Here is a 264,353-nt window from a genome sequence, read left to right on the forward strand (position 1 = left end):
ACTACATGAATCCCGGCCACGTCGCAAGGGTCGGTAGTTATGTTGGACAGGAATAAAGGTGTCCACAGCGCAGCCCCACCTTTCCACACGCAGGGCCACTCTGCGAGACCTGCAGGGCTGCCCCGTTGCTCGTGGGAATGCAGGGTCACTGCAGAACACCAACCCCTTTACAGCAGAGGAGGCGCGAGGCCAGGACCCACTTGTCACATCCAGAGTGGCTGTCCAGAGAGGGCAGTGGAGCCACCCGCCGAAGGGCCAGGTGGAAGGCCAGCTCCGGGCGGAACTCAGAGTGGACTGCCACCCCCCAGCACGAGTGCAGCGCTCCTGTGCCACGTGTCCAGCTGCGCAACTCCCTCGGGGGCGTGGAGTCTGCAGACGAGGCTGGACGAGGAGCAGCTGCCTTAGCACCCTGGAAGAGACCCTCGCAGGCCATCCCTGCCCCGCGGGGAGAGATCTGAGAAGGAATCCAGCCGAGGTGCCCTGTGGAAGGAAATCATCAGCTCCAGCCGCAGAGGGGAGGCCCAGAGAGCGGCCAGCTCACCCTTCAGAGGCAGCCCCGCCCACGATGGCCCTGACTTGAGAGGCCAGGGGGGAAGATCAAAGCCTACATCCCACCCACTCGGGCTTCATGTGCCAGAAATTCCCCTTTATTATCTATTGGGTTGGGCTGTTGAGAAAATGAAGATATGAATAATTTAAAAAGAGTTCTTTTTTAATTCTGCCAAAATCTTGAGTAATGTGAAAAAATGACTGAATCAATCGCTGCATCTCAAGCCGAGCAGACAACACCCAAAAGAAGGAGCTTCTCCTCAGAGGCCAGCCCAGCGGCAGCCCTCACTGCTGGCCCCCAGCCAGGCCGGGCTGCACCTGTGGCTGGCAAGCCGGAGGACACCTGTCCTAGGGCAGGGAGGGAAGGGCAGGGACGGCCTCCAGTTGTCACCTAGAGAAGACCAACAAAAAGGATCCCTAAAAAACAAATACCAAATGTCTTCTTTGAAATAATGAGAGCAACTATGAACAGAGCAGGGAGGAAGAGCAGGAAGAAAAGATTAACATTAAACAGAGACATGAGGTGGGAGGGAAAGGGAGAGAAAAGAGAAAAGGGAAATTGCATGGAACTGGAGGGAGACCCTCATTGCTATACAAAATTACATATAAGAGGTTGTGAGGGGAATGGGAAAATAAACAAGGAGAGAAATGAATTACAGTAGATGGGGTAGAGAGAGAAGATGGGAGGGGAGGGGAGGGGGATAGTAGGGGATAGGAAAGGTAGCAAAATACAACAATTACTAATTGGGCATTATGTAAAATTGTGGATGTGTAACCGACGTGATTCTGCAATCTGCATTTGGGGTAAAATTGGGAGTTCATAACCCACTTCAATCTAATGTATGAAATATGATATGTCAAGAGCTTTGTAATGTTGTGAACAACCAATAAAAAAAAAAAAGGTGACCTCATGGTGGGTGAGACCAGGGGCAGGGGCAGGCACAGGGTCACCTGGAGAGCAGGTCCCTGCTCCTGGGCTGGTGGCCCTGAAAGTGCGCTCAGGATGTGCCTCCCCGTGTGAGTGCCCAGAAGGGCAGCAGCACACCTACCCCATGCAGGGCCTCTGCCACCGTCAGGGGGCTTCCAGACGCAGGTGGTTCTCAACCCTGGCTGCACACGAGAGCCATGCGGAGCGTTGCAGAATAGATGAGTCAGGATGGCGATTCCAAGCAGAAGCCTAACCTGGGACCCCCTTTGTTCATCCTTCACTCCCCCAGCGCCCATGCCCCCCTCAGGAGAAACGGGGAGAACCAGAGGAAGCCAGCTGCCGACCCTAAGCCTGAACTGCAGACAGCGAGTCTCCCTCCGCCTGCCTTCTCCCCGGTCATGAGCTCTGGCCTCTCTGACCCCATGTTCTCAACCTTCAGCTGCCTCCCATTCCCGGGAGCCTGGAAACACAGAGGGCGCAGACCCCACCCTCCACGGCCCTGAGGCAGGAGATTTGGCTTGGGGCCCAAGAATCAGCATTTCTAACAAGTTCCCAGGGGTGGCCAGGGCTGTCTGGGGACCACAGTTGAAGATCTGTCCTTCTCTCTCCGTGGTTCTTTTTTCCCACATTTAGTCTACTCTGTGACCTTCTTCTGACCTCTACCATGGACTCGGCCATGAAAAGCCTCTATTTGCAAAGCAGGCTTCCAGCAGACTGCCCAGCAGAAAAGAAGGATTACTCTGCGGCTTTGCTGTGTCAGCCTGCGTTGAACGTCCCTGAGTGCTTCGCCTTATCGCTCCATCTGTGGAGATGGTTGGTGGGCAGTGGCCATCTACTATGACCCTCCATCTCTTCCTTCTGACATCCTCTCCCTCCTGCACATAAACACCCCTAAATGTTTCCTGCATCAAGAAGAATGGTTTTGTGTTTTCCTGCTGAGGGACTTACTTATTCATAACCACGATGAGGAACTCGAAGCTCATAGATTTGAAAACAAGGAAGAATGATAAACGACGACTCATCTCTTGAACTGAACTCCATTGAAGTACATTGCCTGGAACCCTCCGGGTGACTCCCGCACACTACGGTTGCCATCCCACTTCCTTCCCTTGCATAGGGAGAGCCTTCATTGTCACAAAATCAAGCTCCTAACTATATTCCAAGTGGCAAGTGTGATCCTTCCAGCCTTGGCGACGCGGAGCCACGGCAGGTCTGGCCTTTGAATTAAACATAACTCGTCCTCTGTGATCCATTTCTCAGACTTTGCTCTTCTCCATCTCAGGCTTCTCACTGCTGTGGGAGCTGTCCTCTCCGTGGGACCGCCCACCAGCCCTCCGGGGCAGTTTGTGTCGGGAGTCATATTAACCCTTTCGGACCAGGCCCTGCCACTCAGGGCTTCCATGGGACGGTGCTTCGCTTCTCAGGGCTGTGGGTCTCACGGGGACAAGGGCACCTCCCGCAGCTGCCCTTCTCAGAAGATCTGAGAACGTGGCGTTTCCATGCCCCTAAGGATAGCGTGCATCAGGTCAGCAGTGACACCTTGCCCCCGGGCCAGCCAGAAACGGAGGACAGCCACCATCAGAAGAAACTGACGGGGACAGGGCATCGAAGTGGGTTTCAGCTCCCCGAGGACTGAGCCAGACTTCATCCCTCCTGAAAGCCTGAGGCTCGTGTTGTCGGGCTGAGGTCACAAAAGGCCCTGAAGCCCATGCCCCAGAGCCAGAGAATGCCAGGTCATTGGGGTCTCCTGTTAGTCCCCCTTGGTAATGCTGAGATGGCCCATGGTCTAGAGCTGATGTCACCTGACCCAGGTGCTAAATCTGTGGCCAGCTCTTATTTCTTCTAAAGCCAACACCATTTATAAATCCTAAACTACCACATTGACAATGGAGGAGTGCACACACATACACAACACAAGTTGGAAATTCAAGTGCTCCAGGGCGAGCGGGTCCATCTTAGAGCCGTGTGGACGGGTGGCATCATCACAAGGGAGTCACTGAGTTCCTCCAGCGTGGCCACTGAAGAATTGCCGGATCCTCTCACGTAAGCGCGAAAATCCAGATTTTAATGTGAAAACTCCTGGCTTTCCAACGTTGGCAACCAATCCAAAAATGTCGAAGCTTAAGCAGCCGAACAACGCAAGCCTGATGACCAGTCTGGCCCTCCAGTCGCCCGTCCACGGCCACTCCTGCTTCAGCGTTTTCCAGGTCTATCAAGGTATTTGACCCACCCACGGCGTCACCACTGGGCAAGGTGAACCCCATCTCTCCTCCCAGGCGGGGCCACGGCTGGCCAGAGACCCCACGGCCAACTCAGCAGAGCCAGCCCTCGCACGGCGGGTCCGGCTTGTGCTAACTGTCGGCCTGGGGTGCTAGGGGGGCACCGGCAGCTCTCCCCCCACCCCTCTGGCCCCTGCCATCTGGTGGCTGTGCTGTTGCCTTCCAAAGCCACCCGCTCCAGCCATCGGAGAGGAAGAAGAGCAAGGGTGGCCTGTGGGGACAGTGGGTGGGTAGGTCCCACGCGCCCACGTCATACCCGCCTACAGCCAGCTGCTGAGGACTGGGTGACATCAGAGCACCCCAACACGAGAGAACCCGGTGACGCAGTCTGGCCCTGAGCCTAGAGAGCAGGGCGCAGGGATCGGGTGGTCTCTTAGTTCTTCTGCCACAAACCGACCAAGTTGTGCTCTCCGATGCAATCCATGTTTGGGCTGGAAATACGACTCGTTGTGCTGAGGCCTCGCATTTTTGGAAATATTTTTAGAAGAGAACGGAGGGACAAGTCTCCTACTGATTAAATACCTAACTGCTGCTCCGGGTTCACTCTTCCTGGTACGATGCTGGGCACGGAGGACTCCGCGTCAGTATCGACTGCCGTGGAGGTAACCAGGCCTGGGGGCTAGTCAGCCCTGATGGGGCTGAGGGAGAGACTCCTCCCGCGCCAGCCAACTGGTGCCCCAAGATGTGCCAGGTTCAGGAAGAGGACCGGGCCTGTCTAGATGCAGCATTGTGCTGAGCTTTGGGGCCGCAACCGTGGGCAGTCACTTCCCTCCCTCCACATCTAGAGGGAAAGGAGATGATCTTGAACAACAGGCTTTACCGTTGGCCCTGGCGCCACAGAAGTCAAAGATCCGCCCCGGTGCCTGACGGGTACAGCGTGCACCAATCAGTGCTGAACACACAGCGGTCGTGGGTGGGGGGTGTCGCAGTGGAGAGGTTAGGACCCAGTGGCTTCCCCTAGAGTGTACTGGGTGCTTGGTTCTGCCAGGGGTACCAACCCAGTGCCCAACACACACCTGCAGCCTCCCAACAGCCTGGCCCAAGGCTCTGAAGCCCCTCAGCTCCTCCCGTCTCCATGTGTGGAAAAAGCTGGGGACTGCAGACCTTCTGCAGCCAGATGCAGCTCCCCCCAGAAGCCCAGTTCACCCCCAGGTACCAAGCAGAGCGTCTCTGGTCGGCGGGGGTGGGGAGAAGAGCAAGAACTCGCCCAGGTTAAAAGAGCCAGCCTGGGCCCTGAGCTCTTGTCCCAAGTGGGTGGGCTCCGTGCAGGAAATGGCAGAAGGCTGGCCCCAGGGTAGGTGTACCCACCAGAACGTAGCCATGAAATCAGGTTAAATTGAGTATCGAGTGTAGCTGTAAAATGGAAAAGGAAAAAAAATCATTTGCAGCCAGAGAAGGGAAGAGAGGAAACTGTGACCTTCATTTGAGTGAGGAGTACAGGATCACTCCTCGACTCGGGCAGCATGTGCCTCGAGACCCAGGAAGAGGCATTTTGCAGGGACCCCTTCATGGAGACCACTCCCAGAAATGCCGACACGAGGCAGAGTGGCTGATGTCCAGATGTCCCGGCGTTTGGACCTTCTGGGCCTCGCTCTCTCTGACTTCCAATGTATGGACCCTACTGTGAGCCTGGCCCACCTCTCTCCCCAGGTCGAATGTGCAAGCTCATCGCTGGGGATCTTGCTAAAGTCCAGTTGGATTCAGAAGGTCTGGGGTGGAGCCTGAGATTCTGAGGTTCTGAGCAGCTCCCAGGGATGCCGACTTGATACGAGGTCCCCAGACCACCCCCTGAGTGGCAAGATCCAAAAAGAGCTAAGTGAGGCCATCCAGTATGTCAAATTCTGGGGTGAATGGTGGGGGTGGGAGTGAGGGTAGAGGGAGCACAGCTCAGGGACACTGCAGCTGAGAGTCAGTGACCACTGTTTTGGGGGATGTGTGGCCCTTCCCAACCACAGGAAATCGTCGTAGCTCAGTCTGCTCCAGGTCTGCTGCCGTGTTACTGTAGCTGGGCCAACACCTCAAAACCCTCGGTCAGCATCCCCGGCACCCCCTCCGGCCTGCAGCTTCCGTTCAGCCACCCGGCTTCCCTGGTCCAGTCCACACCCTCCCGGGGTCCACTTCAGTGTCTCCTTTGAAAGTGAAGCAGGAACCAAACTTGTCCACAGAAAGACACCATCAAAGTGTAGAAAAGACTTTCTTCCCCCTGGGAGACCTGTGCTCCCTAGGGAAGCGATTCTGAAGGTGTGGTCAGCGCCAGGTGGGCCTGGTCCAGAAACCTGGGTGGTGGAGCCCAGCCACCCAACTGCAGCCCACCCACCAGGCGGTTCTGGTGCAGCCGTGTCCGAGGGCAGAGCCCAGCTTTTAACATAGATCTGCACAATAGGCATCAGGTCTTGACCCCAACCTTGGTTTTGCTACCTGGCTTTGCTACCTGGCTCCCGACAGCTAGAGAGATTTAAGTCATTTGAATAGTTCTGCAGGTTACATACTTCCTTACTAAACACGATATAAATTTACAAACACAGGCCAATTTGGAAGCGTAAGTTGTCCTTTTGATTTATACCTATAATGACACTCATGCCTAAATTATTTATGTAATATGATAATGCTCCGTCAGTTGTAGGCTCTTTGAGGTGAGCCCACATAGATAACCGCTCTCCTTCCTGAAAATAAAATGTGTCAAAATAGAATAATGCGGTGTTTTCTTAAGACGGAAACGATGATGTGATTTGCAAATGTCAGGCTTTCGGGGCATGAGTAATATTCTCATTATTCATAATCGACCAACCAACCTGGAATCGGTGAGACCGTTGTGAAGGCAAACAAGGTGAAACTCTATATCTAAACATGCCAAACACATCGGGTATTTCTTCTTGAATTATTTAGACTCGATCACCCACACCTGCTGATTGTTCCATGTTGGACGTTAATTACCTCGTTGAATCACCTCAGTGCTCAGAGCCCCGCTGCAGAAATACAGCAGAGGTTGATTCTGAATTGGCTGTGCTCGAAATGAGCACCGCACTCTTAAGAACAAAGGGAAAAAGGATAAAACTGTCATCCAGAGACCTCAGGAGAATCTAACAAGATGTAAACCCGCTCATGCTTGATTTCCTGAGCCGGCATTGACTAGGTTTGCCATGCAGCAAGGGTGCCAAACTAACGTCCTCATGAGCTGGGTCGGCATGAAAGATGGGCATGTGTCTGGTGAGCATGGTCTCCGTGACCACTCTCCATGATGGATGGCCCTTTCCTGTCGCTTAAACGATGGCTTCTGAATGCAGAGCACCGACAGGTTATTTTTCCTGGTTCTTCTTATTTACTCCAGATCTTCCCTTCCAACTTTATAGAATTGAAAGTGAATTCTGCACAACCAAGAAAGACAGGAAATTTTCCTGCATTCCATCCATTTTGTCTGGGGAAAGTGAGCTGCAGCTCCTCAGCCCCAAAGTCGGAGAAGCAAGTCAAATCGTCAAAATCCTCTTGTTCTTGGAGCACACATCACAGGCTCCCAAGGCACACAAGAGTGGCAGTTCCTTTCAAGAAGGCTGGAAAATAAAACATCAGCTGTAATGATACCTGCTGCCGTCTGAATGTGCCCAATTCCTCAGATTCATGGGTTGAAACATAATCACACTGTGATGACATGAACAGGTGGGGCCCTTTTAAATGGGGTCAGTGCCTTGTAAAGGGCTCAGGAAACCAGACACTCTCTTGCCCGTCCTCTGTCCTCCATGTAAGGACAGAACAGGACAGGCCTCATCAGACAAGGAACACTGGACCCTTGCTCCGGGCTTCCTCGTCTCCAGGACTAGAAGTAAAGACTCTCCCTTCGGTGTGCTCACCTGCAGAGACCTCTTCTTCCAGAATGGCGAGCCCTGGTTTAGGCTGGAACATTCGTGGTTACTTATTATTCAGGGATGGAAAACTAATACAGATGCGTGACACTATTCAGAGGAATGTTGATAAGTGGCCACTTAACTCAAGCACATTTTTTTTTAAAAAAAAAGGAAAGCTTAACTTGGATGTAATCTGATCCACTAAGCCAGCCAGAAAAATCACTGTAAATTCCGTGCCTGGGAACTAACAAACTAGCATTCCCTCCCCAGGCCTCGCGGCTCTCATCTCAGTCCAGTGAAGTTTATTGAGCACCTTCTGTATTTCTGGTTTGCTCTGCAAGTCTTTATTACCCTTCTTCTCACTAACACCAAGTAGAATCACAGTCACGTTACTGGGACTATTTTTGTATCTTCTCTTGTCTTCTGCTCCTGGTAGTGGATCTCAGTCCCTGTGTGGTCCCCACCCCCACTTATTTCCAGTATCCTCCAGAAGTACCACCAGTTTCCTTGCTCTCTGGTCCAGCCCCACCCCTGGCACCTGTTCTGGATGGATGCTGCCGATTTTGTCCTTCTTTGGGTGCTGGAAGAAAGAGCTCCCGCCAAACACAACCCCAAACCTGCCACAGGTTTAGAATCTCTGGGGTCCCCAAAGCACTGAAACTCCATGCCACCCACTTGTCCCTGGGTATCCAAATAAACACAGAGGACTCTCATGTGTCACAGAGGCATGTCCACCACAGCAAATCAACTGAGGACCTTTGTTGAGCTTCTTCAGGCATTCTCACAAGCCAGACCTCACCTCCCCAAGTGGCGCTGTGCCCTGCTCTGCCCGTCACCAGGCCCCGAGTGATTTCCCATGGGTCAAAGTCTGGTTACTCGGCACCCCAGGTCCCTCTTTCTACCCCAGAGCAGCTCACAAAGCATTGACCAGTCCCTTCACCAACACACACCCAAAAGAACACTGAGGGATTCGCCAGCCAGCTGCTAGGATTTTAAGTTCTTTGGACACTTTGGAGATGAGCTATGATCCTCAAGGTAGTAGAAGACAGACCCCCAAAATACCTTTCGGCAATTTCAGTAGCTTGTCATAGTCAGCACTTGCTGCCTAACAAGCGACCCCACAACTCAGTGATGAGATCAGCAATGGTCTGTTTTGCATTCTGTATGTAAGCTGGGAGCCTCCCTGCTGCTTTCACTGGACTCTCCGGAACTGCAAGAGCCATACTGGTGAGGAACCCTGTGCCTAGAGGGGAGCCTCTGGGCCCTTCCACACAGCCGCCTGCCTCTAGCAGGTTAGCCTAGAATCTTTCCACGGTCATCTTGAGACAGCATCCCAAAAGAGAAAAGCAGAAGCCACACAGCTTCTGTGGCCCCAGAAGCCACAGAATGCCACCTCTGTTGTGTCCTGTTGATCAAATCACCTCATCCTGAGGCCAGCCCAGAGTCGGGGGCCGTGAAGGTGAGACAGGACCTAGATCTCACAGGAAGAACAAAGTCTCGCTGCAGAGGTGCTGCCGTGCCAGGATGGGAATAACGGGAGGACACATTTTTCAGTCCACTCCCTGGCTCTACTTGTATGACTTCATTCTCTCACTCACGCTCACTTTAATGCATTCTGTGTCCCCCACCACCACCCCCAACACACACACAAACGCAGACACTCAGACAGGTGCCCACACCCTCCTGGTCAGGAGGCAAACCCAGGTAATGCGCAGCAGGAATTTCGTCTCTGCTTTGTCTTTGACCAACTTGCCTCCCCAACTCCTGCTTTAGGATGAGTTCTTCCCAAGAGAGTGCTCCGTCCCCTGAACACATTGGCCCTCTGTGGTCCAACATGTCTGAGTCCAAGGGGCCTGATTTGTCCTGCTCAGGCCAGCACGACTTCCACCCCGCTCCATGGAGCTGCTCCTCCGACCACCCCGTGAAGAGGGCCGATGCCACCAGAGCTTTGCACAACCTCCAGCCTCACAGGTTACCAGGGAGAACAGGGACCGTCAGGCTGAGAGAGGGGGAAGGGTGTGGACGTGTGGCGTAATGGACTGTGTGGGATGCACAGGCCCCCGCTGGGCAGCAGGGACCCTGGAGCCACAGAACAAAGGTGCAGGGCAGCAGGCAGATTGGAGGTAAAATATCACAGCGGGTGTCCACGAGGAGCCTTGGAGATGGTTCTAGAATAAGCCTAGATCCTGGGGTTCACCAAGGAACTCACTGAACTGCAGATGCCTTCCAGCTCCTGAAACAGGTTTCCGTGAAGAAGGAAAACATGAACAAGCAAACCACGGCCCCAAGAGCTTGGCTGCAAACACTCAGCATTCACAACGTGGTGGAAAAGGAGCCTTAGAAAAGCTTCATGTGGAATCTGACGGCTCAGTTAAAACATCCAAGTTCACCAACTTGATAAATCTCAGCTTTCCTCAACGTGACACAGACACAGCGTCCCCTGAGATCGTGCAACAGTACCTTTCCACACACATACAAAAAAATAATAGTAATAAAAGGCCACTAATCTATGTCCTTTCAAAGCCTAAAATCACTGGGGAGCCCAGCTGTCCCCTCCTCCAACGTGATGATTCTGGGCACACAGTTGAACCCATCTGGCCACTCAAAATCGCCCTGGTCTAAAAAGAACAAGCCAGCAAACACAAAGGATCTATCTGCCAACTCAAGAGTTAGCGGGGCAGAGCGCTTGGGATGAGGAAAGGAGAAGACAAACCTAGAGGCAATTTAGAAATCATGTTTGGAGGGATTTTTAAAAAAACAGCTTGGTACATTTCTATTTTCAAATTAGTGACATATACTTAATCAAACATGGTATTTCCAGCAAATTGCACAGATAATTAAATCTAATTTCAATGATGTTTGAAATAAGGACAATAAATCTTTATTTGTTCTTGTATGCAATCCATACTGGAAATTTATTTAAATTTTATTTTAATACAGATTTTTTTCTCAACTTTGTGACATTTCCTGAGTTTGATTAGCTAAAGATATATCTACATATCTAAATACTTTGGGCAAAGAAGGAAAAAAGAAAATTATTTGACTAACTTAATTATTTAAAAATAGTTCATCCTGTTTATGCATAGTAGGGCCTCCATGTTTCACTATTATTCCTTTTATGGCTTTAGTATTTATTTTCTCAATTCCTATCCCTTAGGTTTCAGAATTTGTGGGTTATAATTCTCTTTTCATATTCACAAAGTGGATTTAAAACTATAACAAGTGCGTCATTTGACAAACGACTCCAAAACTCTAAATGAACAAAGGCTGGGGAGGTAGTAGAGAGGGACTAGTTGAAATAGATCCATGTTTCTCTTGACCTTCGCCAGGCCAGCGGGTGGGGGAAGCTGTTGGGAGTCTCAGCAAGAGGAAGCTGGTTCCCAAAAACCACACACCCAGGGTCAGAACACCTCCTGGCAGACCTGAAGCCAGGACTCCTCACGCAGAGCTACTCCCAACTCCCGTGGGTCCCGGACACCTGGAAACGACTAACCCTGCCCGTTGCCTGAGTTACTTGTGGACATGAAGGTCTATAAGACTGCCCTCGAGGATAAGCTAACCACATTCGTCCCACCATAGGGATCTTTGGCTGAAGGGCTACCAGACCCCACACTCCTCAGGTCTGAGGTGCACATTTGGTGGAGACGGTTCCTTCTGTGGGGAACCGAGCTCATGTGGCTGAAGTCCACCGCTCTCGGCTGCAGAGGTGCCCTGGGTGACAGAGCTGGAGCCTGCAGGATTAGTACTACCTCAGGTCCCGGTTTCCAGACCCCAGTGAGCTCACAAAAAAGACTGAGAGAGAAAGCAGGGAGGCCCCACGGTAAATATGGAGCTTTATTCCAGAGCACCGAATTGATGTCGCCATTTTAAAGATAGGAAATAACACATTTATACTAATTAAATGTCCGTATTGTGGAGTAGAAGGTACAGTGTACACAACCTTTCAGATCAGTCACAGACTTCCAAGAGAGACGGCTGTGGTAGGGTAAAGAGCTGATGTTCAAAAGTCAGAATGTATTGGGGCTGGGGATGTGGCTCGAGCGGTAGCGCACTCGCCTGGCATGTGCAGGGCACTGGGTTCGATCCTCAGCACCACATACAAATAAAATAATGTGTCCACTGAAAAACCAAAAAATAAATATTAAAACATTCTCTCTCTCTCTCTCTCTCTCTCTCTCTCTCTCAAAAAAAAAAAAAAAGTCAGAATATATGGGTACAAATTCTGGTTTCCTGGTACAGCCCCAAGGAAGCTACGTTGCCGGAGAGGTAGTTCGCTAATTTGTAAAATGAGGTTTCTAACTGCACCTCAGCAGCGGCCACAGATCTTCATGGCCTATGTAAAGTCAGTCAGCACAGTTGGATACCTGGTCCTCACCCTGCACCAGCCTGGTTCCTCCCATGCCTCCCATGCCAGCTGGGAGCTCTCTGCAGGTGGCACCTGCCCCTCCCAGTCCTTGCTGGCTCACTGCTCCACCAACCCAGGGCCGATGCGCCCATTCAGCAAATAATTGGCAGGTGTTTCCAAATATCCAAATACTGGGGGTCGTTACCTTCTCATTCTGCCTCCCTCTCATTTCTTCACTGCATTCCAGAAATGTTCTTGAGATCATTCTGAAGGGCCATGGTAGACCCACAGACCAAAGTATAAAAAGTATTTATCCCGTGACTCCTGGTTCCCACCAGCAAAGGTGCTAAGAAAACGGTTAAATATCACACTTGACACTTTTAAAAGACGCAATCAGATCTGAATTATTTTCCATGTTGAAAGAAAAATTAAATAATTCATAACCCTAAACCACTGTTGTTTGAACAAACATCACTTGTCGGAAGTCCAGTGCTGTCTGTGGTAGGTCATGAATTTCATTCCTAACAACTAAGCCATTTATTGCTTTTTACAAATATCAGGTTCTTGGAAGCACTGCATTTAAAAGAAAGACTCTTGGCTTCAACACAAAGCCCCTTGGTTAGATTTAATCACACACATTACTTGATTTTTTTTTTGGTAACTATGTATTTAAACTAAAAATTATTTATTGATTATCTACTTTGTTCAAGGTCTCTCCCTTCAAAACTTTGGCACCCTGATAAGAGGCTAAGGAGAGTACGCAAGTGATTTCACTCCGACCTGAGCAGAGTAGCACACAAGCAAGGCAGAACACTCGAGAAGCCAAGAGCAGAGGTTTGCAGACCAAGAGCATTGGGAAGCCCAGCTCTCTCCTGGCTTGCTTGGGTCGCAGGGAGCCTCCTGGCCTCTGGCTCTTCCCACGTGCAGGGTCCCTCATAATATCAGTACTAAGGACTGGCCTGGGAAAGATCACAAGGGACAACACTGCCCACGCCTGCCACAAGCCATCTATGAACAAAATAATGACAAAATAAACAAAGAACTGGCAATTTGAGGTGGGATGAAAGAGTCACCATCTGTGTAAATTGATTCATTCAACCCTTCTACCAGACCAGAGCACAGGTGCTGGTTGTAATACCTCAGGTAGAAATTTGGTGACGGCAACTTCCTCGTAACCCTCTGTCCTGATTCTGTGCAATGATGAAGGGTGCACACTCTTCAGCCCCCGACGCTCACAACAGTTGCCCTGAACCGACAGCTCATGCGAATGTCCCCAGATGAGTCTCAGCCTTCAAACTCCTTCTCCAGGGAGCAGCAGGGCTCCCGCTGCAGGAGGCCTAGGAACACCAGGGGCCTCACCCCCTGGCCATCATTCCACCCCATCCCCCTTGCTGCCGGTCCTCCTCCTGGTCTGCACTGCCTGGAGAGGGGACGAGCACTGTCTACCCTCCCGCCCTTCTGCCAGGAGGGAGCCTTTCCCAGTGACCCAGGCATTTTTCCTGTTTTTAGCCTCCAGCTCCTGACCGCCCGGCCCCCTTCGCAGTCCTCGCCCCAGGTCTGTTCCTCAGACCCCAGTGAGGACTGCAGACGCGAAGTCCCTCTTGTATGGCAGGAAGCACCCTTCGATGTCCGCCACCGCACACGCTCACCCCACGTCACACTCCCTCCTGCACACTCAGCACACGCTCAGTCACTTGCTCGCACACTCCTGTCACACACCCATGCTCATGCACACCTTGCACACTTGCTCATGCACATGCCTGCGCCCAGCCACACGCCAGCCCTCTCCAGAATACTGCAGTCCCGGGACCAGCACCCCAGTCACAGACAGGAGCCTGCAGCCCGGGAGAAAGCGAGGACGCGGGGCTCCTTTGCCTTTGGAGTTTCTGAAGCACAGGCCTGAGGGAAAGGGAAGTGCATAGTGCAAACACGGGAACCGGGACATCTGTGAGGTGCCACAGCAAGTCTTTCCAGGGCCTGTCCAGAAAGATGAGGGAACACAGACTGGGAGGCGGACTGCAGGGCAGACCAGGTGGAGACAGGGGCGGGGACCCCCGAGGCCAGGTGGGCTCCACGGTCTGGCCAACAAGACTCAGGCCCTTTGCCCACAGAGCTCTGGGAGCACGGCCACTGCAGAGGCCAGATGGCTCCGCGGGCAGTGGGGACAAGCAGGGCCCTGGGCAGCTCAGAGGCCGCAGGAGCTGTAGCAAGCTCCAGTGTCAGCAGAACACGCCCAGGTGGCCTCGGGTTAGGAAGGGGAGGTCCTGAGGGCCTCATGGAGGCAATGGTGACTCACCTGGAGACCCAGGGGCTGTGAGGCAGTGGACATCTGGGTGGACAGTCAAGGACCAGACACAGCTAGCGCACTGTCACTGGGTCGACTGCTCCCACCTCCTCTGGAACTCGGGGCCAGGGAGAACCAAGCTGAGATTTAGAAACAGAGATCAACAGGTCGCCTGCCCCTCTCATCACCGAGTTGGGGTCTGAGAGCCAGGAGCACCACAGGTACTCCCTCCTTCGAACGCTGCAGGTGGAGGGCGGGGAGTGGAGCACAGGAAAGGCACCGTGTCCCCAAGTGTGCAGGCGGCGGGGCCGAGGCCACCAGAGCTGCTCCAGTGCCCGCGCCCAGGCCAGCCAGGGAGCAGTGCCGCTGGAGGGGCCCTCAGCAGGAATTTGCCAGAGTGCTGGTGGAGGCCACCCTCCGCCCAGAGGCCTCACAGACCTGACCCCCCCTCCCTCTCTTGCATCAACAACACAGTTCATTCCTTCGCCATCGTGTGAGTGCTATGGACTCGCAGCGTTCATGGGCAGAGACGTGTGGCACCTTTTCTTGTTCCTGACGACTGCTCAGGCAGGCAGGGGCTGGATGCTCCCTGTGGTCAGCCACCTCCGAGATGCTCCAGTGATGCCCAACTCCTGGAACTCACCCCTGTGTATTCTCCGACCCTGGAGCGTGGACTGGACCTGGTGACCTGTGGGCTGGCTTCTAGCATGGAATACAGCCAGAGTCAGGGGATGTCACTGTCCAGGCTGAGGTGGCCTCTGTCAGCCATGCCCTCGTTCTCTCTGCAGCCTTTGCCAACCCCTACCTGAGTTGGGGGGCTCCTCCGCCGGCCGACCCTCCTCATGAGACTGCAGCCCAGCTCGTGCCGTGGTCGCAGACGTGTGGAGACACAGAGCCGACCAGTCAGCTCCACCGCAGATTCCTAACCTTCAGAGGCTCTGAGGTCGTCGTGCCTCGTTATGCCAATCCATTAGACTTGGGACAACTCATTACACAATATGGGTAACTAAGACCTCACCTATATACTTCTTTTCCTTAAAAATAGAATTTCAAATTTTCTCTAAGTTGAGAAAGAATCGTCTTTTATTTATATTTAATTTTTAATTCAATAAGATATTTTATGAGCTGCTTGTGTTTTTTAATGCTAAATTTCATCTCTATCATTTAAATCACCTTTTCATTTTCTGCCCTGCTTGTAACAGGGCCCTCATTCATTCTCCTCACAATTCTAAGATTTTGTATTTTTGATTATTAAAATGGAAGAACAAAGAAAAAGAAGAGGAGCCAGAGATATTTCCTGTGCGTGCACTATGCTCTTTCAACAGAGAAAACATTCTCCCTCAATCTCAATTTCTAGCCTCTTGCTCTATCGAGTGTTGCAAAATTACATTTTTCCCTACATTACCTGGAAAGATTGTCCCTTTCCATATCTTATGCACTAGCTGCTCTGACAGAGCAATCTTTGTGCAAAATATGAAGAACCTATTATTTGGTAAATTAATGCTTCGGTCACTAGGGGTGTATTGAGGGACCGTGACATTCTTCTGGCCCCACTGGGGGGCTGCATTGCCCATTACCAGACACCTCAATGAATTTCCACCCAAAGTCAAAACTCCACTCCAAACAGCATCTTTAAAGTGAGCCATAGTGGCTGCTTTCTACAAATAAAGATAAGTTTTAAGGGTGCTCCTGACGAAAGACTTAGGGTCACCCTGTCTCCACATGCAAACAGCATGGAAAACAAAAGCAACCATCTGGACATTCAGTCCTCAAATCTACCTTTCCTGGAAATGCCTTGATAATTTGTACAAAAATATAAAGGAGGGGTTTTCAGGTGTTGGGCTGTGGTCCTAATCCCTGCCAGCTGGGTCAGACCCCCTTCTCTACAAGGGGTAGGCGCTCCTGTCTGGACCCCAGGACTCCTGGCACCTCTGTCTACACGCTCTTTGCCTCCCCTGGCTCCTCTCGTTTCCCTGCAGCACTGTAGCCTCTCCCAGGCCCTTGGATGAGCAGGTGCCCTCACTGGTGGCTTGCTTTCCCCCCAGAGCACCCATCACATCTAAATCACAGATCTACTGGCTCCTTTGAAGATTAAGTCCCCTGCTAGAGTATAAATTCCAGGAGGTCACGGATGGGCCCCTTTCACATGAAAGTGTCAGGCACAAAGTCATCGCAAAGCAATAATAATCAAATAAACAAGTGGGTGAATTTAATCAGGATACAGAAAGAAAACCAAACAAGACCAGCATCTTAGGCAGGAAGACATAGTAGACTCCAGCTGCCCAGTGACTGCAGCGTGAGAAGGTAAGACATGCACAGAGCTCTCCAGAAAGTGGGGCTGTAGGAAAGAAGAAGCTCATCCTGCAAAGCCAGGCATGGAATTGGCGGACCCTTGCAAGGGGCAGCGGCTGTGGGTGGGGGTCTGTGACCGTCACCTGCACGGCAGCCTCTCACACACCTGCACAAGACGGATGAAGCCATCGTCCACCAGCGCCACTCTGACTTCACCTCTCCTGGGCGAGGCATTAAAAGGCAGGGCCAGGAGCACCCAAGACAAAAGCACCCCGGGCAGCTGGTGAGAAGCGCATCCTCAGCGTACCGCTAGGCGGAGAAGGCCTGGTAACAAAGGGGTAATGGAAGGCGCTGCTGTAATTGTGTCTCACCCGGCCAACGCGGTGAAATGACAAGGAACCGCACCTCATTACCAGGCAGGGCCCCGCGGAGCCCGCTAATGATGATGCATTCATACCGATTCTCCTGGTCCTGCTGCAGCGGCCAGCCGCCTGATCCACGTAGACAGAGGGAACAGATGGATGGCTTGACCTTGGACTTGGCCTGAAAAGTGGCTGCCACCTAATAAAGTAAAATGACACCCTTTTCTCTCTGCAATGGCGCCCTATCTGCAAGGGAGAGATGTGTGCCACCCTCAACTCTGCCTAGTGGGGCCACGCCGGGCATTTCCTGTGTCTTCTCTATTTAGGGCACCGGGCAGGTCTGTGCCCTGACTTTCCACTTATCTGATTTCTCCAATGTCGGTTTATCCTGCCACATCCCCTCATCCAAACCCCAGGCACCCCTTCCTACTGCTCCCGTTGATGCCATGATGGCAGACCAAGTTGGAGCGCCTTTGAGCAATAACTAGGGGCTCTCTGGCCTCCCACAGAGGATAAGCCCAGCAAACCCAGAGACACGCCTGCCCTCCAAGAGGCCCGAGTCTGGTGGCCCATCCTGGGTGAGCAGACCTCTCAGACGGACGCTCAAGACAACCTCACATCTGATCACACTGATCCAAACTCAATTAAATTGGCCACAAGAAGACAGAATTGATTGGAAAGGAGTTAAATTGCAGATATATAATGTCAAAACAATCAGGGGGAAAGCTTTTAACATGTGGTGCGTGAGGAGGAGGTTAGACAGACAATTTGCAGGAGCCATTGAGTTCTCCTCTGAGTTCAGTGATTATCCAGCCCTGCTGCCTCCCCTGTGGGGCTGACAAGCTGCCACAGCCCTGTGCAGACAGGAACTAAGGAGAGGGTCTTGGATTTCACCCAGCTCCCAACTGGGCCACAACTGCCCTCATGTCCTCCCGTCCGAGCGAGGCCACTGTGGCAGGACCACATCTCAGCCCCCCTGGATCCTTAGGCCCAGCAGGAAACCTGGAATGGGAAAGCGGCTGGTATTAGTTTCCTGTTGCTGCTACAACAATTCAGCACAGAGGTATTGATCTTCAGCAGCACAAATGGGTTCTCTTGCAGTCAGGAGGTCAGGAGTCTGGCCCCATCTCAGGGGGTGGAATCAAGACGCCCGTAGAGCTGGTTCCTTCTAGCGGCTCTGGAGGAGGATTTACTTCCCTGCCTGTTCCAGGTTCCAGAGATGCCCACATTTCCTGGCTTGTGGCCCTTCAATCTCCAAAGCCTGTGGCTGCCGGTCAGGCCTTCCTCACACCACACTGCTCAGACCTCTATTCTTCTTCCTCCTTCTTCCAATTTTAAGAGCCCCATTGGGACCACCCAGATAATCTAGGATCATCTCCCTATTTTCAGGTCAGCTGGCTGCCAACCTTAATTCCAGTTACAACTTTAACTTCCCTTTGCCATGTGGCCCAACATCTCCATAGGTTCTGGGGATTAGGACTAGGACCTCATTGGGAGCCTTTCTCTCTCTCTCTCTCTCTCTCTCTCTCTCTCTCTCTTTGCATACCATAGTGCTAACAGCTTAGTCGGTGCCGAGTCAATAACTCTAGATTATTTAAGACTTTATTCACGGGGTATCATTGTGTATTTTCTACTGCTATAGCAAAACACCTGAGGCTGGACACTTTATAAAGAACAAATGTTTACTTAGCTCATAGTTTTAGAGACTGAAAGTCTAAGATCAGGTAGCCCAGTCTCTGGTAAAGGCCTCATGACAGAGGGGACCACAATGGTGAGAACATGTATGGAATACAGGAAGCAGCCAGAGGGATTTGAGGACAAGGACTGCTCTTTTTATAACAACTCACTCTGGAAAAAAGTTACTCTGAGACAGCAGCGTTCAATCTTTCTTTCCATGTGACCTAATTACCTTGCCTTGGCCCCACCTCTTTGAGGTCCCACCTCCTCAGCACGACCATATCAGGGACAAGCCTCTAGCATGGGAACTCTGGGGGATACTTTCAGTTCATATCCAAGCCTCACTACAGAGCCCCGAGTTAGCTATTTCCCTCCTCGAAGCATTGCCTATTTCAGAATGGAAAAAGGCATCCAAAGTTTATAGTGTCCATTTTCATATCAACCTGCCAGGGTAAGGGCTCAGAGCCTAATCAGTGATTAACTTCACTATCAACAGCCACATGTCAATGCTTTAGGCTGAGGGCACGGAACTGTCTGCGTGGCAGAAAGCCTTATGGACTAGGTCCTTCTTGGAGGCCACTTAATGGAGCACGAAGATATTTGTGTTGATGCTGGTTTTGTCTGCTCTGCTCAATAAGCCCTGGAGACTCCGACTGCACCACCAGCACCGTGTGGGGGAGAAGGCTCAGTGCTGGCCTCAAGGGGGAAAGTGCTGCATCCAGTCAAGGAAGATCCAAGGTCCTGACTTCCTGCTCTTCCTGCAAAGTGGCATTTCCCCCTGGCACCCATCTTGCTCCTGGCCGGACCCACTGACAGTGACTCTTCCCTCCTCCCCAGGCCCTGAGTCAGGGCACCAGAAAACACAGGGCTCCGTCCTGGGAGCCCTGCTCCTCACCCCCACCCGCTGTGCTCCGAGGCTGGGCCTCAGGGGAGCAGAACGGCCAGGAGAAGGGAGATCGGCTACAGGATCGGCTCTTCCTTCAGATGCACCCCAAGCCAGGGCGGAGCCATGCTCAGAGGAGGCGCCACGCGAGGGTCCAGCCTTAAGTCTAAGTCTCGTGGGTGGATCCAAGAGCCACCCACCTGGAGCCAGGAGCTGGGTGGGCAGTGCGGCAGGTGGCCGCTGCTTTTTCATGGAAGTGCATGCAGACTCCCTCTTGGACCTCTGCACCCTGACTATTTTTAACTCTTAGCATCCAGTGGACACGGCCACTTCTGATCCCTGGGATACAACTTAAAATCACCTTATGGAGAGAAAATGTCAGTTATTTGTTAGGGGTGCAGAAAATTCACATTCCTCCTCCTGCCCGACTACAATGCCTTGTGTATTTCCCACGGGTCAGGACGCGTGCCCGGGGCCGTGACCTCACCGCCTGCAGCCATGACCACAGCTACACAAAGGCTTCTTGCAAGTGAAAACAGGAAAGTGCCACAGTGTCCCCGGCAGCTGCGGGACCCTTCTCCGTGTCCACCCATTAGTGCCAGCTCTAATTACCTGTCTGTTTCCTTGTCGGTGTATTGTTCTGGAAACCCGAGAAATGCATCGTTTCCGAGTTGAGACGCCCCGAGTCCTGCATCTTCCGTGAGCATTTCTGCTCCAAATCCAGGTGCACTTCAACAAGCTTCACCGCCATCGTCACATTGTCAGACCCTGGCACGATGTCACTGTGGCATTTCGTTCCAATTGCCCCGATGACGAGAGTGGCCGAGTCTCCTCTCTGGTTTACTATCCACTTACAGCTACCTCAGGACCACATCCACTTTGAAAAGGGGCCAGGAGCAGCCGGAAGAAGTGGGAATCTTATGGAAAACTGTAGGAAAGTTGGGGATCCGTTCCCCTTCATATTCCCAACCTTGGAGCCATCCCCCCCTGGCCCCGGGGCTGAGGGCTCCTCTCCCGACTGAAGCCCTTGGTCCTGCCCCTCGTCCTGTCCCAGGTACAGTCTAACCAGAGGCCCACATGATGTGACTAAGTACAACATAAAACAAGTGTGTGTGTAGGCGCCATCCTCCGCCTCAGGATCACAAGCACTGAGTGTCACAAATGGGTCACTCTCACCTTGTGCAGTCAGACCCGGCCGTAGGCACCCACGGGGAACAGAAGATGCCCTGTCAGAGAACCACCCACCTCCTGAGAGCACCCCTGGAGGCAGCTCGGCTTCCTCCCCCACCAGGTCCTCTGTGCCCCCCGACTGTGGTGCCTGGTTCCAGGGCTGTGCTTCTCCCTCCCCATGAGCAGTAAACTGAGCTGTTGGGGCACGGCTGTGTGCTCCTGGTGGTCCTTGGCAGGGGGACCTTTATGTCATGAGGAACTAGTCATCAGATCTAATGAACAGTCGTGGAAACCCTAGCTTGACAGGAATCCTTTAATGAATTGGCGCCTATGTAAATGTGACGACTCTGTTTTGATAGGCTGTATTAGTCCCTGGGATGGTAGAAGGGAAAAACGAGAATGAAGATAAGATTCATCCTTGAAAATAGCAATATGTCCTCGTATAGCAAACAAAGAATGGGCAAGACACAGCCAGAGACAGTCCCTTCCAGAGGAGCACAAACGGCACACTTGGGAAACCCACTCAGCCTTGCTCAGGGTGGGAATTTGTTTGCAAAACCGAGACGCCATCTCTCATCATAGACGAGCAAAAATGTCCAGGCTTGGGGGCAGGCACACTGCCGGTGGCTGGGGTGGCACTGTCCCGGGCTGCTGGCGGGGATGAGAAGAGGGCACAAGGGTGTGTCTGCAATGAGCACTGTGTATCCTGAAAGGAACAGACATGTCCGGTGAAGTGACCTACAGCAGAGAGTGAGTGACAAGAGCTAGGCTGTGGAGCAGTAGGGCTCATGTGCCTTTGTGGAAAAGGGAAGGTGGGAACAGAGGGACGGGTGAGAGGCCAAGGACAGGCTCTTACTGCATGCACCTGGCCAAAGAGTCTGGACTTTGACTCTGAATAACGTTTTATAAATCTTAGACAGCAGAATTGACTTTTTAAAAATGACAAGCTATCAAAACACTGAAAATAAACCAAAAAGGATATTTGTTGATGTATCCAAATAAGACATACCAAAGGCCCCAAGCACTCCAGAGCGATCCTAAATTGCTGTCTCTAGTTCTCGATAGCCAACACATTCATTATGATGGTTTGAAACTCTATAAGAGAGGGATAAAATCAATTATTATGTCAATGGCCACCGGATCAAGGTTTTCAATGTGACAAAAAGACAAGTGCATTTGTTTGAACAGTGTACTTGAATCTTGGTGTCCATCCATGATTTCCTTCGTGTTATTTTTAAGTGCTCTATAAAGCAATATTGAAGGTTTTTTAAAACATCCACAGAGTTTGTGATGAATTTAGAAGTCAGTGCCTGATGCTGTCACCTCTGCCGCTTCCTTCAATGCGGGTCTATTCTTCTACGGTTGCCAACACAATAGCCAAAAACCGTCTGGTGTTGCTATTTTAGTTCCACTTCTTAGAAACAGAGAAATAGGAACCCGGAGGAACAGACAGCTTTTCAGATGCTTTTGGCCAAGCCAGGACTTGTGTGTGGGTGAATCTTCTGTTCATCTCTTTGGTCCCGTCTTCCATCTGTTTGACCTTTATTTCATCAAACCTCATGTAGCTGGCTTTTATTGTGAGCTGTTTTTAAGAAATAGGCAGTATAATAATAAATAAGAAAAAACATAGAGTTAAATAAATACTTTTTAAAAAATTCTTACACAGGGGACTTGATCAGGCTTTGGACACACAAATGTGGCCTGCCTGGGGTCACATCCTCAGGAAGCGAAGGACCAGAGGGGAGATAAGACTTGAATATACAAACTGCATCACAAGAAGAAAGAGAGAAAGGTCACAAGGAAGAGATAACCAGGCGCAAGAATCCGCAGAAGGCAGAGGCCCCTCTTCCCTGGGAAGATAAAGCATCCGCTCAGAGGAAGAGGTGCCCACGGTGCAGGCTGTGGAGGGCCACAGAACTCTGCCATGCGGGTCCTGAGGAAAGTGCATGTCCCACGGCATGTCCCACGGGAATGAAAGCAGAGGCTCAAACCTTGGAGCATGAATGAGAGAGAGAAAGAGAATTTCCATTTGGTTGCATTGAAAATGGGGAAAGAGAATTGTGGACATGGCGACTGTGGTTTCCCACGGGACCCAGGGGATCAGGATCCACTCCGTATCAGCAGCCATGAGCCTTTAGTTTTGAATTTGATTTATTTTTTTTTAAATTTTAGGGGAACTCCTCTAAAGTGTCCTTGGAAGGGCTCTGTAGTAGTGCAGCCCAGGGCTGAAGGTGCCCGCCCTGTGGGGTGAGAAGGAGAGAGGATGGGGCAGGGTTGGGGGGACCTGACACAAGGGAGCCTGTCCCTCCTGGGCAGGCTCTGTGACAGACCTACAGCACACAGCAGAGGGAAACCGGGCGAAGCCAGTCTGCAGAGAGGTGCTCAACACTCTGCATCCTGGTGACAGCGGAGAGTTAGTCTGAGAGAGAAGAAAGCACGCGCCCTTTCCTGGGGAGTGGAGGAAGGGTCAGTGAGCACCAAGATACGCAGGAAAGGAGAAGAAGTTGGAGAGCCCCGCTAGCCTCGAGTTCCTCAAGGTCACTTAGTAAGGCAGGAGGAAGGAGAATCTGTCCCCAAAGGTGACGCTGGAGCGGGAGTTTGAAGAGGGTGGAAGTTGGGGATGCAGAGCCCAAGAGAATAGTCACATGCTGAGAGGGGCAGAAGGTGTCCCTGCGTCACGGGAAGCTGCCCCAGAGCCCCTGCACGAGGTGGGCTGGTGTCAGCCCAGCTGACGTTCAGCGGCAGAGAGACAGGAGGCCCAGGCCTTCAACCATCCCACCTCCTCTTCCCATCACAGGGTGAACTGGCCGGCAGGGAACAAGGCGTCCACCCACTCCACAAACACCAGCGGGGCTTGCGGAAGGCATCCTGGAAGGCCGACCCCAGCCGCGTGGCAGGCTGACAACCCGGGACACAAGGGTGCTGGCATGCCACCCGCCCAGGGCCTGCCCAGGAAGGAGGGGGCAAGGAGGAAAGGGAACCCAGTGGCACAGAGAGCCTACCTGGCCGGTTTGAGGGGTGTGGCAGGAGGAGGCTGGCGAGGGCGAGGACCAAGGGACCTGATGATGTGAGACGTTCAGGGCAGGGACCTTGGGTGCCCAGCCCAGGGGTGTGCGGAGCAGGAATCCGTCCCATCCCTCCTGGGCAGGCCCCCTGACGGGACACCAGAGGCCGGGCGTCTCCGGAACAAGACATTTACTGCTCATCGTTCTAGAGTCTCCAGGTCGGAGGTCAGGGTGCAGCACGGTCAGGGCCGGCCAGGGCCACCTCCCGGGTCAGCGTGTCTCCACGTGGCAGGAAGAGGGTGAAAGGGCTCTCTGGGGTCTCACAGGGCAGGAAACCCAGCCCAGGACTGCACCCCGGGAATCATGGCCTTCAACCATCCCACCTCCTCTTCCCATCGCAGGGGGAGATGGGCATTTCACCTGTGAAATTAGGGTAACAGATATCCAGTCCAAGACGACGTGGGCCTGCAACCCGGTGGAGGGGCACGTTCTCCGGGGCACCTAGCCCACGGAGGCCTGGCTGAGCTGAAGGTCACAGCGAGAGCCGGGAACGCGGGGAACGAGAAGAGGGAGCCGTGTTCAGAGACACCTGGGTCTGCAATCGTGAGGGTGGACGCGAGGGTGGAGGGACGGGAGTGGCATGGGCAGCTGAGAAGAGGAAAGCAGGAGGCACAAAATCAGGGCAGAGGCACCAGAGCCTGATCAGTACAGCAGGAGCCCAAAGAGAGACAGAGGGAGGGGACAGAGAGACCCGCGAGAGGAGGTCTCGCCCGGCCTCTTTGGTGGCTCTGGGTGCCCTGTCACCCTGCCGAGCTGAGGAACGCCTGGTTCCACCACCATTCGGTCCCTTTGTGACCGCCCTGGCTCTGCTTTGACACAGAGGGCGAATCTTATTGAGCGTTTGGGCAGGTCTCCCAAAACAGTAAAGCCAAGAGCTTCCTTGTGCCATTTCTTTTTTATTTGTGTGTCATTAACATTAAACACATGATGTTGCGACAAGGATATAAATGATGGCTTAATGGGTCAAATTTAAATTCAAGAAATATTTCCTTTAATCTAAAAGCTACCCCTTAAAAGTCAGTAAAATTAATTTATTGAAAAAAATTTCAACATAACTCTACCAGAAAACTCTCCTCTGGATAATAATGCCACGCGTGGTTCTGCTAATCCTTTTTTTCTTTTTCATTAGCTCGTGCCTCCTTCCAGCCGGAGCATTGCCAAAGATGTGACCAAAAACGTCAGAGCAAGAGATCCGATGTGTGTCTGCTACCCTTGAAGCCCACGGGGACTTGTGAAATCAGGGCACAGAAAGGCCACGCCAGGGTTCCCACAAGGAAAGGTGGCAGGCCTCTCGGGCCCTGGCTCGGAGCCATGTGGGTGCCAGGGAGCAGCTGGGTGCCTGGAGTGGAGGAGGGACAGACACAGTCTCCTCCCTGTTCACCTCAGTGTCCACGGAGCTCTCTCTCAGCTTGGGGACAAATTACCACACACTGGGTGTCTCAAGACCACAGAAATTCATCTTCTCTCTGTCCTGGAGGCCAGAAGTCAAGGCGCCAGCAGGGCCACACTCCCCCAGAGGCCTCCGGCCGCATCCTTCCCTGCCTCTCTGGCTTCTGGTGGTTTTGGGTGTCCCACTCTAACCCCTACCTCCGTCACCCTGTGGCGCGCTCTCTGTGCTCGTCTCCTCTCTGTCTCTGATAAAGAAGCGGGTCGTTGGTTTTAGGGCCTGCCTGAGCCATCCAGGATGATCTGGTCTCAAGATCTGGTTTCATTTGTAAAGTCCTGTTTTCCAAACCAGGTCACAGTCACAGGCTCCAGGGGTCGGGGATGGCACATCTTTGTAAAGGGACCCCGTCCACTACCACTCAGGGAGGATGACGGTGTTTGTTCTAGAGGGGACACTCTGGGCCACACGCAGGTAATAGACGTCACACCAGTTCTGATATAAAGGAAGTGGGTCAGCTCACGCCCCAGGAGGGGCAAAACCTGGACGGCACAAGTGCGGGGAAAGGAGTCTGGATGCAGAGGTCCTTCTCCCGCCCCCAGCTCCCTCCCGGGGCTTGTCAACACTGTGGCCATTAGGGCAGCACGTGTTCCTGTTCATGGCCAGCAGGGCAGGGCAAGAGCCAGTCTCCCCAGAGCTCAGGTGCAGCCCTGGTTGAGCCCCTGAGATCAGGGCACCCACGGAACACTGTGGTTCTGGGGGAATCCCACGCCCCCCCCCCCGGGGCTGCCATAAATCCCACCTGCGCCTGGACTGGGGCATGTGCTCAGCCTCCTCCAAGCTGTAGGGCTGTGTGGAAGAGTAAAGAAAACCCCATGTCAGTGGGAACCCACAAGGGTAACGTGGACAGGAAGCAGGAGCCTGCCAGCCACGGTCAGTGAGAGGGCGGTCATCTACCTTGGGCCCGCTAGAAACAGCCGCTGCACGTGGCTGGACCTATTCTCTGACTCCAGGAAAATTGTCCAAAGGGGTTGGGCCAGAACTTTAAGAGCCAGGGGAGTCACAGTAGCATTCCGTACAGACAAGGAAAACTAGAAGTCACCTGAACACTCCACACCAAACCCCGTTAATAAGACACCAGGACGACCCACGTGGTGGGACACGGCGCATCTACCACCGTGCTCTTGGAATGCGTCATCTGGGTTGATTTCTGCACTGGGACAAGAGGAATAGCTCACATTACAATATGGGGACACTTTAAGGAGTTTGAAAATGGACTATGGCTTGGATGATGATATCTGTGTCTGTGTTTAATCCCTGAATTCTGATGATTTTTCAGCGGTTTTCTAAGAGAATGAGATCATTCTTAGGTCCCATTCCCTAACGCATTCTGAAGTATTTAGGGATACAGAAGCATCAGCATGAATGGGGGGAAAGGTAGATATGGAAAGAGAGAGAAGAAATGATAAATGAAACAACAAAATGCTCACGATGGGTCGATCTGGGGAAAGGGCACAGGGGTTCTTGGAACTACTCTTGCAACTTTCTTCTAAGCATCCAAATAAAAGGCAAGAATTTTATGGATCTACCCCTGCAATCCTGGAGCAGGAGCCATACAGGGCAGGCGCATGGGAACTGGCCAAGAAGCACTCAGTGGGGCACAGCTGGGTAGAGCCAGCAACATGGCTCTCACCCGCAGGTCTGCGCTCGGCCCTTCATCAGCCCGGAGCTCTGCAGCACCGCCTGGAAGCCCCCAGGGCCTGGGACACCTCTGACATGGAACAGGGGGCCTCAGGGTCAGGGTCAGCCAGGAATCTCCACAGAACCTCACCTTCCCCGCCGCTCTCCAAACACATTACAGCGAGAAAGCCGAGGTTCTAGCGTAGACTTTCCAGCACACAGCTGCACTGGAACCCAGGACCCCGCCCGAGCCCAAACAGTGAGTTAGGGTCCCAGCCACGGAACCTCTGGGAAGCCAGGAGTAAACGGAGGCAGACTCCCTCTGCCCAGGGGACGGCCTGAACCAGGGCCCAGGCCACTGCCCTGCTGAGCCGCTGAAGGAGCTCCACCTCTGTGAGCTGTGAAAGCTCCCAGAGGATCCGGGACGGCACGCAGGAGGGTCAGCTCCTAAACACAAGCTCTCCAATAAACTTACAAACTTTCCCTGCTGGGGAAAGAGGCCCAGCACGCAGTGGAACCCAGAAAGAGAGTTTATCTGCCAGAAAACAGCGGCGTAACACCTCCCCGTGCTGGAGGAAAATGACTGTGGGCTCAGAACCTTCAAGGGGAGGGTGAGACCCAGGGATTGCAGACCTCTGCAGACATGCATCTGAAATTCTAGAAAGGGATATGGGGTTCAGGAGCTGGTTTTCCGCGGGATGTGAACGTGTGTTAGAACTTTGTGAATGAATGTGTCTGTATGTTTTCCAGGAGAGGAAACTCCATAACTTCCAGCAGACTCTCAAAGAGGCCCACGACCTCAAAAGTAAGCTAAGCACCCTGGTCCTCGTGGCTCTCAGACCAGTCACAACACAGGAAAGGCTCAGGTTCTCAGAGCCGCCCGCTCCCAGGAGATCTGCACCCCGCTCCCACACATTTTCCCCCCTGTGTTCTGGGCTCGGGGCCACCAGGTGGTAGCAGTGGAGGCTAGAGACAGCCCCTCCAGCACCACCCTAGTGTCCTGCACCTGAGACCAAGAACAATAACGAGCTCTTTCAATCCACGTGGCCACATCTGAACCTAAACCCCAAAAGCTGTGAAAAATGAAACAAATCGTCCACACAAGTCTTTCATCTAGCTCTTCCAACGGGTGGTGTGGCTTTTCTTTGTAACTAATATAGATGTTTTTGCCTGAAACAGTTCTCAGCAGTAGCGCTCTGCAGCCCAGATCTCTGCTTCCCAATGACAGCAAAGCTCCCGAGGCTGCCTGGAGCTGAGAGGCAGGGACTGGGCCAAGTACTATGCATCGAATGGGAAGTGAGGACAGCTGCCACCCCTCGGGCACCCTCACCTACAGCTGCACCTTCCCAGGAAGGAGAAGAACCAGGAGTGTGTTTAAACTGGGCAAGTGACCAACTCAATATGTTTGTCACTGACTGATTGGCTTTGTTTCTAACGGAGCCATGAGTGGCATGTGACAGGCACTCAGCAACAATTCTCTCCTCTCGTCCTGGCCCTCGGGGACACGTGCTTCCTTTGTGGTGGGCTTGGTTACAAGCCTCACTGTGCCCAGAGAGCTCAGGGGGCAGGTGCAGCATCTGCAATCCAGGAAAGCTGCCCTGACAAAACGCTTTCCAAGGAGAGCAAGAGGGAAGCCGGGCCTGCCACCCTGGCAGTGAGAGTTGCCATCCTTCAAGGAAAACAGGAGGGATCGTTGTCGGTCTAGAGACCAGATTCAGAGCCTCCAAACAAATGTTTAATGACAAACAAGAAACCTTCACAAACTGAGTACAGATCTATAATGGATGAAGCTACTCTGGGGACTCTGACGAGTTCTAGAACATGCAAATTGTAAAGGGCCCATCCCGCCTACTGGCTTTTAAAGTTTAAGCTCTCTTCCCGGTGTTTTAGGGTTGGTGGTGAGGTTAAATTTATCACTCAAGACTTTTTAAATTAAAATATAAGATACTTAGAACAAAATAATACATATGCAAAGATGACCATATAAATTCGTTGGCAACGGCCAAGTATTGTGCTCTGAAAACTCATTTTGTGTGAAGTGAAGATATTTGCTTTTGAAGACATTTGCTTTCAGGGGAAGAAAAACAGAATAGAAGTAAAACCTGATGCACCTGTTTTTCATCTTAGCAAAGGAAACTACCCGGGCTCTCTTGCTAGGGAGAGCAAACTTACCCATAAAACCGTCCAGTCAGAAGGATTCACACCCATCATCAGACCACCAAGTACAGCTGCTCACCATTAATGTCTCTCTGCACCCCACCTGACAGGTCAGCATGAGGAAATGGGACCATGGTGGGAAAGGCCAGGTAGTTTTCCAAGTCTAAGACCAACAGCTGGCTGACAGTGGTCTCTTTACACCCCGCAGGGCTGGGAGTGCCCACTTGACACTCAGTGCAGGGCCACCTGAGCCCAGCTCACACACTGTCTGTCAGGAGGAGTGTGATCATAGTCACCGCTCCAGAGGCAGACCTCTCCAACTGGAATGTGTGAGGTGTTTAGGCCCTGTCTGGTTTCCCAGAGGTCAAATGGAGACAATAAGGACTAATTTATGTAGATCATGTTTCTCCACCTGAGTCCCCGAGGCAGAAACACCCACAGGACCTGGGAGCTGAATAAAAATGCAAATCCCAGGCCCAGCCCCAGGCTAGGGTTAGAGCCCAGCAGTGGGTGGCGATCATCTCTCTGTGACTGTCCCGGGAAGCTTCAGGACAAGTGTCAATGGAGTGCCCAGTCGACAGAGGACTGCAGGGAGAAACCAGTGGTCCATCTTGCACTTTTTATCCTGTCTGCAGTCATTAAATAATGTAGGGCTCATTAGGATTAGTACTGTTCCCACACAGCGAAGGCAAGAGACAGCTCCTGCCTCAAGCCTCCCCCCCCCCCAAAGCACGTCCACCACAGAGCTGGCCCTGTCACCTTCCACTCGCCAGGAGAGAAGACGGAAGGCCTCGGTGCGCCTCCATCCCAGTGCAAGCACCAGGCTCTTTTCCCTCACCCTTCCCCGCTCCGCTCCACCTGACGAAGACTTTTTTGGGTATAAAATCTGTAAAGTTCTCCTTTCCAAGGGAGGCAAGTCTCCTGCAGGAGACCTCAGACAGCAGGGGAAGGGGCTGAGTGGGTCTTCTGTCCTTGGCCTCAGGTGGGACTTCAGGATCCACAGCTTTCATTCTGTTTTGTTCCGTCTTATTTAAGGCTTCGTGGAAGAGCCTCTGTCCTCAGCCCTCCAGTCACTCAGTCCCCACAGCTCCCTGGAAAGGCCATGAGGCTGTCAGGGTGCACCTGACAGAGAAAGGAGAGCAGGGAGATGGGGAGACAGCTGGGAAACTCATGCCCACAGGCTACAAGAGGGGCCCTGCTGATCTCCAGCACGGAGCAGGACAGATGACCAGCAGCAGCCGCCCAGGAGGGGAGGGGAGGTGTGCAGGAGGTTGGTGTGTGTGCTTTCGTTCTTGCTGACATTCTGTTTATTAAAGATTTCAGAGCACAGTGCAGGAAACGCAGCAAGAAAAGCCGCACCGTGGTCGGCTGCCTTCCTCCAGGGCAGCACCCTTTAGGCAGAGGTGGGAGCTATGCTGCTCCCGGGTGAGCCCAACCGCACCTGTGTCCACTCATGCTTCTCTCCTACCAGCTCTGAGTCCACCTGCGCCCGAGGTCCACATGCATCATGGGCTCTCAGTTCTTCCCAGAATGCCAGGTGCACAGGTTCGGGTGTAGGAGGTGAGGCTCCTAATGCTTCCCAGAAACCAACTGAAACATCACTGAATTCCAACTTCACTAAAGGCCTGCACAATTTGCAAACCTAAAGTCAGAGGCTATAAACAAAGGGTTTTGCTTTTGTTATAAGAAGAAATAACAGGGGAAAAATTTTAAAGCTTTAACTACAGCTCCAGTCTCTCCTCGTGATTGTTGAAGTGGCAGTGGGTCCCATCGGGACAGGCCCCAGAACACCTAAAACAGGCAGGGGGTGGAGGAGAAATGAGAGAACCCGTCCCAGCTTCTTGTTTTGCCCCAGAGGCACATGGTGGTGTAGCCTGGGGACCTGGCCACCTGGAATCCAAGCTCCCCTCTAGCCCCTCCAATGCCCCCTGGGGTTCAGGGTGATTGCACCCTCAGAGGGAGGGGAGGACGAGCTCCTGGGGAACTCTGGGTCCTGTGCCACAGTCATGGTTCCAACGAAGGTTCCAAGAGTCACACAAGGTCTTAGTGCAAAGCCAGTCCTGTCAGAGGGTGCAGCATCCTAGCAGTGCTGGTGGCTTCTACACAGGGCCACGTCACAGGGCGGAGCCGGCCTAAATAGGTTTGCTCACCTCCTTACAGCCACGCCTTCCTTGCTGGATCTATCAGAAAACCAGCAATGGGTGCTGTACCAGGTGCAAACTAAGCCCGGCTCCTTTGACTGGGGTCCAAAAGTAAGACCATGGATTGACCCTTTTTCCTTTAATCAAATGTGCTTTCTAAAACAAACATGTAGCCCACACACCATGTGCATGATCAAGAGATCTCCACAGGGGCTAATATCAAGTTAGAAAAATCCACTCTCCCTCCTGCCTCGTCATTACTAAATTGTGGAAGCATTTATACGAGCAGAGCAATAAAAAGGGAAAAGGAGATGGAATCTGAGAGAAACCTATAAAGATGATTAAGCTTGTTAAAATAAGAGCTGTTAATGGAATAAATAGCACCAGCACTAAGCGCAAATTGACAACATCTTTCTCAAGTTCAGATAGTTGCTAGAATGATAATTCCACTATTGATTATATTTAATTATTAACATCTTTTCCTCAAATGAAATGCAAACTAGTTTTCTGGATGGCAGACTGTTATTAACTAATGCGGCTAAATAATTTTAATGACTATCATGCATGAAAATAGAAAAATTATTTAGCTTTTTTTTTTACAACAAAACAATACGAATGAGACAAAAAGCCAAAAAGATGGTCTAAGTCGACGTGCTAAAATTGAAGATGTAGTTTCAGAGCGAGGCTATCCTACGATGGAAGCCTCCGAGGGAAAAGCTGAAGACCTCCTTCTGCAAGCCAAGGCCTACCGGGGAAGGTGCCACACCAGGGTCAAGGTCAACACTCCTTGGCTGAAGGTCCCCTGGGCGAGGCTTGAGCTCCACCCCTCCCTTCTGCACCAAGTCCCCTTCCTGGGCTCCTCCTGCTTCCACTTATAACTCTGCTCCTGGGAGGGTGAGTAAGCTTACTCAGGAAGAGATGGGGATTAAAATGCACCCTGTCCCTGGGGAGTGTGCACTTTAATGAGAGGAAAAGAAAAAAAAAACTAACCCCACAAGAATGTGTCATAGAACAAGAGAATGGCAGGGACCAGGCAATCAAGGGCCTGGTGGTGTGGAAATTGGTGTTGATGGGCAGGGACCCCTAGGAGCCTCCTGGGGGATCATCAAGAACCCATGCCTCCCTGCAGCCCCACGTGACTCCCGGCCTGCCTGGGTCTGGGGAGGGAATCCTCATCTTTATCTACCCGTCCCATGCACACGCAACTTTTGCCTGCACTGATGTCGATGCAATGTAACAGTGAAGTTGCTGACAAATGGCCGGCTTGAGACATCGGTTTAGAAAGGAACGAAACTGACTGTGATTTCCTTATTCTATCATGTACCCCAAGATGCATTTTAAGGCCTCACAGGACAGAACTACATAGAAGTTCTATGTCTACATCGAACTTTGCGTTTCTACATATTCAAGGAAATCCCTGTAACTAATTTTCATCAAATGAATGTGTTAGTGGTTTCCACAAGACCCAGTCTTGCTGTGAACGTAGGATGCCTATTTCTCAGTGTTTTACTCAATTAACTTCATGAGCTTCATAACCCGTGTCCACTGTCGGCTTCCTGCCTAGAACGGCTGGCCTTGCTGCTGACTCTTCAGAGGCCGGTCACTCTGCAAGCCCGGCTGGGTTTCCCATTACTGCTATCACTTTAGGTAACACGTGGGCGTGCTGGGAGCCCAGCCACGCTCCAGTGGACAGGTCCCTGTGAGGGGGATGGACTGCCGACAGTACACAGTGCAGCTAGCCAGAAGCAGAATCCCCGCTCCCACTGCGACAGGAACACAGCTACCGAGGCCCCAGCGCAGGGGGCGGGGAATATAGCTGTTGGTAGGGTGCTTGCCTCACATGCCGAGGCCGGGTTCGATCCCCAGCCCCCACCCCCATACACACAAACAAAGCTACCAGCACTTGCCCAGGTGTCTCACTGTGGCCACAGAGGCCAGGCCATTGATTCTCTGCCACTGTGGGTCACACCTGTCTGCCACCCAGCTGGCTCCCAACTGGAACATAGTCTGTCACACCCTGGTACCTAATGTGGCTCCTCTGAACCACAGACAGCATCTTGCACAGATGAGGTGGTGTGCGGGGCTGGGATCTGAGTGTGCTGCCACAGGGTCGACCAGATGCCCACTGTCACTGAACACAAGTGACAAAGCTTCCTCTGTTGCTGACATGCGTCTCTCAAGGATGTGACGCATGAGCAGGTCAGTATCCTGATTGCCATTCACCGTGAGGGACTGAGGTCTGTGCCAAGGAAGATGTTGTGCCTTGTCCTCTGTTGTGCCTTGTCCTGTTCAGTCTTGATCAAGATGATGCTGCTGTCTCGGCATGTCCCCGGCTGTGAATACCAAGGTGAGGGCTGCTGTTCCAGTGGTGACCCGTGAGAGGGCCCTGGGGACCCAGCAGCACAGCTGCAAAGGCTACTCCAGACCACCACCCCGGAGGAGGAGCCGGGGGATCTGTGCGTCAGTGACAAGGGGCGGCCGCAGGTCCTCAGAAGTTCCAGGCCAAGACCTCGAGTGGCTAAGGTCCCCCAAGGGACTAAGCATGGCACGTGGTGACCAGGGGGTGTGGGACCCCGTGAGTGAGATGCGACACAGTCCCAGGGGGGCCCCAGGTAGACAGGGCACCTAGGAAAGGCCTGTCCTTGTCCTCGGTATTCCAAGTGTCATGGGAAGCCGACAGAGCCTGGAAAGCAGGAGACTTACTTGGTCTAATTTGTTTTCTAGAAGAACAATCTTGCCACTGTGTGGAGTTGGTTGTGTTGAGTAAGAATAAAAGTTGGGATTGTGGTGAAAGGGCAGGGACATTTAGACCAGCAGCCACGCTGGGACCCCACCTCCCCAGGCTCCCTGGGCTCCTCTATCAGGCACACTGTCTCCTGGCATGGGCAGGAGACCTCACCCACTCCTACCGCTCAGAACCCAAAGCACGTGTCTGAGCGTCCTCATTCCATAGGACCTGCAACATGGTCCCACAGACCCAGGTGGGAAGCTGAGTAGGTAGACCACACCCAGCTTAAGGGGAAGAGACTAACAGCAAGGAACGAGCAAAGGGGCTGGGGATATAGCGCAGTTGGTAGAGTGCTGGCCTCACACGCACGAGGCCCTGGGTTCCTTAGCTCCACCTTCCACCAAGCCTCAGAGAGGGCACCCTCACATCACCCTTGCATTCCTAAAGGTCAACAAATAGAAGGAGAACTTAAACTTCCCGTTCTCTCTCTGACTCAGTGTGGGAACTAACAAACGGTTCTCACCCAGCAGAAGCCAAACTCACGGGCTTTCCCCGGATCCAGAGTCCTGCCCTCCAGCGTGGCCTCTGAAACCAACCCGTCTCCTTCCTGGCTGGAGAGCGGCCTTTTCAGAGGGAGGATCCAGAGGACCCTGAGAGATGAGGATGGGGAGGACAGTGGAGAGGCCTCTGTGTTCTCCTGGGCGAGTCCACGGGGCCTCTGCCTGGGTCCAGGTGCACCCTGTTGCTCTGCAGCCTCCTGGCAGGAGGAACCCCATGGAGGCTGCCCGTCCATTTCTGCATCAGTGGACTGGACAACGAACTGACATTTTCTAAGCAGCCTCTGCTCCACCCTTGATTAGAAACTATCTTTAATTAAAACACCACATCAGAATTCTGCACCAATTTCATCCTGGCTGTCCTAAGTGCTCTGCACAAAACATTAACTCTGGAATCTCATTACGCATTTGCAACCCCTGTGACAAACATAAGTGATAATTTAGGTCTAATGCCTTCTAGAGCGAGCCGTATTTTTAAAGGCTCATGGATAATAGTAACTTACAGGGGGAACGTGTAAGGGTTGGATTCATCTCTCTCTCTACTTTTCAAGCAAAGAGTCAGAGCTGGTGTTACAAGGGGTTAAACAGCATCACCACGCACCTTCTAACCCAAAGTGGGTCGGCAGGAACCTGGAACTCTAATTCAGCGCTGTTCCTGGCAAGTCCCTGTCCTTAGGTAACAACAAGGCAGGCAGGGGACACTCAGCTGGGCAAGTGAAGAAAAAGATTCTGAACTGTATGGCTCCTGGGCTCACAGGAAAACTGTCCAGTGATTTGCATAACAATTTAGAGAAGGCCCTCACTGGGGGAAAGAGAGACTGTGAAGCCTTAGACTTGATGAACGAGCCTGTGACCACAAGGCCCAACCCTTCTGCTTTGCTCTGACCTATCAGTTTCCCAGTGATGCCCATGGAGACAGGGGTCATGGCCATGGCCCTTCCTAACGGAACAGCCTTGGCTTGCTCTGCCTGACCCCATGCGGTCCAACCGTTGTTGTCCAACCTGGGAACAAACGCCCTGCTCAACAGGGGCCAGCGGTGCTGACCAGATGCTCAGAACAGAACCATTCAGGGGCTTCAGGACCGAGCAAGGAAGAGTGAGGCTGAAGTGGAAGTGACTGTGTAGAGGCCACTAAGTGGAGAGCGGGCCACGGGAGCCACGAGCCAGTGGAGGTGGAGAGAAAACCAAGCCTGTCATGGGAGGAGGCCACCGAGAGAGCAGAGGCCAGGCCAACCAGGATGCGGCCAGAAGATGACCCCGTTGCTGAAGACCAGCGAGGTGACACACACCTGGGGCCTGATGGCCTCCCTGGTCAGGTTCCAGGAGGCTGGGTCCAGTGGCTCCTGTTGGGGGGTCTTCGTGAGGTTTCGGCAACCTTCTTCCAAACACAGCCCGAGGGCCCCCCTCAGCCGGGACACAGGGAATCACAGAATACTCCAGGCCCGCCAGCGCGGACACCGTCGGTCCTCTTGGGGAACGTGGTGTCGACTGAGGACGAAGGCCGGTTGGCTGCTGTCATACAGGGTTTCCCCACCTGCTTCGTCCTGTCTCCACGACCTCTCTCCGTGGACGCCACTGTTTCAGCAAAGGACTCCTCCAGAGGCGTGGCTGCAGCCCTGCGCGGGAGCCCCACTCGCCTCTCCAGGCAGAACCAGAGACAGGCAGCGCACGTCCCTGACCAGCCCGAGGATTTCAGGCAAGGCGACCTCTGAGCCAAAGAAAAATAAAGACTCTCCTTTATTGAGCTATTTGGAAGGTCAGTAGGGAATAACAATAGAGGCTGATTTATAAGCTGCAAAGTGCTACAGAATGTAAGGGATTCTTATATGATTGTGGTCCATCTGTTGGTTCTCATTTGTTACATCCACTCCTGACACTCAAAGCCCAAATTTCTGATTATTAGAGAGAGAATGATATGATATCAATAATGTAACAGTAAAGCAGGTTATAAGTGAATAATCCATGCTTACAGAAATGAAATACACATGGTCACATTATAAATAAGCGGCATGGGAGGACATCAACCTGCCCATGATCAGGACCAACTTGGCTGTCCTTGTTTTATGACACAAAATAATGATGTTCAACCCCTTCTTGGGGGTTGAGAAAAATAGGGCACTGATTAGAAACAGTCCACAGACATTCATTGGATGAATAATCAAGCTTAAACAGAGTGTTACCGAACATCCCCCCCTGGAACTGTGAAAACATGGCATCAGCACCATGCCGAAATACACCGGCAGATGATTATTTAAAACAATGCCATTTGTGAGGCCAGGATCATATACTATCATGCACCTCTACTCATTTTAACCAGACAAAAGGAATATAAAATAATATTCAATTGCCATATTGGGGGTAAAATAAAAAGCCCTTCTCTGAAGAAGAGAATGTCCTTCACTCCAGCCCTTTCCAAAATGTGTGCCCAGCTGCGTCTGGCGGGGTGGAGGGATGTGATGTGGGTGAGTCCGCTGCAGGGGAGAGGCTGAGCCCCAGAAGCACATCTACTCCATGTTCTGTGAGCTCACTTCCCACACCCTGGGGCAGGGGACAGCGAGAGGAGAGGCCACGGTGCTTCCCTACAGCTGGGCGCATCGGTTCTCAGGAATTCCGGCTCTGAATCTATTGAACCCGCCAGAGGTAGTTGAATGGATCACACCAAGAAAAGCTTAGAAGAAATGGTGACTGCTGTCGATTCCACAGGGACAAGGAGCTCAGCACCCGTAATTGCCAACTCTCTCGTGCCCACGGGAACTGGACATCGATACCACACACACACACGAGGATCCCACTCACTCTCCTTAGGACTCCAGAGACAATCTGGGAACCAATGTGAACTGACGCTCTCCACAGAGGTGGCGTCTGAGGTCGGGGCTTCCAGGTTTGGCTGGTGTGGAGCACAGAAACCTGGTGGGACCGTGGGGTGAGTAGACGAGGAAGCAAAAGCTGCTTGGTGCTATCTCGGGTCTCTCTTGACAGCCATTTTGTTGGTCTCTGAGTCTGACCTGGCACTTCTGTGACCACTGGATAAATGCATGCTAAGGTTGATGGACCTGTGGCCTGTCCCAGACTCAAGGCTGGGAATGAGGTGGCCCGAATCCCATAGGGGATGTCCTGCCGAAATGTGAATCTGATGGAGGACCCGCTGCCTACACGGTGCCCGCCTGCCTTCAGGGAGGACTCTAAAAGGCCCGTGAAATCTCATCGGGGGAGAACCGTGTCCTTGGGCACCGTGTCCTGGGGAGCCCGTGTTGTTAGCTCCAGCTTGTGTTCCTGGAGCGGGGTCATTCATGGTGGCTCAGAACCAACCGTGCTCTCCTTTCCTCAAAGCTCAGTTGTCGTTTCCCATCGACACCAGGATCAACACCTGAGCCACCATCCAAACAGGCACCAAAGTGACGTCACACCAGGGCTTCATTCTGAGCCTTTCCCCTCCTCAGCTCCTCCCAGCCACTCCTCCCTGTGCCTGGGAGCACCTCCCAAGCCCCGTCTCTGCATCCACCTGCTTCCCCACCCACGCGGGTCTGCGCCTCCCCCTCAGGCATACTGCTGCCCCCCTGGTTCCTTTCCACCCCGCCAGTGGATCCCCTTCCTCTGCCAGCGGCCTTCCTAACACTTTGACAGGGCTGCTGTCTACACTCGTGGGGAACAGCATTCTGGAGCAGGTGGGATTTCAGGGTATGGGTGTTGCAAGCCCGCCACCCCCTTCAGCGCCACTCACTGGCTCGGGTTTGTTCGCTGTGGGAATACGCTCAGCCTCAGGTGTGAGAAGAAGATAAAAGAAGGAAATGAAATTGTTATTCTTAAAAGGGAGAATTAAATAAAGAAAAAAATCCCATATGATAATCTGGCTCTTAATTCCAGAAACTCTGACTTTCGAGAAGATAAAAATAGAAACTGCGTCTATAATTGCAGCTCGTCTCTCTCCCAGGGGTTCTCTGAGCATCTTATTCTAGGAGTTCCTTTTCTCACGTCTCCTCAAGGACACCTGGCTTCCTGAGGCCCTTCCTTGCACGTGTCAGTAGGCAAGCTCCAGACGAGGCCTGGCTTGGCTGTCAGGAGGCTGTTCGATGAACACCGGTCCGGGGGGACGGGGACCCAGGGTCTACAGTGGAGGAGGGGCAGCAGGTTTCTGTTCTAGGGAGGCGGCACCTGGGGACTTTTAAAACCCCCAATCCCCATCCACAGCCTCACTTGCTTCTCTGTTCGAAGCAGGGAGGGAATTGAAGTACAAACTCCAAAAAAAGAATTATAATCCCGCAATGCTTTCACAGGAAATGCCTTTTCCTGCCTAGAGGGTTACTGGATGTGCCAACTTAAATTTTTTTGAAGTTATTTTAATTTATTCTTTACCAGCTTAAATTTTTTTTTCCTCAAAGTTTGAGGGAAACCACTTTTTCCTCCTCTGCCACCTCTTCTCCCCCTTCCCCTTTCTTCTTCCCCTCTTCCTTCTCATTTTATTTCAAAGCCTTTTCTCTTTACATTTTTCCGCATGCTCAGCACGCGATTTCACAGGGTGTCCAGATGCTGGGGTTTGGTCTTGCTTGGATAACTCTCACCCCCCCTTCCTTCCCTTCTGTCCCCTCTCCTTGGAAGACAGAATCAAGTTGAGTCTCCACCCAGAAATGCTCACATCTTAATCCTGGAACCTGTGAATGTTGCCTTATGGGACAAAGGGGCTTTGCAGATGTGACTGAAGTGAGTATTTTGAGGTGGGAGATCATCCTGGATTATCCAGTGGTTCGGTGTCCTCTTCAGAGTTTTCATAACGTCATAGGAAGCTCAGAGTCAGAAAGTGCACAGAGGACAGGCGAGAGGCACTGGCAGCCACAGAATCTCCCTGGAGCTCACAGGAGGGTTGAGCTCCTGCCGACCTGTGCTAGACTCTGGCCTCCAGAGTTAAGAGCGTAAATGTCACTTTGGTGTGAGTTAGTGGTGATCTGTGACAGCACCCATAAGAAAGAACACTCCCCTCATACGTCCCATCACCCCTGCCCCAGTGAACCTGGGAATCTTCAGGGCCATACTAACCATTGCATCTAAAGCACACTGGCTTCAACAAGACTCAGTTGCGCTCCTGCTCAATGTACCCTCAGGACTGTCCCCCAGAGAGCTTTTCAGTGACCCAAGTGGTGGAGGCTCTGCTGCCCTTCCCTGTGGTTTCTACAGTCTCTCCCAAATCACTGTTCCAGACAGAGAGGGGAGGAGAAGCCCAGGAACAAGAGGTGGGGACTGTGACAACTCTTTTGTACACACTCCACTGGAGAGAGCCTGGTCCCAGGAGCACACCTAGCTGTTGGAGGTGGTAGGGAGGGGTGTAAGGGAAGGCTGTGAAATGTCATCAGCTGGACTTGCCTGTACTGGCCACCAAGGTCCTGACCCCCACTGACTACCCTTTTCAAAGGAAACAGCCTCAGGTTCATTCAAGAGAGGGGGATGCTCCTTGATTGGACCTCAATTCTGCTTTCTGGGGGAAATACCTGCTGCATTGTCCACTCTGACTCTTGCTTTGTCCTCGGGGAAGCCTTGGTCCTTATTCTTCACAACTATGTGTGAGCTGGGACTTGGGCAATCCAGCCCAGAGCTCCTGCACCTGATGCTGGCACACCTGCGGGATGCCGAGCATTGTTGTAGGGCTCAGCTCTTCACAGGTCTCTGCACACCTGGACCAGCTCAGGTGGGCTGCAGGTCCTTTTGGTCATGAAATTTTCTCAGAATCTCAGGTCACTTCTGGCACATTTGCTTGTAGTCTGTTGGATGTGCCAAGAACAACATTCAAAACTTCACCCTGACCTTGCTCTAAACTTAATGATGACTTAAGGGCATCAAAAAGAATTATGGAAAGGCAACGCCCTTGCATTTTTACAATATACTTTCCTACAGGATCGCTCCCCCCACCCCATCCCACCCCGCCCTTTTTTTTCAGCTGAGAGGTTCCCAAATTGCCCTGAGTACTCCAGCTTCCCAGGTCTGCTCCTGTCCGAACAGTCTCTCCCTCTCTACTGTTTTTCTTTCTTTCTTTTTTTTCCCCTTGCAGGGCTGGGGATTGAACTCAGAGCCCTCACACACACTAGGCCAGCACTTTATCACTGAGCCACATCCCCAGCCCCTCTACTGTTTTCTTGAACATTCTCAGGCACATATCCCTTCCATGTGAACATTGGGTTCTTACCCAATCAAACAGAGTGTTTGGGGACGTGTTCTTGAATTGCACTGTTAAGTGCCTGCTGTATTCCATTGTTTTATTTCCTTGGGCTAATCAATTACACATATGTTGGACCTCCTTTGCCCATATTAGTCAATCATTTCTTCCTTTCATCTATTTGCCCTGACTTCAAGACTTTTCTCATTTTTGTCTGCTTTGTCTCTGACTCTTATTTCTATTTTCCTTTGTGCACCTGCAATGTGAAATGATTTCATATTTTTTTCCAGAAAAATCCAGTCATCTCTTTTCTAAATAATAATAATAATAATAAAGTATTATCTGTGATGTTCTTTCAGAGCAGTAGTTACTTTATAACATAGTTCCTCTTTTAAAATTCATTTTGGAATTTTGTGTCAAGTATCCTCTGCTGTGTGGATTCTTTCTGTTTGTTTGTTGTTGTTGGCTTTTCTTTTCTTAAGAAACTTTAGAGTATGCTCCCATTTCCATTATTATTCCTTATTTGACCCATGACCTCAGTAGTGTGTTTCTTAGTTTCCAAACATATGAGAGATCTCTAGTTATATTTTTATTGTTGACTTCTAGCTTAATTTTACTGTGGAAGGAGAGAATAGTCTATATTATTTCAGTCCTTTCAAAAACTCTCTTAGATGCAATATAAAGTACGTACAGCAGTTGAACACAGTGTTCTAAATAGCTACTACATGTAAGTATTTTTTAGAGAGAGAGAGAGAGAGAGAGAGAGAGAGAGAGAGGGAGAGAATTTTTAATCATATTGTTCAAATAGTCTTTCTATATTCTCGCTTATTTTTGTGTACATGTTTTATTGATTACTGAAAAATAGTAATAAAATCTCCCACTCTGAATGTGGTTTGGCTTAATTTCCTTATGGTTCTAATCATTTTTGGTTTTTTAAAATCTATCTTCCTCAAATTTTTAAATTGTTAAACATTAAAAAAAAGTGTCTGGTCTATTTTGTCTGTTATTAATTTAGAAAATCTGCTTTCTTTTCCTTAGAATTTTGCTGGTTATTTTTTCTCTATCCTGTTTTGATCTTTTTAAAATCTTTGTGTTTCATGTATGTCTCTTGTAAATACTATTTGGCTTGATACTCTTAAAATCCAGCCTGATAATTTTTTTTTTTGGCTTTAGATGGACTTTGTAGTTTATTTACATTTGTTATATACATGCTTGTATTTATATCTACTACCTTAATGTATGCTTTTTAAATTTTTCCTGCTCTTTATCCCCCCCCCCTTTTGTTGTATTTTGGTTGATTGGACATTTTCCCCATCCTGTCTTTTTAGGAGAGCCTAAAGATGGAAGCTGTACACTTCATTTTACTAGCAGTTGACCTATCAAGTCCTAACATATTTTCAGAAACAAAAATAAGTCCTCTTTGAAGACATTCCCCAAACAGGCAATAACTTGTTAATAGAGCTGTTCAGTCCAGTGTTGCTCCTCTCAGTCTTGTAGGATTTAGCTGTGGTCACATGACTTGTCTTGGCCAATAGAGAAAAAGGAGGTCAATTGTGTTAAAGAACCCCTGAGTGGTTCACCTTCTTTGCCTTCACAAGCTTGGAAATCTGTCAAGATGGAAGCCCTTCACCCTGGGCTCTTGAGGGTTTTTGATCCAATGAGTCCTGCACTGATCTGCATAGGGACATGTGTAGCGGAATGAAGCTTCCCCGTGTGCCTGTGTTCAGCCACCAACATCTCAGGATTGCTTGTCACTGTAGGAAAAACCAGCCTAATCTGAATCATTTCACTCCTTTCTAATGCGTATACTATGTTGGCATTTAATTTTATCTTTCTTTGGTAGAACTCCAAATACTCTGCTTCATATTTCTAAATCTCTTGCTTATATTGTGCATCTGTCTGTACATAAGGGTATCTATCTTAATTCTCTCTTGAGCTGCATCTAATCACCTCGAAAACCTTTCTAGTGGAAAGTTTTCCTCTCAATTCTTACATTTTTCACCAATAGGTGGTCTGTTGGTCTGTTATTTAGATGTGCTTGGTCATTTTTCGTGAGAAGCTTTGCCTTCATTGCTTAAGCATATTAAACACAGTAACTGCACAGCCTGTGTCTGAGGACTTTCCCTCCCGAAGTCCTGGGAGCCTGGTTCTGCTGGGCCTGCATCTGTATGTGTGCTTAATCCACACACACTCACACACACACACACACACACACATACACACAGCTTTCACTCTTGGTGCCTTATTTCCTTGTTCATTTTTTTTTATTTTTTTTTTTATTCATTTGTTCATTTTTATTTTAGAATTGTGTTAGCTGGTGTATTTTGAAGCCCAGGCTAAAGGAAGAGTTTCCCAGGGAGGATTTGTGTTTGTTTCTGAAGGTGCAAGCCAGGCACCTCTTTAGAATAAATCTTTGGCTTGAGGTTATTTTCAGCCAGCAGGTGGTCTGAATTCTGTCTGCAGGTCATTGGGTGGAGGCAGCTCTGGCTCTCCCTTTCAGACAGAGCTTGCTTTCTTCTCCACTGGTCAGACTTGAGGCTGCCAATGGCTTCCCCTGTAGGTTCCTGTGTCCTGTGGGTAGGCAAGTCCTGTCGACCTTGCTTATGCCAAGGAGTCCCTGCTCTACAAGTGTCTCCTATTAGACTTCCTCTTGGCTAGTCCCCATGTCTTTACCTGTATCCTGTGCCTCAAAAAGCAATAAACATTGAGCCTCAAGTTACCCAGGTTGGTAAATATTCTCTCAGCCAAAGCCAGTCTCGCTATTACCTTCTGCTCTAGTTTCATGACTTCATCTAAAATTTGGACAAAGGAGGGGCTGGGGTTGTGACTCAGTGGTAGAGTGCTTACCTAGCACAGGTGAGATACTGGGTTGGATTCCTAGCACCACATAAAAAAAAATTAAATAAACATAATAAAGGTATTGTGTCCATCTACAACTAAAACTAAATAAATAAATAAAATTTGGACAAAAGGTTCTTTCTTCTCTTTGCTATTTTGTTGATGCTTTGTAAAATGGATAATATATTTTATACAACACATTTTGCTGCTTTCAGTAGGAACATGTATCTGAGTCCCAAATCTGCCATATTACCAGAAGCAGGAGTTCCTCATTGGTTTTCAGAACATTAATTACTTCTAAGTGTTGGAATCTACTCCAGGTGCTGAGATTTGAAGATGATTGACACGTAGATCTTATCTCAGGGACATCATGACATGGTATGGTGACAGATGTGCAGAATGATAAGAGCTACCCATACTCCCAGAATGTTTTATGGGAGCTGAGAGATACTTGGAAGGGGCAACCATCCCAGTTAGCAATTCAGAAAAGACCTTCTGATTTAGATGCTGAAAGTCAAGAATCAGCCAGGCAAAGGTAGGAAGCAAATAGTGGTCTTCAGAGGAAATAGCAGGCAACACACTTGAAGTTTAAAGGTGAGAGAATAATGTTTGAGTAACAACCATTCAAACTGGACTAACCTGAGGGTGAGGGCAGTTAGGTGGGGAGAGAGGACCCTGGGAAGAGGAGTGGAGGGGTCAGAGTGTTGCAGGAGTCTGTGGTCATCAGTGTGTTTGGTGGCCTGGAAGCCCACTAACGGTGTTCTGGGAACAACATGGGCATAGTCTGTCCCCCTAGAGTAATTCTATTTTGCTTAGGTGACTTGGAGAAGACTATTTGACCCAGGTGGCTGTTGGGGACAGGTGCTGGATTCTAGTAACGGGAGAGGCTAGAGCAGAGAAGAGGAGGAAGGAGGGCTGGCTGGAGGAAGGAGTTTCTGAAGGGATAGGAGCTTTTGGCTGGAGAGAGGAACTCTCAAGCTATCTGGAAGACTTGCTGTTTAGCAGAGCACGGCAACTTTGATAATCATAGCTTGCCTTCAGAGCCGGATGGTAAATAGCACATTAACAGATTACAGAAAGAAGAACCATCCAAAATGCAGGATTTCTGGTCTCTAGACTCCAAAAGGAGGGATGGGCTGTGGAGAGGCCCAGGCACGAGCATTCAAGAGTTTAGAAGGGTTTCCGGAGGATTGGCGGGAGGCAGCTGCGGAGGCCGAGGAGCTGTTGGGAGCACAGCCCTGCAGCGTCCCAGGAGACAGCACATCTCTGTGGTGGCAGTGCAGTGGCAAGGAAGAGAGGACAGAGAGTGAGCACTGCCAGGGTGGCCTCTGGGAACGAGGGGGACGGAGGAGGTGCATTCCAGGTTTCCACCTTGGGCAAGGGGTGCATGGCGAGGCCAAGTGCCAGAGCGAGGGCAGGTCCAGAGGGAAGGGGGCTCAGCGCCGGACCGACGGGCCCCAGGTGTCGTCTTTGGTAGCTTTAGGGCACCTCCCCCAGGAGGAAGGAAAATACATTGAATTTCATTCTAAATCGTGGAAGAACTCCCAATGGAGCAGACTAATGAAATGCCTGAGACTGACCTTCTTGCTGTTTTCGGTTTTACGAAGGTGCCCAGGCTTCTGAAGGCTTCCAGTCCATCCCTGTTCCTGAGGTTCCCGAGGTGACCAGGTGGAAGGGGCAGTCATTGCCCCTCACAAGCACTTTAAAATCCAGTGTCCTGCAGAGGCAACCTGCTCAGCTCCCGGGCTGCCCCAGCAGGATCCCGTGGCTGAGTTTTCCTGTTTGTCCAGCTTTATTCCCAGCTCCGTTTCCCTATTGTCCTCGGTTGATGGTTATCACCAGCATCTTTATCTCACCACCATTATTTTAAAAAACGGGCTTTCCAACCTCAACAGTGCATTCATTTTAACAATTTTCGCTGGCGTCCGGTTCATACAAGGCTCTCTTCCTCTTCTTTAGAATCTGCGCCCCAGAAACCTTCTACAATGCTAATTACAAAGCTCTTGCCTTTGGACAAATATTTCGTGTAGTAGAAGTCACACTACACGAAACCCAAGAATCTAAGAACTCAGAAGGGAAAATCTGACATCAGCAATTTTCCTCCAACTGCCCCATCGGGACGGTCTGATTAGGTCTCTATTTGTTCTGTCTTCTGAATTCTCCTCTGCCTCCTCTGGGACCCAGTCCCAATTGTAGTCTTCTGTTCTCCCTCACTCTGGGGTTCTTTAAAGCAGACCTAACTGAACCCCAGAGTGTGTTATTCTTACTATTACATTCTAAGCAAAGTGGCTCAGACAGGCAACATTAGAGTGAAGACCAAGGACAGGGCACCAGTGCTCCATGGATGACCACTGTCTGAACCAGCCCAGGGCATTTTCCAGGGCTGCAGCCAGCGTCTAAAGTCTGCATCCTGGCCAGGTCCCTGTGAAAGTAGTGAAGCAAAATTTGTACTATGAAGAAAAAGCCCAGGAAGAAGGCAGTGCCTGGTGGGATTTCTGACTCTATTTCCCAAATGCAAGCAGGCGGCGCCCTGGCACACCTCACACAGTCTCTCGGTTTCTCAAGAGGGGTTCCTCCAGGCTGACTGTGGAAGCAAAGAGCAGCACCAGTTGTATCCTGAGAAAGCAAGGAAGGGGTTCTTGTGAGTGGGGAGAAAGACGGGAGGTTTCCCTGGCAGGTGGCCTAGTTCAGGGTTTTTTTGGGGAACAAAGACAGGCACAGTGAGAATCATCTTCATTTACTCATTATTTTATTCTTTGGCCTGTCTTTTTTTTTTAGCATTAGCATATAGAATAAACTTTAGCAAATTTTGCAGTCAGTGTGGAAGGGCCTTAGGATCACTGGTAGGTGAGGCCAACAGTCCCTCGACAAGAGAGAGCAGAGTGCACAGTCACAGCTGGGCTTTGCAGAGTTCCAAAAGCACTGTCGTGCTTCCTGGCACTTGTTTGGAGGCCATGGGCATTAGTCTGGCCTCTGGTGTGTCTCCAATTGGTCACTGATCAAATCACTTGGCAGGGTTTTATCTCATCTGAATATTCACACGTTGGGAAAATTGCCTGGGAACACACATCCTAATCTAATTGTTAGGGATGATGTCTAGGTATTGTTTAAGTGTTCACCATCACATAAACTGCTTTTTAGTGTGCATCATAGAAATTAACATATAAGATTTCAATATAACGGCCCAGTGGAAGCTTTGAAGGCCATCACAATTGTTTGTGTCCGTCACAGTTGCATTACATTGAGCTACGTTTTGTCTGAAAACTCCAGCTCCATGATAAACGCATAGATCCCTGCAATTGTGTACCAACGTGTAGATGAAAGGACTCAGGAATGGAGGGCTTGAGGTGGCAAATCAAGCACTTCTTCCCTTCCAAAGGTCCACCACAACCACCATGCAGGGAGGGAAACAGGCCTCCTACCCAAAGGAAGTAAGAAAATAAGTAATACTTAGAGGCTCACTTTTCCTGTCCGCCAGGGCCTGAGTGATGGCCCAGACTGACTGTCCAGAGCACACACGCAGGAGTACCAACATGGCTCCTGCCGCTCCCCATAGCACCTCCATAGCACCTCCTGCTGGCGGACACTCACTCGGTCTGTGCCGTGTGTGTCTGTCAGGATGAAGTGGCTGAAATTAGATCAATTCAACTCTGAGAGTCCTAATTTGAGTCTATATTTTCTGAGGATTGACCAGTGAAAGTAAGTCAAAATCAATTAATTTTTGTAGTCAAAATGATTGCATCATGGGGGTTGGGGATGTGGCTCAAGCGGTAGCGTGCTCGCCTGGCATGCGTGCGGCCCAGGTTCGATCCTCAGCACCACATACCAACAAAGATGTTGTGTCCGCCGAGAACTAAAAAATAAATATTAAAAAAAATTCTCTCCCTCTCTCCTCTCTGAAAAAAAAAATGATTGCATTAGAACTTCTTGGTATTCAGCTTTCCATTTCAAATATGAGCAGTAAGGTCTTTTTTAACATTTTGTTTTAGAAGCATGTGTGTGCCCTACTTATGATTGCTATGAATGGCTTAGGTTATATAAGCCATAGTCTTAGTCTGGGTCTCAAATTAGATGTGGCTTTAGCAGGGACTCCAGTTTTGTAATGATGGTCAGCGGCTTCTGGTTGCAGAAGCCCCATCAGGTAAGACTCTTTGAGTGTGCAGGCCTGGCCAGGCTGGGGTCTTCTGGTGAAAGCTGCACTGTGAACTCCTGATCTATAAAAATAAACAGTCACCTTCCATAGAACATCAGACACCAGGAAAGAACACTGAGCACTGTGGGGACCACATGACCCACAGGCAGTGTGATTCTGTGGGAAGAGAATCAAATAAGAAAGTGAAATCCCCCAAATTAAATGGTAAATGTGAGCCAGGTTACTAGGCGGGGAAAGGAAAAACAGAATCAGAAAAAGACACACCTAATTATTTTCACCATCATTGAGAGATGAAGCAGAGATCTTCAACTAACAGATGGTGACTCCTAAAGGAAATGTGTATAGCTAGGAATCAGGTAGTTAGCTGGTCTAAACAGCCCTTCAAATTCCTAGAAAAGCAGTCTCATTATACTCAGAATTTTCTAAGTCTTCGGTACTCCAACCTTCTCATCAACAGGTACAGAGGTGTAGGATAATCTCCTAGAGCCCCAGTCTATGCTCTACTGCTGTGTGTTATGAGAGGGCAAGCAGTGATTATTAATACAACTTACACACAGGACACCAGGGAGACAAAAAATCAAGTCTTACAGATAGCAATTTAGATAGGAAAAATAGATGAGTATGACTTTATTAGCAAAAACTGATATGAATTTTGAATCGTGAAACACGACACTGGACATGTTATAATGCTGAGTTTCCCTACACTATTACCCTTTGAGTTATCCTCAGCTCTGAACTTTCCATTTTGCCTGGGTTGCCACATTGAATTCTACCTTTCTCCAAAGCAGCAGAGTTCTGCTTGGCTCCCTCCATACCTCGGGTATGCAGGGAATGCAACCAAAAGATTGTCCACTCAGCTGTGACCCCTGACCATCAGCGCTAGCTAGGAGCAGCCTCATCCGTTGTCCCAGTCGCCCATTCATTATTTCCTGAGGGTACCAGGAATGGGAATCTGGGAAACCCTGTGGAGAGCCTGCCTGATTGCTGGCATTTCAGAGCAGAAGCTGGGTCTTCCTCCATATTCTTCTTCTTGCCTCTCACCTTGAGGGAGAAAAATTGAGATATGGTACACAGGAGGTGTCATTAAGTGACAGGGAGATCTGTGTCCTCAGTGCTGGTTTAGCAGAAAGTTATCAAGATGGGCACAACGGGACAGACAAGCAGCAGCTGTGTGGGCAAAGAGGCTGTGAGTCACTTACATGTGAGGGGTGGTGGCTGGCTTGCAGGTCATCACATCTGAGAAGAAAGGGAAGAGCTGGCTTGGCCCTTCCCTGTGCCTACCTACTTCCCTCTGCACGCCTGAGTCTGGGCAATTTGCAGCAGGTCAGTAAGATGTGCATTTGGCTTTCCTCTTTTTCCTGCATGTGGTGCAGGGATGCCTTGTGCATGCCAGGGCACACCCTACCACTGAGTTACACCCACGGGCCCAAGAGTTGCATTTTGGAAATGTTCCCTATTGTTTTCCTTTATTTCCCCAGATTCCACCTGAAGTGGTAAAGAAACTAGACTGAGGTGGGGAGTCCAAGCACAGTAGGGACCTTCACTTTGATGAAGCCAGAGCCTGAGACAAACAGTGCCCTTGCATTTGCATTGCTTTCAAGGGCTCAGTCTTCAGCCACACATCTGAATTTAGGAATATTAAATATTTTTAAAATATATTTTTCCTCTCTGGGCATCCAATCCTCATCTGTAATCGAAAGAATGTTAGTTCTAAGGGTCTTTGATCAACTTTTTGTTGTTCTTTTTAAAATAACAGATGCTGGGCTCTCCCCCAGATACAGGAAAGGGATAAACTATCTCTGCCTCTCCATCAATAACTTATTGTATGACTAAAATGAGCATCCAAAGTCATGGAGATTAAACTGGCATAAGGAGTATGGTTTAAATCTTGTTGATGGATGATCTGGTGAGGGGCAGTCACCGGGCTCAAGTTTGCTGAGACCTTTCTGTGGACCCTCGTTCCTCACTTCCTTGCGCCTCCACTGAAGTACACCAGTCAGTCAATGCTCCCGTACAAGCACATCTACCACTTGAACTTAAAAGAGACAAGGTGTATGGTGGCATATATTCATTCACTCCGAAAACATTTATTGAGCCCTTATATTCCAATCATGCCTAAAAACTGAGACATGATACTTCAGGAAAAACATAGCACTCTAACATTTAAGAGCACTCTGGCAAATTTTCACTCATATTTGAGGCTGCTCTCATTGAACAGAGTTGACAAAAGTACTAACAATCCTAAGCATGTAGACTGCTAAGGTCAAATGCCAGGCTATGGTTTTTGGACAAAATTCCTCTTAGATGATGACCATGGAAAAGGATTAGAGGAGAGCTGCTGAATCTGTTGTTGATTCCTCGGACATGGAAGACTTTGAGAAGGATTCTGTTTAGTACTAGGGCTTGGCTGGGAAAGGAGGGTCAACACTCAGCCTGGCATTGGGGCTGGAGAAATGCCTGCAAACCCAGGGCCAAAGGCCACTGAGGAAAAATGGCACCTCACCCTAGGACTGAACATAGTGGCTTTAATGGAAGCTATGACTTGAGGAAACAAGTTACTTCACACTTGGCTGTACCACCATGAAGCAAACTTTGCACTAATGTTTACATATCATAAGCAGCTTTCCAGAAGAACATAATGCAAGAAACTTGCTTCCCTTGTGGAGGAGAACCAAACACTCTATTTCAGATAAAATGGGGCTTAGAAAGCTGCTGCCACACACGGGATAACTTTCACATGACTCTTGTGCTGTTTGCCCCAGACTTGTCTGAAGCAGGAACCCTGTCTTCCTCAGTGGCCCTGTGGCCAGGCTCAGCATGCAGAGAGTCACTTAGCACTTACATATTTCTCCAGAAAATACAATGACTTAAACTTTATGGTTTTCTTTCATTCACACTTTTAATAAATCAGCATGAGTTCCAAATCTGACCTACTCAAATAATATAACTGATGGTTCAGTCTCAAAAATCACTTTTTAAAAAAATCTACTTATTTCCTTAATCATTATCCTCTCAGATTCTATATTAAGTAACTTGGTGCAGATCAATTTACTCATTTTCAAAAAGTAGGGACCACATATATAATAATTTTACAAACACTAGCTTAACCAAAAAAACATGTCATCATAATCACATTACCCCCCAACCACTATATCATGTTTCCTGTGATGAAAGGAACCAGACAACTGACATGGCAAGAAGCACTGCTGGAAATGTCAACTTATCTCCACTCACACACGAATTCCATCTCAAGCTAGCATAGTGTAAATGCAGAACTGATGTCTGAATGTGGACAATGGCCAGTCATTACAACCCTATGGCAAAGCACATAGACAAAGGAGCAGGTTGTACTTCACAACACACCACGCTTTTGGACACTGTGATGCTTTTGACAAAGTAAGTCCATGGTGCAATGGTAGAAAGGAAGCTATATCACCCCCATCCCCCCCAAAAGGAGTAAATGTACAGCACACACACGCACCCTTGTCTCTATTGGTGTGTGGCCTCTCTCAAGCATTTAACCGTTCAATTTCAGAGTTGTTGAAGAGAATACCTTGAAAATGGGTGGCAGTAAAACATTTGTAAAATTTTTCAAAACTGAGGCTAAAATTGTGAAATAAAAGGTGTCTTTAATTAAACATCCTCCTCCCTGTCTACCTAGATGACATGGTCAGGGTACACCAGCAACAGTAGCAAAAGCTCCCTAACAGGTGCTTAAAGGAGTGTTTGGGAGGTCACAGATGATGAATGAAGATTAATCTATACTATTACATGGCTTTGCCATAATTGGTAACATAAATTTTATTCACAAGAGATCAGTTTTAGTGTATTTTGATGCACAGTGAGTGAAACGGCCATTTTTTAAAATTAATTATATTACTGATCTCATACTAATTGTAGCATTTAACACCACATATCCAGCTAACACTCCAAGTTGACAGAGTGCTAATTTCCATCAGTAAGTAGCTGGAGTGTGAGGCATGTGTGGTTTCTCCGGGGATCCTTCCTACTGTCCTTTTTTCTAATGTCTGACTTTTCAAGCCACTAGGGTACAATATAGTGCTAAAACAATCATTTTCCAACACACAGTCTAATGAGTTTTACTCTGCCTTTCCAGTACAGTTTTAATTCTATTTCAAACCTAGTTTCAACTCTTTTAGGAAATTTCATGGGGAAAATAGGTTCCAACCTAAGAGGAGTGGCTTGTCTACTACGCATGCAAATTTGAAGGCATTCCTCACAGCCTGTTGGAGACCCTCAACAGAAGACTCACTTGGATCCAGATTTCCAAACAGCAAGCAACCTGCCAGAAGGGTGCAGATACATAGCATGCATTACAGTACCACTTCTGCTTCTAGCAGGATGACAAATGTTCTTCCTATGAAATCTGTGGGGCTTTTTCTATTATTCTTCCAATCAGTTCTGTTCAATGCAGACTTGAAGAGAAGTAGTATTCTTCTTTGCATTAGGATGTAAGGAGTTCCCCAACACCTCCCTCAACACACACTCTGGCCACGCAAATGTGGAATTTGATAGGCAAGAACAGAGCAGATGTGTTTCAGCAGTTAAAACCAGTTATCCTCCTGGCAAGTACTTCTTCCTTTTACAACAGCTCCGTCTGCTTTTGGACTTCAGAACTCCTTGACTAAACTCTAGGGACGGAGGTGAAGAGATCTTTAGCAGAATACAAGGAGCAGGTTGGAATCGGGGCATTTACAAGCCACTTGGCATTTACTTGCTTAAAAGCATACACCCTTATCAGTGGAGTAGTGCCTGTCATTTGTGACAAATCTCTGTCACAAAGATTTGCCCACAATTCAAGGAAAAGGCAATGCCCTTTAGGAAGACACATGATAAAACATCTACTACATTTTCCCCTTTGTTTCTCTCCATGCCTGTTGCTTTCATTATAAACCCAAAGAGAAACGGGAGGTACTGAACAAAATCTTATTAGAGGACAGACCACTTGAAGATTGTGTCAAATTCTGCTTCTTCCCTGTGGCCAATTTAAACCCTGTTTCAGATATTCTCCCACTGCACTCTACTCACCCACTTCAAGTGTTCCACTCTCCTACCATCTGGAAACCTAGTAGTTTAAACTTTTGAACAATTTTTAAACGTCCTTTTACATCAGTGAGAAAACAATGAACAAAATTTTCATTTATCAATGTAGACTGGTTAAGTCAACTCTCCTTTTGTACTGCTGGTCTAATTTTGTAGAATACATCAATTAAAATACCAGGTAAGAGCAGCTTTTAAAACTTAGGTTTCCAGGACAGCCAAGGCATTTTGACTTATTCCCAACCTTGACACAAGTTCTAAGTTAGATAAGTGATCTTAAAATTTTTAATACTGACATTTTAATAATTCAAATTTCCTGCAAGAAAATACTTATTTGCCAATTGTTTTCTTTTATTCATATTCATTTTCCCCATAACTTTCACTAAAATCCAGTTAAGCAGCCAATATATATAGAACATAAATTTAAGAAAACAGGGATAACAGTACATTTTAATTCAAAGAGATGTTCTGAAAAACTGGAACTGCAGCACAAACAGGTGATACTTTTATGAAGGTGCACGTATTTCACAAAACAGTACTTAATTAGCATAATCTAACTTTAATACACATTTCCTGAAAAACTTGACTCCAGGCTTTATGAATCACTAACGTTTTCTGTTAGACATGGAATTCTTAAGTTCAATTAGTACTACTTTCTAACATCACCAAGAGTTGCTATGAAAACAGCAGCAGATAATAATTAAACAAAATCACAATAGGAAGAACATTTAAATATCTACTGCCTTCACTTCAATAGGTATCTCACTCCACCAAAACACAGCACATATGAATCACAGTGACTGATGTTTGATTAATTCAGAAACCATATTCATCTCATTTTTCAGGAGGAAAATCATTAAAATCTATTCTACATGATCCCCTTTGAGGAGGCAATTTGGTGTCTGAAGAGTCACATCATCACTCTGATTAGGACAGACAAGCAATACAGGAGCCAGGAGAGGAGAGACCAAAAGCAAGACAGGATGGGGAAGCAGTAATAGGGATAGCTTTCAGTTTTAGCTGATGGCTCCTCTGAAAACATGTGCTTGAGCTTTCTAGATACTCTGATCTTTGAACTGAGCAGACTTCATGAAGATTAAGTTTACCCTTTAGATTTTTAATGTTGGCAAGTAATTGGGGGGGGGGGAGGCAATAAATAAATAAATAACAAAAAACTCTAACCAAAACCCACACATGTATAGGCCAAACCAAGACATGTCTCTGGGCTAGTAGTCTACCTGGTCCTATGGATGCCGACCTGTTAGCTACTTTGAGAGGCAGGTGAAAAGGACACTGTCAAGGAGAATCTTGAGAGTCCACAGAATGGGGGGAAAGGAAATGAAAGAACTTGGAAACTATATAAACAAGATAGACTGGAAAGTGCAAGGAGTTACAAAACTGGATATCAAGAAGAGATCTTAGGAAGTATTGGAAACAATATTTCACCAATCTTTTACTTTATAACAGTGTTATTTATAACAGACTTTTTACACATAGTGGGTGAGATAAAAAATTGGTTAAGGACTGCTTTCTTACATTTAAAAATTACATAAAAATTGCACCAGGGTTTCTTTGCATTTCTTAGAAATGCAAACTATTTTGGATATGCAGTCCAACAGAGGAATACTGTAATACTCTACTTACTTATTTCCTTTTCTTATTACTAAAATTAGAGCAAGTTATATGATCATCTTATAGTTACATATTAAAATTAAAGAATGTAAGCTTCTTTTAAGTAGTGTTAAAAGCATTAAATTTGCATTCTTTATTCTGGTATTTACATGTGTGTGGGGGCAGCATTTTCAGCTGTAGTGGCTTAAGATAAAGCACATGCAGTCTTTCCAGGTGGCTTACTGCACTTCATGTACTGTTTTGTTGTTTGAGTCACATGTGCTTTGGGAACACCCATTCCAATGTCTGTATATAATATATAGAAACTATAATTTCCAAAAGTTTTAAATGTTTTATACATACCATTATAATATAAACCACAAGATAAATCTGAGGACCAAAGCTTCTCAATAGTAACACCTTAAAAGAGATGTTAACTGATTTTTATACACTGGGAACCGAGATCATTCCACAATGTAATATCTTTTCCTAAGAAAGGACAGCAAAATTTCAAGTGATGTCAAATCAACAAGTGTTGCTCTCTGCTCCACCCACCACCACCTTCTACTTACCAAAGTCATTCTTCCTCCCCCTCTCCACCCACAGCAGTAAGTGCAGGAACAACACAGGAGGAGGCACTGTGTTAGAGTCACCATTGAGTACTAGTTGTATATATAATTTTAAGTCTCTTCAAACACTACAGTTTACATAATTTCATAGTGAAGACACCATAGAAAAAATTGTGTGCCATGAATATTTCTAAAATAGGAGTCCATAAAGTTAATGAAGACAGGCATCCCCTGCCAAACAAGCAAGGAATGCCCCCCTCCAACTGTCACATGTAGGATACCAAAGTGTTAGACTTCACTGGCAGAAATTGGCAACAAACAGCCATTGGTTTAATCGATCATCTGCTTTTGTTGCACTAGAAAATGACACCTTACACTGATCTAGTTACTCTGAAAAACTTTATCAAATATTATTCTTGTATATCATGCGTAAATCTTCTGTTTTATGGACAACATGCTTCAGTAACTGCTCACATGTATCCTAACACAAAAAACTATTGACTAGGTTTGTATGCAAACATGTACTTTCATATGTTCTTCCTGACGTTTTGTACCTAAAGGAAATGTACCTAAAGAATGTTTAAGTATGTTAATTTCACCAACTTTTTTGACTGAAAACTCAACTATCAATCATTTTATCAAATAACAATATCAAGCAATAAACTCCAGAATTTTACCACTCCAGCAACTTGATAGTTTCATGTTTAATATTATTGCGACCTGTATAAAAATGGGATTTGCAGTATTATTTTCACCCTTTAAAACTGTCTTTTACAACATTTTCAACATAAAAGGTGACAATATGACATAATTATACATAAAGTACCCTTAACTGAAAATGAGATGAGACTGCATTCATAGGCTTCAGAGAATAGCAAGTTGCATAGAAATTCTTCATCACTTTAAGTGACATGGTACCACAACTGGTGTATTAGCAGCTTGACAGGCATCTTCAAATTTTCACAGAATGATACATGAAAACTTGTTATGGCAATGTGAACTTCAACAGGTAAGTAGCATATTAAAGATCTGCCTACCTAACAATGATACACTGCCTACTCTTTCCATCAGAGAAATGACATAACCCAAATGACCTTTTCATTGGTGATTAAATTATTAAATTATATGTATATGCATATATGAAATTATTCTGATAATTTCATATATGCATATACATATATGAAACAAGAAATATCTTGATAATCTGGTTAGAAGCACATTGATATAATTATGACTATTACATGTAACTCATTTCAGCCCTAAATTTTAGAACTCTTAAATAAATAAAATATAATTTACAAAAATAAACCACTATTTACAAATGCAAAATTCATCCTGAGAATTTTTTTTTTCTTACGCAGGAGAATTGTTTCACAGAAAAGGCTATTACCAATCTGTGACATAAACACACCTCAAGAAGTCAAGATTTAGAGGTCCACTTACACAGGCCACGAAAAGCAGGATATTTAAGAAATCTTCTCAGATTGATTTGCATGCAAGAAATTAATCACACCTAACATTACAAATCTCAGTGTTCTTCCCTCTTAAATTTCTTGCATCAATCTTGGCTGTGTTTTGGAAGTGGGTCAGAAAAAACACCTGAGAAAATCTCCATCATTCATTCACTGAAGGCTGGGTGAGGAAGAGGAGGGGCTGCATCATCCTGGTTACTCATCTCTTACTCTGCACTATTAGGAAAAACAGACCCAATTTGCCTCTAGCCTTACCTACGTCAATTCCTCTAAAAGAAACAGCTGGCTAAACAAATTCAATGCTTTACAAAGGAAAAATACCATATAAAATAAACATCTTAATACAAAAATTCTCTGCTTTATGATGTGACCATAAAATCACCTACTCATAGAAATTAAAATGAATGTTCAATGAATAAAACTGTTTTCTCAGGGCATGTCATCACATTGAATCTCTACTCTGTATGCTGTGAGCAGACAGTGATTATTTTGGAGAAGGGAAAAATAAGAAGTGTGGAATTAGTAATGCAGATGCTGAAAGGCAAGTGGCATGACCAGGAGAAGAATGCCTCGAACGAATGCTACTTTGTTCTCATCCCCACTGGCACCTACACCCGAAGTAGAAGGCCAGAATAACCAAAGCCATTTGAACAGTAGTGTGCGAAACTGTCAGCTGACAAACAACACAAAACAAGTCACGCTATGTTATCTGTGGTCATGGTCTTCAGGGTTAGTCCAGGAACTCAAGACTTTACATTCTTTTGTCTTTATTTGTTTATTTTAATTAAACATGTAAAGGTTAATAAACAGACATAGTCCAGAGTTAGTAGGTTGGTATTATAACATTTATTAAAATAATGCTATGGGTTAATAGAAACAGCAAAGAACCAAAGAATTAAAATGCAAGCTATGTAAAATCCCAACTAAAACCCAAAAGTGTCTAATTAATGTATTCATTCATCAGCTAACTAAAAGCCCAAGAAAGACAAGACACCCAATATAATAAAGTACTGCAAAACAATTGGCAATTTTCAGTTATCAAAATTGTGGATTCTGCATTTTGTATCCTTTTCTCAATCAAGAAAAAAATTCTTTTTGAATGTTATATAACATACATATAAAACAAGATAGAAAAATACATTATAAACTTGTAACAATGGCTGTAAATACATTATCTTACATGTTTCTCATAGGCAATAGGTTGGTTATGGTACATATAGAGCATGAAAACTACTAAGATAATAAAGAAGACAAAAATACATGTCAGCTGTACATTAACATACCAGCGACACTCCCATCTACCCACACTAAAAATTACATAATACTGTCAGAAAAAAGTCTTAAAAACTACATACTTTAATAAGAAATAAATTCAAAAAGAATGATAATACTGAGAACCAAGGCATTCAGATTTCAAAAGTCATGCTTCTTTTAAGTTGATCCAAAATTTTGTCAACTAAGTTTTTAAAAGTTTGTTCAGAGCCAACATTACTCATGTCACACTTTTATTATTTCATACGTTTACTTTCTTCCCCATAAAAGACCTTTGATAAACATCTAAAATGTCCAGGTTTAACATTGTTGAGATGAAGCTGGATCAAATACTGGTATCATTTTAACTATCACCTCAAGTGTTTGAGTGTCGCAATTTATTCAACCAACCAAACAAAATTAAAATCAAAATGGCAAGGCATATATTGTAAATAAATCAAAACAATGGCATGTGTAACAGAAAGAGCAGTGGCACATTAAACCAAAACTAGCTGAATATAAAACAACAACTGTCTATTGCATAGTAAATAAACTGAAAACGGTTCCAAGTGAGACAGACAGCTGATGGAGAGGTCACCATGAAGGTGCCAACTGAGTTTCCTGCTGACCTTGACTATGAAGCTGTGAAGGTATGGAAGAGGGAACGAGCTGATGAGCTGGGAGTCCACTGTCACTTGAGATTTGCCACGTCTGGTACTGAGCAGTTAATGATTTCCTCAAGTGTTTACATGTAGCCTTTAAATGCAAATTGTTTCAACTATAAAACTGCACTTCGTGAGAAATTGGAAGCTTAAACTGAAATATAGTTCAGTATTCATATGCACAATGATGCTACTTTTTCACATTCTTTTGAAGTTAAAAAAGGTGGCAAAAAGGGCATATGTGGGAAGAAGGAGGGAGATTGCTAAAGCCAGCAGAAGATGGACTTTGACTATGCCAGCTATCTGTATGCTATAAACAAGTCTCATTAAATTTGGGTCATTTAAAAACACTATTTTTTCCAGAATGAAAGTCACAAAAAAAATTCATTTTTGTGAAAAAGTTTGCTAAGTAGACTATTATCTCCATTACGAAAAAAATCCAATGCATCTCTCATCTCCAAATACAATAAGCTTAATTTTGCCTGTAAACTGGTGTTCAGATCTCACATAATTTTTCAGAATTCTTTAGGTTAACATTGAAGTTTGTAACAACCAAAAATACTCAATTATGATATGTTTTTAAAAAAACTTACTAGGTCAGATATTAGAAAAGTTATTCAATTTTTTTTCACAGTATCAGATTTGGCAAATTTGCATCAAGGTAACGTGGCACAAATCATACAATTCAAACCCTCAACTCATTTGTCCCCCTCTCATCTTCTTTCACATACTGGGCGACTGAGTAACATGCATTTACTTTTATTTTGAGGGAGGAGCTGATCTTACAAGACACTTGACTAAATGACCATGAAGGAAAATAAGGCACTTTCTTTTCTTTAGACTTATTCCAATACTTAAAAAATAAAAAAGAAAGACAAAAAGGCTCTTTTGGTCTTTTGTTTCTTGACAACCACCAGAAAAAATCATTTAATGAAATAAAGGGTTTCTTTGTTCTTTTTCTTTTTTTATAACACTTGAAAGTATAAAATGCTACATTTCCAAAAATATATATATTTTTTCTGCACCAGCACCCTTGTATAGTAAAAGTATCTACTTTTTGTTCATTTGTTTCAATGCACTACACTTTATCTACAATTTCATTACATGTATACAGCAAATAGGCAAGCATGGCTTTTACATCCTTAATGATTTTTTTCTATACAGGGAGGTTTAAAAAAAATACTTGAACAGTTTGCCCAGTAATGTGACACATAATGCATGTACCTTGTTCTCAAAAAATTTTTTAAGGAGGTGTAAAATAAAGGTTCTGTAATTTTAACTCAGATATCCATCTTTTAAAAAATAGTGTTGCAGTTTTGTTCTTTGCATTACTTTTCAAAACTTCTTGTTAAGTTTTTCTTTCATGGCACAGTCCTCTAATACTTCAAATTTGGCAGGCAATATAAAAAAGGCTGCAACTTCTGCCCTTTGAGGGCACTGTAGTGACTGAACAGTATATCAAATTTTGAATACTTTTTGAATCACTTCACCAATGACTTCCCTGACCAAAGGTTCATGCATGATGCATCATCACACAGTACATTCAGAGAGAGCTTGACTTCGCTATGAGAAGAAAAGGTTCCTAGAAGTCTCTCACAGTAACTGCCTCTGTCACTGAGTAGTTAAGGGCCATCTGTCTCCCTTCTTAAGGAGGCCTTCTTACCGTTCGCTTGGGGTGGGACATTGAAAGATGATCAGTGCTGTGGGATGAATTGGGCCTTATTGCTTTACTACTATTCAGTGCAGGTTCTAGAACCACTTTCACCCAAACGGGGGGGAAAAGCTGAGTTGGAGGACAACAATTTCTTTGTCTTTTGTTTGGTTAGATGGTAAGACGAACGGACAAGTGCCTCAGCTCGCTGCACTGACGACAGGCAAGCAAAGGCGATTACCAGTTAACTGATCAGCAGGCAGGCATGGTCAGGTCATCATTGGGTGAAGAGTTCAGAGGTCAGAAGGTCATAGGTTAGTTGCCGGTGGCGGCTGGGTGGTTAGAAACAAAAAACAAAACAAAAAAAAGAAAAGAAAAGATAGAGAAGAGATTAGTTTCAGCTAGTGACGGCTTAATGACAACATGAAAAACTAATCACAACTAATAAAAAAAAAAAAGCATGTTTAATTCTGACAAACTGATTGACACCATCTACAGAATACAATAAAAATCATGACAATTCATATCATGATTTGAACAAATGAAGAGGAGCCCACTCCCACAAAAGAAAAAAAATTGGTTAACAGAAAAAATAGAAATAAAATACAACTAACAACTAATAGTTAGTAGCAGTCAATGAAAGAAATTGGAAAACAATGATGAATAGGTTTGATATACAGAATTTTGAACAGTCAGTGCAGTTATCAGTATCTGACTGCTATTAAGCATTAGTATTCTCTCAGATGCAAGCATTAAAGCAACTATTAATGATGGATGTGATTATTAATAACTGATGATTAACAGAAATGAATCTAAAGAAATTTAAATTTCTATGAGCAATTTGGTTCAACATAAACTCTGGGCCAAACAAAGTTTCTTTTGTTCAATAAATGTTTATTGCTTTTTCAATTATTCTATTTACAAACAACATGGAGTTTCTTGGCCTCATGATACAAAGCAATACTGTAGTCTAGCAGTGTAGGCAACATCATGGGAACTAGAAAAAGGCCAGGCCTTCTGCACTGGCCAACAATTTCCAGTTGAAAATACTATTTTACACATATAGAACACTTATAAAATGCACTTGCATGTAAACACTGTAAAATCCTGCCATTTAAAATTCTATACCTCAAAGAGCTCTACGTACATCAAAAAATAGAAGAAATTTCTAATTGATACCAATAAGGCATTTTAAGTCTACAAACAGCTTTCTTTATTCAATTTCAAAGCTAATACTCTGCAAATACAATAAAATCTGACATTTCATATACATTCCTGCTTTATATTTTTATATTTTAAAAGAAGCCACCTGTAAATACTATTTTCTTTTGCAAAATAACAAAAAGAACAAAAAAAAGTTTTTGTTTTTTTTTTGTTTTTTTTTTTTAAATTACAGTAAAACAAAGTAGTTCTCAAGTGGAAAAGTTATCATTCCCAATGTCCTTGAGTTGTTCCTTCCTTAACCAACCTCTGTCACATTCTGCTTCACCAAACTTGGTCCACTTAACAGTAGTATGATTTTTAAGACTCATATTCAACAGCTTAATTATTTCTACTATATTCTGAGGTTTGATAGAATTTTCTGTACTGTTGCCATTGTGACTAAGGCAGAGGAGATATGAATGAAAAGATACTCAGTGCAAAGTTAAGATTCTGTGCCACTTCATAAATTGAAACCCAGCAGGCATAAAGTTCACAGAGTTTAAATGATCTCTATGATGGACTGATTTACCTTCATATGAGAAAAATGTTTCTACTATAGTCTATCATTTAGGATAGTTTATAAATACTACAAAAATATGGTATCATCATTGTGACCAAATCTTCCCTGAATGTCTTAAAAAGTAGAATTTTATTTAATATTTTCAGAACTTGTCTTCCAAAAATCAAAGGAGAAAATAAATATTTAATATGATGCAGTCACACTACTTCTTCGCAGGTATTCCAAAATATGAATTTTAAAGCATTTTAAATATTACTTAAAATTCTGATTAAAATGGTTTAAGCTTATCCAAATTATGTAAGTAATGGTTTTTGTAAAATCATTATTCAGAAAAATTTCTGATTGTGGGGGCTGTGGAGTAGAAAAACAAAGCAAACTACCATTTATATATACCAGTACACCTAAAATATATCCTCTGCCAAGTCCTGGTCTCATACAGTACACACAGGTATGTCAACTGTGCAAAACCATTTATATAGTTCATTACAACTAAAAAGTCACTTGGTCTTAAAGGCTTTAAATTTAGTTTTGAAATATTTATAGAGGTGGGTTTATTTTTAGTAAAGAACTAGATATTTGTCTATCACATAGTATTCTAAATGATCATTTAGAATTACATGGTTATATGTTCAAGGGCTGAGTTTTCTTTCATCCAAAATGCTTATAATAAGTTCTCTTCAAAATACTTTTAAAAATAAAAAAAACCTCAAAAATAGAGAAAACAGTAGTATAATAAAATAATTTAAGTGAAGGCTTCAGACATCTCCCTTAGACCCAAAGAGTGCACATAGTGATAGTAAGAATGAATGAATATTGTTACTATTTAAAAAAAAAAAAAAAAAAAAGGCATTTCGGTTTGCTGACATTGCATTTTGAAAGTAGCAAAATTAATCAAAATACACATCACTACAAAAGAGCCATGCATGGAATGTGTTGTTGTTTTCCAAATACTTAATAAAATCTTCCCTCGAATATTTTCAACTATCTGAAGGCATTGGAGTAATAAATAAACCAATAATTACTGTGTTAAAATTAAGACAAGTCTCTGAAAGAAGGGCATACAGGGATAGAAAAATCTTAAATGAAAATACTTCTTTAAAAAGGAGCACTATTTTCATAGATCATCACTGAACTTGGAGTCTACTACTCAGAGTTCATTGAAAAATCACTACAAATTATATTCATTAAAAGTTTATAAGGGTCTCTCATTATTGTGATGCTAGATGTCATCAAGGTCACTGGAAAAATCTTTTATTTCTAATGTGGACAACAACTGTGTCCAGTATTTATCATTAGTACTCCAGGTAACCATGAAGCACTAGGTAGATCAACCCAGCCTTGGGCCCTGGAGATACTATTGCAGCAGTTGGGTGAGGAGTTCTGTTTGGTATGACAGGGGTCTATATTTGTCTGATCAAATTGATAGAGGATGTACAAATGGAGTATAAATTCATCACTTTCTCCTAATAATATTAAGAGTCTTTAACCCATTTAATTAGTAATAAATGTATTCTAACAGAAGAGTTCTGAAGTTGCTTTTCAACCATGCTTGGGTTTCCCTATCTTTTGATGAAAAAACAAAAACCATTCAATGTCAATAAACCGAAAATATCACTTCTCCATAAGCATAAATAATTTATAAAAGGGTCCAAGGGCAAATATAGGACACAAATTACAAATGTTCAAAGGAGAAAAATGAAGACTTATTTTCCAGTCACAGGTCAGTCCAAAAGGATATCCAAAAGCTGGATCTCACACACCACAGAACTTGAGGACATCATCTACCTTCAAATAATATTTTAGCAGCAAATGACAAAAATCAAAGGATCCATTTTGGCAAGAAAATGTAAGAATAAGAGGGAGCTGATTTTCTAATTTATTAAAAAAAAAATCCAACTACATGAAAGTTATCTTCACAGTCCTGACTTTGTTGATTTCAGCTAAGTACTTGACATGTATACCCTCATGTTTATACAGTGGCTCAAGTGTTTTATTACAAAGATAAATGGAAACTAAATCTTCAGTTTTCTCCAAAAGTACACAGGAGGCATATATTCCTTTACTTCTCTCATTAAAGCACCATCCATTCAATTCATTTTGCAATACCAACCCAAAATTTCAGAATGATTAAAAGGTAAATTTTAGCAAAAGTTATTAATGAAAAATAGTTAAGGCAAAATAAAAATTTAATAGTTCCCCAAATTGACTAATTTATGTTTTAGTAGAAATAAATCATAGTAATAGGAATAGAAGATTTAATAAGTTAAAATACAAAGGGAGAAAAAAAAAAGAAAAAACAGAAAAAGAAAACAAAAAACCCAACCCTTAAATTTGTCAATTATTATAAATGAATTTAGAAAAGGAAAAGAAACAGTGTACAGGTAAGCAGTTACATTTTTCTATCAGGTGTGGTGTTGCAAATTTTATGGACATCCAACGCATTTCTTATAAACAAGAACTGCAGAACTAAACTAACCTCGGTCTGCGGTCACAATCCTTTGGTAAGGATGGACACGCATATCGTGCCTTCGAACTTTAGTAGCCACCGCACCTAGTTAAATTGCAATTACCAAGACAAAGTTAGAAAACATACAGAAGGGGAAAAAAACATTAACAGCAGGTTTATCAAAATGGATTTCTTTCAAATGTTCATTTACTACAAAAGTTTGTTTTAAGAAACACGTTAAGGCACAGTAGTTTTAAAATTAACCATTATATGTCACATATATATGCATCTATTAATATTGCATTCATTTCAAACATGTTGGCCTTAACCTATTTTATCCATTCATTTACAATCCCCAAGTTACAGTATTTCGTGAACTCTATTAGATCCAAACATATTTGAGCTTTACTAGTCACATATTCACTGAAGTGCCTTTCTTGCAGCAAGACTACTTAAATAATGCCATGTTTAATACTGACAATTATTTGCTAACCTTAAGACCACTTCCAGAGTTTATTATTTAAAAAGGTTTAAAAGCAATTCTTAAAGCCTACAGATTGTGGTTTAAAACTTTGAGTCAATAAGTATGAACTGCAATGAATTAGGTGATTAGTAAAGCAAACAGTATAGTACACTTAGCAGTCAGTACACTACTATACACTCCTTTATAAATTACCATTACTTTGTCATATTACAGACTAAACCAAATTAATAACATGGTTTTACTTTATATCTATGTGCAAAAAGTGCAAGTAAGCCACTGACTGCTAGGCTAAGCTTTTTCCCCGGAGGCTGCTGAGACTAAGCATTTGTTAAATTCAGATCTGATGAGGGTTCAGTTAAGACCGATCTTGAATTCTTAGCCTTTCGCTGGGAAAGCCATACCTAAAGATAAAAGGAAGGGAATTAAAAATTAGTCATCAATGAAGATTTGATGCTAATACCAATCTCCTCACTACCACCAACACACATGTCTGCATCTGTTTTGAAAGGCACTGCTTATTTTAAAATCATTTAATGTGAGATTTGCTATATAGCATGCATGTTATCTGTGTGCAAATTTATTGTAACTTGGTAATTTATAATAATCCCCTCTATTCTCCTAGGGGTCAATATCATGTTTTACTGCTTAGGTAGCAAAGCAATAAATAACACTGATTATGATAGCCCCCTCCCAATTTGGTGCATGTTATTAATCACCTTATGAATACCAAATAAGTATCTCCGTTTTTGATCTTAATTTTGCCAGTCTAATAAGTGGGTCTTAACAATGAAAAATTTCCCAATGGAAACAAAAGCATGTTAGTTTATAATAAGAAACAAAGTTTACAGCAGTGCCTCTTGCTGTTTCTAAGCAGTAAACTGGTCCATCACCCCCTTTTTCATCTTGGATAAACTAATTGTATACAAGTGTAATACTACATGGCAAAAGTAGGGAGATCTTGGACTCTAAAGTCCTGGAACAGTAGCTGGTGGCTAAGAGCCTCAGCCCTACAGAAAATTAAGGGTCCTAACTCCTCGGGAACAGATGCTGTGGGTGCAGCAGAGAGGATTTCTAGGGGGAAGGAGCATGCATGGGGCCACAGGAGAAAGTATTAATAGAAAGGAAAACTTAAATAAGGTTACAGGTTACATGTTATTTCAAAAATGTTCAAGAAATGTGCAACAGAAACAAGCCTCTCATCAATATTCTGTGGTATACTTCTGACCTGTAATTACTTTATACAATGATTTAGACAGAAAACATGTACAATAAAATGTATTTGTTCATAAAACAAAAGGCACCTGAGTGCATGCACACACACAGATAACATACAGAGCATTGTGACTTTCTTTAATTGAACAATGAATTTTCGAGCTTAAATCTTAATATCCGGGTTCATTAAAGATTTTCAAATTTTTATAAATCAATATTAATGCTTGGGGAAAATAAACTTTAAAAGAACAAAGTCCTAAAAGTCAACAGCATGCATGCAGCACCAAGTCATATACAATTCAGGAAAGAAAGTGTTCAGATTCTGTCTGGTGAAACAAAAGGGCTGCGTGGAAACAGCTGTCCCACACTGACTGGTCGTGCTAGAACAGCTGCTGTGTTCTAGTCCTTCATCCAGCAAGTCAATGGGCTGAAATATCAGGCATGACTGGCATTTCAATCCACTCTATAAAAAAAAGGCATCAGTAATGTCTTTTTCGAGCACACCACTTTTTGTTCATGTTCATGTAAAAACCAAGCGTTTACAGTATGACCTTAATTTTTGCCTCCAGTGTGAATCTGAATTCAGTAACTGCATATTACTCATTATTCCAAACTGTACTGAAAACTGTCTCATGTTTCATCTTAGGACTTCAAAAGACAAAAAATTCAAAGTTCAGTTAAGATTGCAACCAATAATATGGTCTCATTTAAAGTGATCATAAATACTTAGCACCCAATAATATAAATTTCATAAAAATCTTAAAATACTTTCATGGGTAAGTTTAGAAGTTAACTAGCCATTAAAGAAACCCATGAGTCAAAAGAAATCTAACTCCAGAAGGAAGAGCTGATAAAGGCATTAGGACAATTGGGTGAAACCTAAATAAAACTCAAGAACAATTCTAGTATTGTCAGATGTGAAAGTTATTTTTTGTTTAAGATGTACATTGCAAATTTATCCAAACAAACGAATGAGTTATCAAGTGAATCTGAACAAACTTGGGTGCAGTTATTTAACAGGGGAACCCTTAAAAGGGGCAGAAACGCTTCTCTAAAACTGTTAAAATCATTTCTAAGTCTGGGTAACAAAATGTATGAAGAATATCACTGACCACCAGGGAGAAGAACTTACCTAAAACACCACTGGGTTCAATAGGGTACTCAAGGATTGATGTAGCTGGTGCCAACGTGTAAGGGTATTCATAGGGTGTGTAGATCAACCCAGCCTCAGGCCCTGGAGGGACTATTGCAGCAGTTGGGTGAGGAGTTCCGTTTGGCATGACAGCGGTCTGTATTTGTCTGATCAAAGGCATTATGGTAGGGCCAGCTGGCGTAGGAGTACGCAGGGCAGCTGGTGGGAGGACAGGCGCAGGCCCAGTTATGATCCTTGGAGCAGCCTGGGCTGTTGCTGCAAGAGAAAAGGCAAGGGCTGCTACAGTAAGCAAAGAAATTCAGGAAGAAGTACAGGGACAGCAGTATAAAATATGGGAAAATGAGAGAGGAGTAGGAAAAAGAAAGAAAAAAGCAGGAAAGAAGAAAAATAAAAGGAAATCATTAGTACATGCACTGATCACACAAAATGCCAAAGCACACCAATCAAACGCAATCAGCTTTCCCTTTCCCAATGTGATTAAGAACAAATGTGCAAAAATTAAAAGCCACTGTAAAAAAATGAATGAAATAAAATGTTATATTTAGTTTATATATTTGATATATCTGCTTTTTAAGATTTCTTGAAACTAAAGGTGCATGCAGAAGCACAAGAAAACATCTGAATTAAAAGATGTTACAAAAAAATTTATAATTTGGAGTCCACAGAAACAGTTTTGGTATATTTTGTAAGTGTAACTTCAGTTTCAAATTAAAAGAAAGAATAATTTTCATTGTATTAAGTCAGACCAGTAACCACTATAGGTATATCCTGAAGCATTGATAGTAAACTTCTTAGAAAAAAGAAACAATATAAAAAGATCCTAACTTCATGACATTAATGATATGCTCACATTCTCATGCATAAATTAAAGTCAATTACAAATTACCACTTGTAAAATAATTACACTTCTAAACTCAATGAGTCGCCTAGATGTTAGAAAGTTGGCAAGGACTTTAAAATTTATTTCTTAAAATCATTAGTAAATGAAAAATAATATTATGCTTATATGATGTGTGACCATTAGATTATCTCAAAATATAAATTTCATTTTAAATTTAAAAAAGAAATCCTCATAGCTTTTAAAATCATGCACAGATTTCTAAGAAGAAAAATAGAAGACTGGAAATAGTTATCACCACCCACTGATCTCTGTGAACTCACGTGTGAACTCAACAGGGAAAACACCGGAGGAGGGGGAACATGCAAGCAAAGGGACAGGAAAGTACTCAACAGAAGGGTCATTCATCCAGTAACACTTTAACTTCTAAAAAAGCTTTCAAAGTCTTGTATTGTGCATAAATACAACAAAATAAACTGGAGGCCTTGAAGCTGTACAGAACAGGAAATTTCTTGAATTTAGATATCAAAATGTCATCAGAAAAATAAAGAAGTATTTACAAACCTAAAGCTTCGATATGCTAGCATACAATAAAATCAAGAGAGGATAGTAATTCATGAAAGCATTAAAAATAGGACTGCTGCTCCCCTGTTCAATGACACAATTACTTCAATTCTTCAGTTTAATTGCTCATGTGTTATGCTGTGAAAAGAAGTCTGTAGACAAAACAACAGAGACAGCTACAACCATAGGTCTCAGTCTCATCCTTACGTGATTTAATGTTGGCATCTCTGTAGGTGCCATTCAGAATCGCAAGCTCCATCAGCTGCATCTTCTTCAGGCTGTCTTCTCCTTCTGCCTGTGTGTGGAAGAACACAAGAGCAGTAAGCATTTAGACTTTCCACAAACAACATAGCTAGATCTACACACAAGCCTTAAATCAGATACCATATAACTATAGTGACCTACTTCAATCAGGAGGAAACAAACAAAAACCTGGGACCTGGGAATCCTAAGGTTCTGACATTCTAAAGCCTATTTCCTCAGGGATGGCATGTGGCTACATAAGACATTCTCAATGGCCAGTGGCTGCCTTGAAATGGAAATAAATAAAAATGTGAGGCAAAAATCAAATATAGTATGTTTTCTTTAGAATGTATTACTTCAATGAATATTCCAAAACTCAGATATGTTCATTAAAAGAAATACAGATCCCCAGCACTGCAAAAGAAAACACTCTCTTTAGGGTTGCCACATGACTTACTTTCCCAACCAGGAAACATTTCCAAAGCTAAAAAGGGCACTAATAAAAACTATTCCCCAAAGACAAACATAAAATCAGATCATCTCTGATCATCAAAACATTTGGCCACTTTATTTTACCTTGGCTTCTTTCTACCCTTCCATTAACTTTTTCTGGGGGTGGGGGGGTACTGGGGATTGAACTCAGGGGCACTCGACCACTGAGCCACTTCCCTAGCCCTATTTTGTATTTTATTTAGAGATATGGTCTCATTCAGTTGCTTAGTGCCTCGCTGTTACTGAGGCTGGCTTCGAACTGGTGATCCTCCTGCCTCAGCCCCCCAAGCCACTGGGATTACAAGCATTGTGCGCCACCATGCCCAGCTTCCATTAACTATTGTTGACCTTGTTCAAGTCATTATTAATACAGTACTTATTTGTAAATTAGGAGTGGCCTTGATATTTTCATCATCTTTTTTCTTTTTCCAGTGTGAGAAAGAGGCCCAAGTTTGAATAATCTATTAATGGTGACAGTTACTAAATCTATATACCCAAATTATACTCAGGGGTCAGAAAAATAGCCCCAAACACAATTGTCAATGTTTCTCAACAATCTCATGTCTCAAACCCTTTCAGTTTCTTATTATCTAAAAATATAAGGTTTGAGTTACCTATGATCTGGCCCCAAACTACCACCTAAAGTTAAACCTATTAATCTTCTATCTATAATTTCACATACTTGCCCAATATTAAAAGTCAAACCAGATCACTCCCTCTTGTCACTCATTTGTGCAAATTCTTTTACTGCCAATGCTTCTTTTCATGTCATTCTACTCCCCCGTTTCCAAATCCTACCCATCCAACAAAATCCAATCAATGCTATTTTCTCATGGGGCCATCCCTAGACTATACTGTTTCTGTCCTGAATCAGTCTGCTGAACATCACCACCTCTAAAGTACATTCCCCTAAAACAGAGCCTATTTCTTATTTATAACTAGCTAAACCCATGGTCACTGTCTTAAATGACAGATGTGAGAAATCTTTAATTCCAAATCCCAAATGTCAAAGTCCAAGAGGATAAAGTTTAGCCACAGCAAAAGGAAGCAGTAGATGAAGATCCATCTCTAAAGTCTGTCCCTAAAGATGGTGATAAGGATAAAACTAAGTGCCTTCCCCCCACCACATTCTCAGGATTTAATATAAAAAAAAATGACCTGATGACATATTTTTCAGAATAAGCTTGTTTCTCTCAGATTGAAAAAAGGGGCAGAATGAGGACAAGTGAAAGCTTTTTGGCCTCCTCCTTTTCTGTTACACAGATAATGATACAAAGATCTTGGGCATTAGTGAATATACATATGCTATAATTTGTAGCAAACATAACTGCTGAATGGGCTTTTAACAAACCACAGAGAATTAAAGAAAAAAGATGATGAAAATATCAAGGCCATTCCTAATTTACAAGTCTGCTTCCAGTAGAGTACTTTGCAAGATGACACTTGCACATGTGGGATCACTATTCTTTGACCCCATCAATATGCATAAAGATGAATGAAAACAAAAAGTGAATAGGATTTCTTTGAAAGACACAGAAATTACTGGTTAAAAATAAAAGGGAAGAATTTGCAATTCATTATAAAACATCTTAAACTTGTTCATGAAAAACTATTAATCTTTAAAGTTTATCAAGTTGGTTCAAATAAATCTGTATGCCATAATTAAAGAATACAAGCATTAAGTATTATACTCTACATACATTTTTCCCCCCAAGGCAGCAGTAGTTATACCTCCCACCCAGTGTGAGAAAGAAGAGGCCCAAGTTTGAAAGTGTAAGCAAAAAGAGGGCAAATTTACCTCCATCAACAACGGAAAGAAAGATACAAAAGAGTCATCTTTGGAAAGAACAGGAAATTGAAAACATGTTTAAATGGAACTGCTTCTTTTGAATGACAAAAGTAACTACTCATGAGGTGGTAATTCGGGGTCAAACACAGCAGAAAGCCAAAGAGAATGCTGATGGAAGAAATGCACATTCGTGCACCGCCAGCGGATGCATTTGTGCCTGCCTTCTGCAGTGTGCAGGACACTCACATAGAACAGAGATCACTTCAAGAGGAGAATAAAAATCAGAGTAGCCAAGCCTTCACTAAGAGGTGTCCGGTGTCTTCTGCCATAATGTTGTCCCTGGCTGGCAGCGATTTATGTTATGCTGGGCCAGGGCTACGGCGGCAGGCTACACTAATGCCTTCCAGAAAAGCAATGGGTTTAGCTGGCAGAGCTGGAATTTGAACCCAGATGCTGTCACTCTAGGATGGGCTTCACCCTTGCTCTTTACCACACCCACCACTCAGGCTACCACCACCACTGGTATTCAAAGAGCATGAGATTCTGTGTGCCTCAGAAGATAATCAAGTTCATTATAGAATTAAGTTCACAAAGAATTGATGATTTCAACTTTTCTGTCTTGCTTTTGACAGAAAGTAGGCATCTGTAACTACCTGAACACAACTGGATGTGTGTGCTACCTCTTTCAAGTTCAAGTTCAGATAAGAAAACTTGCTACTAAGCTTGACTACAGGCAGAAGCTCCAGAGCTTCTATCAGCCAGATGTTAGACTTCTCTCCAAGAAAACAACTGATCAGATGAGACATCCTGAGGCTGTGTATTTTACTTCTGGACATTCTGCAATGGATTTTATAGAATCCTGTCAGGGATCAGCATATCTAAAAATGCAACACTGACTTTTTCATTTGTAACAAATGAAGCCACTCTTATACAACTAAGATAAGGTCATAAAATCATATTTTTCAATGCTGAATTCAAGTGATTACCTGCACTCACATAACTTTGTCCCATATTTTGAAATCACTTAAAACTTTAGATATAATTTATATGTGCAGTGAAATCCTGAGGTCTTAAGTATAACACTGGATCATTTTTGATGAATGTACATCAAGAGATGGGACATTTCTACCAATCAAATCCTTTGTGCCTTAAGTACCTATCACCCACCTGCTTCTCTCACACCACAATTCAGTTTGCCTATTCTAGAATTTCAGAGAATGAAATTACATGCGATTTTCTGTCCCATTTCTTTCCCACACAGTGTCGAAAGACACTCACCCTACTGCTGCAGCACCCACAGTTCATTTGTTTCCAGGGCTAGGCAGTACTCTGTTTATCCTGTCTTCTGCTCTAGACATCTGTGTATTTCCAGTTTTTGTATACTGTGAATTGAAGCCAGTATGGTAATTTTTGTACAAGATTTTCCGGGGAAGGGAGTAATCTATTCATTTACAAAGGATAAATACCTAGTAATGAAGTTGCTGGGTCACAGGTTTGATGAAGGGCATGGGAAAGCATCATGATAACACCTTTACTTATTTATTTTTGGAGACAGAGTTTCACTTATTTGCTTAGGGCCTTACTAAGCTATTGAGGATGGCCTTGAACTTGTGATACTCCTCAGCCTCGGAGTCTCTGGTATTACAGGCATGCACCACCATGCCTGGCACACCTTGACTTTTAAAACATAACAATTCAAAACATAACAAACTCTTGTTAATACCTAAAACCTGAGGTATCTGAGTAGCTTCTTAAGAATTATTTTTTTTCAGACTTGCAGAAAGACAATATAACAGAGATTATATAACTCCCCCAGCAGGGCTGGGGAGCAACATTCCTATAATCTCATCTGTATACTATTGGGATGGGGTGTCTAAAGGCAGGGTAAACATACCATTTTGAATTTTGGGGTGTTTGCAATTATGGATGTGTATTAATATATATTTAAATTTATGCACATTGCAGTAATAGAAACAGGCCACGTTTAACACTACATAAGAGTAACAGAGCTTTAACATTTTCAGGTGAAGCAATTTATATGCTGTTCAACTTTATTAGAACCAGATATCAGATCTTTATCATTTAGAGATAAGATAAAGAGGTTCTTCAAACCCAAAAATACACGAACAATTAATACTTAATAATAAAACTAAGGTACTGGTACTATATTATTTCTGAGGCTTGGAGATGAGGTAGCTTATCCAAAGTTACATCAAGGTCACACTAGCTTCCAAATAAGAATAACACTCAAAATCCACAGATTTAACCATTATATTATACCTATTCCAAAGCCTTTACCTGGAAGTATCTTTTGAATTCATCAAAGATCTCACATTAGAAATAAAGAAAATCATGTTTATTTAGTACTTTAAGATCTTTTAAGTATACACAAAAATAGAATCTTACAATGTTAATTATAGAGTTGAAAAATAAGTGTATAAATATTCTCAAATAATAAAAACTGTATCAAAAAATTTTTTGAAACACCGCTTACAAGAAAAGCTTACCATTCAAGGAAATTTACTTGTATTAGCGGGCTTGTTTGCAGTGTTTTTCATTACTCAAAAGTCATAGTCCCTCAGAATAGACCTGGTGGATTTCAGCCACCAAGTTAGGCAGGTTCTCATCTAGAGAAGCACCCTGTATGTTCTGCCTTTCAACAGCTCCAAGGGCATTCTTCTCCCAGAGCACAGACTTTCCCAACTATGCCTACATACAATAATGCTTCATGGATTTCATAAATCCATACTGTTTATTTTATGCCCCCCTTTTAAAAATAAATTTGAACAGGTAAAAGACATTTTTCAAACCCCAAAATACACGAATAATTCACTTGGCAAAATAAGAGTTGAATAAACAAACTAGTAGAAAATCAAAGAGGGTCCACATTATCAAAATTTTAATGCCAATCAACATCTTCATTTGCCCTGCCAGCTAGAGAAGAGAACTCAACTGACTTAAATTTAAATAAAGGGTTTTAAAGAGAAGAGTGATGTAACCAGCTGTAAAGGCTCATTCTGTTAGAGGACAAGATTGGTCATAGGGTTGACACAGTGCAGGAAACAGAATTTTGATCATCATCTGGTTGCAGGAGTAAGGAAAAAGGAAAAATTAAAGAATGATGTTTCAAGTCTCTGGTTTAAGCACTAAAGTGGATGCTGGTTCCATTTAATGAGATGAAAAGGTGAAAGAATGATGCAGAATCAAAAGTTGTTTTGAAAGGTTAGGTCTGAAATACCTATTTTAAACTCCTAAGTTGAGGTCAGGTAGACATCTGAACTTGAATCTAGAGCTGACTTATACTAACTTACCCTATAAAACTAGTAGACAAATTATGCTCTCAATTTTCAAAAATTTTCTCTGAAACAATACAGTAGTATTAAGCTTCAAGTAACCCACCATATGCTTTCAAATGCTTGTAAGACTCAAACTATTTCTTCTTTGCCAGTTAGTTTTCTGTGAGTTTTTCAAATGAGACACAGTGAGGGTGATAGATAAAGCTAGTCTTAAGAGCTGGATGGGGGAGAAGGGACAACACCTCTTCCATGAGAAGCTCCTCCTATCTCTGTTCCTGCCACAGGTAGTGGTCTCTCCACTCAGCACTGGAGACCTGGCTTCACTATGTAGCCCTTTGCACCCATGATCTACCAGCACCAGCCGGTCAGCATCCATTTCTGAGTGCCTGCAGGTTCCAGTATCAGCTGATCAGCTCCATGTCAGAGGTTTCTGTTTCAACTCAGCACTGCACTTTCTCCAAATGTCTAAGAGCAATAACAGCTCCAACCTCTCTTATTTCCCCTCTCTTCCTGGAATTTCCAAATCCGTGTCAAAGAGCATCTGTTTTCCTGATAGGGAAGGTAAGAGGTTCTCATCTCCATCACCACCTCATGCAAACTACATTTCTTAGATAGGCATTTATGGACATGCCAATGTCTTTCCTCTTACCCAATCCTCATCGTGACAAGTCTATGTGTACTTTTCTTTGTTGATCATGCACAACTGTGTGTGATTCCTTTTAAATCATTTAGTTTCCTTGATTCCTGTACCTTCCTATTATCTTTTTTCTTTAGGTACTGATGACTGATGAAAACCTTACTACTATCACATAGATACTGTGCTAAATCCAACACAAAGGACGCAGTTCACAGACTCAAGAGCATCAGAGGACTTCCCAGCACTGTGAATGATATAGGCAGTGTGAAGCTCCAAGTCAGAGTTGCTTGGCCAGGTAGAGAGCCTTGTTCCCAGCAGGCAACAAGCCTGCTTGCCTGTGTAAAATACACTCAGTGTAAGTAATATGCAAAGACTGCTTTCCATGGGCAGATGCAGAGGTCAAAGTGTGAGACACACAGTAAGAGAGAAATAAATCTCCCTTATCTTTTTGTATTTTCCGTTGTATTATCTCTCACTTAATTGCCCATACCTGATTTAGGAGCAAGAACATGCCACAGGATAAACAAAGACAAAATACACAGAAAGTGAGTCACTTTAAATAAATAAATAAATTCAACACTCAAAACTCCCACATACATGCTGTATCCTTCATTTAAACTATGTAAAACAAACATTTTTATCTCAGGGTAATATGTTCTGCCTTTCTTCAACAAGATATAAACAGGTCCATTTAAAAGGGACCTACTTGTTTAAAAGCAATAAAGATCTCAGCAAGGAAAAGCCATGTCCCAATAATAAGCACTTATTTTTTCCAATGCAGTGTACAGAGTGATATTTACAAATTGTGATTTTACTGTACACTTAATATGGATGATAAAATTCTGAAAGTTGATCAACAATTCAGGCTACATACTAACATTAAAGAGCCAATTAGTTTGTAGCTAAAAAGACCTTTAAAGTTGATTGTATATTAGGTAGCTATTATTAGGCAGTATGGTTGGCCGATAAAGGCAGGACACAGAATACTAATTAGCAGTTCAAGAGTCTTATAGTCTTATAGCAGATGATAACAAGAATAGAAGCCACAAAATAATGATCTTATGAGAGGTGCGGGAGAGGCAAAAATGAAAAAAAAAAGTCTGTGTGCAGTGATGGAGATTGGTGTGCAGGCGGCAGAACCTGCCTGACAAGGATCTACAAGGGCCCTGGCCTGCACCCTCCTAGAGCTGTCCTGGCTCCTAGTACCCAGTGAGATGCACTGCACACCAATGGAGTAAATGTGAGCTAAGTGATGGTGGTCAGGGCCAAAGTAGGTCTGCTGCTTCCAGCAGCAATCCTATACCCACGCAGATTTATTTAAACCTAAAGCTGCCGTGACACTTGCTTTTTCCTTACTTCCTACTGAAGATTGAACCCAGGGTTGCTTTACCACTGAGTTAAGTCTCCAGTCCTTTTGTTAGTCTCCTATGATCCTGCTCTTTCGTTACATCTCTACTATTAAGAGATTCAGGCCAAGAAAAGTCTCTACTTCCCCATCTTCCAAACACAGCCCAAATGGAAACTAGATGTCCAAATGTCAAGGAAGAAGTAGGTTTGCATCAAATTTACCAATTCCACACCTTATTTTATTGCAAAGGAAACGCTGAGAATTTCACATTTGATTTGAAGTACATGTGAAGGGTACCAATATTAAATTTGCTAGAGCTTCATGTGTAAGATTAAATAGAGACAACATCCAAAATTGGGACATGTTTCCTTGAATGCAGCATAAGAAATATGACACTTAAAACTCTTAACTTGAAAACAAAAAAATAGAGTTACATCTAGAGATAAAGAATAGAATGTGGAATGGAGATTCAGTTTGCATTTAGTTCATTAAATTTGTAAGCCCATAGAATAGGGAAGGAACTTCCAGGTATACATCATCAATGTATTGTTTCAGCAATACTAATTTAATGCCAACATACTCTAGTTTTACATTGTTAAGCTGGAACTAAACTTGTTTTTTCCATTCCATTTGACATCGTGTTTGAACTTTTATATAGTAACTGACATGTGCCCAGGCAACCATGGATTAAAATCCACCCCAAATCCAGGCATCATGAGTAAATCTTGCTTATCCCTGCAACCATTAGGTATCTTCCATCTCCTGTTTTCATTGAGTGCCAGATTCATTTAGCTAAATTGGTTCCAAAGAGTACAACTTCACTAATCTCAACTAATTTCAAAATGCTGCTTTTTATTTTTACGTCTGTCCAATCTGTTTGGAAGGTAAAATCACAAATGTTGAAATTAGAAAGAACTATGTGAGGGAGCCAGAACTATATATAAATCAAGCACTCAGAAAGTGAAGATTAGAAGGTAACTTGCATTAAATTCACAAAAACTTTTATAATTTTTCCATAATTACTTTTTTAAAAATATGTGTAACACTTTTCCTATCAGTCAATATTTTTAGACAGTTAGAACCTGGTCCTAAGCCTAAAGGTGGGTCTGAATCTTGGTAAACCTTTTATAACTGCCTGGATACACAGAAATCTTCTTTAAAAAAAAAAAAAAAAAAAAAGGCACTCCCTGAAATCTTTGTTTGTATGGTTACACACTGATGCTTACATTGTCAGTATCTAATATGGCCAAAGCAGTCTTGATAATCAAAGTCATTTGCCCTCATCATTAGATATCTACATGGAACAACCAGATCAAACAGATCTGAAGCTACTGTGTTTGAATGAACATTCTCTGTTGCTTCATACTAGAACACTATACATCTATTCAGATTGTACATTATGTTTGTGTATTTGTGCTTTCGTTCATGGTAGTTTCTCATGCTATGGAAATGACTGGCATTGAATATAAACTGTCAATAAAATAAATAGCTTCGAGAAGAAAAAAGATCTGAAAAGTAAGACTGTATTAAATTAATATGTTCTGCACTGGGTCTACAGGAAAGAAAAAATTTTTTTAATACTGAAAACTATTTTAAGTACCAAGGCCAATCACTTGGTACTTAAATCAGGTATATCGAATAAAATATAGTCCTTATAGTCAAGGTTTATCATCTAGTGCAGGGAGAGAGGTAGAGCAAATTTGTAATTGGGGCTACGACAGGAAGTTTGCAGAGAGCAGTAAACACCAAATAAAAACACACAAGAAAAGGAGTAGCCTTAAGAGGATAACTAACTGTGGACTCCTTCTCTTGAAGGCTTAAGGGGGTAAACATGCAAAGACTGCTACATTCAATTTCAGGGTGTTGAGTACTAGCTTCCCCCATGAAGATCTGTTACAAAACTCTGCATTCACTCCAAATGCCCCTGCAGGATTTCAGGGTAACAATGCTGCATCATTTCCTCCTCTTATAGGGTCTATGCCAAGTAACCCATCTTCCCTAGGAGACATTCATGAGACCTCTGGGCCATCAAGCACAATTTTGAGGATCAAAAGAAGACAGAAAGACAGTCGTTTGGCATTTGCTGCAGTTTGAAGCCATCACTGCTAGTTTTACTTACATCCAAACTATTTTGCAGTCACTGTAGCCACAACTGAGATAACTAAGGTTGTTTGATTGATATTTATTAACTTTTATTGGTTGTTTCATAAGATATTTAAAGGTATGGCTTCAATGAATAAAAGAAACACTAAACCTCAAAGTCAAATCAAAACAGAACAAAGGAAGGAAAGAAAAATGATATTTCCTCATGTTAAAAGGTATCTGACCTCTACAACAGATAGCATTCAACAACAGTAAAGTTAGACAAGACTAGGTCTTCTGTACTGCTGCTACTTGTTCTCAACTGCTGAAACTTTGGGTCAGAAAAAAATTAAGGTAATTAAACTTTTTTTTTCTTTTTAAACAAAAGACCTCTCTAGGATTTAAATAGAAGTCTGTATTTTAAATTGTTTATGCTTTATAAAGAATTCTGCCTTTCTTGTTTCATTTAATTTTCTTAACAATTTATAAAGTATATGACACAATTCTTCCATTGACTATACTTTAAGAGTAAAATTAAAAAAAATAATTTGTATACTATATTAATAAATCATTTAAATACTCATTTTTGCTTAGCTAGCCCACAAAAGCTATGAAACAAGGTTTGTCTAGTTATACTTCAAGAATCAAATAATAAACTTGGAATGTAAACAACACATTCCTTTAAGGATGAAAATAATTTTACTTCTGAACTAAACTGCCAATGAATGTTCCTCCTTAAATGGGAACCAATATATAGCAATCTAAATAATCAATTTCATAAGCATAATAGTGAAAATAGGATTTGACTGCTAGGAAAAAGAGTCAATTCTAAAATTAAAACTAAGAAATTCCTAAACAACTCTGCTAATGTACACCATTCCTTACTTAGAGAGAAGTGATATGTGTAAGAAGTTCATTTACTTAAAGAACTCTGAACTCCATCAACATTTACCAAACTCCTGAAGCAAGGTGATTTTATCAGGATCATTTTGGGTTTGGGTCCTGTGTTAACTTGTATTTTGAATTTTATGAAAATTAATAATTGCAACATATTTGTTAACATGGTAACAATGAGCCTATGAATTTAAAATAACATACAATCATCAGTAGAAACAAAAGTTGGAAAGTATTGAGAAAATGATAAATGCTGGAAAGCCCTATAGGAATCCAAGAACTCTTATAATGAAGAGGTAATGAAACTTCTAAGCCATGGGCGATAGATGTGTGACCTCAAGGTTTGGGTGAGGTTTAAGACATAAAAGGTCCACAAAAGGACTGAGAAACTGGTATGTATACTAGGGTTGCCAAGGAATTCCCTGGGGTACCAGTTGAGATCAAGGAAGAGAGTTACCTGCCTCAGACTGTTTTACACATATACAAAACTACTTTATTTTGGAAAAAATGTATCAATGATATGCCATCCACAGAGGAAGAAAACAGTGATAGTAAAATTCTAAAGTCATAAAAGAAGCATCTTAATTCTGTTTAGGAGACTATATCCAGGGAGTAAAACGAAGAAAACTCTTATTGTCAATCTGGACTTACAACTGGACTTAGGCATCGTCATTCCAAACCAGGAGCTTCATGTATTAATTTTAAATGTTATTCATAATCTACTACTCTAGGAAAATTTATTCCTATCTAGATTTTTATTATAAAGGGGACTTTTCCTTTAAATGATTACAAATGTGTGTATATGAAACAAGCTATCAAAACTTTTCATATAAATATTAAAAATTATTGCATTTGTCACAGATTTTTACTAAAATACTGTTTTTTTAGGATATGCTTTAACTAGCAAACAGATAAAGTCTGCTACTCTCCTGAGAACTCATCAGGGAAGAGAAGATGGAGGACTAAATAATTTCATAAATGAAACAAAGATGATAGGAACTTCCTTGGAACACACTGCAAGAGAACCAAGCCCCACCTTAGGTGACCAGTCTGAGACCCAAAGGAGAGCTAAGGGAAGGACAGAAAGGGTGGTCTCAAGAAGAGAATCATGCTTAAAAATTCAGAATCTGGAATGCAAGATAAAGAGGCTGTGAGGTAAAAACTCATTGAAAGCCAGGCTCCAGGTAAGGGGTGCACTCTAGAAGTCACTCATCTTACCTTGAAGACAGTCAGGATTAGGTTTGTATTTTTAGAAGCACCACTTTGGCTCCACAATGAAGAATATCAAGAAAGGTGAAGATGAAAGGCAGGTAGTTAGAGGTTCCTAATCCAAGCAACACAGAAAATCAGCCCAAGCCAGGATAATTACAATGCCAGTGAAGAGATGTACGCGATGGTTAAAGTGGTAAAGCCAACTTTATCTGTGGGGTGCTGGTAAAATATTCTAAATGTTCATGGAACACCAAGTTGAAACTGTAGTTGAATGAATTTCCTACTGGTTAACATTCACCTTTTGCTTTTATTAAAAAAAAAAATACTGCTACAAATCAATCATCTTGTTTGGGGTTATTTCATTGGAATAAATAACAAGAACTGCATCTCATCCGCCTCCCTTCCTTTTTATTCCAAAAACTCACTGTCAACTGTATCCCGAAAAGGTCTTCCAAAGTATATGACTACACAAAAGGTACAGAATTCATTTTATGGCTCCTGCAATTTCTGTGGTGCTGGAGCTCAGAAAATGATATCCTGTCATACAACTCTGGCACCCTGAATGCTTTGAACTAAAGCAGAAACAAGGTCTCTGTGGATCTGCTTCCTAGCCCCAAGTGGCTTGCCCTATATTTCCCTCCCCAAATGCAGGAAAGGGGCTTTTTTGTTCTTTTTTTTTGGGGGGGGGAGAATTTTTTAATATTATAAATATTAATTTTTTAATATTTATTTTTCAGTTTTCGGTGGACACAACATCTTTATTTTTATGTGGTGCTGAGGATTGAACTCAGTACCCCCACGCATGCCAGGCGAATGCTTTATCACTTGAGCCACACCCCCAACCCCCAGGAAAGGGGCTTTATTTATTTATTTTTTTCCCCTACTGACCTAAAGGTCAAATTTCCCAAAGGAGAAAGGCTAGAGTTGACACCATCCTCAGAACTCTGTCCTAACCTATTATTGTTACTTAGGCCCATTCATGTCCCCTAAAATCTTTTTTACTTTTTCTCTAAAATTGCCTTCAGTTTCCACTCCCGTTGCCCCTATGAAAAAGGTAGTTAAGGCTCAATCCTCTGAGGTTTCCTTGAGTTTCATACTTTTTGCAAACTTCCCTGTGCCTAAATATTAATGAGTCTGTATGTATTTTCTCCTATTATCTGTTCAGTTTGTTTTATAGATTCAAATTAATCAAAGTTGAAGATGGAATTGTGGGGAATCTTATTGACAGACGGCTGGTTTGAGGTATAGGCAACAACCTCCTCTTTGTGACTGTTACCTAAGTGAGGGATGTCTCCTTGAACTGAGCCTTTGACCTGTAGAATCTGAGGCTATCTCTAGGAAGATGATGTCAGAACTGAACTGAATCAGAGGACATCTGGCTGGGATCTCTTGGAGAATCCAGTACCAAAATGAACTGGATGCTAGTGAGGAGAAATCTCCACAGGTTGTGCTGACCAAAGGTCACACAAGTATTCTGTGTTGTGAGAATACAGGAGGAGAAACTGAGTTTGGTCCCTACCTTGTCAAATGCATTCACAGAAAACATTGGTATTCATCTAACATTAAAAATCAATGAATTCAGAGAGTTACACTCACACTGACTGACCACTATTGGTTAAAATGTTACCAGCGCTCCAAGGTTAACCAAGGTTAAGCAACTTTTGGTTGGGATAGCTTGTGCTTTAAATAGCTGGTGTGAGCATTTAAGAAACAATTTGTTAGTGGTGACAAGAAAGCAAACTGTTCTGGTTCCAGAGTTAGACGTAATTCAACTGTTTTTATAACCTGTTTTACAGTATTGTATTTAGAATTTTCCTAAAAAGTTTGACTACTAAAATTTATGTAGAAGAAAGTAAACTTAATATTAGTTCTGACAACATTATAACAGGAGCATACTTCTTCATTTATTGCAGAACAGAGTGCACAGTTTCACTTTGAAAAATGTACCGAGATTCCTGGTATATGTTATATGAATATTTGTTCAATGCACTTAGCACGTGCTTGAAACACTCTATTAAAACAGTTATGTGTAGACTTAAAAAAAGAATGCAACCGTTGAAGAGACTGTGAACAGCAGTGAAGCAGTGCTACTACTGCATATTAATATACACCCACTTAAGAAACTACAGAAACTAAAAAGACACGACAGTGTATTTAAGGAGTACAATTTATTATTCTTTCACTGTAGTCTGAAATTGTTCAAAGCACCAGAATGCTAGACAAACTCTAGACATAGTGAAGTCTTGTAAATACAAGTTTCTCAATAGAGGTTTCTGAAGTAAATTATTTTCCATAGCCATTTAGTGCTTCTTTTAATCTCCACAGCTAAATTCAGTAATCAAGTATTTAAACTGAGCACATTATAATCTTTCCAGGAGAATTCATAAAACATTAATGTCACAAAGTTTGTACATTCATGAATTTGCTACTTTCCACAGACATTATACAATAGTATAAAGAAGATTACTAAACTGCTGTGTCAATTTAAAGGCATAACTAAAAACAATTCAATAGATACTTTCATACTTTGATTTAAAGATTGAATTTTTTACAAAGGCATCATAAGAGAATAATAAACAAAATACACCTACTTATCTTATAATTTGGCAGTATGAATGAAGAAGTCTTACCGGTGATAAGCAGGATAACTAAAGAGTCGTTTTTTAAACTAAAACTTAAAAATCCAGTTTCAAAACTACAGAAGAGAATCAAGGTGTAACAGGAGGTGTCAAATAAGTCAATCTCAAGCAATCTTAATAAGATGCTCCTCTGAATCACTAACATACTACATAAGTGTTATAATGTTTACTGATTAATTTTAATAAAAACACCCAAACACTAAAAACATTTGAAAAGTTGTCACAGTAAAATACAAGAGTTAAGAAAAACCAAATACATTAAGTAACATCTGGTTTTCTTCACATTTCTGCCAACTTTGTATCAAACACATTAGTACAAAATGAATAGATCAGAAATATTTTGCCTATATATAAAGAACATGATGCTACTTACCAACCATCAGAAGGGCATGCAAATAAATTAAAGGGATGCATGAAAATAATTGAACTAAAGAAGATACAATGAGAAATTGCTCACCTATTTTTCTAATTATTAAAATAAATTTTTAAAAAATTTCTAAAATATGTACTTTAGAGTATCTACACAGAACTCCACATATTTGGTAAAAAAACAAAACAAATAAACAAAAAAAATATAATGTAATATGCCAGCCAGTGAGGAGCTTAATTAATTATGGGGTATAAAGAATTAACAGGTTTAAACAATTATAAAATACTGTATAATAAATTCAGTATGAAAATTCTGAAAGTGCAAAAAATGTAAAGTTAAAAACAGAAAACTCTCTATATAAACTACAAATATTTGTCTATGCCCCAGTCCTCTATTTTATATTTGTAACATGAAATTTAGAGTTATAAGCTTTCTAAACTTTGTCAATCTGAACAAACCCTTGCGATGAAAAACGCTGTCCTTCAATAAATCCTTACAAGAGTGAAGAAAAGGATGTTATTCAAAGTCTCTTTTCGAGAGCTGTTCACAATTATCATGAACAATACATATCATCAAGGGGCCTCAAAATACAAAATTCCGATATATGGGAAAAACTCTGCTGGTTTTAAGAAGCCTGAATGATTGTCACAACAAGAATATGGATAAGACAGACAATAAAAAGAGCTAATGCAGTCGATTCAGTAACATATAATTATGCACAGTATTGACTGACTAGTCTTATAACAGATGCTGTGTCATACATCTGTTGTATGGACAGCTATAGAAGAAATGGTACTTTTAATTATCTGTGAAGATTCCAGTTGGAAAAACTGTTGTTGTCCTAATGTAGAGCACAATTAAATAGGGGATGGAGCATAAAAAGCCACAGACAGACAGGAGTGAATTTTATTTAGAGGGGCCTTCTCTGCAAGCTAAAATTCATTGGCACATTCCGATTTCTGTAAGTGCTTTTCTCCCGATATTTTCTAAAGCAGAACACATTTACCAGGGGTTCACCCACAGCAAAAGCAGCTGTGTCAATTCGATTCCAAGGAACTACACACAAATTCAGGGGGCTGTGGGAAGCACTTTTCTGATGGTCTCTGTATTCTATACTTTATGGAGTTCTGGGATCTTATCTGTCACTAGACAAGTTTTATCAATTGTTCAATAGGAATCTTAGAACTACAGGATTTAGATCAAATGACATGGATGTATAATTAATTGCACAGTAATCAGTAAAGACTAATATATAAACAAAAATGTGTTAGTTGTACTTATTTATTAGTATTTATTTTACCCATTCTCAATTCAATTAAACAACCATTCTCCCTTATACACTTGAATCTTCTGGTATATTTTAGAAAGATACATCTACATTTTCAGGCCACTAGGATAAGCAATAGGCAAATTATTATTTTTCTTATCAAACTATAACTTGTATCTTAAAAATGCTAACATCCCCTATTCATTATTTAATTTATGAGAGAATGAGAGTTTCAAAATTTTAAATACTTAAGCTTCACTCTGAGCGTTTTTCTGGAGGGCAGATATAAACCATCAATGAAAGAACGACCACCAGCATTGCTGTCCCCAGAAGTGCTTAAGCTGAAGGGATGCTCAGCACCTTAGGTATGAGAGGAGCATGTTCTTAGGAAAAGTTATTCCACTAAAACCCAATTCTTTTGAGACAAAGGGGCAGCTCTTTCTGAAAGCATTTACATACAACACAACTCATTCAATTTGAGCCTGAGTAGTTTGTTTTCCAAAATAACTTTATAAATGTTCCACCTATTTTGTGAGAAAAATATGACGAGCAAAAACATATGCACTGACTAAAATTAAAGTCGAGTTAATGTTTATTAAAACAAAGCAAAGAACCTTTTAATAGCATTATCTGTTGATATATTTAATTTAGGACGGGAAATTTATGTTTAGAGTTGCCACATTTTTGCCTCCAGAGATCTGGAACAAAATCTCTCTCCTTAAATGTCCTTACTGTACTGTATTTAGTTAAAAAACAAACCTTAATAAGCTGATTGCCTGCATGGGAGCAGGGATCAACTCATTGTCATTAAGAATTTAAGAAACCATCAGCCATCTATACAGCCCAGCCTATAGGAGAGATGCAAGGATTGGCTTCTTTCAAACCTGTAATTTATGAGTTTATTCAAACCCGCCAAATTGCTTTAAGTGAACGCCTCTCACATTCGAAAATTCCCATGGCAACTCATTTAGTTTGGCAGACAGGCAGACCCAAATTCAATCCTTTTATCCTGCAGCTAAACCATTACAATGGTAATTCTGCTCTGACACTCTGAAGAGACTGCTAATTACTGTACTCCAGGTCCCTAGACAGATTTCCCATTCAGATGAAAATGGCTATGCAAGGCACAAAGCCTCTAACACCTTTCTTTACAAGCCCTCCTACCACAGTTCTAACAGGAGCAAGTGCCTCACAGCTGGATGTCTTTAATGTATCTTTTAACACCTTGCCTTCCCTCCCAATAAAATCAAAAGGAGGCCAACAATACCATAAATTTCAATTATTGTTAGTTGGTCAACAACTAAATGTAGCACTATCAGTTCATTAACAATTCACTAAAAAATTTAACTCCACTATAAAATTACAGTTATCTGTGGAGTCAAAACACCTGCTACTAATCTCATTTATCAACTCTTTCAACTTCTTTTCAAGTTATAAATAGCAGACAACTATAAGACAAACATATGCCATCAAAAAAAAAAAAGAGAGAATTTTGGGTAAACAAAAAGAAAACTTTCAAAAATGTATTTTATGAAAGATAACTTCCTATATTATTTTCCTAAAATTTCAATGACACTAACATCTCTAGTATTTTTAAAAGTGAATTAAAATTACTATTGTTATGACAACATTTTTAAACTTGCTAATATTCCTTGACATGCCTGGAAACAACTTTAAATTTCAAAACTCTTAGCTGGAAATGTTATATTCTATTACAGCAACTATTTAATGTTATATTACTGATCTCTTATGTAAATGTTTTTATAAAGAGATTCACTATATATAAAAATTGGTTCATATTCAAATTGTCAAATACCCGGGGAGAAGCTTCTACATACTATAAATAGAGCCCAAGATAAACATTTTTTGAATTGCCTGGGATAAGTGGCATCTAGTATGTTAAAATCTGTCTTAAATTAGGAACAATGTAAACTTTTGTTGCCTAAAAATAATTTCTTTAAAAAAAGGTTAGTAGTAAAGGTTAGTAGTACTCTGTTTAGTGTTTCCAGCTTAAGTATTCTTTCTCTCTAACAGAAACCTTTTACCTCCATTCCGGCAGAAAGGAGGAAAATTGATAGAACAAGATTTAGACATATATCCCTCATCTCCTTGTTCTCATTCTTCATATCCACTCTTTCACTATTCTGATGAGAAAAGATCACAGGATGAGATAACATTTCTCACTAAATGGAGGCAGGACCCACTGAAAGAGAAATGGTTAGATACCAGGTGTACTCACACCAGAGTGTGCATGTGGGAGACAGAGGATGTTTTTACACATGATGTTTAAGTTCTAATAATGTTAATAAATGGATTCACATTTCTTTCCCTACTATCCCACTATTAATAAAAGCCAGTATTGATGAGATCATGAACTAGCAAAGAGTGTACATCCTGCAGGCTGGAATCAAACCTCTGTGATGAGTAATTTAACTTGCAGCCAACATGGTCAACGGTGCAGCTGAGGTGACCAGTCTACACTGCATATAAAAATAAGTGAAGGGAAGAGGAGACACTTGTCTTGCACTTCCACTCAACTAAAATAATTATTATTATCTTTGCAAAGGCACTCTAGGGCAAATAAGTTAGCTTGGTACTAACTCTGTAGAAAATGTGCTGCATGCCAAAAAACAAGAAAGGTACGTTTTCCAGAAAAAAAATAAAGAGTTCAAAGTTACTAAAAGAGGAAAGTACATGAAAACACAAGAGTGAAATCTTGTAAAAATGCCAAATCCTATTCATATAGATTATATAAGCTATGTGCCAAATTCATTTGTCCTTTCAGTACCATTAATTAGAACACACTAGTGTGTCATTGCAACAAATGAATGCAGAATTTCACATGCCACTTTCAGTAACGGATGACAAAAAAAAAAAAGAAAAAGAAAAGGATGAGAACAGGAGAAGATGATGTGCAGTCACCTTTGCCTAAATGACATTTATAGAGCACATACCAATACTTCAGAATACACACACTCATCACATACTTCTAAGTATACATGGAAAGCTCACCAAAACAGAGCACACACTGGGCTATAAAAGTCATAATTAGGGCTGGGAGTCATAGCTTGGTGGTAGAGGGCTTGCCTAGCACATGTGAGACCCTGTGGGCTCAATTCTCAGCAGAAAGGAAGGAAGAAGAGAAGAAAGAGGGAAAGAAAAAGGAAGGAAGGGAGGGAGGGAAAAGAAAGGAAGGAAGGAAAGGGGGAAGAAGGGAGGAAAAGAAAAGGGAAGAAAATAAGAAAGAGGTGAAGAGGCACTACTGCCGCCACCCCCCCCAAAAAAAGAAATAATTAGATTGAAAAAGACCAAAACCATATTGAATACATTCCCTAAGCACAGCACAATTAAGTTAGAAAACACAAAAGTCATTATCTATCATCTACTTTTATAAAGGCCCCAAATAAAAATTGAACCCAAATTAAATAGAAGGAATAAAAAAAAAACGCAACAGAAGAGGAATTTAAAGAAAAAAAAAATCAACAAAATCAAAAGCTGATACTTAGAAAACATTGATAAAGCTGAAGGAGACAGGACAAAACTCCAGACTCTGTGGGACTAAGAAAATAAAAAAGGGAGTAAATATTCTAAATGAAAGAGGGCAATGCCACAGATCCTCCAGAACCACGAAAACAAAAAGTATTATGAACAACTTCCTAGGAAAAATTCTGCTAATTCAGAAAATATGAATAGCTCTACAGTTAGGGAAACTGAAATTTTATTTAAAAACACAAATACAAGAAAATAAAAAGTAAACAAAAGATGGAAAAAAGTATGACAAAGCATTTATACCTAAAACATTTATAATGCACTATTATAAATGCAATAAAAGGCAAGTTAATAAGCAAAGATGTAAAGATCTAAACAAACACACAATAATCAATTGCCCAATATGTATACAAATGTATCAAGAACAAGTTAATCACAAGGTTTTATAATACCACATGAAGTCAAACTGAAAATGTATAATACTAATACAGCAAAAATAAAAAAGCAACTCATCACAGAATTGGGAAATGAGAAAATATAATACACAAGCTTTCTGTGCTACAGCGATCTTGAAAACAGTACCTACATAAAGGTAGTTATTATATAAGCTACACTGTAAAAATACATTTAAAAAAATCAGGAGAAGTGCAGATTTTCGACCCATAAAATTGACTGAGATAGCAAATCATTTACATAAAAAAAAACCTCAACAAATCCCTGATAATTCAAAGTAACTCTAACTTTCTTTCCTCCCCCCAACCTGACCCCCCTTGGTGCTGAGGATTGAACCCATCTATGGCCTTGTGCATGCCATGCGAGGCAAGCACACTACCAACTGAGCTATATCCCCAACCCAACACTAATTTTCTTATAGAATGCACTTAAAATAAGGCTACCAATGCATTGACACAATGCATTATTTCTTCCTATATAAACCTTATTGATTAATGCTATATATTCATACTCAGTAAATTCTACCAGTTTGAAGATTTCCTCATAATATTTCATGAGAAATTATTTCTTCTTTTCACTTCCTTCTATAATGCCTCAAAATTCTTTCCCAGGGGTGAGGTATAGCTCAGCAGTAGAATGCCTGCCTCAGGAAGCCCTGAGTTATGTCCCCAGCACAGGCAAACAAATCCACTCCTCCCATGTTATGGTTTGGATGTGAGGTGTCCCTCAAAAGCTCACCTGTGAGACAATGTAAGGAAGTTCAGAGGAGAAATGATTGGGTTGTGAGAGTCTTAACCCAATCAGTGCATTAATAGAGATTAACTGAAGTGATAGGGTGTGGTTGGAATAGGTGGGTATGGCTTTGGGGTATATTTGGCAAGTGAAGACCTCTCTCTTTGCTTTCTGATCATCATGTGAGTTCCTTCCCTCTGCCACACTCCTCCACCATTATGTTCTCCCTCACCTTAAGTCTCAAGGAATGGAGCCAGCCACTGAGAGGTTGGAAACCATAAGCCCCCAAATAAACTTTTCCTCCTCCAAAATTGTTCTGCTTGGGTCCTTCAGTCACAGCAGTGAAAAGGGTGACTAAAACATTCCATTTACAAAACAATTTAGAGAAGAAAAATAATATATGTAAATTTTTACTTTATAGTTGCATGAAGTTATTCAAAAACCTAATTTCATTAACAATTCATTTTCCAACTTCTAAAGTTTTCATACCTTCAAAAGTTTTCATACATAAATAACACTACATAACAAAGAACTTAACATTTCACTTCTCATATTACTTTCAAAGGAGCCATTTTGAGGGTGTGTGTGTGTGTGTGTGTGTGTGTGTTTGGGGAGGGGGTAATGGGCATTGAACCAATTGAGTCACACCCCTAGTTCCTTTGAGAGAGGGTCTTGCTAAATTGCTGAGGCTGGCCTCAAAACTTGCAATCCTCTAGATTTACTGGGATTACAGGCATGCACTACCATACCCAGTTGGTATTTGAATTTTTTTTTTTTGCAAGTGAAATGAAAAGTCAGACAGTCTCTAATGTGATCCCAATTAAAAAAATAAATCACTCTTATAAACTTATGACAATAAACTGAGAGGAGAAAAAAATGGAAGAGAAGCGAAACTGTGTCAATCAAGGTAGCAAAAAAACATGTATTCAAGAAATATTCAGATTAACATTTTCAACAGTAGTTTTTTCAAAGGATAACCCAAGTCCCTAAAGAGTAGCAAAATCAAGACACTGCCCATAATCTTTTTCTACAGTGAATGTAACTTATTAGAAAATATCACACTGTAATTACAAGAGTATAACAAAGGCCTCAGGAATCTGGAGGAGGTAAAGTTCAGGTTTAAAAGACTGAGTGTGAAAAAACTGGATTGATAGCATTTATGATGAAGAGGATGTTTTAAATAGATATTGGAAGAAAATAGATACAGACTTGTCAAATAAAAACATTATATGAGAAAAATAATTCTTGAAATTGCATGATTCATTTTGTGATTTAAGAAACAAGATTAAAGTTAAGTTTGTTATCAATGTCAAAGGAACATCTCTGAAATAAAAGTGTTATTTTTCAGAAGTGCTCTAAATAAAATATGAATTGCTTTATAAAATTAATTATGTGATTATCTCAGAATCCTTATTAATTCTGCAGAGGAATTAGATGCTGTTTTCTGGGAAGAAAAAAAAATCACCAACTGCTCTAATAATGCCAAGCAATATGTATGCTTGTTGGCAAAAATGGGAAATCTATTTCACAGGGTTGTTTGAAAACCCAAATTTGAATGAAATGGATTTAAACTGATTTACTGAACATTTAGTTATGAGTAAAATTATGCAAATGAATGGGGCCACATCAAACCTTCAACCAGAATACCACAAGGAGTGCACACACAATCTTTATTCATTCCATTTAATTAAACAGCTTATATCAAGCAGTCAACTCCTTTCCACTTCTCACTCCTGCACCCCTCAACAAGCCAAGACTAAATCTTTTAACAAAATGGACACAAAACTGTCCTTCCACATCTTCCCACATATCAAGGTAAGAAACATTCAGGATAATTCTGGACTTCTGACGCAAATTCAATCTCTAAAAATTTTGTAACACAAAACATCTATATCATCACACAACTACTTACTATCAAAACTGACCTAAAATTATAAGAACCAAGAGAATTACTTTAGTCCTATTTTTATAATTAGTGGCCTTTATTAAAAAAAAAAAAAAAGGTTATCAGAAAAGGAAAGGTTTAGAAGCTTGATAATATCCAGGATTTGAGATTGAGATTGTTGGGCAACAGGCATTTTCGTGCAATACTGGCAAGATTGGATACTGGGTCAGGCAAGTCAGGCAACAGTGGCTGGTACCTGTAATTCTACCAACTAAGAAAGCTGAGGCAGAAAGATTCTTAGTTTGAAGCTAGCCTCAGAAACTTAGTGAGACCTGTCTTAAAAAATGCAAGGGCTGGGGATGTAGCTCAGGGGTAAAGTGCCCATGCATGGGTTCAGTCCCCAGTTTCCCCAACACCCACTGTCCACAGAAAAAGACTATATTGATATATGTTTTCTGGAAGTTATCACAGAAATTTTAATAAGCAATAAACTTTTAAATGCACTTGGTGTCCTAGTAATTCTACTAATTCTACATGTGTATATATACATGTGCTGACAAACTCCAACAGTGCTTGTCAGATTTATGCAGAACCACTTCACCAGTGAGAAATGAAATGTCCATTTCTGGATACTGGGCTATGGGTAACTGAAGCTGGGTGCAGGAGAAGATCATGGATGGGGAAGCAATAAAGAAACAGAGAAGCCAAGGTACTAGAAGCATTATTTACATAAATAATGAAATCTTAGAAACAAACAAACAAAAAAACCCCAGTTTTTCTTCTTCTTTTGCCATTTTTTCTTGATCCCAGGCCAATGAATCTTTTTAACTGTTTCAAAGGAAATAAAACTAGGGGTCAACAACACGAAGGCTCTAAATTTTCTTGTTCTGACCTAATGTACTTAAACATTTGATGTCTCGATTTTTACATTTCTAAATCGAATTTCTTTACTTCTCTCCCAAACCTGCTCCTGGAACAGCATAAATAAAAAGATATCTTCAACTACTTCAAGTCATCACATATAGTATCGCAAACAATCCATCAAAATTCTAGTCAGTTCTTCCTCTAAAGTAAATCCAAAATCCAACACTACTCCATCTCTAGTCCAAAGTCACTTTAATCCCCAACTTAAACTGCAAACATTCCTTGTTGGCATCTACACTTTCACTACTACTCTCAAAGCCTACTCTCAGGCCAGATGCCAGAATGATCCTTTGAAATATAAATTAGACCATGTCATTCCTCTCCTTAAATTCCTCTAATTACTTCTCATCTCAGAAAAACTAGCAATCTGCAAGTTCATCCTCCCCCTTTTCTGGCCTTGACCTCCCACCTCTCTCCAGACTGCTGACTGTCTACAAACAAGCCTCGGGATCACTGCACTTTCAGTTCTCTTTGCTTAGAAAATTCCTTGGCTATAGAAATGATTGCACCATGTTTCAGTTCCATTTTTTTCCCCTTCAAATGTTACCTTAGAGGCATTTTCTAATCATCATCTAATAAGTATTGTTTCCTGAATCAGTATTTCTCTACCCGCCTTTTCCTGCTTTCATTGCAGCACTTGATTAACGCTTCAATACAGTTAGTCTTTATTATATTTATGGTCAGTACTCCAAAGGTAAGCTTCATGATGGCAGGTACTTTTTGTCAATTTTACTTACACTTTCTGTATTCTCAAAAACGTTATCTAGCCTAAGTAAGCATGCAATGAAATCTGATGGATGAATTTAACCAAAGGCCAGAGATAAGAAAAAGAGTGAAGTTCAAGGAATTCAAATAAATACAACAATTCAGCCTATGGGTGCAGTGTGGATGTATGCACTTTAAGAACAGTGCAGAATGAAGCCTAAAAAGTTATGCCAAATCATGAAAGAGCCTCCAGGACCAGGGTAGGGTCGGGTGGGGTGGGGTAGGGTAGGGTAGGGTGGGGTGGGGTGGGGTGGGGTGGGATGGGATGGGGTAGGGGTATGTGCTCTGTGCTCTCAGAGTAGCAGAGAAACAAAAGGTTTTTAAAGCATGTATTTGTCATAGTGACAGAAAGCTGAGTGACCCAGGCCATCACTATAACTAGATACCGGAACATGTGGATTATAGGATTATCTTGGAAAAGTTTTGAAGTAGTAAACTAGAAAAAGCCTAGAATGCTATTAAGTAGAGCCTAACATGTCACTCTGGTGAGGGCCAAAGGACCAAAATGCTAATTAAAAGGCATACAGCAAAGGCAATCCTGATGTTTTCAGATGGAAATGAGGATTCTACAAATCTGGCTGCATTTTATCCATGTCAATTGATTTTATCAATTTTGTGGGAGGCTGAACTTGAAGGTGACAGACTACTTTATTTGGCAAAGAAAATTTTAAGGTAGAAGAACAACTAGCAGCAGATCCTGGTGTTGTCTGTGATGCTAGTTTTGCAATCATGCAGAATCCAAGAGTTGTAGAGTTATGAGGTTTCCACTGAAGTTTTAAAGGAAAGCCTGCAAGGTCAAGCAGTGCGTCGCAGGGTTGAAGTTCCTGCAAGCAGACCCTGATGAGGATGCAAGGAACTGTGGCGGTGAAGCTAAAGTTGCAGTGTAGATCCCAGGAAGACATAGGTGTTGGCAACACAGGACATCTGCCAGGGGAAGCTACATGCAACAAGAAGAGACAGCCCTAGGAAATGGTCTTGTGGGCTGTGTCTGCAAAGTTACAATGCTATTTTAAGTCCTTGGGAACACATCCCACCAATGTGTCTTAGATGTTGTACAAAGAACATTAGGATTTAATGTTTGCCCTGCTGTCAGTCTTACTTTAGTGTGATCCTTCCTTTCTAGTCCTCTCTTACTCTCTTTTGTAAAGAGAATGTATACATTGTGCCTGTCCCAACATCGTACATTAAAAGTGTATAATTTGTTTTTTATTTCTGTAGGAACCCACAACTGAGTTTGCCTTAAGACTTGGGTGAGATTTTAGCCTAGAACTTTTGAAAAATGCTGAAAGTTAAAACTCCAAACCTTTGGATGATGGGGAGAATGCTACAGTTTGAATCTTAAAAGTCTTCCAAAGTACCATGTGACAAAGGTTTGGTCCCTAGAGTGGAGCTACTGGGATTTCTTTATATCACTGATGGCATGTTCTCCAAGGGAACAGCAGTACCTCACCCTTTCCTCTTCCTGTCTTGATTCCTGGACATAGTCTGAGTAGGTTTTCTTGGCCATGGGTTCTATGCCATTGCCATCTGATACTCCAGAGGCCTTAAAAGCAATGGGTTCACTTGATCATGTACTGAAACCTTTAAAATCACGAGACAAAATTAACCTTCTCTCTAAGTTATTCATCTTAGCTATTTGTTATATTAACAGAAATCTAACATAGTAACCTTATTGCAAAATTCAACTATTCATTCATTTTTCAGATATTTACTATGTTACTACTATATGCTGGGCATTGTGATAAGTACTAGAAATAAAAATAATTTGCCAGACAAAGAGATTATAGCTTTCTGGTTAAACAGGGAAAGAAGATACTATAATGTTTATGATGTCTGCTATGATCAGGGGAACAAGTATACTGTGGGTTGGAAAAGTAGGTCTACAAAAGTCAACAATGATGCCATGGTATTCTCATTACAAATCCTTATATCAAAGCAAGATAATTATATGAGACTACCAAATGTGTAATATCAGACTATGAAAATTGGTTCTACAACTATTTCCAGCAAAAAACCCATCAACTTCAGTGTATAATAGAATACAATCAGAGGGGAATTTAAAACAAAGAACTCATAAACTAGACACTGTGATTCCACTCCCCACCAAAAACAAAACAAAACAAAAAAAGGAATAGGAAAGAGAAAAAAATTAACATATGACTTTGTAGCTTAGTGCCATAGGGGGAAAAAAAAAACTGCTTAAAGAAAATTAAATCAGGTGCCTTCAATTGTTTTAGGTGATAGAGGCTAGATTACTTCAATGATCATTGAAGTCCCCATGTTAACAGATCCCAAAACCCTACAACCAGAACTGACCATTTTTTAAGTTTCAGAAGTTGATAAGACCAGACAACATTTGGTATGACACAAAATGTCCACAGCATAGCACTCAAATGTTATACCATGATGAATTTTGTTTAAAATGAGAAGGATTTACTCACATGTTAATATAAACGACATTTAATGCCATTTAAATCAAACATCATTTTCTTTCTGGCTAAGCTTGATGATATTAGTCAATTATGCAAAAGCCAAGGATAGTAAAGCTTTTCTTTGGTTTAAATTTCTATTTTTCTTGGTATCATCATCACAAATGTACAACAGCATTCAGCTTAAATTAAATTCTATAATAGAGCATCCAGGTTATAATATACATAATCAATAAAGTGAATAGTAATAAAAATTATTGCAAGTCTAAGTCACTGTATAGAACTCATACCTTAGAATGTTTTTATTCTATTATCTGAAACTCTAAGAATATTCCATTACAAAAAGAAATTAATTTTAAATTATGCTCCTTGAAATTATTACTGTTTAATAACAGTAATCCTAAAATTACTTCCACAGGATATAAATTTATCATCATTTCCTCTAAGATATATATAAATTTTCTTAAAAACTCTGTCATTTAAAAAATCTATTTCCATGTTTACATATTCGGAGGCTTTTTTTTGTTTGATGATAGTGGTAGGGATCAAACCCAAGGCCTCAGACATGCTAAGTGAAGGCTCAACCAGAAGACAATTTTTGAAATAACAGGGTTTTTCAAGATCTTTGCTCCAACTATAAGTAAGTAAATACAGAGAAATTAGTAACAACTTTCTCAAGGAAACACAGCTTTTAATTCAACACTCTTTCCCAGGTTATTACCTTTTAGAACTAAAGAAACTTATTGAAAGATGATTAAAATAATCTAATTGGTTGATAATACTGTTATTATACACTGATTTATTGGCTTTATCAGATAAACTTATTTATTTAGTATAATACATGAACTGTGTAGTTTTGGATATACTTATCAATAAAGTTTAAGGCTAAAAGCAGCTTCTGATCATAAAACTAATAACTTATTAAATTCTTAAAAATCTCCTTTTCTATGCAGCTTTTCATATTAAGTTAAAGGAGAAAGATTTTACATGGTTTAATGGTGTGTAAATATAAATTTTAGTTTCCATTTAACCTGTCTGCATATATTCCTTCCATAACTATCAATAAAACTTACATGAAACTCAAGTTTTTAATTTTGTCAAATTAATATAAAATGTTAATGATTTGTGAATTAACTTCCAGATTATCAGGAAAAAAAAAAAAACCCAGCAGATGTCATACTCACTTACGTAAATGCCAACAGATTTTTTTAAGAGACTTTTTTTGACACAATACAATCAGTAGTTCTCGTTTCTTTTTTTTTTTTAATGAAAAAAACATTTTGATAATGACACAGAAAACTAATAATTTATTTTTCATTTCCCACTGAAAGCTAATACTCGGGTAATCAATAGTTCCATTATCATTTCTAATGTTACTAAACAGATGTGCAACAATGAGAAACAGCTGACGGAAGAATTGGCAGAAAATGAAAGGGTTTGGGGATAATTTGGAGAACACAAATGTGTCTGGATAATTTCTTATGTCACTATCCAAAATTACTTTCAATGTCTTATCTCAGACTCTTAAATATAACTTTAATATAGTTTTTCAATATTTTAGAAATAACAGTGCAGTATGAAAAATGCTCAAAATGTTGCCTGGTACATCAGTAAAATCTAGCTTTTATTTTTATTTTTAAAAAAAAACATTTTTTTATAGAAAAATCTTACTACTGAACACTAACCTTTCTGTGGGAAACAATGATATGGTACCACAGACAAGTCAAATATTGTGCTAACTCAGCTCATCCAGCATGAATTGCATAAACTTTTGCACACTCATTACCTGCTCCTCCCCACAAATGCTTGTCATCACCTTATCGATGTTCTGCTAACATTTTTCCCTATAATAAAAAGATTGTTAGCTATGGTGTTGCAAGCCTGTAATGCCAGTGGCTTAGGAGGATGGCAGGTTTAAAGCCAGCCTCAGCAACTTAGTGAAGCAGTAAGCAATCTAGTGAGCCCCTATCTCCCCCGCCCCCCCCCCAAAAAGGGGAATGGATTAAAAAAAAAAAAAAGGTGGCATTTATACACAATAGAGTATTACTCTGCACTAAAAAATGACAAAATCATGGAATTTGCCAGGAAATGGATGGCATTAGAGCAGATTATGCTAAGTGAAGCTAGCCAATCCTTAAAAAACAAATGCCAAACGATATAAGGAGAACAACTAAGAACAGAGCAGGGAGGAAGAGCATAAGAAGATTAACATTAAACAGGGAGGAGAGGTGAGAGGGAAAGGGAGAGAGAAAGGAAATTGCATGGAAATGGAAGGAGACCCTCACTGTTATACAAAATTACATATAAGAGGAAGTGAGGAAAAAGGGAAAAAAAAAACAAGGGGGAGAAATGAATTACAGTAGATGGGGTAGAGAGAGAAGATGGGAGGGGAGGGAAGGGGAGGGGGATAGTAGAGGATAGGAAAGGCAACAGAATACAACAGACATTAGTATGGCAATATGTAAAACAGTGGATGTGTAACCGATGTATACGGCGTAAAAATGGGAGTTCATAACCCACTTGAATCAAATGTATGAAATATGATATGTCAAGAGCTTTGTAATGTTTTGAACAACCAATAATAAAAATTTTAAAAAAAAATTGTTCCTGGGAGTATAAAACTTAAAAAAAAAGAAAAAAGGAATGGGATATGGCTCAGTGGTAAAGTACCCTTGGGTTTAATCCATATCAATTCCTTTCCAAAAATAAAGACTTTCCCATTTAAGGATTTGAGCAATATCCATGTTTGCTTGTTAAATTTAATGAGTTAATATATTTTTATTTTGTGGTTAAATAAAAATCTCTACCAAATAATAACCCACTGTCTTTCTACTAAGATAAACACTTCAAAACCATGGATGGTGGCGCATTCCTGTAATCCCAGAGACTCGGGAGGCTGAAGCATGAGGATTGCCAAATGCAAGGTCAGACTGGGCAACTTACTGATATTCTGTCTTAAAATAAAAAGAGCTGGGATGTAGCTCAGTGGTAGCATTCCCATCAGTTAAATTCCCAGTACCAAAACAATAACAACAACAATAATAAACAACAGATAAATATTATGATAATCTAAAATTAAACTGAAGATAGGAAATAAGGCCCAAATCTAAGATTTGGAAATTATTACTTACTGCAGGTACCAGTAGTTTCTTCACTTCTTCAACTGCTCTCTTCAGTTTTATTTCTGCTCTGTTCTGAGCATCTTCCACAGTGATTAGTACATGTAAATCTTCATTTAGATGCTCCCAATTGGGTTTGCCTCTATTTTGCTCCTCCTAAAAAATTTACAAAGTACACTCTTAGAATTGTTTTTCTTTAAAGAGAGTATATCCTTCATATTGTGAATCTGTTGCCAACAATTTAAGCCATGTTTGCATTATTTTGCTAAAATAACATTAGAAATCTTCTGAATTATTTTCCTGGCCAAAACGAAGAAACTTACATATGGCATCATCCATAGATTACCATGAAGAACACTCTGAGAAGCATGTTATTTCTATAAATTACTTATGAGTAAACAGAAAGTCATCAAGATTAAGCACGTCACTTACAAAGAACACACGGGAAATAAACAGTCAGTACAAAAATGAATCAAAGAATTCTCAAACTCAGTAAAATTTCCACTTTATTACAATTGTTTAATAACATTAGTTGTACTCAACAGCAGAAAAAAATATTTTGCAAACAAGACATTATAGTGTAAAAGAAGTACTACACTTAAGTATTTGAAGTAATAATTATGGAAACATTTTATTATAATCCACAAGTAAGAAATAATAATAGTTATAACTATATTTCCATTAGACTTTTAAAAAATCAACTATAAGGCCTCTCTTTATCATTATATCAAGTAATGAATACAGTTTTTCAGACACTATGTGTGTCCAATTTCCTTAATGACATCTAGTCTCCTTGTGAGGAGGACCCTCACACTGATACCTTGACACCACAGGGAGAACTAGGAAGAGCACACTACAAAAACCTATTATCTAAATTGGGTCATTTCAGAATTGCAGAGCTAACTCTTGCTTTAAGTTTTAGAGATAATGGAAATACAATTTATAAATTTTAAAACATAAAAAACAAAGAATATAAATTTATAAATAGGTAACATACAAATGTTATACAGAAATGGATGTGGCTCAGACCAAAGTACCACAAACAAATAATAAATATTAACCTTTGTTGTTATTAGACCTTTATCTTGAATCTACTCAATTTATTTATTTTACTAAATGTGAGACTCCAATCCAAGAAAGTAAAACTGGTATAATGAAACAACTTTTGTATAACTCACATGAATAAGTTTACCCAATGAGGACAGAAATGTCTGAACAGTTAAGTGTGTATTTCTACTTTATTTTCAGCTAATATCTTCAGTGGGAAAATGCATCTACATGTTGTAATAGATAAGAACATTCATGTTTCCCCAAGTATGGGAGGCAGAAGAGTGGGCTCGCAAGATCCAGGATACGTGAAATTTCAGATAATTGGAGCTATAATCACATCTATTGACACTTATGCACTACTAGCTCAGGTATGTCTGTTTCAACATTAGATCACACCCCATTCCATTTGGTAATGATACACATGCACAAAGCTAGGTCTATTTGTTGCTATTACAAAAAGCAAGTCTGAAAAACTCAGCAGAGAATAAGAAGGTGGTGGTGTCCAATCTGACTCTGAGGTTTAGAACTTGAATGATACTATTAATAAATAATGTGATTATTTAAAAATAAATAATGTGGTAATTTAGAAAATCATTTTTTTCCTTCAATTTAAGATGTTCTGAAGCCAGGCACAGTGGCACATGCCTATAATTCAAGCTACTCAGGAGGCTGAGACAGGACAATTACAAATTCAAGGCCAATCAGAACAATTAGCAAGACCCCGTCTTGAAATATATATATGTTTTTAAACAAAGTTTGGGGATGTAACTCAGTGGTAGAGTACTTGCCAAGCACACACGAAGCTCTGAGTTCAATTTTTAGCACTGAAAAAAAAAGTTTTGATACAGATATTATAGTTCTATTTATTATTTACTTAGAAAGTAAATAATAGAACTATAAGAGATTCATTTTCCCCTAAGGAGCACTATGAAAAAACTAAATGAGAAACCAGTCAATCAAGAACTGGGAACTATGGGGTCATCTGCATGGCAAAGAATATAAAATGTGCATAAATATTTTCACTGTTGCTCAATTTTTAAACACAAATGTTAATTTTAATGTTGAAGATTGCTAATAATATTTTCCCACCAAAATTTGTGTTTTTACATGGACTAGTTACTGGCATTATTTGGTATAAACTGAGTGTGCGCCTTTTTGTCTAAATCCATCATCATAAGGGATTTTTGCTTCCAGCCAAGGAAAAATAAGAACCAAATGTATAGTCCCACTAGAAGCAAGTAAAACAAATGAATAACAGTTTTAAGCCAATAGACAACAGACAGATAAGATCAGTGACAATGAAAAGACCTGGGGCGGGGACACAAGTGAGCCCTCCCTGACGGACTTCTCCCTGAGTGGAAAGACTAGCATAGCTGGGGTCACACAACCAAGTCCTGTACAACCACACTGGGGAGCAGCCAAAGGCCCAGAGCACTCCACCCAAAAACACCAGTGCAGCCTGGCAGGAAACTTCAGAGGCTTATAAAACAAATTGCTTCCAGGACTCAAGGTAACAAAGGGCCTAGTTTTCATATGGAGTCAGACTGAAAAGACTTCCTGGGATTCAGAAACTGAACACTAAAAGCAACAATTAAATCTAGTCTGCCCACTGTTCCAGTGCTGCCCAAATAAATTTTAAAGCCAAAACCTAAAGGGACCAAACTTTCCAAATAACTTAACTGTGTCCCAGAACAAAGCTGAAGGGTATTTATAGAAATATAAAAATATCCACCCAAGAAGGTAAAATTCACACATACTATCTGATAACTAATCAGAAATTAACAGGCATGAAAAGACACAGGCAAATGCCAGAGATTAAAAAAAAAAAATCAAATCAAACCACAACTGATATTTTATATAAATATCATAATATGTATTAATTAGTATTTAAAGACATTAAAGGCTATTCTGTGTTAGGTGAGATTAAGTATGTGTTTAAGAGTAGCGCACATAAATACTACACAAGGATAACTAAAGAACATTAATAATTTAGAGTAAGTCAGAAAAGCTTTAGCATAAAAGCTGAAATTGTGACTTGCCATGAAACATTTATACAATGGTGAAGAAAAAAACCAAAGAACTTAAAAAGGAGATATTACCTGCATTAAAGAAACAAAGAACAAAGCTGCATTATAATTTGCCATTGCACTTTACAGAAGGAATAAATTTGAGTTGCTAAGTACCTTGGCAAAAGTGTGCACTCTTAATTCAAGAATTTAAAAGCCAACTTAAGAAAATCAGAATTTAAAATGTAGAAACCCATCAAGAAAGAAGAAAATGAGAATGAAAACAATTTTTTTACGAAATCTTTTTAAAACGTCAAGAGTTATTGTTCAATATAACAATGTGACAGCAAAGACAAATTAGATAACATTACTATATGTGTATGTATAGATGAGGTTTGATAGTTGAGGTCAGAATAATGAGAAGACTCAAGGAAATGGAAAACAGCTTTATATAGTAAATTAAAGTTTAGTATCATATTAAACAATTTTATAATACCATTTGCACCCAATAAAAGAACAAAGACATAATTACTAATGGTAATTTATTGTGTACATTCTTTATTTTTATTTTTTTAAGAGAGAGAGAGAGAGAGAGAGAGAGAGAGAGAGAGAGAGAATTTTTTAATATTTATTTTTTAGTTCTCAGCAGACACATCTTTGTTTTTATGTGGTGCTGAGGATCGAACCCAGGCTGCACGCATGCCAGGCGAGCGAGATACCACTTGAGCCACATCCCTAGGCCTATTGTGTACATTCTTAATGAACAAAGCATAAATGAATTTCAAGTAACTCTTAGCCTCTCAGGTAATTATAAATTTAATAAGAACAATGATGGTGATCATGATAACGGCAACTAAGCTTTTATTGAACACTTACTACTTATCAAGTACAATGCTAAGCAATAAAATATGCCATGTCATTATATCCTCCTAACTAAACTATATGACTGTGGGACTACCATTTTATTGTTAGACAGATGTGGCTTGCCCAAGCTACACCAAAGTGCTTCTCCACCCAGATCACACAACAGAGACTGCCATTTTGGCCACTAACTCCTAGCATACATCACCACCTACATCAGCTTCCTAGTTAAGTAAACTGCCCCAAGATAAGCAAAATAAATTAGTGAAAGACCAGAAACAAAGTTCTTGAATCTTTAGAATTCTTTTTTCAGCAGGGGTGTGTGTGGGGGGGTGGAGCATCTTACTCTGTTGTCCAGGCTTATCTGAAGCCATCCACCCAACCTTAGCCTCCCCCTCCCTGCCGCCCCCCTCCCACAGGAGTATGCCACCATGTCCAGTTTAGTTTTTTTTTTTTAAACCTTATTAACATTTTTGTGTGCAATTCTAAGCATGTCTTACCCTCACAGAATTTATGATTCAGTAGGGACTTTGCAGACAAAGAAATACATAAAAGAGATTTTTTTTTCTTTTTACCCATATTGGTCCTATCTCCTAATTCCAAGCCACTCCTTTCCCCATAAATAAATTCTTGAGTAAGTCATGAAGAATATCAAGAACTGGGAGAAATGTACTTGGTAAAACAACTCTTGCACCTACAAAATTTTGTTTTTCCTGAATGAGAGATCTATCTAATTTGAATGACAGAAATATTAAAAAAGGATAAATCTGTAGCCATTTAACTTAAACACATAGAATCCCCCCAATCTTTAGGAAAGGTTATTAAAACTAAAATGTGGCCTTAAACACAATGCATATTTTAAACATTATTACTAAAACATTAATATTGCCCATAAGTAAATAATATCATGTTTTAATAAAATAAAATCCACTTCATTTTAAAGCTGTTGTACACAGTGACACATAAAAATAAAAAGCAATAAATTCTTATCATTTGAGAAACTACTGTTTGTGATTTTGATAAAAAAGAAATCTGATGAGTCACTGCCTGATGAAGTTTAAAATTATTCTCTAATTACAGTATCTGTTTGAACAACAAAGTAATTCTATAACATGAAGCATCAGAGCACACTGATTGTCCTAACCCCTGCTGACACACTTTTAATTATACATTTGTAGGCAGGCAAATAAGCAAAAGACTTCTCCCCTACTGTGCTCTTATTGTGCAAGTTCATATGCCAAAATCTCTTGGAAAGGAATTCAAAAGTGTCACATATTGAAGCAAACCAAGGTTCCAACAACATTTTTATTATGAATACATGCACTGTAGCCAAGTATTAAAATTTGGGCATATAATCATCTTCAACTATATCTTAATGTTTTTTGAGAAACTTGGCATAAAGTAGATTTTATATAGTCTAATTCTTTCTTCATTCCAGTCATAAATATTGACCTCAAAAATCTTTTATTAATTTAAGAGCCATAACAAATTTTCAAAACAAATTGTTTTCTAGTAATATATGAACATTAGTATGATTTTATTTTTAGTTTACTGAAATCATCACCTAAGAAATTCTTTAAAGGCAGCAGGCATTTGACAAATGCTCATTAAGTTAAGGATAAGAAAAACAATTTGCCAATTCAAAGATCTTTTATTACTATTCGATGCCAAATATTTTCCAAGTTGAAAACAGAACCAGTCCCAATGCCTTTCCATTACAAAAACACTGAACTCCTGCAGACACAATAATGGAGACATCAGGTGTGCCCTCCCCATTTTTGGGTCTCAATTCCACTAATTTAATTCTAATTACTATATGGTCATACTACACTTAATGTATCTCCCAGTGCTTGCCAAATAATACTGGTCTGTCCAAATGAAAACTAAACTGAGGGAGACTGTCTAGACCTGAGGAACTTAAAAGTGTGTGCATGCAAGCAACTGTGAACAAGATAATTGGGAAGCTGAATATGACCAATGATACATGAAGACTGAAATAAAAAAATATGAATGAAATTTCCCATAAGAAGACAGAAGTGATCAAGTGCTTTTAAATTTCACCTCTCAACAAAGTTAAAGACCAACAGCTGCCTAATGTTTATCAAAAAAGTAAGGTTGGAAATAGACTAGGAGGAAACTCAGTTGAGTTTCTGCAGCTAAGGATCAACCATATATATAAGTTGGTTACTGCCTCTGAAAGCACAAAATGCTTCCTCGCAGACACATCCCACTAATTTACATGTGAAATTTTTGTATACTAGATGGTTGGTTTTACTCTCTCCACCATCTAGCAAATATAAAAAAAATTGTTAAAGAAATGAAAAAATGATTCAATGCTTCAAAATATTAACTGTAATAATTATTTGTTGATAGTGCCCTGATAAAAAAGTAAAAGATTAATCTATCCTACCTCTGCCCATTTTCCATCCCAAATCTTATTAAATTTCCAATTTCAAAAATCATCTTTTAAAGAAATTTATCACCAGGTCACTCCAGACAGGATGTTCTCTCCATTCTCCTCTGTTCTATTTCTTTTGATAAAATAAATTCAATGTGTATTATTGTAAAAAAAGCTCCAAGCACCATAGAATCAGAATCGTCTTCACATTCTTTCCACTGTCTTTACTAAGTGCCCTGTTTTCAGTACTTACCAAAGCAGAAAAAGAGACTGAGAAATAAAGTCAGAGCTATTAACATTATTAACAGAAACACATAAAGAGCTTCATACTCAACATTTTACGAAGCCCTTTTAACAGTCTTAAAGATGGGTATTAATGGAATCACCTATCTTTATTTCAATGGGAGATAAACTGATGGACTGATTCACTTGACCTTACTTTAAGCTGATGAGCTTCTGCCTTTGAAGATCCTACAATAATTCATGGAAGACAAGAAAAGTCACATATAATTTTTTTAAAAACTAATCAAGATTATAATTATTTAGCTGGAAACAAAAATCAGAAACAAGATGGTATTTGAAAAAAATCTTAATCTCAAGTAAAGGTCATTCACAGGTTCATGTAATAATGGTTTTAAGGTAAAAGCAAAAGTGTGACCACACATGGTTCACTGTACATAAAGTTACATTTTTCTGGGATAATTCTATTTGGACAGTAAATTCCACAGAAATTCAATAGGAATGCTTTAGAATATGATTTTCACAGATAAAATTTTGAGTAATGGTCTGATAATCTTAGTAATTTATGATACTATGCACACTTACACACATACTACCTGTTAAATCCTGGGCAAAATATTTGCACATTTTTGTGCCTTGGCGTCTCATCTATAAAACAGAAATAGATGCAGCACATATATCACACAACTATGAGGAGCTCTAGCGGTGTAAATCTGGACAGCACACAGAGGAACATCCAGCTTTGCATAATTATGTTAACCATGATGGACTATGGCTGGGATAGAATGCAATCTAAAATCACAGATAGATGATTTAGGAGATGACATACCAGGAATATGGAGCAGGGGTAACTACCAACAAATGGACAAGAACATAAAACAAAATTCAGAAAAACAAAATTGAAAATGTACTTTAGGAATTAAAAAGTACTAGGTCAACTTGTTTTTATTAACTTACTCAATAAAATACATTAAAATATTACATAAAAAACAAAGTTACTTTTTACATGTAACTTTTAAAAAGAAAAAAGCTTAAAAAAAGATATAGCTTTATTTAATCTTTAACAAACTATGACCATGATTATTTCATAGGCTCTGTACAAAATGGACTGAAAGAGTAGGGAAAGGAATTAAAAAACAATAAAAAATGAAAAATGAATTCGAATACCACCTCTTCCAAAACATTTTCCCAAGTTACTACATTCTATCTGAATTTATCTATCCTCCCTGTGCCTTACTTTGCTTCCACAGAACTTTACTACTCTATATAGGAAGCCTCTAGAAAGCAAAGATGTTTCATTTCCACTTTTTACATTAACTTAGAAATGCCTAAAATACCTTAGAGTTTGGTATATAATCAACAGCTTTATATTTCTCGTCTACCCACACAGATCTGAACCTATACTTCTCTTATTTCATTTCTGTTCATTTCTTTTGAGTATTAATTTCTGTACTTGTTTCATATGTATATACACAACAGCTGCATATTCTATAAATAAGTGTCCTACACAAATGAATTACTAGTTTCATAACATATTCATGCTGCATAATAAATGCAATACAAATTCAATTTTAAAGCATTACTAAATCCATAGGGTTTTAACTTTATGTATTCTTTACTCAACGTTAAATTATTATATCTTATATATTAGAAATATATAAAATATCAGTAAAATATTTTACATATTTAAAGCAATTAAAAAACATTTGGGGGCTGGGGTTGTAGCTTAGTGGTAGAGCACTCTTGCCTAGCACACATGAGGCTCTGGGTTCAATCAGTATCACATAAAGAAAAATAAATAAAGGTACAATTTGGTATTAAACTGCTACATTTAAGCTCCATAATTACTAAGCTTCTAAGTCATGTGGTATTTTCTTATACATTCTACATGTGTACTTCTCTATGTGGGTTAGGGAAAATAATTAAATTCCTGAAAAATTCAATTAAAGACCTATAAAAATAGAGCAGGCAATACAAAAATCCGAATATTTTCCATCTTCTGTTAAGTAAAAATTAAAAAAAATATGCAAAACAGAGATCAGAGTCCACTGAGCTACAACCACATACAAACTAAGAGTTACCTTGAAAGATCCACTGATAGTCTGTTTTACATTCTCAAACCTAAGTCTGTAGCCTAATGCTATTAGAATTTCCAAAATGTAAATGAGCAATAATGCTCATTATATTACAAAAGTTGCTTCCTTGTTGAGGACTGTAGGATAGAGGATACAGCAACTTTATCATTTGTTGTCATTGCTTTGTAATGTCTTATTCAACCTAATGCCACTGTGGGTATGTACAGTACTCGTATTGCCGCAATATCAATTCATAGCTGCCTTCATGCCATCTTGAATCCATCAGTGTTAAACAATATCAAAGTCACATTATGACTGAATATTTAGGAATGCATCTCTACATGTATAAAGAGTGCTATCTTGTCATAACAATACTTTAAGATCTTTCCATAGTGCCAACATTTACCAAGTATTCATATTTTCTCACTGATAGAGTACTGTTTGCTTCAAACCCTAAATCAGCATCTGCTCATTGTAGAATAAAGAGTAAATAAAAAGAACTGGTTAAGGTGGAAGGAAACATAAAAGAAAGTGACTCCCCATACCAAGAAGTGTTATATACATAGTGATGACAAGAACACAGACTCAAATGCTAACCTAATTTCTATACCTCTATAAACCTGAGCATCTCATTCATTTATTTACTTAATACTAACTGAATTCCTCTACACAGAAGGTACCTTGCTAGTGAACAAGATTTTACAGGTAAGTATGCAGCCACACAAGGCCTCTCTTAAGTGTTTCAGACTAGCAAAGGAGACAGTGAAATAATTATAATTTTCTTGAAATCTTATTTTGTAATTTGTAAAAGTCACTGGATTGCAAAGATTAAATAAAGAAGATGCTGAAGGCAGGGCCAAGCTGTTATTGTGGAACTCCTTTTCCTCCTTATGCTATCTATGCCCTTCCTATGTCTTAAGTCAGTGTTCCAGGTAGTAGGAATTTCCTTTCTTTTACTTCACAACTTTATCCTGTCATTATATTAACATAACTATAGAATCAGAAACATTCCAATTCTTCATTTAGGAGCTGCAAAATCAAAGTCACAGTGAAAACTTTAAAAATAATCAATTATTTCTCTGGATTAAAAGATACAGATGATGCAAGCACAGTGGCACACACCTGGGGTCCCATCTACTGAGGAGGCGGAGACAGGAAGAACCCTTGAGCCAGGAGTTCAAGGCCAGTCTGAGAAACACTGCCAGGGTCACAAAAGAAGAGTAAAAGTGGAAAAGAGATATTCATGCAAATTACCTGGGATGTCACAGTTCTATTTCTGGTGGTGGTTTTTGATCTTTGAAAGTTTTAGATCAAGATCAGGATACTAAAGTTAGGAATTCAGCCTAGTACTTCTTATTTTGTATACTGAGATGTGTGTTTAGTGAAATGAAAACAATGTGAAAGGGGATAGAAAATACTATGCCAGTGGTATTTCAATGAATTATTTGGTCATGTCAATGAACACTAACTTTGGACCTCATTCAGCTCTCAATTTTATCAACAGAGCAAAACACTCAATACATCCTAACCCTGAACAGAAAAATCCAATGGCTACTTCTGTCATTATGACACTCTAAAAATAAATGACAATAATAAACTGGCAAAAGCTATTTACATTTTTTCTTTCTTTTTTTTGTGGTGTGTGTGTGTGTGTGTGTGTGTGTGTGTGTGTGTGTGTGAGAGAGAGAGAGAGAGAGAGAGAGAGAGAGAGAGAGAGAGAGAGAGAGAGAGAGAGAGAGATGTAGTGGTGGGAATTGAACCCAGGGCCTAATATCCTCTAGGAAAGCATTTTATCATGTGAGCACATTCCCAGCCTGTTTACATTTTGGGAGAGGAGAAAATGGCAAATTTGTTATGGGCCTTCCTAGGCTCATTTAGAAGGTATTCTTGCCAAAATACAGAATTAATATTTGTTATTAAAGAAATTATAAATTAAATTGACATGATTTGCTTTGAAAAACAGAATTCTGCTCTAATTATTACATGCTGAAAGAATAGTTACTCTAAGCCATTATACAATAACTAGAACCCACAACTCCAAAATCTATAGCTCAAAAATCGCAATTTATCTACATGTTCAAAATTTAATCTCAATGTTAAAAGCTAAACTACTTCAATGTTTATTGCTTGCTCATTAAAGAAAAATAATATCCTTTAATATCAATAACCAAAATTAAACTTTATTTACAACAGGGTTTATTTTACTCTTATTCTGTGTAAAGAGGTCACATCAATGTATTTTTATCAGGATAAGTCATAAGATAATTTAAAACATTCCAGTTTCAATTTTGAACATTCCAGTTTCAATTCTAAGTATATACTGAATCAAGTGTTGTTTGAGCAAATTTATTCATTTTTTAATTATAATGGACAATGTTGTTCTAACAACTCAGTGGGCATCAAATGTTATGTTACCCTTATTAAACACACATGTGCATCCCCTTGATTATTATTATTTACTTACTGTATGTCACCTACCTAATATTTTTAGAGGCAGCTTTCGACATGCTCACTGTTCAGTAGGGTTTCTGTTCTGTTACCTGCCTGTTTGCTCATTTTTATATTGAATTTGTGGTCTTTAGAAACATTTTATATTTTTTGTTTTGTTTATTCATTCATTCATTCATTCATTCACTCATTCATTTAATGTGGTGCTGAGGATCAAACCCAGAGCCTCACGCATTCGAGGCAAGTGCTTAACCACTAAGCTACAACCCCAGGCCCTAGAAATAATTTTTAGTGAATTATTTGTATATTCTGAATAAATACACTTTGTCCTGTATCATTAAGTGCTTACTTACATCAATAGGTCTTCTAATAGACTGAAGTTCTGCCTCTTCACTCTCAGGTGCTTATTCCATCAAGAATATTTTGTATAAGTGAACCCAACCACCTTAATATCACATTTTGAATTTCATATGCCTCCCTATTCTCTCTGGCATTCCTTTCGATCTACCTCTTCTTCCCACAATACACACATTCACCTCATACTAAAATCGCCCTTCATCCAACCCCATAATGAAAAGAACTATGAAAATAACAGGAGCTAACTACTGAAGACACTCCTCTATTTTTACTTTAGAATTTTCACAATTACCAAATGACAATTTTACTATCTTAAGAAGGTTGAAATAAATTTATTAGTTTATACAAAAAAAATGATTAGAATTTTTTCTTTCTTTTTTGGTATCGGGGATTGAACAGGGGCACTTGACCACTGAGCCACATTCCTAGCTCTATTTTGTATTTTATTTAAAGACAGGGTCTCAATGAATTGCTTAGCGCTTTGCTTTTGCTGAGGCTGGCTTCGAACTCAAAATCCTCCTGCCTCAGCCTCCTGAGCCTCTGGGATTACAGGCTTGCCACTGCACTGGATAGAATTTCTTAATAGATTTTACTGAATCAGAAAACACCACCCTTTTTTAAAGTTACACAAGTTTTCAAATATGTAGCTCCAAAGTTATTCATTGTATTTTTTCACAAATTTTTAAATAATCTGTATTCTTTTTCATTTGGTTCCTGTTTCCATTTACTTATATGTCACCTACCTAATATTTTTAGAAGCAGCAATAGGACACAGCTGGCCCTGCCTAGCTACTGTTGCAGTGATCCCAAGCAACCCTGTATGTTCTGAATGTGTGGGAGTGCATGGCTTATGTATCTCCTCAATTTGAGTCAGAAGCAACTGAACAGGTCAAGGAGACCAGAGTGGAGAGATGTCCACTGCTTCCTAATAAGGTGCTGGGACCCTATTTCCAGGTTTCTTTTTTGAAAAAACTATCCATTGGATGAAAAGTGTCATCTTGTTTTGCAATGTCTTGTGTAACCCAGGGCTTACAGAATCAGCGCAAACAAAATGCTCACATTCTGTTCCTGCTTTTGCTGTGATAAAGTTTGGCTTCTGATCCAGAAGGCTCCGGTCTTCTGCCAGCACCAAGAAGCTGTGGCAGCAAGCTAAACTGTTAATTTAGGAGGAAGATAAAAATCTCAGCTCCCTCACAGTTCTTCACAACAATGTACATAAAACCTGCAACAGCTTGAGACAAGCTCTAGAAGAATAATGAATGGATCACTCTTTCTAAATCATATCATATCAGGATCATATCAATGGTCCTTGATAGTATAGAATGATATGTGACAAGAAAACAAAGATGGAGGGAAAAACTGATAATTTAAAAAAAAAAAACTTTCTTTAATCATCAATATGCTATCCAATATATTTTTCTGTTTACCAACAATTTCAGTCTTTGTTTTACTTCTTTTCCTTCTTGATCTACTTTGTTCTTTTACATTTTTAAATGAAATCATGCCTCTTTTTTAACTCATTTTTTAATTTCCAGCTGATATCCCCCTCAACTCCAGTGTAATTTAAAAAACCACTTACTAATTTTAGAGTTCTGAAATTTGCTGAAGCTTTCTTAGAGAAGCACACATTCCACATACACTTTTTAAAGAATGCAAAATTATGTAATTGTTGAGTTCAATGTTTTTGTTTTAAATTAGGCCAAGTCTGGCTAGTTGTACTGTTCAGATCATCTATTTTCTTAGAGTCCCATGCCTTTTTGCTCTATCAATTAATTATGAGTTGTGAAGCACAACTGTGGATCTGTGGGTTTCCTACCAAAAGGTTCTGGTAATTTCCATTTTACAAGCCATGTTCTTTGGTACATATACAGATTTAGAATTATAATCTGCTTTTGTTGGGCTGAACATGAATTTTCACACACCTTACAATTTTCTATACAAGCAGTCAGGATACCTGGAAGAATCTGCACTTCTTCCTTTCAGTTCTGTATGCCCTTTTCTTTTCCTTGTCATATTGCACTTGCCAGGACCTTTTGCACAAACTATAAAGGAAAGGCTGAAATCAAACATCCTGGTTTGTTTGTGAGCTCAGGAGGGATGCACTTTGTGTTACTGTTGAGCACAACATTACTATATTATTTCACAGATGAACTTTATCAAACTGAGGAAGTTTCCTTTAAATCTATCATGAATATGCACTGCGTTTGGCAAATACATTTTTATATACCTACTGATATAATTAACAGCTTTCTGCTTTTTTTGAAACGATCAATGACACTAACTCATATATACATATATAAAATATATAATAACGTGTCTTGTATTTTCACATATACCCCATTTGGTAATGTTCCTGGTGAACATTATCATGCACATTTAAAAAGAAATGTGAATTCTGCAACTGTAAGGTGTAGTGTCTTATGAACACCAGTGAGTTCAAGGTGGCTGATAATAAAGTTCAGATTACCTCCCCCTCTCTGCCCTTTTTGGTGGTACTAGACATGGAATCCAGGACTCTGCATGTGCACGCCAAACCCAGTCCCTTAAGTTCAGATTTTCTAAGTCATTATTTGTTGTTCTACTAACCACTGAAAGAAAATCTTATTTTTTTTTAATATTTATTTTTTAGTTGTTTTTTTTTTTTTTTTTTAAGGCAGACACATCTTTTGTTTGTATGTGGTGCTGAGGATCGAACCCGGGCCACACGCATGCCAGGCAAGCGTGCTACCGCTTGAGCCACATCCCCAGCCGCAGAAAATCTTATTTTAACTGTGAAATTGTCTATTTCTGTCTGTTTTAATTATTGCTTCATATATTAAGTCCCCTGGTATTAGGTAAATATACATTTGTGATTGTTATATCCTCCTAATAAACTGACATATCACTATAAAATATCCCCTTTATCTCATATTAATATACTAAGTCCAGACTTCTGCTTACTGTCTTGTAACAATGTCTTTCAATCTACTTATTTTCAATCAACCTACATCTTTCTAATTTATCCTGCCAATCTCTGCCTTTTTAATTAAAATATTTCTTCCACTATTATTTATCACAACTTTTGATATGGTTGGGTTTGCAGCTATCAATTTTACTACTGGCTTTCTATTTCAACCTATAGGGTTTTGTTGCTGAACTTCCTTTCCAGACTTTACCAAACATATTTTCTCTAAATATATTTTACAAAACATTAAATTTTATGTTATTGTGTATTTTTATCTATACTTCTGTTATGGTTTAAATAAGAGGTGTCCTCCCCAAAGCTCATGTGTGAGGTAAGAAAGCTTAGAGGTGAAATGATTGGGTTATGACAGCCTTAACGTCATTGGTGCATTAATCCACTTGAATGGGTTAGCTAAGAGGTAGCTGCAAGTAGGCAGGGGTGCAGATACAGGAGACAGGTCACTGGAGGTGTGCTCTTGGGGTTTGATTCTTGTCTATGGTAAATGGAATGCTCCCTCTGCTTCCCGTCTCTCATGTCGTGAGTTGCCTTCCTCTTCCACTCCATTCTACCATGATGTTTGGCCTCACCTGGGGCACAGAGAAATGAAGCTGCCCATGTATGGACTGAGACCTCTGAAACCATGATCCCCAAATTAACTTTTCCTCCTCTACAGTGTTCTGACTAAAACATCTTCTTTGCATTATTTTTTCAGTGGTTGCTCTGGGCGTTACAATATAAATTTGTAACATCAAGTTCTACTTAGAGTAAGTACTTTACCATATCACGTAAGTGCAGAAACCGTGTAACCATGAAGGGCCCATATTTACACACACATTAGTTAATGTCATTTTATTAAGCCGTCATATATAAATAAGGAGTATATGAAGAAGAAAAATATTTTTTCTGTTTACCCAAGTATTTCTAAGTAACCAACTTTCCATTTACTTTCATTTCTCTTTAGCTTGTAAAATGCCCTTTCGTGTTTTCTGATGCTATCTGCTGGCAATCAGTTTTCTTTTCTTAAATTCAATTTCAAAATGGCTTTATTTCATCTTCATTTTAAAGATTTTTTTTTTTACTTGTTATAGAATTTGGAATTGACAACTATTTTAATTAGAGCATCAAAATTATACACAGTAATTGGGTACATTTAGACACAATCATGTATGCAAGAAACACGAGTTCCATCCCCCCCCCCGCTTTTCCTCCATAAACTCCCCCTGTATTTTCTCTTCTCTACTCTGTTAAAACTTCCTTTCTTCTCTCTATATAAAACTGAAACTCTCTTTGGTTCCTTTATCGATAACATTATTTTGTTTAAATTCATTCCATTTATCTTCCACTTTCCCTTCCTTCATCACTTTCATTCTCCTACTTCTACTCCACTGATCTTCCCTGTATCTTTTATGATATTTAATCCCCTCTCCTCTGCCTTTTTCCTGTTATTTTGCTTACATTTAATTTTTAAAACACACTTTACTCTGGCCTCTCTACTTTCTGATAAAAAGTCATAAATTAATCGTTTCATTGTCTCTTGCGGTTCTAAATTGGTCCTGGAATCTTTAGTGCTCAACAGTTTTATTGTGATATGCCTCGATGTGTATGGCATTAATGTATGAATCAATTTTTTTGTTCATTCTGCTTGCTACTTGTTGGGTATCTTGAATCTGTACATTTATGTCTTTCACCATAAGTGTGAAATTCTCAGCCATTATTTCTTCTTTACTTTTTCTTATTATCTTCTTTCTTGGACTCCAAATACATTAGACCATTTGACATGCTTCCCATTTTAAAAACACTTGTTCCCCCTCTGTTCTCTACAATGGGAAATTTTTATTGCCCTATCTTCAAATATCCATACTCTGTCCTAAGCAGTAAATTTTTGTATTTTTTTTTGTTTTAAAATTTCCATCTGGTTGTTTTTATTACATCTATTTCTTTGTTAAATATTTCTTCATATTTTGTCCTACATTATGAGAATTGTTAAAACAGTTGATTTTATAAAAATGCCTTGGGCTGGGGATATAGCTCAGTTGATAGAGTACTTTCCTCACATGCACAAGGCCCTGGGTTCCATCCTCAGCAACCACCACCACCACCACCACACACACACACACACACACAAAAAAAAGTCTCTTAGTTCCAAAAAGTAGAGATAACTGTTAGTTTTCTTTTGAGAAGTGATTCATTTTCAGGGTTTAATTCTGAACTGTGTACTAATTCCAAATTCTGTTATTTTTCATTTAAAGATTTTGTTTTGTTTGCTTTTGCTTGTTTTGTTTCCAGCAAACATAACTGTTTGAGAAATGCAAACTCTCATTTCTTCGGTGCCAGCACTATCTGATCTCTATGTCACATTTTTAGTTGAAATGCTTTATATCCATTCTACACATGTGTAATCAGTTAGGATTTGGGAATTCCCTTTCCTTTTGCTTTCCTTTCCCCTTTCTGCAAAACACAGGAGAGGTCTGCCCAGTTGGAATCAGTGTCACTTACTATGCTGCATGTCACAAACCAGATAAACAAGCATTTGCTATACTGACCCTGTCCTTTATCTCAACCTGGATTCTGCTTGGTTTCTCTCCAGTTCCTCCCTACAGAACCCACTGTCAGAAATTTACTCATTTGGTACAGAAAGCAGAAGCTCTCAAGTTCTTATTTAACAATTCAAACATCTTTCTTTCATATGAGCATCAATAGCTTAGTATTCAAACCATGAGGAAGCATGTCCCCAGTTTAGTTAGAACATATTCACTCCTTTCTCTAACCACCAGGAATATTTTCTAGATGGTAGGCATACCTATTCACAGGTGATATAGCCCACTTAAGGTCCAGATTACTCACACAAGACTGGTTTCAATACTCAATACCCATTCTTATAATCAACTCCTGACCATTTTGGCCTTAAATCATCCCAGAACTGAATGAGCCTTTCAGTTTAGTCCTTGCTATACAGCAATGTGGTTTTGGATCACAGGGGATAAAAATATACACATATTAAAGAACAATGCTAACAGCAGAGACAGCAAAGGGAAGAGTGAAGGTAGGTAATGTTGAAAGAATTACAATTATGTATGAAAATAGTAAAACAAATTCAAAATTATATACCAAATATTTCCAGGGTTACATTAATTTAGCATTCTCAAGTTGCTACAATGTGTCAGTTACTGGGCTTTTACAGAAATTACTGAAAGTACATTCATTTCTTATACACAACCCTGGAGTCCACTACAGAAAATACCAAGTGCTTGAATGGAGATGTGGATGTGTGATGGGATTGATGTTGTAGAAAACAGTTATTTTGTCTGAAAATATTGCCCAAGATTTAAAACACATGGTCAAAATAATATCTAAAAAATAGGTTACACAGGTTGACTTTTTAAGATCACAAATCATGTGATATACAAGAGCATTATTCCTCATTTGTACAATGAAACTTCCTGCAGTTACAGATGTTCTGTACAAAGTAAAGAAACTTTTCTTTAACCATAGAACTCAAATGTACACTCAGATTTCACTGGCTGACCCCTATATTTTCATAAGTAATTCTTTAATAAAAATAAGTGTATTAATTTTGCTGAACAATTGAAATGTCAACCAAGCTGGGTAAATCTCACAAGAATAACTGAAATAACTCTCTGCTAACTTTGATAAAATTTATTAAAATGTAAAACCTTTTTCCTCAAAATGCTAGAAAACACAACTTTTAGAAAGTCAAGAAAAATGAGTGATGTTTTTAAAATTAACTTTAATAAAAGTTCTTGGATTCAAAAGTAATAAACTTTAACAGGTCAGAGAAAATTATTGAAATCATATATAAAAGTTAGAAGTTTAAATAGTAACTACATAAATTAAGTTCACCCCTAAATGCAATAAACAATCACTAAAAATAGAAAAATTTATTAAGACAGCAACTACAATAAAGCTTCTTTTTTAAACACCAAAACTTAAAAAGAGTAAACATTTCAGGAATTCTTAAGAAATTACAGGCAAAGTTTTATCCAAACAACTATATAGAATATTTAATCTTATTGGTCCCAGACTGGTTATCTGTCCTCACAGAGAGAAAATGATTAAGAAGCACTTACTGGTACAACATTAATGCAAATTAAAAACCAGTTTTAAACCTGGGTAAGACTTAGAAGTTCAAATGAGATAAATCTAAAAAGAATCTTTACTGATATAAAACTTTCCAAATGACATTTAAGAATCTTTACTTTTTCTTTCTTAACAACTGTTTTGTAAGGCAACAAGAGATAAATAAAATACTCAAGATCTATACTAGAAAAGCTTCAAGGACACATCTTTTGGTAAAGTTTGTTTTCCCCAAAGGCTTTACAAAAAACAAAGCTGCCAACAAACAGCTGAAAAAATTAAAGTTAATTCTCTTTACCTTATGTCTTCTGAACAGATAACTGAGCATATTAGAGCTGTTTAATACAAGTTTTAATTGAGTGCTGTCACTAGTGGGAAGAAAAGTGTGTAACTACTATTTTCCATATCAAATAAAGCAGGTAATTAACAACCATTCTGGCACAATCCCTTATCACCAAATACACAAAGGATGCTAACTTCTCTCAAAGCCAATGCTCTTTTACCACAAAGCTGAGCTGGTGTTTCAGGGTCACATTCACTTCTTAATAACACAAGCATAAATTTACTGCTCAGTCAGACACCTATAATTAAACACAAGAAGACTATAATGCTAATACTCAGGATAGCTTGCATGTAAGGGGTTCCCCCTCCTCCCTGAAAAGATGATTGCCTTTCATTTTAAAGTTTCAAGTAGCTACAGTTCACTTAGTTTTGATTACATAGCAATTAGATATGCAAATTTACAAGATCCGGAAAAATGCTTTTTCAAACATCAGAATTTAAGCAATCAGGCCCATTCTCTTCTCTTGTATATATGAGCAGCTCATTAAACAACTATTGTCTAAATAACAACTCTGCCTCAATGCCTTGGCTTTTTTTTTTTTTTAACTTTTTAATGTTAAAAACATTCAAAAAACATCTGTGGACTTGAACTCGTGATGACCAAATAAGCTTGTATATGCAAATACTGGGCAGGATATATGGTAAGTAAATGAAGGAAAGAACACATTGGAATTCACACTATCTATTGAGGGTTGAATATTTAAAGGTTTGTCCCGAAACCTGCTTAAAATTTAACATGTAACTAAAAAATTCCTGCTATTAAATGACATCTATTACCAACAAAAAATATTAGCAAGTACTACCAAATATTCCAACCACTTGATTGAAAACTATTTTCACTTTACTTTGCAGGTTTCAATTAAAAGCTAGAGTGTAAAAAACCTACATATTTTGAAGATAGGCAAAAACATTCATACTTCATGAAGATCAAAACTCTATGTGGGTATGACTTTAAAAACTAATATGGTTACCAATGTTCTTTGCAAAATGTTACTTACATCCTATCCTTAGGTTGGCAATCAATTTTATTTTCAGGTTTCAAATTTCAACTTTGTTTCTTAACCCCAACTCCTATTTAAGTAACTTATATAAAGTCCTTTTTGACTCCCCCACCCCCCCAATAATTTAAGTCAAATTCAGTTCTTTGTTACAGATATTTCTTCAGCATCATTTGATACTCCCACACTTCAGAAAATACAAAATTGGCTAAAATTCTATGGTAAGAAAATTTTTTGAACAGGCATCAATTATGTCCAAATTTCACTGAGGAAATCAGGAATATAAATTATTACTCCTGGAGACTACAACCTAGTAAGAAAATAAGAGCGAACAATATAATCAACAGGAAACCCAGCAAAAGTAGCTTAGTAAAGCCTACAGTAGTTTCAAAGCGCTGAATTAGAACCTTCAGCAAGACTCCTTCTTAGTCCTGGCCATCATCTCCACCTCAGCAACTGCAATAGTCTAGTAATGGATCCCCTTCCTCTATGTCTAATCCATTCCCCCATTATTCCAAGAGAACTGCTCTTTAAAAGAAGATAAACACCATGTCATTCCTCTGCTGCAAACCCTCAAATAACTCCATAGTTGTCTCCCAATAAAATTCAAACTCCTGACCATGCCTACAGGGAAAGAACTGAACAGAGACTTACTTCAGATCTTCCCATAGTGACCTCTCATCCAATCTCAAATTAGATGTCACTGCCCCCCAGAGAAACTTTAATTTTTAAGGGGAGGGTGGATATTGGGGGCAATAAGAACCCAAGGGCACTTCACCACTGAGCTACTCCCTCGTCCTTTATTTTTGACACAGGGTCTTGCCAAGTTGCTGAAGCTGGCGTTGAACTTATGATTCTCCTGCCTCAGCTTCCAAGTTACTGGGGTTAAAGGTATGTGTCACTGCACACAGCCTCAGAGGGTCTTTATTTGGCCACCCTAGCTAAATAAGCACTCTATCAGATATTATTCTTTTCAAAGCACTGGCCACTGTCTGAAACTGTCCTGTTCATTTACTTGTTTGTATTCTGTCATCCTAAGTTGTGCTCCAAGAACCATTTTCTCTCTCTCTCTCTCTCTCTCTCTCTCTCTCTCTCTCACACACACACACACACACACACACACACACACACTTATTTTTTAAAATCTTGAAAGGAAGAAAAGTATTCCAAGTGGAAAATGCAAATATAAGGAATAAGAATGGTTCAATTCTTAGGAGGTGAGCAGATAGGATAGACAACACAGAGGTACTGGAAAAATGTGTATTTTGCATTTTTCACATAATGTAAAAAGTAAACTATACAATTATCAAAAGCAATTTAAAATTTTGTCATTAAAATTCTTTTTAAAAGTATATAATTGAGAATGTGAGTAGAATTTCTAATCCTACCCTATAGAATTAAGTAATTTCTAAAAGGATTTAAGATTCAACTGAATAAATTAAACTGACACTACCGAATGGCAAATATCTGTAAACTAATGGAACACTGTCATGCATGACATTAAAGACAGAAATCACAAAACATAATAAAGTTTTCAGTTATTCAATTGATAATCTCTTCATGCAAAATAACTAAACAGAATTAAAAGTCACATTATTGCTCCCTCAACACAGAACTGCTGAGCAGCAACCACCTGACAAGTAGACAAGGTAGCTATCAAAAGACAACTCTGCTCTCAAGAAGCATGACTCCTGGTAAGGGTGGCAGATATATAACAGATTTAGAGCACACCAGAAATACTAATAAAATGAAAAAAATACAGAGGCAAAGGGCAAAAGAGCAGTACAAAGGCCTCAAGGTCCACTGTTCTCTGGGCCGATGGGTGATGCAGTCTTTGGACACACAGAGAGAACTCAAGTTTGCAATAAAGAGAGAAATCAAGTCACAAAGCTCTCAGGGGAAGAGTATTACCTGCAGAGGGAACAGCAAGACCAAAGTGCTCCAGTGAAAGCATTTGTGCGTTCAAGGAATCTTTTTTTTTTTTTTTAAGAGAGAGTGAGAGAGGAGAGAGAGAGATAGAGAGAATTTTTAATATTTATTTTTTAGTTCTCGGCGACACAACATCTTTGTTGGTATGTGGTGCTGAGGATCGAACCCGGGCCGCACGCATGCCAGGCGAGCGCGCTACCACTTGAGCCACATCCTCAGCCCTCAAGGAATCTTAAAGGTGAGAGCTCAGAGAAGCAGAGAAGACCAGACTAAGACCCAACTGTTACTGAACAAATGACTTATATCGTGCCTAAGCAATGCCTTAGCCGAGAGGTTATTTGCCTTCCATTTCCTTATCTATAAAATAAGGATAACCAGAACAGCTACCTTACAGGGTAGTTTGAGAATTAAATGGGTTAATTCACATGCATTTAAGTAGTGCCTTTATCACAGCTCAGTGTTTTATAGACTTTAACAAGAACAACATCAAAATCATTGTTGCTACCACCACCAACTAACAAACAAATGAGGGGGAAAAAATAAGCAACCTGAAAATCAGGGCAGAGATCAGACAGGAGATATAAATTCTAAAATCGACAAAGGGAAGGGAATTAGTTGGAATATCTTCATTATGACAGAATGTTTGCAAAGGCAGTGACAGTTAAAAATTAACAAACCTAAAACCATATGGCAAAAATCTGTTGGGAAAAGAATATTTACCAAGTTTCAAAGTATTTCTCTTTAGATGAGTTATAAATTTAAAAAGAAAAAAGGTTCCCTTTATTTTTACCAAAATATGGCTGATACTAACCAACTGATAAAAGTTAACAATAGCAAAAATAGGGGAAACCAATACCATCTCTAAAACATGCTCTAAAACATGATGTACAAAGAACACCAAAATAATACTTCCTGATTCAACTCAGGAGAAAAATAAAAGACAAACCCAATCAAGAAAGGTTGTGGAACTATTTCCAAATAGAGACTAAGGGATACAACAAATAAATACAATGAGTGATTTGGAATGAATTCTGGGTATTAAAAAAAATTACAATGAATGAAAACTGAAGATACCTGAATTTAGAATGTTTATCAACTAACAATATTATTGTCAACAATATTAAATTTCAGAATGATAGATGTACCTTGATTATGTAAGAAACTGTCCTTAAGGATGAAGTATCATTATGTCTACAATTTATTCTCAATTCAGCAAACAAAATGTAATAAACACTTTAAACACACATGTGCATGCACACACATGCATAGACATGCAAGGTCAATGCTCACTGTTACCACTAACCTTAGAGAAAATATAGGGTTAGGCTCCCACAAACCTCTGGTCACATTTTCACTAACCCATGAGTACATAACTCTCTCTCATGTATGTTTCTCTTCACAAACATCTCTCTCTTAATACAAACTGCTCATTCATCATACTAATTAAACAGCTAACAGCCCTATATATCTCACACCTGAACTAACCTTCTCTGACATAATTATTTTCTCTACAATGTACAGCAGTCTTTTTGCTCATTGAAACACTAGGCAAGCATCTCAGCACCATGCTTGGGGGTCATTTTAACCATCAAAATCACCAACAACCCTTCCTTTATTTTTAAATCAGTTTATCATGGAGCCAGAATGATATCACAACTTGTGGGTCTAAAAAATTAAAACTTTGGACCCCCAGATTATTGAAATTCTTTTATTTTGCTATTCATACCATAGCACAATACAAAAAATATATGGCACTAAATAGACCTAGAAAGGAATACGATGGATTAGATTTGTTTTTTAAAGTGATCTTTTATCAAAGCACAACAATGCAAAAATATATGGCACTAAATAGACCTAGAAAGAAATACTTGTTTACAATATAAGACCTGAAGCAAGAAGGTAATGTCTCCTCTTGTTCTATCTCAGCTGTGAACAAAAGCAATTGGATAACTGGCGGGGGGGGGGGGGGGGGGGGGGGGGCTGTTCTGTAGGTGTCCATGAATAACTATGAAAGTGTCTCAAGTTCAGTTTGGGAGGTACACACAAATATCAGCAAAAGATAAAACTACAACATATGCGTGCCCAAAATAGTACGAAATGTTAAAATATGGCAAATCTAGCTCAAGGGTATATAGGAAGTCATTGTATTGCTCTCAAAGTTGTTATGCAGGTGTATACATATATATGTGCCCTTTTTTTTTTAAATGAGAAGTAAAAGAAAATACAAAGTGGGGGTTTAGGAGTGGTTACAAAGAACTGGCAACACCCAAAGTAAATATCCAATAAATAATAATTAAAAGATATGTCCCTGTTAACCAAAAGCATGCAAGTAACACAACATGTTGTCATTTTGTAATCCTGATGAAAAGGCTTATTATTTCAAATAGTATTACAAGGCAATTTTGATAATGCCTTTCAACTAACCAATTGTACTTCTATAAATTTACCTTCACATTTTAGTAGTAAAATTATTTTAAAAACCTCAATATACAATATACCTCAACAAATATATACAATTAATTACTAATTTAGAGCCATTAAAAAGTGTGATAGCATCATGTACAACCCCAAGAATGGAAAGTTATACTACATATGTGTATGTCAAGATACATTCTAATATCATGAATAACTGAAAAGAATAAAAAATTTAAAAATAAGTAAATAAAGCCATGAGAGTTTTATGGAAATAAAATATTCTTAATCAAAACATGGCAAATCCAGGTAAAGGGTACACAGAAAGTCATTGCGCTATCTTCAAAAATGCATGTGATCTCAAAATAACCTATATTAGGGGAAGATTATAGTTTTTAAGAAAAATAACAAATACTATTTAATTTTTTCTATATTAAATATGAAATGCTTTTGTAATTCAGAAAAATTTGTTTTTACTTTATAAAAGACATTTTTACATTTGCTTTTATTACTTATGACTTCTTTTAAAGTTATGTTTTTTAAATCCTAAATGTTTAAAACATGTTGCTGTTAAACACTGGTTCATATTACACATTTAAACATCCATGGTGAATTCAGATTACTCATTTATTTTTCAGTGATTCATAAATGAACACAAGTTACCACTAAGAAACAAATCTCATTAGTAGTCATAAAGGTGAAGTTATACAAAACTTTCTTCACATTAGATTGTTAAACAATATTTTCTATGAAATAATTAGTCTTGTATTTTTAGAGTGCATTAGGCATTTTAATTCAGCAACAACCCCAAATTTAAAAATGTATAATGTCCTTTTAAAAATATTGCTATCTACTATAATTTCTATTTAAGTCTTGTTTTTAAGAACTGAAAATACAGCTAAACATGGTGGCACATGCCTGTTACCTAGTGACTTGGAAGGCTGAGGCAAGAGGATTCAAAGTTTGAGGTCAGCTTCAGCGACATAATGAGGTCATGTCTCAAAATAAAAAGAGTGATGGAGGTGCAGCTAAGAGATAGAGTACCCCTGGGTTCAATCTGTGGTTCAATCCCAGTACCAAACAAGAGGGCAGGGGGGAAGAAGAAGAGGATGGAAGGGAAAGAAGGGAGGGACATGGAGAAAAAGATAGGATCAAAAATATGAATAGCAAAATAAAGAATTTCTATAATCTGGGGGTCACAGTTTTAATTTTTTAGACCCACAAGTTGTGGTATCATCCTGGCTCCATGATGAACTGATTTAAAAATAAAGGAAGGGTGGGAAGCGGTTCAGTGGTAGAGTGCATGCTTAAGCATGCAAAAAGCCTTGGGATTCAATACCCAGCACCAAAAAATGTACAAATACTAGAAATTAAACATGTCTTTAAAATCAAGAGTTAGCAATCACATGTGCTTTACAAGCAAAATGATGATGCTTTAAAAGAAAAAAAAAAGAACAGAACAACAATAATAGTCTTTCTTAACTGAAAGTTAGGATAGAACAGGATAGAGCTGGGATAGAAAAGGATGGCTCATGAGGCTCACAAAAATGCATAATTTGTTGTGAATATGACTAAAAAAGATACCCATTTTTCAACTGAAGTTCCTTGTTAAGGATTTGAAAAAGAAACTCAAATAATACAGCATAATGATATACACATTAAGTAACATCCCACTACCAATTCTGTTAACACAAAACTGATTCCTCTAAAATAATAAAAGTTTGGTTTTATACAACAAGGTGCTCAAATATTCCTTAAACTGACTGCAATCCAATCAAGACTTAATTTTAAAAGGCTCATTAAGGGCATTTAATAATAAAATGGACTCTCCCTTTTCACTGAAACTGGTGTCTCATTTCATTAGACATGGACAATTAACTCATCCTTGTATTAGGTCTATGGCACAGTAATTAGCTTAAGTTTTACAGGTTACTCAAAGTGTTACTTTGCTTTAATAAACAATGTTTTTTTCTCTCTCACTGGGTCCATCTTTTTACCCCTCAAAGACTATCTCACAAATTTTAATAACTGCAATTTTACATAAACAAAATTTTTATTTCAAATCCTCCCAATCTTTCTTAACAATTAATGTAGGCAACACAGCAACTCTACTCAGTAAAACGTTGAGATACTCAGCAACCTGAAATAAATGTTTAATTTTTTTAGTTTTAGGTGGACACAATATCTTTATTTTATTTTTATGTGGTACTGAAGATCAAACCCCATGTCTCATGCATGCTAGGCAGACCACTGAGCCACAACTCCAGCCCTAAACGTTTAATTTTATTTTTTTAGTTGCTAGGCAAGTGCTCTACCACTGAGCCACAACCCCAGCCCTAAACAATTTAATTTTTATCACATGGCTTAATACTCTTCTATCTGCAAGCAAAGCTAAGTAATCAGATGGAACTAAAAAATTAGTATAGTCAATACTCTAAAATGAATTTTACTTTAAAAGCATACATGAAGAGGTGAGAGATAAGAACAAAAGAAGAGAAGAGGCCACTCTGGAGCTAGTACGCAGTCCTGAAACAGCAGATCATGTCACAAACTGTATTTAATCCTGAGATGCTGGAAGAACACAGTCTATGAATAAATACACAAGTCACAGCATTTTGACTGGGTAGTTTTAAGTCCATTGATATTTTTTTTTAAATCTTTAGAATTAAAATTCCATTTCTCTGACAACTTATTTTATTGTATTTACAGAAAGATTACCTATGATGGATTAGATTTTTTTAAAAGTGATCTTTTACCATAGAAGGCTTGAAGAAACATGAATTTAAAGTCTTCCAGAAAAGACTTACTTTCTACTTAAAAACAAACTAATAAACCATTTTTAAGGCTAAGTTTAAAACTGTATGACAAAAACAAAACTAAAGTTTCTAGGTAGTTTGTTTTTAGTTAAAACAAGACAATTTTAAGACATAAGCACTGTCAAACATACCACAGGTGCTAAGGCTTAAATACAAAGTAGAACTGACATCAGAGGATTGCTAGGAAAGATGATTTTAACATTCCCAACACAAAGAAATCTGAGATGACAGATATACCAATTACCCTGATCTGATAATCACAAATTGTATATGTATACTGAAATGCCACACTGTTCATAACACATAAATACCTACACTTTTGTGCCAAAAATTAAAATATATTTTAAAGAAAACATCAAAGGACTGATGTTTTGAAGGCACCGGTTTAATCACACTGCAAGGAGGAACTTTCTAGCACAGTGAGACTTCATCATTTGTTTGTGGCCTCTGGCCACTTCCTCTTTCTACCCATGTCTTCCTCTAGTGTCAAGTTATTTTTAAAAAAATAAATAATTAACATATAATTATCTTTTTTAAAAAAGTGTCAATGTACTACTTTGAAAATGGGGATAAAAAATCATTTGATAAGGCTTCCAAGGCCCTTATCCTCAAACCCTAGCCTTGTCTCCATTTCATCTCCTGTGGAACCCCAAATGTTCTACTCCAACAGGCCAACCACCCACACTGCAATATACACAAGTTGATCCTGTTTACAATGTATATAATACCATTTCACTTGTTTGCTTAGGAAATTCTTACATCAGTGAATCCGACTCCAACTTCCATAAAACACCTCCACCTACTAAAGAATTCCCCACTTCTTGACCTCTTAAAACACACACACACACACCCTCTCTCTGCTAATACCATGTTTTGTTCACTGTCAATATGCAGGTCTCCAGTGGAAAAAATTCCTTAGGGGCAAAGACCACAGAAATTCAAAACCATAAATGCTGTCTAGAAAAAGTATTAAATTATGAAGGAGGCAATAATAAATATATACTAGCCATCTATAGTATGAGCAACTGAAATACTGCAGAATTAAATATCACAAAAATGGTCAGACTCCAATAAGTTTCATAGTTACACTTTTAAAGCAACTGATCTGTCTCCATAAAGTAAAAACTACTAGTCAAACAGATTCATGAATGTCCTTAAGTAAGCAATTGTTAAGATTACAATGTAAGAGAATCTAAAACAGTTGCCACCCTCTAATTCATCTTGCCAAAAGGTACCAATAAAGGAGATAAGTGAGGAGACGTCTCAGTGTGTTGAGGCAGATATATCAAGTGCAGGGAGAAAAACCGTTCCTCCCAAGGTAGAGCCTTTCTCAACTAGTCTTAAGGCCACGTCTTGAGCATAACCACAAGTAATACCTGCTTTCCTATGGAAAATGGTATTCTTGATGAAACATTCTTGGTAAAATCAAGTAACTTCTATATTCTGTGGTTCAGATGAAGAACCTTGGTTAGGAAGGCTTACAAACTAATAGAGAAAAATTACAACACATTTCCCCTCAAAATCATTTTAAAAGTAACTTAGGCCCAGCCAAGTTATTACAATCATGATGCACCATAACTTCAGTTACAGTACGATTTCAACCATTACACACACACACACACACACACACACACACACACACACACACACACACACACACACACACACAAATAGGTTACTATAAATAGGTTCCATGAGAAAATAAGAAACACACTACAAATGACTAGTTGGGAAAACTGAAAATGGTTATATTGATCACAATGATAATGACTTTTATATACACATGGACAGAAGTACATGTGCAAGAATTTCTATAAAAATGTCTTTCATAAATGCTCAACCTCCCTTACAACATGTAAGTTTGTTGGTGAAGCTGTGGAGAAATTGGTATTCTCATGCTACTTAAAACAATGCAAAAATCAACCCCCAGAGAGAGAAATTTAGCACTAGCTAGCAAAATTACACACTGCTACACCACTTCAATAATTCTATTTCAAATATAAACTAGAAACTTCATGTAAAGACATGTATAAAAGATATTGAACACAATATTATTCCTGTAACAGAAGATCAAGACCAATCTAAATGTTCATCATTAATGGGACTGTTTTAAGTGATTTAGTGGTACATCCATACAATGAAACACAATGGAATTATTAAAAGGAGCAAATACTGTCTATATAGATATACTCCTATTAAATGTGGTACATCCATACAATGAAACACAATGGAATTATTAAAAGGAGCAAATACTGTCTGTATAGATATACTCCTATTAAATGTGGTACATCCATACAATGAAACACAATGGAATTATTAAAAGGAGCAAATACTGTCTGTATAGATATACTCCTATTAAATGTGGTACATCCATACAATGAAACACAATGGAATTATTAAAAGGAGCAAATACTGTCTGTATAAATATATTCCTATTAAATGTCAATAGCATACTGTTAAGTAAAAAAATACATAAATAAATAAAGCAAGGTATATAAAAATGTTGAATAGGTAAGAATCTATGAAAAGAGTGAGAAATTACATACATGCATAGGCACAACTATTATGTAACTTTGTTTAAAAAAATGAAAAGATCAACTAAAAACTAAAATTTTAAAATCTACCCAAATGGCAACAGACAGAAGAGATAAAAGGGCAAGGATAAAAGTCAAACTTTGGGGAAAAAAAAGTGATTTTTTTGAACCATGTAAATACTTTATATGCAGAAAAATATTTTAAGCAATTACTAAAACTAGTGAATCAAGTACAACAAATTAACAGTGGAGCCACATGATGGCATAACCATTACATATTGAAAAAATTATTTGGGGCCTTGTAAAAGTTAGTAATTTGTATCTCTAATGGGAAATAGCTTAAAACAGTTAAGAACTGGGAAGATAAAGTAGTATACTTTGATTCTGAGACTCTTTCTTAGAATAAAGCAAATGAATCATTTTGCATTAGGAACCAACCAGAATTTTCAGATGAAAAAAAATATAAATATAAGATCAACTAAATAAAAACACTATAATCCTAAATTTGAATAAGAATGAACTTGTGAAAATATATTTGTTTGTGTATGCATGTGCGTGTACTTTTTATACTTTTCACCAGCTCCATACTGAAAAGGTCTACAAATAATGAGTATCACTATAGTCCGTATTATCCTTCTCTAAAAAAGTAAACAGGATTCCTTAAAAAAACTGGCTGATTTTTTAGTCTACGAAGGAAATCTTACAAGATATATCACACCTGAAATCAAAGTTACTATTAGCATTTACTAAGATTCTGTTCAAGAGGATTTCAAAATCAACTTGAGGTAGCACCCACTGGTCAAACATTTTGAGCACAAAAGAGAACTGAAATGCATCAAAACTATTTAAATGCACTCACAATGATACTTAAAACAAAACAAAGAGATAACTCATTCTTCACCCCTGAGGATTGCTGGGAATTAATATACCTTTTGAAGCTAGTGAATGAAGATTTGAGCATTTATTCATTTTTTTAAAATAAAAACTATATCTCACAAGTACTGATGAAGAAAAAGGATAAAACTCCTGATGACATAAAGGACCTAGAAAAGAATTAACAATGACTGCTAAAATCAGAAGAAATCAGACTTTATGTACATCACAACACTACTTGCGAAATATTTTTTCAAAACAAATAACAAAGATAAAGAAGGGAAAGTGGGAGATCTGAATGTAAAAAAACCTTTCTCATTACCAATTTACAAGAAACGTAGGTGACAAAGATAAATGTTAAAATGCCACCACAAAAATGTAACAAGCAAAATCTATGGGATTCCTTCAGAACTGATCACCCAATACCTTTACAAATATCAAAAGAGGGACTAATGGGGGACTGGAAAAGGAGTTTGAGAGATCTATCCACCGATTACAATGTGCAGAACCCTCATCTGAATGCTCATTCAAATAAAACATTTTAAAAAGCACTCATGAGGGGCTGGGGTTGTGGCTCAGCGGTAGAGCGCTCGCCTACCATGCTCGAGGCCTGGGTTCGATCCCCACAAAAATAAATAAAGATATTGTGTCCAACTAAAAAATAAATATTTTTTTTAAAAAAAAAGCACTCATGAGATAGTAAAGGTACTATGAGCAAAACTACATATTTGAATATACTAAGTATTTTTTGAAAGAAAAACCATGTAGTTATTAAAAAGTCCTATTTTAGAGATATCAAATAAAATATTTACAGTTGAAATTATATGTCTGGAATTTGCTCCTCCATTTGGTAGGTAGTGAGGTAGGAGGCGGCTGTTAGGGAACAAGTCAGAGTGATCCCGAAAGAAGTCAGACAGATAGGCAAGGCCTTTTCCTTGTTTACAGTTTTACAAGAATTCTGAGAAAAAAAATTAAAATAATGATAAAAACTATACTCACAATATTTTTTTTCTGGGATCTAAGTATACAATAAGATGAATAAAACTGGAATCACACTTAATACTTAATATTATGCCACTGGCTGTCCAAGCCACTGTGGTATGTCAACCACAAAAATTTCAAAGTTCTCAAACAGCATTGACTTATTACATAAAGACATTATTAAATTCTAAGATATTTCCCCTTAAAAAATAATCAAGGAAATTTAGTTTTGCATATTGCTGTTAAACTGTCTATTATACATTCAGCTTAACTATCCATTAAACTGATATGAATAGAAAAAAGTGTTGCAGGAATAAAAGCCGATTACAAAAGCAAAATATATAACATGATCACTTTCTGGAAAACTTGAGTGTATGTGTATAATTTCATGAAGAAAAAACTAGACGGGATCCCCAAACTGTCAACAAGGATAGTCTGTAGGGTGATAGAATTTCAGGAGCCTCAAAAAAAAAAAATAAAAAATAAAGACCATTTGGCACTTTTCAACTCTTCTAAAAGTATCACGTATTAATAAAGCAATTAAAATATATTTTAAGGTTGGGGTTGTGGCTCAGGGGTAGAATGCTCGCCTCGCACATGTGAGACCCTGTGTTCAATCCTCAGCACCACATAAAAATAAATAAATAAAAGCTAATATGCATATATTTTAAGCCTTCAAAATAAAGTAATAATGTCAATCAATCTGTGCTGTAAGATACCTAAAATCTTACAATGTATAGGAAGTATTCTATACAAAAAAGTCATCTTAAAAATGGTCATATAAAATGCTCTACTTAAGTTCTTCAAAGCAATTCAAGAATTACACCTGTTTGCCCTTATAAAATATGCCCCTATAAAACATTTCATAAATCATGTTCCACAAAACACCATAGGCTCCTTAACTAATCACATATGTCTAAACAAAGAATAGATTGTGATCAAATACAGAAAATTGTAAAATTGAATTTAAATGTTCAGTAAGATATATAAATTTCTGCCTAGAGCAGTCTTCAGAAATCGGAGAAAAAACAGGTTCCTGTACCTCTTTAAGGTTCCATTCTTATGATATCTTCTATGGTTGCCCCATGGTCTAAATCAGATCCTGCAGATTCATCAAAGTGGTTTTTAGTAACTAGCCACTGTTGTTAGCAGCTCTAGAATGGCCACCTGATCCTCAGTGCAAACCCTGCACTTCACACACAATGATGTTTCTAGAACAGCTACAATTGCCAAGTCTCTGCCCATTTCTCCAGAGGATACAAGTGAAGAACTTGGCTCATGTCATCCATCAATACATTCATCTGAACAAAAGGGATGGGCAGGGACAGCAGAAAAAAGAGGAGGAGGAACCTATAAGGATGGCCACTTATGGGCTGGCCACTTCTGCTGAAGACAGTTAAGGTCTCAGAGAAGAGCTAATAAATTTGTAGACTGATAGAGAAAAGTGTTCCCTACAAATCATTCATATAGACTCCCAAAAGGTGGACTTCACTTACCACTGTAATGACTATGATTATATAACAACTTCTCAAGAATGTTTTAATAACTTTCATGTTTCCAACTGCCACATTAGGACTAACTGACACCTATGTTTCTGAGACTGGACCATTCCTTCTAATGTAAATATATCCCCCCGCCCCCCCGCCCTCAATGTGACCTCTGAAGTCCTCTGCTATTTCAACTGAAAAACTGTGATTACTTATTTTCCCTAAATTATTTATCTTGCAACAGTCATGTACTCAAGTGTACACAGCTTTCCATTAGAAAAAATGGATAAATCTTTGGGGGAGAATTCCTGAAAATCAAGGTTTTACCTAAACTGAATTTATGAAATGCTCTAAAATGCAAAACATTTTGAGCGCTCACTTGATGCCAACAGTGGAAAATTCCACAAACACACATGAGAGGTTGCAGTCAGAAAGCAGGCACACAACTGTGTGTGGTGGCTCATGCCTGTAATTCCAGCAGTTTGGGAGGAGGCAGGAGCATCTGAAACTACCTCCAAGTAGACAGTGTATAAACTGAACTAACTATAGGACACTCAATTAGTGGGCCCAGGAGAACTGACTGGTTGGCGGATTGCTGAGTATGTGAGGAGAAATGCTCAGACATCTGATGTTAGAAGTGCTGTGATACAATAGCTAAGCTATGGAGCCACCCTAGGTCCCCTTCAACAGATAAATGGGTAAAAAAAATTGTAGTTTACTCAGCAATAAAGAATGACTATATGACACTTGTTGGTAATGAATGAATCTGGAGACCAGCATGCTAAGTGAAATAAGCCAGTCCCCCAAAATTAAGATTGAATGTTTTCTCTGGTATGTGTAAGCTAACCCACAAAAAGGCGAAGGGGAACAGAAGTTCAGCAGATTAGACAAAGGGGAATGAATGGAAGGGAGAGGAATAGGAAAAGGAAAGACAGTGGAATGAATATGATATTACTTTTCTATGTACCTATATGAATATACCAGAGTGAATCTCACCATCATGTATACCCACAAAACTGGGGTCCTATATAGAGAAAAAGATATGTTCCATGCCTGTATAATTATATCAAAATGGATTCTAATGTCATATAACTAAGAAGAATAAAATTTGTAAAAAGTACTATTGATGTGTTAAGTGTAGGGGAAAAAAATCCACATTTTGGTTTTCTTTCCATTCTAAGAGACAAGCGAAACTTCAAACATATTTATCACTTAGCAAAGTTAAAAGCTTGGAGAAAATTTACAACACATATAACACTGATTTCAGTGGCAAAGTTTATAGTGCTCTATGTTCAAGTTATTCTAGAAATTTTTAATCTAGAAGTTATCAATCTTAAAAATGATTTATAACTCGAAGGTAGGGTACCAAAAAATAGAATTTTAGGTTCAAATCTTGAGTGCCACTTTTCTGCATAAGACTTTTGGCAAAGTACTCAAATTACTTCCCTGAGCTTCAGTTTCCTTATCTACAAAATGGGAATAAAAAACTTGGATTAATTAAAATAACTGCATGTAAAATACTTACAATAATAATGCTTGAGGCAAAGTACACACTTGGTAAATAAGGATTATTCATCAAACAGCCGACTTTCACTTGCAAGGTTCTTGCTAGCCAAGCCCTATTACCACATACTCAAAGAGAGCAGACAGTCCACTCTGCCTCCTACAGATGGGCACTAACAGTTCCTAACAGTTTTAGAAGTCCTACTAGGATCTTATGACTTTGGAGGAGATTCCTGCCCTCAGGCTCCATGATGATACCTAGCCCCATTCCATTAAATATTAAGAAAAAAGCTGATAAGCCCATAGGTAATACTGAAATAATACCAACCCAAGAAAATGATTAAAGTAGCACATTAACTTACTTTGCTTAAAAATCAGTGGCCTAGAATGACACAAAAGTGCCTACCTTCCCCAAAGAATTAAAAGCTCATAAGGTTTGTATTTTATTGGCCAACCCTTTACTATGTGTGTGTGTCTATAGGTGCATTTAAGACTTACTTTTATTTATTACCTGAACTAAAGGGTAATTCTGCTCACAGAATTTTTCCCCATGGTGCCTACTCTGTGCCAGGTAACCAAATAGCAAGAAAACTCCATAAAAGACAGTCTAGGGCTGGGGTTGTAGCTCAGTGGTAGAGTGCTTGCCTAGCATATGTGTGAAGCACTGGGATTCAAGCCTCAGGACCACATTAAGAAATAAATAAAATAAAGGTATTGTGTCCATCTATTACTTAGTCTGCTGTCATTCTATTAGGCTAGTGAAGAATTCAGCATACCTGCATCACATCATATTTTTGTTAAATTAGGCAATCAGAAAATTAAGATTTATTACAATTTTATTTATTTGTTTTATTGTCTAGGTTACTTAATTTTAACACCTATTGATAACCATATGGACAAAAAATGGTTTTTCCTTTTAATCTTCTAAAATACACCTCAATTAGACTTATATCAATACTTACTTTTGTATTCATTTGTTTGTCATAACTTTTTCTTTAACCAAAATAACAGCCAAGAAATAAATGATAAAATCTCCCATTCTGACTTTACTTGTAACAATTTTAAGAGGACAGCCCAGTAACTTCAGCATGAAACATGCTTATGTGGTTAAAGTTTTGTTATGTGCCACAGATTTAAATGAAGATTCCAAAAAACATTCTTGTTGCTATAAATCTATACAAAACTTTTTAAAATTTACATAGGACATTAGCAACTACATGGAAGCTATACAAGTTAACATTCTATGTACAAAGCATGTTAATCTAACATCTTAACAAATGTAAAATGTAATTGATTGCTAAATTTTATTTTCTGCTGTTTTTTTATTGTTTTCTCACATTATGTTCAATGTACAAAATTTTCTTTTAATCGACAACAGTAGAAAATAAAACTGATGAACTGTTTCTATTTGTGATTAAGAACAAAGTGGTCAAGACAGAATTTGTAACACCAACCCCCAGGGAAAAAAAAACAAAAAAACAAAAAAACAGAAAAGCTATGATAACACAGGATAGATACAAGCAACAAGAATGTCTTTCATTTTCAAAGCTGAATAAACTGTAGTATTCACTCATAATACTACATAAGAGTCTAAAAATAAAATGTATCTAGCCTATGATTCAAGATAAAATACTTTTAAGAATCATCATGAACATTAATTGACAACTTATTATGTGCCAAACAGCATTCTAAGTGCTTTGCAGCTCATTCAACCCTCACAATCACTGTAAGAGAATAAACAATTATCACTTCCATGTCATATAGCACCAAGAGATTAAATTATTTATCCAAGGTCACAAAGCTGTTGTGTGGCAGAACCAAGATTGAAAACTAAGCAATCTGTTGCAGAGCTCACTTTTAATCATTTTAATTCTTCTGCGAAAGACAGCTGATAATGTTATTTATTCATGATGCCGAACTACACAGTTTTAAGTTCTAATCCTTGTCTGTGAGTACCATGTGAGTGAAGTGAGCAGGCCATTATTACAGAAGTAGCAGAAGCTCAGGAGAGGGAAAAGATATTTTCTTCAATGACTTTCCTCTGATATAAAAATTGCTCTGTTTGCAGTTGTGGAGTTCCTACTAATGCCAATGTCATCCCAAGTTCAAACATGGAAACCAAAAATTTATGGCAACACTCACTTGAAAAGACACTGTTGATTCTAAAATGTTTAAGATCCTAATGAATTTTTTTTTTAAATACAACATCTAAAACACTCAAGAACTTCATAATCTCATGAAAATGACTCAAACTCAACAGAAAAATAAAGAGCTACAAAATTTAAAAATAATGATATCTCTTTTTTTCCTCAGACTTCTATGTCTATGGGGGGGAAGGTGGGGTAAGGAGTGGTAGAGATAATTAAATCTACACAGCTTATAAGAGGGCTGAAGTATAAATTAGGAAGAAAATGAAGCCAGCAATCTTGTTGGTGGTGCTGTTCATTCTATCAGCTCCATAGAACAATTCAACACACAAGCTCCAACACAAGTTGATCACAGTTCTAACATTTGATGGCACGAAGGCACTTTCAAGTCAATGTATCAGAAGAAGAAGAAAAAAATCACCCTTCCTAATAACAACTTTCACCTATAGCAATCAAAATCTAGGTATTTTAGATTAGTGTCTCTCTCTCTCTTTTTTTTTTTTGTCCAGATAGAAATTTTAAAAAGCATTCTACCTCATAGTATTACTGTAAAAGAAAACTAGGTAAATAAAATCTCCCTAATAAAATTCAAGACAAAAGAGTTTGATATTCACATTAAACTAGCAAAATAAAGAAAAGAAGGTAGGAGGAGAAAGAACAGGAATAATACATTTTAAAGTAAAATGCCTAACTAAAACACAAGGGTTGGGGTTGGGGTTCAATGGTAGAGCACTTGCCTAACACATGAGGCACTGGGTTTGATCCTCGGCACCACATAAAAATAAATAAAACAAAGGTATTTTGTCCATCTATAACAACAACAAATAAAATTTTCAATGCCTAAAAATAATTTACAGTTGAGATAAAATGTTGCTGAAACCAATCTCATATGGTTAGTAATAAGCCTTTGTTTTAACAGATATCTTCTAACTGTCCCAGTGATTTGACATACAACTACAGTTAAAATTCACAAGACCCTAATCCCGTTTACAGCTCATCAAAAGAAAACTTTTAGGTTTTTCAAGCTTTTACTTGCATATTTTCATAGATAACATGATAGTCTAATTTCCACATGGAGGTTTCTCAAGTATAAAATATTAAAGTTAAATTAACACAATGGAGTAACTAATACTTTATTCCTAAGTGTAAAATGATGATTAAAAAGGGGGGAAAAAAATCAGAGAAACACCTTTAAAAATGTTTCAGAGTTCCTACCATGGAGTATCAAGTTTTACACCTAAAAGATATGAAACTTTACTATTAGCATGAAAAAATGTAAGTAAATTATTCACACAAAGACTTGCCTCTCTTTCAAGGACTTACCTTCTTTTTATCTCTCATTGAGCCTTTGCCTCGGACCATTATTTTACATCCAGTTTCTGCTTCAAGCTGTTTAGCGGTAAGTCCTCTGGGTCCAAGGATTCTCCCAACAAAATTAAACTGGAAAAACAAAGAACCACAAATTATTCATTTGCTATGATGGTCCTTAAAGTTATTTTAAAGTATATATGCATGAATGTATGTATGTACGTACATACCTATGTACCTATGTGTAATAAGAAGTAAAATTTAGAGCCCTCATGAATCTCATGCCAAGTTTGGGATAAAACTATTGTTTTCTCATTGTTTTAAAATAAAATTATCATTTGTATTAACACAAACTATGAATTAGAAACAATACCCGATACACACAGGAGCTATACAGAATTGTCCCCAAGTACATAATGTAAGCCAGAGTATATTAAAGAGCTGATGAATGATTAGATGCCATCTAAGAATATAAACCTGTTCTATAAATTTCTGTCTGTTCCAGATGTCGGGTGCTGAATCAATTGTTCATTCTGTTAGTAGTGATTACCCTGTATGATTTAAAGGGGGGGGGCCTGAGGAAAAGTCCTACTTTCATAACCAAAAAAGTCATACTTTCTCCAGATAGAAACGTATAAATTACAATTCTGAGTGGGCTGGTACAACATTGAGGGACAAATCTGTATTCTACCCTACATGCTAAGTCTTGACAATATATATTTTTCATCATATTTCTTGGACAATTTCATGTCTGCATCTTTACTTTCCTTTATTTTTTTTCCTTTCCATCTTTAACTTACACTTCTATTTTTTCTAGGGAGCCTAAACTAAACTCTTTCTTTCCATTAATAAGTCAGTCATATAAGCAAGTGTATAAATGAAACTTATTCTCATCCAACAGAAACTTTTAGACTCACATGTGAAAGTTTCTTCATATTAAGGCAAACGGTTTTTAGACATTTTACTTTAAAATGTATTATTTCTGTTTCCTGCTTTTTCCTTCTGTCATTATCTTGTTTAGCTATTTTAATTAGTAAATATCCAAATATCTGTGTGTGCATATTGAAAGTATATTTTCTTCATTTGCATATCATCTTCATAAAAACAATGAGTGTCTTCCAGCAGGTCCATAAAAACTCATGAGTGGTTTTCATTTATTTGTTTAACAATTAAAAAATACCAATTCTTATGCATACAATTTCCCACCTTTCTCTTGCATTTATCCTACTGTTAGTGTATCATTATATCAAAGTAACAAGCTAGAATATTTACTGGTGGTCACAAAAAGCTGGGTACTTCCTTCACCCTTCTATACTCCAAAGGTGCTCTCTCTCTGCCTCAAAGAGGCTTGCCTTTGAGAAAGTGATTCTCATGTGAAAGGGGGGTAATTAATGCACTGCATTCTTTGAAAAAAGTCTCCTCCCCCTAGGGATTCTGATACAGCCCCTAGTTGAGACTCTCAGCCTTTGATCTATATGCACTTGACTAACTCTATAAGACCCCAGATTCTGAAATTTGCCCAAGCCACCTATTTACATTCAAATAAAGCCTGTTATTCTTTACCAGTTTCTTGAGCTATTATATTTCATCTACCTTTTGACCGAGTCTAAACACAATTGTCATCTATTTTAACAAGGAATTTTCTTTTTAGAATCCCCAGTCAATCTCACCATCCCACATCTCCAATCTGAAAAAACTAATAGTATACTAAGGTGAAGTGCTTAAACTCTGAAAACACAAAAATTCATTCAATTGATATCCAAGCTCCAATGAAACAGTAATTAGGAATTTCAGAGTCACATCAAATAAACCTTGACTACATAATGGAGGTGGTAACACTATCTGATAGAGGTATACTGACAGCTGTGCACACAGCATACATAGTAAGTTTGGCAATTAATTGTCTCCTAATCCCACTGCACATTCTCTTCAGGAAACCTCAACCCTTTGGCTCACTCAACAATCAAGCTTAGGATGTCACAGAAAAGGATATGATCAATGGCAAATTATATTTTGTAATAAAACAGCACAGCATATTACCCTGGCAGCTGCCTCACACATCTCATGTTTACCACAGTCTCTTGACTGCATCAAGAGGCTGCACAGACTAACTTATACTGTCCGGGTTTGTGTAAGCATACTCTCTGATGTTCCCATAGCTACAAAATTACATGACAACATATTTCTCAGAATATAAACCATTCATAAGCAACCTTATATAACTATACCTCAGTCTCTGGGCTCTCCATTCTATTTCACTAATCTATTTAGTCTTTCTTTAATATCATGCTGTATTAACTACAGTGACTTTATAATAGATCTTGGTATGCAGTAAAGCAAGTTCTTCTACTTTGCTCTTCAAGAGTGTTTTGGCTGTTTCTGGCCTGCCACATATTTTCACACATATTTTAGAATGAGTTGCTCAATTTCTAAAATAATATTTTTAAGAATTTTCATTAGAATTCTACTATAATAGTGTATATTCAAAACCATAAACATGGTATATAACTTCTCCATTTGATTAGGTCATCTTTTATTTTTCTCTCAAGAACGTAAACTTTTAAAGCATTTTTCATTATGCTTTTACTCTCACTTAAAACTTAACTCCTAGAAATTCATAGGGTTTTTTCCTGTCATCGTATATTATATTTTTTTAATTTTTTTCCCTAAAAAACATATAATTGGTTTTCCTATAAACTTGTATGTAACAATCTTGTTTTATTATTATTCTTGTTTCTTCTGTATATTCTTTAGAATTATTTCTTTTTTCCTGTATATTCTTTTGAATTACTTATGTAAATGATCACATCACTTGCAAATAAGTTATATTTTTTCCTTCCAACTATATATTTTTATTTCTTCTTGCTATCCTTTACAATACTGTCAATACACCAAAACTCAAGATTAAAGATTTCAAAAGTTCACCCCTAAAAGTTTGAAGTAATGTGTAGACATTTTTACATATATACTTTTTTAGGTTATAATGAATTTCAACAAGTAAATGTTAAACTAACCTTCCATTCTGAAACTCAACTTGATCATAATTCATTATTCTTCTAATAAATTAGTGGATTCAGTTTCCCAGCATTCCGGTGATTTTTAAAAAATACATTCATGAACAGAACTGACCTATAATTTTCCTTTCTCACAATATGCTTCTCAGGTTTTGTCATTAGGGTCATATTGGCCTCAAAACATATTGGAATGTATTCTTTCTTCTTCTCCTCTTTGGGTAAGCTTCTGTAAGCCTAGTGTTATTTCTTCATGAAATACTGAACAGAATTCATTGGTGATACCACCTGGGACCACAATCTTCTCTGTAGAAAGTTTCAAATTATGGATTCAGCCTTAGTATTGTCAATTGAAACACTGTTTATCTAGAAACATATCCATATTGTCTAAATTGTCAAATTTCTTAGATTAAAGTTTGTCTAATTTTCTATTTAATATATTTAAGATCTGTAGGATTTACACATAACTAAGGTGGCTTTAGCAGTATCCCACAAGTTTTCCAGACAGCATTTTTCACTTTTTACTATTTATCCACATTTCCCCTTTTCTTTCATTCTCCAATAATTCTCCTTTGCTTTTGCTGATTGGGATGGAAAGATTTTAAACAGGTTCAGAGCTGGACACAGTGGCACAAGCCTGTAATCCCAGCAGCTCAGGAGGCTAAGGCAGGAGGATGGCAAGTTCAAAGCCAGCCTCAGCAATGGCAAGGTGCTAAACAAATTCAGTGAGACCCTCTCTCTAAATAAAATACAAAATAGATCTGGGGAGGCGGCTCAGTTGTGAATACCCAAGTTCAATTCCTGATCCCCCCAAGTTGCTCCCCTAAAAAAACAGGGTCAGTATTCTTCCCTCCTCTTCACCATGCTCCTACCATTTGTGATGTAAATTTGCACCTCTTCCCACCTCTTGAATCTAGGGTAGCAGTGACTTGCTTTGGCGGATACAAAGGATATGCCAGTTAAAAGTCAACCTTATATGTGGTTCCACTCTCTTAAGACCCTACAGCTCGCATGAGGATAAATATGCACTAAGGTTGTTGTGGGAAGAAATACATGTGACCCAGTAACCATCAATGCCTACTGCTAGGAATCTCTCAAAAGCAGAAATGCCTGCCAACCTACAGTGGACTGCAGAGTCAGACCCAAGCAGCTCTGCTGAATCCAGTCACAGAAGTGGGAGTACAAGAAATTGTTCATGTAAGTAATAAATTAAATTTGGGGGTGGTTTAATTATAATGCAGCAATAGGTAGACAATATGTACTCATTCTCTTCATTTTGAACTTTTCTCCTCCTTGATTTCTGCTTTAGTTTTATTTCTTCCTTCTGCTTCCTTTGGGTTTAATCTGTTACTGTTTTTCCAAATTTCTGAAAAGAATGCTTATTGCATTCTTTTTTTTTATTGGCATTTTTTCCCCCTAATGCATGTATTTAAAGATTTACACATAACTAAGCTGGCTTTAGCAGTGTCCCACAAGTTTTGACAGACAGCATTTTCAATATCATTCAGGTAAAAATAATTTGATAACTATTAAATATTTAAATGTATTTTTTCTCATTTCAAACCTATAAGAATTTCATAATTAGCTTTGGTTTTGATTTCTAGCTTCCTACACTGTAACTAGAAAACATACCATGTAAAATATTATTCCTTTTATTTGTTCAGATTTGCTTTTTTAAATAGGATATAATCAATGTTTGTAAACATTCTATGAGTGCTTAAAATGAATGCAAAGTCTACTTAGCATAAGATACCTGTCTCTGTGTTTTGCAGTGTTGGGGACTGAACCTAGGGCCTCAGGTATGCTAGGCAACAAGTTACCTCTGGGCTACGTCTAAGTTTATTTGTCCTTTTACTTCTGTTTACAGGCCATGTTCATTAGCATACACATATGTTAAAAAGGTATCTTTCTATCATTATGAAATGGCCCTCTTTATTTTCAGTAAATACTTTGCCATTAAGTCTATATTGATATTAACATGAAGATACAGTTTTTTATTTGACTTTGAGATGCATATTTCTTGATTACATACTTTGAATCTTTTGCTATTATTATTTTTAAATGGTATTCCTATGAACAGCATTTTGTTTCTTCATTCAAACTGTCAATCTTTCAATTTTAACTTAACTCATTTATACTACATGGATTTATATCAACCTTCTTACTAATAAGTTTTACTAATGACTCATCAAGTTGATCTTTTCTCTCTTCTGGTTGCTTTTAGGACTTCCATTTCATCATTAGATTTCAGCAGTTCTAATATGGAGATATCTATCTTCCCCCCCACACACACACACCCGGCTTTCTGATCATCATGTGAGCTGCTTCCCTCCACCATACTCTTCTGCCATGGTGTACTACCTCATCTCAAGCCCCAAGAATGGAGCCTGCTGTCCATGTAGCAGAACCTCTGAAACCATGAGCCCCCAAATAAACTCTTCCTCTTCTACAATTGTTATGGCAAGAGCTTTTAGTCACAGCAGCAAAAAAGCTAAAACACTCATACAGTATACCTTTTATTCCTCATGCCCTCTCCTGTATTTCCCATCCTTCTGTGTCTCAGTGCTAAAGATTTTTTTTGGGTTGTCCTCCAGAGTTCACTAATTCTACCGTCAAATGCTTCTAACCTCTGTCAAACTCATCTTAACTCATGGAAGTTAAGGATATTTTGGTTTTACATTTTTTGGTTTCCATGTTTCTGCTTTCTTATACTTTCTTAACTGTTCTTACAAAGTATGAATCTGATAATTCTAACATCTAGAATTTCTGGGTGTTTGATTCTCTTGTTTATTCAGATTTTTGTTTGCAATCTTGCTCCCTATATGATTGGTTATTTTTCATCCTTTGTCAGACACTGTAGTTAATAAATACCTTATAGAAATAACAAAAACCTAAGATGATGTTAAGGATGTATGTTAGCTTCTACTATGCACCTATAGTTACCAGCAACCCAAGATCATTCAATACAATTTCCCTTACTGAGAGCCAATTCTGAGTTAAGATGCAGTCTCTGAGAGGATCTGGGATGCTCTAAGTGAAGGATGACTCCTAGAGTGCACACCCATCTCTAGCCAAAGAAAAGTCTAAACAGGAGGGTAGTCTATAAAGTCCAATTTCTGTCATGCAAAGCTCAAGCCTCTCAGCCATCCTCCCCAGATTCAGCAAACATAACCAAATGAAAAAGTCAGGATTACATTCTTAATCATCTGGCCTCCTAAGGATGTTATCTTCTTGATGGGGCTCTGATGCATTCAATCAGATTTTTTCTTTCCTACTAGGTCCTATATCACTACTACCACTTTGCTGATCTGAACTACTTTGTACTTAAACGGAGAAATCCACTAAGCACTTTTTAAGAGGATGCCTTTTAATCTAAATTGATACAGAATTAACATAATTTCAGACAGTATGGGGTAAAAATTTATTGGAAGGAGGATTTGGTGAAAAAAAAAAAAAACCCTTCACAGAAAATCTTACAGAATTTATCTACCTGCCTGGCCCTGTGCCTGTCTCTTGTTAGCTCTTCCTACTTTTCTGTTAACTTTTTTAACTTACCCAGTTTATATAATCAAGGATTCTACAGATCTTTTCACCCCATTTCCCCAATCAAGACAAAGTAATCTTTACATCCCCTCATTCATTCATTTTGTATAGTTTTGGTTATTTTTTAGCAGAATATAAAATGGCCTTTCATTTTCAAATTATATTCAACAAAACGTTTATTCAAGACTTGCTAGCTGCTAAGAAATGAAACAGATACGAGGGGTTAAAAAAAGAAAAAAGGAAATGCCTGCTCAAGAAGTCTGTGAAAATGCCTTTTCTCTATTTGTGTCCTTGACTATTTCTTAAAACAAGTAACCTTGCCAATAGTTGTACTTTATACAGATCTTTTTCAAATCAATTCATATGCTAGATGTATCTCAAACATGGCCCCCAAAGTCTGGAAAAATGCACTGGAGATAGTTTAGCACATCAAATAGGTAACTGGTTTTGACTTCTGTCCTTTGTCAAACCAGTTGATCTACCTTTTCTGACTACTGCAAGAGCTTTCTCTGACACATCCTGCCCTTTTCATATATTAAACCTCCCCTTGCCTGAACCAGGGCTTCAAAAGTATACAGAAAAAAACGCTTCTCACAGCTATTTAGGCCTTGTAATTACTACTCACTAAATTAAAAAATGTTCTTAAACTACATGAAGCCAAAACATTGAATCTGGATATAATTGGACATATTTTTTTTTAATCTTAAAAAACAGTCACTATTAAGAAGCAACAGACAGAAAAGTATGTTGAAGTGCATAACATCGGGATTCTAATGCAGTTGAAATTGTCAAGGTTGTTCCTTCCCAAAATGTTGTTAAGTACAGAATGAAAAAAAAATAAAAATTACTCATAGCAGCTGCTTTGTCTACTGCAACCAATTTCCAAGTTAATATCCTTTGCCTTGCATTAAAATTCATTCTGTGTTGATTTATCATGCCAGTTCTGCAGCTTCATTCAATTAAAACAATGTCACAACACTTTCAAAGGAAATCATTTCAAACAGCCTGAGCCAAGTACAACTTTAAAAGCCTAAATAAGGAAAAAAAAAAAAAAGATATTCATTAACCTCACTGTTTAAGTGCTAATATTTTCTGTGGCTCACCAATTATATTTCTGCCAAGTGGCATGTTAGTTTCTAAAGAGGTTTAACAACAAAAATGCCTAATGCTATTCACTGTTGCTCACGACATTTTTAATAGAAATGATATATTTCTCAATGGTAAAATACGAAATTATGAAAAATCTTCCCATTAATCTTTTAAGAATTCTACAATGAAAGATAAAACTTCCTGTGACACATTATCAAAACCAATAACTGATAAAAAGTGTATTTTCAAAAGCATCTCAGTGAAACTTCCAACAACTATTAAAGAGTAATAATCTCTGCTTAAAATTTTGTAATTAAAAAAAACTATAAAAGAACATGTATTTTATTGCTTTTTGGAAAAAGAGATTGACAATCTGTTATTTTTTAAATATCATGTCTAATATTTCAAGGTGACTTTAGTAGACACCTTAAAAACCTTATATTATCTCACAAAAGTTATATTAAAACACGACCAAAAACATGTGTGTGGATATTTGTTAATGAAGTCTCACTTAGCAGAAGAACCTCCTCTAATTTAGCCAACACTACTCTGTTTATTTGTGTACATATTTAAGATGAGAAAAGAATAGTGAGCATTTAACCAGTTTAAAAATCAGAATGAATATTTCAAAATGTCTTGTGGCCATGGAAAGCAAATGCCTTATTCCTTTTCTACCATCATCATTAATTTTAGATAAGTAGCCAAATATGTCCCCAGAGAAACAGTTAATCCACACTACGTAATTATTATAGGCATCATTTTGTAAAATCTTTCTCATATTAGGACTTAATGAACATTTAATATTCATGGCATGTGACCTACAAGCACCACATAAGAAAAATCTTCTTACAAACCTACGTACATAAAGGCACTGACAACTGCTGTACATAAGGAAAACTACTGAGCAACTAAAAACGAAATCTGAAGTTACGACATTTGAATTAAGATATCCTAAATTAAAAAAAATCTTCATTATTGGGGATGATTATCCTTCTAGAAGCTAACTAAAAGTTTGGGGAGGGGGGCAGATTAACTAATTAAAAAAAAAAACTAATGGCAAGGAAGGTCAACAGGGTTTTATGACACAAGCAGGCGACAATATTTATGAGAGCATAAATGTAGAAACCTCATATACTTATGCCTTTTAAAAGATCCCAAAATACTTTTCAAGTCTTTATTTTTGTTATTACCTCCTTCTTCAAGCAACATAAGCAATTCACTATTCTGTAAAATTGGCAGACGTTTTCTTCTTCTAATACCTTCTTCTCTCCTTCCTATCAAACAAGTAAAACTCTTCTCGCCCACAATACTGAGTGCAAGTAATAGCTCTGTAATTTCTCTGTTCCTTTATTTCCTGGAAAAGGTTTTTTCTCTCATTTAAAGTGACGTAGGAGCCCTTGGCCACAAGGTTTATGATCTACATGTTTCTTGAACATCATTACTTTAAGTCAGGCACAAGTTCTCTTATTTTAATTTTGAATTCACAGTGCTTTACACAACATATAACACATGAAAAACAAGTGAAATAATATTCAGCACCAACATCACACTCAAGAAAAAATATGACCTTTTGAAACATTTTGGATTTTCAGATTAGGAACACCATGTCATTGAAGTCTATGCAAATATCCAAATGCCCCAAAATTCCAAATAGTCCAGAATTTAAAACAAACCAACCAACCTGGGATTTTTAAACTTTCAATACTTGGGGCTTCAGGCCAAAGCAAAAGATAATATAAAGACAAAAGCAAAAATAAGTGAGAAACAGAGAAGACTTAAGAAAATTAAGGCTCCTTTAAAAAAAAGAAAAAGAAAAAGAAAAACTGAAAACTTTAAGTTTGACTAACCAAGAAGAAAACAGAATGTAAAAAAAAATAAAATTATAAATAAAAGACACAATTGATACAAAGAAACAATTGTAAGATACTAAGAAACTACTATGAATAATCATACTTCAACAAATTGGACAACCTAGATTAATAAATTCCTAGAAACATACAACCTACCCAAACTGAACTGTTAAGTTATAGATAAGCTTACTACACCAATACTAACGTGCAGTAATCCAAACCTTCCCAACAACGAAACACCTAAGGACCACATGGCTTCACCACATGGCTCCACCAAACACTAAGAAGAATAATGCTAATTCTTTCCAAGCTCTTTCAAAAAACTTAATAGGACAATGTACTTCCAAATTCATTTAACAAGGCAATGCCACCATTGTGCTAAAGCCAGATAAGGACAAACAAGAACACAGTATCCTTCATGAACAAGTGCAAGAAACCTCAACAAAATGAAGCACAATGGTAAGAGAGGAAAGAAGGAAGCAAGCTAACTGAAATCTGTTCTTCTAAGATCAGGAACAAGATACTGATGCCCACCCTCACCACTTCTACTCAATACAGTACTGGAAGACCTAAGCCAGAGCAACCAGGCCAAGGGCAGGAGATATGTCATGTTAATGAATTTGAAGAACAAATACTGTTAAAATGTTCACACTACCCAATGTGATTTACAGATTCAATGAAATCCCTATCAAAATTCCAATGACATTTTTCACAGAAACAGAAAATAATCCTAAAATTAAACCAATAAAGATTCCAGATAGCTAAAGCAACCTTAAGAATAAAGGTTAATGAATCACACTTTCTGATTTCAAACTGTTACAAAGATAATAAAACCATATGGTATTGGCATAAAAATATACGCAGAGAACAAGCACAGAAGCCCAAAAATAAACTCATGCATTTGTCAGTCAATTTTTGTCAAAGGGCATCAAGAATAAATACACAATGGGGGAAAGAACAGTTTCTTCACCAAGTGATATTGAGTATCCACAATATCAAAAGTTGGATTCACACATTTTAAAACATGAAACTGAACTCTTTATCTTACACCACATACAAAAACTTAAGTCAAAATAGGCCAAACACTTTTATGTACATGATCTGAAATTGTAAAACTCCACAAAATAGAGTTAAAAAGCTCTGTAACAGTGGTCTTGGCAATTATTTTTTAGATATGTTATTAAAAAGCAACAAAAACAAGTAGAACTATATCAAGGTAACAAAACTTCTACAAAGAAAATAATCCACAAAAGGAAAGAGCAACTCAATTGCTGGGAGTAAACATCTACTCACCATGTAACTGAAAAGGGGTTAATATCTAGACTATATCAGAATATTAACTTCTCAAGTAAAAACAACCTAAAACCAACTGGAATTAAAAGGAAACAAATAGCCTGAATAGACAATTTTCCAAAAAGCAGCCATACAAATGTTCAACAGACATTATGAAAAGGTGCTTCATATCACCAGTAACAAGGGAAATGCAAATCAAAGCCACAATGAGGGGCTGTGGTTGTAGCTCAGTTGCAGAGCACTTCCTAGCAAGTGTGAGGTACTGGGTTTGATCTTCAGCACCACATAAAAATAATACAATAAAGGTATGAAAAAAAATAAAAATGTATGTTAAAAAAAGACACAATGACATATCACCTCACACTTGTAAGAATAGCTATTGTCAAAAACTCAAAAGATACCCAAGTACTGGTAAAGATATGGAAAAAAGGAAATCATGTTCACTGTAGGTGGGTATGTCAATCTGAAATCAGTATGGAGGTTCCTCAAAAAATTAAAGAAAGCTCAACCATCTATATTCTCTAGCAATGTCACTTTGGGTATATACCCCCAAAGAAATCAGTATACTGAAAAAGATCCAAACATCCATGTTCTTTACAGCATCATTCACAATAGCAGAGATATAAAAACAACCCAAGATATCCATATCAGAAAATTAAATGGATAAAGAAAATAAAATATTAGTCGGCTATAAAAGAAATCCTATCATTTTCAGAAACATGTATATACCTGGAGGACATTATGCTATAATGAAATAACCAAACACAGACAAATCTGCACTGATCTCTTGTGTGGAATCTAAAGTCAAACTCACAAAACAACGAATAGAATGGTGGCTAATGGTTGAATAAGAAATCACAGGCAAACTTTCTATCTCAATTGAGCTTGGAAAACATTTGCTTATAGAAAATAACTCTTCCCTTAAAAGAACTCCATCTTTTAAGTATTCTGAATACTAGTTCCTTTTGGCACCTGCATTTGAGACTATGAAAAGGCTTATTATTTCAGAAACTATTATATTTCTGAAAAACCTGAGTTAACAAAACCAACTGCTATCTTGAAACTCTTTGTATACTGTCTAACATTCTAAGAAATTTAGTATATCTCATACCATAAAGAGCTTATTGAATATGTGGCACATAGCAAGTCCTCAACATACCTTAGAGAATGAAATGAAAAGTAAACTTCAAAACAAAAAACTCAGGTCATTAAAAAAAAAAAAAAAAAAAACACACACACCCAAGTCATGAAATCTGGTCTTCACTCTCTTGATCTGGTTTCAGTTCTAAGTCAAAAATAATAGTTTCTCTACCTAAAAACACAAAGATATGCTTTATACTATCAAATCATACTCCCAAATTAAAACTCCAAGAGGTTATTATGTAATCACATATTTCACAACTCTATAAAAATATGCAGTAACCTTATTAGAAAACTATCTTCAGTTTCCTGCACAAGGATATATGCAGATATATATAATCAAAGGATATATATATATAAAAGGATATATGCAGATCCCATTTTTAATTATGAAAGAAAATTTAATGTATTAAGACCATGTCTAAGCAAAAAACAGGGGTTAACCTTGGTATTAAAAAAGATTTTGCAGGCCATTAAATTTTGATTTAACATCCATTCATTAATCAGTAAAACAAGGGTGAAAGTAGTTTATGTCAAAACTTCTGAAGGCTCTTGGTTAATCCCCAAACACAAAAAAGCCAAGAGAGTCAAAGATCCACAGAAAGACAATTCTGACCCCATCTCTAAGTACCCCTCCAAAACAAATGCCAGCTCAAGAACTCATTCACAAGTGACAATTCTGAAAAAGAATATCAAACAACTCTGACTAACCCAGAAGTCTGATTAGCCAAATTTTACCTGCAAATTCAGGAAAATTAAAGAGAAAGAGTGTTTATAACTCCACTCCCCCACTAAAATAAGATTAGACTGAGCACCCTTTATCTAAAAATACTTGGGCAAGTGTTTCAGATTTACTGGACTGACCATCTTAATTCAAACAATGTGAAATCTAAATTGCTCTGAAACCTAAAACTGGCACCCAAAATGTTTGGGCATTTTGGATTTTCAGACTAGGGATGCTCAAATTGTGTTATAAGGGAGACTACAGAAAGTACCAAAAATGATATTACAAACCTTTACTATCAATCATAGTTACCATCCTACCAACTGGGGAAAAACAATTTGAAAAGGCATTTATCCATCATACAAACCCTCCAACAATGTGTCATTATGATGGCCTAAACTCATAAAAGATGCATCTCAAGGACATCTAATTTAAAACCTGCCAAGGTCCAGCTGGCTGGGCAAAATGGGGGGGGGGGCGAATAACTTCTGTACTTTGATACAGCAGGAATGGGAGCCGTTTATTCTAGGACAACAGAGCTATTTATACATTTTGCACAGCTTATCTTATTAACATAAACTAGATACATCAGTCAACCAATAAGAAATCTGCACATTTAATGGCTCGCTTTTGTTATTTCTCAAACCACTCCCTCTGGCATTTTGCCAGGCACCATCCAGACTTGTTTACGAACTCTAACATTTCTCTGGCAAAATACCAGGTGTTATTTTGACTTGTTTACAGACCTTAACAAAAACCCATTTTTAAAAGCAGATAATCAGTTATCAGCACATAGAATTCTTTGGGGAAAAAAAGTCTCATTACAATTTAATCATTAAATCAGAGCAAAAAAATCTTTTCAAGTATATACAGGATGACTCTAACCTATAAAGGCTAGACTCTGCCAATATTTGGAACTTACCTACTAATCTGGCCCAGCCTATAAAACAATTTCTAAGGACCCAAAATTGATAATCAGGCAACTTTACTGACAAAAACTATTGCCGATTCATTTGAAATACAGCACCTTTTACTTAATGTAATAGTTAATTTCATTGATACACATTTATAAGATCTCCACATTTTCAAACAAATCCTTAATAACTTGCCAAATTACCAGTTTGATGGTCTAAATAAAACTTTGACCTTCATGTCTCTTGATAAACAGACTAAATGTTTCATACAGTATGTTTCACCTTTTATCTAAGACTGAGCTCCTTGAAAAATAAGATTATTATTCTTATTCACGAGCATTCAGACCATATTAAGTGTCAATCAGATGCCATACATTTGTTACCTTTATCTCTCCAAACAATTTTGAAGTGGACCTTATAACTATATAGACAAAGAAACAGATTCTTAAAAAAAAAAAAAAGACATGTGCTCAAAGCTAATATAATAATTTCAATTATTTTGCTGCAAATATCTGTTCCAGTCCCCTTCTCATGAGTAACTTGATATGATTAATGCTAGATTTCTCAACCTCAGCAAGTACTAACATTTAGGGCTAGGTAATTCTTTCTTGTGGTGCGCTAGCCTGTTCATTGTAAGATGTTTAATAACATTCCTAGCCTCCACCCCGTAAGTACTGGCAGTACCCGCCCCTTTCAAGTTTTATCAGCCAAGAAAATCTCCAAATATTGCCAATGTCCCTAAAGACAAAACTATTCCCAGTTGAGAAGCACTGAGCTAATGGAATACTAGCAGATGGGACAAAAGCAGAGGTCTTATACATGCTTATGCAATTTTGCTTGGCTCTGGCATTTCAGTGATCTATAATAAGAGCATGCCCCCTCAAGTAGCTACTGCCCTTCCAGCCCAGCAAGAACATAAATGTAGAAGACCTAATTAATCTCAACCACTAATAGCCTAGATCAACAGACTCAGTTTCAATCATCAGAACCTCAGCCAACACAGATATCCATGAGGATCTGTTTATTAGTTTAAGCTTCTGAGTTTTAGAGTGTTTCATTGCAGAGTATTTCTAAGGCAACTGCTAAAAATTCAGCCAGCAAGGGGATAAAAACCAGGATTTAAAACCTAGACCTGGCCAGGAACAGTGGCGTACATCTGTAATCCCAGGGGTTCAGGGGGCTGAGGCAGGAGGATTGCTGAGTTCAAAGCCAGCCCCAGCAAAAGCAAGGAGCTAAGCAACTCTGTGAGACCCTGTCTCTAAACAAAATACAAAACAGGGCTGGCCATGTGGCTCAGCAGTTAAGTGCCCCTGAGTTCAATCCCCAGTACACCACCACCACGCGCAAAAAAAAAAAAAATTTATATATATATAATTATTAGGCCTGTCTTGACTCAAACGCCAACTACCATCTTGAGATTTTTAAATCAAAATATTCTCACACCCAGATTGTGTTTGGTACACAGAAAGATGCATCAAAAATCTGCTTTATTAGTTTATTAATGTAAACTTTGAAAAACTTTTTAATGCATTTTCAATAAGACTGCTCATATGAACTTCTCATTCCCACATCATTAAGCCAAGGGCTAAAAAACATTATGATTGGACATGATACAGCACTACACCATTTTTCAGGTTCTGAATCTAAGGCTTCCTTCTTTTATCTGTCCCAGAGCTCTACATAAACAAGTACAAAATACTCTGGGCTGGAGATACAGCTTGACAATAGTAGTTCTTGCCTAGCATGAGAGGCCTTACATTTAATACTCAGCCACACCCAAAAAACATAAAAATAGAAAACAAAATACTGCCTTCAACTTAATGTTGACTTCTATAGTAGCCAAATGCAAATGACAAAAATATTAAAATATTTTTTCATATTTAAAAGAATTAGCTTCAAACAAGTGTGCACAATGAATATTCCCTGTGCATCTAACATTTATCAGACACTGTTCTAAGCACTGAGAATATAACCCTGAAAAAGAAAACTTACAAAAATTCCCTGCCCTCATGGATCTTCCATGCTTGTTAACAACATTTACAGAGCATCAAGGATTTTCCAAGTGCTTTACATGTTTTAAACCATTTAGTCTTCATAATCCTGTGAGAAACTTTGTATCTCCATTATGAGGTGAGGAAACTGAGGAACTAGTTACAAAACAAACAGAAGAGCTAGCCAGAGTCTGGGTCTGAGTTCATACTTCTGGACATTATGGTACCCTGCCCCTCTAAAGCTTTAATAATAAAAACATTTTATCCCAACAGGATGAACTCATTCTCACAACTCAAGATTTTATACAGACAGGGGAAGAAAAGAAGCATACAAAATGATCTCTAGGATGTATTAAGTGAAGACTAAGAATGCATGTTCTTTTAATGTGGCCAAAATTTAATGCATAATTCTGAACTAAATTTTTCCCACACGGCCAAAATCTGACACAGACTCTCCTGGTTTACTTTAACTTAAAAAAAAAAAAAAGCAAAATAAATCTCCTCTTATATGCCAGTTATTACTCTATATTAGTAACCTCCAAGAAGAAAAACTAATAACTGTGTTCAGATTCCAACTCTGCTAAACTTAAGTGCTCCTAACAGGAATTTAAAATTAGGATTTTAAAAAACTTGTCTGGAGGATCCAAACTTTTGTATCCATTTCTCTCCTCCTTTCTGGGGTAACAAAAGCATCACATAAAATCAGATCTCTAATCAGATCTACCTGCCTGACACCTCACATCTGAATGCCTATCTTCAAGCTTCACATCTCTATCAGAACCTTGGAACCCCGTCTTTCCCGAAGCTATTCCCTCCTCAGTCTTTCCTGTCTCAGAAATGCAACTGCACTCCAGCTGACCAAATTCCACCTTTGGACCATTCCTGACTCAATTCAAATTTAATCTATCACCAAATCCTATCAGTTCTAACTCTAAAATATGCAAACCACACCTTTCTTAAATCTTCTAGTTTAAGTCCCCTCCCCTGCCTCCCGACTAGTTTCCCTGCTCACCCAACTGTCCACATTCTTTCCACAAAGCAGACAGAAGGAATATATCAAAAACCCAGTAGCATTCCTTGGCTAAAACCATTTGAATGGCTTCTTCTTTCACTCCAAATAGCATTAAAAATTCCCATTGAGCCCAAAGGCACTAACAAATAAGGCTCCTCTGCTAACCTTCTACTAGCACAATCCACAAACAAGGTCACAACTTAGTTGCTGCACCCCCTTTTCCCTCTGCCCAGAATGTGTACCCCTAAATGGTTTTCATGTTTTCCTCCCCATGATTGTTCTTGTATGTATTTGTTAATTTTAGAATTTTTTTTAATATTTATTTTTCAGTTTTCAGTAGACAGAACATCTTTATTTTATTTATATGTGATGCTGAGAATCAAACCCAGGGCCCCGCACACGCCAGGCGAGCATGTTACCACTTGAGCCACATCCCCAGCCCCTACATTTCTTATCATTTTAAAAGATACTCTTTCCATGAGAACCCCTAGAAATGAACGGCCCCCCTCCCGCAGTCACTGTTCATCTATGTACCACACTTTGTGCTTCTCCACAGCAAGTACTACACCAAAAAGTATACATTCATTTGCTTACTGTCCGTGTCTGCCCCAGAAATGCTCACTCTGCAACAGTAGGCACACTGTTCAGTCCATTCTCTCCACCTCCTGGAACAATGCCTGACAAAACATCCAAGCCTGTGATCATCCACCTGGCAGCCTGGCTATTCTGATGATGAAGGCAAATTATAGCAATAATTCTAAAACTAAGCATGCATCAGGATCATCTACAGGACTTGATAATGGGCAGATTAGCGTTAGGAGTATAACTCAGTGGTAGAGTGCTTACCTAGCATGCTTCAGGCCCCAAGTTCTATTCCTAGCGCCACAAAAAAAAAAAAAAAAAAACCTACAAAGGTGGTGGGGGAACCAGATGCTGGGCCTCTGCCCCATAGTTTCTGACTTAATCTGGGACTGGGCAAAAGGAGGAAAGGAAGAGAGTGAAAAGATGCCCTCTGGACTCATGCCAGGTGCTCACTTAGAAAACTGTATAAAAAAAAAAAAGTCTTTTTAATAATACAGTATAAATATTCTTCCCTAAATGGGATTTATTAAATAATAGATGGAAACAGATCAAGGTTATAAGCTATTAAAGTCTTATGGCACATATATATTTATGTTAATGACTGCTACTCAAACTTTATCCCCCAGGGTTTAAAAAGCAGATGAGAAAGCTTATATCCTTTATGGGACACTGAAATACCAAACAGTGCCGACCCCAGTTGGGATACTTTTTCCCATCTCTAGGAATAACCCTAACACTGAGGGCAGGCCTACAGCAGTCATGCCTAGCTTACAATCTGCCTCTCCAGTCATGGCAGATTGGTTCAAAATTCATTCTTTTCAAGAATTGGAAATTTGAAGATAAAGCCTTATAACAAAAAGCCCAGTGTCTGAAATTATGACTCTACTGTTAAAAGCAGTAATGAAACCATAAACTATTGCCACTAAAGTTCTCAGTAATCTCATGGTTCCTGCCTTGCTTTGGCTCTCCAATTCTTCCTTTAATTTTTTGACTTTTCCAATAACTTCCAAAAAACTCTTTTTTTTGCCTCTGCAACCAAAAATATGCATAGAGTAAATGTGTAAGCTTTAAAGACAAGTGTAATAGAAATGCAAATTGTGAAATACTAAAGCTTTTCCCATAAAACCAACTTAAGGCATTTATTCCCATCTGCAGACTAGTGTTCTGTCTAAATAACTAATAAATCTTAGATCACATCACATTCTGACATTATGTCAAATTTTTTCTTCTACTTACTTCTTAGAGAAGTATTCCAAAACTTAGCAAAAGTAAGCATTTTTCCTGGGCTGTGATTGTGGCTCAGAGGTACAGCGTTTGCCTAGCATGCGTGAAGCACTGGGTTCCATCCTCAAGCACCACAAAAAAATAAAATAAAGGTATTGTGGCCACTTATAACTAATATAAATAAACATTAAAAAAAGTAACCATTTTTCCTTAGCTTATCCAAAAGGTATTGGATGCTTATTATCTGTTAATATTATGGGGTATATCATAATGAATAACAAGACCAAGTTCTTGTTTTATGTATTTTATATTCTGCTGGGGAGAGACAGTAAAATAAACAAGAAAAATGCCAGATAATAAGCACTGCTGCAGAGAAAAAAAGAAACTTGTGAAAAAAGTGAGTAACTCACAGGGCTTCTAGGTAAAATGTTAAAGGGAAGGAAGCCTCACCATCAATGAAGTGACATTTAAACTTAGATCCTAAAGAGAAGCAGCAGCCAGACAGTAGAGATCAGGGTACAGCTAAAAAAAAAAAAAAAAAAGGTTTTGAGGCTAGGAATAGACATAACTTGTTTTAAAAGGCCAAAAGAAGGACAATGTCACTACAATGTAGTGAAAAAGAGGGAAAATCATTAATAATGAGGTTAGAGAAATAGGCCTTGTAAAAAAAGGCCCAGTGTCTGAATTTATGTATTTAGAAATTAACTGGTATAGGACAAAATTATTCACAACAAGATGCTTATAGAGAACAGTTGAGTAACGGACTAAGATGAGAGGACAATCAGATTAGAAATAGTTTCCATAAAAATTTAAGAGCTGAAAGCAATCTTATATTCCCATACCCCATTTTACAGAAAGGATATGTGGCCCAAACTGTGACTTTTCTGAGGTCAGATTAAAGACAAATGGGGTTTAACTCATTGCTTTTTAACATTCAAGCCAATGTTCTTCCCATAATTCTTTGCCTCATTTTGAAATCTCAAAAAGCTCTTTTCCAGGGGCATTTCTAAAAATGACATAGCAATAATCAAATGGAAACATACTTCAAAAGATAGAAATTATCCATACTTCCAGTCCCTCACATGAACTTTCTTAAATATTTACCACCAAATTTATGTTTCCACATTATATAAAGAGAAAAAAAAACTGAATAAAACAAAAGAATATACTTACATCTGGGTATTCTTTTACAGGCACATAAAGTTTCTCTTGTAACTGAACAATAGGTCCCACAGCATCAGGCAATTCTGCACTCCTTTTCTCTGTACTGCCATTTAATGTGTCATTGTACATGTCTTTCCGTACTCTGCTAATTTCTGTTAAAAGTAAAAATTTTAAATGTGTTAGACAAAAAAAGTATTCTTGCTAGTCCAGAAGAAAATAGGGGAGGGGGTTGCAGGGGAAGATTTCATGTATAGTGTTAAAACTCCAGTGAAGAATTACTGGCCTATTCTGTCTGTTTCTGGATTAAGCCCATGTTTAATGGATTGATAACCTAACCTTAATTTCTACCACTAATCGAATTTATAACAACCAAATAAGACATCTTATTAAAACTAACTTCAGAGCCCAAATTCTTAAGCAGTATGATATAGATTTGTTTTACCTAATTTTTCCATGTTTAACTGAGGCCAGTCATTCCAAATGACTGCTTCATCAGTAACTATGAAGAGAATGCCTTCCAGACAATACACACACCAGAGGCTGTTTGACACTTCAGAACTAAGCTCTCTGAATGAAGTTTAGACTGGACTGCTTTGTTAGATCCTTTAGATGTCTTCAGAGTATTCAGAAATGCCCAATAGATAATAGGTGGCAAGTTTAGCAGAAGTCTGAGTTTGATACACAAATTTAGGAGCTAAAGCTATGAGAAGAGAGATCTTAAAAGAAGGTTAAGGGAGAAGGGAGGACTGAGGAAAACAAGATCTAAATCAATAAGAAATGAAGGTAGATAGGAGAACTTGAAAAGAGAGGTGATATAAAAACTAAGGTGATCAAAAGTATTGAATACTACAGAAATATGATGAAGTAAAAAGAAAAAGATGGTACCTGGGATTTGACCATTAAGCTATTGGTGATCAAAGAAGTTTCAAGAAAAAGATGGTAATGGAAATCAAACTACACCGAGTTATTGAATTAAATATAAGAAATTAGAGATATCCCAAATCAATAACCTTTAAAAAAAAAAGTATTACAATTCCTAGGTATAAATATATACTTAAAGAAAAAATGTAGAATCTATTTCACTAGGTCAAGTTTTTAAAGAAAATGGATTAATTCTTCCAAGAATTATCTACTAAGCTTCTATTCTGTGCTAGAGGATAGGTTCCCACTGGAACATACATAAATTGTCATTATTAGGCTATTAGCTGGATGCCTATGTAACTATCTTCCATTCTACAGATTATGTCCTCCTTGAGGAAAAGGCTCACATCCAAATACTTTTTTAAACTTTTTTATTTTTAAAATGTATTTTGTATATCACCCTAAAGTGAAATTCCAATCTACTGAATATTAAGGAACTATCAAACTTGAATGCATTCTTTAATTTTCATAACTACTTATTTAAATCTGTTTCAGTTAAATAAAATCCAATACAGAAAAAAGGTGTGATCAAAGGTATTTTTATCCAGTTATAAAATATTACTTTTTTAAAAATTATACACATTTTTGCTTCAGTAATAGCAATATTCATTTCATTACAAATTTTTTCTCCTGAATAACAATTTGATTATCAAAGCTTACCAAAGGTTTAGCTTTGAATAGCAAATGAAATCAACAAAAATTTAAAAAGAGAGTACCTTGGATTTGACTATAAGGGCAAGACTTTATTCTTTCTTAAAGTTCTTGTATATGTATAGTAATGAAGACTTTCTTAAGCATCAAATTAGTGTGTAGCTTAGCCAAATGGCATTAGAAACAGTTAATATAATTAAAATTACACATATATCCTTTCATCCAGGTACACCAAGAAAAAAGAATTTATACCATAAATGCAAGAACAGTTCAAAATTTAACAATCTGTTATAAGTAATCTCAGTAATATAACAGAGTAAGGAGGGGGAAAAAATCATAACCTTCCAGGTAAAAAAAATTTCCAAACTTAGAAAAATTAAAAGAGCCAATTGAAAATGATAAAAAAAAATATTCAGATGGTGATATTAAAATATGTATAAATACATAAAACCAATAACCTTCATATATATATAAAAGCATCCAGTTAGATAACAATGTATTTACCATTAGGTTGTACTTCTATAGATAATTGTGTGATTTTTTTTTTTTTTTGATTAAGAACTAAAAGTTCCGCAGGCTTCTGTTACCCACTGCTTCCCCTGAACCCAGACAGAGCCTGGAACACACAAGTCCTCAATAAGAGTAGATAGGTGGGTAAATGACATAGGATGGGCTAGTTCTAAAGCATAGTTCTGTGATTTCAGCTCTCAAAGAACTTATCCAATATAAAAGAGAGATAGGCAGTATTTCTCCCATGATTTGTTTCAGTCTCTAACATGTACCACGGACCTTAATACCTAAATACAGATTATGTAGCAGACAGTTCTGATGGGAATGAAAAGATGACCAAGTCCTCAAGGAATGTACAATCTAATTCATTATTAAATCAAACCAGCTGAGTACTATCTTTATCAAGAACCTTTCTAGCTTGGAAGTCATCAGCAATTTCTGGTGTACTATTTAAATACTCATATCAGAACAAACTGTTAGAACTACAGTAACTCTTTTAGATTTAAGACAAGTCTCTTATTTAACCTCTGTATTCCTGTGCTTCATATCATTAGAGGTCCATTACTGAACGACTCAATTGAACTCAGTGCTCCCCAATCTTAGCATGCAAGAGGCCCATTTACTATTTTCTCCTATAACCCCATGTTCAAAACTTTTCATCCACTAAGCCCCAGAAATTAGTTTCTTCTACTATTATCCTATCAAGTTGATAAAATTACAACCAAGCTATTGTAGAAGCATGCAATGGGTCTGGGGAATGTTTTAGTCCTTGTCTAACTAGTGGGTTAACAGGTACTCATTTCTCAAACACTGGAATGCCTCATAACTACTGTTATTGTTTTATCAATTATTACACAGTAATACTCAAATGTTCCCCCCATCTCTGTATGATCTTAGGAACCATTAATACAAAAATTCCTACTGCAATAACCCTTAAATTGGGCATGTATCTTCTATCTAAATTCCTTAATGTTTTTACACTGCTCTGAAGTTCTTAAATATCTGAAAATTCGTTTGATTGAATCGAAATACACACTCCAGAGGCTGTTTACCTCTGGTCCTTGAAAGGTCCACTTTCCATAGTGTTAAGAACTCCTTTACTCCCTTGGCAAGCATGACACACTGAGACATTTTGCTGCTCATAGGAAGGTAAGTCTCTCCTATTTCACATTTCCACAATTGTTCATTTGAACACCAGCAGACAATTCAAAACATTTTTTTTTCTGGTTGTTTTCTACAATATACATTCCTTGGACTGATGTTAAACAGCTAACTTTCTTTAGGGTTGAACAGTTTGAGTCAAAACTCTAACTGCAATTTCAAAAAGCACATATTTTACTAACCTGGCTACCAAATACAGGCACCCCTTACTAACTACCTGATGAAATCTCCACCCACACTGGATTCACCTCCCTGTAGATCCACACTTGAGATCAATCATCCATTTGAAATCCATAGGTTATGCCATCAAGTTTAGGAAATTGATTTTTTGGCTTTTAAGAGTATTCAATAACTAAGCAATAAGGCTCCTCCCATTTTGTGTTTACTTGAATAGATAATTCATTGATCACATTTTCCCCCAAATTTCAGTGCTGCAGAAAGCTATTTTTGTGAGGGCCTGAAAACTTGTTCTGGTTGTACTACTTAATGTCTCCTCAAATTTCTCTGCTTTAACTGATTTTTTCTTTTTCTTTTCCAAACCAAAGCTCAACTCCTTTTGTTGTATTTGAAATCACTGGACAGGTAGTCAGTCCTACATTCTCTTAAAAATTTTGTACTGTTCCTTTTAAAATTGGAATTACTGTATAAACTACCAGATCAATTATTCTGTGCTAAACTGGAATATCACAATCAAGGACAACATGAAGAAATGTCAAAGAACAGAAAAATATAAGTGGCAAAATCTAAATTTCAAAATCAAGCAATCATTTCACAAATGAATAAATACAACAACAAAATGCATAAAAAAGATATTTAGGATTTGTAACAATCTAAATTAACATATACAGTATAGATTTTATAAGTTAAAATGATAGCTTTCATCATTTGAACGCAAGAAAATGGGCTCTAGTGTTTCCTCACTATCTGCAATATACCTCTTGCTAGCCATTAAGTTAATAGGCTAACACAAAGAATAAATTAGATTTCAGTTATTTTAATTCTTAATTAACACAAGTACAAGTTTTTCTTTACAGTATGCTTACTAAAATTATAATATTTGGAGTCTATTCAACCCTAAAAAAAAAAAAAAAAACCTGCTGCTTCATAAAGTGGTGGCTGTTACATACCCTTATGTACGTAGAATTAACAAAGAGCTATTAAAAGAAATATTTAATTCAGAGTTTACTAAACACAGGTAAAGTATCAAAAGTTATTCCAAAAGAAAAACCCATGAAATATCATTCCACTGTGGTCATTCTAAGTCACATTCATAAAAGTACAGAAAGCAAATAAATTCAAAAGCAAGTCACTACACAGTGCACCACTATTTAATGTAACACATCTTGCTTACTCTAACAACCAAATAATTCAATCTGAATTTTTTGAAGCAACTACTTTCAAACTGGTAAGAAAACAAAATAAAGTCATTAGTAATTCTCTAGATGGGGCCTCTTTGGGGGCTAAATTGTACTTCTGAACTTCAGAATTACACTACACAAACTACAAAACAAAGGTTACATCATAACCCCCTTTATACTGCCAAAATTAACAATGGTGCAAACTGAAAACAAATTTCACACACAAAAAAATGAAAGAGCAGACCTTATAACAATGTTAATTAATTTGCTTAACTGTCACTCTCAAGAGCAGCTCCACACAATAGAAGGTACTGAACAGTAAGCCATACCTTCCTGGAAAGGCTCTTTCATAGGTATACATAACCCAATTTATATACTTAAGTAAATGTAGAGCGAAGACATCACTGCCATGAGTCATCATCTCTGGCACTATTTAGCTTTCACATTTGACATGGATTTATTTTAAAACAATCAATTACAAGAAAATTATAAAGATATTCCCATGAGAAAGGGACAGTACCTTAGGTCAAAATGCTTCTTGTGATATTGGATTCAACATAATAGATAGTGTAATAATGATTAAGTTACTGACTCCCAACTCTAAAAATAAACCAAAGGCCTATGTAGTTATTTTTTACATGAATCAACTGATCTTTACCAGAATGTAAAGCAGGTTATATATTAACATATCCCTTTTCCCATCCACAAAAGAAAAACAAGAAGGGAGGAAACAAGGGGAGAGGCAGAAGAAATTAAAGAACTGATCTAAAGTCACAGCTAGTCCAACCAGCCTTATTTAGAAATTCATAGAGGACTTCCTACAATAAGAATCTCTTAAAATTCATCTTAAGAAACACTAATTAGAGAAATGAAAACAAGAAAATGGAAGAAACCAAGTTTGGGCTCATGATAAGATGGCCACACTATAACAAGTATAATTAATGTATTATATGTTCACCGTTTTAATAATGACTACAAAAAAAAAGTCCTTGCGGAAACTTTTAAGACTCCTCATTTACTCCACTCTAACAGTTTGTGGATGAAGTGTGGCTCCTTAAGACTTTACACTATGTACTCTTCAGTGTCTTTAAATTTTTAATCATTTTAATGTATAAACTTCAAAAAAACTTTTCTTACTATAAGACCATATTGATATAATTGAATAAATTTAAAAGGAAAAAAATACATTTCCTTGCAGAAGTCTAATTATTAAATATAGAAGATGGAATTATATAAAATTACTACAATATGGCTTCTGAAGTGCTAATATTGAATGAATAAACCAATACTTGTGATAATCACAAAAGGTTAAATAGGCCATTGGAAAAAAAACAAATAACAGAGCTGACTACAATGGTACCCAGCTATTCGGGAGGCTGAGGCATATGCATTCAACACCAACCTTGGCAACATAAGGAGACCCCCGTTTCAAAAAGAGAACAAAACAAAGCAGGGAAAGCAATTTTTAAAAACACAAAAACACCAATATTCTAATAGGGATGGGCTGGTTTCCTCATTTGGCATTTATTTCAATTGAACAAATTACTTTCAAATCTGATTAACTTCGTATGTTAAATATCAAGTATTACTTAATAAAAACGTTGTCCGCTACCATTCAGTTCCTTAGAATACTCAAGGGAAATCAATCCTCTCTATATAATATCCATTGTATTAAACTTAAAATCTGAAGGTGAAACAGTTTTTTTAAAAAAAGAAACTGCCAGTGAATTCAGAGGAAGGTGCAGTAATAAACAAGCAGCTCTCATCAGAACCCAGGTTAAAAAGTAACACTTGAGAACCTGAAAATTTTTATTAACTACTCCTCCTTTCCTATAACCTCATAGCAATGGAAATGGGTCCCCAAGACATACAAAAGAAGAAACTTTAAACAAACATACTCTTAACAAGTCTTTAAATCTTTAATAACTTAATGTACAAATTTCAAAACAAACTTTCTTACAATTGTAAAACCATACTACCATACTGATATAACTGAATAAATTGATTTGAAGAGGAAAAGAAAAAAACATTTCCTTGCAGAATTCCAAATACTAAATATAGAAAATAGAATTAGAAATTAGTACTGGAAAACCACAGTAATAATTACCACAGGGAAAAAAATTAAATAAATCATCCAATGGATGCAAATGTTGAAAGAGCAATAGTTTGAGATACAGAGTATCTGTAATATATTGGAGTATCTCCCCATAAGATATTCAGACACATACCCCCAGTCTGATGCACTGAAATGGGCACAACGGTTCTTGTGTGTGATTTTCTTGCTAAAAATGAATAACCTCAATCTGATTGTGAGAGTACAACAAATACTGAATAATATTTTACAATCAAGTTCATGTAAGAAGCCCAGTTACAGATTAAAGGAAACTAAGGAGACATCGCTACCACATGCACTATGGAATCCTGGATTGGATCATGTATGCATGAATAGAAAAAACTTGTTAAAATTTGCGGATTGTTTAAGGGTTCTACTGTATCAACATAATTTTCTGATTCCCAAAATTGTACTATGGTCCAGTTAACATCAATCTCTATATTATTTTTCTCTGTGTTTCTGTAAGTTAAAATTTATTTTAAAATAAAGAATTAAAATTTTAAAAGTTTTGTTTTGGTCTTTGAAGTTATTTGGGAGGGAAGGGGGTGGAAAAGCCATGAAACCACCTTACTTTTCTAGTCTAATCCTTGCTTTATCAGGAAAATCAAGGAAACAGTCATTCAAAATAATCTCTTGTGTACATATCTTTCTTAAAATAAACACTCATTACTAGTCACTCAAAATATACGTTTTGGCTAAATGTAAGTGCTTAATAGGTCAGTTACTATACCCCCCCCCAAAAAAAAAGAAACCTGAAAATAAGAGATCTAACATCAATTTCAACTTGAGATGACTGTCCTTAAAAAAACTTCATAGATTTTATTTATAAATCTGATTTTCTTTAATAATAGATATTATTTAGAAAACAATGGCACTCTAAAACTGCCTTGCAGAGTATGTAGCAGATTACAATTGATAACCAATGACCTTTCTGTAGAAAATGAATCTATCAGAACCACATGTAGTAGGGGAAAAAAAAGCAATGACCTTGGTGTTACACAACTGCATCTTACTCCTGCTTCCCTACACTAATTACCATGGGGCTTTGAATTTAACCTTCTGGGTCTCATTTTCCTCATCAGTAAAATGAACATGTTAGACCAGATCACATTTATGGCCTCTATCTGCTCTAAAATGCTATCAATTGGGAGTCTATGCATCTTCTGTCTCCTGACAGCTCCATTTTGTGAGCCCTCTGTACTGATACCCAACAGGCAAGGACTATATATAGCCCAAAACTGAGTGAGAATTACAGAATCAATTCCTGTCAGAATTACACAACTACTGGATATCAAGATTTACTTTATATGATACCCTTGGTAAAGAACCAAATTCTCATATAAGGATATTTATGTTAGATACAGTATTTAGGTTACTCCTAAATATTGTTTATTTTACCTTCTTGGAATTTTGAATCCCTCCAGGCTTTAATACGAATTTGGTAAATCAGAGTAAAAGCAAAACTGACCTCTCAAAAAATTTTTGAAGGTATTATATCTGTATAGAGGAAAAAAGTGAATTGCTTTCCCTAAGTAACAATTTCTTTAATTATACTTTTCAGTTCAATGTTATTCCAGATTTCATCAAAGTTCAGTGGAAGAAAACCTAAGATAGGAAATTATGTACCACAGGTTTATGAGACTCTTAATTTCATAAACAAAAATAAATGAATGGAGCTGGGGCTGGGGCTCAGAGGTAGAGCACTTGCCTGGCATGTGCGAGACACTGGGTTCGATTCTCAGCACCACATATATAAATAAAAGTCCATCAACAACTAAATATATATCTATATTTTTTAAAAAAGCAAGTGCAAGTCAACTAACATTCAAAGTGTTACAGTAGCCCATAAACAAGAGAATCTCTCATACTAAGCTAAACAGAGTTTTTAAAGCCATAATGAACTATCAATCATACCAAACTTTCCAAAGATTCTTTATGGAAAGCACCAATATTGTATTAGGAAGGAAAATAAAACTTCAGCAAAAATATCTTAGTTCCATTTCTGTTACAAAAACAACATATTATACAATGCTCTGAAATGTCAAAGTAACTGGAACTGAAAACATTATTTTAATATAGTAAGCAGTATGATTCCTTCTAATAAAGCCAAAGTTAGAGGACTTTTACAAAGAATGAGATTCAGAAAATCTAAAAAATGTCATGTTACTGGAAAACTGCATTAACTATATTTTTTACTGCCTCCTAAAGTATACATTCCTCCATCGTGTAATAACATATTTGGAAAGCAATTTTAATGAATGACAGAATGCAGAATGACATTCTCTTTGAGAATATAAAACACTGGTTTGTTAAAAAAAAATAATATTTAGCTTCTATTTTTAATTATGAGAACCCAAAAAAAATCCTGGTAAAGGATTCCAGTCTAACACTTTTACCATCAGCACCACTTAAATTCAACTGCCTTCTTAACACATTAACTTGACAAGTTTGAATACAAACTCCCAATATTTCCTCAGAACCTTGTTCCTCTTGATCTCAGAAAAAGGCAAATTCATTTTCACACTTTGGCATCCCATCTACTGACAAATACGTTGTATTTAACTTTCAGAATATGTACAGAATTTCATGTCTCCCCACTTCAACCACTACTACCCCAGTTGTAACCACAATTATTTCCTATGTAATTTATGAAATTACCTACTTGGTCTCCCCTCTTTCCACCACTGTTGGGTCAATCTATTTACTCCAGAGCCTGCCTGCCACCCAGCTTCCAAGTGAATGGTCATTCCTCCGCTCAAAATCCTCCTACTGAATTTTTCTCAGGATTATACTTTTAAATTTTATCTTGAGAAGCACAAAGAGTTTGTGTTCATTGAGTTAAATCAACAGTACCTTACTAGAAATTAAAACTGAAAAAAATATTTAAATTATTATGATTAGTATTGGGGGTGGGGATTGAACGCAGGGCCTTGTGCACACTAGGCAAGCATTCTACTTCGGAGCCACATCCCCAACCCTATTTTTGATTCATGACATATTAAAAGCAAAACATATACACATACACAATTCATGAACTACACTTCCCACAAAACAGAAAAAGTCATTTTAATTTTCTGAAAACCTTTTAAAAAGTCTATCTTGATACAGATAACTAGATTCTCCTTTAAGCTGTTACAATACCACACAGCCCATACTCTCTCAAAAACCTCACTATACACTTGTGTGAGAATATGGTGGAAAGAAATCAGACATCTTAATGATCAAGAAGATAGTTGGACTTCTCAGGTTCCCTAAAGGATACTCAGAACTATTCTGGATTAGCCAATGCTCCAACAATTTCCCCTCTCTGTAAAAAAGCTCATATCCTCACAAAGATCTGCAAGGGCCTGTGGCAAATACTGTTCAGGCTATCTTTACCTCCCCCACCCCCTTTTCTGACCTACTGTCCTAGCTAATCCAACCTCATGTCCAAATTCAGTTACAGTTACAGCCACACATGGAATTGCTGGGTCCTGCCCTCAAGGTTTTACAGACTATTTCCCCCCATTGGAAAGCTATTAACAGAGAACAGTATGGCTCATACCATCTCACCTTCTTCAAATCTCTGCTTCAATGTGAATTTCTAAAGGAACTCCAGTCTGACTCTCCTATTTAAAACTGCCAACTTGCCCCAATCCATTTGAATAGTCCAGATCCTCCTAATCCAGTTAAATTTATTGCCATGATTAACGCTGCCTAATATACTATAAAATGTATATGCATATGGCTCACTAGCTGTTCTCCACACTAAAATGTAAACTCTGAGAGGGTCCCTAGCTTTGTTTTTGCCTTTTGCCATATTCCCAAATTCCATTTCCAGATCCCTGGAAAACAAATCTTTTGCATAAACTTTATTAGGACTATCTGAAGAAAAATATGCAAAGTCGCAAGGCACTCTTATTCAAACATCAATGGGGTATTTGCTTGTTAACCCACTAGCATACTCTCCCTTCCATTTAAAGTAATATCAATTTAAAAAAATTTTTTTTAAAGCGTAAAGAAAAAAGCTGCCCTCCCCACCAAGATTACACCAAAGGGATTATAATGATTCATCCCTATGGTTATAGCAAAACAGTCCTTATCAACCCTTAACACAAATCATATTAAAAACATGTTCATAATGAAAACTTTTAATTTCCTAATAATATATCTGTTAACAAAATGAAACTGGCATGAATAAAGTATTATCTATTTTAAAAATTCTTAATAACCAATGGTACAATATGTTTCTCAAATACACATTTAACAAGCACATACTGTGCCCTGACTACGTTATCAGGCACTGGCTAAGGCCCTAGAGATATATTTAAGATGCAAATACAAACACAGCCCCCACTCCATTAGAAATTAAGTGAGTAAAAATAAAAGTTAAAGCTGAGTACACAAATATGACCTCTTAAAGAAGTGCCTCAACATACTTCATTAAAGTAATAATAATTTTACCTTATATTCAATTTCTACTCCTCATAATCATCCTATAACAAAAATCTAAGGAGATCATGCATATACTAAAGTATTAAGTTAGATTCAGTGGTCATGTGGTCTGTAAGGATGAAAGACATTCCTAGAATTAATTATCCAAGGAAAAACGAATGTTCAGTTGGGAAACCAGATTCAGCAAGAATCTGCTTCCTCTGGATTTCTTCATGCTTGAGCTAGGGATTCCCAAAATAAACGTCTGACAAATACCTTAGGAAAGCAAGCCCACCAGAACCTGTACAACAAGGCACCTCCCACAGGACACAGTTTTAAATGAATTCTCCTGTGTAAATGGAGAATTTTGCTTTAAGCCATACCCTTCCTAGAGACTGATTTATATGTCCCAACAAAGTTTTACTGGAAACTAAAGGGTTGAATGGTGGTGATAAAGGCAGGACACAGTAAGCAAGGAGGTGGCCCTGCCACTACAGTTTTTCCCAAGGGAGGAAACAGCCTCCATGTTGTAGAGTAGAGGACTAGAGAGGGCAAATATGACAAATGTTCTGGGATATAAATACCTAGTCCAGAGTGAGCACAAGACAAAGTTCTCTAAGAGTCAACTAAATCTTTATAGCTTCATGGGGTAACTACATTAGAACAAACCAAGCTTCTGAACACATAAACTTTAATTATTATGAAGAATAAAAATGTAAAAAGACACACATTTTTGTGATGACACAAAATTATAATGATGGATCTGATACGTGAAAAAAAGCCTTAAAATATAATCTGTCCACCCCAAGTATTTTTCCCATACCCCGGTTTTTTGGTTTTTGTTTTTGTTTTTTTAAGAGAGAGAGAGAGAAGAGAGAGAGAATTTTTTAATATTTATTTTTCAGTTTTCAGTGAACACAACATCTTTATTTTATTTTATGTGGTGCTGAGGATCAAACCCAGCACCCCCGCGCATGCCAGGCAAGCGCGTTAGCTTGAGCCACATCATCCCCAGCCCCCAAACCCTGGTTTTTTGACTCCTAATTTCGTCTTTATACTGGACTTATAATTTAAACAATCTCTGTGATTATCAAGGCAAGTAGTTTTTCTTGCTCAAGGTACTTTTTATTTTTAATCCAAAATTTTTCAAAGACTGAGGTCAATGAACAGTTCTGTGCTTCAAAGTAAACACAGTAAGGTTTAGACATGCAAGTTACCATTCAAAGTAGGTAAATGTTCCTTGAAACCAATATTAATTTTTCACAGCAGAAAATTTCAAAAATGCATAGAATTTCTAAGAACAAAGATTTGTCTCCACCAAGGGTGGGGGGCAAGTAGAAAATTAATGATATCAAACAAAAGCTTTTAAAAAACTATTTCTAACAGCACTTCACCATCATCACCACACTGACACTGAAATGAATAAAATACTGTCATTAGAAACATATCACTTACGTGAGTTCAAGAATCTCTACCTAATAACAATTTAAAACAAAACACTCCTAGGAAGACTAACAATAGCCAAGTTCTGCCATGTTTAGTGGGATAACTTCATGGGCAACAGAAGGTTCAGAAGCATATTACAAACTTCCAATACAAACTTTTAAGGCAAGAAAACAGTAGAAATATCATAATGTCTCAAAACTAGGCCAATTTACAGGTGCTGGGGATTCTAATAGTAAGAGTAAGAAGTACATCAAAATATGAAAATGTACCAGAAAGTGAGTCCATTTTAAGAAAGTCAGTGCTAACCACTGATTATACTATTTTCTTCCATGAAAAGAGGAATGACAATGTCAAAACAAGCAAGCTATTTACACAGTTAGTGTAACTCCTCAGAGCTGCAGTTACCCTAACTAAAGATTTAATTAATGTAATGGACATATTAGGGAGGATAAGGCAAAGCAAGAGAAAAACTGATTCTTTAAGTCTTTGTCCAGAAACAAACAAAACTATCAGACACCATCAGTTCACAAGTTAGGTGAAAATTTTCACCTTTTAAAAAATTTACAAAACACAGGACAGTCTAACAGTAAGGATCAATCTGTGATGGAGAAGGAAGAAACAATTTCCCCAAAGCACAATCTTTATTTAAAGCAAACAAACAAACAAAAAACCTACTGCAAAGTTTCAGTCTGCCTCCACTTTCTTCTTCTTGAAATTGGAGTTATTCCCAATTCAAAGGATAAAGATTCAGTTTATGCCTGTGTGTATCAAGTGGTTAAATACCATAAACATATGTAGATACATATGGGTATATATAGAAGTATGTATATGTCCAAAATAACAACAGTATGACTCATCAATATCATCACCATATATGATGTGAGATTATATATTCAGGAACTGTACAATACTTGGACAGACCTGAAAGACAGCACAGGTAGAATACCCTTTATCTGAAATGTTTGGGACCAAAAGGGTTTCAGATTTTGGATGTCCTCAGAATTTGGAATGTTTGCATATACGTAATGAAATTATTTAAAGGATGGGACATCAATCTAAACATGAAATTCATTTGTGTTTCATATACACATTCAACACAGTCTGAAGGGTTTTTTTTCATACAATATTTTTAGGGCACCTGCATTTTGACTGTGACCCATCATCTAACAACAAGTGTGGAATTTTCCACTTAAGGCATCATATTAGCTCTCTAGCAAATTAGCATTCTAATTTTCATATTGGGGATACTCAACCTGTATCTGCTATAGCTATCTGGTAAACATATTATCTGAAATTGGCCTTTCCCTAGACTCTATATATTTAGAAATCAAAGACACTAGTAAATACTTCAACTTTGAATGTAAACTAACAAATAAACCTGACCGCCAAGGAGACTGTTTGCACAGAGTTTCAAAGCACATTGTCTATAAACGGAAAATGAAATTTATAAAGATATTGACAAAACTTTTTTTAAAAGTTCCTAATTTTTTCACTTAAAGGAAACCATTCCTCATAGATGATGTGATTTTATTGTCCCAGTTTGAAATAAGTACCTGTGAGCATGAGATAAATTAATGACAATCAGAACAAGTATGGTAGCCAATGTTCAAGAGAAATTGCTATTGCTACACTGATTTTAATATCTGTTCATAAACACTGATTTTTGAGCATTATTTTGTATTTGTTGTGCTTTAATACCTGGTGTACAGTTCCAGAAATAAAAATCCAGGAATCAAAAAAAAAAAAAAGCAAAATTTAAGAATGTGTAACAGCTACAATCTACAATTTTCCAACTCATTTTTACTAAGTTATTTTTCAAATATTCAACTTCATAATCCACAGTATCTTACAAACCATTAATATATAAACTCTACAGTACATTTAGCTTATTAAAAATGACTCAAATATTTGGGGCAAAAGGACTCTACAGCACATCTCCTACAACACACTCTTTTTTTAAAAGGCCACAGCTTTTTTGCTCCAAGATTTGACTTTCACTAGTTTAACCAATTTTCCAGAGTTTAAAGTTATCTTAACCTCAAATGAATCTGGGAAAAAGGATTTAGGAAAGGAACATTCTAGCCTGTAATATATTTATGTAACTTTATAAATACTGTGTAACCTGGTAATGTATTCTGTATAACTATAACTCAAAACCCTAGTGATCCAATAAAACTGAAAAGCATCCCCTTTTATGCCAATCTGAAAATGCAGTATGGCCATTATCTTTCTTCACCTGCAACACCCAAGAATCCTGTAATTTCAAGCTAACTAGGTAATATGACTACTCAAACACATCATCTCAGAATCCTTTCACATCCCAAGATCTTAGATAACTTGAGGCAGTTCAGGCTCTGTCAAAAACAATCTTGAAGCTGGGTGTGGTGGCACAGGCCTGTAATCACAGCAGCTCAAGAGGCTGAGGCAGGAGGATCACAAGTTTGAGACAAGCCTCAGCAACTTACTAATAAGGCCTAAGCAACTTAGAGAGACCCCGTCTTAAAATACAAAGCAGAACTGGGGATGTAGCTCAGTATGTGTCCCTGGGTTCAATCCCTACTATCTACCTCCACACACAAAATCTTAAACTAAACAACTGCGGCTACATTTACCCCATAAACAGTTGTGTTTTGAATATGGACTTGGCACATAATATTTGGGAAAAGTAAATCACCACCAATATCTATAGAAACTGAATTTAGAGTCAGCTTGTAAACAAGTCATTATATTCAGTTATACTTTGATAATATAGTAAATTTACAGATTATATAAAAATACTAAAATTTTGATATTATCAATATTCAATATATACTAAAATACCTATATGCAAATTATATATTTGTATACACCTTACTCCAGTTTCACCTTAGATGTTAAACTTCATAGAATTTTAAGTTTTCTGTGAAAGTAAAAATAAACCTGTCCTTTCTGCACATAGATTTCCTAAGTCAAAAATAATATGTTAACATTATACTTCTGTTAAGAAGGACTAGCATAAAGAATATTAATCTTAGACTCTATCTCCGAATTTTAAACTTGCCAGGACTTAAGTCAAATAAATCAGATGCCCAAACATCTGTATCACTGATAATGAAATGAAGGAGTTGACTTATTTTAAAATAAACTGTACTCTCAGTGCAAAGCTCAGCACTGGAAGAAATATTCAAATATGTCTTCAACATTACAAGCTAAGGTCAGGATGCAATTCCATCAATCTTTCAAAGCTCTAGTGCTGAAATTAATTTAAATGAAACTACTTTCAATGACAAAGATACAATTACTGGTTCTTGTCTTAATTAAAAAAGAAATACTTCTATTTCTTCCTGGTTTTCATACATTTGTTCTCCAACCCACAACCTCAATAAACTGTTTCCTGAATACAGAGAATATGTAAAAACCTTTTTCTCCCTTCTATTTTTGCTTCCTCAATCATTAAATATTAAGTTCCCACATTTGGTTTAAAACTCTTTTTTAATCCTATATTTCAAGAAAACAAATTCACCACAGCATCACCATTATGTTCTGTACTACATAAAAAATAGATCCGAGTTTTATATTCCAGCAAAACCTATTACACTTCTAGAAGCAACCCTCATTCCCCTTTAAAATCCAGTTTCAATAATTATAATAGTGTTATATTTCAACATTTACCATCCTTGGCTAGGTTTTGCTTACTAATAGTCACAACTAATTCTCTAAACATGTCGATGGCTATCTATTAAAATAGATGCTACAATGTACCTGTATTCAGGGTTAAACACTCTAAATACTACATGGTGGGTCAAAAGTTTAGGTTATAATCAAGAAATAACAAGGATTATTCACTTAAGAGTAAAAAATGACAAAGTCTAGATTTCCCACAATAGAAATTCCACCAATCTGTGCTTACATTTTTACATTTTATAATACAAACTGCTTAAATACAATATAAAACAATAGATTGATGACATTATTTCAATTGTTATTTTACAAACCCAGACACAGTATTCTTTTCAGATTGCAGTTCCTCATATACACAACAAAATATGATATACATGGCATACTCTTCAAAGTTTCAATTCATTAAACATTATGTGCTAAAATATTAAAAGCAGTATTTCAAATATTTAATAATACACATGTGCTAAAGTTTTTATGTATAAAGATTAAGCAACTTTTAAGCCTACTATCTCTAGCTTATAAATAGAATACTCAAGTGTCATTCATCTGAACTAAGCAGGCCAAGCAAAATATCCTATGATTCCTATGTTCTCCTCAATGTCGAAATGGGTGGATAAATTTAAAGCCTGTTCTCTCAAGAGTTGCTTTATAGGCAATTTTCTCCCAGTATCAAGGTCTGCAATTTCCATTTGACTGCCAGTTTGCGATTAAATTCATCACCTTTATTATAAAAATGTGCTTTACTCCATGGCCTGCTGCACAAGAACTATAAGGAAAACATTTTTCACTGCTAACGGCAAAATAATTCTAAAGCAACCACCACATCTACTCAGATATTAGCTTCTTCAACCTGATGAAATAGCCTTATCACTCCTAGGGAAAACCTGTGAAAATTCTGTAACCTATAGAAACTAAGCTATAAAAATACCATACTTGCTTTCAGGTTTTGGATAAAATCTAACTGAACTCCAAATTTTGTTTATGATATTGGGGATCAAACCCAGGGCTTTGCACATAATAGATTCTACCACTGAACTACACTCCCAAGCCTTTTTTGAGACAGGGCATATAACTAAGTTGCTGAAGCTAGGTCTCAAACTTGTGATCCTCCTGCTTCAGTCTCCCAAAAAAGTGGAGACTCAAAGTATCACTGAATCTAGCACCAGCACCTGGCTAGATTCAGTGTTACTTTGAGAGAATTAACCATAAGATGGAAAGTCGATATATAAAATACTTCCAAATGGCAATGAAAGATAAAATCATTCTTAAGTGTTGGGTAATTAAGTACCCACCTTTTACTCTATTTAGAAATTCATGGTTTGTTTTTAGTTTAACTTTCATCATCTTGGCAAAGAGCCAATATTCAGATACCTGTTTAACCCACAATTCGACCTGACTTTTTCTTAAAAAGCCAAAATATGGAGGGCAAAATAGTTTGAGTAGAAATAAATATTTCCCAAGTAATGATATTAAAGCTAGTTACTATGAAGTACTTAGGAAAGTAATAATTTTGCTCATTTGTAAAAATTTTTAAAGTATTTGATATTTAACAAACTTGATCAGTAAACAAAAAATTCAAATCTCTTATAAGCAAACTTGGTATTATTCATTTTAGAATACACAGATGGGGGGAAAAGAACTATATTTCACATTAAATTAAACCTGAGGAATGATCAGTTTATATACTATATGTGAACCTAGAAAAACCTTTCATCTTCCTGCTAGAAAACAATGTACTTTCCGTATTAGACTGGGAATGCCTATTACAGCAGTTAAAAGTACTGTAATTTCTTATTTTCATTTTTCTCTTTATACCACTATATGGTTCCAAGGACTGAGTAGATATATCTTACTCATGTTTGTATCCCCAACATCCAGTAAAGTGCTAAATTTAAAAAGTTTGCTGACCAAATTATAGGAAAAGTCAGCATCAGTTCTGCTAAAACCACACAGGTCATAACCCATTAAATTATTAATCACAACCAGCATTTTTTTATGAAATAGAGAAGAAATATACTAAATTGCATCATAAGCAGTACAAATATTATTTCATAAAACTTTCAGTGTAGTTATATAAATACATGCAGGGACTTCACTGCATACTTCATAACATTTCTCTTTATATTTTTTAAAACATTTTAGACATATGCTACATGCTACCTTTTTGGCTCATATTTGTACTGTCAGTATACTTTCTTCACAAAATCAAAAATTTCTGATTGAGGATCCTCTTAATTATCATCACTTGCTCCAATACTCTCACTCTCAGGCTTCAAAGTCTTCTTTAAACATACACATAATAATAATAGCCAAAGTTGGTCAACTTGAAATACATCTACATGTGTTCAAGGAGGACAAATCTTCCTTCTTCCCTCCTTCACTCCTGTGCTGGAATTGAACTAGGCAAGCTATTCCATTAAGCCAAAACAGCAATGTTAACTAGGACATATCCTATGATATTCAATTAATACATTTCAATTGGAAAAATCAAGTTTCATTTGGGTGAAAATCAAATATAAAAAATCATCCTCTTATGAAATAATTCAACTTTACTATAACCTAAAAATAGACCTAGGGTTTTCTAACTTGGATCTTTCATCCTTCCTAATTAATTACTATTCTTTTAAGAGATATTCCTATCTATTCACCTTCCCCCTTTTAACCCAAGATTTTTAAAAAGAACAAAATATTTTTATCTCTCTCCTCAATTGCTTATCCCTTGAAATTTAGGTAAGTCCGTCCAAATCTATAAACTACAACCTGCACAGAACATCAACATAAATATGTCTAAGTATTAGTCTAACAATGGTAGGGAATCCAGACTGAGCATTCAGACCACCTGGCTTTCGCATTTTCCTTTCCTTAAAGACTTTTTAACACAATATTCTAGGTCAAGTGACCTACAGCTCTAAAGTAACTGGAGCAGTCAACAACTCTTAACCCTTTATAACAAAAGATTTTAAGTTACTTATATTGAGTAAAACATGGAACAGTGAAAACTCTTATGCAAATATGCATTTAATTGCTCCAAGACCTAAATTCAGGCTTGTTTGGAAATGTTAATAGATAAGAGACTACCATGAACACCTAGGAGTACCTGATGTTTCTGATTTAATATCATTTTAATAGGACTATGCATTAGATACTTGATTTTATTCTTATTTGAAGGAAAAGTTAAAAATACCCTGGAATAGATACTTCAAGAAACAAAATGGAATTTCAAGTAATTAAGACTGTCCAAACCAGAAAGTAGTCACATTATACAATTTATCAGTCATGATATAATTCTCCTTAGAGAGGATCAGGACCAAAGTACTCTTACTTGCTAATAACATAATTTAGCTATTATATTTCTGCTCAAGAGACAACTTACTAATCATTCCTATAATCAGCAGTTTTCTGCTACTCTGTAAAATTTCTTCATACCTTTCATAACTGCATTTACATTTCCAATGAAAGATGGGACAGGGGGTGGGGGGCAGGGAATCGACTTTTAAGATACTTTCAGCTTTAAAATCTCAGCATTTCAAATTTTTCTTCAAAGAGGACAAATCTTCCTTCTTGGCTCCTTCATTCCTGTGCTGGAATTGAACTAGGCAAGCTATTCCACTAAGCCATATTCACAGCTCTCCCCATTTCTCGCCCCTGGGCCTTCCATGCAAATTCTGCCATTCATCCTAATACTTCCGTTTTTTAAAGGATGCTGATCAAAATTTCAATGACTAAATAACTGCTAAAACTGTAAAAAAATATGTATTCACAGATTACAAGTGCACAGCAGAAACTCAATGGGTTACTGATTTACATCTCACAAAATTAATGCATCACTATATTTTAAGTCTGCATCACTGTTTAAGCAGTCTAGCAAAGCTAAATATTTCTTTTTTTCAAAATTTAGTAATTCCCTTTCCTTCACCTTACAATTCAATAGTTCTCAATTTAAAAATTTTAGACCTATGTCAGGTATATTAGAACATATGCAAATTTTTCTGTGAACCTAACTTAAAAGAAATTTCAGTATGTTTGCATTGTCAGAATTGTGCTAATTTTCTCATACTGAAGAGAACTGCATTTTGAAAACAGCAGGCTTAACTAAATAACAAATATATCTGAATTAAACAAAATTCAATACTTAACCCACTTGGTTGAATTGTTCATTGTTCAACTGTTTAATTAAAATCAGAAAGAAAGAACACTTTTTTTTATTCCCTTTCAGCTGTCACTTAAAGCTCAAGCTAAATGAAATTTATTTTTTCAAAGGGTACTCTAATCTGACTAGAACCAGCATCCTCATTCAAAAAAAATAAGTGAAGATCCCAAGCAATCATTTAAAACTGCCTTCTCTAGAATCCTCAAGTCTTTATAAAATCCTTTTTTAAATTTTCCATATTTCCTGGGAACATTAGTTCCAATAAGAAAAGAAAAACTATTATCTTAAAAAGTAATATCAGAAAATGTTCAGTTAAATCAATTTCACTTTCTTTACTATAGATTCTGGATATTTTAATATGTTAAAGCCATACTGAATTCACAAAAGGAATATTACTTACAGGGCCCTCCTATTCTCAGACTACTTTTGGAGGCCAGTACTCCAAGAAACACGCTTTGCAAATCCTACCCCTTAAAGCCATTCTCAAGAGTGAAGAGTAGACACACACTCACTCTTTCAACCTAAGATTGCAATCTCTCAAGACATTAGCAAAAGCAAATGTAGAGAATGGGAAAAGGAAGGTACATTGGCAAAAACTATATCATACTATATAGACAAAACACATTAACATTCAGAACTGAGATGAACACTAGACTTCATACACTAATCCAAAAGTACCTCTTTTTACAAGCACTTGATACATTCCCAAAAATCAACATAATCACCAACCTCCCACCACACACATGCACAAAGAAATAACTGCCATCACAATAAGGGTTAAGTAAAATCCAAGCGTACTGGAGGAAAAAAATGAATAGAAAGCCAAAGTACACAAATATAGAAATAAAGCTGATAACATATCCCACCTCAAAAGAAAAAAAAGTTCAGAGCAAGAGACAGAATTAAAGAAAAATCTTACAACAAAGGCAAAAGAGCAACAAAACACAACAATTTATCATATCAAAACATCACACTACAACTTAAATACCCATTCAGACTAGAAACAAGAACACCTTAAACAAAAACCAGAAAGTGGAGGCAGATGGGGAGGTAAAAGGAAAAGCCTTAAGTGGGTCTCCTGTTATTCTAGAACAGGAATATTAACTACAAGCATTTAAAAGTTTCTTCCCCCTAGAGAAGCTTATTTCCCTCCTCAGAGTATTCTCACAGGACACTGCTCCTGTATTCTTCCACTGAAACCCCATCTGTCCTAGCAGAGCCAGGTGAAACCTTCCCTCTTCAGAAACACCCATACCTCTCAGCCTAAAAGGAGTTGGTTCTCCAGCACCAGGCTTTCCCTCTCCTGCTGTGGTCGGTTGCCTATTATCTTTCATAATACTTACCCAACTGCTCAGAAAACCTGAAGAAATAAATCTGAAATTTTGGTGTGTCCCTCATGATATCCCACAAAAACTACGCACTCAAATATCTGAATAGGATAAAAAGTGTTAACTGTTAAATCATTAAAAACTATTATGTGAAATATGCAATTCTGACATACTCAAAAATTACATGTTGCATCATAGTAATTACTTTATACTACAATGCAGTAAAATAATGCTAATATCAGATTAAATAAATTGCCTAAAAAAGTTAAAATTTAATAACATCAGGCTTTTTAAAGAGTAATGAACTTTTGCCTGAAAATGTTATTACATACACTTTCTGAAAGCAAAGTGGTGTGCCCAAAAGAGTACAGTTAAGTAATTCCAACACAATTGGCATGAAATGTTAGCATTAAAAAGTGAAATGATTTTAGAGGGAAATCTCATGATATAATTTATTTAAAAAAGGAAAACAAAAATACCCCATTCTTTTATACCCATTAATACAGGAGGTAAAAAAATAATTAAAGAAAATTCACCAAAATTATGGGTCATTTTTACTTTTAACTGATGACACTGAGTTTTTTCCCCATAAAATGAAGAACACTTGTTTTGATAAGAATAAAATAAGTGCTATTTTTAACAATATTAATTTATAATTATTACTAAGGACAAAAATTTAAGCTTCTCATAAACTCACAAACAGTAAGAAACCATCTTTAAAATGTATATACAAAACTAAGTATTCCTAACTTTCCCTGAAAAGTAATAATTTCCATTAAGATTCAAAGACAATGTGCTATGATGCCTCTTTGCCCTCACCACTTCTCCCGGGGCTGAAAAAGAGACCACAAACCATGCTTTCTCCAAAAATGAATTGAAAAGGTTTTGATAGTCAATTCTCTACATTACAGGAATAACAGAAAACAGAAAAATAGTCTGGGGTAAAATGGAAGTACAAAAAAAGTTAAATTCATTTTGTTACCAGTTCAAAAAGCTACTTCCTCTCTTGTTCCCCATGTAAAACAAAAGATTCTTCCCTGAGGTCTGGTGATTTTCAAGTGATTAAGGAACAAATGGCATTTTACAACTGCTTTGACAGTTTAAGAAAAAAAGCTCAATAAAACTAAATAGAAACTGCAATTCAAATATATTAATCATTAACAAAAGCACATACTTCTCAAATCCTATCTAAGCAGAACATAAATGAGCAGTATCTCCAACAGCTGCAAAAGTATATTTTAAAACAAACATACAATATTTACGTAACTAAAAAAAAAACTGACAAGGAATGCTATAATGCCATACATTATAGTAATGAAGTGAGATAAGATTATCTTCTTACTGCTGATAATTTTTTATTACTACAATAAACTATGATTCCCCAAAGAACCTTTTTCTTTGTATAACATAACAGTAAACTATGGCAAATTTTTTTCTTATATTAATAAAGAGAAATCAATCACCTGATTTGAGATTTTAGAATCAAATGTACAGACAAGACACTTCTTGATATATGTGACTTAGTCCCCTACCAAACAACAAAGCTGTAAAAAGCAGAAACTATTTAAGAAAATAGCTGTAATTAATCCAAAATGCTAAGCCAGCTATATTTAAATACAATCAACATTACAATATATGGTCTCTTAAAAAGACAAATTCTTTAAAGAAATACCACAACTTTTTCACATTACCCCAAATATTAAATTCAATAATCACTCTTCATCATATTCCTAAGCAACTCTTTCCTTACAATTTAAAGAACAAAAATTTCTAATCTGGTAAGTTATTTATCTACACATTTTAATCACTAAATGCTTTCCATTGTGTATTAATATCCCCATCTACTGGAACATAAGTTCTTACCATAAGATTCCTGAAGACAAAAAATTTACAGTAAAGATTCTGCAAGTGCTTAGAAATACAATTTTAAAACCTAATTCCTACCTAGGCATATTGTGTACCTTTAGGACTTTAAAAGCTTTTTAGAAAGTCATATGTATTCCTCTTTCACTGATATTATTTAAAAGAATTCACTACATTAAAATGTTTTGCCTGATATTTCCTCTTCTGTTCCTGGACTTCATGGTTTAAATACAAAACACTAATTCAAAGAGAACTACCCCCTTTTAAAGAAACTATCTTTCTGAATCATACCACCATAAAATATACACATGCTCATGTGCACACACACACACACCCCACTAGTTTAAAAATGTATGTATTCTTTCCTCTAATTCACTGTGCAGCAGCTAAAAACTAATAAAAACAGTAAAACAAAACAAAAAAATAATAGGTAAGTGAAAACATGAAAAAGTCAAAAACAAAGGTCAGGTACATAACTCAGTGGTGGTGGTGGGGTCAAACCAATACAAGTTTGGTACAAAATAAAAACTTATTTACACACAGAATAAGATCCCATCTCCCCCACAAAATGATAATTATTTAGAAGAACAGGTCACTAGCTATACCTGTAATTTGTCAAAAATGGACAAGAAAATTTTAAAGAGTTTTGTTTACTTTTATTAATAATATGATTTTGAAGATCTCATATATATTATCATCATGATTTTTGAGGATATGTATAGGACAAAGTAAGTAGCTAATCCATCAAGAATAACACTGCTTTGCTGTTGAAAAAATGCATTATAAAATTAATAGTAAGATTCAAATTAAAGTGAAAATACAAACATGAACTCACAAGGCTTCAAATCAACACTGTGTAGCTTTGTCCATAGTTCTTCCCAAGAACAACGAAGAACATTTAGCACCTAACTTAGAGTCCCTTATACCATTTCCATGGAAAAGAACCCTGAAGAAATGGCTACTTCTGGCTATGTGACAGGGAAGGCACAAAGGGGAACTTGCCCCAGAAAGTCAGGAAGATTTCAAAAGACATAAGAGCCAGTTTGATTATTAGTAATGGCCAAATTTGTGACAATTTGAACATCAAAAAAATAATAATAATAATTACAGATGATTTGTTTATATGTAGTCTCTGGAATCTATGAGCCCATAATAGTGATCATTAAATAGAAAGAAAAGAAATTCTACGGTCAACCTGAGAGGCAGCTAGCAAGTCAACAATGTACTTTGGGAACCAACCTATAAAGACGAAGACCAAGCATCTATTTGCTTTCCCAGTAGAAATCTATTTCAAAACAGCAATACATTTCCTGTGAGTGCGAAAAGATCTACCTTTCAAAGAATAACAAAATAATAATTGTAGAAAGAATGATAGAATTAGAAAATCCCATGGTGTATCTAATGATGGGGCAATCTAATGGTATAGACTAACTCCTGGTCCAAAAAAGGGGGGGGGGATCTAAACTTAGACTGGAAGGATCCATCATCACACTAACCAAGGTACTGATGCTGGCTTAAAACATGCTGGAACCAGTCTCAGCACCTCCTGATTTGATGCAACATGAAGTATACAGCAGCACTTGTGTATACTGTAACCAGAGATGCTATCCTTTAAATCGAAGTACTAGATATACAAGGCATGAAGGATTAATCCTCAAAATAGGGAAGGTAAACTAACGGCATAAAAAAGTTCTAATGGCATAAAAAAAGTTCTAGATTTTAAGATTTAAAGTCAAAACAACCAGATTTAATAAGTGGTGCTGATATTCTGGCTTGGGCAACTCAGCTATGAAGAACAGTATGTTTATAACTAAAGAAATAATCCAAATATGGATTGGTCATTTTTTTATGTGTAGGATTATTCTACTTTGTTTCATATGATGTCACTGTACAGAAAAAAATGTTAATTTTTAAACTGACACAAATATAGTGAGGAATGGCATGTCAAGATATCTCTAATGTACTTTAAGTAATAAACAAAAAGTTTAAAATGAAGTAAGTAAATTGGATGCTGACTACAGTGAGATCAAGTGGAACTCCTCTCCAATTCATAGACTCTTGAGCTAAGAATTTCTTCAATTCTCTTTAACTTTCTTAAAAATTAAGCTCAATTCTCTCAAGTAACCAAAAACTGAGCTGACAACTAAACAAATGAGCCCCACATCCTATTTTGAGAAAATATAACAATTCAAACATTTTTTTTTTCTGGGTTGGGGTTGTAGCTTAGTAGCAGAGTACCTGCCTATGTTTGAGGCCCTCAGTTTATTTATCTGCACTGGAAAAGATAATAACATCCTAATGGGTTAGCCACACACAACACCTAATCCTTCACATTGCATCTAATTTCTACTTAGCTCATATGTTCACTGTGTTCTTAATAGTTTATCCACAAGGAGTTCATTATTACAACCCAATATTTCAATGATTCCATACAACTTTCAAAATAAAATTCAAACTATTAATTCTGGCATTTGGACTCCTCATAATTAACACCCCACCCAACTTCTCTAATGTGTTTGCCACCACTCTTCATGTGTTTGCCATTCCAACTAACAATCCAATCCACACTTTGTGACCAAGACTTATGGCACCCATCAGAACCAATCTACCATGGCTACACTTCCTCTTCTACTAGAGGATCCCCTGTCTTCCTGTTCACCTCACTATCAGCTGTTAATGACAACTCCAGTTCCAGGGATCCAGAAAACCTCACTAGAGGCTTCAGCTCACAGTATAACTTCTTACCAGCCACATACAGCATGCTAGGAATGAGTGATTCTCTTGTGCATAAAAACTAGCCAACATTCACATGAAAAAATTACCTTTCTCCCTTGTAGCTTTTCACTATACAAACATTAAGCTGACCTGGTTGTTCATTCTGTTCTAAAGAACCTAAAAACGTTGACAGAAATTTGATGCTGCTATCTTCTAGTATGAACAGCTCTACTGCATGTTCTACCATTTAGCCTCAGAATATCCGAATTTAACAGTAAGAAGAAAGCTAATAATTCCACTTACAGATGAAGCAGCTCAAGGTCAGAAAGGTTAGACATCTTGTCCAAGATGATCAAACTAACTGCAGTCATGATGAGAACCCACATCTACAAAGAACTCCTAGCACTTTACCACAGGGTTTCATTAGCTTATGACACAAACTCCTTTTCATCTTTATGCATGCTGAGCAAGCGCATGTGCAGGCACACACATGCTGAGTTAGCACTGACTCCCTATCATAACAATGGGAGGATGACTGCAACAATAATGGTGGCAGCAAAAACCTAAAGGATTAGGTGCAGGTAACTTCAGAGGAATTTTTATTGCCTGAATTTGAAAGTTTTTATTCTTTTCTTAAAAAATAAAAAATATTCACCTACTATGTAAAAATTGTATCAAAAGGATACAATTACTGTAACAAAGAAAACCAAGAACTGTGGCTAAATTTTTTTTAATAATCCTGAAATAAGAAGTCAGTCTTCCTTCCAGATGTCAGCATCAGAAACAGTGGTACAGTGGCTCCACAGCAGCACTCACTGCCACTCAACTCATGACCACCCTGAGAAATCACTGGCCTGCTCCTTCTACAAGCATCTAAAATGGATCCAAGCTCACTGTTCCTGACTCAAATCACTTCGCAATACCACATCTTTCAATCAGAAATGCTGTTCCCTCTTGAGCGGTTACTAAAAATAGCAATAGTGCTATTTAAAGGAGACTACATAAATCCTTTAGCTGCACAGTTGTTTAAGTGAACAGGTTGAAATCTTCCAAAAAACACCTTTATTTTCGGAGTTGTGGCCTCTTAAATTTTCTTTCCCCACACTTTGAAAAGACTACATATTCTAGCCAAGAAATTGACTGGATTTGTTCAAGTTCAATATATCGAAGAATTAGGAAACAAAACCATTTGCTTTTTCTTTGTTTAAAATCTGAGGAAATGCAAAAGTTGTTTTTTATATACGGAAACATACATGGGGTTTTTCTCCTACAGTTGTACAACACAAAACAGATCAAAAGGTAAAACTCCAAGTCTTGCTCCAACCATTATAACAACCTTGCCTTGTCATGTGAACAAGTTGCCACCTCTCAGATCCGAGTCTCTGCACATATGCAATGAAGACACCCCTTGCCTTTCAGACTGTAGCAGTCCTGAAATAATATGGACTTTAATTTACTTTAATTTTCCTTACACTGAAACACATTTGGGAAGAAATATTTTTCTAGTTTTTTTTTTCCTATAGAGCTCTTAAATATCATTTGTAATACAACTGAGACACCATGAAATGAAATCATAAGTTTATGAATGAGTTTTAAACAAAAAAACTGCACGTTTATCATGCACTCCCTAATTCTTCTCTTAAAAGTAATACACTTTTTAAAATTTTTTTTTTAAATGAGAGAGGGGGGGAATTTTTTAATATTTATTTTTTAGTCTTCGGCAGACACAACATCTTTATTTGTATGTGGTGCTGAGGATCGAACCCAGGCCAAACGCATGCCAGGCAAGCGCGCTACCGCCTGAGCCACATCCCCAGCCCAAGTAATACACTTTTGTTGTTTAATTTTTCCTATGTATTTCCAACCACCAAATTAGCTTAGTTTACCAAGGATTCCCCAAGAACTTGCTACTGACCAGGTAATGGTGCCCTTCTTAAATTACTTGTCCTATACAAATGCCAAAGGTAAGGTATTCATTTAAGACCTGGTATCTTTTCCATCCTGGACCAAGCAAGTATCTCATTTTTTTCAAAGGCCTCCTGCTCTGGAACCTACCATTCTCCAGCACCCTCTCAAGTGCAGGGCACATTGCATCTCTTCCTTCTGCACATACAAACACACACTCACACACGTGCCTGGTGGCCCTAACAAGGGACCACTTTGTGGATTTATCCACACTGATAACAAAACACCCAACCTGACAAATTCTACTTCTCATAAATAATATGACAAAAATGACAATAAGCTGATTCACTTTATCAGCCTCAAAAACTAGTTCAATAAAACATATAGGTTAGAATCAACATATGAAGAAATTATAAACACAATGAAATTTTGTTAGATTTATAAATTCAAACTAGACTTTCTGCTCCAGAAAATTATGAAAAAGCAGTTTTTTTGTAATAATAAGAATCCTAAACAAAGGACTTCTACAAGCTACCTGTTTCTTAAAAAGTCATGGCAAATGTTTAAGCACTGTTACTGTTAGAGAAGAAAAGTAGATTTCTTTCAGTAAGGACAGAGTTAAGTTTGAGCTAACTCAATTTCAATTTGTCTTCTAATTAATGGCAATGTTTCAAAACTAGCTTAGAGACACACCTTTATTCTAAAAAACTTATTTGTATTAAATGACAATCTGCCACATATGATCACAGTCAGCTTTCTTCTAAATTAAAAGTATTCCTAGTCTTCTTTTATCCTGAACACACCAAACTAGCACTTGGGGATAAGAATTTTTCCTATTTTTGTGCTTTGCATATAACACAATATCTATTATTGACTTTTACCGGTAAATGACTTTTTAAAAGTTTACTTTTTTATATAATTTCATAAATGCCAAAACTTTCAAGAGCTAAAATGAGCACTGATGGTCATTCTGTTTATAGACTGATTTATTTTGGACTAATTTATTTATGGACTAAATAGAAACTATGCTGATTAAGTAAAGCAATTTTATTCTTCCCAGTTCCCATTCAAGCCAGGTGTGGTGGCACATGCCGGTTATCACAGCTACTTAGGAGGCTGAGGGAGGAGGAGCACAAGTTGCAGGCCATCGCCAGCAATTTAGAGAAACCCTGTCTCAAAATAAAAGGACTGGGGATGTGATATAAAGTAAAATTAATAGTGATAAAACTATTCAATAGTATTTGTACTTAACAGCAAGTGCTGTGCTACAAATAATAAATTTCTGTACATTCTTTTCTAAGTATTCAAAACCATCACCAATCAGAACATAACTGCTTAACTTTGTATTAGACAATGTTTCTAATGTTTCCATTTTTAAAAAATCACACACATCCCATTTTTAGAGAACTGAAAATAAAAAAAGAATATGAGGTGTCAATGTGTTCATTAATTCAACAAAAACTTATGTATCCACATGCCAGGCTCTAAGGTAGCCACCACCTTCAAGGAATGAGTTCCAAGACAAACAAAACAGATGGAGATATTCCAACATTAACAGTGGTAATAAAGTAGCATGTAAAAAAAAAAGAATGGATAGGTGTTCACAGACCACTTCTTAACATCCTCAGAATAACTTAACAAATACTAATGATTGATAAGCTGAATATTTTTCTTTTTCTGTTAAATGAATACAAGGCTGTAAGAAATCTCTCTTGGACATTAAATAACCTAGCTATTTGGGGCCCCAAGACTGAAATACCTATTTTTCAAAATGGGGTATGTTTCCCCAAAAAGTTCTAATTCCAAGAAAAAACTACAGAGCTTAAAATTCACATTGAACAGCTGATGTCAAATAAAGGGATCCCAAGAAGTAATAAAGTCCTGTCAACCATGTAAATAAAAATCTGGCATATAATTATGATCCCCTGACATGGGCCTATTCACTATCACCAGTCCCCTTGACTTTAAAAGAGATTTTTAGATATTTTGACAGCAGCTGGACAGTGGGCTATCTTTTAAGTTAGCAAACAAAACCCAACAAAGTCCCAGTATTTTCCATCTCTGACAGAGAAGGGCAATCTTTGCATACAACTGCATCAACAAATAAACCAGACAAACTTTATTAGCTACATTGAATTTCTCAAGTAAACTAAACCGTAGTTCCAGTTTATAAAAAGCTGCTCCTGTGATCTCATTGGTGTAATTTTCTTAACAAAAACAAAAGAAAAAACTTTACATTTCTAAGATAATTGGCCTCAAAAAAGGAGCCTCTGAATCATGTTTCAGGAAAGGCCAGGTCAAAGCAATAGGGTTTATTTTCCTCCATTTCATCCCAGACTAGTTCACTTTAAAAAAAAAAAAAAAAAAAATGTTCTCATAGAACCTGATGAAGTTCCATGCAGCTCCAGGACAGTGACGGTGCTGCAATAATAAGAGAAATGTACACAAAGCACTTTTAAAAATCAAATACAGGCTGGGAGTGTGGCTCAGTGGTACAATGCTTACAGAGCATGTCTAGGCCATGAGACTGAACCATGGCAAAACAAAACAAAAAGCGAAACGTACTTGTTTCAACTGGATATTCTCAAAATCATTAAGGAAAAAGTGTTCATACCAAATACACGGGTGAATGCAATTGGCAAAGAGACACTTTTATTGTGGTAATAAAAGTGTCATCTTTGAGAGTATACCATACTGTAAAACATGTAAACTGGATAAAGTTTAAAAAGGAACCACCTCTTATAGGTCAGACAGGACAGAATAAATGCTGAATAAATAGCCTATAACATAATACAAAATTATTATTTCCATTACTGCCATATATAGCTGGTGATACCTCCCTGGGAAGAAGAAAGAAGGATAATGGAAAGAACATCGATGATAAAATGCTAGGCTTTTTATTATCCCAACTAGTGCAAGGGCTCATGTACAAAAATAGAATCTTAGCCTCAAACCAACAGATTAATTACCTCACCTCAAGTAAAATCTGTCACAGACATTGATTACTGTCAACAAGGATTCCTTCTCCAACAACAAAAAAGGTAAAATTCTAAAAAACTATACAGCCAGAGTCCTTTGATTACCAGCAGCCATGTAATTTTAAACCAAAGCTTTTGTAGACAAGTTTCTCAAAAAAATAAAGTTATTAAAATAAAAACGAAATGCAAGAAAATTACAGGAACAACATGTCCAATAATGAATATGAAATTTACATGGAAAAAAGTTAACTATTAAGCAAGTTTTAATTTAAAATATTTCTTTTCACATTTTTAAGGGAGAAGAAAAATTTTTACCAGGAAAAAAAAAATCAGAAAATGAAGAAAAATTTTTGAAACCATGAATGCAGAATCTTGTTGGCTTTTTCTGAGCTGCACACTAATTTTCCTAATATTCACAATAAGACTTAGACTACCCTTTCTCACAAATCATATTATAAATTTTTAAATTTTATCAACTTTAACCTCCTCATTGCCCTTAAAAAAATACTTCAAAAAAAATGAAACTCAAAATCTGATTTTAAATAATTCCTTGTTCTCCATTTTCCTCTATTTGAGATTTTTAAGTCAAATTAATTTCATTCTTCACCTTTTTCATTCTAAATTGCAAAATTTTATAAACACATAATTTGCAACTACTGCTATTGCTTCCCATTTCCAGGACAAAAAAAAAAACAACAAAAAAAAACCCTTCCTATAAACTCTTTTGTGTAGCTCTTTCCCACGGATGGTCAGGGTTCTGTGGAAAACTTTCTGGAGAGAGCAGTTGAAGACCTGTTTCATCCGTAATCCAGTGATCATCTCTAACTTTGCTAAAAGATTAAGTATTAGGATTAACAACTGAAGTTAGGACCTTTATATAACTGGACCAACCTAAAAATATGTTCTCAATTTCAAAAAACAACCATATTGAAAATACTTGGGAGAAAAAGACTGACAACTCCACACAAAACTAAACAATAAAACATAAAGAGTGTCTATAATCGGGATACAGATTAAAGGTTAACTTTAACTTGGCATGGAAATGAATACTTCTTCTAAAGCACTGACGTTTTAATAAAGTAGGGAAATCCAACCAATACTTAACTCCCAAATGTGCAACTAGCCAAATAAAAACTCTCCAACAGACAGACAAAATATTTTGAAACGTATTATTCAAAAAGTTATCTTCAAACAAAATTGCCCAGAGGCTCATTCAAAATTGGTATTTATCAGAAAGTATACCTACTCATAAGTAAAATATCTTAACTTCACTAATCACTAAACTAAAACTTAGAAATTCATATGAATTTTTGTCAAGCATTACAGACAAAAGAAAATGTAATTCCTAACCACAAACAGACATCATGATTAATTTGTTTTAGACAATGACAGGCCACGAAGGGGTAAAACACAACGTGACAAAATTCACAATTAAACTATCCAACAAGTAAAAAATGGGATGCACTTAAGAAACCAATACTTTTCTTAAGTCAAATTAAGTTTATAACAAGGCTAACAATTACAGGAAGCAGCTTATTCCACACTGAGGAATAGCCCCCTTTCCTGCATGTTTGTACTACTCTGATAAAAAACAATCAAACTTCCTAGTCATTATGCTGTCCATTTTAAATATGCTAGCTACCACACTGAAGCAATCTATGCAACCGGGAATTGAAAAGGGTTAAAGATAGACTAAAATGAAATAAGAAGCCATATAAAAAGGAAAAACACATTGTTAAGAATATATCATCCTAGTGGTCTTCCATATTTAAAACTCAAAAGGTTGCTATTTTCAACCAGAAAGAAAGAAAGAAACCGGTGTTAAAGATAATGACAAAACTGAAATTTCTAGATTTGGAGGATTAAAAATTATTAAAGATAAAGATTAGAAACTTAACAGGGACTCAAATGCAAATTGATTTGGAGCTTTCAGATCAACATAAACACACAAATGAGAAACCCTTTAAGCTAGTCAAATTATAACTCAAATTATTTAGTATTTTAAGTAGCACATAAACAATACAAGTATTTCCTGACTTTTATAGTTTCCTATGCCGTTCAACTTAATTTAGCATTTTGGGAATAAAATTTAATTAGCTCTAAGTATTGTCAAGATCAATGTTCGTTTTAATGTACATAAAAGGATTCTTTCTAAACAACTGTATTTAAATATTTTTAACTAGAAATTGTTACTAATATTCCTTAAACTTTAACTTAAAAAAAATAGGCCAAGGTGGGGAAAAAACTGCGTACCGAGTGTTTTACATGTTTGTAAACATTTATGAACACATAACGGCAGATGAAATCATCTTTACGTTTCAACTAAACTTTAACACAGGTCAGATTATTGAGTATACTACATACACATTTTGTTGCAAACGTTTCCATGGTTTAAAAAAAAAATAACTGGCGCCCCTTAGCGCTCACATTTGGAAATATTCAATTTAAGAGTTCCAGCTTGCTTTTTTTTTTTTTTTTTTTTTTTGACATTCCAGAAAGTTTTCTGCCTCCACAATCTTTCAAATGCCAACACAAATAGGAAAAGCAGAGCCCCTTAAAGGGCCAGCTCGTTTTCTCCGGAACAATTTGGGGTGAACAGATCGGCTGATCCAGGGTGGCAAGCGCCCGCTGCCAGGTGCGTTGCTGCTGTACGCGTAACACCTAAGCCAAACAAGGCAGCAGCACCTCAACGTTTCCCATTTTAGAACCGCTTCTTTGACTTTCGAGTCAACAAAAGCTGCGGAGATCCCTCTAATTCCGGCCTTTTGTTCCTCCGTGACATTCCAACTCCCTGGGCTCCTCTCCTTTCCCGGGCTCTACGTGAAAAACCTCGAAATTCCTGGGAAATCTGGGGCCGGCGGTGCGTCCCCGCGGCGCGCGGCCTCGGCGTCCTCGGGCGGCCGGCAGCTCCGGCACCAACTCCGCGGCGTGCGCCGAGTCCGCGGGCCGCCTCGCGGCTGCGGGCGTCTGCGCTCGGGCCGCCGCAACTTGGCCAGCTCGGCGTCGGCCGCCGTCAATCTCCGGCCCGCGGCGCCCCGCCACGCAGCTCTAGCAAACTTTCGCTCCTTGGGGCTTTCTCCGGGCCGACCCCGGGCGGCGGCCCGGAGCACGCCCTCCGCCTGAGTTCCCTCGGCCCCGGGCCGTGTCCCGGGCCGAGCGCGCGGCATTTCGTACCCCACCCCCAAAAAGTGAAGTCAAACTCCCCAACTGCTCTCGCTTCCCCAACAAAAGGGCAGAAGTGCTCCCCGCGGGCACTCCGAGCTCGCCCGGCCACGGCGTGGCTGGAGGCCCGAGGGTCCCGCCCGCACGACTGCGCGGCCGCCCGCAGAACCCGACGGCCGGCGGGAGGGTGGCCCGGGACCCCGGCCTGCGCCGCCGCGGCCGCCTCCCCGCGCCGCCACCGGGCCCGGAGGGGCCCCAGTCCCCGCCCGCCGCGCGCCGGCCGCCTTTGTGCGCCCGCCCGCCGCCGCCGCCGGCCTCCGGGTCCCGGGGCGCGCGTCCCGCCCGGCCGTGACCTTCCCGCCGCCCCTCCGTCCCGGGCGGGCCGGGCCCGCCGCGCCGCTCACCTTCGTCCAGCAGCCGCTCGAGGTGGTTGAAGATCCCGCAGAAGTTGGGCAGGCTGCTCATGAGCTTCTTGTCGTTCATCAGCTGCATCAGATAATCTGGGGTGGGCTTCGGCTTCTCCTTCGTTTCCATTTCCCCGACCATATTCCAGGCTCCGCAGCTCACTCCGCCCGCCGCCGCCGCCGCCGGAGAGGAGGGAGGGGCGGGGGCGAGCCCCGGCCGCCGGCCGCTCGGGACGCGGCGTCCCGCTCCGCGCCGGCTCCCGCTCCGGGCCCCGCGCCGAGCCCCGCGGCGGCCGGCTCCGCGCGCCCGCCCGCCCCCCGCAGGCACTTTCCGCCGCCCGACGCGCTCCGGCAGCCCTCGGCCGCCCGGGCGGCGCTCCCTCGCGAGGCCGGCGGCGGAGGCGGGTCTCCGAGTGCGGCGCGGGCCGCTGCGCCGCGCTGGACCGGGCCGCCGCTGCTGCTGTCGCGCCGCTCAGCGCCGCCGCCGGTGCGCGGGCTCGGGCTCTCTGCTGTCCCCGCCGCGGCGCTCTGCCGCTGCCGCCGCGCTCCGACTGCGCTCCTCCTCTTCCTCCTCCTCCTCTCCTCCTCCTCACTCACTTGGCGGCGGAGTTCGCCTCAGTTCAGGCGGCGCTGCCGGCGGCGGGGGGAGGGGCGGCGGGAGGGCCGGGGGCGGGGGCGGGCGGGGCCGCGCAGGGCGGCCGTTAGCGGGGCCCGGCCGGCGCGCTCCCGCCGCCCACCGCCCCCGGCCCGGCCGCTGGCGCCGTGCTGCCCTCCCGATCCGGCTCGGGCGGCCTGGGTGCCGGGACGGGTGACCGAGGGCGGAGGGCGGGGGGCGCGGGGCGCCGTGGGTGGGGGCCGCGGGCGTGTGGGGCGGGGGCCGGGCCGCCCCCGCGCTCTGCCGCCGGGAGCCGGGGCCGCGGGCGCGGTCGGGCGGGCGCGGTCGACGAGAGGAATTCCCCGGGACGCGCCACGACGCGCCGGCGCTGCGCTCGCCGCCGGCGGCCCTCGCCTCCCCCACGATACTATAGTTTTTTTAAAACCTCTCGTCCACCCTCCCCGCTATCCCCCGAAAAGAGATTTTTTTTTTTTTTTTTAACGTCCTGTTGCTTCAAGGGGGGACTCTCGGGGTGGGCGTCACGTGGCTCGACACGTAGCCGTGGGGCGCGAGAGCGCGTGCGCGCGGCGAGGCTTGTGGCCACGCCCCTTCCGAGGGTCGCCCCGCCCCGCCGGGCCCGCGAGCGCGCGGCGGGGGCGGGGCCCGGAGCGCGCCTGCGTGGGGAGGGGGGCGGCGGCCGCCTCGTGCCGTGACTGGAAGGGCCGCTCCGAGTCGCCCCAGCTCGGGGCCCTGGGTGTTGGGGGCTGGGTGGCTTCGCACCGTGCGCCGGCCCGTCGGACCCGCGCGGCGTCGGTCTCTATTCAGGAACGAGTCCGGGTCATGACTGCGGGTGGGGCGGGCAGGCCTGAGTTGGGTCCCTGGCCGCGCCGCAGCGTGCCTCCGCAGGGCTCCGCAGGCGCCTACAGGGCGCGCCGCTCCCGGGTGGAGCCGCGCGTGACGACCCTCCCGTCGTCGCCTGCGCTCCCCGTGGCGCGGCCATCCGCTGGGAAGCTGGAAAGTAGCCTTGGAGCGCTGGGCGGGGACCCGCCTATCCGCGCGCAGTCACGCGTGCGCACCCACGGGCGGCGTGGGCGGCGGGACGCGCGCCCGCGGGAGGGGAAGCTTGTTGCGCGGTTCCGTTATTTAGAAAGCGAATTAGGTGCAGCTGTGAACGCAGCGGTGGACTGAGTAAGGAGGGGAGCTTAAACAGTGTTTTGAGATGCTTTGCTTCTAGAGAGATGGCATCAGGGTTGTGTAATAGAATGAAGTCACCGTATGAAATAAAGAGCATATACAGTTTGAAAAGCAAAAGTCAACATTTATTTTTACAGACTTGAAAAATATCGAGGGCAAGAGGTTTTTCCATAAAATATAACGGATTTCAAATACTTAAAAATTGCTTGGGGCACAATTTTGTGAATTGCAACCGTGAAGTCCTTTTTGATTTATGAAACTTGCCAGTTACTACATTTGCGTCTGCGTTTCGTTGCAAGTTCTTTATAATGTGTTCAATTAATGCACACACAATTATTTAATATCAAATTACCCATTTGAGAGTTAGGAGTGGCTAATCATGCCTTACTGTGAATTTAGCGGTGCCTTACTGTCAAACTGCTTTACACATCTGAAGAGCACTTCTATGTGTTGTACTCAAGGTACTAAAAGAATTTTGAGCAAATATTTCTTTAGCCAGCAGCTTCTGACTCTAATTGAAAAGCTACAGAGTTCTTTTTCTTATTTTATAGTTATATTACTTGGGTAAAGGGAATGGAATAGCATTGATAGACAAAGTTAAACACATGTAACATGAAATATTTTTAATTCCCCAAGGCCATAACCTCGCCTAGAGCCATAGAATATTGACCTTCTTAGCTATCTATTTAAGGAATGAATTGTGTAAACACAGGGAATAATAATTTGATCAAAAACTGTGTAAAATACAGTTTGAGTACCTAGAAAAGAACTATTGTGATGCAGAATTAATCATTCGCTTATGAAAATGACACAATCCCCCTTCTTAGTTGGTTCATTGTTTATTAATTTCTTGGGCCCTGTGCTAAATATTTTACCTATATATTTTATTCAGTTATTGGTACAGTCTTGTGGCTTAGATTATACTGTTACCCTGTAAGAGGAAACCCAAGGAGAAAAAGGTTAAATAGCTTGCTCAGGACTATAGCTAATGAGTCCTGAGTTTGAGATTCAAATCCAGTTATTTTCCAGAACTCATGTACTTTGCCTTTTCACCATCCCTATCCAGCAAATCCATTGAACCTTATGATAATGTTCCACCATTTTTGACTTACAGAAACTGAATTTTCATAAAACTCAACTACTACATCTAGTTGAAGCACATTAGAATTAAGGAACAATGGCAGGCATTATTCATTTCCCATGCATTAACCCATCATGATTGCAGCATTTGGTAATAGCAACTATGTATTATCTTTTCAGGTATATATAGATGTTCAGTATAAGCTCATTTGCATATTTCTTATGCAGACTGGCATCTGCATCTAGCCAGCCATGGTCCAGGCAGGTTTCCTGGCTTGGCTGCCAGAAAGTACTACCAGAGAAGGCTTCTCTGAACACGATATGAGCGTACTGCAGCCAGCATGCACCCACCTCATCTGTTATTCTATCTCCTTACCTTCTTTGAGATGATTTCTGCAGCATTTCTCTCCACCCACCATGTCATATCGATGGGTCATTTTGGCACCTGGCACTACACTCACCTTTATGCTGTCTTCCCAGAACAACACCTGATAGTGTAAGTACTAATTACATATGTGTTCAAAAAGAAGCATCATGTTCTTGTTATGTGTCAGGAAGTCTACAAATCCCTTACACAAGCCTTAGAGGTAGGCATGAGTAGCCATATTTCAGGAACAACTGATTGCTTAAGAGCAGCAAGTAGCTGTGTAGGCAGGACTGGTCGGTTCAGGTGCTTTCTTTGGAGCCATTGACCTCCCACATAGACCCCCGACCCCTTCCTTTTCTCTCTCACATTCTTGCCTTAGCATTTTATGTATACATTACAGATTAATTACCCAATGTATGATAAATGCAGTGAGGAATACAAAAATTCTTGGCTTACCTTCAAGAAACTACAGCACTGAAAACTACTACAGAGGGCTCCTCAGTTACATTATCACAACAATCCTCTTAATATAGTATTCAAAATAAGTTAACCTCCATCAAATGTATGTGTGAAGTGAGCTTGGAGTTGAAGATCCTTGTAATAGCTTTCCACTGTGAAAAACACATAATCTACTATGTTGACAATAAAAATGGTTCCACATTCTTTCAACATCAGTAATTAACCAGGAGTGAAAATTACATTTTCTCTTCTCTTAAATTTCATTGGCTCCATTTGCTTATTGCTATTCTTGACATTTAAAATAGAAAATTATAGTATTCCAAACACTTCTGTCTTCATCACCATGGAGTTCTTGCAGGAACTAAAATTTTCTTTAGACTTAAGATTCAGTGTTCAGTGGCTTTTTGTCCCAATGTTCTTTTTAAAAAACTTTAATCCTCAAATTGCCCTAAAAAGGAATGTTTTAATTGTTTGTTAACAGATTTCTCAAATACTCTTTTAAATTGGCTTATCAGGTGTTATTCAAAAGATGGAAAATGACACATTTTAAGACTGAATCTCTTACTCAAATACTTTAAGTACCTGTTATATGTAAATGTATGTCATTAACCCTGGGCGTTTAGGTACTAAGTTAATGGCATGCATATTTGAGAAATTAATTACTGACAAGTGATAGCTAAAGACCAAGAGCTGTAATCTTGTCAGTACTGCATTCCCTGCCTGGAAGCCTCAGCAAGATTGCTGGGAAGGGGGTTTGATTTCCTGCTTGAGGGAAGAGAGGTGCTGGGACAGGCACTGATAAAGACTTGGACAGTGGAAAAGTACCAGGCCTGGACTAGGAGTTCACTCTGATGCCAGATTCTGGTGGCCTCGGATATCACATTGTGTTTGTAGATTTAGATCCTTGGAAAAATTTTTTTTTAAAATCAAATAGTAACATAGATCCCTTTCAGCAAGACATACTCTCTCTCTCTCAGTACAAATAAAGTATTTGTAAAATGGAAGAGTTTACTCCTCTCAGCCACTGCAGTAGTAACTGTGCTGCCTCTTAACTCACTGACGTGATGCTTCCAGATGTAGTGCTAACATTAGCTTAAACCACTGCACAGTTGGTTAAATGTTAACTGACGGTGTAAGGTTTCTGCTCATTTGACCCTAAATGAAACTTTAGACGTAAAAATACTCTCAGCCAGGATGCAGGCCCTTGTACCATGCAATCCAGCCCTCATTCCATGTTTAAACAGAATCTTCAACTAAAATATAACTGTCTATTAATTGTAGGACTATGAAACTGAACTAAAATACATTTTGTTTTGATCAACTTTCAGACTAATTCCTGGCTTTATGACTGTAAAATAATTTCAATAGTGTTCCCCTTGATTGTTAACTTGTTGTAGATCCTAAAGGATGAATCTGTGATTAGATTTTTTAACACATTAAATAGATATCATTTGACTCATAGTCTGTGATTTAGTTTTCAATAGCTAATGTGGGTAAACATTTTACAAGCAAGGAAAATAACTGGTCATGTCCCAGATAGTTAATCAAATTCCATCATCTTTTACTAAAATTTAACTTAGGAATTGTAAAGCAAAAAGAGGACTGACATTTATAGAGTCCCTATGAAGTATCAGCCACTTTAGTTATTTAGTGCATGACAGCTCTTGAGTTAATAATTATCCCCATTCTATAGTTGAAGAAGCTGGAGCTCAGAGGGTTAACTAAATAGCATGACTCCTGACCCACAGCTGGTAAACGCTAGGGACAGGATTCAAACTACACTTTCAAAGTCCCAAATGACTCAAGACACATAGCTGGTCCTCTTGTAGTTAAATTTGGGTGCCCAGGAGCTGACTTTTAATGACAGAAATTGCTGTCATCCTTGAGTCTTCCTTTTCCTTGGTCCTTGTGATTTTGAATCTTTTCAGCCATTAAGGTCTTATAGCTGCTAGTGCTACTGATGTTGTATGATTAAAAGATAGCTGTGCTGGGTATTAAAAAAAGGCCTTATTAGGTCTCTCCTAACAAGCCGTGAAACACTGAGCAAGTAAAGTGGAACTAAGAGATCTTGGAAGTCGTTTGAAGTTTTTAAAATTCTCTGATTCTGAATGAAATGTTTTTATTGAGATCAACAAATTAACTTTGTTTGAGTTTAGTCTCTGTGCTTAAGATAACACCATATATAAATTGGAGGTCATGTAAGTGGTAACAAGAAATGTATTTAAAAACCCTTAGTTATCCAATTTTGAGCTCCTTATTGATTTTTTTAAAAAAATCATATTTGAGGTCTTTGCTTCCCCTAAGCATTATTATACCTTAGGTTGAAATATTAATTTTTTTTTAATTTCCAAAGGGTTAAAACTAATCTTTTAAAAAAATGCAACCAAATAAAAAATAGAGAACTAAAAACCTCATCCAGAGCTCTTAATGGAGAAACTGACTACAAGTAGAACATAAAGATTCCCTGTAGGTAATAGAGTCCTGGCCTTATTTCTCTCTCTGTTCTTAAAGTGCTTTCTTTACAAGTAGTCCACTTTCAGGGACTTGACAAATAGCTCAGTGGTAGAGCACTTGCCTATTGCGTGAGGTTCTGGGTTCAATTCTTAGTACCAGAAGAAGAAGAAAAATATAGTACATTTCAATAATTACTCATTTGGATAAAGTAAAGAAAAAAGATGGGTACACATAGGCATATTTGGGATCTAAGAAGGACAAGCAGCTTCTAAAACTCCAAGTTTCCTTCGCCTTCAGTGATAAGGAAAAATCAAAGGGACTGATAAGGGCTTTGATGCCATGTGTTCAGTTTTTATCAAGGTAATTCAGTGATTTTTTTTTCATACTAGGAATTGAACCCAGGGGCACTATGCCACTGAGCTACATACCCAGACTTTTTTTTTTTTTTTTTTTTGAGACAAGGTCTCATTAAGTTGCTCAGAGCCTTGCTAAATTGCTAGGGTTGGCCTTGAACTTATGTTCCTCCTGCCTCAGCCTCCCAAGTTGCTAGGATTACAGGCATGCACCATCACACCCAATGATTCAGTGATTCCTAAGAAGCCTTTTGGAGCCAGGTGCAGAAGCACACACCTGTAATCCCAGCAATTTGGGGAGGCTGAGGCAGGAGTATTGCAAGTTTGAAGATAACCTAGGCAACTTAGTGAGACCATATCTCAAAAAATAAAAAGGGCAGAAGATGCAACTCAGTGGTAAAGTGTCCCCAGGTTCTATCTCCAGTACCACACACATAACACACACACAAAAAGAAAAAAAAAGTATTATTATTTTAAAGTATGAGAGACCTCTCTCTCAGTAAGAAGCATATTATTTGAGGCAACTGGTCCAGAGCATTCATAGTTCCCAGACTTCACAGCAGGTCAGAAATAAGCATTTCTTATTTTAACATTAAAGGGGCTTGTATAGAGATGATATTTTCTTCAAATTACTTTCACTTATTACTATCCATATATAAGATTAAAAAAAATTCACAGCCCTGATATTCAACTAGTACAGATTTATCAGTTTTTACATTTGGAAAGATTTCCGTAACACTCTTGAACTGTCGCTATGCTGAGCCACACTTCCCAGCCTTTCTTCCAGAGCTCTTGGACGGTCCCCAAGACCCAGCAGACAGAGGCATGACTCCTAGCACCCTGTTCCCTCCAGGGCTGGAAGATCCTCTGATCCTACCAATTGTTAAAAACTTTTTCAATTATTACCGGTATTTGCATCAACCTCTTTACATGCTTAGAAAATTATTTTATTTCACCTCATGTTCATTAAACATGGGTTACTATTTTTACTAATTGCAATAAAAAGGGATAATCTTTTGCTTAAAATATATATAGATTCTTTGGGCATAAGTCCAAATATAGAAAAAGGTTAGTGAAAATCATGTTTGCCCTGTCACAATGGAATATAAAACCCTTTATTGTTACTTTCTATTTTCTCCCAAATAACAAAGGAGGTTTTTGCCAGAGCTGAAAGATGATTAATAATCCTTTTATAAACTTCATATTTCACACCAAAGTACCTCTGCTGTGCTCTCTCACCAAACCTAGATGGCCACTCTTGTTTCTTTGCTGAGCTGTGCAAGGAACATTGATGATGCCGGCATTGACTTGCTCCTACTCATTCTGTCTAAGCCAATCTGTAAAATTTTATCATAACCTATTACAGATCTTTAAGAGCCACCAACTTGATTACCTGGCATTGATTCTACTGTATTATTCTGAATATCCATTGATGGTAAGCATTGTTTTTAGATGGAAATAAAATGCTGCACAGTAAAATGAGTAACACTTTTTGTCTAACAGTTCCAGAATGTGTGTCCTGTATTTAGAGTGTGAGCCTGGAATTAAGTTATCATAAGAAATTGCAAGCTAAAACTGTGACCGATAGTGGGATGAGGCTTTGCCCAGGGACCTAGCAGTTCTCTGTCCAGGTGAAGCCATCAGAGGAGCAAACAGCATTAGGAGGGAATAAAAAAATAAACTCAAATTGTGAAATCAGGAAAGAGAAAAAGGACTTGGAACACGGAGTTTAAAGACAGTCTCATAGCTCTACCATCAGCTGATATGCCAGTGATAAGCCGCCGCCTCCTCCAGTTCCTCTCTGGGCTGCCAGGCTACTGGTGGGCAGAGGCAGCAGGCTTGTACTGTGCCAGGTTCCTAACCTCTGTGGACCGCCAGCCAGACTCGACTTTTCTCCTCTCCCTCAGGTGACCATATCTCAACATTCAACTGGTCCCACGTCGGATTTCATGAAGACACACGTAGATTTGACCAGACAGCCCAACTGGGTCCTGTCACTGTAGGTGGGGGCAGGGAGCAGATACTGAGTCTCAGACAGTAAAAAGTAGGATGTGCCTATGTCAGGGCCACTCAGCAATGAGACTGCTGTGGGCAGGAGGCCTTGCAAGTCTGGGCTCAGACAACTGGTTTGGGCCCTTTTAATAAGTGCTTCCCTTTGCCCTGTGAAAATAGGAGATAATAATACCTTACCCATAACATAGCCATCTTTCAGAGCTGCAGAACTGCTTTTCCCAGATGTCATGGGTAGATTGTCCATAAGCCCCCAGCAGTGAGGCAAAGTCCTGAAATATTCCTCCCAAGGAGTGTGTAGCCATGCACCAGGGTCCAGCCAAGGAGGCCTGGGGATCAGGTGGTGGCCTTGCTGCTTACCAGAAGCCACTTAAACTATCTGTGCTCCTCTTTTCTCACCTGAAAAATGGGATAATGCAGTGTAAAGGATGTTAGAATTACAGAAGTGCAATCAAAGGGCCTGGGACCCACAGTAAGCTTTCAATAATTAATAACACTTTAAAAATTGAAAAATATGAACTCTGATAGAGTTCATATTTTCAATGCACATGTGTTTTAGAATGTGTGTAAATATCTCTACGTACCTTGAAATGTTATCCACACAGCTTAAAAGTATTCAGTCATCGTTTTTTCTGACACTTCCTATTGCACAAACCATTTCCTGTTCCCAGGACTGCTGACACTAGGAAGTAAAAGAACAAACAACTCGATGAAAGGGAGGTTGGATCCCAGGCAGGCTGTGTCCTTAGCTGCAATAACAGTGCCTCTGACGCTGGCCAAGGCCTCATGTTCTCTAAGACACAGTTCTCAGCTACTGGGCTGGAGAAGCAGCTCTGGAGTAGCAGGAGAGGGAGGAGAGCGAGGAGAGAAAAGGCTCTCTCCCTCCAGCCCCTGCCCTAGAATCAACTTCCTTGTCAGCAGAGACGCTGAGAAGATGATATCTTCTGGATGGTTCAGGAGCCTGGTGGACAGATGCCATCCTCCAGAGTGTGCTGGGGCTCCCCATGACACCTGGGTGGATTCTTCTGTGATGCTCCAGCACTGAGGGCTGTGGGCTGACCCAGGGTTTAATGTGTGGGGTCCAGTCTCCTGTCAGGGCTGCAGCAGGCCAGATCCAATTCAAGGGCTCTGTTAGGTCCCTGCCCCAGGGTGCTACAGCCAAGGGCAGAGGAATGAAAGTGCAATAGGGGTGAGCACCCTGCCTGCACAGTCAACCAAACCCCGCTTCCTTCTCACCTCCCCACACGTTCCGTTAGCAATAGCAAGAGGCCAATTTGTCTTTATTTTTTGTTTTGTTTTGTTTTTTAATCAGATACCATGGGGACAAAAGCTCTTATTTTGAGGTACTTAAAATCTGAGAGTGGAACGGAAGAAGAGAAAAATGTACATACAGTCACAGGTGGCTTGTGCAAGTTCGAGTCATTAGATCACCTCTGAAGCAACTAGATGACAGGGACTCCCTCCAGGTTCCCAGGCCTTCACTGAAGGGCATTTCATCTCTTTGAGTAAAACCCCTGCAAGTTTCAGCTCAGCAAGACTAGATTCCTAAGACCATGACCTCTGTTGCCCTGCATTTGAGCACAAGGCCTCCACAACATTTACCCATGAAGCCAAAGTTTTCCCCACTGATTTTCAAGGTGTCCAAGTGATTTTCAGAGCATCATTTTAAAACGATGGCTGGGATACACACAGATCATGATAGCTGAAAGGAAAAAAGAAGCTTTCCAATGAAAGGTTTTGAGTCTCAATTAGGAGTCTGGTTCACAGGGAGTCACTGACCCCATTGTAACAGAATTTACCTTTGCATCATGGGTTTCCTTGTCTACCCAGAGGCCACACTGTCAATAGGTATCTGGGGACATGATTCAGTCTGCTATAACTGAATCCCTGAGGTTATAAGGGATTCAGTAAGAACTTTCCTTCCAAGATCTATTTTTACAAAAATGACTTACTATAACTGTGTACAATGATTATGCAATAAGAAAGGGTAATGCAGAAAGCCAAGTGGCCTGTTCTCATACCAGATTTCCCCACGGCCAGGCCTTCCTCATATAACTGAGCTGGAGTTCACTTAGTGAGTGACACATGTCTGAACTCAGCGCCAAGCTCTGCTTAGAGAGTCCCCTCTCCCCAGCCTCAAGGTCAGCAGCTCCCCTGGGCTTCTCCCGTTCCCTCTGCCATCATGTGGGCCTGGGGTCCTTTCCCTTCAGTCTCACAGCCTCTCCATGGGATTCGAAAGGGCCACGAGTTATTTTGAAATACATTGGTAAGATGTGGCAGGATTTCTTATTTGTAATGTCTGCATATTAGCACCATGATGTGTGCATCCGTAGTTTTATTCTCAATGTCTGTCATTGCATGTCCTAGATGCAAACCTTTGCTAGCTACTTAATATACCTTTTTTAGCCAACATAAGATTGATCTTTACTTACCTCCATTTGACATTGTCTCCTGTGGTCTCCACTTTATCTTTCTAGCCTTCATGCGTGAGGCCACTCTAGTAACTGAAGAGGTAAAGGGAGACGGCCTGAGGAAGAAGACAGCAAAAGGGAAAAGGGCAAGAAGGGCAAATTACGCCCCCCCCCCCCGAAATCTCTTTTGCTGGGAAGTGAACCTTAAAGAATCTTGTTTTTCAATTTCTAAACACAGGGTTACCTCTTCTTACCTGCCAGGTCAAGATTTAGCTCTTCCTTCCCTCAGCTACATCTCATTCTATTGGCTGTGGTCTGCATCTCTATCTTCTGTTCAAGTTGGTTCAAAGCAGCTCAAGAGAGCTTTATGATTCTGTGCCCTGTTTGAAATTGTTTGCAAGATCTGGATTGTTGAAGAAAAGGTGCTTGTTTTTCAATGATGTCAACTCTTGGAAAATATCAGAAAGCATTCCAAATAAAGGGTCCTTGGATCTGTCATTTTTTTAAAATTGGAATCAAATTAGATTACTGGCCAACTGCACAGATCTAAAAAACTGCTGTCATTCATTTTATCTTTTTCCTCTTTGAGAGTCCAGAGGAAACCCAGGATCTAGGGAGAAAATCTTTGTGCTAATTAAATCTTAGTTTGTTCTACCTGGGTCTGATCTGCACAGCAGCTTTCAAGGCCCAGCAGTTCCAACGAAATAGTTCAGGAGCTGATGTTCACCCTTGGCAATGACAAGCGTCACTGATTACAGCCACCAAGTGTCTGTGATCCCCAAATTCTTTCAAGATTTACAAAGCTGTAATATTTTCTTCCTAATTTAAGTGAACTTTTGATGAACAGATTGGTACATGGCTTTCATTGAATGCACACATGAATTTCTGTGTAACACAGATCCTTCTTGGGGCTGAGTGTCAAGGGCAAGGGGTATCAAGAGAAACATATGGATCCCCTGAGTCCAAGGGGCTTTCTGGCCAGCTACCATCCACTCAGCCCTCTCCCCATGTGCTGTCCTCCCTCCTGGGCCAGCCCAGCATGGAGGCAAGCCACTTCTTCTCTCCAGCCACTCGCATGGTGTCTCTAACGCCTCTTCTCCCAGGGCTACTCCAATCGGGACACAGCTTCTTCATCCTCTCCAGCCCTGTTGCCTCCAAAATAAACAGAAGAAAAAAAGGACAAAGGAGTTTTAGTAACAGAAAGGTCAGAGAGTTTTAAAAATTACCAACATGGGAAAATTACAAGGTTGTTAAAGAAGCTCAAGAAACTAAGGGCAGTGGTTCCCAGTGCCTGACCTCATCTACATTTCATTGGAAGCTTGGGTCAGCCATGTAGAACATCTCCCAGATATTGTGTGTAGCTGGAGGTCCCTAGTTCCTTCTCTGTCCTAGGCTGGGTCTACCACATGGAGAGTCCAGGCCACATGCCCACCCTTTAACAGAAACCCTCTTCTTCCTCCCTCAAAGGTTTTCTGGCTGGGCATTAGGCTACTGTTCTGATCTTGCTGCCTGTCCCCCCCATCCCCACCCCCGGTCTTCAGGATCCGAACTGTGCCTCTTGCAAGTGCCTCCTCTGTCCCTCTAGCCTGATCCAGAGCAGGAGGCTAGTTGGTATCCTCTTTGTCATTGAATTTAGGTTGGCCCAGCATGGCAATAGAGCATGACAGCCAAAAGCTGTGTCAGGCATCCAAATGGCGATACCTATAATACCTACTTTACTGTGTTAGAGTGAGGGTGAAATCTGGAGTGGCTGAAAAGCCCCTCGCATGTGTCTGGAGTACAGCTCAGTGAATCCTTGCTGCTGTTGTGATTCTTGTCAGCATCCAGTCACCACTCTCCCACTGCCCCCTCTCACGTGAGGCCTGGTGTGAGGCACGGGATCAAACTGTGCCTCTGGCAAGTCTGCAGGGTGGTGAAGGGCAAGGACCAAAACTCACAAAGCCACAATCTAAGTCTTGTCACAAGAACGTACTTGGGATCTTTGGGATCTTTGGGATTCTGCCTGAGGACAAGAACAGGAGAAGGTTGTGCTGAGAAAACTATGGAAGGAGCTGCCAGGAGCTGAACAGGAAAAGGCCAGAAGGGAACTGTCTCAGAGCAAATAGAGGAAAGGCATTCTTGCTAGGAAAGTCCCAGCTATCTGGGTGACACCTGGCTGATTTACACTGGCCCCAGTGTAATAAACACATCTAGTCTCCTTAGGCCATTGCACTCTATAGAAAAAGGCATTCTGGAGCCTGCCTCTGTGACAGCCACCTCTCTGCCTCAGAGCTCCACCTCCAGATGCGCCTTCCTCAGAGGTGCAGTAACGTGTGTGAGCTGAGGCGCCAGCTGGGGAACAGTGCTGACCAGATTGTATGCAATAGCATGTGTATGTGCGAATATGGAGCGATGAATCCCATGATTGTGTGTAATTATAATGCATCAATAAAGCATATGAAAAAAAGGGAGGAGGAGTGTTATCATTTAGATGCGAGGTGTCCCCCAAAAGCTCACAAGTGAAACAATGCAAAAAGGCTTTAGAGGTGAAATGACTGGATTATGAGTGCTTTAACCCCACCAGTGAATTAATCCCCTGATGGGGATTAAGTGAGTGTGACTGCTCGTGGGTAGGGTGTGGCTGGAGGAGGTGGGTCCTGGAGGCACGCCTTTGGGTTTATATTTTTTCCTCATTGAACTGAGTCAGTCAGTCTCTCTCTTCTCTCCCTCCCTCCCACCCCCACTCCTTCCTTGTGTGATGTCCTCAGCCACTTTCCTCCACCACATACTTCTCTCATGATGTTCTGCCTTGAGGAATGGAGTTGGATGTTTATGGGCTGAGACCTCTGAAACTGTGAGCCCCCAATAAACTTTTCCTCCTTGAATTTGTTCTTGTCAGGTCTTTTGGCCACAGCAGTGAAAAAGCTGACTTAAACAACCAGCATGTTAGTAACATGACTTGTACTGGCTGAGTGTTTCCTATGTGTCTGACACTGCCTAGGCCTTTACAAACATCTCATTTGTGTTTCTAACAGACACCTGTGTGGCCATCTTGTACCAAATCCTGGCCACAACAGTTTCTAGTCCTGCAGCCTGGAGTAAATAAGTAAACTCTGGTTGCCTGTGTTTCTTAATCCTCCAGTGAGGATTCTCATCATGTCCCCCAGGTAGCTGAGAAGATGTTGTGGATTAATATGTGTGAACAGTTGCAGTAAGAACTCTGCAACTTCTATACTGTGCAGCTATAAGGGCCACTTGTTTCCCATCCACTTGCAGAATAGTGGTGACTGATGAAGCAAAGACTGACAGTGGTTTACCAAAATTTATTCTCTCTTCTTGCTGAGCACATAACTAATCTACATTTCCCACCTCCCTTGAAGTTAGGTGTGACCATGTGCTTGAGTTCCAGTGCATTGAACATGAACTTAAATAAATAAATAAATAATTGGAAATTAGCTGAGGTGATATGTACCTCTTCCAGGCCTGGCCCATGAAATTCTCCTCCTGCCCTCTACCATCACTTCCTGTCCCTATCCAGATCAGCTGCAATAGAGACCTGCAGAAAACGTATTGAAGATGTGGGTCCCACAATGAGTGCATGGAGAAAGATCATACTTCAGGACTTCCCCCTTGTGCAGTTCTATTACCTAAATCAGAAATGACCTTCCGTTATTATTTGAACTAGCATGCATCTGGCTAGCAGCCTAGCCAGCCTTTATGACACAACCAAGGAACGCTGAGCTCCACAGGACCAATCTTGCAGGAGAGCGTGGGAGATCCATTTGTTGCATATGCAGCATGTTCTCGTCCTCTTCTGCCTTCTTTCCTTTCTGTAGGACAACCTGCACCACCAAATAAGCCAGCCATCCATAATGGGCTGCTGCGCCATGGCCTCAGCTGTTGGTTCAAGGTTAGCCACCTACCCAAGGCAGGCTAATCAGTCCTTGCAACAAGACCTGTTGAAGCTGTCAGGAGAGAAAGGATCTCTCATTTTTTGGTGGATTTCTGGCTTTAGAGTTGAAGGTACTTTAGGAATCCAGGCAAAGAGTGTACCAAAGAAAGAAGCCAACACAGAGAAAAGCAGGGCTAACCAGGAAGCGCATTCCGAGCAACATCATTTGAACTCTTATATTCATTACTGTTTGATTCACATTGCCTGAGTACCTTGGTCTATAAACCTCTTTTTTTTGTTTAAGCTGATTAGAGCTAGGTTTTTGCAGTACTTAAGTTTGCAAATTACCAATTTACCAGCTTTGCCCATTACCCTGGCTTCCTTGTGCCTCTCACTCTGGTACAATCCACCTTCCCAACATCTGCTCTGAAAGCCATCTTGATGATCCCATCTTCATATTCATGACATTAAAATTTCTTAAACAATCAGTTGTAGTACAGGCCTGACTTCCCCTGAGGGAAGGACTACTAGTCATTTACAGTGGTCTCAGATGCTAACATTCATTTTTAGGAAGGGAACCTTGCTATGTATGCTAGAACACAAGATCCCAGTAGAAGAAACCTCATAGAACTACTCAAATTTCAGGCTGGGGTTTAACTCAGGGGTAGAGCCCTTACACAGCATAATCAAAGCCATGCGTTCAGTCCCTAAGAGAACCAAAAACAAAAAGTGTTTCCCAAAGAACCATCACATTTCTTTTTATTGCACTGTACTTTAGTCTTATTGAAGATTTCATAAAGTAAGCGGTGAATTTGGGAAGCTGGAAATTTTTGCAAATTTCTTCCATAATGTTTTTTTTTGTGTGATAGAATTTGACCAATAGTATTTTGATATGTCTCTTCATTTAAAGCTATAGAATTGCCAGAGATTTACAAAATGAGAAATAACACCAACAATATCAACTAATTATTTTATAATTATGCAGACGATCCTCCCAGCATTTACTTCAGTCTTTTGATCAAATAAATATCCCTACCAATATTTGGTGGGATCATTTTCTAAGATCCCACTACTTCTTTTATATTGCCAGACTTTTATTTTCAAATTCCAACGTGTACAAACCAAACTCTTGTCAAAGTGGAGAATCTTTAAAGCTGTTTCTCTCATCACTTTCATTTTTCTTTCCTTGGGTGCAAGTTTTTTTGTCATATGTATCCCCAGGCTTTGAGTTCTTGGTCCTTGAGGAACCACTCTTGGGGGGTTGGGGGGGGGGGGAGACTTTTCCAGCCTCATCTTGGCCCTTGAACTTTACCTTCCTTCTCCCCCGTTGCTCTGCATACCTCAGCCTGTCCCAAGTCAAGTGCCAGGAGTCCCGACTCCGTAGGAAAATATTTTTAACATCGTTCTTAAAAGATTTGCATGCTGGGGGAAGGGAAAGTCAGAGTCACCGTGAAGAGTTCCTACCGAGGACTGCGAATGTGGCAGTGAGGTCACACAACCTGGTGAATGCAGTTAATGCCCCTGAGTCGTGCACACCCCAAATGACAACTTTCATGTATATGTTGTCACAATAAAAGCGAATTCATTCCTGTTTCCTGTTTGTAGGGTTGTGTAAATGATTAATTACAGTCGCGTCACTCCGTATTTCCCTTCAAGAAAAATGGAGAAGCCAGCCAAACAGAAAGAGTACGGCGGTTCGGTTCCTCGGAAAAGCGCAGGAGAGAACAAAGCGCGCACATGCTTTGCCAACCGTCTCTGGAACCGGCTCCGTCCGCTCATGCGCAGAGAAAAGCCAGGCCGGACGCTGGGGCGGGACGGGCGGACGGCCCCCAGGGGCCGCGGGTCTGCGCTCCCAGCACCTTTCATCCTTTGTCCCCGCCTCGATTCACATGCAGATTAACGCAGGCCCACTCCCCACGAAATTCTCCTTTTTCACTCTGTTTGGAAGGTGGAGGAGCCTCTGAATATTCATGAGGCGTTTCCTGGGTTTCGGGCTGGCCGCGGGAGGGACCGGGATGAATGCGCCTGCACCCTGCGCGCCCAGGGCAGCGGTTCCCAGGAGGGGAGGGCCGGGCGGCGGGATCAGAGAGGGAGGCTGTCCAGAGGGGCGAGCGGCACAGCTCCACCCGCGGGGAGAACAAAGTTTCATCTTGCTTTCTGGAGTTGCAAGTGTCTGTTGTTCCCAGTCCTAGGAATGCGCCCTAGCCTCGGTCCCCGGACAACCCACGCCGGCTCTTCCCAGTGGTGGGCCACAGTGAAGGACATCTCGATCTGGGAAATCAACGTTGATGAGAAAACAAAGAGCTGACCACCGACTCAGTACAGTGCTCTTACACCTGCTCCTGCAGGCCCGCCTGAGTGCGCACCCCAGAGGACCGCCAGGATCTCTATGGCACTGCCCATGTGCGGTGTCTTTTTCTCCCTCTGCCTTTTAGATACCATTTTCATTAGGCTAGCTAAATTCCACTTTAAAGTGAATTCACCCTAAATGTGTTTGCATGAAATTTTATCTAGTTATGGCTTAGAGTGTAAATCATCTTTAATTATAGGTAAGCGTTAGGGTATTTTAATAGATAGAATAATATCTTAGCACACCGGAGCTGAAATGCAGACATTTTAATGGCCTTAATATCACACTGCCAGAAATAGTCATCTTTCCAACCTTGAATCTTCTCCCTGGACTCCTCTCCCTTTCCCTGCTCAAATGAACTGCGCCTGCCCAAGAAGCCTGCCTCAGTCCTGCTCAGGAGGGAATGCAGGGACGCTGTCAGTATCCACATTTGCACATGGAAAGGGTGTGTTGACAACAATTCTTCTGTTATTTTGTAAAATATTACCCTCACCTGGTATTTGTAGATCTTAACATACAGAGAGATTAAAGTTTTATTTCTTTCAAAAATTTATTCTAGAATCAAGTCATATTTAGCCTGCCCTCTTTGCCTGCCTCACACACTACCTCTGCCCAAGCTGCTGCTCCAGCTGAAGGGAGGTAAAGCAGAAAACCATCCCCAAGTTCCCTTTAAACACATGGAAGACTTCCCTACACACTTTTGTAATGAACTGAAAATTAGTTGCTATTAATATTTCTTTCAAGTTAGAGTAAAAGGTAGAATGTCCTCTTCTATTTTCCAGCCCCCCCCCCCACCAATGAAATTCTGGTTACTTGATTCTTAGTTATTTGAATACTAACCAAATCATACCTATTTATGTGACAATCATTATAATTCAAGCATTAATATTATTAGCTTGTAGCCAAGGTATCATTAAACCTGGTTCATCAATAAAATCTAAGCCAAAAAGTTCACACAGAAATTTTTAACTGTGTGACAGACACTTGTTCTCAGCATCATTTCATAGTCATTTATTACTTCTTCAGATGAATAGGCCCTTGGTATATCTAAGTTTAAGGAAGACTATAGCTGAAAAAAAAAGAGTTAATGGAAGTGTTCAAAAAATTCTTCCCAATTCTTCCTAGGGGGGAAAAATGCATTGCTAAGAAGCTGTTTCACAAGAGGTGTAGAAACAGTGGAGATTCATGACACATAAACTTGGCTATCGTTTTCTGCATAAATAAATATATGTGTACATGAACATAACTATTACCTATTGATGGCATAGCAACACAGGCCAATTACATCCCACACTTCCTCATAGAAGCAGGGTACCTCCTCCAGCATGACGCATGAAGGAGCCAGCCACGGCCATCACCAGGTCTGACATGTGCAGGACCCCCTACAGCAGGCCTTCTGGCTGACCACAGGGCAAGGCCAGGATACACAGGAGTAAAGTGAGTGTCCCCAAGAAAGCTTTCTGTTGACTAAAATGTATTCCTCACCAGTGAACTCTACTTCTCGAAATTCCTCTTATTATAAGTCTTTTACACACACACTCATCTTCTGAGAGGATGTCATTATCAAGGGTCACCTCCAACCGAAATAGTGCATTGGAGTAGCGTGAGCGGGAAGGGGAGTCAAGACTGTAAGGAACGAAGAGAGGAGAAGGTCAGGCCCTGACAGCAGAGCCCTGTAGCTGAACGCAGAATGGGGTTCTCTAAAGGCAGAGGAACAGGTGGGTGGGGAGCGCATAAGAGAGGTGGGGGCGTAGAACCAGCTGAGGACAAATGGTACAGAAGCTTCTCCAAGAAAATGAAGCAAATATGAAACTCGGTTGTCACCTGTGAACTTGAACCCTGTGTTTTAATCATATTATCCACATGAATGAGGTGAGCGAACTGACGTTTTCAAATATCGAGGGGAGTACAGTACTCTCAGAGGATTTCTACAAGGCAATTTGGTACCAGATACCAAAAAGTTCAGGATTTATATGTTCTTTGGGCTGTAATTTCACTTCTCAGAATTTACTTTGTATAAATTATCATGAATGAGAGCCATATTGTTTCAAATGGAAAAAAAATATTTTTTTTTATTATTGTTGGCTTAGCTATTATTTCTATAATAAGAAGAATCGATTATGTGGTAAGAAATCAGTAATAAAAGTTGTTAAGGAGTTTGTTCACAGTTGTTGAGAACATCCCTTGCTTGAGCCACACGAAAGCTCCTCAGGTGCTGCAGAAGTGCTCCGGAAGACTCCATGCACAAACACTCTTAAAGCAGTGCCTCTCCTGACATCAAAACAAATCATGAAAGACAGTAGAATGAGTTGGAAAAGGTACCCACAGGCCTTTGATGGTTCAATTTAAGCATTTTTTAAAAAAAATATTTTAATGTATTGTCATGCAAATTAATCAATATGCATATAAAAAGTATTATGTATTTAACAGCATTATTAGTAAACCATAAAAATCCATTAAAAACTCTAAAATATTTATTGGTCACCCTGAAGGTTGTGAAAGCAACAATTCAACACTCTAAAAATTGGTAAATAAAAGGAAGGAATAGAACACTTTAGACTACCTTTTTTCTAATATATATATTTATATATTAGAATACAAAACCAGGGAAACTCCTCATCACATACAACCACTAGAATCAGATCCTACTTAGAATAAGGTATACTCCATGTATGTACAATAGATCAAAATACACTCTACTGTCATGTATATCTAAAAAGAACAAATAAAAACTATTTTTTTAAATCATGAAAAATTTCAGTAACTCAGTCATACTTTGAGTAGTACACAGAATTTGAAATTTTTCAATAAATTCAAATATGAATTTCTGAGAACAGTATAATCATTCTCATTTTTTTAAAAAAAATACACATGAAACATAAACAACATACAACATTTTCCACTCTCTAAACTTCTCTTCTATGTACTTTCTTTCTTTCCTAGTGCAACTGCGTTACCATGGAGTTTCATGCAAACAGAGCAGCATTGCAGAACACCACTTTTTCTCAAACCAGAGATGATCCAAATTTGTATTAAAGCAGCAAAGTACAAATAAACATATCTATAAGAAGTCTTAGCTCAGAACTGAAATTAAAAATGACACTGTTGTATTGTCTCTTTCCTCACAAAGCTTTATCTCATGGAATGATTTTTGTTTCTCAAACATTTTAAAAATATCTGATCCCTGAAACCTTCACCTAACTCATTGCCAAGTTTTAAAACACTGTCAATTTTGGAACGTTTTCCGCATGCTTTTCAAACTTGCAGGATGGGGAGCCGAGCCCCCAACTGTTTCCCTGGAGGCTCTGCCACTCATTGTGATATTTGTCCAGCCCCAAATTGCTTTTGCCCTAGACAGCGACACATGTTTCACAGCTGAGCCTACAACCACATTGAATCTAAAAGTTTACTGGCTAACCGCCAAATTCCAAACTACCCTGACCTGTCTCTGCGGTTCTCTGACAGCGTGTACACGTACAAACTTGTCTGAAAGAGTTGGTTTGTAGATAGTGAGAAACTGTCCTAGAAGTATCCCCACAATGAAGTAATCCCTTTACTCTGTGCATAAGACAACCAGTTAATTTTGTGTAAAAAAAAAAAAAAAAAAAAAAGGCAACATTTTCTTTTAAATTTTTTTTGATGAATCACTTTAATTTCATGGTTTGTTTATATTGGTTAATTAATCACTGAGTTATCTATGAAGTTGAATTTTAAATATGACTTTTCATAATCTAAGGAAGCATTTTCATTGAATAATAATGTTTTAAGTTCCAGTCATCTCACCATGTTTAAGCAGGTGTTTGAAGGAAGCTACTGTCCTCACTGCTTCAAGGGCAAAAGCCCCTGGAGTGTCTCTTGGCCAGAGGCCACCAGAACCTGGGCTTCTGGGTTCCCTTCCTCTGCAATCTGGGCCAGTCCCCTATTGACTGTGTTGTGTGTTGGACTTCCCAAACCAGAAACGAGACTGCTACATGAAAACCAGTGAGCCAACCTAGACTTCTGCTTATTTCACCCCTAGACAGTATTGCCCAAAGACGTGAAAACTAGGGCAGATCAAATTTGGAGCCTCGCAGCCTCTGCTACGTGCCTTAAAGGACTGTTGATGCCTTTCAAAGAGGTGCTATAATTCACTTTTTTTGGTATCTACCACTCACTTTTTTCCTAAGCAGTTGAGTGCCAGTTCTTGGCATTTCTTAATTGTTAAAAGCAACATATAAAGGAGAAATATGAGTAATAAGACTTACATAATGCACGATTTTAAGCAGAATCCATCTATAAAATCATTCAGTCTTCCTGAAGTATGTGAATGGAATTTGTTTGCATAAATGTAATTCCACCAAAGGCTTCTAAACTGGGAACTAATTACACGATCTAATTTTGGCGCTTTCCCAAAGTTAATCTCTGAATTAGTTATCTTTTGCTTTTTCTTTTATGTGTCATCTTGCTTTTTCACATTTCATTAGGAATTAAAAACCAAGAGAGCCGAAGTACAAGCTATTTATATTTTATCAAGTCTCAAGATAATGGAAAATATTCCAACTGCAGTTAGAACCACAGAAGAATCAGGTGATTTCTAAACCAATATTTTGGCAGGATGAAAGAACAAATAATTATGAGCAGCAATATCTTAAAACATTTTTTAAGTGATCCCAAGGAGGACAGTTATTGTATAGTTTTCATTTTTAATTGAAATGAACCTCTGTACCACATGTGTTCAGCTGTGTGTGTGTGTGTGTGGTTCTGAGGGGCAGTAAATGGTATGTCAAGACATGAGTTCAAGCTCTGTTCCTTTACGTGCTGATTGACAGTAGGGAAGTCAGCTAATGTCTCTGAACTTCACTTTTCTCATCTAAAATTTGAGCTAACAATGCTTATTCATCTGATTCAAGGGCTTGTCATAAAATTAAAAGAAATAGTCTATGTGAAACTTTGCATTAATTATATATATAAGGTCCTAATAATGTAGTGGTGAATACCATCATTTTAGCAACAATTCAATATGAGATTTGGGGCCATTTATTGAACTCTACCAATTTTGTCACATGTGAAAGTAAGGTTATTGTATAATGGATTGCGGGAATAGAAATGATAATTGCAGTATAATCTTGAGCATGGGTATATTAGTTATAACTTTTTTTTTCAAGTAATATGAACTTCAAATAGTTGCAGCCAAAGTGGGAAGGTATTTATTCAAGGTCTCAAGTGTCTGGGAAGGGCCAGGGGATAGCTGAGCCTTCAAGGCCACTGGGGCTGGAAGCTGGATGCTAGAAGACTTGTCTTTTCTCACTGCATATTGTCCTTCTCCCACCCTGACCACTCGAGGCTGGACACACAGCCTTGGCAACTCCTGTCCCCTCATCTCACAACTCTGCAACAGGAAAAAACACCTGGGCTAACCTGCCCACCTCCTCACCCAAGCCTGAAGCCCTGCCTTGCCTGTTGTAAAGTCCCAGGAAAAGGCCCCAGCATCTGGGCTCAGGTCAGGGGCCGGGATGGGAGCTGTCATGAGCAGCCACCATCTGAACCCAATGGTGGGGACAAGAGAGAAGCACTCAGAGAAGAGCTGTGCTGTCCTCAGAGGAGAGGAAGGGCCCAAGCAGGCACAGCAAAAACTCATAGACAGCAGAATGTCGAGTCGACCTCAAAGCCAGGGTTAGTAACCCCTCCGTTTCAATTTTAGGAAGCAGCACTATTTCAGAGAATGGCTCGTGTTTAAAATCACGTTTATTTACTACCTGTTAAATCATGCATTAAGACTTACTTTGGAAGATCCCTGAAATTTTTAAAATTAGGAATTACAAAAGCCATTATTTACAATGTGCTCATAATTGGCTGTTGTAGAATACCACCAAAAGAAACAACAGATGAATAACAGCCCAAGCACAGATCCTTCAGTGCTCTGCCTCTTCTCTTAGGTCCCTTTGTGGAATTTCCCACTGTTGAACAAGTTTCCCGGGGGCCGGTGTCTGTTTGGCAATACTGTGCCTGCTGCGTGAAGATGTCTAAGGAGGGGACTTACATCCCAGGCTTCAACTTGCTGGCCAGCCCCAGCTCTCTGTACTGGTTTGAGCGGGTGCTGTCCACTTGAAGGGCCCCACCCATCTCTCCCTGCCCAGCTGGGCCCCTGGTTTCCTCAGGACCCTCCGATCCTGTGCCCCCTCCTGTCTGCCCTGTGGACCCACTCCTTCTTCCTCTGTGTGAACGTGCCCTCCCAGCATGTTTGCTGGCACTGCGCAGGCACAGCTCTGTACCTCTTTTCAAGTTGTTACATGTGTACATTTTGTCTCTCCAAAGGATTAAAACCTGAGTGAGTGCCATGTTTCTTTGCAGGAGCTGGCAGTGACCTTGGATGCTGCCAGAAGAAAGCATTTGGCATATCATTGTAAAGACAGAACTTTAAGCAAACACCTGGCCAACTTCAGTTCTCTGCCCCATTCCCATCTGTGTCCCTCGTCTGATGGGGAACTGGGAATATGTTTGCCCAGGTCTTGTCTCTGGGCCTGGGGCCTGGGGCCATGAGAGGACGGAGCACCTCCTGCCTCTGGTAGCAATAGGAAAGCTAGAGGATAAATGCTGAAAGTAATACCCTGGGGTGAGGGCCAAGGTCATGGCCAGTGAGTGAGTCCAAACCATGTCATAAATTAAAGTAACTTGGAAAACTGGGAGCTGAGGTAGGGAGCCAAAATGAGTGGTGCCGAGCCACAGAGAAAGCCAAGGTCACACTGTCCAAGGTCATCTGAGCATTTCCAGTTGTGGGCTGTGGATGAGCCTGTCTCATTGGGGCAGGGGAAGCTGGAACCTTCAGACAGTAGCCAGAAGCTTGGGGCCTTATTTGCTAGGTCATTCCACATGCTCCCAGGGATTCCCTACTTTAACATTTAAAGCTCCTCCAGGAGATTCTACTCTGGTCACTCTAATCCCCCAAAGCCTTGACACCTATGGAGCCAATTCCAGTGTAACTGTGTTACCTTCATCCAAATAGAAATTGCCCCCAACGTTCTACAAAATATCCAGAATCCAGCAGCACAGAGAAAAAACGACAGCTAAGGAGCTAACACCATGAGGTGGAGTGAACTTATCATGGCTTGTGGCTCTGCACGTGTGGAGGGGGATGTGACAGTCGCACACTTTATCTAACAGTCCACACACTTCCTCCTCTTCCCTCCTCTTCCTGTTGGGACATTTCATACTTGCCACATGCCATAAGATTCCAAAGGAAATCTGAGCCCTTTCTGACCCCTAAATCAGAGTCCAGTTCCCAGGTGGGCTTTCTGTTACAGGTTTGATCATTGACCATACATCTTGAAAAATAAAACACTGAAAACCCCAAATACAATTCTAATTGCTTCTACAATGCCATTGTTCTGTTAACTACCTACTCAGCTCCTACAAAGGCAAAACGATACTGCTGCTCAGAGTCTAAGTTGTTCAATCTTTTAAACTTTTTCTGATGGAAAGATAGAACACATACAGCTCTCCAAAGTTTGCATGTTTTTAATTTCAATTGATTGGTGATTACTCTTCCTGTACTATTTAGCTTTGAAATGACACAAGTTCAGGTGAAAAAAAGGTGGAGGAGGTAGGGAGAGGGAAGAATCCCTGCATCCCTCACCAGTCAGAACCACATCATTGGATAAAGATTCATGTTGGTGACAGGAGATGAAAAAAATCCAGATGGCCCTTGAATGATCCAGAGCTGACCATAATTTTCATTCTCTGTGCTTTCTAATAGGAATCTAAAACCATTTTAGACTCTGGAGAACAACAACAACAAAATGCTTTATTTAAAAAAAAAAAAAAACGAAAGAAAAGAAAAGCCTTCTTTATTCACAGCCTCTTTGCCCAAGTAAAATTTATCACTTTTGTAAACCTTTTTATTTTCTGGTAGGAAAGTTCAAACCTGGTTCAGGATGAGGTTCCCTTCTTGTACCCAAGGATTTATACGTGCAATTTCTCTTGATATCAATTCCTTTCCTATGAAAACTTGAGTGTTTCACTGAAATGGTGACAGCACAAGATCTTTTCCTATCTAGACCATAACAAGGGGGGAACTCGGGACATCCCTTTGCTATGCCACCAAGAGCTCCTAACGTCAAATAAACACAGAGGGGGAAAACGACTCCTCTTCAGGATTGCAGATTCGAGGAGAATAACATGTGAGGTAAAGCGGAGATAACAAGCAGTGCAGCAATTGAGTAAGAGAAGGTAAGTGGCCGCCGCGGCACTGGCTGCCACCGCGATGCCAAGCACCAGCCTTGCGCACTCCCAGAGTGTGAACTCCATTATTCTGAATGCACTCTCACTTTGGTGACCAGGGGTGAGGACATTTATGTGCCTTATGGGTGACCAATAGTTTACTGTAAGTATCTTCTGGAAAAGGGAACATCCACCAAAAAGAGAGATGGCAATGTGCTGACGTGCCAGGGCCACTGTCCTGGTGACGAGAGGCCTGAGGTCCAGCCCTGGTTTTGCCACTAAATTCCCAAGCAACTTTGGCAGACCACTTCCTCTCCCTGGGTTTCCCTTTCCTTATTTTTGTAAGAATTTTCTCTGCAGAACTGTATTCTCTCTGACACCTCTTCAAGCTCCAAGATTCTATAATTATAGCAACCAATACCAGCAAGAATGTTAAGATTATTATTTGAGCAATTAGTTTCCAAATGTGAATTAAAGAATGGATTCCTATGGCACCATAAGCATGACTTTGGTATTATTTTATCACATCACCTCTAGGAACATCCTGAGATAGAGCCTTAATCACATACCAATAAATTCCAGACAGCAGGGGAAATATCCTATTATAGGAACAAACTAGCAATTAGGAGAACTGATTTTTATCTTAACACGAAGAGCAATAATTTATTGAGCACCTACTGTGCCAGGCAGCGTATTAAACCCGTATGTGCATTTACTCTCTTAATCTTTGCAGCAGTCCTGGGAAGCTATTAGTAGCCATTTGCTGTGATGTGGACACAGTTTGAGTGTGTCTCCCCAGGGTTCATGTGCTGGGTGCTTGCTGGTCCCCAGTGTGTGATGTTAAGAGGTGGAGCAACCTTGAAGAGGAGGTCCTGGTGGGAAGAAGGTAGGTCAGTTGGAGGTGCTGCCCTAGAAGGGATTAATGTAGTTCTCTGGCGCACACCTGTAATCCCAGCAGCTCCGGAGGCAGAGGAAGGAGGATTGAGAGTTCAAAGCCAGCCTCGCAAAAGCAAGGCACTATGCAACTCAGTGAGACCCTGTCTCTAAATAAAAAATATAAAATAGGGCTAAGGATGTGGCTCAGTGGTTGAGTGCCCCTGAGTGCAATCTCCAGTATCCAGGAAAAAAGAAAAAAAAAGTTCTCAAGGGACACGGAGTCAATTTTCAAGAAAGGACTGTTGAAAACAGAGCAAGGCTGGTCCCTCCCTTGCTCTGCCTTCCTGTCTTGACATGTCACCCGTTGCTCTTGCACATGCTTCTGCCATGATGCCATTGCCAAAGGGCCTTCGCCAGAGCCCAGCAGCGCCAGTGCCTTGATCTGCAAACTCCCAGTCTCCCAAACTGTGCACTAAATAAACCTCTTTGAGCTACCTGGCCTCAGGTGCTGCATTACTATAATGGAAAACAGGCAAACGCACCATTTTACAGAAGAGGAAACTAAGTCTCAGAATGAATAAATTGACCTACGCCATGCAGCTCAAACTCAAAGCCTGACACAGGCTCTATACTGGTGTTCTTTCTCCTCTATCTCTATTCTTGGTGCTGGGGTTTAAACCCAGAGGTTGTTTAGCCCTGAGCTACACCCTCAGTCCATTTTATTTTTATATTTTGAGACAGGGTCTCACCAAGTTGCTGGGGCTGATCTGGAGCCCACAACCCTCCTGCCCAGCCTCCTGAGTCACGGGGATCACAGATGTGCTGCACCCGCAGTCCAGACTGTCCTTGAATACTGCACTGCACTCTCTCACTCATTAGGAAAACCTAACCCATTCACAACACCTCCTTCAGAGCAAGAACTTTGCTTTGCTCATAAAATCATCTTGTGTGCTAAGAACAGGGCCTTCACAAAGATGTTTTCCATTCAAAGTTTGTTAAATGAACACTAACCACCTGTTGGCTGCCAGGTCCCAAATCCTTGGTGTTTAGAACAGGGCTGTCGAGTAGAGTTCTCTGTGGTGGGAGAAATATCTGCATTGCCCAGTTAGTAGCATTTAGCTAGGTGTGGCTACTGAGCCCTTGTAATGTCATTAGTGTGACTGAGGAAATAAGTTTTAAATTTCATTTAATTTTGATATTTAAAGTTTAATAACCCCACATAACTAGTGGCTACCGTATCAGATAGCGTCTGTTAAATATGTGTAAAATGCTTGACCTGCCTTTGGAATTTGGGTTTACCTGTGAGAAAAGAGTCTCTCTGAAATTAACTGTCTTCCCAAGGAATCATAAACTGGAAGAACCAGGACTTGGTCCTGACTTTTTTCAATATTACTCAAATTCATACTTTCTCCACCCCTTTCCTCACCACATTACAAAATAAACAGACAAAAAACAAGGATTAAGAACGCTTGTCTAATGAAGTCCTCAGCTGGGTTGATACACACCTGTGATCCGAGTGACTTGGGAAGCTAAGACAGAAGGATCCCACGTTCGAGGCCAGCCTCAGAAATCGTGTCTCAACATTGTAAAAGGGCTGGGGGTGTAGCTTAATGGCAAAGCACCCTGGGTTCAATGCCCAGTACCAAAAAAAAAAAAAAAAAAAAAGAGTCCTCGAAACAAAATCACATGAGAGCATCAGCTAGTCCCTCCCATCTCCCACCTTTGGGAATGGCTTCACCTAAAGAGCACACTCATCTTTAGAAATGGAACCCACTGTCTTGTGGGAGGGAGGGTAGCGCTGAGGATTGAACCCACTGTCTTCTAACAAAAGCTCACCGGGTAAGAAATAGCACTGCCAAACGGGATTTGCAGCCAATGCTCAGGTTCTGTGTACAGAGTAGTGAGCTAAACGCTTGCTCACATTCAGTCTGCCTGAGTTGAAACACGTGCAGTAACAACGGCAAGAGGAACGCTGCTGACCCATCAGTGCACTCGAGGGTGAGAGTGATCGTGTGGGCAGCATATGGCCACGTTTCTCCAGCACCATTGCTCACTCTGTCTTCTGCAGCCTTGGGGACTGTTGTCAGAGACATGGGAGCCCCAGAGTGTTCACGAGGAGCTTGTGCAATGCAGGAAGTGGTCCCTAAGTGCTGGCTCGTTTATTATTTTTATTCACACAGAAACTTTCTAGCAGTGTAGCCAGTTTCTAGATCCTTCTTTTCCAAGGTTGCCATTTTGAATTCTTTAACTTTCGGTGGGGACTTTGCTGTGTCTAGCAATGGCTACTTCCTTCAGGGTGAAGGACCGTAAGTAATCACTGCTCACAAAGTGGCAGGGGTCTTCCTCACCAGCCGAAGTCAGATCCTCCAGACACTTATTAAGGCCCTTCAGAGCTGATTAGAGGGAAATCACAGGCAGCATGTGCCTAATATAAAATATGCACAGTAACACCATCCTAATTAGATGTACATGTCTCTGAAGATATAAATAAATGCTTCCTTTTTGATATGTCTGATTTAATAGCCTAATAACAGGGGAACGTTGCTGAAATATAATTCAGGGGGTGAGGGAGAAATTAATAAACTCAAATATTTAAAGCTCAACAGCAATTAACAACACATTTAAAGCAAATTTCTGAATTTTAATTTTATTTATCCTTATCCAACCAGGACTGAGTCTGTTGTTCATCGTTAGTCTTTTGCACACCTGACGGGGTGCTTTGCCCTTGGCTCCGGAGGCTCCATCACTTCCATGATACGGCGGCCGCAGACCGTCCGCAGCCCCTGGAGCTGCCCCAGGCCTGGCCTCACATTCCCCTTCGCTCTTCTGCTGCTCTCATCCCTTGGGAAGTCAGCTCCTAGTTTTTGTGCTGTGTGTTTAATGGCGCATCCGCCTCTGTGGAATCAGAGTGCTGTTCTCTTTAGAGTCCCGTGGAGCAGAGAATGTTCAGGTCGGTGACCTCTGGTGGGCCAGGGCGCAGCGAGCCCTGACCTCCTTCCCACTCACACCCAGGAGACAAACCCATGGCCTCCAGGCATGGGTGGTGATTCAGTCTAGACCCCTCGTTTTTTAAAATACACATTTCTTAATATTTTAGTTATTCATCCAATTGTAGTTTGGCGGTAAAAGTTATTTTGCAGCAAGATCTTACATGGATATTAGCACATCAATCTTCACTCGTTCCTTGTGCCTTTCCCGTTTCTCCTGGTGGCTTGGTGAGAAGGCAGGACTCTGTTGTTCCGGGGTCAGGTTGGTTCAGCTCACAGTGAACAGCTGAGGAGCTCTAGTTCCTCAGGCTCACCTCTGACAGATTTTAACCTTGAGTTTCTCTCTTCACCTCAAACATGGAGGCCTGACATCCTCCTGGGGTGGGGGGTGTCGTGGGCTCCGGTGCTTGGGGTTTCCCCCTCGTGCCTGCACCTAGTGGGGCACAGGTGGAGCAGAGGGCAGGGCGTGCAACCACAAACACTTCAATGGAGAGTCTGGACGCCGGAAGGACACGGGGCTGGGAGAGAAGGCCACGAGAGCCGAGCAGGCTTTTCTAACACAATGCCTGGTGTGAGCCTGGAAGGGAACCCCAGAGAAAAGGAACTGGGGTGAGGAAGGTCGTGTGTGGTGCTAAGGAGCTTTGCATTCCCCAAGGGAAATGCAGACAGGCCACTTAGAAAAGGAAGAGGTTCATTTAGCTCACAGTGTTGGAGGTTCAAGGGCATGACACCCGTGTCGGCTGAGTTCTGTGAAGGCCCAAGGCAGGCAATGGTAGGGGATGGTGGGGCACTGTGCAGGAGCTAGTCACTTCTCAAACAAGAGCGGGGGACAAAGAGACTAGCATCCCGCGTCCTTTGGGGACACATCCCTAGTGACTTCAGGACCTACCAGTTGCCCCCACCTCCCCAAAGTTTCACCTCCTTTTTAAAGGACCACCTGGGGACCAAGCCTTCAGTCTCAGGGACTCTTGGTGGGCAAAAGCCATACTGAAACCATAGCGCGTGTCGAGGGCCAAGGTGGGGGACCCCGGAGTCCCCTCGTCAAGGGCGGCACCTTCTGCCAGGAGCATTGTCATTTCCTTCCTGTCCTTGTTCTTCCCTGAGGGCCACCAGTGCCCCAGCAGGAGCCATCAGCCACGTCTGTGCTCCACGTTTCTGCACATTGGCTTCATCCAGGGTCTCCCCAGTTACACACTCTCAGAGAACTTAGACCTGGGGATTCCGAGGTGCTCACCCCCTTGAGCCTTCTTCGTCGGGGCTGGAGACGGGAAGTAGGAACCTCTATGTGGGTGCCCATCGTCAGCTCTTCGACAGAGGCAAGGACAGCCAGGCTACAGAGAAAGAGGAAAATGCCACATGCAGAGAGAATGTGTGACAAGAGGCCAGCAGCTCCTGGGCTGCGGGGCTTATCAGTATCCCACCCGGTGCTGGCCAGGCCTGCCGTGCTTCCGGCCCTCGGTTACTATTTATCTGAAGAATAAACTCCCCTTTGTCTTTTGTTGACGCTCACATGGATCATGATAATTGTAACAAAAACAAAAACAAGCTTTGAATAGCCATAATGACCAACGAGAGCCAGGGGCATCTTGGGCGAGTCCAACCTATTGGAGAAAGCAGGGAGCCAGAGAGGGGTTAAGTCCATCACAGAAGATGCTCCAGAGGAGGACTGTGAAGAAGGCAGGGGACAGGATGTCCCTGTGCCAGGTGATCGGTCCCTGAGCTGTTCAACAGTGGGGTCCCCAGGCTGTCCATCTGAGATGGTGCATTTGTTTCCTTGGGCTGCTGTGATAAATGACAAACTTGGTGGTTGACAACAGAAACGGAGTGTCCCACAGTTCTGGAGGGCAGGGCACCCACCGGGCTCTCCACTCCTGCCTCATCCAGCCTCTGCTGGCTGCAGCACCCTTTGACCTGTGGCCACAACATTCTCTGCCTCTGTTGCTGTGCCTTCTCTTTCACCATCTCTCTTCCGAGTGTGTCTTACAAGGACCCTGGACATTGGATGTGAGGCCCACCTGGGTAATCCAGGATGATCTGATCTAAGGGGCATCTGTGAACCTGCTTTCCCCCGGGGTCCTGGGTTGGTGGCATCTTGTTGGGAGCATCTATCCAGTGCAGTCCCAACGACAAATGGCAGAGAGGGAAGACTTGGGATGTAACGCGGGACTCCTGCATCTTTCCTGTTGCATCAGACTTCATGTTTATTAATTCTCTCTTATTTAAATTTTCTCTTGAAACATAATGGACAGTTTATTTCTAGGGGAGGATTTTGTACCAGTCAGTTATGCTGCTCAGTGAAACAGGTGTTCAGGTTTCTCAGTGGGAGTCTGAGCCAAAGAATAAAGAATATGCTGAAGAATGCTTACAGCTGTCAGACCCTGGGCAGCATGCACACCATCTTAGCTCCTGAGCAAGAGGGTTCGTTTCCTTCCAGGACATGGTGGTAGGTGAGGAAGAGGAGAAGGCAGGTCAGATGTGGCTGCTGAAGTAGGTTCAGGACTTGTGGTTGGTGAGAAAACTCAGAAGACTCGGGGAAGATCAGGCAGAAACAGGTGATGTTCCAGTTGACAGGACCCGGTGGAAAATTAGGAGATTATTGTAAGCAGACGGAGTGGTGAATCAAGGGAAGGTGCATTAATTTTTTCCTATTGATCTTCTGCTTTTGCCAAGCTGCCTGAAGCCATAAAGATGTACAACAGCTACTGGAGTAGCTCAGAGAACTACGGAGAAGCTGAGCAGTCCAGCCTGGAAACCCACAGAATCCAGAGTAGAGCCTGCCACTGAGCTCGGCCACGTTCTGCAGCTCTGCCATTGCACACCCTGCCCCAGTCACGTCAGCGTGTCTTCCCAGGCAAGTTTCAGATTTCCCAGGGAGATGCTGACCCACTCAGACCTCGCACACATGCTGACCCGCTGGGCCGTGTGGAGACATGGCTTCTGTGAATGTATTGGGGGCTAGAAAGTCATGCCAACTGCAATCAAGGACAGTGACACTCAAGAGCTAGGTGGGCAGGAGGGGACCAAAAGTGCAGGGCTTAAGCGACTGTACTGGGATTGGAAATGGGGCTTCAGACTGCAGGGACTAGAAACAGAAAAGGCTAGGGGAGCTGAGGAACCTTCTGGAGGTGGTATAATGCAGGGTGGTGGCTCTCAAACTCTTTCTTCTTAAAAATTATTAAGGCCCCACAGAGGGAACTTTATCTATCAATGTTGACCTTATTAGAAATTAAGCCGGAGACGTTTTTAAGACACAGAACATTTGTACACTGATTCCGTAGTTGTCGGAGTGATGGTGTCGCCTCTCTTCTGACAGCCTTGGACCACTCCCCTGCGTACTCCTGAGAGGGAGTGAAAAAGGCAAACGACGTCTTAGTGTGATCAGGAATGAGCTGTGACCCTGGAGGACCTCAGGGAGGATTTTTCCCAGGGTTCCCAGACACACTTGGGAAATGATGGCACAGTTGTTCAGAACCTGGCCTCCAGGGCCAGGCTGCAGCAGGGAGGCAGCAGGTTTCTGAGGCAATGCCTCCATTTCTTCATAAAATGAGGCAGTAGTGGTGCCTTCCTGACGGGGCAGCTGAGAGGATTAGAGACAATTCACAGGAGGGTCCCCGAGCGAGCCCGGCACATTGTGTGTCATCAGAACAGTTGTGTGTGGTTCTGCTCAGTCCTCGCATGGCTGCCCCAAGGGCAGAGCCCAGACAGTCCGGGCCTTGAGATCCCAGGGCTGCTGAGTGAACAGCCTCAGCTCCAAAGGTCCACGCAGGGGCTCCCGGCTCCATGAGGGGTCCTCAAGCTGAGTCCACCTCTATGAGAAGGCTCAGCCCCACCCCGGAGCCTGAGGGATCTCATGACCCTGGTGGATCTCCAAGGCCTTGACCTCAGGAGATACTGAAGTAACAGTCCTTGGAAATGAGATGCAGTCTGATACCTCAGCAAAGATGATTGTTAAAAAAAAAAAAATGTTTTTATGATATACATGACCTGAATTGCTGAGGTACCTCTTTCTTTGCATTAATCAATAAAAATGTGAAATTGGGCCAATTTATGAATATTTCATATATGTAACAAATCTAACTTTTTAATGATCAAAATGATCAAAAGTAATCAGTTCAGTGGAGTCTCCAGAACCCAGGAGGCAGGCCGGGTGTCGGGAACAAGCACACCACCCTAGGTGCTCAGTCCTGCTCCAAATGGCCCAAGGACGTAGGACCCAGCTCCCTCCAAGGAGAGCCAGTGCTCCTCAGAGGCTGGGATACACTGGACAGTCCCACCAGCCGGGTCTAGGAGCACGTGGTGCTGGCCAAACTCGCACACTTGCAAATGATGCCAGAGCCGTGCGCTCAGGCCAGGCAGACCCTGCATCAATACCACCCTGATGGGATGTGTTCCTTACTTGAAGAGTCACCACAGTGACCTTAGGAGGAGAAGGTCTGTCCAGAGCATTACCTACGTAAATAGGTAAACAAAGACATTCAGACAACAGGTTGCATGAGCAAGGGGCACTTCCCTGTGTACAGGGCAGGGTGGGGATTGGCTGCCTGAGGTCCAGGAAGCGCCAACAGGCTCCTCCCTCCTGGTTTAGCTTTCTCCTCTTTTCTCCTGGGGACCCCACCCACCCACTCCCACCCAGGGCTCTCAGGACGTCTTACAGTTTGGGGCTGTTCTTTCTCTCTGTGCCCCATTGCTGGGGCCAGTCCTTACAGAGCATTGGCAGTGTTTCCAGCACAGAGGCCCACAGAGTGGCCCCTGGTTCATTCCCTGCTTTTTGAGCGGTATCTGCTGCCATGAGTTACCTTGAGGCCCATCCCTGCACAGCCGGAGAACCTAGAGCTGAGTGCTGCAGAGGTCACCTCCTTCAGCTTCTTGGTAGAGGAAAGGACTTTCTCCATGGGCTAGGGAGTGAAGAACAAAGCACTTGCCACCCGCCCCCCCCATGTGTGTGTGTGTGTGTGTGTGTGTGTGTATGTGTGTGTCTGTGTATATGTGTGTGTGTCTGTGTGTGTGTGTGTGTGTGTGTGTGTGTTTCTTCCTCTCATCTGCCTTTTGCTCAACTATGGAAGCCTTGGGGCAGGTAGGGAAGATCCATGTCCAGAGCATTACCTACATAAATAGGAAACAAATGCATTTGGGAAGATAGGAACAGTGTTTCTACTCTTGTAAGGCAAGCTGGTTTCTCTGCAGTTCTCCTAGGTCTTGTGCCTGCTAATCCATACGAAAGGGTTCTCTGAAGCCCAAGATGTTAGCTGATAAGGGATTCAGGAGATTTGTATAATAAGGGACTCTTAAAGGCCAAAATGGCTCTCAAGACTCAAAGGACTGAAGTTATGAAAGTGGAAAATTAAACTGTGCTGCTGAGCTCCCCTGGGCCTCCCTGAAGCCCATCACTGTGTTCTTTCCGTTTGGAGTGCAGGAGCTGGCCAGGACTCTGTTGATGACCTGGATCACACCTCTGTGTTACCAGTTCCCAGGAAGGCTCGCCCTGCGGCCAGGAGGCACGGGGTGAGAGCTCCGAGTCCAGAGTTCTCGCTCAGGTTACTCTTGGGTCGAAGAGGCGAAGTGATTTTCTCCAGTCACACACCACTTAGTGTTGGAAGCTCTGGTGTCTCAGACCAGAGCCCTCTATACCAGTGGACCCCATGCCTCTGACTGTGTGGAGCACTTCAAAGTCAAAGCTGTCACCTTAGACCTCAAGGGCACCTGATCCTAGCCAGGTATGACGGCATGACCTTAGTTAGGTATGATGGCATGCACCTGTGGTCCCAGCTACAGGGTAGGTTGAGGTGGGGGGAGGGGGTTGCCTGAGCTCAGAGTTTGGACGCCAGCCTGGCCTGATTCTAGACCCTGTAGCTAGGATAAGATAAGTAAATAAAAAGATCAAAGGCACCCAACCATGAATCAGTCTCTGGCTATTCACTGCTGAATCAACCACTGATTTAGCCCTCAGTGTCAGTGGACACAAACACCCTCCTGCCCAAGCCGTCCTCTGCCCCAAATTCTACAGGGTTTCTCTTGCCTATTCACATGTCTCGTCCTGTGTTACACATGAGGGTCTGTCTCCCTGGAGTAATGATTTTGTTTAAACTTTTAGGGGAAAAAGACCACACCATTATGATAGTGCCCCCCTTATCTGCAGAGGTATATTTCAAATTACTCCATGAGAGCCTAAAACTGAGGACGGTACCAACATCTATATATACTACGTTTTTTCGTATACATGCCTACCTATGGTAAAGTTGGACTTACAAATTAGGTACAGTAAGAGATTAACAACAGCAACTAAAACTAAACAGAACAAAGTAATCAAAGCTTGTGCTTCAGGCCATTCTTAGGTAAAATAAGTTCCTTGAACTCAAGCATTTCAATACCAGGACTGATGGTCTGATAAGAAGTGACCACTAAGTGGGTGGGCAGTGCTTTTCATAGGGGTGTGCTAGACAAAGGGGGACTCACGTTCGGGGCAGCATGGAGAGCTGCAGGGCCACGTTTCATCAGACCACTCAGAACAACAGCAATAAACAACACAAACTTGTGAAACATTATTTCTTGAAACTTCCATTTAGTATTTTCAGACTGCGGTTGACTGTAGGTAACCAAAACCATGGAAAATGAAAGTCTGGTGAGGAGGGACTACTGTATTTTTATTTTAATTATGAAAAGAAGTAAAGCTTGATTGATCCTCTGAGATAACACAGGCACGTGGCTCTTTCAGGCTACTGCCACCCAAAAGTTCAAGTTCCTCTAACATGGGCTATTTTAGGAGAAGCTTAAGGAGCACAAGAACAGGACAAAACTTGGCTGGTGACGGTCGGCAAAGCCCTTCATGATTTGACCCTCACCTTCATCACCTCCCTGCGCTCGGGCTCCAGGCCCTGCTAGATGACCAGCGATGTCCCACGCAGCCTGTGTGTTTCTGTGCCCGCTGCTCGTGGGCACATGGTTCCTGCTAACTTGGGGGTCTCCACTTGGGCACGATTGACATTAGGGGCTGGGTGAGTCTCTATTGGGGGCCTGTCCTGTCTATTGAAACCACATCCTCGCTGGTCTCCACTCACTTGAGGCCCAAACTGACCTCAAGTCATGACAATCAAAAAATGTCTCCAGTCACCACCACATGTCCCCTGGGGGAGGGGGAGCTGCAAATCGCCTAGTCAATGCCCACTGTTTTAATGGAATGAGCTTCTGGAGCCCCTCCATCTAGTGATCCCACTCCTTTCCTGGCTCAATCCCAACATCACCCCTCTGGGCAGCCTTCTGGAAGTGCCCGGGCAGAACTGGATGTCCTGGTTTCCACGGGACTTTGTAGATGTGCCCCAGTTCTGTGCTTGTTCGTGGTGGTGCAATTGTTTGCTCTGCCCCATTAGACTACGAACTCCAGGAGGTCAAGGATTATGACTCTGAATCCACATGCTTAACTTCCCAGCACTCAGCCAACATCTGACAGAGAAGGAACTGAGTAAGTGTGGAATGAATGGGCCGTGTGCAACGCCAGGCTGACCCTCCCTGAGGAGTGACTCCTCCAAGACATGTCACGATTATCCTCCGTCACTGCCAGAAATGGTCTCAGCCTGGTGATCTCACTGGATCCTTGTTTGAACCATTTCTTTGCCAAAGGAATAACTCAGATTTTCATCTTTGGTCGCAGTGGTATTAGACTCCTGATAGAAGCTGGGGAAACTGAGGCTCTGAGAGTTTCATTTGCAAACGTAGCCTACTGGTGGCCTTGGGAGTAGACGCCAAGGCAGGTCAACTGAAAACCCCAGTTCCTGCCCTACCTTTAGATTCCGGATTTTTATTTTCAAGAGTGACTGTGAAAAAAGCAGCCATTTAAAGTCCGAACAGCTTCCATGTACATCAGCAAGGGCTGCTGATGCCTGGCTGCAATTTGTGACACTTCTTATCATTGCACCCAACATCAAATTCTACCAAAATATGGGAAAAATCATTTTGATGTTTCATTTGCATATCCAAGGATTGGAGGATGGTTTGTATAATCAAATTATGTCGAGTTGTAAAAGGGAGCATGGTTTAAATAGCTTACAAAATTACTTTGAAGATGCACATTAAAATCTAAAGAACCCATCGCCTTCAAGATCTTTACAAAAAGCTAAATGCTAATTGATTATGACAGCTTTGTCTTTACCACTGGCTGCAGTCAGTGTCACAGCCTGCATATCACTCTCTGCTCCCCTCCTCTTCCAGCCACATTCATTCCAAGCTCAAGTAACAGATGGAATTTTATGCATGACTGGCTTTCCCCCCCTCTCCCCATAGTTGATCAAAAGGAGCAGCCTAGAAAAAAAAATAGAAACTAGAATTTGCTGAAATTCTGATTTCTTTCAGCAGTTTTATAGATTTTATAACTTATCTTTTATTGACTATGCAAGGTCTCTGGTCCCCAGCATCTGTTTGTTGCATCTGGGGAAAAAGATAAATTCCCCCTTTTTTATACCACCAAGCCAAAATTAACAAACAGGAGTTAATAGAAAAGGAGAGAAATGTATCCCTGTTCATCCAGTGTCCTCTTTCCCAATCTCTCTGTGGACAGGACAAAAGGAGGGAGAATACGGGGCTCTTCCTACTTGTCGAGTTTACTAGCTTAGGGGTAAACATCCTGAAGACGGGCAGAACCACCTAGAACAGTTCCTCTCCCAAGAGAAGACCTGGGGACTGTGGGGGACTTGGTCATGAGCAAGGGTGAGGAGGCTACTTTGTATACATGGAAAAGAAAAAAAACCCACGAATCTACACATCGTTTACAATTTCTTAGACTTAAAGAATTGTGCCTGGTCACCCAGAGACATGATTCCACATCATGGAGCTTCATTATAATAATGGCCCAGTCCTTCGACTTGTTTAAAACCTCAGCTGTTCGATCCAGCCTCTGCAGCTCCATAACTGTTTATAAGATTAATAGACTCTGATGCACAATTGACTCTCCCACCGGAAGGGGAAACAAAGAGAAGAACCAGAGGCGGCACAGAAGTAGCATCCCCATAAGGAGATGGTGTCTGTCCCATTGATGGGGTCAAGGGCAGGGGAGGATTGCTAGCACAGCAGAGGAAGAGTCCTGGGGAGCTGATGGGACACACCCTGCCATTTAGTCTTTAGTGGGCAACTGAAAAATAGCCTTAGTGTCATGGCAGGGTCGTGCTCTGCAGCGGGAGCAAGGTCGGAGCTGGAAGAGGCGGGACAGAGGATGGGGCGCGACCACAGGAGCGCGGAAGGCCAGGGAAGGGGAATCCTCAGAGGAACTGGAAGTGGGTGGTGTCAGTGGAACCCAGAAGGACAGTGTGTGTCCCTGGCTGCTCCTTCCCATTCTGGGGTTATGGGTCACAGAGGGTCATGCCAGGTCCCCGGGTCCTTCAAAGAGATCATGAGCTGGTAAGGGTGGCAGGGCAGGCCTCAGAGGGTCACCTTGAAGGCTAAAGGGAATGAAGGACTTGGGTGATGGGGGCAGAGCTGAGGCTCAGAGGCAGGCCCTGCTGACCACACAGAGCTGCCAAGGGTGGGCGCCCTCACGCTGCAGACTTCCACTGGACACCGTCCCTGCATGCTCCGAGGGTCATTTTATAGAGCAGTCCCTCGGGGGCCTGGCGACTCGAACACAGGACCAGGTCTGACCAAGAGGTGGGGTCAGCAGCAGACCGTCACGGCAGCTGGCGGCTCGCCCGCTCTCCTTTCACCCAGGGCACCTCTCCTCTCGGCTTGTTCTAATGTTCCCGAGAAAGACAGGTCTTATGGGGGCGGGGGCTGGAGGAGCAAAATTAGAAGAAGAGCCGGAAGCACAGAGGGCCTTCTTCTCTGCCCCAGAGAGCGAGAGACCCACACCCCACACACCAGCAAGAGAGATGAGCTGGTCTTCCATGGTCATCACATTTGGGCTCCTTCCTCTTTGCCGTAAATAACCGCTCTTAGCTGACATCTGCTGCTGCTTCCCTTCTGCCTGGAAAGCGCAGAGTGATCGCAGAGAGGAGGCTCTCTCTCTGCTTCTGTTTTCCTTTGACCCGGTGTGAAGGCAGGTCAGGTCCTGGCTCATGTGGCCAGAGTCCCATATCTGCCCGAGGAAAGCTGCTGCCCCAGAGGGAAGGCATTCACAGGCTCCTGCGTGACATGGGCCTGCTCCACCATGAACCTGCTCCTGCAGAATCCTGTGAGACGTGGCACCTTTTTAGAAGTGCATTTTGCATCATGGGTAGAGGAGGCCAGGGTCTCAGAGTTGGCTCTGTCTGAAAGACCTCCTTGCCAGGTGAACCCCAGTTCATCCTCTCTACCACTTCAGGGCCAGGCAGGCGGAGAGTGCCCCACGTCAGTTCACTGCCTTCTAAGAACCACTGGTTTCTTCAGAGAAGGGAAGAGTCCTTGCTGCACCTGGGGCAGGGCAGCGAGGAGCAGTCCGCCCAGGCCGTCTTCCACCTCACAGGTTCGGAATGCTGTCTGCGGCGCCGGAGTCAGACCATTCCCGGGCAGGAGATTGCTTTGCACTTAGAGGTCTACTAAGTAAATAGAAATGTAATTAACAGTGTGCTATGGTAGATGTATCAGGTGGAATTTCATTAGAGCAGAAAGAACTGAGAGAATCAGGGACTCATTTTTTGTCCACTGTCTGATGAATCTTTCATGCTGTCTTTCTCTAGGATGGGCACGTTATCTCTGCTTGTCTCCAAGAAGAGAAATTTCTGAACTTCCTATTATATCTTCCCTTTGATCAAGGGGAAAAGGAAAAAGAAAAAAAAAAAATCTCAAGTGTCTAGAATCGGCCCCCAAATAAAGAATTCTCCTTACTTTTCCATCTAATGATTTTGGTCCTGAAACCTAACAGTGATTGTCCCTCTCTTTTGTGGTATTTGTGTTTTTATTTTTTTTTTAAACTTTTAAATATCTGATTTTGAAACATGAACCAAACGTCTCATCATTTCCCCCTCCCTCCGGAAAATAAATGGCATCATGTCACTGAAACAGCAGGAAGAAACAGAATTTCATAGGAAGGAAATTTATGCTCAGTTGGAAAGATAAAAGGAGATTAAGGCATTTATTTTTAGCTGCCTTTTAAAAAAATATATTTGAAAATACTAAATTCAATTTCACATGTCCAGGATGGTATAACCTAATTTTGGCATATTAATCAACAATAAAAGTAGTGTTTTGCCTCATACAAAGGAATAAAATAATTAACTTACTGAGGAAATGGGGTCATATGATTTTACTTTGAGAGGGTAATGAATGATATTGAGTAACTGTGACAAAAAGGTTTTGCAAAGTGACTCTGGCTGAGGCCTTCCTCGGAATTCTCTGTTAATACCTGAGGGAGAACCGGTTCCTCCCTCTCAGAACGCTCCTGTCTGCCCTGGGGACGCGGCACACACTTTGGCCAGGCAGGGTTTTCCTCAGAAGGAATGCTGGGAGGGGCAGGCGTGGCCTGCTCTCAAGGGTCCTCTGAGGCCCACCTCCTCCTTGAATCAATAACCAGGTGGGCTTGTCAAGCACCAAGGTGCCTTCTGTCCTGGAAGGAATTCCAGCTTTGCGTATTTTACATATTTGGACCTTTGAACTTAGAATATTTTGTTACACTTCACATAGTATTTTACATATTTGGACCTTTGAACTTAGAATATTTTGTTACACTTCACATAGCTTCGTTCCCTGGGGGGGAGTCCCTAGCCTTTCAAGTGGTTATTATGAAGCTGAGTGCATAAATATGCATGAGAGGTCATTATCACCACAAGATGATACTTAAAAGGTTCAAGTGTCTCTTACTAAGAGTTTTCAACTTGTTCAGTGACATTAAATCAAAGTCTCCAGTTTTGGGGAGACTTTGCAGAACTTTGCCTTTGGTTGCTCTTTCCAGCTTTTAAGGAAAGGTAGCGCTTTGGGGACCTTGATGGTATGCGTGCGTGCGTGTGTGCACTCTTCCATCCATTCATTCATGCATTCTGCCGAGTAATGAGATATTTAATTACCTGTGTCCGTGTTTAATGCAAAATGTCATATGTTGGGGCACTGCAGTCAGAACTTGAAGACTTTCCAGATTTTAGGCCAGGAACTGAAGCACAGAGAGGGTAGGTGACTTTTCCCATATCTCATTGTGTCCTATAGTCAAGGCTGGACATCAGATCTTCCCCCTAGACTAGGCTTTGTCCAATGAGCCAGGGCTTCTGGAAGGTTTGAGATCCCACAGTGTTGGGCCATCCTAGGACCACGCTGTCAGAGTTGCCTTTGAACATACGCCAGAATCGCTCCTTCAGTGTGGACATGCTACACAGTGTTGAGCGAATCTGGAAGGCTCTTGAACATGACATCACATCCAGAATCGGTTCAAGTCCAACCCTACGATCGCAGCAAGTTTCCACTGTGGAGAGGAGGAAATTTTTGTCTCTGGAATTAGTTATCCAGCTGGCCCTGAAGGAAGCAAGGCGTAGAAAACATAGGGCAGAGCTGAAAAGAGGAGGCCACGCCACCCCTGCCCCATTGGCCCCTGTGGGTGGCACTGACATGCAGGTGGCCCTCGGGTCTGACCACATTCTTAGTCCCAGATTAACACGGAGTCAAGAAAGTCTTCTTAATGTTCTCTTCCCAGAACCCCTCCTGAGTCCCAGCACCCCTCCTGAGTCCCAGAACCCCTCCCGAGTCCCAGGACCCCTCCCTGAGTCCCAGAACCCCTCCCGAGTCCCAGAACCCCTCCCGAGTCCCAGAACCCCTCCCGAGTCCCAGAACCCCTCCTGAGTCCCAGAACCCCTCCCGAGTCCCAGGACCCCTCCTGAGTCCCAGAACCCCTCCCGAGTCCCAGGACCCCTCCCTGAGTCCCAGGACCCCTCCCTGAGTCCCAGGACCCCTCCCTGAGTCCCAGAACCCCTCCTGAGTCCCAGAACCCCTCCCGAGTCCCAGAACCCCTCCTGAGTCCCAGGACCCCTCCCGAGTCCCAGGACCCCTCCTGAGTCCCAGAACCCCTCCTGAGTCCCAGGACCCCTCCTGAGTCCCAGGACCCCTCCTGAGTCCCAGAACCCCTCCCGAGTCCCAGAACCCCTCCTGAGTCCCAGAACCCCTCCTGAGTCCCAGGACCCCTCCCGAGTCCCAGGACCCCTCCTGAGTCCCAGAACCCCTCCTGAGTCCCAGAACCCCTCCCTGAGTCCCAGAACCCCTCCTGAGTCCCAGGACCCCTCCTGAGTCCCAGGACCCCTCCCTGAGTCCCAGAACCCCTCCCGAGTCCCAGAACCCCTCCTGAGTCCCAGAACCCCTCCCGAGTCCCAGGACCCCTCCCTGAGTCCCAGGACCCCTCCCTGAGTCCCAGGACCCCTCCTGAGTCCCAGAACCCCTCCCGAGTCCCAGAACCCCTCCTGAGTCCCAGAACCCCCCCTGAGTCCCAGAACCCCTCCCGAGTCCCAGAACCCCTCCCGAGTCCCAGGACCCCTCCCGAGTCCCAGGACCCCTCCCTGAGTCCCAGAACCCCTCCCAAGTCCCAGAACCCCTCCCGAGTCCCAGGACCCCTCCCGAGTCCCAGAACCCCTCCTGAGTCCCAGGACCCCTCCCTGAGTCCCAGGACCCCTCCCGAGTCCCAGGACCCCTCCCGAGTCCCAGGACCCCTCCCTGAGTCCCAGGACCCCTCCCTGAGTCCCAGGACCCCTCCTGAGTCCCAGAACCCCTCCTGAGTCCCAGGACCCCTCCTGAGTCCCAGAACCCCTCCCGAGTCCCAGAACCCCTCCTGAGTCCCAGAACCCCTCCTGAGTCCCAGAACCCCTCTCTGAGTCCCAGAACCCCTCCTGAGTCCCAGGACCCCTCTCTGAGTCCCAGGACCCCTCCCGAGTCCCAGAACCCCTCCCTGAGTCCCAGGACCCCTCCTGAGTCCCAGGACCCCTCCTGAGTCCCAGAACCCCTCCTGAGTCCCAGAACCCCTCCTGAGTCCCAGAACCCCTCCTGAGTCCCAGAACCCCTCTCTGAGTCCCAGGACCCCTCCCTGAGTCCCAGGAAAAATTTTGGAAAAGGGAGCAGGTGGAGCCAAGTGTGTCCACTCACCTGTCACACAGTGGGACAGATGTACCTGCAGTGTTTCATACACGGTGTTCCTGACCCGAAGGCTGGCCCTGCTGGGGGACATCGCAGTGGGAGGGAAGGTGTGGAAGACAGAGTCAAGCTCTTGTTGAAGCCTGAGCTGGGGTGCAGTGCCCGCCCGCAGAGCCCTCAGGTGGGCGGTGTGTTGGGCCCTCCAAGCAGGGTCCCTCACCTTCGGGCTTGTTGTCACCCACAGCTGGCTCATTCTGAGGTGGGCTTCTGTCCCATCCCCTCCTCCAGGCATGAGCTGGGACCATGGAGATCAGTGGAAAGGGCTGTGCAGGAGCCCAGCTTGGCTTGGATTATGGAGTAAAGTTGCCAACTTTTAGAGTAACCTGTGCTTTTACCAGGACCAGAGTTTCAGAAGTACGTGCTTTGATCAGCTTTCCCATCAATTCACTATTTTGTCCACCTTAGAAGGGCAAGAAGCCGGCAGACAGACAACAGAATGGACAAACTTCCCTAACTCAGGACTCTTCTTCCACTTGAGGTTCCTGTCTTCCTCAAACCCTGTAATTTCAGAGTAAGGAAGGAGCTCTGAGGTCACTGAGGTGTCCTCCCTCACTCAGGGCCTTGGGCCAGCGTATGGGCAGTCAATGCTAGAGGCCAGTGCAGACCTTCTCAGATGCAGAGAGAACCCATGAAGTGCACTGGCAGCCTCTAGGAGTCGAGGAGGACGGAGCCCACCATGTGGAGGTGGAGGAGTGGAGGAGGACGGAGCCCACCACGTGGAGGAGGAGGAGTGGAGGAGGACGGAGCCCACCATGTGGAGGTGGAGGAGTCGAGGAGGATGGAGCCCACCATGTGGAGGAGGAGGAGTGGAGGAGGACGGACCCCACCATGTGGAGGTGGAGGAGTCGAGGAGGATGGAGCCCACCATGTGGAGGAGGAGGAGTGGAGGAGGACGGACCCCACCATGTGGAGGACGGACCCCAGCATGTGGAGGAGGAGGAGTGGAGGAGGACGGAGCCCACCATGTGGAGGAGGAGGAGTCGAGGTGGAGGAGTGGAGGAGGACAGACCCCACCACGTGGAGGAGGAGGAGTGGAGGAGGACAGACCCCACCATGTGGAGGAGGAGGAGTCGAGGTGGAGGAGTGGAGGAGGACAGACCCCACCATGTGGAGGAGGAGGAGTGGAGGAGGACAGACCCCACCATGTGGAGGAGGAGGAGTGGAGGAGGACAGACCCCACCATGTGGAGGTGGAGGAGTGGAGGAGGACGGAGCCCACCATGTGGAGGTGGAGGAGTGGAGGAGGACGGAGCCCACCATGTGGAGGAGGACGAGTGGAGGAGGACGGACCCCACCATGTGGAGGTGGAGGAGTCTCCTGGTGGCTTTCATGGTGGCTCTGGCTTGCTCCTTCTCCTTTGAGGAAATGACGCTCCCTGTGGCCAGTGTGTGCTTTCTGTTGTGACTCTGCATCCTTTCTTCTTTATCTAAAATTTCTGCTCAGAGCCGTGGTCCAGGTATTGGCCTGACGCTTCTTCACAAATGATGTATGTTTATAAAATTGGGCCGTCACTCCTTGGGCATGGATTTATTCACATCCTACAAAGCGCCCTTCCTCACCTGCCACCTGCTCCAGTGTGAGCTCTTCATTCTGGCAACACAGGCCAAGCTCCCACGAGGTGCCAGGCCCAGGGCGAGCCCACCCAGGGCGAGCCCACCCAGGACCACTCTCGTGTGCTCCCTCTTGGCTTCCCGCCCTCCCTTCCCATCCCTCGGGACTCCTCTTATCTGTGCACCCCGAGGCACCCCCACAGAGTAGGACGTCCCGTGGCAGGGTGACTTTCCTTGTGCAAACCAAATAGCGCTGGCCCCTGCTCCGAGCTCCTCCTGACCTCAGGCTGACATGGCGTCTGCTCTCCCTCGGCCTCTGGCCCTCCTTCTGGCACACGCCGAGAAGCACTGCGTGCATCCAGGTGGGCCCAACGGCCTCTTTCTCTGTGAGCTTCGAGTCCATTCATACTGAACTCCGTCCCCGGGGGGAGTCAGGTGTCGGCTGCTGTCTCCGCGCTTCAATCCGTTTTCCTCCTGCTAACAAAGATGTGAGAGAAACCGCACCGCAGCTTGGGAAAGGGGCTCAGTCACACTGCAGCAGAGTGGCCCTGGTGCTGTCTTGTCTTAAATGGCAGATTCCTTTCTTCCAAACGTCCGGAGCTGGACGAAACCTTAGAAATCTCCTGGTTCAGTCTTTTTGTTTTTAGTGGGTTCAGAAATTAGGCCCAGAGAGGTCGGTGACTTGCCTGCTGTCCTGCAGGTCAGGGTTGAAATCTTGAACCCCTGCCTCAGTCTAGTGTGCTGGTCTCTTTTTAAGGATCATCTCTTAAGTTGAAGACACGTGTGAAAGAACAAAAGCCACCCCACAGCCACGCGGAGCGGAACGTGCGGATGCCTTGCCTGTCCCCGGAGCCAGCTTCATCCTGGGCACCTTGACATTTGGATTTCTGTTCCTTTCTCCCCTGGGCCCTGGCAGCTCACCCTGGCTAGCTGCACTCTGAACCAACAGACCCCAGCGTCGCTTCCCAGGATTTCCTCGCCTCCTGAGAGCGCATCGCAGCACTGTTGGCTGCTGCCCACTAATGTTGCCTGACCGATTCTATGTGAGACCCTCTCTTGATAGGGATGAGGTTTGTTTCTGGATGACTCTGACGGTTAGAAAGTGCTCTCTGAGCTCACAAGTGCGTCCGTCTTCCTCTTATTGTCCTCGCTGTGTGATGGACTTGGCCCGCAGGCCAGCACAACACCAGCCTTGGGAGGAGGAGGGACTTACCCCTTAGGACTCTCCATGGTCCTTCTCCTCTTGGTCCCTTGACCCCTGCCCCGCCCCGTTTTGGTTTCTCATTCCATTTTCCACGGAAGCTTTGTCACGAACGACCCATGGGACTGTCTTTCCAGCTTTTCCTTGCAGAGTTCTCTGGGATAGGACCCCAGCACTGCCCTCCTGCCCCATGGGTCCTGATTGTGCTGAGGGCGTGCCATCCCCTAGACTGGGAGTATGTGGAGTAGACGATTTGTCCCTCCCTTGTCCAGCCTGTCGGTTTGGGAATGATCATTAGACTCCCTGGTCTTAGTTCTGTCCCCTGGAGTGGCACAGGGTACATCTAATCCCTGCTAGTATTTTAAGAGTCTGACCCTATCTCTCTTGCATGGCTCTTCTCCTTCTCCTTGTGCACTCTTTAAAGGGTAGATACAAATGTTTGCATCTGTGGTGATGTCACTTGACCTGTGCATAGACCAGTGTGGCATTTTCCTGCCTTTACTGGAATACTCTATTTTCATCCCTGGTTTTGTTTAGCAACACCCTCATGCCCTATGCTTGTGGTCAACCAAATGTTCCATCTCTTTCTCCTCTCATGAGTTGCTGGTGAGTCTGATCTCATTTATTCTTTATTACGTCATCTACTCCTATGTATTATGTCAATTCACATTTTTACTTGGACTCACTTTTCTAGCCGACTGTTAGAATCTTTTTGAATTCCAATTCTTTAATGTTCCTTTATATTTCCTCCAAGCTTTTATTGTGCACAAATTTAACACGTGAATATTTTGTGCGTCAGAGGCATAAATAAAAGTGTTCAGTTGGGGTACAGGCTAACGCTCTGAATCAACTTACATATGCACTGGGGCTTGGCAAGTAAGAATAAGATTATTGCATGTTGGGAACAAGCTTTCTCAATGTGGGAAAGGCCACTGGATCAGAGTCAGAGATGTCAGCATGAACTTGAGCTTACCTTAGGTAGATGCTTAGAGGTAGATGCAAAAGTAATCATGGACACGTCTGTGTACACAAATGGTGTACATACATGTGCTTCCTCTGTCCCCACAGAGGCCCAGGAGTGGTGACTCACAGCAGCACTAAGCACAATCCGGACTCATGTCTTAGTTTCAAAATCCAGTTCTTCAGTAAAAGGAAGTAGGGCTCTGTGGAGAAATGACTGGGTCAGCAAGAATACAAGACAAGCCTGAGCATCTTGTAGTAGCAAAAAGTGAGAAGGTTTTCAAATCACATAAGGGGACCGGTCACTGGGACAAAAGAGGCAACCTGGCAAGGCTCCCAACTGCCAAAAAATTGAATAAGTAAATAGCACAGTACCTCATTATGACCCAAGCTGTAAAGTAAATGTTCATGTATACATATTCCCACAAATAAATGATTTAATACATAAATAAATAAATGGGAGAGGAGACACACTCCCTTACAGAAAAAAAAATCCCAATAATTGCCCTAGATCTTCCCTCATCCAAGACACGGAGCATCGTTTCATCCTCATTCCCATTCCCTGCCCTGGAGGAACGGGGCTTGGAGATGAGGGGAAAAGTCCATTTTTGCCCAACAAGGCTGGCGAACACTACCTCAGACCAGGGTCAAGTCATCAGCGACAGATCCCGCAGGTGGCACATGTCCTTGACAGGATGAGCTGGAGAGGGCCGGTGGCCTCTGTGGTCTTCTTCCCCAAACCCATTAACTGTGGTCTGTTCACCAGGAAGGCATCAGAGAAAGACCCACTGAGAGACATGTCTTCAAAATAACTGTCCTCAGAATTGTCAAAGTCATTGGAAACAAGGATAGACGGAGAGATTGGCACAGAGCAGAGGAGACTAAGGACATGACAAGAAGTGTAGTATCTTTACAATTCTTCTGACACCTAAGATTATTCCCTCCAAATCTATTTTAAAAATAAGAAGAGAATAAAATCATAGATTACTTTTTTTAAGTGCTCAGTAGGACCAGGATGAGAATTCCCTAATATTCTGCTAGCAACTACTTAATCAGTTGGAGTCCGTCCAACCGTCAGCATCTTCCTACTGAATCAGGATGAGCGTGGTTCTTCCTGTCAGGACGAGATGGCCCCTAGGCTGGGCTTCTTCCAGAAGGACCCAATGTCTTCTCCACTGTGGTGTAAGGGGATTGGGTTCCGGAACCTAACAGGTCCAGGGCCCAGGTACTCTCCGGGCTAATGGAGGTCAAGTCCAACTGCTGTGATCACTATTGTTTTTGGTAGGAAATTTCCACTGGTATTTAAAGCTGGACACATCGAAACCCGAGGTCCACACTGTGTTTCCCTTGTGCTGTAATCTTTTCCTTGTTTCTTGATTATCGGGCAGGATCCTCCATCCCGGTGGCCTAGATTAATAACTTCTGGCCTCTCTGTGAGTTTCCCCTCCTTTATCTCCAAGACTCAGCCTGCCTCTGACCTGCCAGGGAAGTCGTCTCTGCTGCTGATTTTCTCCCCTTGTGCATTTACTCGGCAAGTGATTCCCATCCCCAGAATCTCTGGGTAGATCCCGGCCACTCTTCATCCTCTGTCCACAGAACTTCCCTGGCCATTGGACCATTTTCTGTGAAGCCTCAATTTTTCTGATTTCCCTTCAAATAGAACCAATGGCTCTCGATCACGATCTTCACAGCCCTCCCTAGGGGTCCCTTCCCACCCTAGAGGCAGATGGATTCCAACCTTGCTCTTCTGTCCTTCCCCCAAATCCGCCCTGTGGCTGGGCCTCAGCCACTCTTGCCTCCCAGCTTGCTCATACAGAACGTCCTCGTTGGCCTCCCTCCCTTCCTTCCTCCTGGACACCAGCCCTCTCCTCCCGCCGCTGGACCCACTCCAGCCAGAGGCTTCTGAATCAGATTCCCTCCAGGCCTGTCAGTCCAGCTGCTTGAGTGACTCCTTGACCTTTACGGACAGCTGTAAAGAATGCATCTCTTCTGCTATTTCTGTCATTTTTTGTTTTCTGAGATCTATGTGACTGCAAGCTCTTGGGTTCAGGCTCTATGTCCTTCAACAACTCCTTATTTACTTTCACGTCATTTGGTAAAGTGTTATTTGAACACAGTGAGTCTCCAGTTAAGGACAATATTAGTTTTTCAGTTTGTTAAGCATCTAGTCTTGATGGTGGATTGGTAAAGAAAGCTGGTGTTATCTGGTGAGGGTTTCATATTCTTTTAGGTAATGGCTTTAAATGTGACCTGGTGGTGTCTCCTATTTCACCTCCACCGGGACAGTTGTCCTTTCTGTCATCCTTGGTACGTGGCCCATGCCACGGCACCTCATCTGCGGGTCCAACCCACCAGCCTGAGACTCACCCAAGTTAAATTGAAATAACTGCAAAGAAAGACCCTTGCAAGAGGCTTTGCTGAAGAAACATGGAATAGAATATCTACACATTTCTCTGGATCTGTGAGCTCTATAGTACTATGACAAAAGCTGTAAAGTCTCCAGAGCAGTCTCCAGTGCTTGGTAAGCCCAACCCACACTCCAAAGATCAACTCTTCTCCAGATACGAGCTTGAAGAAAACTGCCGTTGTGTTTTCCTTTCTTTCTTGATGATCAGCCTGTTACGGCTCTTACCAGTCTCCACCAATCCTCAGTAGGTGTTGGACTCCCTTTAACATACAGAGAGGTCATTCGGAACCAGAGCTTTTCCTTACTTCAGTGCTGCCACTGTGTGCTTCCTCTCCTAACATCCTCTGAGTGATCACATGAAAAAGAAATGGAATTTGTCCTTGTCATCGAGTCTACTACACCCAAGGGCCGAATGGCACTGGGAAGGAAGACAGCCACCGTGGCCTCCACCGAGGAGCTGCCTGGGCACCAGGTGTCCTGCGTGGATGTGAGAGTGTCTGTGAGGCAGTGGTGTTTGCGCGGGTACGTGTGTGGTTTGTGCTTGTGTATGTAGAACAAGTGCCTGGCTGTGTCTGGGCAGGGCCTGAGGCCTCCCTTCCACTGGGGCTGCAGCGGGGGAGCCGCTGCCTGTGTCCCCCCCTGGAGCCTCAGCTCTCTCACCTGAGAAATGGTGGCCAGACCAAGGTGGAGGAGCCTGCTGGGTGTGGAGGTCCTGCAGGGAGGGTGACCTCATGCACTGGCCAGGAGGTACCCACTGCCACAACTGTGCCAGCCAGCTATCTCCACTTTTCTGTGCAATCGAAGGAATGGCGGGAGGAAGGGAGAGAAGGTAACTTTAATTTTCAGCTCCTATGCAGCCGTCTCGGGGTGTTCCCAGGCTTCCGATTCATGGAGAGCTGACTTGCAGGCTCCCTGTGGTAGTATATTGTTTTGATCGACCTCTGGATGTCTTGACTTATTGGCTTTGAATTGATCCATTGATTTAATAAAAGTCATTTGTCACTGACACTGGTTTGAGATAAAACACTCAATTTATTTCCAGTTTGGCAAACATCATCAATAATAGATGCCACGCTGGTTTGGTTGGGTGACTAATTTCCACGGTGCAATCACGGGAAATCTCTCTCACTGTCACCGTGTGGTCTCCCTGCATCTAATGACGCCACCCTCCAGCTGGACCAGCACCTGGCTCTTCTGCTTGGGGATGACTGGCCCCTTCTTGCTCCACCTGAAGAGCAAGTGGCCACCTGCAGCGGGGGCAGGAGGGGTGAGCGGGGCTGGGCGGGGGGAGTTGGGCTCAGAGCAGTCCCTCTTCGCCTGTCCCTTCCCATCAGTCCCCACCACTGGCTGAGTAAGCCTCCTCGGAACAGCCGGTGGGGTTGTGGAGAAATGGTGGAAATGAGGTCATCGGCCAGAGTGGACTCACTTCCTCTGGACATTTATAGCCAAGCAGGCAAAAAAAAAACAAAAAAAACTGCCTGTCCTGCCAAAGCGCATCCAGGCGCTCTTCACGGTCCTGGCTTCTGTTAATAAAGCACAGACCTCACAGCCACCCGGAGGACCCGAGTATGGAAACCAGCTGTCAGCACACGTGTGTGCACACACACGCCCCGCTCTGTGGTCCGCTTGACCCAGGCTCTGCTGTCTGCCATGGTGTGGAAGTGCCTGCCCACGAGGCAGAGAGCCACCAGGCCTTGGGGCTGCTCGGCATCGTGGGCTTCCTACGTTTTGCCCAACTCGGGCAGTTTTGTCCCCAGCTCCTCCTGGGCCATCCTGGCTGGGAGTTCCCATGCCAGCTCCGCATGTTCCTGGGGGAAATGAAAGTCAGCCTCCCGAAAATCAAAAGAGGAAGCGAATCTAGCCAGCTGCAGGCCTGCCCTGGCCCCTCTGTGTGTTGGTGTGCCACCCTCCTGGGCACCACCAGGCCCTTTTATGTCACTGCCACCGAGGAGACAACTTCTCCTTTGTCTGGCGCGTGTTTCCAGCAAGTCAGAGCCATGTCTGCTGACCACAGAGGGGAAATGCAGGAGCCAGCGTCTGAGCCTCCTCCCCCCCCCCCCCCCCCCCCGCCCAGGAAGGCACAGCACTCTCTGTATTGTGACTTTGGGAGGGCAAACGTATCTCTTGGAGATGCTTCTTCAGAAAACGACATCTCCACCATCTCCACACCCACAATGCTGACGCACAGGAGCCCCAGCGTAGCTCTGGTGCCCGGGAGGGATCATGTGCTGACATCTTGTATCTTTTTCTTGCAGTTTTCGTCTCCTGCATGTAAAGGAAAACTGCTTCTCTCAATAATTAATTGTGATAGCTATTTAAAGCATTTGTAGCTATAATCAGACACCCTTGTCACTCCTTACCAAAGAGCATTCCATTATTATAAATTTTGATGCCAGCTGGTCTGAAAGAAACTCAAAGAAAAACAAATGACATGTTTTTCTCAGCCTTTATTTAAACTCCATAATAATTTTTTACTCTGAAAAAAACATTTTCCTTAGCTATTCTGTAGAGTCGCTCAAATTCCACACCCACACGTTCCTCAGACAGTGCACATCCCATAGATGGGCTGGGCGTGTTCTCACAGCCAAACAGACCTGTGCCGTTTGGGAATTATATACGTGGGTTTTGCATCCGGCTCATGGCTGCGGGACTCAGGGAAGAGCTGGGTTCATTTCTCAGACTCTGTCCTATAGCTGGAAACCCGCAGCAATCAGAATAATATATTATTATTCTGCAGATATTCTGATTGCTGCGGGTTTCCAGCTATAGGACAGAGTCTGTCCTGGGTTAGGTCTTCCTGCATCCTCACCTCTCGGAACCCCAAGTCTTCATTGTTGATGTGCAGGAAGGGCCAGGAACTCCAATCCATCCAAACTGTCTTAGATCTTCTGCTTGGGTTTTGGCAAATCTCTTATATGAATGTACATGACTTTCAAAATCCAGAAGATGGTGTAGAACAGTGTGGGGCAACAGGTGAACTGAAACGTGGGTATTTTAATCACAAAAAGATTCTCCATTTTCCAAGGCTTTCTGGCAGCCGTGAATTTGATAGCGTCAAGTCTAATGCACTTATGATTTGACTTACAAAAAGTCTTTCCACCTGGATATTTCTAGGGAGAGTGAAGGGAAGGATTCCAGCCCGGCCATGAGTTTCGATTCTGATGTGCTGGTGGGGTGGGGGGCAAGTCCACAGACAGAAATGCTGGAGGAGGCCCTCTAGGGATTTCCCTGGGAGAGGCGAGGGGCAGAATGGAAGGGGAGCCTGCAGGCACAGTAGCAGGCCATAGAAACATTCGTCAAGTGCATGCCACAGTGTCTGACGTGTACATGGGGATGGTTATTAAGATGGCTGCTGGGAAAGACCCCCCAAACAAAAATCTATGAACAGAACCCCGAGGTTATATCATGGCAAAGTCTTTAATAACACAGACAGAGCCCCAGGCTGGGAGAGGACACATATCCAGCTGGAGACTCCTGGGACCAGTTTATCAAGTCCACCAGCCAGTTAATTAGCAGGGCCTTGACAACTAGACACACAGGATGTGGGAGGGCAGTGGGAGAAGGGCCTTGGGAATAGGGAGGAAGAGTTCTGGCCCCAAGTGGGAGGGCGCAGGGCCATGGGGGGTTAAGGAAGTAGTTACAGAGTGTCCACAGGATCCCAAAGTGGGACACACCATACACACTTATCTTCAAATTATAAGTTAGCTGTTTTTAAATAACAGGCTCAATATAATTTTTTTCAACCTCTGATACCTTTCTAAGTAAAGAACTTTACATTTAAAGCTATGGATCCAAATGTTAATCTGGAGAAAGTTTCAGTAAACATACACCTGTGCACTGTGACTGCCAAAGCATTCTGGAAACCGAAGAAAAACAACATAGTGCAGTCAGTACATTTGGGCGGGTGTGAGTGAAGGGTCCTTAGCACATACTCTAGTGCTAAATCTGTGCATGCCTAACCATCTCATGCCCTGTGACTCTCAAATAGATTGTGTAATGACACAAGTCCTTAATTACAGAGCATTTTGGTATTTCTTTGTCCTTTGATCTACTTCTCATCTGTTCATTGAGAAGCTACTGTTTGCAGGGCACTGTGCCAGGTGCTAGGAAGGACAGGGAGCTGGACACACGGGTCTGCTGAGCAGGAGACATCTCTGGGCATCCTCCCCTGCCACCGAGTCCACGGTTAGGAACCTTCCTTCTCCTGGCCTCCGTTCCCCGCCTGCGAAGCCAGGGATGCAGTGGCCCTCTTTAGCTGTACGACTTGCCTGCCAGGTTGATTTGGAACCTGACCAAGACGGGACCAACACTATTCCAGAAGTTAGGGATTTGAGTTAAGAGATCCCAGTGGTCTTCTACTAGTAGCTTGAATTTAGGAACGTAGGCCCAAGAGCTGGAGAAGCATTTCATTTGGCTGTGTATTTGCGGAGGAGCAAAGAGCACGTTAGCAGAGGGGAAATTGCAGAACAGGTTCTCAGAGAGAAAAAGAAAGGTGAGGCCAGGCGACCTGGGGACAGAGGGGGAAATGGTCGGGTTCCTGATGGATTCCCGTTTCTGCCTCCAGCCCCTCTCTTGACTCGATCAGCTTGGGGCTCATGTATCAGAAACAGGTCAACAGCGACGTTAGCCGGGGCCTCTGGAGCTCAGTGCTTCTGACATTTTGGGTGGATGATCCTTCACTGTGGGGGCTTCCTGGGCACCGCAGGAGGTGAAGCGGCACCCCTGGCCTCTGCCCAAGGATACCAGTAGGATCCTCCCTGGTTGCAACAACTAAAAAATGCCTCCATTCATGGCGGACGCCTCTGTGTAGGGGGCATTGTTCCCGTCTGAGCACCACTGACTTGCGTATGCTTCTTATCTCAGGTGAAAAGAGGTTAGTCTGGGGTAGTGTAGTCACTAAACAGTGATCACAGACCTGGGTTCCTTTTGACTTCTTGGGTCCCCTCACTGTGGATAAGGGTTGCTCACCTCCTGCATCACACCACACCCCGGAAGGAAGGAGCAGGAGATGAAAAGCTACACTTTTTCCAGCTTCTCCATAGTCCCCAGCTGGAATTCCATTCCGGCCTCATTTGCCGGAAGTGGGTCTCCTGAAGTACCTGGACGGGCCCCATGGACGGCCTTGATTAGAACGGGAGTTCTGTTACTAAGTTACTGGGTTGAATTGTCTTCCCCTTTCTGTCCCCTGACACTCATAACCTCCTACCTCAGAATGTGACCGTATGGGAGATAAGTTGACGCAGAGTAGTTAGTTAGGATGAGGTCCTTCTGGAGTCCCGTGGGCCCCTAGTCCAACATGACTGGTGTTCTTTGAAAAGAGGGACATTTAGAGGTGACCAGGTGTGCAGAGAGCACGTTACCTCAAGGAGAAGGCCAGGATTGGGGTGATGCCGCTACAAACCAACGGATGCCAGGACTGTCGGCCACCTCCAAGAGCTGGGGCAGCGTGCAAGAGACTTTGCCTCACAGCCCCAGCAGGGCCAACCTGCCAAGCCAGGATCCTGGACTTCCAGCCTCCAGAACCATGAGACTGCCATTGCTGAAGCCACCAGTCTGTGACGCTGTGGGCAGGTGGCCCCGGAAATTAACAGAGATAGGACGAGGGATGTTGGGCAGATGGCCAGCCACAGCTTCAAGGGAGAAACCAGGAACCCCTGAAGCATCTCCTCTGTAAGCAGGACTACATGCATTTCTGGCGTTTGCAGTGCGATCACCCTGAGAGGACAGACCTTCTGAGGAAGGAGACGGGTGTGCAGGCAGCTCCAGCACTCGACATGGAGAAGGGCTGCCCCACTGGCGCAGGGAGGGAAGGATTGTTTCTGGTGGGCAGCCGAGGCAGCCTGAAGAGGAACTGACCTTGAACTGCAGGCCCTGGGTGCAGGAGGAGGAGGGAGTGCTCAAGGGAAACCCGGTGAGCCCTGGGCAGCACACAGTGGGCCTGTGGGAGAAACTGCTTCATTGGGCCACCTGGGCAGGATGGGCAGGACGCTGGCCTGTAGAAGAAGACATTGTAATTGTATCTGAAACAAGTGAACTGTGGGCTTCAGCTGGAGTACACATGAACTCTTGTAGGAAAGACCCAAGAATTGAAAGCATTATTCTTGAAGAAAAGCATATTTTTTTTTTTCTTTTGGTAACAGGGATTGAACCCAGGGGCACTTAACCACTGAACCACATCCCCAGACCTTTTTAATTTTAAGACAGCATGTTGCTAAGTTGCTTAGGGCCTCACTAAGTTACTGAGGCTGGCCTTGAACTTGCAATCTTCCAGTCTCAGCCTCCTGAGCTGCTGGGATTACAGGCTCGCACCACCGCACCCAGCAGTAATTTTGTTTTTGATCCAGTTCTCCTTTCCATAACTTTTGGAAAAATGATTTTTACTTTTCTGACCTTTTCTCACATCAAAACATCTCTCAGGGCCTTGTAATGTAACATCTCTGTCACATCAACACTGACATGAAACTGGTTCTCAAAAGTAACATTGAAGGTTTCTTTGCTGTATTAATCTGGTTGTTTTGATGATGTTTTGTTACTATAACAAGCTACCTGAGGCTGTATACTTTATTAAGAGAAGAGGTTTATATTGGTTTACACGGTGGAGTCTGGAACACGACGGTGAAAGGGTTGCATCTGGCCTTCTTTCTGGCGGAGTCCTGAGGCAACGCAGAGCATCCTATGGCAGGAGACAGGGAGTGCACGTGGGTCTATGTGTCTGGCCTTTCATCTCTTCCTATAAAGCCCTGAGGATTCAATTATGGGGCTCCACCCTGATGATCTCATCTAAACCTAGTCATCTCCCAAGGCCCTGCCTCTGAACACCATCCATCAAGTTTCCATCCTTTTAAAACCTCTCAGTGGAGATTAAATTTCAATACAGGAACCCTGGGAACACACTCAAGCCATATCCACACCGGAGCACGTGCCATGCCCTTTCCCAGAATATTCTGCAGAGATGCCTGGGAAGCATAACAGCGTCTCCTACCTAGACTTGCCAGAGGAGAACCAGGCTCCGGGATGTGGCCGGCAGGCGCCAGCTCTGGGTGCCAGCTCAGGACACCCGTGCACCCTGGTCCGCTTTCCCAGCTTCCTGCTGCACCTCCGCAGGTGGGAGCTCAGCCCTCAGCCCTGCCCTGGGGCATCAAGTGGACCAGAGCCTACACTGGCTCTGGCCAGGACTGTCCCCCACAACGGTTACCACATCGGCAGCAGATGTGCTGCAGGAGGGCCTGGCGCTGGGCAGAGTGGGGTGGGGCGTGGCCATTAAGTAGGGTGCCCTTACTCCCCAAAGTCTGTTGAGGGATACGAGATACTCTTCCCCTCCTGGGTGCTAGTTTCCTGTGGCCTTGTTACCAGTTGCCACCAACTTGATGGCTTAGGCCAACTCACTTATTCACTATAGTTCTGGAGGTCGGAACTCTGAGGTGGGTACCGAGGCCTGGCTGTCCGCAGGGCTGCGTGCCCGGGGGGCTCCAGGAGAGAACCTTGTGGGTCCCCCAGCTTCTGGAGGTGGCGGGCATTCTTTGACCTGTGGCCCCTTCCTTCATCTTCAGACGCGCGGCTCCTATCTCTGCTCCTCTGGCTGCGAGCCGTGTCGCTGATCTTCTCGCCTCTCTCCTGTGAAGTCCTTGAGATCGGCTGGGCCTTCCTGGGTGACCAGGGTGGTCTTTCATCTGGGTCATGTCAGCAGGAGCCTTTGCCATTTGAGGTGACGTGGTGATCAGAAGTGGACATCTGTGGGGGCCATTGATCTGCCCACGACATTTTGCAAAAACTGTTCCTTTTGGATAAATAAATTTTTGAAATGTTTAGTTAAATAGGTTTCTTTATCACGTTTTAGAGGGTTTTTTTTTCCCCTAAGCTGGGCACTGGGGATTTTATCCAGGGGCACTTTACACTGAGCTACATCCCTGGTTATTTTTCGTTTTGATACAGCGTCTCTCTAAGTTGCCTAGGGCCTCATGCTTGTAATCCTCCTGTCTCAGCCTCCTGAATCCCGGGAATTGCAGGCGTGTGCCACTGTGCCTGGCCGTTTTAGAGGGTGGTAATGTATGTTGCAGAATCCAAGGCAGAGCTGGAGTGTGTCGTGTTTCCCAGTCCTGGATCCCGGAGAGCCCTTCCCCACCCCCTTGAAATCAGTTAACATTTCAGAAGAAGATGGGGCTCACCGCAGGGAGACAAGGCCTGAAGGGCAGGTTCTCCTCTCACCAAGGTTTAAACAGACCAGAGTCCCGTGGCTCTTACCGTTAGCACGGGGCCTACATGTTGCCTAAACTGAGCCCTGGGGAGGAGGGATCCTTCCTTTAGGATCTGAAATGTCACCTCGGAGGTTTCTGACTAGGATTCAAACTCAACTCCAGCCTCAAAGGCAGAAGGGAATTCAGTCCTCACTTACTCATCCTCCGTCTCACTTAATAAGTGTCTATAGGCAACATTATGCCCGGAATTCCACGGCTACGTTGTCCCTGCCCACGTGCACCAACCCGAGCTCCTGAGCCGGCCCCCTTTGCCGTGGCCACCCTAACACTCCAGGAGGAGCACCAACAGCTGTCTCCCTAAAATATCCAGAGAACTTTCCCTGACTATATATATACTCAGGAAGGCAGGGCCATAGGCAGGAGGGGTGGGGCCCAGGCAGTCCTGTGAGTCACCGGGCAAGTGCTGCCTGGGTATTTTGGGCCCCGGGGTTGGGTGGCGGGGGCGGGGTGGGCAGTGCTTGTGTTCATGGTTGGGTTAATTTATAGGATTTATCCAAGTTAATGGCAGTGCTGCGAGGCAACTCCATGGAGCCTGGCGGTGGAATGTGCCTGTAACCACTCCATTAAGCTCCTCTCTGGACACGGCGCCATCCCTACCCGCGTGCGTTTCTAATGCCAACACACACATTTTTCCAAGTTGCCCTACTGTCCCCTTCCCCTCCCCCAGCCCTGTCCCCTCCTGTGGTCTCTGCAAAGGGAACCCCTGGATGAGGCGGGCGCCGGACCCATCTGCTGTACCACGCGTTGCCGAGCGCGTCTCAGCCCCATTTAAAAGCTCCAGTTAAGGATTCAGATTGGGGAGCATTCCATTAGAGACCACATTAACGGGCCCTCAGAGAAAATCTCTCACAAAGCTGTTGAGCTCATAACCACTTGTCTGTGTTATGAGCTTCCAGCGTGTTAACATTCATAACGTAAAGTATTCTGAGCGCCAGCGCCGCAGCCTACAGGTCTTTGCCCCCTGGAAGCTGCTCTTGGGTGCTGGCGGGCAGCAGGCACCGAGTGGTGGGCTCCTGGCACACGAGGCCACGTGGGCATGGCCTCCTCCTGTCACTGTGCTCTCGGTTGGCCTTTGTGTGCTCTTTGGGGTTGGCATCTGTGCGGACGGTTTGGAGGACAACGGAGCAGCCTGCCAGGGGATCCGAGCTCTGGTCACTGTACAGCCAGGAGGCCCTGGGTGGCCTGACAGCTGAGGGGGCCGAGTTCAGGTCCCCAGCCACACGCTGTGAAAGTCTCCTGTCACGTCAACTCACCTGCAAACCTTCCAGGGCATTTCTGAAGTGGAGGGGCACCCTCTGCTCTACTTCATTGATCAGTGTCCCCAGAAAAGGAAACGGGGTGAGCATACCTCCCAGGTGTCGGCTTTTTCTTTCTGCCTGCCTCCTGACCTCAGCCCTTATTATTTAAAAATTTTTAAATTGGTTTTAATTAGTTACACACGACAATAGGATGCGCTTTTATGCGTCATCTATAACGGAGTATAACTTCTCACTCTTCTGGTTGTACATGATGCGGAATCACCTGCTCCTGTAAGAACAAACAGGGGCCCAAATCGTCTTATTTTTTTAATGTTAGCCATCTCTCTGTTTGTGCGTTTGTTCTCACTAGTTCAGCTCTTATTTTCAGGGATGTTTTGATGTGATGTGTTAATGCACTGCTGAGACCCAAGCACGGGACCATGGGGCCCTGGAACTGATTCCTGGTGTCTTCCCTGGCCTCGGGGTGTGACCAGAGGAGGCCTCAGCTGAGCCACAGGACTGATGGAGACTGCCGAGGGCCTGTGCCCGACTCCATGACCCAGCAGCCTGCACAGGCCTGTCCCCTCTGGTCCTCCCTGGTGGCCACAGCTTCCAGACCCACCCTGCCGACCCCCGCCCACTCCTGTTCCGTGGAGGTGACCACGTAACACCAGATTCATTCCCAGAATCCCAAAGGGTCCCGCAATTGCCACACTCCTCTCCTTTCCATCCTCTGGGCTGCCAAGGGGCTTCTCAGGGCAAGCGGGGTACTCTTGCTGCCTACAGTTAGGGGTGAGCTTGGTTTTCCATCTCTGTGCCTTTGAAGCGGAAGTGGTACTGGCCAGATCCTGGCTGCAGTGACACCAGGGAAGGGAGATGGCTGGGCTCCCTGTGGCTCCCGTTAATGGTCAAGGGCAAGGAGAGGAAGAGACCGTTCCTTTTCAGAAAGAACCCAACCAAGCAGCAGGACATGTGCGTGGGACACGGACACGGCATCTCTGCTGTGGCAGCCGTGGAGGGTGGCCCCAGGAGCACCCCATCTTCCTCCCGGAAGCCCCTTGTTCCTCCCCCACCCGACTCAGCTTCCAAGTGAGGCCACGCTCTTCGTGGCCGCCCCTCAGGGACTGCAGAACGGTCCTTCCCAGCTCCAGTTCCCCTCCCGAGGGCCCAGGACTTGTCGGATCTGCGTGGCGGCTGAAGCTGTCTTTGCCCAACCCTGTTGCTCCTGTCTTCTTGCACAGGCCTGTCCCCTGGTAAACCTTGTGCCTCCCGCTCTGCGCCAGCAGCTGCGTCCAGAGGGACTGACAGAGGGGCACAGCTGAGAATGGGTTTGGAAACCGTAGCTGACCAGTTATTTCTCAACCCCAAATGCACTGCAGGTTATGAGCTCTCTGCATTCTTGTGAAATTCTAGGGGCTGGAGGGGGCTGCGGAGACTGGACGGGAGGAGGTGTGGCAGAGGTGTGGCTGAGGTCCTGGAGGTTGGAGGGGATGGGTGGGTGCCAAACTGCTCAGGGTGAGCTAAAAAGCCAAACCCGAGGAAAGCTTTGTGTTTTCCCAGACATGCAATGTGGGGTTGGGGTCTTTTACGTCACAGCCTGGCTGTGGAGAGTAAGTCCACCTTCTGCCGAGTGGCTTCAGGAGATCAGCTCTGGAAGTGTCCAGGCCAAGGCACGGAAGGCAGGTCCCTGGAGGGGCTGGGTTTGGGTGGGTCCAGGGGACTGCAGGAGGCTTTGTGCCAAGGACCAGATTTAATTCTAACTCTCAGATGTTTTCTTCTGTGTCTGATAAATAGAAGGTAATTTATAAAGAAGAGCCAAGAATTTCTTTCCTACGGCAAAACAATAGCCTCACAGGTAGGTATTTATGGGTGTCTTTGTGTAGTTCCTGGTGGTTCTAAAGGGAGGTGCTTCAAAGATGTGCTAGAAGATTTGGAGCTTAAAAGATCTATTAAAGATCATTGTGGAAAGTAAACTTCTGAAGGAGGCATTTAAACATATTCATTCAATGAATAATTGCTTTATCCATTGTCTGCATTTGAATTTGGTGACGCATATTTTTAAAAATGGGATAGAGGTGTAATTTTAGGAGAGATGAACGATTCCAAAATATCCCAGGTACGATGTCCTCCAACTATAAATAGTTTCCAAATGTTGTGTTTGTGAGCACTCCCAGTTTCCCCGCTAGCCACAGCCTTTCATGCCAAGAGCCTGTCCCTGCAGGGTTTCAGCTGAACCCTAGGGGGGACCAAGGGGAAAGCATCGCGCAGTTCAGGCCGTGCTGACTCGGCCTTGCGGCCATCTGTAGGACTGCAGGAAGACTCCCACCCTCCTCCAGCACTGTGGCCTGGGCTCTGCCTTGCTCCCATCTCCCACCCGTCTTGCTGCAAGGTGGCCAGGATGAGGACCTGCCATTTGGAGTGGGAGTAATGGTCAGGGCAGCTCAGGTGGGAATGGGAGAGACACGGGCCTACAGATCCAGACAAGGGGTGGCCGAGAGATTTCATTTTTGCTTCAACTCTTGTGATGGCTGATGCTGCCCAGGTCACTGTTTCAAGGGCACCTCAAAGGAGTTAGCAGCTTCTAACACTTCCGCTCCTCAGTGGTGGTGCTGGTAAAGAGCCTGGGAACACACACATTTTGGATTTGCCAGCCCGTCCCGACCCCTGTCTGCCCAGTAGCCCCAGCGTTGGGGGCCCTGTCTGGATCCAGCCCTCTGACCTGCCCTCCAGCCTGCTATGCTGAGAAGCATCTTCCGGGCCATCCCTGGGTGCACTTTTCCACCCTGCAGGAGTCAGCAGCTGCCAGGAGGGCCTCCCTGGGGGCTGAGGAGGCGGGAAGAGGAGACCGGCCAGACCGGAGGACTTGAGGGTTTCCTGGGAGAAGTCTTGGCCTCTGTGTCAGCAGCTGAGCAAACGTATCCTGAGTGGTTTTAGGGGCCCACCTGCCTCCTGCCCAGTCCCCCTCCTGATGCTGGGGGCTCTGTCATTTGTCCCATCCACTAAGTGAGCGTGGTACCAGTTCTTCCCTGTCACCGCACACTGTTTTTGAATGGACTGAGGAGGAAGGGGTGGAGATGGGAGCCCATGCAGAGTGGGATGATGGGGAAGGAGGCCAAAGACAAACTTTTCCTGGTTATGGGGTGGATTGTGGCCCCCAAAGGACAGTTGAAGTCCTAACCCTGGAACCTGTGGATATGACCTTAGCTGGGAATAGACCCTGCAGATGTCACCAAGTTAAGATGAAGCCATCAGAGTGAGCCCTAATCAGCATAACTGCTGTCCCTCTAAGAAGAGGAGCAGAGACCAGTGGCCATGAGGGAGTTGGAGCGATATTGCCGCAGCTGGGGAGAAACTCAGGAGGCAAGGAAGGACCCTCTCTCAGAGGCTCTGGAGAGAGAATGGCCTGCGAAAACCTTGGTTTCTGACGTGTGAACTCAAGAGAACAGGCTTTTCCCAAGCCCCCAGCTTTGGGCATTTTGTGTCAGTGGCTTGGGAAGCCGACACCACCCTTCTCACTCATTTCCAACCTCCGTCTCATCATTATTCAAAAAGCAGAGGTCATGACTCCCGTAGGTTGGATGCTGGGTAAATTGCAATAGCCACAGGGAGAAAAAAAAAAACAACAAAAAACTATAAACCAAATAAGGGAAGAAAAGGGGGGAGAATGAGAGAGAGAGAGAGAGAGAGAGAGAGAGAGAGAGAGAGAGAGAAACATTCACATGAGCTCTGGGTGGGGCTGCCTGCAGGACCAGGCAGGTGGGCCAGGCTACACCACCTGGAGCTCAACACGGTTGTGCACCACTGGGAAATAAACAGGCGGGTGGTGGGAAGGACGGACACGGATGGCCAGGCAGAAGTCAGCAGCAACAGAAGGCAAGAGAGGTGTGCGCGGGCTGCACACCCGCAGGGGCGTAGCTCTGGGAAGCAGGGTGCTGAGGTCAAGAGCAGCAGGAAATGAGAGCTAGTCCACGTGTGTGCCCGGCCCCCACAGACACAGAGTGGCCATGTCTCCAGAGGCAGTGTCTGTGCGACCAGATGGACGGCTGACGGCCGCCCCTCTCACCTGCTGCACAGGGGGGACCAGCTGTCAGCGTCCCTAGGGTCACCACAGGAACCGATTCTTTGATCAGTGCCTCTGACGTTAGAATTCTTCAAACCACAGCGGCAATTGTATCTTGGCATGACAGTGTCTTTGGTCACCTCAGCAGCAGGACAGCCAAAGCCGCGTTACCGTCACGGAGCGGGTTGCGTTGCCAGCTCTGGGGCTGCAGAATGAAGCTGAAAGGAGAGCCCGACTGGCGGTCTGATGTGGGCAGCGTGCCAGCATGGGGTTCCTGGGGCGAGAGGGGCCCCACCGGGGCGAGAGGGGCCAGCCGTTCCGATGACAAGGACAAAGCGAAGCCAAAGCCTGGATATCTGACGAGAGACCCAGGAACCCCAGAGCATCTGGGGGCTGTCCACCAATATCAGGGGTTGGAGGGAGCATGGCCCAGGCACAGCTGCATCTTTGGAACCATGGCCTCTGACCTGTGGCACTTGGCAGCAGCCACGCAGCCTGGTATCAGGGAGAATCACCTTAGGATTTGTCTCACTTCTGTTCTTGACCAAAGTACAACTGTTTAGGGCCTCACTCTCCTTCTTCCACCAGGAAAATCATGCTGCTCGTGGAGATTTTAAGATGAAGCTGGATAGGTTGGATTATGAAAAGAATCTGTCTAAGAGCAAAACTCTCCATGTGACAAAAAGGTCTCCATTCCCTGCGGGTGGCCCACTTCACGTGGTGCCCAGGATACCAAACTCAGAAAATGTGACAACTAGGTATTTGCCAGTGATTATGATCGCCTAGAAACAAAAGCACCATGAGCACACCTGGTTGCCCAGAGTCAACCCACAGTGCCGTGGAGCCCTGGCACATGGAGAACCCCAGGCTGGGAAGACGCTGCACCAACAACACCGGGCACTCTACCGCCGGATCGCGGGGCGGCGCCACCAGGCAGGTCTCACGCTTTCAGCCCGTGACGTTGGTGCAGCCTCCGTTCCCTCCACTACGACGTGGGAATATCAAGAGTTCCCTACAGGACCGTTGTAGTGAGTCACTCAGCACAACAAATGGCCGATAGACAGCCACGCGGAAAAGTAGCGTATTGTAATAGATGACAGAGAGTCAACGCAAAAAATCCATAAGAGGCTCCAACGATCTCCAGGCCCACAAAAGCACCTAGAGGATGAGGAGGAGCAGAGGTGGCAGTCCACAGAAGTGGCAGTAGAAGAGAATAAGTGGATTCAGCGGCTATGAGCGGAAGAAAGCCTGGTGGGCACACTTGTGATGAGGTGCAGAGTACGTGGATAGCAAGTGCCGTTTAGTAAGAGCAGGGAACTCCAACAGCGGGGAAATGATCCCGACCCAATGCTGCTTCCCGCCACTGACCCTGGAGGGGCAGGGTTCTGATGGAAGGGCAAACTACCTCCTTTTGGAGGAGAACTTGGTCCTTATCATCAGGAGCCACAAGGTGCTACACTTTGACTCCACAATTTTGCTCCCAGGAATGAAATAATTCAAATCAAGGAAAGCTATACCTATAAGGAGACATGGGAACAGGGCTAGGAGAAGAAAATTAACACCCAACTGTACATGAGTGGTTAGTTCAGGTGATATATGATATGATGATTAAAAATGATAGGGCACACACAGAGTACATGCAAAACAATGTTAAGTAGAATAGAACACATTGAGATGATTAACTGAAGATATTTTTAAAATAGCAAGCATACATGGGTAAGGGTGAGACAAAACTGTGATCAATGCAATTGATTTTATATAGGTAAAATAATTTTTGTATAATGGTGTATTATTTTATTAATAAATATATTAAAATAACAAAGCAAATTATCCAAATTTCTCCACATTACCTGTTATGAATCTGTAACTCCTCCTGATCCATTTCCTATCAAGCCATAGGAACATAAAATCCAATTTAGGGACTGATGAAGACACAAACCAGGTATGTCCTCCATCATCCTGACTCGGTGTGGAGGTATCAGGTGACTATGTGAGTTGGGCTCTTTAAAGAATTCTTTATTCTCTCAAGATTCACTCGGGGTTCCCTGAAACGCTCTTTAACATCATTACAAGAACTCTAATCTCTGAACCTGCTAGATCATTCTTCGTCATACCTAACAGGTAACCTAGACAGGTTCCAAATTCACTAGAGTTTTCCAAGAAAAGGAAAAGTTAACTGGGAAAGTACCACATTATGAAGACAACATTATACACGATGGGTCTAGCCAAACGGGGGCTTTGGGGTATTCATCTGACTTGTGGCTTTTGAGGAATCCTCTGTTTCATAAAGGACAAAACTGTTTCGGAGCTGCAATCCGCCTCTACTTCGCATGTGAAGAGAAGCTATTTCTGTTCCCGGGTTCTGGTTACACATCCACAGCCTGGGAGCTTTGTTCTCAGAATTCACGCTGTCATCAAAAGGACTCAATACAAACACAGCCGTGGGCTGGCCAGTGGCTTTGCTCTGACCACAGCTGCAGCCTCCTGTCATGTGAAAAGCTCTGGGTTTTTTTCTGGGTGTGGAATGTGTTTTTCCTGCCTTTCCTTCTCCTGGAATCTTGTCCCTCTTTCCACTCAACCCGGTTTTCCCACTTCTCCCTTGCTTGCGGGCTCCTCCGCCTGACCTGCATGGCGGGGTGGGCTGGCCCTTGTTGCTTCCACTCTTAGAGAAGGCAACTTCCGTGGGGCCAGCTTCTGTGAAAGGGACTGGCACCTGCGCCATGCCCCTAAACAGGATGCATGCCTCTCCGCGAGTGTGGCTAACGGTGCTCACAGCATTCAGCCCCTAGGCCCTCGGCTGAGCTTCAAAGGTGGTGCACGGAGAAACTGTGTGTGCGTGATGGAGGGGTATCCATGAATCCCCCGGAACGGCAGGCTAAGTCTGTGTGCGGTGTTGTCCACCCACGGTGGCGCCTTTCCATGGCTTCTTTAGTCCCCATGGCCCAAGTAGCAGACCCTAGGTACAGAGGGCAAATTGCTGTCGCGAATGCATTGATGCCCTCCATGTCTCCAGTGGACACTTCACTAGTAACCAAGCAGTTCTCAGCGAAATGTGATGCAGCTTCAGAATCCTTCTCAACACCGCAAGTCGACCAGAGTCGGCCTGCAAGCACAAGCTGTGCGCTCCACAAGCTCCTGCTGAAGAGGTCTGTCCACGAGTCCCCTCCAAGGAGTCCGCTCATATGGACAAACCTGTGGAGGTCTCCTCTCCAAGTGGAGCGATTGGTTTCAGCCCTGGCTGCTCACTTGCTGTTGGGTAGGATCCCAACTGAAGTTTGCCTGGGACCTGGGGGAAGGAGGTTTCCAATTAAAGAGGATGATGAGGGAAAGGAGTCCTCTTCCTCGGATCATCACCCTCCACGTACCCCTAAAGTGCTGCAGCCTCCCAGGACCACAGGCCAGAGTGGGTGGGACGAGAAGAGTGGAGTCGGAAGGGCGGGAGCACCCCCCATCACCCTAGGCGCTGACTCCGGTTCCGCAAGATGGAGAGCTGACTGAAGCCTGGGGGACCTCAGGACAGGCCTCTACGTCATCCGGGACCTGTGGGACCTGTCCAGGGGAGTCGCCTGCCGCCTGTGTTGTTCCCACCCTGGACCCATTGCACAGTGCTCAGGGAGAGGACACCAGGGGGCCCGGATGTCAGGCGGGGGCATGGAGTGTCACGCCGGCGGAGGACCCCGTCGCTGCTTGCTGGGTACAGACTCCCCAACAGAGAGATGGAAGTGGGTCTCACTTCTCTTGAGAAAGGCCTGGTCCCTCTGGACCTCCGTCCCAAAGCTGCCTTCTGAGTGGGGGGCACGTGTCCCCTGGACTCAGGCCCACCTGCTGCCCCGAGGCTGCCCACCATGGCCAGATGGAGCCGCGGCCTCTGGCCATCCGCCGTCTCCTGAGTTGGGTAGCAAGACCCCACCCAAGAGGAGCGTCAGCTTCTCCAGAAGGTGGCCAGGACTCTGCCAGGTCCCCGCCAGGTCCCCGCCCCCTGTGGAAGAGCACACTTGTGCTGCGGTGCTTTTGTTCATGCTTGTGACTCCGTTGTGCCCTGGGGACGGCTCCAGGCCTCTGTGGGTCCTGTGGGGTGGCCCTTTAGTTTCAGCCACACCTGGGATTCTGTTTACCTGGCCCTGCAGGGTGGGCACAGAGCACACCGTGCTAGCTCCCAGGGGAGAGTGGGGAGTGCCTGGGGAAAGGGACAGGGGCACCCCAGGGGAGGACAGTGGCCTCTGCGAGGTGACCCAGAGCCTCGTGTACTTGGAGGTGTTACTCCTACCCTGAGGGTGGCCGGGCACGGAAGGGCTCGGAGCAGGAAATAAGATGTTGGGAAGGGTCCTCCTCTGCAGCAGGCCAGTGGGTCAAGAGGGCTCAGGACAGGCGGGTCTGCGGGGCGGGTGTGGGGCTTGGCTGGAGGGTGCCGGCTCTCGGCAGGGGGCTCCCAGGAGGAGTCCCCTCTACCCCTCCCTCCTCCTCTTCCCTTCCTTCCTCTTTCTACCCTCCCTGCCTTGCCACCCCCTTCCCAGGCAGACGGATGTCCCAGGTGTGACCGAGGGCACTGCCATCTGGGAGCTCTGGATGTGGGTGGCCCTAGGGAGGTGTGCTTCCTCCGTGGTCCCACGGGGAGACCGAGAGCCTCTCTGTAGGGAGAGTCACCTGACTGATGGCCTGAAGTGAAGCAGATGGTGCTGTTGGCTCAGCTGAGGTGGCCGGAGGACACGCCCTCCCTCCCGGCCTTTCTTTTGGGAAAGGAAGTCTTTGGAAGTTGGTAGCAACTGAATAAATCTTGTCCCTTTGATAAGCAGGGTCCCTGTTGGGCTCCTGTGTGGAGAGAGCGCCACACTTCCTCCGATTGTCTCGCGGATGGAGTTTCAGTGTGTGCGACAGGATAACCTGGCTGGGGAGCCCGGGAGGAAGTGCAGGCGGCCCGGCCAACAGCTGCCCTCCAGCCACAGCGCAGGCCGCTGGCCGGTTATTCTTGGAAGTTATTTTGATCTGCTGGGCCCGACTCAGCTCAGGTTTCGGTGCCCAGCCTGGGGCCTGGAGGGCCGGGCCTTTCCTTATAATAATAGACTCCCAGCTCACGGGGCCTGGCGACCAAGGGCCCGCCCACGTGGCTCAGTGCCCTGTACTCAGTGCCAGCCATGGGGAGGCGCCTGGCCCTTGTGTGCCCACTCTCAGGCCTCTCCTGGGGGTCTCTGCCCAGACTGCATGCCCCTCTGGAGGGAGGCTGCAGGCCATGGCAGCCCACAAGGAAGGAGGTGTAACTACCTGGTGGCCGCGTAGCAGCTGGGTGACGTCTTCCAGGCACACAGGGCTTCTCTCTCTCTCTCTCTCTCTCTCTCTTTTTCTATTTTTTTTTAGTTGTTAATTGACCTTCATTTTATTTATTTATATCCAGTTCTGAGAATCGAACCCAGTGCTCACTCATGCCAGGCGAGTGAGCTGGGAGTCTATTATTATAAGGAAATAATAGACTACCGTGAGCCCCAGCGCCAGCCCCGGGCTTCTCTTTTAACTTTAATGTCTGGAGATGTCACATTAGTTCATTTCTCCCCCTTTTGAAAGTAAGAACATCAGTCCTGTGGGGCAAGTCCCCAGGGCCTGGACCCCACTGAACCCACTACCCTGCACCAACTCTTGTTCCCAAGAAGGTCTGATCTGAGTTACTTGGCACTGGGGGACTTTGACTTTGGGGGACACAGTTAACTCGTGGTGGATGTGACTGCATGGGTTGTAGCAATTTAGAAAATAGAGACCACAAAACAAGGGTGAAAGCCAGCGTTCAGCACTCACAGGCCACCGCGAGAGCGTCCTGGTCTTCCCAGGAACGCAGGACAACACAAAGTGCGTGTGACTTGGTGACCTGCTTCACTCAGTGGTCTTTACCACATTCCTTCTCACCTACTACCTAGTCGATGACCAAACTGTGTGCTCTGAACGGTTTTATTCAAACAAAAACCTGATCCATGGCCGTCCATCTGAACAGGGGGTGGGGTCCCTGGGCTAACCCGTGCTGGCCCCTTTTCACAAGGACTCGTTGGGGTTAGGGTCGGGGGTGTGGTTCGGAACAGTTGTGCCGTACAACGTCCCACCTCCTGGGTCCGTCAGGCGGCTTCTCGTGAGGTTGTTGGGCTGCTGTTTTGTTTTACATGGTTGACCAGCTGGCCTTGAACTCCCAAGTAGATGGGCCCACACGCCTAGCTCCGCTGTGACCTGACTCTTCCATCTCCTGAGGAGGGACCCTTGGGCCTCTCCAGTATTTTGCTGTGTGAATGTTTTTGGACAAGTGATCTTGTGCACGGTGCTTTCATTTCTCCTGGGTGAATGCCCGGGAGTGCAGCGGGAGGGTCACAGTGTGAATGGTGGCAGCACTTTCCTCTCAGGCCAACAGTGTGGCAGAGTCCTGCTAGGACAGCCACTCTGCCTCGCCCTGCTGGACAGTGAGTGGGGTAGCTCAGGGGAACTCACCCCTCTCCTCAGGGCTCACCTTACCTGGTTTGGTGGGAAGCGGGTGCAAGTTCAGAGACTGTAGCTTCTAGGGGTCACAAGAGCTTTCTTGAAGTTGCCGGTGGGGAGAATCTTGCTCTTCGATAGGGGACTCACACCTGCTGCCCACCTTGGAGAGGCTCCTGTGAGGCAGCTCAGATGTGTTCTGAGAGAACAGCAGGAAGCACCAGAGAACCATGGGAGCAAGCACCCCTGGTCCAGCACAGCCAGCCCCCTGCCCCTCACCTGCTGCGCGTGAGGAGACACAGCTCCTCCTCATTCCCCTTCACGGTGCGGACTCTTTGTCCTCTCCACGCCCTCCCCCACACCACCCTTCATCCATGCAGCACCATTTCGTTGCTGGAAGACATCACTGTTTTATTTTGGTGGACCCAGAAACTGCCCAGAGGTTCCCTGGACCCCAGAGAGGGAAACAAATGTGAGGAAAAAGAGTGACTGGGCAAAGGGCAGGGAGGGGTGCTGGGGAGAAGGCAGGCAGGGGACCTGCAGGCGGCGGCCGTGCAGCCTGCTCCTGCCCCTGGGTGCTGCCGGAGGCTGGGAGAAGCGGAGGCCAGGCTCCCCCACCTCATGACCTCCAAGGCAGGTCGGGAGCGCACCTGTGAGAAATAGATGGCCCACGGGTGGGCGGCGTGATGGAACAGGAAGTTATAACCCAGAGACACCCCTCGCAGGGGACCAGTGCTTTAAAAGCACGTCACCTCCCATCCCTTGCCTCATTTCTAATTTTCTCAAACTACCGTCCTTATTCCTTTAGAATAAGGACCACCATTCCTCCTTCCCCCAAAGCAGCAGTTCTAGTCTTTGAAGATTCATCTGGGAGAGTGGACAGGCCTGGAGTGTGGTCCTATCCTGAACGGTCCCAGGGGACAGGCTTGGCTGTTGGGATTTGCCTACATCAGGCCAGAGAGGATTAAAAGGAGGGCAAGGAAGTAAAGGAAGACAAGAACAGCTCTTTGCGTGACGGCCATGGCAAGTGCCGGTCCAGCAGGGAGGGACTGTGGGAAAGTGCTGGCATCCCGGCCCTTTCAGCCCTGGTGAAAGCAGCCACTGGCAGCGGTGCCCGAGGAGCGCCGGAAGGGCTACAGGCTGGCACACGATGCTCTCCACCCTGCCACACTGGGGGTTCGCGGATTCCCAGGCCCCGGCAGACAACCTTGGGCCGAGTCCCACTTCCTCCCTGAGAAAGTCTTGGGCCCAGGGAGGGTGGCAGGAACCGTGGCCTCTCTCTGGCAGGGGAGTGCCGTCCCCTGCAGACGGCTTCAGATTGGTCACTTGGCTCACTGCCCCCTCACTGCCCCCATGGAGGCAGAAGGAAAGAGGACTGGAGAGAGGTTTACTGTCCTCTGACACCACTGACCAGAATCGCAGAAGCTAATATCTGGAAGAAACTTTGGGGTCAAGACAGTCCCCCAACACAGAAGGGGAACAGAGGACCAGGGGATTGAGTTACTTGGCCCGACCTCCCAGCTGTTTGGATCAGCTGGTCTGAGAACCTGGTCTCTGGATTCACACCACCCAGAGGTTGAAGCCAGAAAGCTCTGAGTCAAGAGTAAGTGCTGTCTTGGGCTGGACCTAGGAGGGAAGTGCTGCTTGGGTCAGTTCTGGGGACCGGTGACAGGGAGAAAGGAAGGGACTATGGTTCCCAACAGGAGGAAATGGGAAGCGTCTCAGGGATGGATGCCAATCACATGCCAATCATTCCGACCTGATGGCTGCACGTGGTACACAAGCACTGACTTGCCACACTGTGCCCTTAAGTGGGTGCAATATGTGTCACTTGAAAATGTAAAAACAAACAGTGAGAGAGGACTAGGGGAGCTTGGCCGGCGCCAGGGCCCAAAGGCACCGGGAGGGGCCACAGTGCGGCCCTGGGAGGAGGGAGCCCCTCCCCACACCGGCTCTTCATGGCTTTGCCCCTTCTTGAAGTGTGGATGTCCCTGCTTGGACTCTGAAGGCCGACTTCCTGCCCAGTGTGGAACCTCTGTGACAGGTGGCCCTTCTCGAAGCTTCCAGAGGGGAGGTCCTGTCACCTGGGTCAGCTTGGAGTGGGGTTTAAAGGCCACCAGGGAACTTTCACGGAAACTGTGAACTCTGTGTGAGCAGAGCCTGGCCTGCTTCCTCCAGCTCCTCAGGAGATGCCCATGGAGGTGAGCCGCGAGAAGGACTGGGCCTGGGCACAGCTAGCCCAGCCCTCGCTGGCCTTCACGCTTCATCAGGGCGCTGGGAAGGAGAGTCACCCCTTCTCTGAACGCTGGTTTCCTCATCTACGACGCCCCTCGCCCCCCTCACGGCTCCCTGTGAGCAAGAGTGATGATCTCACTCAGGCCTGGAGCGGCCTGCTGACCTGCAGTCCCCTGCCCAGCCGGCACATCCTGGGCCTCAGCTGTCCCCACCGATGCTCTGCAGCTCTTCTCCTGCCTTGGGACAGAGGCACCACAGGCAGCAGGACAGATCAAACTCTGCCCAGGAGCGAGGAGGGGCGCACAGAAAGCTCCAGACTCTCAGGCCTGGGCTGCGGGAGCATGCGTCAGGCCAGTGGGGAGGAGGCTCTGGGCCCACCCCGCTCCCCGGCCGGCCTCCTTCCCCACCTGGGGGCACCATCGGTAGGGAGACCGCCACGCCTGGAGCTGTCATCTCTGTGGACAGTAGAAAGAGGTGTCGGGCTGGCGGTGAGTCTCATGCCGACTGTGTTCAAGGAGCCATGGGACGGATTTAAACACCAGGCGCGGGTGCGGGCTCTTGAAAGAAGAAGGTGGAGCTGGAGACTGGGAGGACAGGCGGACAATGGCAAAGGGGAGTCGGGTCGCCCATGAGCAGAGGCCATGTGTCTTCTGCAGGAGAACTGAGGCAAGCCGACACTCTCGCCATAAAATGCAGTGGAAACCACTTCCAAGTGACAGAGGCCGTGTTCACCACGGCTGAAAACACGGCCCCCCAGGGCCCCCCATAGCTCCGGTCACTGTGTTTGCGGGGGTGGAACACAATCTTAGGCACACGCTGGGGGCAGACCTTACCAGAGCAGCATGGGGTGCTGTCACTGTGGCCACATACTCTCATTTCTATTTCTGTGCTCGGTGTTCGTTTTGTTTCTGTCTTTTTCCGTGTTTGGAGTGTTTCCTATGGAAAGGTCAACCTCGGGCCTGACAGGCCTCCTTCCACCGCCCTGTCGTCCGCCCATTTCCAGGTGGGGAACTGAGGCTGCCTGGGTCCTACTGGGGATCAATACTCTAGAGTCTGGAGCTTGCCTGAGCCAGGGCCCAGCTGCACAGGCTTTCTCACCCCTCCCACCAGCCCTGGGCTTCATTTTATCTTCTGGATTGGAGTCAGTCTCTGTTTTGAAGACTGACCTAGGAGCGGGTGCATCTGTAGGACGCCATCCCTCTCTAGCTAGAATCCTCCAAACCCCTGGGGTCACCTTCTATTTGTTTTACAGCCCTGCTGTGAACACGTTGGGATTCAGATTTTAACTCCCTCCTCTACAGACAGTGCAAAGTTTGCTCTTGGGTGAAGGTCACGCTGATGAGACCCCACATTCCTTGCCCTGTGCCTCTCACATGCCGTGCTGTGTCTGCCATTGCAAGCTCCCCAGGAACCACAGGAGGAGGGAAGGTGAGCTCCCATGAGCCCGTGGGGGGGGGGGGCTCCCTCACCGCAGGGGGGCAACTGCTCTGTGGATTCCTGCAGACCTTTTCCAGAGGAAAGCTTTCCTTAGTCAGGACTCCTTTGTGGGACAATGTGGTATTTGTCACATATGTGGTCCCTGCCGTGTTAGTGACGCTATTAGCAATTCGAGCATGTCTTTGAATTGCTTTGCAACGGGGCATTTTAATCCTTTCGGTTGTTGAGCTCTGCAATGGCAAAACAGCACAGCAAGCAGGAGGTCGTCCCCCTCCCAGACAAAGATCCACCACATAATGTGAGATCAGGGCAAAGCGGGTCACAGTTCAGGAATGTTTTGCAGTTGGGTTCTCTCTAAACTGAAAACATTCTTTTAATATGGAGAATTCCTAAGAGGGCCATGAAAATCCTGCTCTTATGACACAGTACCCCTTCTGAATGAAGCTACTGAAAGGGTGATTAGAAATTTACCTTTTTGTCAATAAAGTTCTTTATGGGACATTTTTTCTGGCTGCATTTGGATATAACGTCCACGGCCCCAGATGCATGATGCAGGAACAGAAAGACCATTTAAAGCTATGCTTCTAGAATGCCCTGATTATGCATCTCCCAGAATCCAGGGACACGTGGGCCTTGCTGCATGTGGACATAGTTTTAGCTGTAGGTTGCTTTCACCAACCCACGGAGACTGAGACCTGCAGCCACGAGGAAACGCTAACAGAGCCATCTTGCTCAGCGGGCGTGTGTCTGGTAGCAAAGTCACGCGTCAGTCGGTTCAGCTGATCCAAATTCCTTGCATTTTGAGCCTTCACTAGAAAGTTCCCTTTTTGTATTAACATAACTGACTCATTTTTTTTTAAGCTTCACATATAGAGATGACAATGACAGTGACTACTTGGAACGGCTACCTCCAGCAGGCAGACGTCTAAGCCTTTTTGTTTTCCTGATGATGCTTGAAGCCAAGAACATGGGTTTTGCCATGGCTTCTCACTGGCTGATGTCAGCCATATTG

General features: G+C 41.8%; 1 protein-coding gene and 1 long non-coding RNA gene across 8 annotated transcripts; both read right to left on the reverse strand.

The window, feature by feature from the left end:
* Positions 1–56,993: 56,993 nt before the first annotated feature.
* Qki (QKI, KH domain containing RNA binding) lies at positions 56,994–190,565 on the reverse strand. Of its 7 annotated transcripts, none has more exons than XR_013424694.1 (8): positions 190,295–190,565; positions 155,566–155,708; positions 136,035–136,151; positions 98,228–98,371; positions 68,358–68,445; positions 66,728–67,027; positions 63,930–64,784; positions 56,994–60,062 (listed from the first exon to the last, which is right to left on the reverse strand). XR_013424694.1 is itself a non-coding variant. In XM_078018769.1 (8 exons), the coding sequence occupies exons 1-8, from the start codon at positions 190,434–190,436 to the stop codon at positions 60,046–60,048; spliced, it is 1,002 nt and encodes a 333-aa protein (XP_077874895.1). In that variant the 5' UTR covers positions 190,437–190,565; the 3' UTR covers positions 56,994–60,045. The 7 variants fall into 7 exon arrangements, 6 of the variants coding, with proteins under 6 accessions (XP_077874895.1, XP_077874894.1, XP_077874892.1 ...); XM_078018769.1 differs by having other exon boundaries at positions 63,930–64,004; positions 66,728–67,003; XM_078018768.1 differs by having other exon boundaries at positions 63,930–64,004; positions 66,728–67,024.
* Positions 190,566–195,882: 5,317 nt separating this feature from the next.
* On the reverse strand, positions 195,883–199,610 carry LOC120889188 (uncharacterized). The gene is made up of 3 exons (XR_005733083.2): positions 199,391–199,610; positions 198,987–199,205; positions 195,883–198,793 (listed from the first exon to the last, which is right to left on the reverse strand). It is a non-coding gene; the product is annotated as an uncharacterized LOC120889188 (long non-coding RNA).
* Between the last annotated feature and the right edge of the window lie 64,743 nt (positions 199,611–264,353).

This window comes from Ictidomys tridecemlineatus, chromosome 8, assembly GCF_052094955.1.
Source record: "Ictidomys tridecemlineatus isolate mIctTri1 chromosome 8, mIctTri1.hap1, whole genome shotgun sequence".
NCBI lineage: Eukaryota > Metazoa > Chordata > Mammalia > Rodentia > Sciuridae > Ictidomys > Ictidomys tridecemlineatus.

Bases quoted from the DNA above. Each gene is read 5' to 3' on its own strand.
- Qki (XM_078018766.1), bottom strand. From the start codon at position 190,436: ATGGTCGGGGAAATGGAAACGAAGGAGAAGCCGAAGCCCACCCCAGAT. The intron at 155,709-190,294 runs GTGAGCGGCGCG...TACTTTTAACAG, and splicing joins CGAGCGGCTGCTGGACGAAG to AAATTAGCAGAGTACGGAAA. The intron at 136,152-155,565 runs GTAAGTATATTC...TTGTTTTTCCAG, and splicing joins CTGTAAAAGAATACCCAGAT to TTTAATTTTGTTGGGAGAAT.